This window comes from Dama dama, chromosome 27 (assembly GCF_033118175.1).
Source record: "Dama dama isolate Ldn47 chromosome 27, ASM3311817v1, whole genome shotgun sequence".
Taxonomy (NCBI): Eukaryota; Metazoa; Chordata; class Mammalia; order Artiodactyla; family Cervidae; genus Dama; species Dama dama.
In genome coordinates this window covers 50205891-50463809 of record NC_083707.1, presented here as the reverse complement: position 1 = coordinate 50463809, position 257919 = coordinate 50205891, and the positions used below count along the sequence as shown (strand labels likewise).

Here is a 257919-nt window from a genome sequence, read left to right as displayed (position 1 = left end):
CACTGAATTTTGGGACAGCTTGTTACTCAGCAAAAAATATAAATAAATAAATTCTTGTCATTAGTGTTGCCTTTTAGCTGGTTTTGTCCTGCTCTTGATAAGGTGTCTTTGAGTTTAACCTATCCTTCTAGAAAGTTAAGTCATCATGGAATTCCATGATGGTGAGAGCAAGGGCCCATGAGTTGTTTTTCTGTCTCTATCTGATGTTGTCTATGAAAACGAAATGGGCTTCCCTTGTGGTTTAGCTGGTAAAGAATCTGCCTGCAGTGCAGGAGACCTGGATTCAATCCCTGGGCTGGGAAGATCCCCTGCAGAAGGGAAAGGCTACCCACTCCAGTATTCTGGCCTGGAGAATGCCATGAATGAGTCTATGGGATCGCAAAGAGTCAGACACAACTGAGCTTGCACTTCACTTCACTTCATGATAAGGAAACATTTGGTGAATGACTGAGTAGTTCCAAACTAGTGGGAATGGAGTCCAAACTCTGCCATCCCGGGCTCTCAGCCATGGGCTCGCACGCTTCCTTTCCAGCCTCTTCTGTTCCTCTCTCTGCTTCCGTTCAGTTTGGCTCCTCTCTTCCCTACACACTGCCTGGGCTCCTGGGCTCCCTGCCTCTGCTAGGTCTGTTCCTCCTGCTTCAGATCCCTTCCCCCACTCACCCGGGCACACTTACCCGTACACGCATGCACATCTCACGTGTGTCTCCTGTCCGTCTTCCAAGACCTGGGTCAGACGCCTGATCCCCTCCGTCAGGGAAGAACTCCCCTCTCTGAATGCCCAGAGCATTCCAGCCACCTTATGCCACTTAACATGTTCTGCCTCATTGGGAACTTTTAACCTATGGGTCTGAAACTGCTCGGGGCCGCACCCTGCCTTGCACATTTTTGTGTCTCCTGCACAGAGTTGTGTTCAGTTGCTCCAATCATGTCTGACCCTTTGTGACCCCATGGACCGAAGCCCACCAGGCTCCTCTGCCCATGGGATTCTCCAGGCAAGAATACTGGAGTGGGTTGCCATGCCCTCCTCCAGGGGATCTTCCCTGACCCAGGGATTGAACCCGCATCTCCTGTGTCTCCCGCATTGCAGGCGGATTCTTTACCACTGAGCCTTCAGGGAAACCCTTTTATCTCCTATATGACCTCAAAGGTACTCAGTAAGTGGTTAGAAAATACATGTTGACTGTGGGGAGGAAGAGTCTGAAAATCATCTGAAGTTATCGCTCCTCGGGAGGAGCCTGTTTTGACAAATGAAAGTGATCCTTTCTCTCCTTATAACCCAACTATAGGTTACTTTTATAACATAAAATACATGTTTTTCAAGTTTTTCTTTCCCCAGGCGGTGCTTGTTAATCTGAATGCCAGCCTAAGGCCGTGATTTGACATTTCTTACTTTTAAACCCTAGACATAGGACTGTCGAATGAATGAGAGAGAAAGGAAAGTCAAGCGCTGCCAGGCTAAGCGGTCAGGGTGGGGATCGCATAAAGCTTGGCCCCTGCTTTAGGTCACTCTTGAGATGGGGTTTTCTCAAAGGGAGAGGAGAAGGGAGAGAAAAAGTCACAGAAGGAAGTTGAGGACCTAACGGGTGTGATCAGTACTGGTCATCGATGTGAACCGAATCCTGGGGAGTAACTGAGAGAATGCTTCACACATTAGAAAATCACTAGAGTGGGTTTTGTTAAAAGAAACGGCAGCCAAGTAGGACAGCCAGCAGGTAGTGCTATAAAAAAGGCAGACACATATTTGTACTTTTTGACATTTCCCAAGTTTTCTGCGATAAGCCTCTATTACTTTTATAATCATAAAACACACACCAAAATGGTCTTTTAAGGTAAAAATTAAATGCCTATCAGTGTATGAAGTGATATGCTTTGAAAAGCCCGGGATGGCCATTGTTCACTCTCAGTAAATATGTGTTTGCCTTTGTTCTCTTGTGGCATTTTTGTTTTAACTTGATGACATAACCTGTTCATAAGTGAAACTGCTTATGGTTGACTATCCGTGTATTTATATGACAGAATTTACATTCTTCCAGTCTTCCCATAGTACAGTAAGTGTTTTCCGTATTTATGTATGTGTTAAATATTCTTAGAAAAAACTTGGGTCCTAGGTAAATCCAATACATCCCAATTTACTGAGGAGAGATGGTTTGATATCCAAAGTCTCCTATTATTTACCAAGTTAAGCACAGACCTCTAAGCCTGACACGTAAGATTCTTCATAGACACCAACCTCTAATTCCCCTCGGCACTTCTTAAATTCCTACTTCCTGAATGCTTCACCCTCCATGTCCTTGCTTCCACCTACCATTCCCTGGGTCAATTCCAGCTGCCCTTCTTCCGAGGGAGGGCAGAGCAGTTGGGAGGATGGGGCCTGGGATTAGGCCCCAAGAGTGTGAATCTGGCTCTGCCACTCACCCACGTGACCCTGTAAGACAGTGCACCCCCGCCTCAGTTTGCTGATCTCTAAAATGGACACAATGACCCAACTCAGAGCTGTTGTTCTACAAAGATTCAATTAGATTACAGGGAGCACGTCACACAGTGCTTGGCTCATAGATGGTGCCCTGCAAACACTGGTTAATTTGTTCCTTACCCGCAACCCACTCTCCAGATATTGTTCCTTCTCTTCCTGGAGGAACCCAGGTGTTTAGCGAGGTCCATTCTGGCCTGCAGCATGGGGATGTGAGTCTGATCCTGATGCTCCCCAGTGAATGATTGGAATCCCAGGGGCGGCTGTGCACCCTGCCCCTCACCAGCCACCCAAGACTAACTTTGAGCCTTGGCCCAACAAAGATGGCTGAGTTTATAGAATTGCAAATGCTGGTGCCTCAACAAAGCCTGAATCTGTCACCTTGCAGGCGCTGGAATGCCTTAATGCATTTTAATAAGGAAGAATCATAACTGAATAAGAATAACAAGTTGTTCTTTCCCACTGGGTCCTTGCTGTGAACACTCAGAGCAGGAGCCAGGCCTTTTCTTGCTCCGGGAATGGCTTCAAGGGCTCTGTTCATTCCGTCCTAACATTCCCAACAGCACCGTTAATCATTCTGCGTAAATCTTTGGGGTGATATCATGTTAATAATTAACACCTCACCTTCTGTTTCCAAATGCGACTGCTATGATCGTGTTCCTTTCAAGCTAATGAGTTTCCTGCAGCGCTTTGCAAATGTTAATCAGGAAATGGCCCGAATGTCTCCCTTCAAGAAGAAATGTTTTTCAGAAATGTAGATCAGAGAGTTAAAATTGTTTCCCAAGCCTTGCTAGTAGAGACACAGGGCTCTGCCATAGCAAAATATGTGAACAGAAGTCTAAAGCTTTCCACGTGCTCGCTCACACTGACTACATCAGCAGATACAACTTCCCTGGAGAAAGAGAGAAGCTTGATTCCCTAATGTGACATTGTGTGCGCTGGAAGGACACAGGACTCAGCATCTGAAGACTTGCACCCTGACTTTGTCATCTACTGGCTGGTTACCTTTGGGAAGTCACAGAACCTCTCAGAGCCTCAGTTCCTTCATCTGTGAAATGGGAGAGAAACTACTCACCACACAAGATATTCTGATGATCAAATGAAGCAGTCTGTGTAAATTGTAAGTTGTTATTCCAAGATGAGGTGTTATTTACATACTAGTCAGTCATTATCGTAGCCTATTTATCCAAGCGAAAGTGGTGGAAAGAATGAACTACAATATTAACATAGGCTTCTATTTAAAAGTAACAGTCAGGGTCTGGTGCACCGGGAAGACCCAGAGGAATTGGGTCGAGAGGGAGGTGGGAGGGGGGATCGGGATGGGGAATACGTGTAAATCTATGGCTGATTCATATCAATGTATGACAAAACCCCCCCCCCCAAAAAAAAAAAAAAAGATAATTGTAGTAAAAAAAAAAGAAAAAAAAATATACAAAAATCTTAAAAACAGTAAAATTAGCTTTGGTACATGGTTTTACATCAAGATGCTTTGCCAGATAACAGGTCCCCCTGTTACTCTGTGAAATAGGATTCCATTTACAAGTTCAACGTGGATCTATTTTGTGACATTTAGTTACACCCAAACCTTTTCTCTATGATAGGAAGAGCCGTGTTCAGAAATCATGGCACTTTTCTTTTAGATCCCTCGAATATTGGGATCAAGTTTAACTCAAAACAGTTATGACTCTGTTAGGGAAAAATAAAAGTTGCAATCTGTTTGGATTTAGAGCTGCTAGAGTGGCAGGTTATTTTTTTAGGCCCTTATGAGCCTGAGAAGAACAATCCAAGGAATCAGATTTTCTGACCAGCAGGAAAATCAACACCATGTGCAGAATGCTGGATTAAATTAATTCATGAGTGAGCTCATTTTACAACCATAGCAAACAAATTCAATTCCCTAAACAGAATTTTATGACTTAAGGGAACAAATCCAATTTCCTGTATTAAACACAGTGTACTGGTTTAGATGGTTAACTGGTTTTATTTAGAAGTGTTGTTTCTTATTAACTCTTGGTAAACAAAGAAAGGATGTTATCTTGACAAGGGAATATACACAGTAAGTCTGTTTACAGTAGTCCTCAGTTTATTGAGCTTCATTGTATTGCCTTTCCCACATACTGCATGCTTTACAAATCGAAGGTTTGTGGCAACCCTGTGTCGAGCATGAGACTCTGGGTGCTGAGCAGACATAAAATCTCTGGGTCACATTTTGGTAATTCTTGCAATATTTCAGACTTTGGCATGAATATATTTGTTAAGGTGATCTGTGACCTTTGATGTTACTTTTGTCATTGTTTTGGGGGCCACAAACATGCCCATGTAAGAAGGCAGACCCAATCCATAAATGCTGAGTGTGTTCTGACCGCCCCAGCATCCAGCCATCCCCTCATCTTTCCCTATAGTCGGGCTTCCCTGTGTCCTGAGACACAGCGACATTGAAATTAGGTCAGTTAACAGCCCTACAGTAGCCGCTCAGAGTTCAAGTGAAAGGAAGAGGAGCCCACCTCTCATTTTAAGCCTAGTCATTTCTAACTTCTGTTTTAATGAGGAAGGCATGTCAAAAGTGGGGCTTCCCAAATGGCACTAGTGGTAAAGAACCCATTTGCCAATGCAGAAGACATGAGAGATGAAGGTTCCATCCCTGGGTTGGGAAGATCCCCTGGAGGAGGGCATGGCAACCCACTCCAGTATTCTTGCCTGGAGAATCCCATGGACAGAGGAGCCTGGCGGGCTACAGTCCATGGATTGCAAAAGAGTCAGACATGACAGGCGACTTAGCACGCATGCACGCACGTGCACACATGCATGTCAAAAGCTAGACCTCTTGTGCCAAGCAGTTAGTGAACAAACAAAACATAGGAAAGTGAAACAGCCTACTGCTGACACAGAGAAAGTTTTAGTGGTCTGGATAGAAGATCAAACCAGTCCCAACATTCCTTTAATCCAAGGCCAAGTCCAGAGCAAGGCCCTTATCTCTCAATTCTAAGTAGTCTGAGAGAGGAGAGAAAGCCACAGGAGAAAAGCTTGAAGCTAGGAGAGCTTGGTCCATGAGGTTTAAGGAAAGAAGCCACTTCCATTATGTCAAAGTGCAAGGGGAAGCAACAAGTTATCCAGAACTTCCAGGTACAGTCTTTAATGTGGTGGAAGTAACTGCAGAGAGCTAGGACTAGAAGTGGAGCCTGAAGATGTGACTGAATTGCTGCAACCTCATGATAAAACTTTAATGGAGGAGGGGTTTCTTCTTATAGATGGGTAAATAAAGAGGTTTCTTGAGATGGAAGCGACTCCTGGTGAAGACGCTGTGAAGGCTGCTGAAATGGCAGCAAAGGATTTAATAAAAGTAAAGTAAAGTGAAAGTCGCTCCGTCGTGTCTGACTCCATGGAATTCTCTAGGCCAGAATACCGGAGTGGGTAGCTGTTCCCATCTCCAGGGGATCTTCCCAACCCAGGGATTGAACCCAGGTCTCCTGCATTGCAGGCAGATTCTTTACCAGCTGATCCACAAGGAAAGCCCAAGAATACTGGAGTGGGTAGCCTATCCCTTCTCCAGGGGATCATCCTGACCCAGGAATCAAACTGGGATCTCCTGCATTACAGGTGTATTCTTTACCAACTGAGCTATCAGGGAAGCCAAGGATTTAGACTATTCCCTAAACTTAGTTGGTACGGCAGTGGCAAAGTTTGAGAGAATTGACTCCACTTTTATTTTATTTATTTATTTATTTTTATTTGCACTTGAGGAATTTTATTTGTTTTAAAATAAACTATTTTACAACAATTTTAGATTTATAAAAGAACTGAGAATATAGAGTTCCCATATATCCAGTCTCTACAGTTTCTCAGTTTCTCAGACTTTCTTTATTTTTGTTGACCTTGACAGTTTTGAAGAGTACTTGTCAGGTCTTTTGTAGATTGCCCCTCATTTGGTATTTTTCTTATATTTTGATTATAATTTGTTGCTCAGTTGCTCAGTCATGTCCAACTCTTTGCAACCCCATGGATTGCGCACCCCAGGCTTCCCTGTCCTTTACTGTCTCCCACAGTTTGCTCAAACTCATGTCCATTGTTGACTCCACCTTTAAAGAAGTTCTACTGTGGGTAAAATGCTTTCAAGCAGCATTGCATGCTACAGAGAAATAATTCATGAGAGGAGGAGGCAATTAGTGTGGCAAACTCTATCATCTTATTTTAAGAAATTGCCACAGTCGCCCCAAGGAACCACCACCTTGATCAGTCAGCGGTCATCAATATCAAGCCAAGAATTCCACCAGCAAAAAGATTATGACCCACTGAAGGCTCAGATGACGGTTAGCATTTTTTAGGAATAAAGTATTTTAAAATTAAGTGATGTACGTTGCTTTTTGACAAGTCCTGTTGCACATTTAATAGACTACAGTATAGTGGAAACATAACTTCCATACATACTGGGAAACAGACAAAAGTCATGTGACTTACTTTATTACAGTATTTGCTTTATTGCAGTGGTTTAGACCTGCAATAACGTTTGCTTACTTGGATCTGTGTTGATTTCTAGACCTAACTATGGATGAACCTCCTTGGGCTACTTTTCCCAAGAAGAGTAATGCTGGCCTAGCATTTTGGACATCACAAGGCTTTTTATTAAATATGATTTAAACTTACATGTCAATAAATGAAGTCTGCCTGAGGGATCAAAGCCTGTAACTTCTGGTTTTCCTTGTATCGATGCAAGGTTGTTCCCAGTTGCCTCCCAGGAAGGTGCTTCTCAGACTGTAGCATGGGGAGATAACAGAGGGGGAATGTGGGGTTATACCTTTTCTAAGTGAAAGTGAAGTCGCTCAGTAGTGTCCGACTCTTTGAGACCCCATGGACTGTAAGCTACCATGCTCCTCCGTCCATGGGATTTTCCAGGCAAGAGTGCTGGAGTGGGTTGCCATTTCCTTCTCCAGATGATCTTCCTAACCCAGAGATCGAACCCAGGTCTCCTGCATTGTAGGCAGACGCTTTACCATCTGAGCTACCAGGGAAGTCCTCATACCTTTTCTAAGGAAGCATCTAAATCTTATCCTGCGTGCCTCTAAGTGTTCCTAGAGTCGAAGCCTACCGTGTGGCAAATGGCCTAAGTCTACGGAAGAGGACTGAACCTCAGGCTTCTTTCACTTACAGTGTTTTTTAGTAAGAGCTTTCCTGGTAGCTCAGGTGGTAAAGAATCTGCTTGCAATGCAGGAGACTCGGGTTTGATCCCTGGGTTGGGAAGATCCCCTGGAGACGGGAATGGTAACCACTCCAGTGTTCTTGCCTGGAGAATCTCATGGACAGAGGAGCCTGGAGGGCTACAGTCCATCGGGTTGCAAAGAGTTGGACATGACTTACAACTACCACTTTCACTTTCACTTAGTAAGAGCGGTGAGTGGTGATCTCTCAAGCAGTGAAGGCATCAGACAATGATTTTTTCCCCACGGGTGGGCATGAAACAGCCACTCAAAATGAAAAACCAACTGGCAACCGCCTTGTCTCTTTTCTCACTCACTCCTCACTTCTCCTCTTTCTGACCCTCCCCTGGCTTCCTTGGGCTGAATAAACGCATTTTCTGCGCTATGTGATGTTTAGAATGAAGAGGTGGTGGACAAAACTTGACAAGGGGCTCATTGAAAGGTTCTGGCTGGGATGGGATTTGGCTGGGTTGGGATTTGCCTGCTGGGTGTGCGGGGTGAGGGGGGGTGGAAATCATTTCTGGCCTCAAAACTCAATTCCTGGGACTTCCCCTGCCACGGGGGTGGGGTGGGGTTTGGGTTTGGGTTTGATCCCTGTGATTCCTGGCTGGGGAACTGAGATCCAGCTTGCTGCATGAACAAAGAAAAGAAACAAACCCCCTCAGCTCCGCCCGCCCCATTGTGAACAGATCTGCCCCCCAAGGGCCCAGCAAGCCCTTTTCCTTGTTTCTTTGAGCACAGTGCTTTCACTTCCGGGTCAGCTCCCTGAATGACCCCTTGATACTCAGTTTAAGCTTCCTACTCTTCTGCTGGTTTATTCACTGTTACCACAGGTTTGAAGGTTGCCTGGAGATCTCCAAGTACCCGACTCTGCCCTGCCCTTTCTAGGACTATTTAGCAGCACAAGCTGAGCTAACCACACAGAATCTACAAGGAAGGCAAGCGTGGTCAGTTAGGACTGCTGTCCACCCTCCTCCTGTCACTAGGCTGCTATTTCTTGCCAAATTTAAGCCTATTCCTTTAATGGTATAACTTCCAGAACTCTGGGGCATTGTGTGTGTGTGTGGGGGGGGGGTACAAGATATATGTTTGGGTAACTGCAGAGAGAAAAACTTTCCCAAAATATACACGGCTTATTGAAGAACCTGTATTTCAAAGAGTGCTAGAAAACTCAGTGGAGTTGCTTTAAAACCACCTGTATCTGCTGCAGCAAATAGCCCAATCTAACCGGGCTCACAGTTTTTTCTTTTTATCCCCCTGAAGCCCTTAGGATTTGACAGCCAACTTTTGGGCTCTAGCAGTAAATCCCTTCCCCCATCCATCATTACATTCTTAAGAGTTCAGGGCTCTTGGAGACCAACCAGGACCTTGGCACTTCTTGGAGAAGGCCTTCTATATTAAGAACTGCTGATCTTTCCCTGGGACCCCACTGGGACGTGCTGCCTGCAGGATTCTACCCATGTGGCTGTCCTGGTATGAGCTAAGGTCTTCACCTTGGCTGCATGGAATATTCCTGGGAAGAGAGGCGCTCTGAGTGGGTAACAGCTAACAGTGATGGAGGCGCTAATAGCTAGCTGGATGGAGTGGAGGCAGGTGTGAGGCCCTCCTCATTTCTCTCTGTAGCCCCGCGAGACGCCTTCTCACCTCCTCTTCTGAGAGTCATTACCAGGGGCCCTCGGCTCTGGGTGTAATACCCTTTGCAGCCCCAAAGCCTGCTATCTTAGACCATGGGTCCAGGCAGAGAACTTCTAGTGGGGGACCCCTGCTCAGAGGCAGGTGGCAGGAGCCCCAGGTGAACCTGCCCTTCTTGGCTTGGCCCTGATTTTTTTTTTTTCCCCCTGCTATTCTCTATTTCATAAGGGTCCTGTTCCTGTGCATTTATCCACGTGCCTCTCTTAGCTTTCAGGGCTGTTTGGAGCCCAGGCAGGGGTAAGGCCCTCACCAGGGCTGCATGAATCTGTCAGAGGTTCCCACAGCCTTGCCACTCATTCCGTATGAGGACAGTACAGGAAACTGGATGTCTGCCCTGTAACCTCCCTCCCTAAATGGAATCATTCTAGAATCTAGACTATCATAGGTAAGTGTGGTCATTATCACTATTTTTTTTTGAAGCTCAGCTTTCTCAAATACTAATAGCAAATATTAATCCTAACTTGTTTCCAAGCATCCAGTGGGGACAGCGCCCTCTGCAGGTCAATCGCCGCAGTTGGGGGCAGTCTGCATGATGCGTTCCCAGCGTCACCGCCAGGGTGGGCTCTGTCAAAGGGTTTCCCTGGTGTTGAGCTGTCACTCAGGGTGTTGCTTAAGATGGCCTGTTCCTGAACATTCTGAACGAGTTGGTCAGAGGTGGGACATGCGAGGCTGGGGGCACCTCGGGTGAATCTGATGTGCAACCTGGTTTGGTTGGCCTGGCTGAACATTGGAATCACCTGAAGGGTCTTAAAAACTCAGGTGCCTAGTTGTACCACAGACCTATGACATCAGACTTTCTAGGGCTAAGAACGAGGCATCAGTAGTTATTAAAAATCTCCTCTGGTGCTTTCAAAGGTAGAATATTGATGAAGGCACTTCCCTGGTGGTCCAGTGGTTAAGACTCAACGCTTTCAATGCAGGGGTTGTAGGTTCAATCCCTGGTTAGGGAAGTAAGACTCCCACATGCTTTGTGGCAGAAAAGAAAGAAAGTAAGAAAGAGGAAAGGAAAGAGGGAAGGAAAAAAGAAAGGAAGAAAGAAAAAAGTATTGATAAAGACATTATGCAAAGTGTAAGAAGCCAAAGGACAAATACTATTAGGTTGGTACAAAAGTAATTGTGGTTTCAGGCCATGAATTTTAAATCACTTTAACTAGACTCAAACACATCTTTTTTTTTTTTCAAACATGTCTTTATTAATCAAAATAGGAACCATTACAATCAACATATTTTTGCCAATGAGAAATGTGTATTTATTCCTGTAATGTAAAAATCCATGCTTTGAGAACTCTTAGAAAGCATTTTCTGCCTCCTGCTGTTTGTGGAAGTGTTTTCCCTGCAAAAGTTTGTCTAGATAGATGCTTGATGAAGTGATAGGCAGTTGGTGAGAGGTCACATGAATCTGACGGATGAGGCAAAACCTCATAGCCCAATTCGTTCAACTTTTGAAGTATTGGTTGTGCAACATGCTGTCGGGCTTTGTCATGGAGAAGAATTGGGCCTTTTCTGTTGACTAATGCCGGCTGCAAGCATTGCAGTTTTCAGTGGAGCTCATCAATTTGCTGAGCATACTTCTCAGATGTAATGGTTTTGCCGGTATTCAGAAAGCTGTACTGGATCAGACAGGCAGCAGACCACCAGACAGTGACCATGACCTTTTTTTGGTGTAAGTGTGGTTTTGGGAAGTGCTTTGGAGCTTCTTCTTGGTCTACCAACTGAGCTGGTCACCACCAGTTGTGGTAGAAAATCCACTTTTTGTCACACATCACAATCTAATTGAGAAATGGTTCATTGTTGTTGCATAGAATAAGAGAAGATGACACTTCCAAATGATGATTTTTTTGATTTCCAGTCAATTCATGAGTCACCCACTTATTTTCACCTTCCCAATTTGCTTCAAATGCTGAATGACTGTAGAATGGTTGATGCTGAGTTCTACGGCAACTTCTCCTGTAGTTGTAAGAGGATCAGCGTCGATGATTGCTCTGAACTGGTTGTTGTCCGCTTCTGATGGCTGGCCTGCGCTCCTCGTCTTCAAAGCTCTCATCTCCTTTGAAAACTTATTCAACCACTACTGTTAGGAGTTCCTGGGCCAGCTTGTTGATGTTGTGAGTTGTCCCCGCTGCTGTATGACTCATTTTGAATTGGAATAAAAAAATCGCTCTAGTTTGCTTTTTGTCAATATAATTTCTGTAGTCTAAAATAAATATAAAATAAACAGTAATAAGTCATTAGCAAAAAAACAGAGAAATACTCATTAAAATGATGTGTAACATAACTACATTTATTTAAGAATGAATTCCGATATTAAACAGCAATGTTTAACAGTGCAAAACTGCAACTACTTTTACACCAATATATTATATATTATATATATATTACCAGATATAAACCTAATAAACCATTTCATCTGAAATTGATGTACATAGAGAAGTCACATGCCTAGGGGTGCCAGGCTCTGGGGGAGAGGGAAAGGAGAGTTAGTGTTTAATGCATATGGGGTTTCTGTTTGGGAAAATGAAAATATCCTGATGATGGATGGTGGTGATATTTCTCAACAATATGAATAAACTTAAGAATCCACCTGCAATGCAGGAGATCCGGGTTTGATTCCTGGGTTGGAAAGATCCTCTGGAGGAAGGCATGGCAACCCACTCCAGTATTCTTGCCGGGGGAGAATCCCATGGACAGAGGAGCCTGGTGGGCTACAGTTCATAGGGTCACACAGAGACACGACTGAGCGACTAGGCACAGCACACCACTGAACCTTTCATGTAAAATGGTTAAAATGGTAAATTTCATTGTGCAGATAAAGGTTGCGCTGCTTTCATGACCCTGGTTTCCCAGCTTCTCAAACATCTCGAGGAATGGAGCGAGTGCAAACTGTGGTCCCCTTCAGCCAGCGGGTGAGACTCACCTTAATCAGAGGGAGAAAAGCAAAGCCGCTCAGTGACCGGAGGAGGGCGCCAACGCCCTGCCTTTCTTCCTCTCAGAGTCCTCCAGGGAAAAGGGTGGTGCAGGATTTCCAGGGCACACGGGGAACTCTCTGGCTGGAAAGGCTTTTGTTCTGCTGCTGCAGGTGGAGGTGGGAGGGGAAGGTACCATCCTTCACCACAAAGGCAGAAAGTTTCATTCATTTCTGTCTCCAGCCCTTCGATAAGAATTTCCTGAAGCCTTTCTTGGAGTTTGGCTGGCAATGCCTAAGGCTCAGCCTACCTTATTACCTGAAGACTGCAGGTGCATGCCTGGGCTTTTGAGATGGCCCTGCCCTGCGGCTCGCCTTGGCTTGGGGCTGCCCAGACAGAAGCACCTCCCCCTGTTTCCTGGGGCTGGCTGATTCCCCTCACTCCATGCAAGCTCCTTGTTCATATGTTTTTTGTTTTATTTCACTTTTTAAATTTTTTTTGGTGATGATACTTATACAACAGAACGCTCACTATTTAAATAACTTTAAGAGTAATATTCGATGGCTTTTAGTATATTGTGTCTTGCATTCATCCCCACTGTACAGTTCCGAACTTTCTCATCACCCCAAAGGAAAACCCTGTACCCTTTAAACACTCCTATTTCTCACCCCCTCCCCCTGCCCCCACCCCAAATCCTTGCAACCGCTGATCTACTTTCTGGGCATTTCCTATAAATGCAGTTGTACAATATATGGTCTCTTGTATCTGTCTTTTGTTTAGTGTTTTTAAGGTTCACCCAAGTTTAGTGTTGTTATGACACGGTGAAACCAACAGTTGTTAAGTGGACCCCAGGGTGCTGGTGGTGAGTCCCCTAGTTCAACAAACCACACGAGAAACTGAAATAGAAGCGAGTGTGCTCACAGGTCCTGGAGGAAGTGCATGGCATGCCTCAAGGGGCCATGTGGGCAGGTTAAGGCACAGACAAAGAGAGAGGCAAGACCTGGGGCCCGTGGCTTTGTTAGGCTCCGTGGGTGGAACATTTTTTGTTTTGCCATGGAAGGGTTTTATTATTGCACATCATCTTTCCTGAATTATTTTTTTTTCAATTTTATTTTAATTGAAGTGTAGTTAATTTCCAATATTATATTGGTGTCAAGTGTAGAACATAGTGATTCAATGTTTTTAGAGATTATACCACATTTAAGGTTATTATAAAATATTGGCTGAATTTCCTGTGTTGTACAATATATTCTTGGAGCTGATTTATTTTATAAATGTAGTTTGTACCTGTTAATACTCTACCATTATCTTGCCCTTCGCCACTGGTAGCCACTTCCCCATTGATTGTTTGCTCTCCATATCTGTGAGTCTGTTTCTGTTTTGTTGTGTTCCCTCATCTGTTTCATTTTTCAGAGTCTACATATAAATGATAATATACGGTATTTACCTTTCTCTGTCTGACTTTTCTCCCAAGCATAATATCCACTAGATCCATGCATGTTGTTGCAAATGGCAGAATTTCATTATGTTTATGGCTGAGTAATCGTCCATTGCATACATGTATATATACATATATGTACACACATGCTAAAGGCTTCCCTGGTGGCTCAGCAATGAAGAATCCACCTGCCAACGCAGGAGACACGGGTTTGATCCCCAGGTCAGAAAGATCCCCTGGAGAAGAGAATGGCAACCCACTCCAGTACTCTTTCCTGGGGAAACCCATGGACAGAGGAGCGAGGTGGGCTACAGTCCACAGGGTCACAAAAGAGTAGGACAGGACTTAGCAACTGAATGAACGAATGAATACAGTGTTTGCCAAAGACCCACTCATTTTCTATAAGGGGTTTTAACTATTCATTGTAAGGATCAGACTTCTCGGTTTTTTACTTACCTTTCTTCTGGAAATTCCTTATGGCAACTGTGAAAGTGGGTACCCATCGGATGATTGTTCTTTGAGAAGTTGACCTCCTCTCATTTTTGTAACCTTAGAGGTTATGACTGTTAAGCTAAATAAAGTCAGAGAGATCTGAAGAATTCAATCAAATGGCATTTTGTTGCGTTCAAATGGATTTGTGGATTGTAGGGAGACTATGACAAGAATTCATGAGAGAAAAAAGTAAATAGTCACATCCCATTAAGTGGCTGCCAGTGACTTAGGAACATGATCATTCAAACTCAAGAATGAGGAAAGGAAAAAAAAAAAAAAAAAGAATGAGGAAAGGTGTGATGAATTCAAGAAACTTAACCAGTAAGATCACCTTGTCAGATTGTGGTTAAGGTAATCCATTAGAATCACTCTACTAATAAATGCACATTGCACATAGACATGTCCCTTTAGCTAGGTGCCTAATGACAAGAAAAACAGTTCAATCCTTTTCTATGAGTTGAGTTCATCTGAGCCAGACAAGTGCTGTCATAGTGAATTAATTTGTCACCAAGATTGTTGGGAAAGATCAACCTCCTATGACAAGTGTAGCTTATAACTCCAAATGAACAAACACCATTTTCTACAGTAAACATTCTCTCAAATGTAGTAATAAAAAACAAACATATTAGTCAAGATTACAAGTCAAAATCCTTGGAAATATAAGGCTAAAACTTTTAATATCACAGCAAATATCTTTGCTCTTCCTAGCAAACTAGACAACTCTGATGACAAGATACAGAATGTGGACAGAATTAGCTTATGTTATTTGTTCACAGGTGTCTAAATATTCACTACTATTTCCTGTTCTACCTAATAAGATTTAGTGGCTACCCCAGGACTTATGTCTAGAGAGCACCTGTATCAACAATCTCTCGTTTTCTCAGGATTCTGAAACAACTGCTGATTCTTGGGGATCTGCTTCCTCTCCCATTTTCTAGCCAAAGCTGAATGAAAGAATTTGTGGGTTAGGATCTCTGTTTCTATAATCCCATTCAGAAGGCGTGAGCTTTTAGACTCACACTGGCATAATGGCTATGGAAGATGTCTCAGTTTCTCCGCATCGTGGAGACCTACAGTTTCTGTTCTTACCTCCTGCCAGAATCTCCGGTCAGTTTGCAAAATGGCCAGCTGAAGGGAAACCTCAAAGTTTGCTTGGAAACCCACTAGATGATTAGAATTACTTAATTGTTCCCTCCGTGGGTATTATAAATTGAATTGAAAGATAAATTGAAGTTATAATTTCCAGTATCTCAGAATGTGATCCTAAATTTCCCTGGTGGTCCTGTGGTTAAGACTTCAAGCTCAATACAGACGGGCCCTGGGTTCAATCCTTGGTCAGGGAAAGAGATCCGGAAGGCCACAACTAAGAGCCCTCGTTGTCACAACAAAGATTCTGAGTGCTGCAACTAAGACCCAGCATGGTCAAAAAAAAAAAGAATGTGATCTTATTTGGGAAATGGGTCTTTGCAGCTTTATCCAAGTTAAGATAAGGTCATTAGGGTAGGCCCTAATTCTGTGAGTGGTATCCTTACAGAAGGGGGAAAATTGGACTCAGACACACACAGAAGGAAGACAATGTGAAGAAACACAGCGAGAACGCCATATAAAAATGGAGGCAGAGTGGACCTGACCGATGAAGCTGTAAGCTGAAGGACTTTAAGGATTGCCCCCAGCCATTGGAAGCTGGGAGAGGTAAGGACGGATTCTACCCAGAGGCTCACAGGGAGGACAGTCCTGAAATCACCTTGATCTCAGACTTCCAGCCTCCAGAACTATGAGAGTTCTAGTTTTAAGAACTCTCTATGAGAGTTTCAGTGGTTTTAAGCCACCCAGTTAGTGGAACCTTTAACCTGGGAGTGACTTAGAATTGACAACAGAGATTATGAGGCAAACCAAATCCATGGTATCACTATTGTGTGAAATCTGGTAATAATTTGTATGTACCAGTATTTGTCTTAGCCCACACACCCCATCCCAGCCACCACCTCACCCCGGGAAACAGAGCTACTGTGATGGGATTTGGGCAGGTAATTTGTTTTGATAAGAAATCCCAGGGAATAGAAGTAAAACAACAAAACTGCATCAGATGGTAAAGAATCTGCCTGCAATGCTGGAGACTCGGGTTCAATCCCTGGGTCAGGGCAGATCCCCTGGAGGAAGGCATGGCAACCCACCGCAGTATTCTTGCCTGGAGAATCCCAGGGACAGGGGTGCCTGATGGGCTACAGTCCATGGGGTCACAAAGAGTCAGACATGACAGCGACTTCCACTCACTCACTCTCAATTGAGTTGGTCATTGCCGTGGGTCACCGAAGCCCCATCCTTCAAGCACCTCTGAGCAACCTTGTGAAATACGTCAGAGAATTGTCTGCTCAAGGGACAGTAGAGGAGACCATAGGAAGAACCCAGTGCTTCTGGATTCTCCCGCCTGACCTCACATCCCTTACACTTCTGGGTCTATGCATGTGTTCAGGCATAGTGGCTCGCGAGGGGTCCTTGGCCTTGGAACTGAGAAGCAAGACAAGGGTGAAAAGCAAGGGACTGTTGATGGAAATGCTGTCAGACCTTGTCTGTGCAAAGCTGGGGCCCCAGCAGTGACCAGTGCAAAGGATCTGGAGAATTTGGCTTATTAGAGGACTGAGCAGTTCATCTAGATTTTAAGCTGAAATGTCCAAGTCTTTAAACAGCATTGGAATATTTAGAAGAGTTTAATCATCATCTTGATAATTTTTATTAGATTTGTAAGAATTCCTTAGGTACTTGGAAAAGTTGTTTGGTTTGCCAGCCACTGACTTACTTTAAAAAGGAAATTGAGTGTGCTGGCTTTATCAGTACACTAAATATTTAAAGGAATTGAATATTTAAAGGAATTCAATTACATTATGAAAGTCTTCTTAAAATCATTTGTGAAAATTTGAAAGATTTATAAATAGAACTTATTTCTAATTTGAACTTAAAAACTTCAAGAAAACCAAGCCTTTGAATGATTTGAGTATTAACTTTAAATACCAAAGTAGTTCCTGAATGTTTTTTTCTTTACAAAAGAGCCACTCCTAAAGACTGAAAAAAAAAAATCACAATTACATTTTTCCACCCTACGGAAATCATCATTCTTTTCTACACTGTTGTTCATCTGAAAAGTGAATTCTTCAAACATGGGATTAAATAGAACATATCCTTCTAATTTTCAACTTAACTTTTGTTTCAGTTGGGGTTTTCTGGTTGCAAACAACAGAAGGCAATTTTGGCAAAGCAAAGGGGATTTACTGGAAGGGTTCTGGGGAGCTCAGAGAATCAGTGAAAAGGCTGGGATGTGGTCTCTGAAATGGATTAGCATCAGGTTTGATCAGTAATCTAAGCAGGGTGCATGGACTCTGCCCCAGGCAGATTCAGTTGCAGGTATCAGTTGCTACTCTGGCTTTCATCTGCAAAAAAAAGGATTTAATACTGGGGGCAGTGTGCTTCCAAGATCCGTGGACAGGCCAGAGGAACGGGCTGTAGAACACCATCAGAAGTCTTGCCTGCCAAGGGAGTGCTAATTTCATCATTGCCGGGACTCAGAGGGTCCTCTGAGCTGTCCTTCTTCACCCATAGCATCACTTCCTTGGCCCCAGAGCTTCGAAGTTCCGTGCAGGTCTCTCCTGATGCTGGGATGACTGGTGCTCAAGCCACTTTCTCCTGCCTTGCCCTGGAGAGTTGTCCTCAGCACCTGGGCCAGACTAGCATCACCAGTGTCCTGAGCTCAGGTCCGTCTTTCTTGGGATTGATTCATTGCTGCAGAACAACTCTGTTGACAACTCAGGGTATAAAACAATGACCACCTGATGTCATGGAAATGGTGTGCTGGCAATGCAGATGGGCACAGGGGACAGGCCCTCCTCGGCTCTGCGGTGCCTGGGGAGATGTCGTGGCTGGACTCTGGAGGCCAGAAGGCTTCTTGGCTCACTTATCAGGTGTCTCTCTGAAGCATGGGCTCGGTGGGGGCTGCCGTCCAGAGCTCTCCATGTGGTCTCTCTGGGATGTCGTTTTAGGAGAGTGGGATTTCATGCATGGAAGCTCAGTTCTCCAGGGACACAGGTTCCAATGAGCAGGATGGAAGTCCAAGGTCAAGGTGCCGCAAGCTGGGTGTCTGGTGAGAACCCACTTCCTCATAGATGGCCGTCTTGTCACCATAACTTTACAGGGCAGGAGAGGCAAGGGGGTTTTCTCAAACCCTCTTATAGGAGCACGGACACCATTCGTGGCTCCACTCTCACGAACGTGTCACCTCCCAAAGGCCCCACCTCCTAATACTATCACCTTGGGGGTTAAAATTTCAACATGAATTTGGCGGGGCCCAAACCTCCAGCCTATAGTACCCAACTTTATCCCCTGAGATCCCCCCATTACAGGCTACCCTTAAACCTTTGGGCCACCTGGGTGGGCCTCCAACTTTGGAGACCCAATTTCACAGCCCGGTCCAGCCATGAGCAGTTACGGAGCTGTGGACAGAGCACTGAAGCCCCCCACCCTTCGAGTTTTCATCTGGAGGTTTCCTCCCTTCTGGACTGTGTGAGGTCAGACGCGAAGGCCCTCTGCAAGCTCAGAAGATGGGTCAATAGGGAGGCTGAAAGGCTCCCTATTTAGCTGAAGGGCTGTAGTATAGTATTTCATTTTCCCCAACGTTTCCCCATTGGCTCTTGGCCCCAATCTCTGGGCTATAGTAGATCCTGACTCTATGCTCATTCATCGAGGGAATAAGTGAAGTGATTTTAAAGTTGTCCTGGTTTTGCAGGCCAGGAAACAGGCACTGAGGGAGGAGAGGTCTGACCCGAGCTGAGGGACAGGCGAAGTTTCAGATGGACACTTGCCCATCACCTGTTATCTTCACCTTGGGTGTCTGCCTCTTTTATTGTCTGGCTTCCCTGATAGCTCAGTTGGTAAAGAATCCACCTGCAATGCAGGAGACCCTGGTTCAATTCCTGGGTCGGGAAGATCTGCAGAAGGGATACACTACCCACTTCAGCATTCCTGGGCTTCCCTCGTGGCTCAGCTGGTAAAGAATCCGCCTGCAGTGTGGGGGACCTGGGTTCGCTCCCTGGGTTGGGAGGATCCCCTGGAGAAGGGATAGGCTACCCACTCCAGTATTCTGGCCTGGAGAATTCCATGGACTGGATAGTCCATGGGGTTGCAAGGAGTCGGAGACGACTGAGCAACTTTCACTTTTATTGTCTGGGTGGGTTGGAACAATGAGACCCGAGGATCAGATTCAAACCATGGCCTCAAGAGCACTGAGGCTTCCTAAACTCAGCATCTCTTTCTCCTCAACTCAGCCGGTTCCTTCTCACTTCATTTCTTCCCTGATTCTGATGGAAGTTGGCTCCAGGTGCCAGGTCTGCCGGGCTTCCCAGGTGGTGCTAGTGGTAAAGAATTCACCTGCCAATGCAGGAAATGTAAGAGACCTGGGTTTGATCCCTGAGTTGGGAAGATCCTCTGGAGGAGGGCATGGCAACCCACTCCAGAATTCTTGCCTGGAGAATCCTGTGGATAGAGGAGCCTGGCGGACTCCAGTCCATGGGGGTCGGAAAGAGTCAGACACGACTGGAGCAACTTAACACACACTCGCATGCATGCCAGGTCTGCGAGTCAGGCTTTTGGAGGCAGAGTGGACATTCCTGGGTGAATCGTGCAGAGAAAAGCAGAGACCCTGCTCCTGGGTGTGAGAGGAAATCGCTGGGGATGCCTCTTGCCGGGGTCACCTTCCAAGGGTAGCAAAGACTCTGTTCCGCGTCCTTCTCGTGTCCCCTAGTTTTCCTGCGTGGTGCGGGTGTTCTGCAAGTGTCCAGATAGATGTCTGTTCTCAGCCTCCAGAAGGGCAGGTTGTGAATCAAGGGGGCTTGTGGGAAGAGGGCTGTTTGAGATGCTGATTAGAACAAATAGCTTCTGGGGGGAAATACACAAAGACCAAGCTGAGTAGCATGCTCTTTCACATGAAAACAAGCCCCTGGGTGGCTGATGCCAGATGAGACGAGTGGAAAACATGACGTCGTCATTCAGGGAGGGGTCTTTCTCTTTCCTTGGTGTCCTACGCCCTCCCTCTCCTCTGAGTCTCTCTCCATCGCCTCTTGTTGCCTCCTTCCTTCTCCCACTGTTTTAATCTCGGGGTAAATTCCCATCCTTGCTCTCTTCACCACTCTTGGGGGCATCTTATCTCCTTTGGGGCCCTTCTGACAAGACCCGTGTGGAATATTTCCTTTCTTTTCAGATAAACTCCGTAACAGGGAGGTACCAGCGACTGATGGCAAGAAATCTGTCGATTTCCAAGGGTGCTAAATCGGCATTTTGACAGAGGACAAACATCTCGGAGCCTCCTCCCCAGGGACAAAGGGTCTCTGATAGTGGAACTTCCTTCCCCACCCTAGCAATAGGGGTGCTTTCTGGGCTTGGGTTTATTTTAGAGTCTTTGCCATCCTACAGTCCTACAGACCCTACTTACGAGGCTGGCAAATTCATGATTCAGCTGAGTAGAAGCATTTGGGGAGGTAGGAAAGGAAGAGATACTTCCTTCTGGCTAACTCTTTCCAGAAGGAAGCGTGGTCTGTGTTGCGGGTCTGTGGGGCTGTCCACTGCCCCTCCCGCCTGGAGCAGGTGGTCAGCAGACTCCGGACAGGAGCCCGGTTCTGCCCATTCCTTTGTCTTTGCTCGGTCTGGTCAGATCTCATTTGCCTCTCCTCCGGGCCTTCACAGCAGCTGCTGGCTGCTTTTTTGCAGCAATTTCCCCCTCCCTGCCTGCTGCCCACGCTTATCCCTCCCCCCGCCAGCACCCCCTGTCCTCCTTGCACTTCCTAGTAATTCCATCACCAGGCGTTTGATTCAATTTGGGGTGCACAGCCTCCCAGGAGTGGCAGATGGAAGGCACCAGAGTCCGCAAGCGAAGAGCTGGCTTGGGACTGCGCCTGAGATTGGAGTTGCTCGAAGCCTAGGAGCAGCCACGGTGGGTCACTTTCCAGCTTCCTGCACCTGGCCAGGAGGTCCTTTAGGGTGGGAGTTTTGTGCGTCCTGCAGCTCAGCTCTGAGCGCCACGGGGGTGCTTCAGTCAGCTGCATTTAACCCTGTCCCGTCCTGTCTGGGGCTCTTGTTGCCATGGAGACTTGCACAGGGCAAACCTCTTGTGGCCCTCGAGCCATCCATCCTGGTGTGTGTCCACCTTAGCTCCGTCTTGTGAAGTAGTCATCTTTCACACTACACGTGTGTGCAGGACTACGTAAGAGGGTGCACTTCTGGACTCATCACGTGTGCGATGGACACGGGACAGAGTTCACACCCCAAGCTGGGCAGGCGAGGAACCCAGGACTCCTCTCTCCTGGCCCCGAGGTCTTCTCGCTACCATGCATACATGTACCCCCAGCCTTCTAGACATTTCTGCTTCCCTGTAGCCCACTTTAGGAGATGAATCCATTTTCTGCCTTCTGTCTACCAACCCCACCAGGTTTAAACCTGGGCTCTGTAGCCTAGTCCCGCATCTCACAGCCCGAGCTCTGCTTCCCTTCCTCGGTGCTTGGATTTCACAGACGCTGCCCAGAGCGCAACAGCTCTGACTCAGCCAGATCCACTACCTGTGTTCTCACATCCTCCTCAGCACAGGGAGGCCTTCCTCTGGACCCTCCACTGAGCCTTAACTGGACCCTCTCCTTAACTCCCCCCACACTGCCCCTCACATTTGACACTGGTTCTGTGGGTATTTTTTTAGCAAGTTCTTAGCTTCTTGAGAGATCTAAAAATAATCCACCTCCTCCCCCTATTTCGAACTATTAACCTCTCTGCTCAGTGTGAGGTTTGCATTTTAAAGCCCTGATTAAAATTGCTTAATATTCCTTCATAGCTGACAGCCACCCCACTCCTCCCAGGCTGGTTAGGAACACAACAGCACTAAAGGTAGAAACTGTGGTTCCTTTCATCGTGGTCATTATTTCTTGTTTTTTCCCCACTCGCCCCCAACACCCAGGAGAAGGGAGCTGGGAGCCGTGGGCGAGGGAGGGGATGACAGGCAAGTGGAGGGTGCTCTGGGGAGGAGGGAGCAAGATGTCCCTGGTGCAAGCCCAGAGGGACAGCTCCGCTCGGCGGCTTCATCCTGGGGTGGTCGCTGATGACTGCCTTTCAGTCGTGAGGCGATCAGAATGCACCGCCCTCCAAATGTATGCGCTTTAGCATAAAGATTCTTTTGAGCTGAAGGCAATGGATAATCAAAAGATGGAGATAGAAATCTTCTGGGGCTGCTTTCCTCATCTGATTAGAAGCAAAAACATTCTGGGAAATAAGGCTGCTATAAATTCCTTCTACAGGGCAGATTTACCCCACGGAAGGGAGAACTCGAGTAAAATCCACACCAAATCCCACCCCAGGGGGCTTTGAGGCCTTGGAGGAGATGGAAAGTTTATTCACACTTGTGTTGTGGTGGTGGTGCTCAGTCGTGTCCAACTCTTTGCGACCCCATGGACCGGAGACCTCAAGGTTCACACTTGTATAGACAAATACTATCACAGACTTTATCTCTTGATTGCACTCCTAAAAACTCTTTTCCTTTTCCCCAGAGCCCATGAAAGCCTTTTCCGCCCCCTCCCTTTCCCCTACTAGAGGTATCCTCTGGCTTCAGCTGCCGTTGACCCTAGAGCAATGCAGGGGGTTAATCTGTGTGTAATTTATAGTTGGACCCCCCTCCCCCCACATCCGAGGTTCCTCTGCATCTGTGGATTCAACCAACTCTGGGCCGAGTGGTATTGTAGTATTCACTATTGAAAAAATATCTGTGACTAAGTGGACCCTCACAGTTCAGATCTGTGCTATTCAAGAGTGCACTGTGTTTTGTTACTTCTAAATACAGTTACTTCTTTTCTCCCCACATGTAGGCAAATAAACCTTTTTCTGTGGTCAGTCTTTTGTCAGTTTAAATTACAGACCCCTGCATAAGAAAAGTCTTTCCTCTCCAACAGTTGAAGCTCATGATGTGGACAGTGACAGCCAGCAGCCTAGACTCTGGACCCGGGGTCAGATCCTTGGTCGGCAGTGAGAGTCCTTTCAGGGACCCCCCCGTCTTCCCATGGGAACCCCATTCAGCTTATCTGGAATACTGTGGAGAATTTTAACTTAGAAGGCACAATTTTCTGCTGCCCATTACCCTAGTCCCTAAAGTGAACATGTTAAGCCTTCATCTGAGGTGGTTTACAGAGGGGGACTGATATAATAATCATAATAATCAACAACTTCTTGCTTCATAGTCTTTACACACAACAATCCATACTCATCATTTTTCGCAGCACCCCTGAACTGGAAGTACAGCTATTAAAATCAAAGTGAGAGTGTTAGTGGCTCAGTCATATCTGACTCTTTGCGACCCCATGGACTGTAGCCCGCCTGGCTTCTCTTGTCCGTGGAAATCTCCAGGCAAGAATACTGGAGTGGGTTGCCACTGCCCTCCTCCAGGGGATCTTCCCAACCCAGGGATCGATCCAGCATTGCAGGCAGATTCTTTACCATGACCTCCAACAAATGAGAGTTTGTCACCATGTCCCCATCTTATCAATTGCTTGCTTCTCATTAAAGCTTTGTAGAGCTTCGAGCCATGTAAACAGACAGTTACAGTGAAGCATTGCACTTCCAGGGAAGGTCAAGGCCTGGCCCCAAGGAGTAATTATGTCCTTGGGGAGGGGAGATGCTGGGGACAGCCGGCTTCCAGCTCTTTCCTCTCTTGCCATCGCTCTCCTCTGGCTCCAGGAGGACCGTTTGCTCTGCTGAGAAGGGGCCAGGGAGGTGGAACTGCCTTGGGGTTACTCCAGGGCTGGTTATCTAATAAATAACTTCCCTCAGATGGAGACCCCTTCAGGGTGCCTGGATTCTCAGTCACTCCTGTGGTATCTCTTCTTGGTCCTTTTCCTCCTTGTAAGCCGTCACTAAGTCAGATGGTGGAAGCTCTGGTCCCTGGGGCACTAGTGGGGTCTGCAGGTGGGGCTGAGCCCTGTTTGACAGACCATAGCATCAAGCTGGCGATTAGAGCAGAGAATGCTGAGCTTGACTCTGATCTGTCAGCCCGGCCTCCCCAGGAATCCTCCCCATAGAGGGGTCAATTCCTGACATTCCAGGCCATGCATATTGATGACCAATCTGTCCTCCCACTGGTTTGTGCCAAAGAAACGTCTCCCTCAGGCTGGACAGCAGCAGGTGAGGGAAGAAGTGAAGGGGAGACACTGAGGTGATTGATCTGGGCCAGCAGCCTCCACAGAGGGCGTGACAAGAGAAGGGAAAACAAAAGCTTTACAGAGTTCCTAAGAGGTTTTCCCTCGCACCCAGCTGGAGGTGTTAACAGTGAGATTCTCTGCTCCGAACTGCTCTGGGCTTGGAGGCCCGGCTCCTGCCTTGCCTTTCCAGGCAGAGGGGCGTGGAGGAGCCTGGGGAAGGTGGGAACAGCTGGGAACAGCTGGCAGGCCTCGAGATGATGACCGCCCCCCATGTACAAGCCAACCCCGGGGTCCTAAACTTGAATGGCGACTTCACAGAGCCCAACGCCACAACCTACCAGGATGTCCCCCTCCCTCTTTGAAGCCAGTAGACACTTTACTAGAAGAGAAGAGCCAAAGAAGTGACCCACTTCTCACATGCACGGCAGCGACGCTGGCCTGAGCCCCAGAGCGCAGACGGCCTGGCCCTGTCAGAGGCAGGTGGGGAGGACCTGCTGGGGTCGGTTTACCTCAGGGGGCTGAGCTTTCCCCCTCCCTCTGTCCAAGCGAAGGGAGTCTTGAAGCAGCAGGAAGAGGCAGGAAAAGACAGAACGGAATCATGGAATCATGAGAGGCTCTGGCTTCCGCAGGAAGGGACCCTGAGGTGGGCTTCACGTAGCTTCCCTGCACCTACTGCCTCGATGACGTGAGTCCCAGGGGCCTCCCAGGAAATATGGCCTCTCAGAGCCTGAGCTGAGAGGAGCGACATGGTAGGTGTCACGGGGCGGCTGAGGTGGCTTCTTCAGGGCACAGGAGAGACTGGCTAAGGCTGGGAGTCCTGCAGGATCCCGCCAGAGAAGAGACGAGAAACGCCATCCCACTGCTGTTGGTACCGCAGGCCGGCTGAGCTGTCTGACTGCTCGGCCTGGGAAAACACGGCAGTGTGGTCTCAAAGAGGAGAAATGGTCCACTTGGGCCTCACTACCAAGGAGAGATCCACCGCAGGGCTCCAGGTTAGTAACCAGGCCAGCCCGGAAGAAGGCAGCATTTGAAATACTGAAGGCTCCCATTGTGGAAGGAAAGAAGGTCAAGTTTTGGGTCCCCATGTTTCCAGGGCTTTCTGATCTGAGAGCTCCTCCTCCGAAATCCCCATCCTGTCATATTCTCTCCGAGTCTGACCTGGCTTGCCCTCTTCCGTGACAGATTTCAGAGACTTTGTCCAGAAAACCTTTCCCCAGAGGCTCTTACCTCTGCTGGTGGAAATTCCCCCTTCATTCTCAGCCCAGCTCAACCTCCATCATCAGGTGCGCATTCTTCCACCTGGTCTCCGTCTTTCTTCCCTTGAACAGAGGTCTTGTAGGAGAGGTCAAATTTCACCTCTAAGTATCTTAGGTTTTCATTTGGGACTCTGATAAAAGATTAACAGGAGAAAACCTGTTTATTAACATGCAGTGCACATCACATGCGAGAAACCCAAAATGAAGGGTAACTCAAAACGATGATTCAACTGTGGAGAACCAAGCGGAGATTCCTTAAAAAGCTGGGACTAGAACTGCCATATGACCCAGGAATCCCACTGCTGGCATACACCCCGAGGAAACCAGAACTGAAAGAGCCACAAGCACCCCAATGTTCATTGCAGCATTATTTACAATATCCAGGATATGGAAGTAACCTAGATGTCCATCGGCAGATGAATGGATAAAGAAGTTGTGGTACATATACACAAAAGAATATTACTTAGCTATAAAAAGGAATGCATTTGAGTCAGTTCTAATGAGGTGGATGAACCTGGAGCCAATTATACAGAGTGAAGTAAGTCAGAAAGAGAAAGACAAATACTGTATGTTAACACATATATATGAAATTTAGAAAGATGATAACGATGATCCTACATGCAGGGCAACAAAGGAGACATGGATGTAAAGAACAGAATTTTGAACTTAGCGGGAGAAGGCGAGGGTGGGATGATTTGAGAGAATAGCATTGAAATATGTACATTACCATATGTAAAACAGATGACCAGTGCAAATTCGATGCATAAAGCCAGGCACCAAAGCTGGTGCTCTAGGACAACCCAGAGGGGTAAGGTGGGGAGGGAGTGGGGGTGGTTCAGGATGTAGGAGGAACACTGTATACCTGTGGCCGATTCATGCTGATGTACGGCAAAAATCATCACAATACTGTAATTATCCTCCAGTTAAAATAAACAAATCAATTTTAAAAATGGTGGCTCAGATCTCCAGTTTATATGGCATCTTCAACAGATGGCAATGCGTCTATAGAGAAATAACAGTCAAAGGAAGCAGTTTCAGGCTTCCAAAGGTGGCAAGTGCAGGAAGGTAAACGAATGGGAGGAAATAGAGTGAGGTTTGTTTGTAGAATCCTCTGGTGCCTCCTCTGGGCTGATAAGAATCTGTCTCCAATAAAGGGAAAATTTACATCTTCTCTTTAGGTAGAAAGAGGACAGATAGGGAGAACTTTCTTGCACTTACTGCTTCTTAATTGCCTTCAGTTCAATACAATTTTGGGACCAATGTGGTTTATCTCGGGGTGGTATATTCTGCTACCCCTCATTCCATCAGAGGCTCAGACTTGTCCTGCTCATCTTACCCGAAATGCTCAGACCTCTGTCCTTTTCTCTTGGGCTCTGCTCTCAATCTAGCTGGCGAATGTGTTTCACCAGCTAGTGGTGAATTTAGCTGGTGCAATGTGTTTTTTCTTCCAGGTAATGTGGTACATTGCAGAATGGAAGGACTGGGTTGGGAGATGTTGGCTCTGGGACAGGCTGGAGTAGCAGGGTCAGTGAGGGGGTTTCTTCACTGCAGGGCTTTGCTCAGTCCATTTGGGGAGCCATCTGGCACACTGGTGAGAGGTCTAGCCTTGACCACCTTTTTAATCTGACCAGCTCCCATTAGGGTTTTAAGGGATGACTTTTTGTTTCTATAGTCTTCCACATATGCAGATCTTTGTAATAAAGAGCTATCCTATTGAGTTCCCTTCCCTTTTGACCTAATTTTGCAAGCTCCTTGATGGCAAGGAGGTTCGCCGCCCCCCCATTACTTGGCACTTGGATGTGCCAAGTGGCCATCCTTGGCACAGCGCCTTCTGTTTTCTGATTCAGGCTGAAATTTCCTCTACATGCACAAGGCAGACTCGTCTCATTGTCAAGTCTAATAAATAAGTCACAGCTCAGAGCGACGGGATCCAAATGTAAAATGCAGTGTCTGGCACCATTGGAGATAAATTACCTGTAATCTGGTAAAGAGGTCATCTTGATCCTCCGCTTTGTTCTGGTGGCTTCCATGATTGATTTTGCTAAACTCAGAAGAAGCAGAAAGACATTCAGATTCAAGGCTTCAAGTGAAATGAAAGTGGCTGGGCCAAGAGATGAGATAATAACACTTCTGCAAAGGGAAGTGAAGAGAGAAGAACTTTGACTCTCAGCTTCTTCAGGGCTTCTGTCTAGTCCCTCCTGAGGCTCGATTCTGCTTCTGGCCTTCAGATTTTGAGAAACACTATTGTACCTGGTTTTGTAGTTGTTCAGTCACTAAGTCGTGTCTGACTCTGCAACCCCATGAACTGCAGCACACCGGGGATAGGTGCTATTTCTGTTTGTTTGTTTGTTTGTTTAGGGCAGTTTAAGTGGGTTTGCAAACAATCTTTAAGAGGCCAACACTTTTATAATTTGATTTGATTTGAAAGAGACCTGCCCCACACAGACTGAATGGAGTCTGGAGTTCTGCTAAGAGGGTCACTTTTTTTAGTTTGAAGACCTTACTGAAATGAAATATTATTGTAAAAGAATTAAGGCTATAATCAGCTCATAGCATTCTAGAACTGTGCTGTCCCACAGAAGTATATAATTGAAAACTTTTGCATTAGCCAGCTACATTAAAAGAAGTAAAAAGAGACAGATGAAGTTAGTTTAATATATTTTATTTAATATGATTTCAAAATGTTATACTTTTAATATGTAATCAATAGAAATAATTATGAATGAGATAGTCTACATTCTTTTGAAGGAGATACTAAGTCTTGGAGATCTGGTGTGTATTTGACACTTACAGCAGAGGCCCCAACCTTTCTGGCAACAGGGACCGGTTTTGTGGAAGGCAGTTTTTCCACGGATGGCTGGGGGAGATGGTTTCGGGATGATTCAAGCCCATTACATTTATTTCTATTATTATTACATCATCTCCACCTCAGATCATCAAGTATTAGATATAGGAGACTGGGGACTCCTGACTCACAGCACATGGCAGATAGAATGAGCTACATTTTAAGAGCTCAGTAGCCACATGTAGCCAGTGTCTACTGAATTGGATAGTGGCTGGAAATCATGCAGGAATAGGGCTTGCAGATGCGAGCTTCTCTGGATCGATGTCTGTCTTCTCCCAGGAAGTGCAAAGGTGATAGTGCAAAGGAGATAGGAGCAGATATGAGACCCAGGGAGGGGGTCTAGAAAAGAGGGGACTGCAGGTATTTCTGAGAGCAGCTAAAGTGTCCAGTAAACATCTCAGGAAATTAGTTGGAGGGACAGGATGACTAGAGAACTATAAGTTAAGAACACAATAAATAATGCAAGAAGGTTTCCAGGGTGGCAGGAGTGGGTGAGGGTAATATATGGCTGTATCTACAAGAAAGCCCAATCACTGTGGTTTGAAAATTTTGCTTGTATGTTCTCGGAAAAGTCAGATTCTTTGCAATAAAAGGCATAACCTTGAGCGGAAATATGCCACTGGGATCAGCCAAGAGATTGTCAAGCTACAGCAGCTCAGACTGCAACAGTGACAGGAATGAAGCAGAATAAAACAGTGGAGGAATTAGAGACCTTCAAATGAGTCTTTATTCACTGGGATGCATTCAGCATCCACTGGGAGGATTCTAAGTCTTGTAACTGAAGACTGATTGGCTTAATCATAAGGATATTTATTGTTTTCTTAACAAAAAATCTGAAAGTAGGCAATTCTAGGGCTGGTTCAGTAAACTTATGACAGTGTTATGAACTTGGGCTCTTTCTATTCCTCTTTTGCCCCTCCACAGTCTGTGTGACCTTTCGTCCTTTGGTTTGTTGCCTCATGATGTTAAGATGGCTGCGGCAGCTCCAGCATTGCATCAAAAAACAGGGAGCAGAGGTAGAAGGTTTTCATCTCATATGTATTGAGAAGTTTCTCAAGAAATACCCTTCTGTATCTCATTGACCAGAACTAGATCACATGGCCATGGATTGCTTCCAGGAAGGTGGGAAAAGCAAAGTTTTCTGCCTCTAGGGACAGCGACAAAGGGAAACGGTATTGGAAGTGACTGTTGGATAGCCAACCACAGTGAATGCCTCAAGCCCCAAGATAAGGCACCATCCTGCAGAAGGAACAGCAGTAGATTATGAGCCAGGAGCCAACATCTTGCTATATGACCTTCCTCTGGTCAGCTGGCTTCCCTGAACCTACAACTTTATCTCTAGGGTAAGATTCCGTAGACGATCTCTTTCTGCCCTAACGCTACTGATTTTATTAAAACTCCTAGAGGGCCTTGAATGAGCTATCCAGTGCTAATGTAATTAATTTAATGAGATCCATTTGGTGAAAAACAGCTGTGGCTCTTTTCCTTCTTATGGTCAGAGGACATTTGCTGGCTGGATAAACTCTCGAGCTCACAGATTTTGATGGAACTTTAATTGTAACAACATCCTAGTGTCCTTGATCCCTTGAAGTTTGTTCCCAATGAGAGTGTCAGAGTGTGCTGTTTAATAGAAGTAAAATGTGGGGCACTTATGTGATTTAAAACTTTTGTATAAGCCTAGTCATGTTTTTTTTTTTTTAAACAAAGGAGACAGATGAAGTTAGTTTTAATGTATTTTATTTAATACAATATCAAAAATGTTATGGGGGCTTCCCAGTGGGTAAAGAACCTGCTTACCAATGCAGGAGATATAGAAAATGCAGGTTTGATTCCTGGGTTGGGAAGAGGAGGGCATGGCAACCCTCTCCAGTATTCTTCCCTGGAGAATCCCATGGATAGAGGAGTCTGGTGGGCTACAGTCCATAGGGTGGCAAAGAGTTGGATGTGGCTGAGGTGACTGAGCATGCATTCACGCACACACAAAAATGTTATGACTTTAACATGTAATCAATATAAATATTTATGAGTGAGATATTTTACATTCTTTGAGGGGAAGGTACTAAGTCTTTGAAATCTGAATTTGGCACTTACAGCACATCTCAGTTCAAACCAGCTACATTTCAAGGGTTCAGTGGCCACCTGCGGCCAGTGGCTAACAACCTGGACGGTGACTGAAATCACGAGAACGGAGCTTGCAGGTGGGAGCTTCTCTTGCTACTGACCGACCGCTGCCCTGCTCAGGTCAGGGCAGCCTGAGGCAGAAGTCTGGAGGAGATGAAATTAGCCCTGAGGTCCTGCCACAGCTTCCCTCCCACCTGGCGTCATTGCTCCCCCATGGTTTCGCGCATGCGTGCTAAGTTGCTTCAGTCATGTTCAACTCTGTGCACAGACCTTATGGACCATAGGTTGAGCCGCCAGGCTCCTCTGTCCATGGGATTCTCTAGGCAAGAATATTGGAGTGCATTGCAATGCTCTCCTCCAGGGGATCTTCCCGAAACAGGAATCAAACCCGCATTTTTCATGGCCACCTGCATTGGCAGGCAGGCTCTTTACCACCAGCACCACCTGGGTTGGGTTCACCCAATTCTGGCCCAGGTGAAGGCTTTGTCTAAGTCCCTCCCGGACCCTCTCACCTCATGGAATTCTATGCAGTTTCTTCCCTTTTGGGCAAAGCACTGCTCACAGGAGGCCGCTGTGATGAGCTACCTGTGCCAAAACGTGAATGCATCCTGGGGGGACAGGGCTACCCCACTGTCAGGTCGGGGGTGGGGGTTCAGCATGGGGCTTGGACAGGAAGGCAGCTGAGTCAAGGCTCTTCTCAGCTGTGAGAGTCCACTCAAGGGAGATGCACATAAAGGGGTGTTATTCTCAGGTCCTGGGGTAACCCAGGGGGACCAGGGGCCGGAGGTGTCGTCAGGGCCCCGTGAGCAACTGAAACTGGAGAAACCAGTTTCGACCAGCACAAGGGCAGTTCAGTGTCTCTCTCCCGCTCGCCTTCTCTACGCTGCTGCTTCATTCCTCTCCTTCTGGGACTAAATACTCTCACTGAACTTGGTCATCTCACGGTTCTGAGGTTGGTTTGTCCTCAGTTCAAGCCACAGCAAACTGACAAATGTCTCTGCATCTTAAATCTACATTCCCAGGAGTGAGAACACGGTTGGTCCAGCTTGGGTCGGGTGTGTACCCTGGTCCAGTCACCAGGATGGGGGTGGGAAGGCTGAGGGCGGAAGGTCACCGTAGCTCCAACTTGAATGGAGCGGCCTCTCCTGTGAATGGGGGGGAGCCGGAATACACTTCTCAGAGAAGGGAGGTTGTGGGCTGAGCAAATACTTCAAAGGGTGGGGTTTTGCTGTTGATGTTTGTTTTTAACGGAGATGTGGATTTTCTACCTGTTTGATGTAGAGCAATATAAAAATCCCAGAGAACAAATAAAATCGAAATTATCATGTAGTAGGTACAAATTTTGGATCTGCCATTTAATAATCTTGTTTCTTTTAATTTACTCACCAAACACATATAAAACACTTTCTTTTTTTTTTTTTTTTTTGGCTTGAAAACATTTTATTCAACATTTATTTTGGATGTTGCTTCCCACCTTTTAAATACAAAAAAGACATTTCAGTAAAAACAAATATATAATGAAGTCATCTTCCTTTGTGTGAAGAAATATGAATGAACTCTGCATTAACATTTAAAGGCAAAATAGTTCACTGCCAAAACTTTACATATCTCGAGAGCACAACAGATTCTAAACACACTGAGATCACGCTGCTACTTCAACATTCTTGGGAATGGAGAGTGATTCCTTGGGCTATGGTTTAGGATCAGTCTCCATGCTTGCTTCTTGAGCTTCTTCTACCTCTGAGAGCTTTTCATCATTTTCCAGTGTTTGCTGAAGTTCATGGATGGTACTAAGAAGAACATGAAACTGTTTCCTTCTCAATTCCAGCTTATCTTCAACACTTTCTTTAATATGTGAAAGATGTTCTAATTCTTTTCCCAGAGCCTCTAGTTCTTTTAATGTCTCATGCCTGTCTGGATGATGCTGGATCACTTTTGCCAGTGCATCATATTCTTGCCGGTTTTTTCGTATTCGTTTTGCTTGAAGAATTTGCTTCTTGCACTCTGCAATTTTTTCATGGGCTCCAGCAATGCTACATTCTATCTCTTTGTAAATTTTTTCATAATTTTCCATTTCTCTGAGATTCATATCATATACCAGCAAAGTTTTGCCCATTGAAAATTCACATTGGGACAGTGTGCTCAGCATACGTTGGTACTGGCTGTATCCCTCTTCCTGAGATCCTGAGTTGCACCATTTAATGAAACTTTTCACCAGCAGATTAATTCTCCGATCATCTCCAGCACCATCTCCATCGATTAGGAGACGCTTCCGTATGGCTTCGTCGTCAGTCACGGCTCCCATGGCGTGCGCGGCGGCGGCGGCGGCGCAAGCTGAGGCGGCGGTTGGCGGCGGCGGAGGTCAAACTCCCACAATGCAGCCGGGTAAACAGCCATGGAGGCGGCGGCGGCGCCCGCGGCCGCCCGCTCCGCCGCCTGAGCCGCGCCGCGCCGCCGCCGCCGCGGGACCCGCGCTCCCCGCACTCCCCGGGGGCGGCCACGGCCAGCGCGTGTGGGGCGAGGCCAGGCGGGCGGCGGCGGCCATAAAACACTTTCGACATGTCAAACACTGTATCATACAAACACTAAGTGCTTTACAGATTTTAACATCTTTAATGTTTGCAATAATTCTATGAGACAGGTATTATAATTATCCCCATTTTACAGATGAGGAAATGGAGGCTTAGAAAGATGAACTTGCTCCAGGTCACACAGTGAGTAAGTGATAGCGCTGGAATTCCAGCCCAGGCCATCTGGCTCAGTTATTCCTGGCTGAAATCTTTTGTTATGCTGACCTTGGGCGAGTTATTTAACTTCTCTGTCCCTTGGTTCCACACTTGTAAAATGGGTTTGATGACATCTGCCTCCTCAATTGTGGTGAGGATTAAAATGGATGGTACATGTCAAGCCCTGTGCTCCCACTAGTCAGGGCTCTCCAGAGAAACAGGCCGTTAAGATACGTGTGTGTGTAGGGGGGTGGGCTTGGGGACCCCCAACACAGTCACTTGGCTGAGAGTTCCGTGGTAGGGGGCGATGGCGGAGAGGTAGCTTTTAGGCAAGTGAACAGCAGAAAGCTCATAATGAAAGGGCTGGAAATGGGCCTTGGCATGCCCAACAGGTGGGGAACTTGGAAGGTCTCTTATTTGCACCTCAGAGGGTTTATGTGTTTGCCCCATTTCTCCACTCAAACCATAAAACTCTGCTGGGCCGGCCCCCTTTCTGCCGCTTTATCCCCCCAGCGCCTAGCGCAGGGCTCTGTGATGTGGATGGTACCCTTCCCAGACCCCCTTCAGCAGGGAGTTTGCCCACTGTCCCGTGGCTGTGGGTTTGACCACTGAGTGGCTCACAGCTGCTCCTAGAACTTCTTCTGGTGAATAGGTCCTGCCCCTCACCACCAACCCCCACAGCCTGCAACCAAAGACTGGCTGAGATGAAGGCACAAAAGGCTGTCCTCTCCTCTTCAAGGCGGGGCCAATTCCACGGCGCAATCTGTGCTGCAGAGCTCTCCGTGGGGTCAGGCTGAAGCTGGTTTCTAGCCTGGACTGTGTACTTGCTGAGTACTTGTCCCCAGCCCTCCTCTGTGTCCCATACCCTCTGTCATCTTCAGGTATCTCCTCCATCAATCACTTGCTCAGGAATCCCCATCTTAAGATTCCCGAGAACGAAGCCAGGACAGCAGTGACCAAACTCTGACAGCCACTGGGACCCCCACAACCATATTTTGACACATCTCTGCACAGCTCGCGGTGTCTTTGTGTCTGCAAAGGAATCTGTCAGTCAAAAGCTCTATCTTAGTACTGAGCCCATGAATTAAAGTGGAGAAGATGTTAAGTCTTGCTTTGGTCCAGAGTTCTGGAAGACAGGATGAAACAATAGTTGAATACGCGGTTTGGCTCTCAGACACAAACTTGTCATTCACAAGTTTGTTTTCTCCCACAGCAGAGCTTGTTTTCGACAAGCCTGTCAACTAAGCTCGATGGAAGAGACTGGGGTGGGGTAGGTGCTCCAAGGGCCAGTCTGATCCCATGGTAAGCACCTTGAGACTGATCATCACTCTAATGCTGTGAGTAGAGACAAAGCCAATCACTATTCATGAAATGAATGACCCAGAATATAGCTGAGGTGCCCAGCCAAAGCACTGTACTGAGGAGACTGGACCTGCAGGTTCAGTTGTCTGGTGAATTGGGCTCTGTTTCCTGACCACGATTGTTCTTAGAACCCTGCCATATGTCATTCCTGTGGGAATTAACCACTGCGTGCTAAAAGGTGTCAACGCATAAAGAGTGTTAACATACCTGTTAGTCAAGAACGTGCAGAGCAAGAAAGAGACATCAGTGGAAACTAAGGAACTTGAACTCTGAATGTCTGGAAGGGTTTTTTAAGATCTTCGTGAAGTTCTTAGTGTAAAAAGCAAAAGTCACGTCTCAAGGGTCAAAGTGGCCCTACGCACAGCTCTTTGCAGGGACACCACAGGCCCTGCCAGTAGGGTCTGACACAAAGACCCCCATCGGTTTGACACTGAAACTTCTCAACAGTGACAGGGACGACTGATCCCAGAGCTGGATTAGTGGGACTCGTGGCGGGGACACAGATGCTGGGCTTGGGTTGTTTAGGAGATTGAAAAGCCATGGGTAGCTTAGGTAGCAGTCACCTTAGTACCTCCAGCCTTTCATCTCTGTGTACTGGAGTTTTACCTGCAGCTTCTTGCCCTGTGACCGGTTTTAATTCTTGTAGGCAGTCAAGAGGGGATAGGAGGGGTTGAGAAACCCGGATTGTATTGCCAACACTAACAGGGGTTCTGAACCCTCTTCGAGTTAAATCCTACTGCTGACACCTGTGAGGGTTGGTGCTTTGCCGAGATCTACTTGGTCCTCGTCTTTCTGCACTTGCCACTCCAACTTTCACCTGCCAGCACCTGTGTCCTTGTGCCTGTGGCCTTTCTGTGGCCACTGGAGCCCGTTCTGCTGCAATGCAGGCCAGGCCAGAGGTGCTGGGAGGTAACGGCCCAAGAATGTGGTCATCCTCCAAGGGTGGGCAGGGTGGCGAGGTGGACGTTCCTCTCTAATGGAGCACCCTGCTGGGATCAAGCTGCTTTGCCCACAGTGGCGGCATCACCCTTGTTGGCTTCCTTCCCCTCCCCATCACTTCCCTATCACCTGTGTCTCTTGAGGTCATTTCTCCCGCCCCTTAATTACTTGCATTGACTCTTTGTCTCTGAGTTTGCTTTTGAAGGAAACTAAGCCAGTGCTTCATCTGACTTTCCTCACTGATAGAGCTCCAAGCTAGGAAGAAGCTGTGGGACCAAGAACCAACCTTGGTCAGAAGATTTAGATTTGACTCCAAGAGATGGTTTGAAATATACAAGATGGACACTGGGCCTGACCCCGGTGATTGCAGAATGTCTTCCCTTTTTTACCAATCTCTGTAGATTCTCTCCTCACCTCCCCTTCAACTTGCAACCCCTCAAAACACCTTGCCTTCATAGGTCCAGGGAGAATCCAGCCACATTCCAATGACTCAACTGCTGTTAAAGACAGCAGATAACGTGTAAATGAATGAGAATGAGCAAACGAACAAATGAATCTATGTTCCAATAAAACTTTATTTGGCCCATCCCGATCAAGTTTAATAATGTTTAATAGATATTTTTAAAACATGAGTAATAGCAATTCCTCTGTAATAACAATTATATATGAACTCCTTGTCAAGATCAGCAGCTTGTTCCTTTACCAAAAAAGTAAAGCCGCCCTCTGAGGACAAATGGCACATGAGAGCGGTGTACGTTTCCTTTTCTTAAAAAAAAAAGAAAAACAACAAAGAAACCCCAACACTTCATATTTACATATTTCCCAGGTAAAAATTGGTCACTATGGTTAATTGTTTTTAAATATAAGTTTCTAATGTGTTGCAGGTTTCAAGGTACAGATCCTAGTTAGCTGATTAGATTTAAGGTGCTGTTGAGGTGAGGGTGAACACAGCCTATGATCAACACTGGGGGATCCTCTGTTTACAGACCGGCTCCTATGGGCATCTCTGGGGGGAGCTGAACGCCAGTGGTGGAAACGGAAGAGCGTTTGCCGAGGACCGGGCTCCATGCCTCTGCAGAGGGCCTGCCATGCTACACGCTGTCCCCTGAGGCTCTGTGAACGAGTGCATCTCTGGTGTGGCGTGCCCCAAATTCATCCTGGCCTAAGCTATGGAGGACATGGTGGTCTCCAGTCCTTTCTTTTGCCGTGGGGTCCTCATGCTGGTACCTGACCCCTGAGGGCCCTCGATGTTGGCACCCCACTTTGCAGACCTTCCTGCCTTTCTGGATTCCTTGTCCCCAAGGCCCCTTGCTCTCCAGTGCATTTCTTCATGGCCTGCTGTTTGCTGGGGCTAAATGGATGGTCAAAGTCAAGGGCAGAGTTAACAAAGGTCAATGGGTTCTGTGTGAGGGCCGCTCTCCCAGCATATCCACTCTGTTGCAGGCACTTCACTGCCTTCCTCCAAAGGGGCAATTTGGGCTGAGAGCACAAGCTCCCAAGGTAGGTTTGGAGCGGGGCTGTGTGTACAAGGGGTACGGGGCAGGCTGCAGGGATTCTTGGAATTGCTGTCTTCAGACTCACCAGTGTATGGCATTCCCTGGGGAACAAGAGCTGTGTCACTGTGTCTGCGCATGTGTCAGCAAAGTGCATAGGAAGTTCTGGAAAAGCTGTGTGCACAGGCCTGGGAGGATGGGTGGTTTTACCCACAGATCCCGAACTGGTCCGATCTGAAACCGAGAGTTCAGATCACACCGGGGTGAGGCAAGTGGGAATATTCAGTACTTGAGGAGCCAGGAAAAAAAAAAAAAAAAAACAACACTTAGTGACAAGGGGAAAGAAGCTGGCTCAATGTCCAATTTCAGAATTCACAGGACATGGCTTTGAGTAAAAGCACATGGAATGGGTAAGCTGGCAATGGACAGGGAAGAAATGTCTTGAACCAAGTTTTCTGAGAAAAAGGCCAGAGTGACCCCAGTAGAGGAAGACATTGTTTAGTGGACAGACACTGGCCTGGGGGCCAGGAGACTGGGATTCAAGGCTTGCCCTGACACAGACTAGGCCTCGATCTCATTAGCAGGTCACTTGGCTTCTCTGGACCTCACTGTGTTTCTCATCTGTCAGCTGAGGGTGTTGGACCAGAGAGTGCCAACCCTCTCTGCCAGGTTCCTCTCCACCCAGCCACCCAGGTGGGGCCTCTGACTGCTAAGACCTTTCTGCCCTGCGCACCACCAATGATAAAAGCACAAGGGCCTCTTCTTTGCTGGGAAAGTGATCAACCCACCCCCCCCCCCCAACCCCCAAACTAGGCTCCTGTTCAAACACGCTCCCAGAGGTTAAAGGCTAGTTATTAAGGCAGTTTAAGAAATGGACATTCCTCTTGCTCCTCGGATCCTTCCTGTTCCGCTAACCCCAGGGCAGCAGAGAGGGGGCGGAAGGGCTGGTGGAGGTGCCAGGGGGGCGGTCCCCTCCGGCCGGGTCCGCCTTTCCCCGGATGGTTTCCAGGGGGTCGGCCTGGAGCGCCCCTCCACCCTCACCACCTTTCTTTGGAGAAGGCCTCGGTCTGCACGAGGTCGCCGGGGTGCTCGGAGATGCACGCGCCGTTGAGGTCGCCCAGTTTATTGTCCGGCAGGTCCTCGGGCTTGGTGCAGAGCTTCAGGGCGCGGGAGATGAACACGTCCAGGTCGAACTGCGGGCTGGCGCCCCCGTCGATGGGGGCCGGGCGGCCGGGTGGGGACAGGCGGCGTTCGGGGCCGTCGCGGGGCGGGCTGGCGCCGCGCTCGGGGCCGCCCTGCGTGCTCTTGACCCACTGCGCGATCTCCAGGAAGAGGCTGGCCGGCTCGTCGTCGCGCGGCCTGGGCTCCGCGGTCACCGCGGCCACGCCGGCCCCCCCAGCGGCGGGGGGCGCGCCGGCCGCCTGCTTCCAGTGCGACAGGTCCAAGATGAGCTTGGGCTCCGAGTAGTGGTGTGGCTTGCTGTCGCGCCACAGCAGCTTGTCCAGGTATGACGGCGAACCCACCTTGTAGTCGCAGGAGCGCCCGTGGTCGGCCTCGAAGGCGCGCTCCATGGACGAGTGCGACTGCTCCAGGAAGCGCTCCGAGCTGCTCTGCGAGTCCTTGCGCGGGTCCACCTGCACGTCCTCCGCCAGCGGCGCCGACCCCGCGCGCGGGTCGCGCTGCCCCTCGCTCGCGTCCTGGCATCGGTCGGGCCGCCACTCCAGGTCCGACGACAGGCTCACGGGGTACCTGCACGGTAAGACCGGACGCCCATCGGACACACCGCCCCACCGCCCAGCCACCTCCCCGCCCCGCCAGCCGGGGTGGCTTTGCGGAGGGAGCCAAGCCCCCTCATCCCTGTCTGCCCCCACAGGCAGGCTTTCCATTCCTTCCCAGTCCCCCCAGTTCTTGCTGTCCCAGGGACAAGGGAACAGTAACGGTGAGCCCCCCAGAGCTCAGGTGGAGGGACTGATTGTATCCTCTTGTATTCATTCAAGGGGCTTCTCTCCTAGCTCAGTTGGTAAAGAATCCACCTGCAACTCAGGAGAGCCGGTTTGATCCCTGGGTCGGGAAGATCCGCTGGAGAAGGGATAGGCTACCCACTCCAGTATTCTTGGGCTTCCCTTGTGGCTCAGCTGGTAAAGAATCCGCCCACAATGCGGGAGACCTGGGTTAGATCCCTGGGTTGGGAAGATCCCCTGGAGAAGGGATAAGGCTATCCACTCAGTATTCTGGCCTGGAGAATTCGATGGAATTCATTCAATGTGTGTGCGTGCTAAGTCACTTCACTCATGTCCCACTGTTTGTGACCCTATGGACTGTAGCCTGCCAGGCTCCTCTGTCCATGGGATTCTCCAGGCAAGAATACTGGGGTGGGTTGCCATGCCCTCCTCCAGGGACTCTTCTGGACCCAGGGATCAAACCTGCATTGGCAGGCCCTTTTCCACTAGGGCCTCTTTGGAAGCCTATTCATTCAATACCCTACAAATATTTCTTGAGCACCTCCTCTGTGCCAGGTGCTGTACTGGGCATTACCGGACACAGCAGGGAACAAAATCCTTGTCACCTTGGAACGCATTTTCTAGTGGATCCACCTATGCAGTGCTCCTCAAACTGTGACGTTCACACAAATCACCTGGGGACCTTGTTAGAATGGCAGATCTTGATCCAGTAGCTGAGGTGGGGTCTGAGAATCTGCATGTCTAACAGGTTCCCAGGTGATGCTGATGCTACTGGTCCGAGGCCCACACTTTGAGTAGCAGGGCTCTGATGGGTGCTTCACCACCTTGGCTCAGATTAGAAGTGTGTGTGTGTGTGCGGGGGGTGGGGGGGGGTGGGGAATTGAAAATAAAGTTCCATGCCCGCCCCGCGCCTCCAATGCTGATTCAGGATGTCTAGGGAAAGGCCCTGCAGCTTTGTGTTTGTCAGATCTTTCCAGGTGTTTCTAAGCTCCAATCAGGGCTAAGAACCCTGTCTTAGTGGTTCTGGTTGGAGGCTCTGCAGCACTGTGTGAGATGTGAGCAGGCGGGGTGTACCAAAGGATTACAGGCACCCTCAAGAGAGGCCAAGGATCCTTGGAATTCTGCTCCCTGTTGGCTGTCCTGGGGCCTTGGAGAGCAGTCACCCAGTGAAGGGCAGGCGAGTAGGTGGGCAGGCCCTCAGCTTGGGCTGAGCCCTCGGTGTGTCAGGTATTCTATGCGGAATTTAGGGGGCGGGGAGGCAGGGAGCACAGAGGAAGCCTCTTGGAACAGGAGGCCGAGGGCTCACACGGGAAGAACCAAGGGCAGGCAGTTTCGGCTGTGTAGCTGGGCAGGCAGGCAGCTGCGGCCCAGGCCTTGTGGTTTGTGAAGCACAGGAAGGTACCAGTTCTGCCCGTTGATGACATGAGGGCAGGAGCCACTCCTCGAGGTGAACACTGCCTCCTCCCAGGAGGGTCCTTGAAACGGCAGAGATTTCTATGAGGAAGAACTTGTGAAGAGCATCACTTCTGGACACTCTAATAGTTCTGTTAGAAAGAAAGTTCTATTAGTTTGAGGTTTCAGAATCCCCCGAAACCAGGACCAGTATCTTGGTAAGGGTTAGGCCTGGACCCTGGACAGAGTGTGAGTATGTGCAGATGGCACGCCTGAGGATTCAGGGCTTCAGTGAACCGTGAGTGCTCCAGCTGCGTAACTCACTGAACTGTCTTGCCAGTTTCTACACTGGCTGGACTGGGCATAATTCAAAAAGGAAAAGCTCATATTCATTCCATTCTTCTGCAGCTCTGTGATAGCATTTAATAACACCCCAATGGGATGTCTTCCACTTTTGGCTGCTACATGCTAAGGGCCAAATGTATTGGGTTGACCAAAAAATTCATTCAGGCTTTTCCACAAGATGGTATGGAAAGCCCTAACAAACTTTTCGGCCAACCCGATAAGTTGTCTGCAGTCTCCAGAGCAACCCCGTGGAGTGTTGTCACCTGCTCCATAGGTGAGGACACGTGCGTTCAGAAGTCAACAGCTTGCCCAGAGCAGCAGGGCCTGTGGGCAGGGCTTGTCACTGCCTTTGTCATCCGCCTTCGTCGTGCAGGTGTGATGGGAAAAGTCAGACCAGAGGAGCCCCAGGTTTAGAAGTGGTCAGAGTGGATGGGCAGGGGCCAAAGAAACCCTGCTACAGTTTTCCTGGCACCAGCCTCAGGCCATAGCCGTGATGAGCATAGGATGAACCCTGCTACGTCAATGCTCTGTGCCCCTAGATGCTGTGGAGTGGAGGGGGCAGGGCTGCAGGGACCACAGTCAAGGGCAGGCCTAGCATGGGAGCAGCAGCAGAGAGGGTCTTCATTAATCTCTATTTGCTGGCAACTCTTGATAACAACTATCGACAACAACAAGCCTGTCCCAGAATAGCAACGTGGCCCTGACCCTCCCTCGGAGCCTCCTTAATTTGAAACCCACCATCTGTCAAATGACTGAAAAGGAGACACTGCTCATCTGTCACTTCTGTAACCAGCTGTCGCCTTCTCACAGCAGCAGGGCTCCCACCTCGGCCCCCTCGGAGTCCTAGCTGCTAAGCCCTGGAGTTCTGTTTCTAAACGGAGCAGCTACCATCGCTCCCCTCCCAGAATTAGCAGGTGGTGATGCTTAAACGTTCAGCTGCCTGATCTAGAACATCAGAATGGGAAGGGCCCTGAGAGATCACTGTGTGCTTATGTGGAGTTTGTAAAAAAAAAAAAAAACAACAGCAGCAACAAAAAAATGTATCTTCTCCCCAGCTCTGATTCATTGGTAGTGACTTCTGGGCACACTGGGTTGAGAAGGATTCTGAGGCCCGGCCCAGTTTAGGAGAGAAGAGTTCTGTGAGTGTTAGTGGTGTCTGACATGAGACAGGGGACTGCCCTTCGTGGCCAAGTTGTTAGCCGTGTAACACGACACCAATCTCTAACCTCTCTGAGCAGTGGCTTCCTCATGTATCAGTGGGCAATAATGATAATGGTGCCTCCTTTATTGGCTTCTCAGGAGACGCAAAGGATGTGAATAGCAGGAAGGTGTTGTGTGACGGTGAATTGCATCTTATTTTCTTGCATTGCTGCACTTTGCTTTTCTGGGGCAAATTCCCAGCCTGCAAGACGTGAGCTCCGGCCGTGGGTGCGCGTTAAATGCTTGCCCGACTCTGTGTTGAACCCCGGGTGTGTGGTGCATCTGGGCTGGGGAGGGAGGGGGCGGTGGCTGGGTGGTACAGAGGCAGGCCCCTGACCACACACGCGGGACATGGCTGTTCATCTGCAGTGAGTATCTAGAGGCAAGGGGAGAAGGGCGGGAAGCCAAGCTGGGGAAAGCGCCCCATGGACTTTAGAACTCGGGAGACAGAAGGCGAGGTCAGGGAGGATCGGAGGCAGATGGAAATGGGAGGATGGGGTCGTGGGCCCCTGGAGCCGCACCTGTCCCAGTTGGAGAGCTGGCTCTGGCTGGCGGCCATCAGCAGGATGTCGTCAATCTCATCCTCGATGCGGAAGGGGTGCTGCGAGGTGGGCTCGTCCTCGGGGCAAGAGTACGGGCTCATGTAGGGGTGCTGCAGCCCCATCTCGGCGGTCAGGCGATCCATGGGGTTAAAGGTCAGGATCTTCTCCAGAAAGTCGATGGCTGTGGGGAGCAGAGCAGGGCGGGATGGTCACTGGTGCCCTTGCCACGCTGAGAATGAGACCCCTCAGCGTGGGGATGCCCCCGAGTGTCTGTACTTTTCCATTTGTGAAGGGGCTTCTACCCGTTCCCTTTCTCATGACCCTCACCACAGTCTGGGGACAAATTCAGAGCAGATGCTGCTTTCTTACTCCACAAATGAACTAACGGAGGGGTTACCCTGGTGGCTCAGCTGGTGAAGAATCCACCTGCAGTGCAGGAGACCCCGGTTTGATCCCTGGGTTGGGAAGATCCCCTGGAGAAGGGATAGGCTACCCACTCCAGTATTCTGGCCTGGAGAATTCCATGGACCGTATAGTCTATGGCATCACAAAGAGTCGGGCATGACTGAGCGACTTTTACTTTCACTTGCAGAGGGGTTACGTGTCTTCCCAGGTGGCGCTTCTGGTAAAGAATATGCCTGCCAATGCAGGAGACGCAAAAGATGTGGGCTCGATCCCTAGGTCAGGAAAATCCCCTGGAATAGGAAATGGCAACCCACTCCACTATTCTTGCCTGGAAAATTCCATGGACAAGAGGAGCCTGGCGGACTACAGTCCATGGGGTCGCAAAGAGTCGGACATGACTGAGTGCCCACATACGTACAATACATACAGAGGGATAGAAATGACTTGTAAGATAAGGTCACCGTTGGTTATGGGAGGTCAGGGCTAGAACTTTGCCTTTGGCTGGATTTCTGCAGAGACAAGGAATGGGGTGGAGGCACTTTATGTGGCAGTGACCCCAGGAAGCACCCCCCCCCCCAGGAAGGTGGGCGGTGGGGGAGAAGCCCACCGAGGACGTGCCAGTGGGCAGTTCCTGCTGAAGGCACCTGGGACTCAGTTCCACCGGGTCCTCCGAGTGACAGCGTGGGACGCGCCTCAGAGGTGGTCCCACCTGGAGGGGGGAAGCGGGGCATCTCCACCCACCATCAGGTGTCGTGGGTTGAGTGCAGCTGTGGGGGAAGCTGGTGGAGGACCCTCCTCCTGTAGGACCCAGCAGTAGAAAGCCCGAGTGAGAGCAGTCACCGTGGAGGAGGGTGGGGGGACAGAGCCTGCCAGCCCGGGGCTCCTGGGTCCAGAGCTCTTTCTCCCACATGTTGTCCCTGTAGGTTTGACAGATCAAGGCCATCTTCTTCAAAACCTCTTGCAGGTCTTCTTTCTTCCCCCCACCACCACCCCCAGGTTTCAGCTGGAAGTTGGTGCCTGGGGGAGCCTTGGAAGCTCTGATTGAAGATGGCAGATGGCCTGTGTCCCAGGCAGGGGTCCCCCTCGTCTGGACTTGAGTCGATCTGTGACTACATTGCTAGCGGGCAGGCCACGGAGATTTCCCGTCTATCGGCTACAGCACCGGCTTCCCCTTAACTCATAACCGCCACCCTCACTCCCCAGCTCGTTCTCCTGCAAGTTCAACCTCCCACATGTTTTTGGGTTTTTTTGGTGTTTCTGATATAGTGTGGCTCTCATCCCCTCCCCAAATACCTAGAGCTCTCGCTGGCCCCTTAGGGTGTGTTCCTTCCTCTGCTCATCTCTGACAGGTATCCGTCTTTGCAGGTAGGCCATCTATCATGTCTCTGGTTTCTCTGAGATGGGCCCACCATGTTCAGAGGGGCTGCTGTGTGTAGTGGTTTGGGAAGGGGCATGGATGACTCGTCCCTGATCCAGAATTCCTGAGAATTCTGAACCTCCTGTCACATGGCAGGATTTCTACAGAGGCCCAAGAATCAAAGAAAATGTGGATGGGCTGAGACTTAATTTGTGGGGAACCAAATTGCCTCTCTCCCTTAATGATGGGAAAGCTGAGACAGTTTATTGATTGAAAGGGGATCATGGCCAAAGACACTGTTAGTCCAAGTTCTTGGTTTCTTGATGGGGAGGAGTGTGGCAGAGACAGTTGCTTGTACCCATGTCTCTTCTCCTCTTTCATAGTCATGGACATGGACACACAGTAGCTTTGGGATCAGTTTCTATTTCACAGACTCACTGCAGCGAGGTGGGGTCAGGTGACTTAAGTTCTGGCCAGCAGACATGAATGGAGGTGAGGTGTCCAAATCCTGGCTCATGACATTAGAGGCAAGGGGCTGCCCTCCTCCCCCACCTTCCTCCAAGGGGTAAGGGCAATCCCCTAAGGTGGTAGAGATATAAGACAGAAGGGGCCTTGGACCCCTGGATGACTATAGACCAGGTCTACCTCAGTGGCCCTGGACTGTCTACTTTAGATTTTTATGTGAGAGAAATGAACTCCTTTTTTTTTTTTCTTAAGTAAGAAATAAATGTCATTTAAGTTGTTGAGAATCTGGGTTTCTCTTACAATTGGCCAAACCTGTATCCTATCTGATATAGGAATTTCCTCAAGCAGAGGATGAGATGGTTAGATAGCATCACTGACTCACTGGACATGAATCTGAGTAAACTCTGGGGGCCAGTGGAGGACAGAGGAGCCTGATACTGCAGTCCAGGGGGTCGCAAAGAGTCAGACACGACTTAGTGACTGAACAACAACAAGGAAGACTCTAGCAGATATGAGACTGTGATATTCTAACATCTCAGATAATGGAGAAAATATCCTATGCCAAGGACTGTACAAATTCTGTTTTACTTGTCACAATGACCCTATATGTCATGTGTTATTATACCCATTTTACAGTTAGGGAAACAGATTCAGAGAAGTTAAGAAACTTGCCCAAAGCTAAACAGCTAGTCACTGGTGGAACTGGGAGCTGAGCCTGGGTCAGGCTTTGAAGCTGGTGAAACCGTACCATGCCTTCCAGAGGGAAAAAAGTAAAGGGAGGTGGGGAAGAAGGAGGGAGGCAAGTGAGAAGGAAGGAAAAGGAAGCAAAATCAGGGTTGAGTATGGAGGACCAGCAGTGGACTGCCTTGAGGGTGGCCTGATGGCTGAACTCGGTCTAGAAGCAGCGAGGACAAAGGCCCGCTGCCAGGGGGTCCCCCGCTTCTGTGTCTAGGGACTCTGGTCCTCTTGGAGGAGACTGCCTGCTCTTGGGCCCCAGGGTGAAGCCACGGCGCAGGGCGCAGCCTCCGGACGCAGCCGGACGTCAGGCGGCGGTACCTTCGCTGTTCACTTCCGGGAGCAGCTTGCGCAGCGGCCGCTTCACCTCCCAGGTGCTGCTGACGAAGGAAGGCATCACCTTGAGCAGCTCGTCCTTGTCCTCCTCCCGGATCACGGGGACGGTCTCCAGGATGAGCTGCATCTGCTCCAGCTCATGAGCCCCTGGGGAGGCAAACGCCAGATGGTTATGCCTGCCGCCCACCCGGCTGGTGGGTGTGGAAACCCCAGAGCCTAGAAGCCTAGGACAGTGGGAGCCCGGGGACCTGGGTTCACTCTGCTGCTAACTGCTGGGTGACGGTGGGCAGGTTGCTTGCCATCTCTGGGGCTTGGTCAAATGCAGAAACAAGGGGTAGTCTCTGGGGCCCCATCCTTTCTCTTAGCATTCTGTACCTCCGGAATGGTACAGCCTCATACAGCCTCAGTCAGCCCGCGCTAAAATGATGGGAGCAGTCCGACCCGGGGCTTTCCAAGCGTTCCTTCCTATGCACCTCTGTGCATGCCCTTTACCAGGCTGGGGGAGGAAGCGATTTTAAGCCTAGAAATGAGTCTTACCTTTTGGATTCCCATTAGGAGGGGAAAAAAAAATCAGGAATAGCAAATTAAGTTTGGGACATGTTATGAGCGCTCCTCCTGGCAGTGGGAGGAAGACGGGGTGCGCCAGGTCTGTGGGACAGGACGGAATGGCTCATTCAAGCACTCATTCACTCACTCATTCGTTCATTCAACAAATATTTATGGGGTGTCGTCTCCCTGCCAAGGATCATGCTAGATGCTGGGAATGAATAGCATCTTCATCCATAAGAAGCTTCAGGCTTTCTGCTTCTCGGAAACTCAAGTCCTCTTTCACACCCAGGCCATCGCTGATGCTGTTGCAGAGCTTTGATGCTGCTGGGATGGGTCAGGTCTGAATCTTTGCCGCCTCTCTGGCCTCTGGGCCATTCCATTCCTTTTGTTTTCCCTTTTTGCACGAGTAGCCTTGCCATTCACCTCTACTGGGTTAAATCCAACCAAGCCTGGTCTTCCTTCCTGACTCATCCAGCTGCACAGAGCATCCTCCCCCACTCCCCACCAACCGCCGATTTCTGTGGGGTCCCAGTCTTCCAGAAGCTGGAGGCCAAGGGCAGGGCTCTCCCGTGTCCCCCCGACGATGCCATGTGTGGCACTAGGCACGTGTGAATGCTGACCCAGAAAGTGCCAAAGCGCCAGTGTCTGCTCCGAAGGAGTCACTTGGCTTCTCCCTGCAGTGGACTCAGGTAGGGTCAGTTCAGGGACTCTGGGAGCCTGGTGCGGTCCCCTCTCTAAATGAGCACTCTGGATCGACCTCTCACAGTGGCAGGGAGAGGGGAGAAAGGAGCTGAAAAAGTAGGATGGGTGTTTTCATGGGTCAATCTCAAGGTGTTTGAAGAGACATGATTTCTTGATTTTGGAAGTTTAGTGCTCAAGAAGTTTTTTTTTTTTTTTTTTTTTTTTAGCCTCTCTAGTATTTTGCCTGAAATAGTTGATAACAAGTTGTCTCCAAGTAGTGCCGTCAAAGTCAGAGGCAACCTCAAAGAGGAGGATAGCAGGTTTTGTGATTAGCATATTCCCCCCCTCCTTTATTGAGCTGCAGCAGAGGGGCAGGAGGGTGGCCCAGGGAGCAGCTTACCAGCGAAGAGCATCCTGCCCGTGAGCATCTCAGCCAGGATGCAGCCGGCGGCCCACATGTCGATGGCTTTGGTGTAGTTGTTAGGGGAGAGGAGCAGGCGCGGTGAGCGGTACCACTTCGTTACCAGCCCTTCTGACAGGTAACCCTGGAAGACAAAACCCCGGCTTCCAATGGTCAGTCATTTGTAGACACCCTCCCTCCCAGAGGGCTTCCCTGCTGGCTCAGCTGGTAAAGAATCTGCCTGCAGTGCGGGAGACCTGGGTTCCATCCCTGGGTTGGGAAGATCCCCTGGAGAAGGGAGAGGCCACCCACTCCAGTATTCTGGCCTGGAGAAGTCCATGGACTGTATAGTCCATGGGGTCACAGAGTCGGACACGACTGAGCGACTTTCACTCCCTCCCACACCTCTCTTCCTGTCCCTTCTCAGGGAGAAAAGACCCCTTTCACTCTCCATCCTTTCCTGTTGATCATCTGTTTAGAGGGGTTCAGGCAGGTTTGAGGGGCTCAAAGACTTTGGAGGGGGAATCTTATGAGGCCCTGGAGTTCTGTTCTGTGGAATGGGACAGGATGCCACTATTTAAGGAGCAACACTTTCCCAGCCCATCTTGATGTAACAACACGTAACACTCTACCCTCATCTAGTAAGAAGATGGATAAACAGGAGCCGTACTCGGGTTCATTATCATCATCAACGGAGTAATGATGAGAAACTGGAATTTCATTTATTCAGTGGGCTGAATCTCAGAAATAGCTGGAAAATGGAAATCAAGCCAGTTGCTTTGGCGCTGATGATTAATTCTGCTACAATGCCAGACACCAATCTCCTGCAGGGAATGGACGAAGCCAGATTCATCATGGGTGTGGGTGAAGGGCTTGGGGGAGCAGCCCTAAAAAGGCAGTCTTGGACACAGCTTTGGTTGGCCCAGAGGGTTCTGGGAGTTCTACAGAGTGTGGGGTGGATGTTCTAGCTGATTTCAGCCACTGCTCAGTGTGTGGCCTGGGGGGGAAGCCCTTCCTGTGGGAAATAATGACGTCATAGGTGCTTTAGGGAATTATAGCCAGGCCATGTGGAAATTGTTCTCTGTGTAATTCAGAAAGCATGTGCAACAGTGAAATCTGCAAAATGTCTATTTGCATTACCTGGAACAGTCTCTCTAAAGTGAAAAAACAGACCTATTTGGTGGTCAAGGTCAGACAGTGAGCACCAGGGGTATCCAGTCAGGGAGTCTAGGGAACACTTTGTTATTTGCTGTTGTAATTTCCAATTTGGCATCTAATTTTCCTTTTTTGCTGAAGTAGAAAGTATCACAGACCCAGGTTAAAACAGAGGTAAAAGTTAGGAAGCTCAAGTACCCAGGAGCTTTTAATCAATTAATCTGAAATCTCTTCACTTGTTGAGCAGATTTATTGTGTTTAAAACCCGAGGGCCCTCAGTTACGGCAGTTTTCTCTCCTCTGTGACATGTGGTTCTTCAGAGCGGGACCTCAAACTGGCGGAAGAAAGGAAGAAAAGACTAGAGCACCCCCATTCCCCAGCCTCGAGGCTCCCAAATGAGTTCTTTGTAATTTTTAAAACGTGCCCCCTTAAAAAAATAAATAAATAAAAATAAAAAAATTAAGAATACGTGCCCCCTTTCTCTGTCCTTTAGGCCTTTGCGTGTGTTACCTTCCAGGGGTGGGTGTCTTCACACCCACTGTCCTTCCTGGCTAACTCGCTCAGGCCTGCTTCCTCTCCAGAAGCTTCCCAGCTCCCTGGGATGAGGTTGAACGCCCCCTCCCAGGAGCTCCACCATCCTGTTTTGTCACTGTTTCTTTACTTCTCTGGGGCTTCCCTGGTGGCTCAGCGGTAAAAGACTCTGCCTGTAATTCAGGGGATGTGGGTTTGTTTTTTGGGTAGGGAAGATCTCTTGGAGAAGGAAGTGGCAACCCACTCCAGTATTCTTGCCTGGAAAATCCCACGGACAGAGGAGCCTGGTGGGCTGCAGCCCCTGGGGTGGCAAAGAGTGGGACACGACTGAGCACTTTACTTCTCTGCAGTTGCTGTCCCACCTGCCTCACCCAGCCAATCCCCCGGACCACTGGACGATTCCCCCTCATGGGCAGAGGCTGTATCTTGTTTCACAGCCGTTTCTGCCTTGCTTGATTCTGTCCCAGGTCTGCCTCCTAGGAAATGTCCAATGAACACTGTCGAGTGGATGGACGGATGAATGAGTAAGGAAAGTCTCGCATGGTCTGAGTCCTTTCAAAATGGGGCACCTTCTGCAGGAACCACTGATCCCTTTCTTTAACAGACCTGATTTTACAGGGAGATCCAATTCCCACTTTCAGCAGTGGGTGAGAAGTTTACAAAAGTTGATGGCTTTTGCCTTACGCTTTGCCTTGTTCCAGAAAGGATTGGCAAGTGTAATTTTTTTTAAAGCCAGGTTTATTGATGTATAATTTATAAACAGTAAAATTCACTTTTTAGTGTATAGTTCCATGAGTTTTGATTGTAACCACCGTCACAATCAAGATGTATAACAATTCTATTATCTCACACTATTCTCTCCTGCCCGCCTCCGGTCACCCCCCAGCCCCAGTTCCTTAGAAACCACTCTTTTCCATCCCTTTAGTTTTGCCTTGTACAAAATGCATATAAATGGAATCACAGTGTGTGGCCTTTTGAGTTGAAATTCCTTTGCTTAGCCTAATGCATCTGGACTCATCCCTGTGGTCGCAGTGGTTGGAGAGTAGTTTGTGAGGAGTTTAAGTCTGAGTCTCGAAATGAGAGACAAGCCCAACTGTAGGTGCGCACATCTGGGCAGGTGGGTTATGAATACAGAATGGTCCAATGTTATTCTCCAGCCAGAGGGTACAAGTGTCAGAGGAAGGCTGAAGCAGAGTGCTCACTGGGGAGGGTACTGAGGGGAGTTTACTCTGATGAGCAGGCTGTTATGGAATTCCCTATAATTAACACCTGTGTATTTGCAGAATCTGGGACTGAAATGGATGCAGGGGGCTTCCTTCTGAAGCACCTGCCCTGAACGCAAAAGATGTTTGCAGAGGCAAGGCTGCCCCTGATGTGTTTCAGGAGCCACAGGACGGAGGTGAAGAATCTGCCTGCAGTGAAGGAGATGTGGGTTTGATCCCTGGGTCAGGAAGATGCCCTGGAGAAGGGAATGGCTACCCACTCCAGTATTTCTGCCTAGGAAGTCCCATGGAGAGAGGAGCCTGGCGGGCTACAGTCCATGGGGTGGCAAAGAGTTGGACATGACTGAGCGACTAACTCACTCTCTTTCGGTGGCTTCTGCCAGGCTCTGGCGCAAGAGGAGCCTTGGGGAAGGAGGGATGGGGACAGATGGGTGCAGCTGTTTCCGGGTCAGGGCAGACATGGTGGGGGGTGGGGGGGTGCTGGGGAGGGAGGGGAGGTGGGTAGGACGGGGATTTCTGTGGAAGGTCCCGGGGAGGCCTGTGCGGAGCCCTGGTGGCGGCTGTGGGAAGCCTGGAGAGGCTTGCACTCAGGTGCTCTCTGGGTAGCCAGGGGTTAACAGGTTCAGGAAGGCCCAGGTGCACCAGGCATCCCTGGAAGGGGGTAGGAATGCACACATGGATGCTGTGTGATCTCGAAGAAACTGGGTCAAGGGAAAGAGGAGTCAGGCTACGGAGAAGTAAGAACTTTTGAGCTTGAGGGGGTCAACAGGGCTGTGGCACAGATGCTGAGATTTTGTGGAGGCGCAAGTTCTCAGAAGAGCTCCTGGCGGATGTGCTGTGGAAATCAAAGGCACGTCACCCAAGGAATGGGAAAGACGGGGTGCTTAGAGCCTGGGGAACATTGAAGAGGGCATGAGAGCTGCCTCTGGACATACACAGGGCTGTCATACGGATGGGGAGTTAAGCTTGTTCTCTGAGGCTCTAGGGACAGATGTGAGCCATGGCATGAGGCAGAAATCCAGGCAGTATAATAATAGCTCACGCTTACTGAGATACTTGAACTGCTCTCATGCTTCCTAGGGATTAACTCTTTTAATCCCTGTGACAACCCCATGAGTTAGGGACTCTCATGACAGTCATTTGACAGGGAGGAATCAGAGGCACAGAGAGGGTAAGCAACCTATCCATGGTCACCCAGGCTGCAAGCAGCACAGCTGGGATGCAACGCCAGTTTGGGACGATGTAGTCCCTGTGATCTGAATAGATGGCTGAACTGCCTTTCGAAGAAAGAGAGCCCTTGAATCCACCAGGCTGTCCCAGGGTGGGGCTGGGCTCCTAGGCAGACAGGGATGGACAAGCTGATGGGAGATGAGCCAGCAGCACCCTCCAGGCTGCAGATCCTCAGACACTGGCTCACACTTGAATTCTTGGGGACCTGGGCTAAACACGTGCATATTCCATTTCATCAGGCCAACAAGGTGGTGCTGATGCTGCAGGTTGGGGGACCGCATTTGGACCAGCAAAACCCTGGATGATCTTTAATATCCTGCCCTGCCCAAGGGATTGATGCCTTGCTCACAGGTCAGGCAGATTTCTCTAACTGAGCAGCAGACTGACCTGTAATAGGGGTTAATTCTTTGTGTTACAAGCACTCATCAAAAGATCATTTAGAAAAACACCACCTTCTCAGAGGCCCAGTTTAAGCAGAAATACACGGCCTCCCTCTCAACAGCCTCCTTCCTCCGAAGGTATAATTCTTATTTGTGCCAATATCCATATCAGGCATGTTAGAAGCCTTTTAAAACAGAAAGAACACCACAGAGGAATCGCCTTTCTTCTTGCTGACTCCAAACTCATTCTGTTAAACTCATTTCCATGAAAATATGCAGCAGGGACTCTCTTAAGCTGAGGGAAGGAATGCACAGTGTACAACACAATCATTGGTAAGTCACCGGGTACGTTCTGTTTACAGCTTCCCTGGTGGCCCAGTGGTAAAGAATCTGCCTGTAATGCAGGACACGTGGGTTCCATCTCTGGATCTGGAAGATCCCCTGGAGAAGGAAGTGGCAGCCCACTCCAGCGTTCTTGCCTGGAAAATTCCATGGACAGAGAAGCCTGGTGGGCTGCAAAGAGTTGGACACCACTGAGCAACTGAGCATGCATATACATTCTGTTTATGCAGCTAAAATACACATGGTGAACAGTGTGGTTAAATCAGCTGCCCTGAATTTTCATTAACTTCTCAAGTGAAAGTGTTAGTCGCTCAGTCGTGTCCAACTCTTTGTGACCCCATGGATGCATGGAGCCTGCCAGGCTCCTCTGTCCATGGAATTCTTCAGGCAAGAATATTGGAGTGGGTAAGCCATTACTTTCTGCCGGGGATCTTTCCAACCCAGAGATTGAACCCGTGTCTCCTGCACTGCGGGCAGATTCTTTACCGTCCGAGCCATCATTAACCTCTAAGGTGGATGCCCCTTAAGTGCTGATCTGATGCCCTCCTAACTCAGGGCTGCCCCCTCCCCACTCCCTGCTCTGGATCCTCTCCAGTGAAATTCATCTCTCCCCCGGTTTCCATGGAAATAACCAAAAGCCCAGTTAAGGTCCTATAGGCCTGCAGCCCCCATGTGGTCCCTTCCTTTTACACTAAAAAAAAAAAAAAAAAAAAAAAAAAATCAGAATTGCTTTTAAAAATGACTTATTTTTAATTGTGGTAAAATACACATAAAATTCACCGTTTTAACTGTTTTTAAGCACAAGATTCAGTAGTAGTAAGTACATTCACATTGTTGTCCCAGCATCACCACCATGTGCAAAACTGAGTCAGTGCCTATTAAACAACAGCTGTCCATACTCCAGCCCCCAAAGCCCCCGTCGACCAGCTCTCTTTCTGGCACTGTTGAATGTGACTATTCATATAAGCGGGATCATACAGTATCTGTCTGTTTGTGACTGGCTTCTTTCACTCAGCGTAATGTACTTCTCCCTAAACAGCAGGAAAGTGGGAGCAACGGAGCTGAGCTTCTTTTTAAAAAGCACTTTCTCAAAATGTGGTTGTCTTCTCACTCAACTAGAGCTCATGTCACAGATAAAAGCTTTGCATATTATCCCTCTGGGATCCTGATCATCAGCTCTGAGTTCTGTTACAGTGCAAGACATGACAAAATGTTTCGTTTGTTTGGATCGCCAGTTCTAATACCTCCGTCCTCGCCAGGACCAGGGCTGGGCTGGGTGGAAAGAAGGCTTGGTGCAGTCGCTTCAGCCTCAGTTTCCCCATTTGCTTGTGCTGCTGGCCTCTAGGCTTTCCTCTGTGGGGTGCTAGAGTCCTAGAAATCTGCACCGCAGTCACTAGCAATCTCTAAGTGAGGGGACCCTGCGGGGCCAAAGTGATTAATTTTTAATGGACTGGACTGTGAGTGAATGGCCCCTTTTAGGAAGATGCATTAACCAGCAGGCCATAATTAGACACTTGTCTCTCGCTGACTTTCAAGGGGGAAATCTGGCAGCAGTCTGGAGCAGCGGCTCTCAAACCTGATACACATTAGAAGCACTTGGGCAACTGAAGACAAGTCCTGATGCTTAGGCCACCAACCATGCCGATGACATCAGAGTCTCTGGCAGAGCACCCAGGAATCAGTCATTTTTAAAACTCTCCAGGTGACCCCAATGTGCAGCCATGTTTGAGAACCAGTATCCTAGGGATCCCTGGCTCATTGGCTTTGGAAAGGTAAGCAGTATTTTCACAGTTCCCCAATTAGCGCAGGCTTCTATTTCTGGCTCCACTCAAGATGAGATGAATTCCTTGAGTGGCCACAGCAGTCTTCTCCAGACGGCTGACCCACAGGAAGGAAAATTTTACTGGAAGATAACCAATAACAACAACATCTGCCATTTATTGAGAACTTAGGATGTGCTGGGCACTGTGCCAAGTGCCGCTTTATTATCAGTGCATTTAATCATCAAAATGACCCTAAGAAGACAGCATAGGGAAGGGACTAGCCTGACCAAGGCCAAATTAGGTCCGAACTGGCAGTGCTGAGATTCCATCCTGGCAGAGAGCAAACCAAAGTCCTTGTAGACATGCATTTGGTAGGAAAGACAGCTGAGGGAGTGTGAGGAAGAAAAAAATCGAGCAGGGTGAGGAGATACAGTGAGGGACTGGGTCGGTGGTCTAGGAAGGCCTCTGTGACGAGGGACAAGTGAGCAGAGACCAGAGTGAATCAAAGGAGTGGCCACTGCGGGGAAGACCATCAGAGAAGTTGATCTCAGAGCCCAAGCCCTCCCTTTCTGTCTCCCTGTCCTGTCCCCAAATAGAAACACTATTTCTCACCTTCACCCTCTCACCCAGCAAGCCCTCTTCTCGGGCCCTCGTTAACCCCAGGTGTAAATCACTGACAACAGTTTAGGAGGAGGAGGGAACGAGTTTGGCATCATTAACTCAGCTGACCTCCTGACAACCCTGGAAGGTATTTATTTTTTTCATTTTCTCTCTGGGGAAATTCTTGCAGGTCCCTCCCCTCTGCTTGGCTTAGCTGGTAAGCCTTTGTGATCCTGGACCTCTTCATCTGCAGATCACAACTCCACAGAAGAGGAGGCCCTGAAGGCTGTTTTCTTTCCAGGGTAGATGCTCACTTTCAATGTGGTGACTGAATTGGATAAAAATCTAAGCCAAAAAAAAAAAAAAAAAATCTAAGCCAAAGGAATGATTGATATGCCCGTGGTGGAATTTCAGACACTGATCACCGGTCAAGGGAAGATTATTTTGAAGTTTGTGGGCCATGCTTGAATTGTGGGACAAAGGTAGTTGCCATGTTCAAGTCCAGCCCTCTGAAATCTAGGGGCTCCCTCAGATGTGAGGTGTGGCTGTAGATTTCTGTTTGATGTGACCTTGATGCTGGGAGCTGGTCCCTTGGGGCCAACCTAGAGGTCAGATTCAGGGCTTTAGTGCAATCCCTTCTAATTCACTCTCAAAAAAGAAAGAGAATATTCACCCCTCAAAGCACTACTGAGTGATGCAGATGATAATCATGTTTGCCAGGAGGTGACCATGTCCTAGGTATCACCTGAGCTCTGCATCCTTTAATTTGATTATCAGTTTCCTAAGGTGGGGGCTTCCCAGGTGGCGCTAGTTGCCAGGCGCTCCTGCCTGCCAATGCAGGAGACATGAGAGACGCTGTTTCATCCCTGGGTCGGGAAGATCCCCTGGAGGAGGAAATGGCAACCTACTCCAGTATTCTTGCCTGGACAATCCCCATGGACAGAGGAGCCTGGCGGGCTACTGTCCATAGGGTTGCACAGAGTCGGAGATGACCGAAGCGACTTAGCACACATGTATACTCACAAGGTGGGTGCTGTTACTATTCCTGATGGGAGGGGGTGGGAAGCTGGGGCAGAAGGTCGGTGACACAGTGCCAAGGTCACCAAGTCCCCCAGTGGACAGTTCAGTCTCCGAAGTTCCTCTCCTGCTCCCAGCCTCCCTCCCCCACCCCAACCTCATTTCTGTTCACTCATCCCCTCACGGAAGGTTAAAATCCCCCCTTGTTCAGCTTGCGGGGAGAGCATACCCAGAAGAATGAAAGGCACTTCGTTGGACTACTCCCCTTCTCCGAAGGCTCTGGCGTGTAAACCACCACCGTTATTGAAGGTAACAAAGATGGACTCAATCAGCTAAGAAAAGGAAGAGAGAACCCTCGTGGTCTCGCTCGTTTCCATCCAGGATCAGGTGGAACTTAAAAGGCAGATTATTTCACAGATGACGGTGGGAGGGGTCAGGCCTTGGGCTGCAGGTGTTAGAAATCCCTCTCTCCCGGGTCCTGAGAAAGGGAGGAGTTGGGGGGAGGCGGTGGTGGTCATTCAGGGCTCCAGATGCAGGAAGGCCGGTAAGTTGGTAGAAGGAGCCAGAAACGCCCAACTGTTGAATTTGACTATCCACCTGTCTTGGCGAGTCTCACCCACAGTTGCTGCTTGTAGTGAAGGCAGTACTTCCCTAGATGGGTCCACACCCCAGAGAGGCTACTAGGGGCAGGTAAGGCGTGTGGACAAACACCCTGGGACAGGTTGGCAGCGACTAGTAAGGTTTTTTTTTTTTTTACCACCTCAGGGGCTAAGGATGCAGTCTTTAGTACTTCTCTTTGTCCACGTAACCACTTCTCATTTCTAGGTGCATCCTAGGGACCAATCGTTCGCAGGATGCGCTGTGGGAAGTGCCAGGTAAGGTCCTTGTTAATGCATTTACCTGGGAGAGGAAACATACTGACCCTTTGCCCACTGTCTTCTACGGTCACCGTGGCCACTACTGAGTATGCTCTGTGTGGATGGAAACGCACAGCCTCCCCCATTGATCTCTGAGCCTCCGAGGGCCGGGGCCGTTGGACTTGCTGAGCCAAGGCAGGGACAAAAGCCACTGGAGGTGTGGGGAGTGCAGACGCTGAGTTCAGCCCACTGCCGAGGGCACGCACGGGCGGCAGCGGGGCGGGGAGACCGCAGACTCCAGCCCTTCTCCGCTGTTGCTTCTGGCGGGGTCTGAATGCAGGCTCAGTAACCCTGCCCAACCCTGACCTCGAGAAGGGTCTTCCCTCCTTGCCGACCAGGCAACCAGCCGGCTCATGTTATCCATCAGGGGCTGCATCCTCTCTGCGGAAACCCTTCTCTTCCTCCCAAGCTGCAGGTCCCCGGCATGGGCCTTCTTTAGAAGTGTCCCAGTGCTGAGAGGCTGCCCGGGTCACCTGCGCCCGGGAACACCGGTCCCATTTCAGACAGGTATTTTGACAGCATTTCTTCGGTGCTTCCGGTGGCGCTGGCCCTGTGTGTGATGCTCTGAGTTAGGGGACTGTCCTCGAGGAGCTTACAACACAATTGTAGACAGTGAGTTTGCTGGCTCAACTGCAAAGATGGTCATTAAAGTCAGTGACAAGTCAACACTGGGTGAGGGAGGGAGCGGGGAGGAGGCAGTCACCGGGTGAAGAGTGGAGCAGAAGAGGGGCAGGGTGGACCCATGCTGGGGGGGTGGTCCTTAGAAATTGTGAACACAAAATTGGGTATGAAAGTGAATATTTATTTTTGAATCAGAAAAGTGCAGCAAATTAAAAATTCTGAAAAGCTGGAAAATAGCACAAACATCACAACAGTCATAAAAATAACATTTTTACTAATTAGCTGCTTGGCAAACTGCGGGTAGCAAACAGGTGAATGGATTTCATAATCTCTGATCTTGTCTATGACAGTTTTGTAATATAATTTTTTACAGGCAGAATTTAAAGCTAATTCAGTATTTGCAAGATAATTGAAAAGATAACTCAGTCTGTCCTCTAATACAGTCGATTCTTTAGTTGGGTAGATAGTCTAGAAGTTTCTTGTACCTTCAAAACTAGTTATCAGCAATGTCATATAAATTTTCAAGATTATTGTCAGATTTGGGAAAACCTTATTAGGTATTCTTTTCCTTATGAGCTGTAAGATTTGGGGGAATCTCCAGTTCTCTTTTGTGGTGACTAAACGTCTGTTCTTTGAGTTGATGACGCTCATCAACCAGGCTGTCCGTATGTCCTAGCTGTCGTCATGTTCTATGATAGGGTGGGCCCTGCTGCTTTGTCGTGACACTCCTGAGTTGATTTAGTGAGCCACAGAGGTATTCCTAGAAGTTATTCCTACAGCAAGATGCTGGCATTAACTTAACTCGTTAACTCTAGTAGAAGTAGCTGCATGGAAACACATCCACAGTTAAAACCCTGGACACTGAAAGTTGAGTCCGTGTCCCCGGTTGGTGATACCCATCAGTTTGCCGAGAGGGTGACCAAGAAGCTTCACATTTGGGCGTCTCCTAGATCTTTCCCCGTGGGCCTCATCTTTTGACTGGTTGTGATCTATATCTGTAGTTTATTGGATTAGCTTAAAAGAGCCCTAATTACAAGGCTTTCCCGAGTTTTGTGAATTGTTCAAGCGAGGGGGTGTGGGAGTCCTCGAATTTGTAGCGAGTTGGTTATTTTTGCAAGTGGCCTGGGAAGCCCTGAGTTTGTGGTTGAAGTGTAGGTCGGTCTGTGGGGGGAATGCACTTAACCTGTGAGGTTTGTCCTAACTCTGGGTACGAACTGAATCACCAAGTTACCACGTAGTTTGACTGCTGTTATAAATGGTATATTATTTAAGATTATGTTTTCTGCTTTCAGCCAGTGTATAGAAATGAAGTTGAATTTTATATACTGATCTTATTATATTCAGTAACCCTACTAAAGTCTTTTTATTAAATCTATTAATTTGGCTGTAGATTGAGGCTTTATTTACACAGTCAAATCATCTGTGAATAATAACAGTTTTGCCTTATTTTGCTTGCCAGGACAAGTGCAATGATGAGCAGAAGTGACAACCTAAGCATGCTCCTAGCTTTAAAAAAAGGTTTTTAACATTTCATTGTTGAAAACATTGAGATTTTTGGTAGAAACCATTTTTCAGTGAAGGAAATCCTTTTCTCCCTAGTTAGTATGAGTTTTTATCATTCACAGATACTGAATTTTCTAGAATGTTTTTCAGCATCTGTTGAAATGATCATGTTATCTTTTTTTTCTCCTCTAATTTGCTTCTGATTTTGGTAGCAAGGTTTTAATGTAGCAGGGTACTTCTTCTTTTTACATTCTCTGTAAGAGTTTGATAAAACTTATATGTTATTTAAAAGTTCGCCTGTAAACTATACAATGAGGTTTTCATTGTGAGCTTTTAAACTACTGATTTAGTTTCTTTAATTGTTATTGCATTGTTGAGGTGTTCTTTTTGAGTCAAATTTTGATAAAAATTATATTTTTCTAAGAACTTATTCACTTCATATTACTATTTAATAAATATATGTATTTAATAAATGAACATTTATGGGCATAGGGTTCATAGTATATTCTTAATTCAGAATCTCTGGTTATATTCTTTGCTATTTAGGGCTGTTGGGATGGTCTGACCCTGGAGGCCACTGGCCACCCTGTGGAAGGCTGACACTGAAACCTGCCGACTTGTTGCCTGATTTGATTTTATTTCCTGTTGATCTGAGATGTGCCACCCACAGGAGTGTCTGTGGGCAAGGCCCAGCAATGTAACCTAGGCCCTGACTGGGTTTCTGCCTTCAGGAGAATGAGAACCATGATCAGCTGTCATTTTGATTCCCAGAGGGAAAGAGCATTATTGTCCTTTAAGGAGCTCATTGTTGTGGTCTTGCTGTGGTTTGGCACTTTTCAGAGTGACAGAGGAATATGGCTGAGCTCCTGTAACTAAGTTAATTGGCCCGGACAAGCCCGTCCCACAAAGCAGCTCTGAGAAACGGCTCACTGGGCAAGCAGGGCCCACGAACCCTGTGCCTCAGGCTGTCTGCCAACAGAGGGCCTCCCGTTGAGGAGTTAGGACCCAGACTCATCTGGAAACCTCCAAGCTACTCAGGGGCCCTTGAGAACTTTCTAGATGGCTGAGTTACGCTCTGTACTTGTTGGGCCCAAGGCCCAGAGGTGACCAGTGTTGTCCTGTTTCCTTCTGATCCCCCTGTGAATGAAATGACAGTCCACCACCTCCTTTCTCCTCCCCATTTAGATATTTTGGTGCACAGTTAGAACCCTCAGAGGCTGAGGACCTGATCTTAGACTCCTCTCTAAAAGGGACGGTGCAGGTCATTTCAGCCAAGCCTCTCATTTTGCAGAAGAGGAACTCCTAACCATCACCATCATCTGTGTCTATAACCCGCATGATCACGAAGCACTTACTAGATGCCTGCCAAGCATTGTATCAATACTTTACATGTAGAACTTCAATGAATACCTCACCATAGTCCTGTTGCATCACCAGCATAGCAACTATCTACTGAGCTGTTATGTTCCAGCTCTGAGTCCTGGGGCAGGGCAGTGAACAAAGCAGAGAAGTTCCCACCTCTGCGGTCCACTTGCTGCTCCCAAAGGGGAGGTGTTTTTATTCCTATTTTATAGACAAGTAAAGTAAGGCTCGGGCTTCCTGGTGGCTCAGCGGTAAAGAATCCACCTGTGATGCAGAAGACACAGGAGACCTGGGTTTGATCCCTGGGTCGGGAAGATCCCCTGGAGGAGGGCATGGCCACCCACTCCAGTATAGTTGCCTGGGGAATCCCATGGACAGAGGGGCCTGGCAGGGGCTACAGTCCATGGGGTCGCAGAGTCAGACAGGACTAAAGCATCTGAGCACGCACAAAGTAAGGCTTAGATAAAGACACGGTGACCCCGCTAGTTAACTGCGGAAGCTGTGGCTGAGCCCCCTCTTGTCTTGAACAGTTTTGTGATGCTCTACGTCAGCAATTCTCAAACCCAAGCAGGTATCAGAGTCACCTGGAGGGCTTGTTAAATTCCGAGCCTCGGCTCCACCCTCAGAGTTTCACAGTCAGTGGGTCTGGAACAGGGCCAGAGACGCGCTTGTCTACAAAGTTCCCAGGTGATGCTGATGCTATTACTCTGGGGCCCAGACTTTGAGAACCACTGTTCTGTATACAGAACCAGGGCTCTTTTGAGTTTCTCGCTGGTTCTATCACACCCCACTTCTCCTCCTCCTCACCACGCCTCTCCTCCAAGCATGTGCCAGGGGCCCCATGCCAGGCTGACTGCCTACACGTTCCCAGGACCTCAGCCCCACTGCGGCCAGCCAGTGCTGCGGTGTGCTGCCGTCACTGTCTGTGTCTGTGTGGATAATTACCCCAATTAAACATGTTCTCAGTTACACTCCGTGTAAACAAGTTACGCTGGGAAAAGGGGCTGTTCTTGCCCCTGACTTCCCAGGCTGTGTTATGGGCGACACAGCTCACGGCAGCTGATGCTGGCTGCTCTGGCCCTCGGCCAAGTGGGGAGGAGGGTCCCTGGGCCCAGAAGAGACCCCAGATTGGAACCTCATAGTCTTTCCCGGGGTGTACGGTTAGGCCATTTGAGATGCCTGTTCTCTTGCATGCCCTGCTCGGCCAGTCCCTGCTTCCCTCGCATGACCATCCAGTCCTCTTAATTATAAGGCTTAATCATCGCCCTCGGTAACTGACGAGCCCGCCTGACGTCACTTCCCCCTATAAATGGTAGCCGCCTCCTCCCTGGAATAGTCAAGACGGCTACGGCGCCCTGCTCTGCACGCGGTGCTGTGTTCCTCCGGGACCCTTTGCCTCCAACTTGTAAGATCTGCGGTCTCTGTCGCTGTCTCTGGGCTCTTTCTTTGGTCTCGAGGCCGGGCAACTACAAGGCCTGCAGGCCCACAGGTACAGCCCCACATACAGCGAGTGCAGTACGGCCGCAGAATAACCCAACACACTGCTGTCTCGGACCTGCAGTTTCTGCAGAATGACTTTTGCTTCTCCCCCAGGGAAGCCCACAATGTCCGCACGCAGCCTTGGGGTTGGACAGTGGGGTTCAATGCCAGGGAGGCCCACAATGTCCGCACGCAGCCTTGGGGTTGGACAGTGGGGTTCAACACCAGGGAGGCCCACAATGTCCGCACGCAGCCTTGGGGTTGGACAGTGGGGTTCAACGCCAGGGAAGCCCACAATGTCTGCACGCAGCCTTGGGGTTGGACAGTGGGGTTCAATGCCAGGGAAGCCCACAATGTCCGCACGCAGCCTTGGGGTTGGACAGTGGGGTCAACGCCAGGGAGCACTGTCTCGTGCTATTCTCTTGGCTCAAGTATCCAAGCCTCATCCCACCTCGAGGTCAGGACTTCGCGGTCTGTACTCTCCTACACTGCTCTGCTCTTGGGGTCCCCCAGGCCAGGAAGGGATCTTTAGAGGCCCTGAGGACTGATCTAGCGTGGTGCTCCTTTCCTGTAGGTAATTCAAATAAAATCCACACAAACTATTAGTGTAAGGAAGCCTGTTGTAGGCTGAATTATGTCCTCCAAGATTCACACCTTGAAGTCCCAACCTCCAGCACCTCAAAAGGTGACCATATTTGGAAATAGGGACACTGCAGATGTAACTAGTTAAGACGACGACATTAAGGTGGGTCTTAATCCAATATAGGAATATAGGTCTTCCCTGGTGGCTCAGACAGTCAAGAATGTGCCTGCAATGCAGGAAACCTGGGTTCGATCTCTGGGTCGGGAAGATCCCCTGGAGAAGGGAATGGCTACCCTCTCCAGTATTCTTACATGGAGAATTCCATGGACAGAGCCTGGCGGGCTACAGTCCATGGGATCGCAAAGAGTCAGACATGACTGAGAGACTAACACTTTCACTAATCCAATATGGCCAGTCTTTCTAAAAAGGGGAGATCTGGACATGCACGCATGCTGGGAGAAGATGAAGGCAGATGTTGGGGTGATGCTCCCACAAGCCAAGGAATGCCAGAGATCGCCAGCAAACTGCCAGGAGCTAGAGGAGGGGCAGAGGACAGATTCTCCCTCACAGTGCTAGGAGAAACCAAATCAAATCTCCTTGATCTTGGACTTCCAGCCTGCAGAACTGTGAGACATTAGATTTCTGTTGTTCAAGTTTGTGGTGCTTCACTGCAGCAGGCCTAGCAAACTAATACAGTGTCCAACAAGGGTCTAATTTTCTTCCCACGATGATGACTTTGATTTTTTGTTTGTTTTTAATAGCAAAATTCTTTACAAATCCTCCTGGGTGTTTCTGCCCTGCTGGGGCCCCGACTCTTGCACTGAAGTATCTTTGGACTTTCTTAGCAGGAGGACCTGGCTGCAGCCTCCTCCAGTGCAGCCTGCACTGCCCCTCCAGACAAAGATTTCTCTGATGCTGGGTATCTGTGTTGAGAATGTGAGCCTGGGTTCAAATCTTGGGCCAGCAATGTACTTGCTGGTGATTCGCAGTAACTTTCTTAACCTCTCTGAGCTTCAGATTCCTCATCTGCAACACAAAACTCACAATGCACCAGGTTTCTGTCAGGGCTCAACAGGAACACTGCAGAAGCTCCTCTGCTTTCCCTCTCAGTCTCCCTGGTGAGAGAGACTTTAATGGTCCTTTTTCACTTGCATTGTCTTCATACTCCTCAGCCTGCTCTCTCGGGTTCTTCCTGCTCTGCCCCTCCCCCAATCTCTCTTCTCCCCTGGAAAGGCTCCTCCCTCCCTTCCTTTATACATCCTAACAACCCACAGGGCTGACTTCACACACTACCCCCACCTCAAGACATCCTCTTTTGACCCCTTCAGTTCTAAGTTCAGTTCAGTTGCTCAGTCATGTCTGACTCTTTGTGACCCCATGGACTACAGCACGCCAGGCCTCCCTGTCCATCGCCAATTCCCAGAGTTTACCCAAACTCATGTCCATTGAGTCGGTGATGCCATCCAAGTATCTCATCCTCTGTTGTCCACTTCTCCTCCCTCCTTCAATCTTTCCCAGCATCAGGGTCTTTTCAAATGAGTCAGTTCTTCGCATCAGGTGGCCAAAGTATTGGAGCTTCAGTATCAGTCCTTGTAATGAACACTCAGGACTGATCTCCTTTAGGATGGTCTGGTTGGATCTCCTTGCAGTCCAAGGGACTCTCAAGAGTCTTCTCCAACACCACAGTTCAAAAGCGTCAATTCTTCGGTGCTCAGCTTTCTTTATAGTCCATCTCTCACATCCATACATATTTTTTTCTGATACATTTCCCAAGCCAGGCATCGAACCAAGGTCTCCTGCATTGCAAGCAGATTCTTTACCAGTTGAGCCACAAGGGAAGCCCTTCGGCTCCAAAATGTCCTCTGAGAAGGGAAAAATGGGGCCAGAAAGGGAGGTGGGGAAAGGAAAGTTTTCAACAAAGGATGCCATCATGTCACTGCCTCCATACTGGCTAGATGCCACCTTGTCTGTTTTGCTAAGATTTTAGTCTGTGTCCTGTCTTTCCCCTTGGATCATCGGCTCCAGTCATAGTCAACACTGCTATTTATCAAGTGCTTACAATTCAGACCGATTTCTTAGAGTGGCCAGGTGAAGGAGAAGTCGTATAATTTCCCTCTTAAAATACCCAGCCCAGGCTGTCCGCATCCAGCAAGTGTCTGCCGGTGGTAACGGTGGTGACATGGGAATGACCAACACCTGGGTGTCACGCACGCTCTTTCCTCCTCTCGGTGAGGCAGCTGTGGGTGCAGAGTGACAAAGCGGGCCAGGCCAGCTCTTCCCAGGTGACTTATGACCACCGGTGTGGTGTCACAGAAGCCGTCTCTCTGCAGATAACACTCCCGGGGACCTGTCATGGGGCCCGATCGTCTTACCCTCAGATAAATGACATGGTGGTACCCTGGGGGACGTGAAGTCACTGTTAACATGCAGAAAGATAGCTGTCGTTCATTCAACAAGTACTAAGTTGTTGAAATACAACAGGCGCGAGCCCCTGTGAAAGAATTGTTGAATGGCTCTGTTGGGCAGAGAGGACTCCACGTGAAGTGATGGTGCTGGGTTAGTTGAGCATCACTGAGGAGTTTGCCAGGTGTCGCCTGGAGGTGGGGAGGAAGAACACGTGTGGCCCATGAGAGGGACTGTAAACATCCTTGATGGCCCTGGGTGGTCTGGGGACCCTGCGTGCCCATGTAGGGGATGGAGGAGGGGCGTGGAGAGTGCAGGCTGAGATCTTTCCATTGAAGGTCAGCGATTGAGCCCACCTGGGCAGCCCTCAGGGAACCTGCCTCCAGCAGGACTGGACATCCCCAGAAAAAGCCCTTCTGGTCGGCTGAGATTTCTGGAGAGCAGCAGGTCTCCCCTATGTGCACACGGCCCTGTGACTTTCTTTTAATTTTAATTGGATGGAAATGTTCCCCCAATATTTCGGACAACATTTTCAGTGGCTTCACAGTTTTTCTTTCGTCCATTCTTTTTCTCCTCCAGACAGCAGGATCTTTTTTATTTTCCTCATCTAAAGACTCCTGTGGACAAATCCAATGAGGAGCACTCCTCATTGGATCAGAGGTGGGAAATCACAGCCCTGCTTCGGTCGGGGGGGTGGGGGGGGGGAGCGGGGCGGGGAGGCAGTGTCCCTGCATCAGCCTCTGGGCAGAACCCTGGGGTTCCCAGGAACACAGTTTGAAAACATCCAAGTGGTGGAAACAGCACTGGACTGCAAGTCAGAAGTCCTGGGGAAAGCCCAGCTCTAGTACGCACTAGTCTCGTGAGCCGAGGCCAGTCTCGTAGCCACTCTAAGGCTTTGTTTCATCATCTGTCAAACGGGAGATGATAGCATGAGTCCTGCCTTTACCCCAGGATTATCATGGGAATGAAATGATAATGAAATCTGTGGACAGCCCATGCACACTTGAACGTTTCCCCACCCCAAGGTTCTATTGTCCTTCACGTTATACACACCGCTGGCTGCTTAAAATGCACTGGCTGTAACTGAGCATCCTTCTGCAGGGTCAAGAAATTGGACATCATAATTCTGAATTCTGAGCCATCACACACCGCAGCTCTCAGAAATCAAAGGGAGGCAGGCCCTCTCCCAGAGCCTGATGGCTGTGACTCCGTGTTAATTCTAATGTCTGTCTTTCTAGTTTTCTGCCTCCTTCCTTGGCAGACTCCCGGCTGTCACTTCTCTCTGCGCCTCCTGTCTCGCCCCTGGTTTGTTGCCTCTCATCCATGGTGGCCTTGACAACTGGATAATGAATTTTGTGAGAACTGCATGTAAAGTGAAGGTACTCAGGCTCAGGTAAAGTGTATAAGTCGTGCACCAGCTATGTACCATCTGCTCAGCAGCTAACGATCCTTTTAGCTTCTGTCTCGCCCGTGCCTCAGATGAGTGAGGCTGCATAACAGAGAAACTGCCGTCCTGCGTTCTTGTTACTTATGAGCCATCATTTCCAATCTTGTGCTGGGCTTGGGAGCCACCAGCCAACCCTCACGCGTCCCCTCTTGCTGCACAACCCATAGGAGGCCCCCGGATCAAAGCAGTTGACAGGAACGGGTGTCCTGGCGCCAAGTTCTCTGACCGCAGGTTCTCGCCACCTTTGGGATTTTTGGTTTTCTTTCCTCTCATGTGCCTTGCTCTCTGTTCCACCAAGTAAGAACTGAGATTTCCTGAGGGCTTCCGGCCTGCCAGGCCTCGTGCTGAGCCCTTTGCATTCTTTATCACAATCCATACTTAATACAACACAAGGAAAGAGATGCCATTGTGTCCTTCTTCCAGGTAAGAAAGCTGAGCTGAGAGAGGGTGACTAGCTTGCTCAAGGTCACACAGCCTTTTAAATGAATTCGTTTGGCTGTGTTGGGTCTTCGTTGCGGCATGCAGGGTCTTTTGCTGCAGCACATGGACTCTCTAGTTCCGGCGTGCGGGCTTAGTGGCTCCATGGCATGTGGGATTTTAGTTCCCCGACCAGGGATCGAACCCGTGTCCACTGCACCACCAGGCAAGTCCCAAGGTCACACAGTGCTCTCCAGAGTCCCCTCTCCTGGGCTCTCCACAGTGAACCCCAGACCCCGCCGGATCCTGGGTGTCCAGATTCTCTCCTGCAAAAGGTGAGTGGTCTGAGCCAGAAACCTGACATGCGCCAGTTAGAGAACAATGGGAGGAGAAAAATGAACAATGTGGAGAACAATGAAAAGTATCCTCTGGAGAGCAGAGGGGGGCCCCTCAGGGCTCGGGGAGGCCCTGTACTGAGTCTTGGCAGGAAGACCCAAGACCAAGGCAGCTTCAGGTGGCATGCTTTCTGGAGCAGTAGGAAGGTTGCTTGAAAAATACTGCCTCCACCTGCTGGCTGTTGCCTGGAAATTCCCTTCCCTGGGATTCAACCTTCCATTTCACAGTCAAGAGTAAAACTTAAGATATAAAGACCTCCTACTTCTGTGGCCATATGTTAACATTCATACTAAAATGTAAATGACTGATACCAGCTCCTTTTAAGATCCGTGGAGGGTTTCGAGAGAAGGAAGAAGCACCCAGCGGTGCTCCTGTGGGTTTAAGAAAGGATGGGAAAGGAGGTGGGGCATCGCAAAGTGAGGAGGGAAGCTCTAATGTGAGCCAAGGGATGCAGAGAGGACACCGAGAGATACAGACTCTACTAGCTCTGCAGTTTTGGATAAAACTAGTGCTGGCTCCACACACTCACTCTCTGAGACCATCAGAGGTGTTCCCTGCACAAAGGTACATGGGGTAAGAGCCTCAGTTGGAAAGCTTTCAGTAGTAAAACCTGAGATAGAAAGCCCAGAGACAAATCCACGGACCTATGGACACCTTATCTTTGACAAAGGAGGCAAGGATATACAATGGAAAAAAGACAACCTCTTTAACAAGTGGTGCTGGGAAAACTGGTCAACCACTTGTAAAAGAATGAAACTAGAACACTTTCTAACACCATACACAAAAATAAACTCAAAATGGATTAAAGATCTAAATGTAAGACCAGAAACTATAAAACTCCTAGAGGAGAACATAGGCAAAACACTCTCCGACATGAATCACAGCAGGATCCTCTATGACCCACCTCCCAGAATATTGGAAATAAAAGCAAAACTAAACAAATGGGACCTAATGAAACTTAAAAGCTTTTGCACAACAAAGGAAACTATAGCTAAGGTGAAAAGACAGCCCTCAGATTGGGAGAAAATAATAGCAAATGAAGCAACAAAGGATTAATCTCAAAAATATACAAGTAACTCCTGAAGCTCAATTCCAGAAAAATAAATGACCCAATCAAAAAATGGGCCAAAGAACTAGACAGACATTTCTCCAAAGAAGACATACAGATGGCTAACAAACACATGAAAAGATGCTCAACATCACTCATTATCAGAGAAATGCAAATCAAAACCACAATGAGGTACCATTACACGCCAGTCAGGATGGCTGCTATCCAAAAGTCTACAAGCAATAAATGCTGGAGAGGGTGTGGAGAAAAGGGAACCCTCTTACGCTGTTGGTGGGAATGCAAACTAGTACAGCCGCTATGGAGAACAGTGTGGAGATTTCTTAAAAAAACTGGAAATAGAACTGCCATATGACCCAGCAATCCCACTCCTGGGCATACACACTGAGGAAACCAGATCTGAAAGAGACACGTGCACCCCAATGTTCATCGCAGCACTGTTTATAATAGCCAGGACATGGAAGCAACCTAGATGCCCATCAGCAGATGAATGGATAAGGAAGCTGTGGTACATATACACCACGGAATATTACTCAGCTGTTAAAAAGAGTTCATTTGGATCAGTTCTAATGAGATGGATGAAACTGGAGCCCATTATACAGAGTGAAGTAAGCCAGAAAGATAACATTACAGCATACTAACACATATATATGGAATTTAGAAAGATGGTAATGATAACCCTATATGCAAAACAGAAAAAGAGACACAGAAGTACAGAACAGACTTTTGAACTCTGTGGGATAAGGTGAGGGTGGGATGTTTCGAAAGAACAGCATGTATATTATCTATAGTGAAACGGATCGCCAGCCCAGGTGGGATGCATGAGACAAATGCTCGGGCCTGGTGCACTGGGAAGACTCAGAGGAATTGGGTGGAGAGGGAGGTGGGAGAGGGGATCGGAATGGGGAATACATGTAACTCCATGGCTGATTCATGTCAATGTATGACAAAACCCACTGAAATGTTGTGAAATAATTAGCTTCCAACTAATAAAAAGAAAAAAGAAAAGAAAAACCTATTGTGCAAAAAAAATTCGCCAGGCTTTATCTTTTTTTAATGCGTTGACCTGAAGATTGGTTTCGGAAAACTGTCTGTACTGAATGCTACATGGGCGTTTAAATGACCATGTGTGGGTGTGCAGGAAACCCCATACATACATAGAGGAGGCTCTCACCCAGAATATGCTCCAGGATTTGTTAAGTTCAATAGCACAGGCCTCCATCAGAAGGCAGAAAAAATGTTAAATTTCAACTGACCACGAATCCTCCCTTTACAAGTAAGAGTCAAATTCTCGCTCCTTCCTACCTCTCAGGCGCCCTGCCCTTCCTGAAGGTGCTTTGCCTTCCTGGAAGATTCATTTCTGGAGCTTTCATTTTGCTGTCTTGCAAGACAGGTTTTTGTTTTATTCTTTAATCGCAAATTGGTATAGGTTCACTTTAAAAATCTCAGCCAGTAAAGAAATAATCTTTCAAAGTGAGTCATTCCTTGATTCTCAAGGTACCACCTCCCCCAACCCCATTCCCTAAAGGGAATCACAGTTTAGCATAATTCTCATTTTTTCCTTCCCTCTTTCCATCCACATACATATATACTTTCTTTTCAGAAATGAAATAATTCTATTATACTTTCCCTTCACCTGATTTCCTCACCTCAATTACAGATGACTTCTCTTTAGGATAAAAGGAGCTTTTTAAGTGGTTACATAGCGAGTGCCAAATTCTTTTGTCATTTACAATCTCTATTCGGAGCTCTTTAAATTTTTGTTCTGAATGTCTTGTTCTTGTGCATTTGGGTGCTCTGAAATATGTCGGCGAGGTTAACTCATTGTGTCAAGCATTGTTAGCAGCAAGATGCTTTTCTGGAAGGAAGTGAGGATAATTTATATATGAACTCACACCTGGATCTAAAAAAGTAGGAAGTGGGAGAGGCTTAGAAATGTGAAAGTCCAACCTGAACAGTATCACTTTAAAAGAGGAGTACAGCAATTACTTTCCTTTTCTGCTGCCTATTATTAAGGGGCCCTGGAGAGAAGCAAGGTCACAGCTGCCTGGTTGCATAGGTCACTGTAGTGACTTGAAACAGCACGGCAGGTGAAGCAGAAGAGTTAGCTTGGGAGAGATGAGCCTTCAGGGGCTCTGACTCAGGCCTTGCATCCCTCCTTTCTGGGCTTTCCCAGTCTAGGCTTTGTGGAGAAGGCTGGGGGCTAGGGGATCCTGAGTCTAACGTGGGTTTGCCAGGAATCTCACATCCATCCTGTCTGGCTTCCTTGGTCTCGCTGCTCAAACTCCGTGACCCCAGTCCTGATTCTGCTCCTCTCTCCTCCAGTCAACCAGAGTGGAGTTGACAAAAGCAGTACCTCTTTCTGGGATGGTCGTGGGCACCTACATTGCCAAACAACTGAGGAAGATGTCAAGGAAGTCTCATTGCACAGAGCAGACATGTCCCAGAAAACTTGGGCCCACGCTGGCTGCAGGAAGACCTCAATCTGCTTACCAGGTACAAGCTTAAAGGGAAGCACGTTTGCAAAATGGACTTTGGGTTTGGAGTGTGAACAAACACACCTTGCATTAGCTCTCCAACAGCACAGAGTAGGGTGTTTTGGTTTGCATAAATCAGGAGCCACTTCTGCAAAGAAAATCCATTGTTCAGGAAGGAAGCAGAGTGTTAAAGAATATCATGCAGAAGTTTCAGTGCTTTTGCGGAGATGATTTGGTTGGTGTTCTGACTAAAAGAGGGTTAAGCAGAAAAGGCTTTTTGTTTCAACCTCTGTGTCTGGAAATATCTCTGAAATGTCCCCATTTGATTTCCAGCCTTGGTGCCTAGCACCCAGGGAACAGAATTCAGTTTTTGATGACTGACTGACATTCTTTGCTTCCGGGTCTTTCTGCATTTTAGTTCATCATGGCGTCAGGCACCAGAGAGAAGCGTAGAAAATGTGGAAGACATTTGGCATTTGGTCTACAGAGTATTCAGACTCGGAACCAATGGGAAGTTGACGGTCCAAAGGACAAGGGGACTCGTGATGCAACTTGTATTTGTTTTGTGGTCGTCTGTTTGCTCCTCAGAGTCAAGTCTAGACTTTACCATCATCTCAGGCAAGACACTTGTGGGCGGGCCTCCCTGGGCAGTGAGAGGAGCTGAAATCTAGGCTCTTACGTGGCCCTCACGTCTGTGTCCCTGAGACCCACGCCACTCTGGTCACTTGAGCATTCCTGTTAATTGCTGTTTTGCTGAATGCTGCCTGCCCTGAGCCAGTTGGGAAATTCATCAAGCACGGACACGCTGGCTCCAGCGGCAGGACTCGCCATGAGAGCAGCAGACATATATCACTGTGACCACAGAGCCCCCCGGGGAGCGGGACACGCCGCGGGTCACCACCTGGCACCCCTCAGGATGATGATGGTCTTTAAACTTGGCTGCTTCTCCCGAACGCAGCCTGGGGGTGATGTGAACACAGCTGGGCAGAGACCCGATGATCCGGGATGAAGGGTGCTTTGATCCCACGCAGCCTCGCCGCTAGAATTCTGGGGTCTTTGTCCTGCGATGGACTGAGGGGAAGACCCTGGGATGGGCGGGGGAGTCTTTGACCGCCTTGGTCATCAGTCTCCCCACCGGTACTCTGCAGTCGCTGTGTCTCCTCGCGCATGCGTGGCATGTCCGCGTCCCCGAGTGTGTCCTCTTCTTTGAACTCTGATCTTCCCCACGGCAGCGTGTGGGGAGCAGGGGCACTCTGTCATTTGACAGAGAGGAGGCTGAGCCCCGCGGGGCGGGGTGACTTGCTCAGGGTCACACTGGTAACGTGGGGAGGCTGGGCTGGGACTGGGGACCCCGACGCCAGTCCCTTGGTCTTTCTTCTGGTCTTTGAAGGCAGCCCACAGTGCTTTCAATTCTAATCGTGCCTCTGTGCCCTCAGAAGAGCGGCCACTGTTCCTGTTTCCAGATGGGGAAACCAAGGCACAGAGCAGTACTGATTGCTCCTGGTCACTTGGTGAACTGGTTGTGGAAGGAAGCCTAGAAATCAGATTGTCTGAATCTCAGGCCAGGGTTTTGCTCCCAAATGAGCAACTTCTTTAGTCCCGTGCATTCCTGGTGGGCTGTGGGATGCCCACTGCAAGCGTCCTGAGCAAGGAGCCTCCACAAAGGAATCCGGAAGGTGTGACGGGGAGGGGAACAGCTGGTGAGCACAGGTGGGCTGGGACCACCTCCGGGGAGCCAGGTCTGCAAATGTGACGACCCCTGTGGGTCACCCTACACACTGCTCCTGTCCTTCTGTCCCCAGTCCTGACAGGCCTGCCCAGAACCTGCTTCTCGATCCCTGCAACAGCCTCCACCCTATTCAGCTTCCTCCCAGGACCTCTCTGCCGATGGTCTCTAGAACCCCCAGGGTGGGGGTCTTCCTTGGGACAGACCTTCCTCTCTCCTGCGTGGCCATTCTGAGGACATGGAGCTGCTCTAAGGAACTGATTCAGCCCTACCTGGTGAGGGCAGAGAGTCATCCCCCTCCACACCTCGCCTCCTGCTCTCCTGAAGACAGAGGACACCCAAAGGAATGTCGGGACTCAGAGCTTGTCTGAGTCGCAATGACACAGCCAGTGAAAGGAGTTTAAGCAAACAGAGAGGCTCCTCCAAGGGTGTTTGATGGAGGTTAGGGTGAGGAGAAAGTCTCCAAAAGACGAGAGGAACCACCAGGCCTAAACCCCTTCCTGCTGGTCAGGGTAGGAACATGGATGGTGAGCCAGAGGCCTAAAGGGGAACCCCAGAGAGAAAGAAAACCCAACCGTGGTTCTTCTGGGGCTAAAGTCCAGCTCCATGGAGCCCTGTATCCAGCCCTCCTGCACTTCTGGGAGGGAGGGGACGACTCCACCTGGAGCTGAAAGGATTGTGTGGGTGAACCTGGGGACTATGATGAAGTATCTAGTCTACCTAAGCTTCCCACTTAAATATAGACTCCATGAAGTCAGAGCCCTTGTCTACAGGCTTGTTTGTCTCCCTAGCATCTAGACCATAGTTAGTATTCAAATATTCATTAATAGTTTATATATAATATTATGTTACAGGTATATAACATAGTGACTCATAATTTTTAGAGGTTATACTCCATTTGTAGTTACTATAAAATATTGGTTATATTCACCATGTTGTACAATATATACTCATAGTTTATTTTATACACAGTAGTTTGTACCTTTTAATCACGTGCCTCTATCTTGCCCCTTCCTCTTTCCCTCTCCCCACTGGTAACCACAAGCTTTTTCTCTGTATCTGTGAGTCTGTTTTCTTTTGTTGTTAATGTTCCTAGTTTTATATTTTAGAGTCCATGTGTAAGTGATGTCATATAGTATTTGTCCTTCTGTGACCTGTTTCACTTAGCATAATACACTTCAAGTCCATTCATGTTGTTGCAAATGGCAAAATTTCATTCTTTTTTATGGCCGAGTAGTATTCCAATAGTATTCTTTACTCATCTGTTGACAGACGCTTAGATTGCTTCCATATCTTGGCTGTTATAAATAATGCTGCCATGAACACTTGGGTGCATGTGTCTTTTCAAATTAGTATTTTCATTTCTTCTGGGTATATATCCAGGAGTGGGATTGCTGGGTCAGGTGGTAGTTCTATTTTTAATTTTTTGAGAAACTTCCATACTGTTTTCCACAGTGACCACACCAATTGCCATTCCCACCAACAGTGTACTGGATTCCCTTTTTTCCACATCTTTGCCAACATTTTTTATTTGTGGTCTTTTTGATGACAGCTGTTCTGATAGGTGTTTCTCTGATGATTAATGATGTTGAGTATCTTTTCATGTGTCCCTTGGCTATCTATATGTCTTCTCTGGAAGAATAGAAAAAACTTTTCTATTCAAGTCTTCTGCCCATTTTTAAATTGCATTTTTTTTTTTCCTGATGTTGAGTTGTATGAGCCATTTATATATTTTGGGTATTAATCCCTTATTGGTCATATCATTTGCAAACATTTTCTCCCATTCAGTAGGTTGTCTTTTCATTTTGTCTTTTCATGGGGGTTTACTTGGCTATGCAATAGTTTTTAAGTTTAATTAGGCCCCATTTGTTTATTTTTGCTTTTGTTTCCTTTGCCTTAGGAAACAGATCCCCCCCCAAAAAATATTGCCACATTTATATCAATAATGTGTGTTCTGCCATGTTTTCTTTTAGGAGTTTTATAGTTTCCTGTCTTACATTCAGATTTTTAATAATTTTGAGTTTATTTCTGAATATGGTGTTAGAAAATGCTTTAATTTCATTCTTTTGCATGTAGCTGTCCAGTTGCCCTGGCACTGTTTAATAAAGAGAATGTCTCTTCTCTATTGTATATTCTTGCCCCCTTTTATACATTGACTTTAAGTGTGTGGGTCTATTTCTGGGTTCTCTAGTCTGTTCCATTGATCTATATGTCTGTTTTTGTGCTAACACCATTAATATTTTGATTATTGTAGCTTTGTAGTATAGTCTAAAGGCAGGGAGCATGATACCTTCAGCTATGTTTTTTCTCAACATTGATTTGGCTATTTATGGGCTTTTGTGTTTCCATATAAATTTAAAATTTATTTGTCCTGTTTCTGTGGAAAATGCCATTGGTATTTTGATAGGGATTGCACTGAACCTGCAGATTGCTTTGGGTAGTATGGTCATTTTAACAATATTGATTCTTTTAGTCCAAAAACACAGCGTATCTTTCCATCTATCTTATCTTCAGTTTCTATCATCAGTGTCTTAAGAGTGTGCTGAGTTCAGGTCTTTTACTTTCTTAGGTAGGTATATTCCTAGGTATTTTATTCTTATTGATGCAGTGATAAATGGGATTGTTTGCTTAATTTCTATGATAGCTTGTTAGTATACAGAAATGCAACAGATTTCTGTATATTAATTCTGTATTCTGAAACTTTACCAAATTCATTGATGAGCTCTAGTAGTTTTCTGGTGGTGACTTTAGGATTTACTATGTATATTATCATGTCATCTGCAAACAGAGACAGCTTTACTTCTTCCTTTCCAATTTGGATTCATTTATTGTTTGATTTTTGGGGCTAGGACTTCCAGTATTATGTTGAATAAAAGTGGTGACAGTGGGCATCCATGTCTTACTTCTGAGTGTAGGCTTTTTACCATTTAGTAAGATGTTAGCTGTAGGTTTGTCATATATGGCCTTTATTATGTTGAGGTAGGTTCCCTCTATACCCACTTTCTGGAGAGTTTTTATCATAAATGGATAATGATTTTATCAAAAACTTTTTCTAAACTTACTGAGGTGATCATGTGGTTTTTATTCTTCAATTTGTTAATGTGGTGCCTCCTAGATGGCACAGTGATAAAGGATCTGCCTGCCAGTGCAGGAGACACAGAAGACATGGGTTTGATCCTTGGGTCGGGAAGATACTCTGGAGGAGGAAATGGCAACCCAGCTTTCTTGCCTGTAGAAGCCCATGGACAGGCAGCCTGGCAGGCCACAGTCCGTGGGGTCACAAAGAGCTGGACACAACTGAGTGACTAGCATGCATGTGCTTGTTAATGTGGTATGTCACATTAATTTTGCAGATATTGAAAAATCCTCACACCCCTGAGATAAATCCCACTTGATCATGGTGTATGATCCTTTTTATGTACAATTGGATTTGGTTTGCCAATATTTTGTTGAGAATTTTTGCATCTTTGTTCATCAATGATATTGACTTGTAATTTTCTTTTTTTGCAGTATCTTTGTCTGATTTTGGTATCAGAATGATACAGGCCTTGAAGAATGAATTTGGAAGCACTTCTTTGGTGCTTTTTTTGGGGGGCGGATAATTTTGGGGGGGATATTTTTCTGGGATAGTTTGAGAAGAAGCCATGTTAACTCTTCTAAATCTTTAGTAGAATTCATCTGTGTAGTCATTTGGTTGTGGACTTTTGTTCGTTGGGAGTTTATTTTTTTAAATCACTGATTCAATTTCATTACTGGTAACTGGTCAGTTCATATTTTCTCTTTCTTCCTGATTCAGTGTTGGGAGATTATACTTTTCTAAGAATTTGTTCCTTTCTTCTAGGTTGTCCATTTTATTGGTCTATAGTTATCTGTGGTAGTCTCTTATGATCTTTTGTATTTTGTTGCTATCAATTGTAACTTCTCCTTTTAAATGTCTGGTTTTATTGATTTGGGTCCTCTCTCTTTTTTTCTTTTGATCTCTCCAGCAAATCTAAATAAGAGCCTTGCTCTCATTCAGGCAGGATTCTACTCAGGTAGAATATTCTTGGTTGTAGGTTTTTCTCTTTCATTAGCTGAAATATGTCATGCCATTCCCTTCTGGCCTACAGAATTTTTGCTTAAAAGTCAGTGGATAGCCTTATGGGAGTTCCCTAGTATGTTATTTGTTGTTTTTCCCTTGTTGCTTTTAATACTGTATTTTTTTTTGCCATTTACAGTGAGTCTTGTCTTTCTCTTTGGGTTAATTCTGTTTGGGACTCTCTTCTTTCTGGATGTGGATGTCTGTTTTCTTTCCCAGGTTAGGGAAGTTTTTCAGCTATTATGTCTTCAAGTATGTTGTCAGTTCCTTTCTCTCTACTCCTTCTGGGACCCCTATAACATGAATATGAGTGTGCGTGATGTTGTCGCGGAGGTCTTTTAAACTGCCCTCATTTCTTTTCTCTGTTCAGCGTTGGTGATTTCCACTCCTGTGTTCCAGCTCGCTGATCCATTCTTCTATATCATTTAGTTTACTACTGATTCCTTCTAGTATATTTTTCATTTCAGTTACTATATTCTTCATCTCTGTTTGTTCTTTATATTTTCTAACTCTTTTTGTTTAAATCTTCTAACTTCTTCCTCTGTGCATCACTTCTGAGTTCTTTGATCATCTTTACAATCCTTACCCTGAACTCCTTCTTGGGTAGATTGTGTATCTCTATTTCACTTGGTTATTTTTCTGGGCTTTTAAAAATTTTATTTTTTAATGTGGAACATGTTGTTCTTCTGCCTAATTTCACCTAAATTGCTGGTTTTTATTGTTTATTTTTATATATCTGGTAGGGTGGTACCTTTCCCGACCTTGGAGAAGTGGCCTTCTGTAGAAGGTATCCTGTGAATCCCAGCAGTGCAGCCCCCTCAGGTTACTCTATGAAGGCCGAGTAGGACCCAGTTTGTTCACATGGATGTTGATGGATCTGGGTGGCTTCTAGTTTTTCTCTGTGAAAAGAAAGCTGCTATAAAATTTATACACAAATCTTTGTATGCACATATGCTTTCATTTCTCTTGGGTAAATATACAGAAGTGCAATGTCTGAATCATGGTAGATGTAAGTTTAACTTTTAAAGAAACTGCCAAATCATTTTCCAAAATGGTTATAACATTGATTTTCAAATATTAAGCCAAACTTGCATTCCTGAGATAAAACATACTTGACTGATGTGCATTTTCCTTTTTATATGTTGCTAAATTCAAGTTGCTAGTTTTGTTTAGAAATTTTATATCAGTGTTAATGGGAGATATTAATCTGTTGTTTTCCTGTAATGGTTTTGTCAGGTTTTGCTTCATGGTATTGCTTAGAATGAATTAAAAAGTAGTTCATTCTCTTCAGTATTTTGAAGGAGCTTATAGAATTGGTACTTACTTCCTTAAATACTTGGTAACATTTACCTATGAAGCTATTTGGGCCTGGGGTTTTCTTTGTGGGGTAGTTTTTAAACTACAAATTTAATATCTTAATTAGATACAGTGATATTCAAATGATCTGTTTCTTAATTTTTTGAGATATAATTCACATATCATAAAAATCACTATTTAAGAATCCAGTGGTTTTCAGTACATTGGCAAGGTTATAGAAGCATCATTACTACCTAATTCCAGAATGTTTTTGTCACCCCAACATAAAACTTCATTCTTATTGGAAATCACACTCCATTTTTCCCCAGCCTCTAGCCCCTAACACTACAAATATATTTTCTGTCTCTATGAATTTGCTTATATTTTGTATATTTCATATAAATGGATTCATACAGTATGTGGCCTTTTGTAACTGACTGCTTTCACTTAGCATTAACAGTTTCAAGATTCATCCTTATTATAGAATGTATCCTTTTTTATGACCTAAAGACAAAACAATCTTGAAAAAGAACAATGTTGTCAGACACCCTCCTGATTTCAAAACTTATGACAAAAATCTCACATCTTATATAAAAGTTAACTCAAAATGCATCAAAGACCCAAATGTAAGAATTAAAACTATAAAACTTTAAGCAATGATGGGTTAAATCTTCATGAATTTGGATTAGGTAATGGTTTCTTAGTTTTGACACCAAAAGCAAGAGCAAGAAAAGAAAAAGTATGTCAACTGGATATCATCAAAAAGAAACACTTTTGGTTTCAAAGGGTAACACCAAGACAGTAAAAAGAATAACCCAAAGAATGGAAGAATTTTTTTTTTTTTGCATACTGTTTATATGATAAGAGATTTGCATCTAGAATATGTAAAGAACTTGTACAATTCTATAAAAATTTTAAAATGGATGGGCAGAGGATATGAATAGACAGTCTCTCAAAGAAGATACACAAATGGACGATAAACATGAAAAGATACTCAACAGCATTAAACATCAGGGAAATGGAAACCAAAACCACAATGACATGCCACTTCACATCCACTAGGACGGCTAGAATAAAAACAAAATCTCACGTGTGTGTGAATATTTAGAGAAATTGAACCCTCATACATTGCTGGTGAGAAAGTGAAATAGTGCTGCCATTTTGGAAAACATCCTAGTAATTCCTCCAACAGTACCTCCAACAATAATTCAACTCCTACGTATATAATCCAAGAGAAATGAAAACCTCTGTAATTCAAAACTCAAAACTTGTACATGAATGTTCATAGCAGCATTAATCAAAAAACCCCAAAGTGGAAACAGCTGACATATCCATCAGCTTAAGGAATAGATAACCAAAATGTTGTACATACAGTGGAATGTTATTTAGCAGTAAAAAGAAAGGAAGTACTAAAATCTTCCACCACATGGATGAACCTTGAAAACACTAAGTAAAAGAAGTCAGTCACAAAGAATCACATATTGCACAATTCTATTTATGTGAAATGCCCAGAATAAGCAAATCTATAAAGAAAATAGATTTCTTGCTTGCCTAGGATGGTGGGGAGGTGTGGAGACTTTGGGGGATGGTGACTAAGGTGGGTGAGATCTTTTTGGAATATGTTTGAGGACGTTTTAAAATTGATTCTGGTACTACATGCATGACTCTGAATATGCTAAAGCCATTGGATTGTACACTTTAAATGGGTGAATTGTTTATTTCAGCTGAACTGTTTTTAAAAGAGTTTAAAGGCAAATATAAGCCAGTATTCTACTGAAAAAGGGATACGCTAGCTGGTAGCACTTTTTCAGCTGGCTGAATGCTGGGGTAGTGAGCTCTGGTCCCTTGGTGGGAGCCTGTGTTCCCAAGAAGCAGGCCCTGGGCCTCAGTAAGTGTCCAGTGGGGAGAGATGGAAGAAGGAGGCCTGTGGGAGTGCTGGGGGACAGCAGCAGGGACGTGGGAAGAGACCCGCAGAGAGAAGGGCGGGCCGAGGACACAGGGACCATCAGTTCCTGTCTCGGTTCCCTCTCTGCTCACCGTGGGGTGCGGGGAAGGTCACAGAACCATTCTGTTTGTCTCGTGTCCTCTTGGGAAAGCAGAATCAAGTGCCCCCTGTTTTATGACTCTTCCCTCATCACGGAAGGCAGCAGGGGAGTTCTCGAGTTCTGAAGCTGAGCCCAGTTGCATCAGCTGCTCCGGGTCCCTAGAGGCAGGCCTGGTCCACCTCTGCTCCTTATTAGCGGTGGGTCTTAGATGAACCTCTCAACCCCTGGGGCTCCCTAGTCCTCAGCTGTCAAGTGAGAGCAGTAAGTAATGTGACCTGCCTCCCTCAGAGGGCTGGTGGGAGGATCCAGAGTTACCAAGGATGGGAAAGAATTTCCAGGATGCACTATTGTGAACTGCGGTAAAATTTTCAGGTTTGAAATGACGATATTGGTCCCCTAGCTATAGTAGCCATCACCTGTTTACACTCTCATTAGCGTCTGACCCACCCACCATATGCAAATTGGTTGGGGTCAGGGTTGAGGGCAGCTGGTGACCACAGAACAAAGCTCACATAAAAAGCCAAGACAACCAGACTTACAAGCTTAGTCTTTCGGCTTCAGACTCCTCTGCCTTCATCACATGATCTACAGACAACCTCCTTCCTCCAGGGTGCTGGCCTGTGAAGCCAGGCTGGGACGGTCACTCTGGGCTCACTCTCTTACACAGGGAATTGTGACTCCAATTCCAAAATAAACAGTGTAGGGATGTAAAATGGGAAATATTCATCTCCAAGAAGATGAGTCCTGCAGATCACAACTGTTTAACTGAGATCACCTCCAGGAGAATGCATGGTTTCTGCAGATGGCGGCAGTTCTGCGTAGAAGGTGCAACACAGAAGGACATCTTCATGGCCATACTCCAGAGGCCCTGACATCTTGGAAACCTGCCGTCCAGGTCATCTGGGGACACAGGAGGGGCCAGCATGGCCCAGCAGGGAGACCAAGGAACAGCTCCTCCGTGCCTGCTGTCAGAGGTGTGGTGGAGAGCAAAGGGCAAACATGGTGTCATGGACAAGAGCAGGAAGCAGGAATAGGAGCGCAGGGCAGCTCTGGGACCAGGGCTTGGCTCTCGGTCACTGCTCTGCGTGCCCAGATGTGGAGTTGCTGCTCATCTAAATGAGCCTCTCTGGGGAGGCGAGGCCCTGCTCTCCAGGCTCTGTAGGGTAAGGTATGCAGAGGTAGGGGTTTGGGCGCTCATAGCAACCAGGATCCATGCTGATTGGTCATTACCAACATCTGTTTTGATTGGTAGGTCCCAAACCTGAGCAATGAAGTATTTTGAATATCACTCAGTGTATAACCTCTGTACTAGAATCACTTTGGCTAAATGGCCAAAGTGTTGAAACTAAGGCAGGCAGCTCCCTATTCTGGTCCCTCTTTGGATTAAATACACTTCCCCCAGTGCACTGCTTCCTAATCCATCCATTTTGACAAGTGCATTCAAATAAAGGCTTTCTGAGCTTTTCCTCTTCACTCCTTCAATTTGTATCTTAGAAGAGAAAATAAAACATGGTCAACTGTCTCAATAAAATTTACTGTTAGTGAAATTGAGCAGGACCCTGTGGGGCTCCTGGGCATGGAAGCCATTCTGTGTCCCCCACTTCTTATTTGTAGGAAATAGGCTTCCGCCTCCATGACCGTCTTTGAGTCCTAAAGGGCAGGTTCAAAGAGTTGCTAATAGGGATGGGAGGGGATGTAGAGGCAAGAGAGTTGCAGTGAAGAAACAATAGTGCAGGCTTGGGCAGGGGCCTGGTTCTGCCTCAAAGGATACACACGATATCTTTGAACTCGTCTACAGAACTGAAACTTCCAACAAATGGAAGATGTTAACTTGATGAAGCATTCTTCATTCCAGAAAGAAGGTCACAGTTTGATAACCTCAAGAACCAGAGACGCTTATCAGGAGACCACCTGAGGTCAGATTAAAGAAATGCAGTGAAAGTGAAAATTGCTCAGTCCTGTCTGACTCTGTGACCCCATGGACTGTAGCCTGCCAGGCTCCTCTGTCCATGGAATTCTCCAGGCAAGAATACTGGAATGGGTGGCCGTTCCCTTCTGCAGGGGATCTTCCCAACCCAGATCTCCCGCATTGCAGGTGGATTCTTTACCATCTGAGCCACCAGACCCCACACAAACCCTGATGCTTATTAGCAACCTCCCCCAACCCCAACCACTGCTCTAAAACTCCTCACCAAATCCCCCCAGCTTGGGACACACAGATTTGAGAGTGTGAGCCTGCCATGTCAATAAAGCTTTTCTACTTCACCCAAAACTCTTGAGAATCGATTCTGCACTGGTGCACAGAGGCTGAGTTTTGGCATCATTAGTGGTCAAATTTCAGGTATCAGAATTCCCTCCAATGGTGATTCATGGTCATAGTGAAAAAAAAAAAAAAAAAGAAAGAAAGAAAAGGAGCTACTGTTCACTGAGTCCTTCCGAGATAGCTGACACACACATTACAGACATCATCTTCTCGACTCTCACACAGCCCTGAGAAGTAGAATCTATCATGAGAGGATGGAGCCAGCCGTCAGAGGCTTGTGAGGAAGGTGAAGTAACTTGCTCAAGGTTCCACGGCAGCAGTGAGCATCTGGCCACCCTGCCTCTGAGGGGGGCCTGGTCCTGCTTCCCAGGGGATGGCACACCCAGGAGAGCCTGTCCCGTGTTCCCACGGAGGCAGTGGGAGGCACAGCTGCCACCCTGGGTGGGGAGGTGAGATTCACACCCTAGGCAGCGTAGGCACCTCCAGGCAGAATGCAGCCGAGGGCCAGCATGTTCAGCCTCCTGGGCTGGAGGCCACGGCGCTTGACCCTGCTCTCTTAGAGGCCAAATGATCTGAGTTTACCTCTTTTGCAATAAACATGTTCTTGCAAGCTTACTCTTCCCACCCAGCAAACAAACTTCCCCAGCTTCCTACCTGAAGAGATCCCTGGGACAAAATTATGCATGTTCAAGCTTTCCTGGTGACTCAGTGGTAAAGAATCTGTCTGCCAATGCAGGAGACACAGGTTCGACCCCTGGTCCGGGAAGATCCCACGTGCTGCAGAGCAACGAAGCTCGTGCGCCACAGCCTTAAGCCTGTGCTCTAGAGCCTGGGATCCACCCCTGCCGAGCCCTTGCACACTAACGGAGGCCCGCAGACGCTAGACCCCATGCTCCACGACGAGAGAAGCCACTGCGGTGAGAAGCCCGCATGCTGCAACTCTCACTGTTGCAGTGAGCCCCTGCTCACTGCTGCTGCTAAGTCATCACTTCAGTTGTGTCCGACTCTCTGCGACCTCATAGATGGCAGCCCACTGGCTCCTCTGTCCCTGGGATTCTTCAGGCAAGAATACTGGAGTGGGTTGCCATTTCCTTCTCCACCCTGCTCACTGCAACTGGAGCAACGAAGACCCAGCACAGCCACAAATAAATATTTTTAAAAAGTGTGCACATTTACACTGTACTTTTGGAATGACTGGAAAAAAAAAAAAACACCATGTATAGTCCAGTCGTTAGCATTTTGGAGTTTTTCCTTCTCGTCTGTTTTTTATATATCATTCTTCTCTTCTCTCCTTCCTTTAAACTGTTTTGATCATACCGTCCATCCAATTCTGTATCTTCCTTTTTAAACCTTAATCCTTATTACATATACAGTTTCTATGTTATTCTAAACTCTTCAAAGTCACCATTGAAAATGGCTGTATATCTTTCTATTTAATGGATGAACATAGTGTACTTAACCATGCCTTACCCTCCAACATGAATTTGTTAAGTTTAAATTTTCATGTCTCAGGTTTTCTTTAAGTAAAGAGGTAGTATTTGCCAAGATCTGAGTTCCATGTATCTAGGAATCATAGTTGGTTATGCAGGTTGAATAGGGATTTTTTACTTTGGGATGAATTTAAAATTGTACTGAGGTAGAATGAGAGGATACTATAAACGATGTCCCTGAATCTCAGTAAAGCATTTAGCTCAGTCTCTTAGGACGTCTTTGTGGACGATGAAGAAACATGGGTCAGATCACTATGAAATCATGTGAATTCACAACTGGTTGGACAACTAAACCCAAAGGATTCTGACTTAGGGACAGTGTCACCCTGGAAGGAAGTAGCTGGCGGCCGTGAGACTAAGCCTTTCACCTGATCTCTTCACACATTTTAAAATCGTTGATATGGGTGAAGTCAAAGAAAACAGGCTTGTGAATTATGAAACTGTATGGGATAAGATTATGTGATAAAGCAAAGAGCCAAAAGACCTTGTCAGGCTGGAATATTTGCCAGAAGCCAAGAAGGTGAGACTTATCAGGTAGAAGGTTAAAGTTTGGTACTTGGGCTAAAAATCAACGATATGAATGTGAATGAACAAACAAACAGTTGTGTCTGAATCTTTGCGACCCCATGGACTGTAGCCTACCAGGCTCCTCCATCCATGGGATTTTCCAGGCAAGAGTACTGGAGGGGGTTGCCATTTCCTTCTCCAGGGGATCTTCCTGACCCAGGGATCAAACCTGGGTTTCCCATATTGCAGGCAGACGCTTTAGCCTCTAAGCCACCAGGGAAGCCCATGGACCTGAATAGGGCATACCAAACTTAACAGAAGTTAGCTGGCTACAACCTCAATATGAGCCGATAGAGTGACATGGCTGCCCCGCAAAATATCAGCGCAATTACCTCTGCTTCACTGACCACTCTAAAGCCTCAACCGTGTGGGTCACAACAAGCTGTGGGCAATTCTTAAAGAGGTGGGGATACCAGGCCATCTGACCTGCCTCCTGAGAAACCTGTATGCAGGTCAAGAAGCAACAGTTAGAACCGGACATGGAGCAATGGACTGGTTCAAAACTGGGAAGGGAGTACGTCAAGGCTGTATATTGTCACCCTGTTTATTTAGCTTATATGCAGAGTACATCATGCGAAATGCCAGGCTGGAGGAAGCGCAAGCTGGAATCAAGATTGCTGGGAGAAATTTCAATAACCTCAGATATGCAGATGACACCACCCTTATGGCAGAAAGAGAAGAGGAGCTAAGGAGCCTCTTGGTGAAGGTGAAAGAGGAGAGTGAAGAAGTTGGCTTAAAGCTCAACATTCAAAAAACTAAGATCAATAAATGCTGGAGAGGGTGTGGAGAAAAGGGAACCCTCTTACACTGTTGGTGGGAATGCAAACTAGTACAGCCGCTATGGAGAACAGTGTGGAGATTTCTTAAAAAACTGGAAATAGAACTGCCATATGACCCAGCAATCCTACTTCTGGGCATACACACTGAGGAAACCAGATCTGAAAGAGACACGTGCACCCCAATGTTCATCACAGCACTGTTTATAATAGCCAGGACATGGAAGCAACCTAGATGCCCATCAGCAGATGAATGGATAAGTAAGCTGTGGTACATATACACCATGGAATATTACTCAGCTGTTAAAAAGAATTCATTTGAACCAGTCCTAATGAGATGGATGAAACTGGAGCCCATTATACAGAGTGAAGTAAGCCAGAAAGATAAAGAACATTACAGCATACTAACACATATATATGGAATTTAGAAAGATGGTAACAACAACCCTATATGCAAAACAGAAAAAGAGACACAGAAGTACAGAACAGACTTTTGAACTCTGTGGGAGAAGGTGAGGGTGGGATGTTGTGAAAGAACAGCATGTATATTATCTATGGTGAAACAGATCACCAGCCCAGGTGGGATGCATGAGACAAGTGCTCGGGCCTGGTGCACTGGGAAGACCCAGAGGAATCGGGTGGAGAGGGAGGTAGGAGGGGGGATCGGGATGGGGAATACGTGTAAATCTATTGCTGATTCATGTCAATGTATGACAAAACCCACTAAAAAAAAAAAAAAAAACTAAGATCATGGCATCCAGTCCCATCACTTCATGGGAAATAGATGGGGAAACAATGGAAACAGTGACAGACTATTTATTTGGCTCCAAAATCACTGCAGATGGTGACTGCAGCCGTGAAATTAAAAGACACTTGCTCCTTGAAAGAAAAGCTATGACCAACCTAGACAGCATATTAAAAAGCAGAAATATTACTTTGTTGACAAAGGTCTGTCTAGTCAAAGCTATGGTTTTTCCAGTAGTCATGTACGGATGTTAGAACTGGACCATAAAGAAGGCTGAGCACTGAAGAATTGATGCTTTCGAACTAAGGTGTTGGAGAAGACTCTTGAGAGTCCCTTGGACTGCAAGGAGATCAAACCAGTCAATGCTAAAGGAAATAAACACTGAATATTCATTGGAAGGACTGATGCTGAAGCTCCAGTACTTTGGCCACCTGATGTGAAGAGCTGACTCACGGGAAAAGACCCTGATGCTGGGCAAGATTGAAGGTGGGAGGAGAAGGGGATGACAGAGGACGAGATGGTTGGATGGTATCACTGACTCAATGGACATGAATTTGAGCCAACTCCAGGAGATGGTGAAGGACAGGGAAATGTGGCGTGCTGCAGTCCATGGGGTCACAGAGAGTTGAACACGACTGAGCGACTGAACAATAACAAAATACCAACAACGTGAATGGAGAGTCATTTATGGAGCAGAGATGTCATGCTCCCACTGACTCCACAAGGTATCTGTTCTGGAAGATTTTAGGAAAGGGTATGACAAGTAGGTCAGTCAGTGAAAGGACAGTCAGAATATGTGACCTCTAGAAACACTGTCATCTAAATAGCCAACAAGGCAGTATGCTCAGTGGATAAAGCATGACCTCTGAAGGCACTATGAGGTGGTTATTCTATTAGGCTTTGAAACTTTGAAACCCAACTCTGCCATTTACTAGCTGGGGGACCTGGCACAAGTTACTGTCTGTGCCTCAGCGTCTTCATATGATGAATGAGATACATACTATTTTACTAAGGGCCCTACTATCTATTGGGGTAGAGGCATCATCATAAATGTATAAGATAAATAATCACAATAGCATGGAGATAACTGCTAAGGACAACCGGAGGAAGGTGTAATTAACTCTCCCTGGAGAGCAGGTGAAGCTTTACAAAAGTGGGGCTTTTGAGTAGAGTTTGCAGGGGTAAGTAGGGGTGTGTGTGGGAGCAGAGGGGACAGTGTGGGGGACTAGACCTATCACCAGGTATTTTCCAGAAAATGATGAGAAGTCAGTGATGTCACAGCAAAAGATGACTGGGGTGGCAGCAAATGAGGCTACAGATGACGGTTGTTCTCTCCCAGCTCTAAGTGTGGTACCGACTGAGAAGCTACCCATGAAAGTAAGGATAAACAGAGCAATCAGATGCTCCCCTCGAGTCTTCCGTGTCTATACTGCTGTCTCCTCGACAGACTACCACAGTAAAGGATGAAGGAAGAAATCACATTTCAGGAGAAGATGAAAAAGGATTTGATCCAGTTTTCTAATCCTCTTTCTTCAGTATCAACACAGGAATATCTGCCTATAGAATAAGGCAGTGTGTCATGTTCCTGAGATATTTATAACCTTGGAGTCCCTAAGTAGAGAGATTGGAGCCAGTACTGGAGCAACTGGGATCCTTCCCACCAAGACTGAAGGGATAGAAGATGCTATCTGAAGAGAGTTCCCTTCCCAGCACATCTCCTAGGCATAAACGAAGGAGGAACACGTTATTCAACACTTACTCCCAGACTCTCCATTTCATTCCATTTAATAATATTCATTAAGCATGCTACAGGGATGTAGAGATAAGTCATCAACACTTCCTTCAAGGTGCTTGTGTGCTAGCATGAAAAGATTCTCAGCCACGCAGAGCCGTACATCACTAAATGTTAGGGCTGGCCATTTCTGATCATGATGGAGTAACCAGTGCTGGATTTGCCCTCCTGCTGAAATCAAGTATAAAACAAAACAAACAGACACAGCAGTTTTTAGGGATTCAATAGAGTCCCTTGGACTGCAAAGAGATCCAACCTAAAGGACATCAGTCCTGAGTGTTCATTGGAAGGACTGATGCTGAAGCTCAAACTCTAATACTTTGGCCACCTGATTCGAAGAGCTGACTCATTTGAAAAGACCCTGATGCTAGGAAAGATTGAAGGCGGGAGAAGAAGGGGACGACAGAGGATGAGATGGTTGGGCAGCATCACCGACTCAATGGACATGAGTTTGAGTAAACTCCGGGAGCTAGTGATGGACAGGGAGGCCTGGCATGCTGCGTCCGTGGGGTTGCAGAGAGCAGGACATGACTGAGCGACTGAAGAGGCTGTATATGATCCTTGAGAGAAGGGAAAGAAACACATCAGGTGAGCTTCGTGTTCACCTGACGCTCTGCCTGCGTAGATTTCCCAACCACCGCACAGGAAGCTGGGATGGAGCAGAGCACGGCTGTCTGCCGAGTTGAGGAATTAGAGGCTGGGGTCTGCAGCTGCAGAAGCACTGGAGCCCGTGGGGCAGGATACTGGAGAGGAAGGAGCTTCATGTGGTAGGTGGGGGAGATCCCCCCCAGACCTCTGGCTGAAGGCTGGTCTGCACATACACAGGGTGAGATCTAGCAAAGAGTAGTTACTTTGGAACTTATAGCGGAACGCGGATAGTAGACGTTGCAGAAACCCTGGACATGTAGGAGTTTCGATCTAGCCAGAAGGGGAAACTCCTTATTCACACTCCAGACATTAAAGTGAGATAACAGCAAGGTCATACCACAGGAGTAAGGATCACGGTCTGGAGTCAGGTTCACTCTAGGCCTGCCCTGTTGAAGCATGAAATCAAGCTTAAACAGGATCAAGGATCCTGTAATTTACTATGGGTGAATTAACTCCCCATCAGAACAAAATTCAACACCTCATTAAAGGAAGACAATATAATTCAAGCTTCTTTCAGGGTATCAACTGTAATATCCACAACCAACCAAAAATTACTAGAAATGCGGAGAGGCAGGAAAAGTGACCCAAATTCAAGGAAAACAAAGTCAATAGGAAACAGATGCCGAGATGTCCCAGATGTTCAAATTAGTAAAGACTTTAAAGCAGTTTTCATATGTTCAAGGATGTAAAGAAAAATATGATCTCAGTGAGTAAAAAGATGGGGAAATCTCAGTATATAAGTGGAAACTATGAAAAAGAACCAAATAGAAATTCTAGTTAAGTACAGTACCCAAAATGAAAACTTCATCCAATGAGCTTAACAGCAAATTAAAGATGGCAGAAGGAAAGGTCAAGGAAGTTGAAGACAGAACCGTAGAAATTATCCATTCTGAAAAAGAAAAAGACTGGAAGACAGTCTTTTGCAACATATCAAGCTGAGTAACATACACATAATCAGAGCCCAGAAGGAGAAGAGAAAATGGGGACTGGAAAAAATGATTGCTGAAAACATCCCAAATATGGTGGGGGAAAATACATATATCTGAGAAGCTCAATGAATTATCTAAATGGGATAAGTACAAAGAAAACCATACCTGGGCACATCACAATCAAGCTTCTGGAAGTTAAAGATCAAAAAAGAATCTTGAAAGCAGTTAGAAAAAGACATTACATACACAATGATGTATGTATGTATGTAAAAATGATCCATATGAAGACATTCTCTTGAGAAACGTTAGAGATAGGAAATAAAGCATGGACATTTTTAAGTACTGAAGGAGAAAAATATAGATTCAGAGCTTTCTGTCCTGGGAAAATAAACTTTTTAAATGAGAATAAAATAAAGACACTTTCTAGATAAAAGAATATGTCCCCAGCAAGCCTGAACTACATAAAATACTAGCCACTCTCTAGCATTCCTAGCAAGACTTCCTGCTTCTTGAATTCTTCTGGAGCTTTGGAGCTCACCATAGGAGATGGCAGCTCTAATTGTGAGTAGGTGAGTGAGTAGGCTGGTGTTGACAGTAAGGAGGGAGGTGGTGATCTCCTTGTGCTATTTAATCAACCATTCACCCCCAGTGGAGAACCGGACCCACAGGTGTATGGGAAGAGTGAACTCTGACATTCAGAGGAAGGCAGAAAAGGATGGCTGGTATGCACTGGGACAGTCAGGCCAGCTGTCAGAGCAATGAAGTCCTTGCAGACCGGTTGGGAAGTAGCCACTGCTCCAAGCCCCGTTCCCTCGCTCATCACCTTGGCCTCACTCCCAGATACTCCCAGACATCCCTATGATCGCGCAATAAAGGATCAACTTCTGGCAAGCAGGGCACCTCCAGGACTCTGCCAGCTTCCTTTCGAATTGGTTGGTGCGTGGGTCATGCCAGTTATTAAAGGTTTATAATATCACCACTGGAGCTAAGTGGGGTTGCTTCCCTGGGTGTAGGGTTCTGGCAGTGGGTAGAGAAGGACCCAGGAGGCCTAGGGACAGAATGAAGACTCTGCTGTTGGGGGTAGGGGTGCAGTAGGAACCAGGGAAGCTCTGAAAGCCAACAAAATGAACTTTTCCAGGTCAGTCTGAGGGTTCAGAGACACTTGACTCTAGAACAATCTCTGTTCTAATCCTCTAGGTCATAGTTTTCCCTTTTAAAATGAGATATTTCATAGCCTTTTAAATAAATCTTTTCACCTCCACTTGATTGAGAATAACGTTCTTAGCAGCTTAAGAACTTCTAGCTGGGCCCCGCACCCCCCCACGCAAGTTGTCCTTCAACAAGTCCACTTTAACCTGGGACCTCAGGAGTGGCTGGACCCCTCCCAGTGCCTGCACTGTGGACCCCAGTCCTATTCTGGGATCCCAGGCAAGCCCTTCCTCCCTTCCTGCACCTACTTATCTGCATCTTCAAGGTGGAAGCCATGCAAAATACAGGCACACAGAACAACAAATGGACATTCTCTTGATCAGCAGCAAAGACTCTATTTCAGCCACAGAAATGGACATTCCTTCTCCTAGGTTCAGGTTCAAAGGAATCTGTGTGTCTGCCTAGGCAGGCAGAGGAGGGTTATCTTGGCCTAGACAGACAAGAAGCCATCAAAGGTATGCAGAGTGGCCCGGAGGAGGAGGAGGTGTGGTGGATCAACACAATTTCACCAGCAAAAACACAGCTAATCAAAGCTCTGTGCACAGCCTTCGGAAGCTGGCTGATACATTTTCCATCATGTACCTCTTTGCCTCCTTTGGGACCTTGAACCACAAGTCTTACAAACTGCAGTAATTTGCTGAGCCCTCAATCAAACAGTCTCACTGAACTGTGAAAGCAATGTCTTGTCTTTAAATAACATCTAGTGAGGTAGTTTACACCAGGATAAAGCGCATGTTTTCTAAAATCATTGCTCGTATCACCTTGTTTTTTTGCAAGTCTGTCCGACTCTTTGCGACCCTATGGACTGTAGCCAGACAGGCTCCTCTGTCCATGGGATTTCCCAGGAAAGAATACTGGAGTCTCATGCCACTTCCTTCTCTAGGGTATCTTCCCGACCCAGGGATCAAACCTATGTCTCCTGCTTGGCAGGCTTCCCTGGTGGCTCAGAGGGTAAAGCGTCTGCCTGTGATGCAGGAGACCCGGGTTCGATCCCTGGGTCAGGAAGATCCCCTGGAGAAGGAAATGGCAACCCACTCCAGTATTCTTGCCTGGAGAATCCCATGGACGGAGGAGCCTGGTAGGCTACAGTCCATGGGGTGGCAAAGAGTCAGACATGACTGAGTGACTTCACTTTCACTTTCACCTTCCTGCTTGGCAGGCAGATTCTTTCCCACTGAGCAGCCCGGGAAGCCCCAGTATTACCTAACTCTCGTTAAAGAGTTAAACCTAAACAGAACCAGCACTCCCGATGGACTGTTTGTACAGTTTTCCACCAAGCTCAAGGGATGGTTCCCAAGTGATGTGACTGAAGCCTTAAAAGTCAGCCTGCCTAAAACCCTCTTCACAATTCCCCATCACAGTGCCTGATATCACCACCATTAAGTACCCCTTTTGGTTAAAGTACCTACTTCAAACACACCTATGTTACCTGGGAGGAGTTCTTAGCCTTCTTCATTGAGCTCAAGTTTGAGAACCTCAAGTTTGAGAACCTCAACATCAGCAGATACACTAGGAGTGTCCACTTTCTGGGGACTTCCTTGGTGATACGGTGGTTAAAAATCCACCTTGCAATGCAGGGGTCATGGGTTCGATCCCTGGTTAGGGAAATAAAATCGCATGTGCCTCGGAGCAACTAAGCTCTCACATCACAACTACTGAGCTCATGAGCTCAGCTAGAGAGTCAGTGCAGCGCAACAAGACCTCACACAAAGCAACGATGATCCCGCGCCCAAACTGAGACCTGACGTAACCAAATAAACAAGTATTTAAAAAAAAAACTATAAGGAACGCTCACAAAATAAAAGTAGCTTGCTCACAGACAAGCTACTCCACATCTTCAGATCAGTGATGCTTAAAAGTTCACCCTCATGAGAATCACCTGGAGGTGTGTTGAACTGCAGCTTGCTGGGCCCCCACGCTGAGTTTCTGATCCAGTAGGTCTGAGATGGGAACTGAGAACCTGCATGTCTAACAAGTGCCCAGGTAAGGCTGATGCTGCTTGCTGGTCCAGAGCCACGCTTTGAGGATGATGGTACTAGTTGATTTCTAAGGAAATCTTCTTGAGATACGGAGGCAGAGTGTGAGAGCATTCCAATCACAAATTATAAGGTAAGAAGACGGAGGGTTCTGAAGGATTGGGTTGGCCAGAAAGCCCAGGTTTTTCCATAACATCCTATGGAACTTTCTGCATCTTAAGAACCTTCTGGCCAACCCAAAAGAAAGGGGTCAGGACCCAAAGGCAGGCCAGCCTGCAGAAAACTTACACTTGCTCGAATGATCCACCAAGACATATGCTATGGGCCTCTTTTTCTTGCTTTCTTTCCTTTGCAGGTTTCTCTGCTTACCGCTCTGAGGAAAGGCAGGTCTGCTGGCAACCCCCGGCAAGGACAAAAGATGGTTTCCTCTCACAGGCCCCTGCCTGGAGGGACGTGTTCACACAGCTAATCAGGCTGTCAACGTGCTGTTCAGCATTCAGCACCCTCTCCTGGGGGCTCCTGACATTTCTCAGAATTTACACAGAACTTAGTGAAGTCTTAAACTACATTTTTTCCCCCTCTTTTGAGCTCATCTACTCCCTAATAGGATAAATTCAAGGGGAAACATGCTCTGATCTTCCAGCTGCCTCCTCTTGACACACACACAAGGAACTAATTAGCAGGCCTGCCGAGGAGGCGGGCAGAAAAGGGTTCACGACAAGAACACAGGCCGGGCAGCCGCCCTCAGGAGGTGGGGCCTCTTGACTCGCCTTTCGGCCATCACGTCAGGTTGTTCGGTTGCTTGGTCATGTCTGACTCTTTGCCACCCTGTGGACTGCAGCATGCGCGCCGCCCCCCCGCCCCGTCCTTGGGTCCATATGTCGGTGGAAGGGAAACTGACATCTGGGTGTCTGCCTGGTGTTGCCATGGCGTCTACTGGGCAAGTGGCTGTGTTAGTGATTTAGCCTTTCGTGCATCAGGAAAGCCCTTGACATCCCTGCTTTCACTGATGCTAACAAGGATCCTATGAATTAAGCAGGAGGGGAATGATGGCCCCACTTGACAGATCAGAGAGTTGGGAAGGAGCTCAGAAAAAGAACAGTGGGCATGGCACCCTTGGCTCAGCCAATCTGTGTGTGCTCTTAAGCAGATCTCTTTCCTAGGCCTCAGTATTACCATTTGTGAAATGGAAGAAATGGACCAGACGATTGGGAGGTCTCCTTATGGAATCTCTTAGTCTGGGAATGAGCTACACAAGGGTAAAGGATCTGAGGTCTTATGATGAATGACACACAGAAACCAGGGGTCCCCCATGTCGTGTCTGATGAGAGCCATCAGAGGACCCCATTGCTACCCACTGCCAAATTCTACTGTCAGTGTGAGTCAACCAGGGCCTCTAGCTGCCCTCTGCCTTGCAAAATCAAAGACCCTCGAGTGGTGTGGGAAGGGGTCACGTGCCCAGAATGCTTGCTGACTGTAACTTGATGCTCCAAAGCTGTCACACACTCATCAGAGAAGAGAAGGCCTTTTCCTCCATGAGACAAACACAATGGACACCTACCCTGGGCCAGGCTCTGTGCTAGACGAGGGGGGACGTGGACGGGAAGGAGACTTGCTGTCCACTCAGGACAAAGTTACGATGAGGACAATGAGCACCAGCTGCTGCACCCATGTCCAGCTCCTCCCCCCGCCCCCAACCCCGCCGTCAGATCGCAAAGCCCGTCCCTGACCCTGGGCTGTAACCCACACACAGGCACTGGCTGCAGCCCAAATGCGCAAGTGTGGGATCCTTGAAGCTTTCAGAGGGGTCAAGTGTAGAGCGGCTCACGTGAAGGCAATCGTCCTCCAAACACACCGCGGAGAGCAGGTGCACATTCTGACTTCCGTCGGCTGGAAGAATGCCAAGTCTCTTTCTGAGAGTCAAACCTTCTAAGCACATGGAATCAATGAGCCCAACTAGCTTGCCATCTGCAATGTGCTGGCCCATGACAGTTCTTCCATTTGTTCAGGACAGTCAACACAATCACCTGGGCCGTGTCTCAGGTACAGGATTAGACTCCCTGGAGGAAACGGAGATGAACATGATATGCCGTCAAGAACCACGGAGTTCTTAGCCTAAGAGAGCATAGGAGACACCGGCAGAAATACCATAAAGCAGACAATGGTGGGTGCTAAAAGATCCAGGTTATGGGGAGCAGGGGGAAGGCGGGGGAGGACCCAAAGGAAGGGAAGAGCCAGACAGCCTCCATGGAGGAAATGGCGCATAGAAAGACCATCCTTCAAGATGCTAGAAGGCCAAATTCTTGTGTCCCTTCTGCTGCAGTCAGCCAAGTAATCTTGAGAAAGCCAGTTCTCTCCATCTTAAAATGGACCATTTGCCCAAAGTGCCTCACGGCATTATGAGAATTAAATGAGAACTGATTTAAATGCAATCAGATAAAGGCACCGAATATAAAGCTTTCGTCATCACTTGGGGAAGAGTAGGGAGGAAGCTAAAAGCAGCAGAGGGAGGAGGCAGGTGGGGGTGGGGGACGCCTGCCAAACCCAGGGCTGATGTAAGCACCTACTGGGCCTGTCACTGGCTCCAGTGATTTTTTTTTTTTTAAACCTCCCACAGCTAATTTTATTGAAGAGAGCCCACGGAAGAGTAAGTCAGAGCATCTAAATTCCTCTGCATCAGGAAAATGAAAAGTCCCGACCAGAGAGATAGTGGCTTCCCACCCCTGCAGGACAGGCGCACGGCCACGGCTGGTGGTCAATGAACCTGGGGCTCCTCCTGGCTCCCAGCATAGCTCCCAGGCCCCGTGTACTCAGCCAGCACTCTTAACGGGGCGGGGTAGGGGGAGGTCCTTACTACTTTCTAAGGGGCTTTGCTTTTACGTTCCATTTTGATTCATAACCACGAGCCAGGGGGGCAGGCAGGGCACAAACGATCACCTTTATCAAAGATGGGGAAAGGGAGGCTCCCAGGGGGTGACTGTCGCAGGCAGCGTCCCCAGAAGGGAGCCCAGGTCTCTGCCTCCATCACAGCATCACACCTCCTTAGGAATCACTGCCACAGACACTGTTTGCCCCAACAACCCCCTGCCCTCGTTTTCCTGAAAGCCCCTGCCACGCGCTGTTCTGCGCCCGTTCCCATAATGACACTTCACTTGCATCGAAGAAAAGCTCCTTTTATTATTTCCAAACGTCCTGGTTTATTCCAATCCAGAAGGTGGTTTTGGGCATCCCAGAAATAACAGTGTCACGGATTCTATGGTCCTTTTACCAAATAAGGGCAGATTTGGGTTAAAACTTTCGGTTCAATTGTTTGGAATCACTGCTCCTTTGAAAAAAAGAACCAGCACAGGGGATTAGGAAGACAGAAGGGAATGGCATTTTTTTTTTTCCCCCACCGTGGACATTCCTTCCTACAGACTCGGCTGTCAGTTTTGACAGATGGCCTGGCTGCAGGAGTGGGGACAGAGGGCAAGCTCATGGTTCAGGCGGCACCAGGCAACAAGAGCCAGCTGGGCCGATTCGAGGTCTGAAATCTGAGCTGGAGCCCAGGTTCTAGCCAGGGAGGGGGGACAGGCAGCCCTGCCCCCCAGCCCCCTCCCCACCCCCCGCCACCCCACTGCAGCTGCGCCAGGCCGGTCAGCACCTTTTCTGAGTGTCTGTGACCTTCTGGCTGGAGGCAGAGAGGGCGGCAGGGGAGAGCAGAGGAAGGGGGCCTCAGAGAGAAAGCCGGAACACGTTCAAGGTCAGAGATACCCTCCCCACTCACTGCCCGACCCAGCCCTGTGGCTGGTAACAGGTAATGGTGCACCCACTTCCTGCGGAATGCATGTATTCTCTTGGGTTGGCCAGAAAGTTCATTCGGGTGTTTCTGCCCGATGTTACAGGAAAACCGGGATGAACTTTTGGCCAGCCCAGAAGTAAAAATTCATGATCCACCAGTTTTGGCAGGAGGCCAGAAGTCACAGCCACCCCACAGCTCTGTTGAGGGGTGCCTGGCTGAGATGCTCAGAGGCTCCCCTAAAGTCGGAGGAACTGGGGTAAGGAGAACAGAACTTTCGAGAACGCCTAGCTCCTGAAAGGCCCAGTGGATTAGGTAAGAAGAAGTCAGAGGCCTTGAGAACGAGTGTCAGTGTGGCTGGGTCAGCTCTGATCTCTGCAGCCACTGGAGCGTTTAGCTGACCACCGCGTGGCGTCTGAGCACCAACCAGACCCTGTGGCTCCAACATCACACTGCGGGCCCAGGGCATCGCGGGACCTGGGAGAGCTGAGCCCTTCGCTGGATAAGGTACGCTGAGAATGAGTTTATCAGAGCCACTGTTCATGCCTCTGTCCACAGAGAGACTGGAACACAGAGCAGGGCAGCTGTGATGGAAGGAGGAGGAGAGATGAGCCAGAGAGTAAGACTCAAACCCTGGGAGGCCTCCCGGGGAGTCCGGAGTAGAGGGTATGGAGAGGAGGAGGTTAGGCGGATGGCGGGGATAAAAGGGAGCTAGAGGCAAATTCACCAGCAGTACAAGTTTCTTTTTTGGCCATGCCACACAGCTTACGGGATCCCCCACCAGAGATTGAACCCAGGCCGCGGCAGTAAAAACCCAGAATCCTAACCACTACACCACTGGGGAGCTCCCCAGCTGCACAATTATAAAGCCACAGAGTTTAGAGCTGGATCATCTAATCCAACCCCCTCTGGGAGAGCCATGAATCATTGGTCCTGGCCACGTGGCAGAGGCAAGACTAAGAATCGGACCTCCCCTCTTTCTTGCACCCTCCAGCTTCCCCCCAAATACTGACCCCAGTCCTCTGATTCCACTGGAGCTAGGAATACCCTCTTGAACACTGAGCGTTCTGGAGGATTCCGTGGACTGCCCGTCTCAGCCGTTCCAGCCAGACATACCTTGTGTGAGTAGTGCTGATCGACGATCCTCGCCAACCCGAAATCCCCAATCTTGAGCACTAGGTCCTCGGTGCTGATGAAGATGTTGGCGGGCTTCAGGTCCCGGTGCAGCACGTTGGCGGAGTGGATGTACTTGAGCCCCCGGAGCAGCTGGTACATGAACAGCTTGGCGTGCTCCTCGGTCAGCGTGCCCCGCTCCAGCAGGCGCGCCAGGTCGGTCTCCATATACTCCTGGACGATGTAGGCCACGCTGAACTTGAACAGCTCGCCCTGCAGGTCGGTGCCCTGGGGCCCCAGCACCTCGTACACCTTCACGATGTTGTCGTGGTCCAGGCGCTGGATAATCTTGATCTCCCGGAGCGCATGCTTCCTGCTGCGGGCATCACTCAGGGTGATCTTCTTCACCGCCACCTTCCGGCGGGCCCTGCTGTCCACGGCCGACAGCACCAGCCCGTTGACGCCGAAACCCAGGGGCCGGAAGTCAACGAAGCGCCCGCCCAGGTCATACCCGTAGACACTGGCGAGGCAGTCGCCCTTCTCAGCCATGGTTGGCTCAGTGGTCAAGTGCTGCCCGTGAGACAGAGGGGCAGTCAGGAAAGACCAAGTCCCAGCTCCTGGCTTCCCCAGCCCTCCTCATTCTGTCAAGTCCCAAGGCTGAAGGATGCCTTTTCTCCTGGTGATGTCACTGGCTCTCTGGGGACAAGAGTGGCATCTGTCCATACCTGCTGAGCTGCAGAAGCTGGAGGCTCAGACTGTCCCCTTAGCCTTGCCCTGGGAAGGCTGTCCACCAACTCCTATGTACCCTGAGCCTCCCTGGAAGCTTAGAATGGCTCATGATTCTTTCAAATACAGTATCTTGGAAAGAAAACCCAGTCCCATTATCTATGTGAATGGAAAGTTTTCTCTCATGATGGACCACAAAGTAAAGATTCAGAAACTCTCCCCTTTAAATCCTTTGTTATAAGAGGTTCCTTCTGGCTCAAATGTGGAGCCGTTGCTGAGCTGTGTTCCTTTCCTTTAGATGGTCCAAAGTCTAGTGGTGTCGCAGCCTCTGGCAGCCTGGGAGCTGCCCTCCAGGTCCCAAGCAGTACGAAGGGATCCCAACAGTGGATTTGAGGGGCTTGTAGGGACTTCTCTGTACCTCTGCCAGCTTTACTTTCTACCAGCTCCTCTCAGATTCTGAAGCCCAAACAAGTCTGATGAATGTTGGTGAAGAAAGCTGGAGAAATTCATGCACCTTTCATGAGCTCTACACCAAGCTGCACCTGAAGTCCCAGACCTGGGTCTCACCTGCCTGGCCTGGACCCTCCGGAGACTTCAGATGTGGGCAGCGTCCTCTGTCACCCCCTCATCCACATCACCGTGAAGGAGATTGTGTTCTGCTGGACCCAGAGAGGCTGGCAGGAATGCAGCATCTTTCAGACCGAGTCTCCTTCCCTGTCAAAGAAACAATGTTGGGTAAATTTCCACACTTCAGCTTCCAACACCTTCCCACTTGGGTGCCTTTTGTTAACCAGCCCAAGTGTTATTTGATCTGTCCAGCCAGCTGAAACATTGCTTGCTCAGGGGATTCCAGGCTTTGCACTGCCCAAGCCACCCAGCCTGCTGTGTGCAACGCTCCCTTGGAAGAGAGAGAAGATGGATTGATTTGATAAGATCATCAGCTAGTGTGCCTTTAATGTAAATGCCTTCTCCCTGAAGGTTAACATGCACAAACTGTGGGTGGCAGTGATCAGCTCTGACTTTTGCAAAAATCATTCATTATGCCCTCCAAACACACAAAGCAGCACTAGCTGAGAAGGGTAACAGTAAAAAGAAACTCATTGCAGACGGAAAATAAGGGATCAATAAATTTGTTTTTCTACTTGGACCCCTTTTCTTCCTTCTTTTGCAAATGTCTTTGAATATTTTGAGAGAATTTGCTAAACACAGATTTAATTATTTGCATCTCTTGCTTTCCATGTAATAGCACAAGAATGCATACATACAAACTATAAGGAAATTTTATTGCCACCCTAGAAAAGGAACTTTCTGTACAACAAAGCAGGACACAGACTTCTTAGCATGACAGTAGGATTGGCACGATGAACTGTATTCTTTTAGATAATGGGGACCTAGCTCTTGAAAGCAATAAATCCGATCATATTCTGATTGCCCCCTGGTGGTTCCTGACTCAAATTACAGGCAAAGGACTTAAGTGGGGAGGAAAAAAATGGCAAAAATAGCAATTTAGATCTCTGAAGTAAAGGCAATATTATAGCTTCTTAGGGAGTCACAGGTTTCATAAGTTTGTTAAGTCCACATATACACAGAGAACAAATACTGTATCCTATGCAAAGGAGTGAATCTAGCCAGGGCTGCTTCTTAATTCTCTTCACACTGTAGGGTCCCCTACAGGGCTACATACACATCTGAACTTTGCAAATGGTAAATGAAGCAAGACAATTGTCAACTCAATGCTCTAAAATTAAGGGGACAAATTAGAGGACACAAGTGATCTGAAATAGTAAACAATCAGATGCTCTCTAAAGACTTCTAATGAAAGGAATTTGCCAAGAATCTGAAACATAATAATTGCTCAAGAGATATTACCTGTTGCTGCTACTCTTAAAAATTCCCTTATACTTGAATAAGATGTACCTGCTATTCTGATGTTTCATCAACCTTCAGTAATTCTACTATACATGTTTTTATTGGGCCCAGCCACAAAATAATCAGAATTTCAGATTGGGAAGCAACTGTAGCAAACAAGTCCAGTGGTCCTTAACTGAGGGTGGTCCTGCCTTCTTTGGCTACTCTGACAAGGAGTCACTACAGGCCTTTAATAGGCAGAGCCGGCTTTGCTAACCATCCTGACGAGCCTCTCCATCAATGAATAATGCCAGCATCTCCATTGAGAGACTGTAATTCTAGTCCGAGTTTCCACTTTGCAAATAAGGGCACTGAGGCTCAAAGAATGCCAGCTTAGTGCTTCTAGCACAGACAGGGTCAATAAACACTTGAGGAATTGATAAATACCATTCACTTTGAAGATTCCAAGCCAGTTAGAGATAGTGCTGAGACCACCCACTGAGTCAATCTGTGGCCTGTGCAGTGAAGTCCACTTGGTCACCTAATTCGGGGGAACAAAAGAACCAACTGGGGCCCCATTCCATCCCTCCTCCAATTCCTGCTGCCCAAGTCAGGGAATAGAAACTAAACTGGAACTCCTTTCACTTTCTACCCATACACTTGGCCTGGTTCCCAAGAGCACAGCAAACAGAGGCAATTGTATATTTTGCTTTATGAGGGGAGACGCTGAAGGCTTCTTCCCTTTCCGGCTCCCACTGGGTGGTAAACGGAGACGGACGGGAATGAGCACCTAAACAGGGAGATGACGTCACCAGCAAGCTGCAGGCAGGATTTGTTCCAGATCAGCTGCAGAGCAGATAATCTGTGGATAATTAAGAGGGGCTTTATTTATTTTTAAAACTCTTTCTTCTTCCTCTCACAGACAGAGGGGCTGCCGTGTGTGTGTGTGTGTGTGTGTGTGTGTGTGTGTGTGTGAGAGAGTGGTCTGCTCAACAAACTATTGGCAGGTGCCTCTTCACCTTGGGAAGGCTCTATTCCAGCTACTCCACTGAACTCATGGCCCCTAAATATACTCTTTAAACTCCTTGCTTCTTTGCTTGCATCTTCCCAGTTCCCGAAATGTTCTGCTTCCTGCCCAGTTGTTGAAACCCTGTCCATCATTCTGAGTCCAGATGAAGTCTCACTTCCCCTCTGAAGTGTCCTCAGTGACATTCCAATCTTTTCTGAACTCCTGTACATCCGTCTGCATATACTGTGTTTGACATTTGCCATATACTAATCTGGGCTGTTATTTAACTTTTTATACATGTCCATCTCTCAACTTGACTTTAAGCTTCAAGTCCAGGACACAAAGCAGCACTTAGACCATAATGGTGGACTGGCGTTACCTTTGGTCCACTTGTTATGTCTACAAAACCGCAATGCTCACCTTCCCGAGACAGTCAGCCTGCCTCCCCTTCCGCCGCTGCCCCAATGCAATGTGTTCATTGCTACAGAGCTCTTCACACAAGCCTCGGCTGCTCAGACAAACCAATATTTCTGAACTGAGATGCTGCCTCTCTCAGCATTTCAACACAAACCAGGCAGCCCTTGTCTGACCATTTCTCTATTCCCATTTGAGTTTACTGTGATTCATCCCTTCTCAAACCTCCTATTTTCTAAGTTTTCCCATATAATTTCCCTATAATTTCTGCCATAAACCCTTTGCCTTTCCCCACAGGTGGACTGATTATGAAACACCAATTACCTAAGAAGTCTCGGATTAGTGGTTCTTTTCTGGCATGGGCCCATCGGCCCTGGGGAGTCTGAGACCCCACCCCTGGATGTGCCCTCCTGGGCAGAGGGTGGATGGCAGCTCTCGATGTGATGAAGCTTCTAGAGCAAAGCAGAGCCGTTCCCCATCTGGAGGTGGTGGCTCAGAGCTGCTCTGAATCACAGGTGTGACTGGGAACTAGGGAGCTGGCATTCACCTTGAGAGGCAGAAAGGTCATGGTTCAGTTGGGCTCGAATGACACTCAGGGGGAAGAATGTGTGTAATTCTTCCAAGGGCAGCAAGGCTCCCATGATTCCATGGGGAACGTTGTAATAAAACACACAAATGGAAATCTCTACCCCCGGACTCCGTCCAGCGGAGCTTCTCCTCTCCACTGATTTCTCACCAACTTTCCACCAATCTCTTATCTGAGGCCAATTAATTATCCTCTCACGCATTCAGCTTTTAACATGTAGAGGCAAACCAGAGACGAGCTGGTGTGTGCCAACCGCCCCTTTCGAGGACTCCTGGGGCTCTGGTTTACAAAGTGGCTTTGGAAAGTCTAAATTTAGACTCACCTCCTCTCATCCTCCCCAACCTCACATTGGCAGCTTTCAGCAGGAACTATGGCCCCCAGCGAGGTGGTGACATTTCCCAGACACTGCTTTCTTCCCACTCCTGAGCATCTAAAAGCTTACAGGAAAGCCTCCCCCGGCGGAGCCGATGTTTACCATTGAACAGGCTATCCACTGCACAGTTCCAGGTGCTATCATTCATATCACAGTCGAGTCTGCCTGACTCAAAGTTTGGTGATCCTAATTGCTGTAGTCTATGTGAATGAAGTGCCCTAGCAGAGACTGACAAATTTTTTTTTTTTTTCCCTATAAAGGGTCAAGAATAAATATCTTAGGCTTTATAGCACCATCTCTGGTACAACTACTCAACCCTGTCTTTGTATGACAAGAGCAACCACAGACACTACCTAAATGAATGGCATGGCTGCATTTCAGGAACACTTTATTTACAAAAATAGGTGGGGGGCTGGGTTTGGCCAGGGGGTAAGTTGCTGACCTCTGCTCTGGATCATGTAGGAACATCTTCTAGCTAGTTCTCAAGGAGGCACTGAAGTATGCGGTAATCGGGCCCTTGCTACCCTACCTCACTTCCCCTCGGAGCTGCCCTAGACCCCAAGACTGCCCTCCTTAGGAGGTTCCCTGGGCTCCAGACTCCATCAGGCTTAGTTCAGCTCATCTATACATTTCATGCCCTCAGGACCCAGCTTTCCAACAAACTACCTTCCAACTCTTTGATGATTCTATGGTGCTGTTGATGGGCCTCACTCCCAAACCCCACATGCATCTTCACAGAGGCTTTCTGGGGAAGTGGCAAAGACAACCTGATGAAGACAGGGTACCTACACACAGGGAGGGTTCACGCTGGGCCAAGGGACTGACATTAGTTGGCTGGGTCTCATGAGAGTCCCTTGGGATTGACATCATTCTCCCACAAAGCCCCCGAGGAAACAACTTTCCCAAAGTCACACAAGCAGCCAGTGGCAAATCTGGGGGTGTAAACACGAGTGTGCCTGCTGCCAAAGTCCACACGTCTCATCTCTGTAACATATTAGCTGAGCCCAAGTAAGTGATTCCCACACCAAAAACTATCTAGACCCAGTGTGACTCCCAGGATTAGTGAAGGACAAGTCTGGGGGAGGCACACCTTGGGGTCCTTAAAGCACAAAGCAGCCCCCTTTCCAGCATGTATTCAGCCCCAGTATGGAGATCACAGTTAATTAGCCCACTTGATACAAAGAAAAATGGAGAAGTGAAACATTAAAATGAGATTGGGTGAAAGAAAATGTACCAAACACAAAACAAAATCAATAAACAAAACCTCTGCTAAGTTCAAACGACCATAATCCTGCCTTCCAACCAGTACCTGACCTATTCTCTAACTGTAAGCCTCGGATGCCAGAGCCCCTGGCTGCAGGGACTGGCCATCCTAGAGGGAGGGTCCCACCTCCCCAGGAACCACTCCCACTTCCTCCAATGGAACAGGGACCAAGTCTGGGTCAGCCACTGAGTGGCCAAGCCCATCTCAGGGATGACCCGTGGTTGGATGGGGGGTCTACAGCAGAGCTTCTCAACATCAGCACAGTTAAGATTAAGTCATTCTTGGGGCTTCCCTGAAGGCTCAGATGGTAAAGAATCTGCCTGCAATGCAGGAGAGCCAGCTTCAATCCCTGGGTCAGGAAGATCCCCTGGAGTAAGGAAATGGCAACCCACTCCTGTATTCTTGCCTGGCATACCAGTCGGAAAGAGTCAGACATGACTAAGCAACTAACATTTGCACTTTTGTTCTTGGCTGCAGGCCTGGCCTGTGCGTTGTAGGATATTGAGCAGCATCCCTGGCCTCTACCCACTAGACACCAGTAGTGACCCCTAGTTGTTGCAACCAAAATATCTCTAATGATTGAAAACTACCACCAGTGGAGGAGGCACAAAATCACACCCAGCAGAGAACCACTGGTCCAAAGCAGCACTTTATAGCAGAGACAGCATTGTCAGTTTCACAGTAGAGTTATTTGTTTCCTGAGGCTCTGGGGACCTCCCAGGTGGTGCTTAGTGGTAAAGAACCTGCCTGCCAATGCAGGAGACATAAGAGATGTGGGTTCAATCCCTGGGCCAGGAAGATCCTTTGGAGAAGCACATGGCAACCCACTCCAGTATTCTTGCCTGGGAAATGCCATGGACAGAGGAGCCTGGCATGCTCGCAACAACACAGTACAGTATTACCAAAAGTTTAGCAACCCCAGCTCTGCCCCAGTAAATGCCAAGAGCACCGCTGGTTCCTGTAACAGCCTCACACATTGCCAAAATCCCAGAGGGTGATGACATTTCCCACACCCCTCCCCACCGAGCGCCATGTGTCTAAGTCAATTGTGCTAATTCAACTCCCATTTGACAGTGTGTGGTTTAGAGGTGTCATATGATCTAGTTCTGGACAACAGCCTTATAGGAAAGATCACTGGAGGGACTTCATTGAAAAAGTTTTCTTTCCTTCCTCCCTGTCCTTAGATGCAGTTGTAGGAAGACGTGGTGTCAGTGCCATAACAGCTATCTTGAGACCACGTGGGGACAAGCTTGGGGACAAAGCCAGCACACTGGAGTTGGCAGACGAGCATGGGGCCTTGCAGACATCGCTGAATAGCTAAGCTAAGACTGGAAATGCTTGCCTCCAGCTTTCCTGCCAAGTGACATGGTCAAGTTCTATTTTTGTTTAAGACATTTTTACTGGCTTGTTCTTAACCTGAAATACCTGATAGAAAGTATATGGTTAGTGTAAGTGGGAAATAAAGAGATGTGGAACATATGGCTCCTGACCTCAAGGAGCTTATATTCCTACAGGGAGAGTGGGCCCATAGAACAATTACAGAAACGGTGCAAGAATATTTGGGGGCCAACTTGGTGCTTCTCCTGTAAGTGGTGTAGGATTTAGGACCAGGCGGGTCAGTCAGAGAAGCCTCCTGGAGGAGGGGGAAGGTCCCCACCTCCCGGCGTCAGGCCCTGTTGAATCCCTTCCCCTAAGCATGTATGGACTTAGTGGCTCACTTTAAAAACAAAAAGAAAAATTATTTTTTGGCCACAACAAGGTATGTGGGATCTTTGTTCCCCAACCAGGGATTGAACCCACATCACCCTGCAGTGGAAGCACGGAGTCTTAACCACTGGACAAACATTCTACTGCCCCCTAACTCACTTCTACGGAATATGGCGGGAGTAATGGGATGTTACTTCTGAGATCAGGATGCAGGAAGACTGTGGCTTCCAGCCGAGGTGAAGCCAGAGGCCGCGTCATGAGGAGGCCCCGAGGGGAGACCCAGGTGAGATCTTACAGTGGGATCGTCTGAGGCCCGCCGGCCGTCACATGAGCGAGCTGGGCGGCGGATCTTCCCCCCCGGTTAGATTGAGGGGACTGCAGCCCTCCCCGGAGGCCACGGCCCCACTGAAGTCTCACCCAGGCCTTACACCACAGGTACCAGCTAAAAGCTGGGCCCAGAATCCTGACCCACAGAAACCATGTGAAGGCAAGTGCTGTTTAAGTGCATTAAATGTGGGGGTGTTTATTACAGGCGAGAGGTGACTAACGGAGGGGAGGGAGCTGGAGACCTCAGTTTCTGACATGGCCAAGACTTGGCCTGAGACCGTGAGTCTCCGGGTAGGGTTCCTGGGTCAGAGCTGGCTTAGATCCCATCAGATTCCAAAGCCAGACAGGATCCTGGGGAGTCAGGGTTGCTGGGAAATCTTACCTTTCTTTATTCACTGACATAACCCCATGGGTGAGTCCAGTGTCTGACACACAGTAAGGATTCTAGAAATAAACGCCAGTTGACACAGGGATGGCTACCTGCTTGCAGTAAGATTAGGGTTATGACAAAGTATAACCCGTATGGAAAGACAACTGCCCCCGAGCCCAGATTAGAAAGCTTTTTGAATCCCTCCAGGGAGGAGTGGGCAGAGGAGGCTGGTTAGGGTTAGTGTTCTGGCAAGCCACAGTCCATGGGGTCACAAAGAGTCGGACACGACTGAGTGACTAACACACACACAGAGAGAGACGGTGAGCTGGGGATGAAGGCGGGGCTCAAGCAAGGATGCCACACGAGCTCAGAAGAGAGGTGACCACGTGGCCTCACCGAGGAAAGGGCTGCTGATCCCGAGGCAGTGATCACTGGGTTCTCTCTGGTTTTTAGCGCTGAGCCTCTGTGCGTCTTGCACTAGGCAGCAGCCGTGGGGAGCCCAGGAATCAAGGGGAACAACTCTTCCTGGTCTTTTGACTCTTGAAGTACCACTCCCTCCACCCAGGAGGTGAACAGGCTGGGGGGCGTTGACGAGTAGAAAGGTGTCTGAGCCCGGAAGCCCTTTCTGTTTGTGGGAACCTAGGTGCAGGGGCAGCTGGCTCTCCCCAGGGTCGACACCCATGAAGCCGACTCAGGCTGCAAGTCCTACGCCCCAAGCCTCTCTCACCCCCAGGACACTCCAGCCGAGGTCCTTGGATACCCCTTCACACGCCAGCCAGCAGTTCAGCCACCAACCCCAGGCCCAAAGCATTGCTTGGCCTAAAATACATATATGTCCCAAGTGGGGAGCCACTGACAGGCCCTGGTCCCCAGGCCAGCCCCAGTGAGCATCCTCCCCTGAGATGTGCAAATGCCTTCACGTCCCTGTGAGGCAGCGATGCCACCGGGCCTGGCTGGTTTCCCGTATACGGCTTCCTCCAGAACATGCCAGTGGGGATGCCAAGTATAAGAAACAGGAGGGGAACCTGTTTTATCTTCATCTCCTTGAGGGAGGGTGGGAGGAGAGCTCCAGAGGGGCTGGAAGGATAAAAGGAGCAGAGGGAACATCAGACTCTGGGGTTACTGCCTCCCCCCAAAGCAGACTCTGGAAGCATTCAGTTCAGTCTTTCCTCTGTCTTTTCTCTTGAAAATTACGTAACCAGCCAGGGAGAACAAAGGCTTCCCAAGCCTCCCAACAATACTGAAATAGCTCGGAGAGAAATTCCAGCGACCTCATTGGAGCTCCAAGTCCACCTCGGTGCAGAGCTGGGGGCGGGCAGTCTGGGTCCTCGCATGGTGGGCAGTGGGTGCTGGTCGCCACGGGAACAGCATGGGGGCAGGAGATGCACCTTCCCAGGCTGGAGGCTGCGAGTGTGACTTTCGGATCACAAGTGTGTGAGGCTGTGTGTGTGTGTGTGCCAGCACCGAAATCCTCCTGATTTGACACAACTCCTCCATTTGACCTTTATCGACGCAAAGGAAAAACTTTTTTTTTTTTTCCCTTAAGGAAGAAAACCTGGGATCACAGAAGATGTTGGCCTCTTTCAAAATCTAAATCAGGACAGCTATGACTTCAGTGGCTAAATAAGGTGAGCCCTTTGGGGCTTGCTTTGTTTGGACTGCGTTCTAAAGGGCAGAGATCCCAGCCAGGGTCTCAGCCTCCCCAAAGCACAGCCTGCCTCCTTCATTTCTCCCACACTCACACTAGCACCCACTGCACGGTGCCCATGGGCCACTGTGCCTTCCTGAATTCCGAGACTATTCTCTCTGAGCCCAGATTTCATGAGCCATCATGGTCCCTGGAGGAGCTCGGTGTTCAGATCTGGCTGTTCCTGCCAAATGCTGGGGCCTGTACGGGGAGCCACTTACTCCCTACCTACAGGGTCAGCACATGGCAAGGATGCTGAAAGATCCCTGGTTTGTAGCTAAAGGATACAGCATTAAGTTATCTTTAGATCAGAAATGGCAAATATGCATCACGTGTACTACTATCAACCCATTTTTGCACCCACAGCAGATGCTGCTAACCAGTGATCACCCCTCTGCCCTGATGAGCCAGGAAGCCAAGAACCCCTCTCCATCAGCATTCTGAGAGCCCCTGTTGACTGCCCACAGCTGGTTCTCAGGGCAGAGCCGATCTGCATGGACGGGCAGGCTCTCTCTGAGCTCCTGCCCCCACTGGGATCAAGCCCCCACCATGTTCCCCAGGCACACAGTCTGACTTGCTGCTGTTTACTGAGGGCCTACTATGTGCTGGGCACCATCACACATGTTCAACAATGTTTGAAGCTCCATGGCACATGGGGGGGAAGGCATAATTATCCTCGACATGAATAAACACAGTGCCAGTGATTTGTGCAGGGCAGGCACCTGTCCCCCCTCCTCCCTTCCGTTTTGAGAGAAGTGAAGTGACTTGCTCAAGATCACACACTAGATGGGGGTTGAGCCCACTTCCTGATCCAGGCTTGGTTGCAATCCTCGTGCATTCTGTCATCTCCTATGGGGGCTCCTGCCATGAAGTTCCCACTGCCATCCCTCTCACATTTGAGGGCTCACTTTTGTTTCTTTAGTCTCCCCAGTTCCTTGGAGGAGAAGCATTTGCCTTGATCCTTTAAATCGCCTTGGAAACTGGCATTCCTTCTAACGGTATCAGCCTCTGACCTCACAGCTTCCTCGATTCTATTCACCAGCCATCCATTGAATACGTCATCTTCTCTCTTGCCTCTGGGCCTCCATGTAAGCCATTTCCTCTCTTCCTCTGGCTAATTCTTACTTCTCCTCTGGGTCTAAGCTTAAATGCCCCTTCATCTCGGAAGCCTTCCCTGATTGCTTTGTTCCCTCCCCAGATTAGCTTATCTGTCAGGCTGTGTTCTCCCCTCTTATACTACTTTCTCCCTTTTAGTCTGAGCTTTAATCCCTTGTCTTCAGTGTTTGATTGGAAGCTTGGAGAGGCAGCGACCCATGTGCATCACTCTGGCCCCAATGTCTAATTCTTAACTTACTTAATGATAAATAATATTTGGGCACAACAATCCGCCTGCAATGCAGGTGATCTCGGTTTGATTCCTGGGTCGAGAAGATCCCCCAGAGAAGGGATAGGCTACCCACTCCAGTCTTCTTGGGCTTCCTTGGTGGTTCAGATGGTCAAGAATCCTCCTGCAATGCAGGAGGACCTGGGTTTGATCCCTGGGTTGGGAAGATCCCCTGGAGGAGGGCATGGCAACCTTCTCCAGTATTCCTGCCTGGAGAATCCCATGGACAGAGGAACCTGGTGGGCTACAGTCCGTGGGGTCGCAAAGAGTCAAACATGACTGAGCGACTAAGCACAGCACAGGGCAGAACAAATGGATTCTGAGAAGCCCCGTGGTCCAGAGTGTCACTGACAAATTCAAATTTGTGATACTCACTTCTTTTCTCCTCATGAGACGTCACCCAGATGCGAGAATTTCACAAGTTTTTTCCTGATTCGAATCCTGCGTGCGGTACAGTCCCTTTAATAAATTTCATAGAGTTCTTGACTTCCTTTCACTGGTCCGCTTCCCACCCAGGCACCTGGCCCTTTGTCCAGTGGATGCGCCACACACTACCCCCCACTCTTCACACGGAGGCTAATGATATCCAGGGGTTGCGCTCAAAGGTATAAAGAAATCATTCGTAGAGCAGAAAGAATGTTCTCTCTCCTGGTGATTGCATCCCCCTGTTCACAGTGGCAGAAGAGGTGGTATTCTGACAGCTCAGATGACAGCAACAATCTCTGGTCCACACAGCACTGTCACTGCCGAGGAGGAAAGCTGCGGGCGGGGGGCCAGCAGGCCAGGGTTCGAGTCCTCTCGCTGCCTGGGTGCTCTCCAGCAAGGAGCTGCTAATCTGTGAAATGGGAATGACCAGACTTCCCCACCTCCAGATCACAAGAAACAAACCTCAGGTATTTATAAGCCACTCAGTCTATGGTACTTTGTTGTAAGAGCCCAAACAGACTAAGACACCCAGTTCAGTTCAGTCGCTCAGTTGTGTCCAATTCTTTGCGACCCCATGGACTGCAGCATGCCAGACCTCCCTGTCCTTCAGTATCTGCCAGAGCTTGCTCAAACTCCTGTCCATTGAATCAGTGATGCCATCCCCCCATCTCAACCTCTGTCATCCCCTTCTCCTCCTGCCTTCAATCTTTTCTAGCATCGGGGTCTTTTCAGATGAGTCGGCTCTTCACATCAAGTGGCCAAGGAATTGGAGTTTCAGCTTCAGCATCAGTCCTTCCAATGAACACCCAGGACTGATCTCCTTTAGGATGGACTGGTTTGATCTCCTCGCAGTCCAAGGGACTCTCAAGAGTCTTCTCCAACACCACAGTTCAAAAGCATCAATTCTTCAGCACTCAGCCTTCTTTATGGTCCAACTCGCACATCCATACATGACTACTGGAAAAACCATAGCTTTGATTTATGGACCTTTGTTGGCAAAGTGATGTCTCTGCTTCTTCATACCAGGGGGCTAACCCAGCCCATCACGGTGAGGCCACTTGCTCTTAGTGGCCTCCACGTGTCCATCGCCCTCTCCTCCGCTCTCCCTGTGAACACCTCCTTCACTGAAAGGTTATGAGACTCCAAGACTCATGATCTCAAGCCACAGAGATCACACGGGAGGAACGTGACCCACTGGAAGGGAAACGTGCTGATGGGTGCTTGCCTTTTCATTTTCCTCGTCGCTCTAGCAGGAGACATACCAGCGAATGTCACTGGCCTCTTAGACGCAATGAGCCCCCGCAAGCCTGTGAGAGATTCTACATACAAACAGGCCTCTTATGTTTGATGGTCAAGGCCATTAAAACCTACTGGACGTGGAAGCAGGAGGGAAGGAAGTGATCAGCCTTTCAATTATGAGAACTCCCTAGAGAAGAACAGTTCCACTGCCTGGGAAGGGAGTGGAGGAAGGCTGGAGAAAAAAGGGATGGAAGCAAGAGAGCAAGAGGAAGCAGGGAGGTAGGCAGGGGACCACCCCCAGCCCCTGCACCTGCCCGTCTCCCACCCTGGGGTTCTTAAGATAAATGAGGCAAAGAACAGGAGCCGAGATGGGGACACCGGGTTTTCCAGCTGGCACATGTGTTCTTAGCTGGGTTTGACTTCATTTGGAGAAAGGTGAGCATCCTGGGTGTCAGAACACTGCCAGCTCAGCTCACGCCAATCACCCTCACCCTTGCCAGGCGGCTCAGCCGGCAAAGAATCTGCCTGTAATGTGGGAGACCTGGGTTCGATCCCTGGGTTGGGAAGATCCCCTGGAGGAGGAAATGACAACACACTCCGGTATTCTTGCCTGGGGAATCCCATGGACCGAGGAGCCTGGTGGGTTACAGTTCATGGGGTCACAAAAGAGCAACTGACACTTTCACTTTGCCAGATGAGGAGACTGGGACCCAGAAAAGGGAAATGACTCCAGGTTACTCAGTGAGGCGGGAACCAGGCTTCGTGGAGTGCCCCAGGCTGCCGGTTTGGGGTGCAGGCACCTCCAGTGGTTTCTTGGGCCCCAGGACCACCACGCGAAAGGCCAAGACAGCCTCCATCAAAGAGGAACGGTGTCCTGACCAGGCTGCCAGACAGCAGCACGCGGCCAGGACTGGCGGGCTGGGAAGGAGCAGCCCCGCCTCCTCAAATCATTAAGTAATTATTCAGCAACGGGGAAAAGCGTGGCATATGGACCGTGTGGCAGCAGCTGTCAGCCTTCCAGACTGGGATCCTCTCCCCTCAGTGACAGCGGCGCTAGGAGCCAGGCCGGGCTGGGGGAGGAGGAGGGGCAAGGGGATGGTGACTTGGTCCCTGTCCCCACCGAGGATGCGCAGGGCTGATGCCCAGCACGGTGCCGGACGGACCCTGGAGGGACAGAGCCAGTGTCTGCAGCGTCGGGAAGGCTCCAAGTCCATTTTGGACTGGGGAGAGCCGAGCCCCTACAGGCCAGGGGCAAGAGCCCCCGCTGTCTGTTCACGCGAAACCGAGACCGTGAAGGAGACACAGGGATGTGTGTGGTCTTAAGCCTCAAGGTACCAGCGAGACAGTGGGCACTCCGAATCTTGAAAAGAGGCAAGGTGGGGCCCGAGCTGGAGGGGTGATCAAGGGGGAGAAGGAGACCAGGGAGCAGAAGTGAGGAGACAGAGAAGGGGGGGCAAGGGAAGAAAGAGGGACCCCGCCCCACCTCACCCCCAGACGCCTCTCCTGCCTCCTTACTGAGTCTCTGGGCGGTTGTGAGCGCTTGGTACCCAGACAATCCTCGCTGCCCGGAAGCCTTAGACACATCATTAAAAGTCCTCACTGCAGAAAGTGCTGGAACTTTGAGAAGGGCAGCAGCGTGACCAACACAATACAGACAAACATAATCATGCCGCGGCCAACGACTCCACGCCTCTCCTGGGTACCGGGAGTCCCAGGCAGGGACTGGACTCTTTTTACCTGCTGGGCATCGTTAGCTGGAAGCCCGGATCAAGCTGGTAGCTGGGCCAAGTGCCTGGGTGGAGCAGGGATGCATTCCTTCACCTTGCCCTTTCTCTACAGGCTCCAGATACACCAACCTCAGGATTTAACGAGTTCTGAGCACCAGCAGAAACCAGGCTGTGTCCTCCTCATGCTGGAGTTCTCTGGTGCTGGGAACAAGAGAAAAGGCAAGGGTGTGGGCAGGGAGCTGCCTGGGGAAGCGCCCAGCCACTCCCAGGCTTAAAGGCAGATCCAGTCTCCAAGCCACATCTTAGGAGGAAGGCTACTGGGTAGATGTTGCCCTCAATACCTATCAATGCTCTGAGGCCAGAGCAAACTGGGGCTCAGAGGGGTAAGTAAGGCAGTTGACTGGTGTGCATCATAGACAGAGCTGCCTTCCAGAACAGCTTCTAGAAGGGGTGGGCTGGAAGGAGCTGCCTTCTCCAGTACTGATCACCTCTCACTTGGAGTAAGCAGAGAGAGATGACCATCATTCCCCAGGGTCTGTGGTCCAGTAAGTCCTGTGGATGCCAAAATCTAAGGATGCTCAGTGCCTTACATAAAATGGCACAGTATCCGCAAATAACTTGCAGACATCCTCCCATATACTTCAAATCTCAAGACTATGTACAATCCCTAATACAATAAGGGCTTCCCACGTGGTGCTAGTGATAAAGAACCTGCCTGCCAATGCTCGGAGATATAAGAGGCGCAAGTTTGATCCCTGGGTTGGTAAGATCCCCCAGAGGAGGGGATTCTTGCCTGGAGAATCCTATGGACAGAGGAGCCTGGCAGGCTATTGTCCATTGGGTTCACAGACTCAGACACGACTGAGCGACTTGGCACTAGTACAGTAAAAATTGCTACGTTACTAGGTGCTGGAGCATGGAAAATTCAAGTTTTGCTTTTTGAAACTTTCTGGAAATTTTTTTCTAGCAGTTTTGACCTCCAGCTGTTTCAATGTGCAGATGCGGAACGCACAGATACAGAGGACTGTCGCCCCTACTCACCGAGGGTGGTGGGAGCAACCCCTACCATCAGTGAGAACCTTCTAGGTGGGAAGAAGTTTGCTGTTAGAGTAAGACTTTATATGACCAATGACAAAATCATTTTCTTTTTTCGAGCAACAGTGTGACTTGTTTTTGGTTTAGAATCTGTCTTAACCGCCAAAACTGCAAATTAGGATCCCAAGTGTGGGTGGGTAGAGAGTCTTAGGATGTAGTGCCTGTGCCCACGAGGCGGGGCCCCAGGAAGTCTGGAGAGGACAGCAGGGTGAGTTTTGTCAGGATGGAGCCAAGGGGCTGGCAAGAGTCCTGATTGACCAGAACTGAGGCGGAGGGCCCGGGACCCACGGTCCACTCTTATCCCTTTGTTCAGTTTTATATGATAAAGGTGAGCTTTTCCTTGAAATAAAACAAAAAGCAAACCAAACACTGACTTTGATCATCCTCTCTTGGACCTGTGGATCGATCTGTTCCCTTGTTCTTCAACACAACTGCAGACAGAAATGGGCTGTCGGCTTCTACCCCACGCCCACAGGCTCCAAAGAGGCTCTGATTTCTAATGGGTTGTCAGAAAAGGCGACGGGGACGAAGGCCTGGAGAAATCTGAGAGCCCCCTCACCCCCTGCGCCTATGCTCAGGGTGTTTCCTGAGCCTGGGCTTGCCTGTCTCTTCCCACTCGCTGCTGGGGTCTCCAGTGGGATCGCTTCCCAGGGGAAGCTGGTGAGGGCTGTGACCGGAGAGAACAGGGGGGAGGTGGTGATGTGGGGGAGATAAGACTTTTTCTTGGAAATACTGCCATCTGTTCCCTTTTCTTTCAGCCACACAGCCTCAGCTTAGGTCCTGGATATCCTGACACGTCCAGAGCCTGCATCGGACCCCCTCTAGCTTTCGCCCCACTGTAGCAGCAGGGTGCGAGAACCACGTGCATTGGCTTCCCTGCAGCTGAGAGCACTGTAGCCCCCGTGGCTTCTTCCATGAACAGGTTTAGAGTGAATGAATGAATGAATGAAGCCTCAATAGCCCCCATACGCTCTCTCCACCACCTTCCTGCATTCTCTACAATCCATCCTCCTTTCTTCTTCCAGTGATATCTGAAATGCATCTGATCATTTCATTCTCCTGTTTTACAAAAAAAGATTTTCAATAGCTCCCCACTGTCCAGAGGTTGAAGCTCAAGCTTTCACACAGCTCCCACATCAGACCTGATTATCTTCCTGTCTCAAATCCAACCACTCCCCAAACCGCACCCCACGACACACAGACTGTGGCAGCAGTCCCTGACTGTTTTCCCAGCACACACAACCTGTATGTCAGTGATCCTGTCCTCTTAGGGTCCCTGGAGCAGTGCCACCAAATGTCAACCCTGCCAACCTCAGAGTAAACTCCCTTCTCCAGGATGGTGGGGCACAATGCCTATACCCAGGCAGTCATCTCACGCGGCTGTACCTCTCTCGTGGGTCATCCTTCCCACTTCTGGATGTCCCGAAAGCAAAAGCACAGTGGCTGGTTCATCCCTATATCCCCGATCGTGTACAGTTTCTGATATACAGTAGATGCTCAATAAAAAGTTGATGGACAGGTGAAGAGATGGGTGGCAGCAGGCTTAGGGACTCGAGAGTGGAAACTGTTCAGAAGGGGCACTTGGGGAAGTGATTCATAACAGTGCCTTGCCTGAGGGGTGACGTGCTGGTGGAAGCGTGGTCAGCTCTCTGGACAACAGTAGGATGTTCACGGGGAACAAGGGGGCGGCTGAACGGTGAGTGCCAAAGATCAGGCCGGGCTTACAGACTGCGCTGGGACAGCACCCACCAAGGTATGAGGGACAGTGAGGTCCAGTGGGAGCTGATCGGAGGTGTGGAGGCAGATAGTTGATTTAGTGGGAGTGTTGCAGAGAGTCCAGCAGAACTGAAAGAAGCTGGGACCAGAGAAGGGCTTGTGCTGGCCGATTCCCAGTAACTGCTTTCAGGCATCATGGGCACGGCAGGAACAGACCAGCTCAAGCAAAAATAAACCCAGACGGCGACTGCAAGCCATTCCCTTAGGTGTTCGTTTTTTTCCTTCTCCCAGCTTATAGATCATCACACTGACAAACTCAGGATGCTAAATTCGGGTTGTTTACCAAGACTCCCTCCTCCGGCTCACTTGTCTACTTTCCTTCTTCAGAAGCAGACATGCCAAATAGCAGGGACTTCCTACGAACTGTCCTGCCTGATTTATCCGGGAGCCTCAGCTGTCGCAGACTGTTCTCTCCTTGTGTGGTTGCCCCACAGACAGCAGTAAAATGAAGATGAAAACACATTTGCAAAGCAACTTTCCACTGTCCAAAGCATTTGCGTGTATTTTAAAATATTTAATACTTCCATGGAATATTTATCGCATCGTTTTGTACCGGGCAGTGGTGGGGAGGACCCAGGGCAAACCAAGCAGACACGATCCCTGGCCCCAGGGAACATATAGTCTGGGGTTGGAGAGGCAGGTATGACATAGATACTGGGCACAAATAGAGCCTATGCGTGACTACAATTGTGATGAGCGTGTGATGGGAAAGTATAGGAGGCGATGGGCAGGGGGGACAAGGAGACTTTGATAAAAAATGGCAGGTTCTCTGAAGAAGTGACATCTAAGCTGAGACCTGGGGAGTGAGTAGAGGCTCTCCAGCTGGTGGAGTGGAGATGGGAGGGCTCTGGGCTGGATGTCCTGGGGACAGTGGCCAACGCAGGCCCTCCGACAGTCCTGGTGTACGCTCCCGGCTCTCGGGTCCCCCTTGACTATGCTTGGGTGCTCTGAGAGGGGCGGGGGGATTTGCTGAGGTGCTCAGGCTCCATCTTCTGTTCCCAGAAGCTGCCTACTCTGACTGACCAGCTTTATGTGCCCCCAGGTGCAGAAGATGCAGGTGAAGAACCAAACAACATCACCTGACTCTCAGGAAACAGCCAAGGGAGACGTACTCCTGTGATATTCCATTTCTTTTTATACAAAGCTTCAAGTGGATTTTGGGGGACTGCCTGGAGGAGGCAGCGTCTCCCCTGGAGAAGGTGCCCGTCAGCTGCAGTGGAGTGGTGAGCCTCTGGCTTATGAAAGAACTCTGGGTTCACGTTCGACCTCTGCCACTCACAGAAGACGTGACCTTGAGCCTCAGTTTCCACATCTACTAACCGGAATATTAACACCTTCCATATTATATCTCACAGGGCTTTTGTGAGAGTTAAAAGCAGTAGCCCGAAGGCAGTGTGAAAAGTAAATACCACATAAAAGATGGCTTCAGTAATAACCCCCATAAATATTCTTCATGTCCCCACACCGAATGACAACCTCTGATAACAATGTACCCCAGCTCATTTACACTTCACACGGGTATTCCCAGGCACGCATCAGTATCGCCTCCATCTTACAAATGGGAACCTGAGGCACAGACTGGCGAAGGAACTTGCCCAAGCTTACCCAGCTGGGAAGTGGCAGGGCAGGACTTCAAAGCCCAACAGACCGCCTCCAGACCCCATACCCTTACCATGAGGCTATTCGACCCCATGGACTGCAACTTCCCTGGCTTCCCTGTCCATTGCAAACTCCCAGAGCTCACTCAAACTCATGTCCATTGAGTCGGTGATGCCATCCAACCATCTCTGTCTTCCCCTTCTCCTCCCACCTTCAATCATTCCCGGCATCAGGGCCTTTTCAGATGAGTCAGCACTTCGCATCAGGTGGCCAAAGTATTGGAGTTTCAGCTTCAGCATCAGTCCTTCCAATGAATATTCAGGACTGATTTCCTTTAGGATGGACTGGTTGGATCTCCTTGCAATCCAAGGGACTCTCAAGAGTCTTCTCCAACACCATAGTTCAAAAGCATCAATTTTTTGGCGCTCAGCTTTCTTTATGGTCCAACTCTCCCATCCATATATGACTACTGGAAAACTCAAAGCTTCGACTAGACAGACCTTTGTTGGCAAAGTAATGTCCCTGCTTTGACACGACTGAGCGACTGAACTGAACTGATGCTGTCTGAGTGAATTAAATGCCCCAGGGCAGTGAGTGCTAAGAGTTGCCCCAGTAATCAGCCTGTGGAGCTACTGAGCAAAGTGACACCACAGAATTGCCTCTAGCTTGCTCTGTGCCCCTTGACAAGGGACTATCTTTCTCTTGTTTCCCTTTCCTTCTGTGACCAGGGACAGCAATCACATTAATGGGCTCATGGTAGGAAACCCCAAGAAAGCTGACTAGCTCCTGTTGCGAGTATCAAGTGGCTATATATAGTGTCTAATAATCTCCCGGCAGCAAGATCCTACACAGACTCTCACAAGCCCATCCGTCTTCCAGCCGCAGGCTAGCTAGTCTCTGCCACACTGGAGAGCCTGTGGTGCTCTGCCAAGTTCCAGGGCCATTTTGGATGGCTTGTCAGCATTCACCCCTCATCTCTAATCCCACAGCTTGGAATGTGCAGCAGAAGGCTCCTGTGCCTTCCGTCTTCGCTCTCTGCACTCTTTCCCGGCCATCCCCTTGATGAGCACCGCTCTCTCCTGCTGCCCTGTCTTCCATCTAGAGTGTTCTCCCCTGCTAGTCCTCATCCCAGCCCATATTCTGCACTCCAACTCTGATCAAGATCCCCTCAGAACAGCCACTTGGGAGTTTAGAAAAGAGGATGCGGGGGGTGGGGTATGAGGCCAGTAGATGGATGGGGAACAGCCAGTCACAGGCAAATGGTGAGGAAACATCTATCTGGATGATTCCAAGGTCACTTTCTGTTCCTTTTCTTTCTCTGCAACGTTCTCTCTACTGTGTTTTTTTTTTTTTTTCCCCAAACACCCAGACCCCTCCCTGTTAGCACCTCCAGAAGGATTTGAGTCTAGCCATCTAGACTTCTCCGTAACTAAGATACCAGGTTCCCTCTCCCAGGGGATCTATATTTTAAGCCTTAACACTAACTATGGAATGAAAACCTGTGTCCTGGTTAGGAAAGGTTAGGCATCACCTTGGCTATTTAGGGGAATGGTAAACTGACATCACAGAGGTCATTTCCTCAGGTGCCAAAAAAAGGAGAAGAGAGGGTCATGGAGCCTCTTTGAGAAGGGTAAATGATGTAGTACTGTCACCACCAAACACTGCTGCCTTTTGTCTCTGTTCAAACAGCTCCTGAGTCTTTTGCTTACACGACTGAACAAGTTTGGAACCCTCCAGATACCAACGACAGGTGTTACTTGGTTCTCAGCCAACTAGCTGATTCTAGCCACTGAGTGGTACCAATCTGGTGATTCCCTTCCCTTCTCTCAACCCCATCAATTTGCTGACATCAGCTCTCCCCTTCTCCTTCAGCCTCCCAAGCGTTATTTACAGAGGGAGGCTGTTACCAAGGCAACCAAATGTGGACATTATTTTACACTATCATATTCTGTTTTTCCCTTCACTCTTCTCTCCCCCCCCCTCCGCCCCACCCACCCAAATGAACAGTAATCCAAGCAAGGTCTCCTTTCCAAAGCAGAAATCCAGATCTTCTTGCACTTCAGTCCTGCCGGGAGGCAGCTGCAGAGAGAGGAGGCAGCAACTCAGATGCTGTTCTACATGTGGGCCAAGCAGCCATGTGACGTCTCCCTTTCCACTGAGATGGCATTAAAATGCTCAGATTGGAGTCTTTAAACCAACTGCTGTTCTTTAGCCACTAAGTCATGTCCAACTCTTTTGTGGACTGTGGCCCTCCAGGCTCCTCTGTCCATGGGATTTCCCAGGCAAGGATACTGGAGTGGGTTGCCATTCCCTTCTCCAGGGGATCTTTTCAAACCAAGGATCAAAATCGCGTCTCCTGTATTGGCAGGTGGATTCTTTACCACTGAGCCACCAGGGAAGCCCTTTGAATCAATATAAACCCATAAAAGTGAAGACAACAGGAGCATAAAAACCAAAAGACAAGCGTTTTCACAACATTTCTGAAGGGGTGGGAATTTGGAAGTCTCTGCCCAGGAGGCACGTTGAGGGCGGGGCAGGGGCAAAAGAGCAGGGTGCTCTCCAGTCCCACTGACACCCGGACTGAGGGTAACAGGCAGGTGGGAAGTAACTCCTGAAACTGGGATTCTGTGCAGGTTTGCGCGTGAAACCGCTGGATGCTCTTCTGCATCACCCCAGGGGTCTCCCTCCCCTTCCCGCTCTCTTCTTAAACCCCAAGTTCTGGGAACGTGGTTGTCACTTGCGGTGGAGAATCAGGGGCAGGATGAGAGTTACTGGGGAAGGGCACATTATTGTCACAAATCCACAATGCAAATGAATTTGACATCTACTGGTTTTCAATTTTTAGAATCAATCTATAGGTGCGTATGTCACCAATAAAAGGTAAATATCATCAAATTTGACACGTAAAAGAAAAGATTCAGTAGCAAATAAAATTTGGAAGGGGGAAAGGAAGGAGGAGGGAAGGAAAATAAATACATTCTCAAACCAATTTGAAAGTCATTGCTGAACTCTAATGGAAAGAGAAAGGAAGATATAGTGACTATAAGGACTGGAAGTTAAAGGATAAAATATAAGCTCTGTAAAAAGTGATAATTACTATCAAAGTCAGGTATCACAATGCTTATTTTCTAGTGAGAGAGGAATTAAGGATTCACCAAAAAATAAATTACACCTAACAATATCAGGTTATTTCACAGGCAGACAAGCAGATTTTCACTCTCTAAATTACTCCCTTTCCCTGTCTTGTTCTTTTTTTCTAACAACAAAAATGAGCAAAACCAGAAAAACCACAACAGAACAAGTAAAGTACATTATTTAAAGATATGACACTAAACAACAAAACAACTAAAGAAATGCTTGAAAGTTTGCAGTCAAAGATGGGAAAGATCCTGGTAGCTTTTCATTATGATTCCCTTTTGAACTTTTTTTTTAAAAAACCATGGCTTGCAGAGATTAAAGTGAGAAAGACTTAGAAGTCATCCACTTACTGTCAACCTCACGGTCACCAGGGCAAAGCAGAAAGGATGTTCTGAAGATGGAAAGTTGCTTTGGTTCCGTGGGACAAGATGTTGAGAAGAAGAGAGGGCTTTGAGAGCTGCCTAGAGGACCATCTTGTGAGAGCGTGGGTCTCTTGTCAGTGACTGGGCTTTTGTCTCACTGCCCAATCCATCCTTCTCCTCACCTTCATCAGGTGCCTTGACATTTAACCCACTGATTCTCAAACTTAGCAGCATATTAGAACCACCCGGGAGCTTTTTAAGCTCCTGATGCCTCAAGAGAATGAGAAGATAAGCCAAAGGCTGGGAAAATATTTTTGCAAAAGACATATCTGATAAACAACTGTTATCTAAAATACTCAAAGAACTCATAAAGCTCAACAATAAGAAAACAAATAACCCGATTAAAAAATGGACCAAAGATTTAAATGGACATCTCACCAAAGAAGATACACAGATGGCAAATAAGGATAAGAAAATATGTTTCACATCAGCATACAGCCAAGAGGAGCTAGTTTTTCATTGCTACAGACAATTGTAGAGTGCTGTAGGGTAGATGCGTGTGTGCCCACGTGTGTGAAAGCAGCCACCATTCCTGCTGCTTCGGCAAAACCATCCATACCATTTTCTGTCAGCAAGAAGAGGAATGTCCGGAACCAAAGCCAAATGAATACTTAGGGCATAAGCCCAAGCTTCCCCTCAGGTCAGTTGGTATGATGTCAACAGAGGTCCCTAGAACTGACTCCAGAATGTCCCCCCTGCCCCGGTGAGCCATGACCTAGAGCAGCGGTGCTTAAACTTGAATGAGCATCAGAAACACCTGGAAGGATCCTTCAAACACAGATGACTGGCCCCACCCTAGAGTGTCTCATTCAGGAGGTCCGGGATGGGGTGAGACTGGAGAATCTACGTTTCTAGCAAGTTCCCAGGTGATACTGATGTTACTGGTCTCAAGACCAGCCTTTGAGAACCACTGGCAAAGGAGAGACTTGGAAGATGGAGGGTAGGGGCAGAAATGCCTTTCCCAAGGCAATACGAAGCCATCAAGAAAATGATGGCACTGTAGCTGATCTGGTCTCACTTTGAAGACTCAAGACTGACGCTGATTTGTTACCAACCATCCCCTGCAGGGTGCTAATCACAGAGGAGCATTTGAGCTTTGAACAAGTGATGCACCTGGCTATGCTATTCTCTGCTCACATATGCCATGATAGATCTCATACCCAGCACTATTTAACCCCTTAAAACATCAACAGTAATCAAATGAGGGGCATCCGTTCTTTCCAGGGATATCAGCTGTAAAAAGGAGTTCTATTCAATACTTCCCTGAATTTATATTATAGGACAAAGCTGCCACTGAAAATAACTTTCCAACAGTCCTGCCTACCAGAGAAGGCAATAGCAACACACTCCAGTACTCTTGCCTGGAGAATCCCAGGGACGGAGGAGCCTGGTGGGCTGCCGTCTGTGGGGTCGCACAGAGTCGGACACGAAGTGACTTAGCAGCAGCAGCAGCAGTCCTCCCTACTTGAGTTTAGGCAATTTCTTGGACTCTACTTATAAAACAAGGGAAGGAAAACGAAATGCATATACCAGCAAGGTTTCTCTAAACCAAATTTGGAGTCAGTACTTAGTAATTTAATTTAGAATAATCAATTGAACAGTTGTCCAAAACCCATTCCTTAAAGTCCCCTGGGATGGAATTCTTTAGCACTGGTGCGTAGGCTAGTCTTTGCAATCTCCAAGTAAATTTCCTCTTCCCCAAAACACAATAATGCATTTCAGCTGACAACCAACAGCAGCCAAGCAGTGGGGAAAATAATTAGCAAATTCACTAATTATGATTCTGCTTACAGTTCTTTTATAATGGTTATCATTTACTTAATTAGTTATTTAAATCCCCTGCCTTTCACTAAAACCGTTAAAGGTCATTAATGTATACTATAATGTTTGGAAGGCCACAAATACATTTTGTTTTACATATAAAAATGTAATTTATATAGAATGTCAAGTCTGAGGGGTTCTCAGAGGTAATGTTGCAGAACATTTTTTTAAAAAAAGATCTCACAGAAAACCAAATACAAATGATGGAAAAACACTAACATTCTAAATAACTTCTAACAATATCTATAAGACAGACTCTGAACTATGCTATTTAATTGATTCCATTTTCAGTATAAATTCTAATCATTATAAAGACAATGAGAACACTGAACCTGATTCTTATGTAATACTTGTCCAGTTTATGTCTAAATTTTATTAAATTTATATTATTGAAAAAATCCTGATTCACAGAGATAAGTTATAGTAATTGTGTAAATAGCTTTTTGAAAAAGATATAGTTCACTCTGACAATGTTAAATTATTTTTTAAGTTAAAAAGAGATGGCAATGAGACAAGTGCTCGGGCCTGGTGCACTGGGAAGACCCAGAGGAATCGGGTGGAAAGGGAGGTGGGAGGGGGGATTGGGATGGGGAATACGTGTAAACTCTATGGCTGATTCATATCAATGTATGACAAAACCCACTGAAATATTGTGAAGTAATTAGCCTCCAACTAATAAAAAAAAAAAAAAAGAGATGGCAGAATAAACTTTCAGGTGAGCTAAAATCAAATTAACACTTTGAGTGTGCTATACACAACACATCTGAATGTGACTGGGGGTCATAATTCTTAAAAGAAATTTAAAATATATTTTAAAAGAAGTTCAATGCAAATATCTATGCAACATCAAAGTACCTTCAAATACAAAAGATAAAATCTTTATGAATTTTCTTTTTTTACAGATGAGGCAATCAGGGGGAAGGCAGACAGGGAGACTTGCCCAAACCCCACAGAGGGATTAGTGACAGGGTAAGCTTTGAACCAACTTCTCTTGACAACATGGCCAGGCCACTTTTGGTGTTCCATGTTTCAGAGAGAGAACACTTGAAACAGATTATTTGTAGAAAGTGACTCCTCTAGGGTCCTAGGTGACTAGTGAAAAGACAAAGAACGGAGGCTGATTTTGTGTCACCAACTAGACTTATTCAACCATTTTTACAGGTGGCAGCTCAGATGATTCTCCTGAAATTGACAAATAATAATCGTGGGCAATAAGTGAAAAAACAACACCGATTTGTGAATTTGTAAATAATTTTTGTTTGCTATCAGACATTCACTTTCTCCTTTTCTAGATACACTCATAGAAGCCAGCTCCATCTGTAGGTCTGTAAGATGTTCCCTCTTCTCCTCCCCTGGCTGCTCAGCTACAAAAACACAGGTGTGTGTGTGTGTGTGTGTGTGTGTGTGTGTGTGTACAGGTGTGTGTGTGTGTGTGTGTGTGTGTGTGTGTACAGGTGTGTGTGTGTGTGTGTGTGTGTGTGTGTGTGTACAGGTGTGTGTGTGTGTGTGTGTGTGTGTGTGTGTGTGTACAGGTGTGTGTGTGTGTGTGTGTGTGTGTGTGTGTGTGTAGATCATTCCTAATTTGAGATTGGGGTGCCATGCTGCTGACGGGAACCCAAGAGGGCAAAAAGTCCACTTTGTAGTAAGTCTTTGATTGTCAGTCTCCTTCAAAACATCGCATACCTCATTGTAATAGGAATTTTTCTATTCCCAATATGGTGGTCTTTGCCATTTGCCCTTTGCTTTTATGTATGTGTATATATAAAGATCAGGCTTACCCAGTGGCTCAGGGGCAATGCAGGAGATGCAGATTCAATCCCTGGGTTGGGAAGATCCCCTGGAGGAGGGCATGGCAACCCACTCCAGTATTCTTGCCTGAAAACTCCCATGGACAGAGGAGCCTGGCGGGCTCCAGTCCATGGGGTTGCAAAGAGTTGGACACGACTGAAATGACGGAGCATGTATAAAGATCACATATGTGAGTGGATGTATATAAAGAACATTGGGTTGTGCCCACACTTCCCAAGATGAATCATCTTTCAGAATTACAGGTTTGTGACACATTTGAACTGTTTCTATTAGGAGGACAAAAGAATGTGAAGTGGCTAAAAATAGCATATACTGACACTAGTTCAGACCTCTGTTAGTTGATGTTAGAGATAATTACTAGAGAAAATTGTATATAAATAGCATTGATTTCCCAAAATAGACACCTTGCCCTGCTATTGGGAGGTCCCTAATGGTCATCTACCAGGTGAGCTAATCAAGGGAAGAAACTCTCAAACCAACAAAAGGACTTAATTAGATTATGGTACATCACCCATTAGGGAGAAAAACTTCCATTCAAAAAGAACAACATTTAAAGAGATTAGAAAATGTGCAGGATATAGCACTAAGTGATAAAGGGTTACAAAGTATGATCCTTTTTTTGGTTTTAAAATTATATAGAAAAGAGATTGGAAAGGTGGTCTTTAAAATTTTTGATTGCTATCTGCAAGCAGTAGATTATAGAAATTTTTCCTCTTTATAATTTCCTTTGTTAGTCACACTAATTTCCTGCAATAACCATAATTTTACAACCAGAAAAAAATCGGTAAAGGAAAGGTGGTTTGACATTGAGATTACAGTTCTTTCCCATTCTTCCCAAACTCTCCTAATAGAATACAAAACTTTCAGAGATCACTCAAATCAGCAGCAGGAATAAAGTCCTTTTGGTGTGCAAATTACAGTCACCTCTCCATCTCCACATGTCCTACCTCCATAGATACCAAGAACCGACTACAGGACTTAAGCACCCAGGGATTTTGGTATCTGCTGAGGTCCTGGAAACAATCTCCCACAGACACAGAGAAAAGGCAGATGACAAGCTGCTGTCTTGGAATTGAGCTAATTTGGCTCGACTGTAAGAATTTCTGCTTTCCAGGTTCACTCCCTTTCCAGTCATCAAGCTTGGCATCAGCCCTGAAGGAATTACTTTCGTTTCTTCAAGGCAGCTTGCTTACTCTCCCCATAGGCAGAGGTTGAGCTGTAATTTTGCTGTTTTTCTCCATCCCCTGGATATCTGAAGGGGCGAGTTCATTTCAGCTCTGGGCACCAGGTGCTCCTTTGTGATTTCAGAGGCAGCTCTTCTGCCCCATCCATCTGGTCACCCACGTGATGTTCCCGGGCTGTGCCCCAGGAGCCCCTGAGCAAGCTCCCTTCTCTGGCTTTGGACACTGGCTCTGCTGCTGAGGAGCTAAGACTCCTTCGGTGAGTTGTTAAGCCTCCCCGAGCCTCAGTGCCTTGTCTGAAGGAAGGGGAATCCTCAAACCTGCTCTGAGGGCTAAGATCACACACCTATGGAGTTCTGCTTGGTGCTTGGCACGTAACAGGCTCTCACTCCATCAACAGCAGTTGCTATTTTTTTTAATGATGCTGCTGTTGCTGCTTCTCGGTTCTTCCTTCCACGGAAGAATCTGGTCTGTCTCTAAAGGCTCCCACATCTCTTTTTTAAAAATCCATATTAAACTTTTAACAGAAATGCTAATTAAAGACACTTTCAATTAGGCATTTCAAAAAAGACTTTTCTTTTAATTTTAATTTTATATTGGAGTATAGCTTATACATCACTGTGATAATTTCAGGGACAGCAAAGAGACTCAGCCATACATACACATGGATCCATTGTCGCTTAAACACCCCTCCCACCCAGGCTGTCACATAAACATTGAGCAGGGTTCTCCACGCAATACAGTAGGTCCTTGGTGGCTATTAATTTCACATACAGCAGTGTGTACATGTCCATCCCAAACATCCCAACTATCCCTTCCCTCCACCGTTCCCCCCTACCCCACCTCCCCTGCAACCATACTTCTTTCTCTAAGTCTGTGAGTCTGTTTCTGTTTTGTAGACAAGTCCATTTGTATCATTTTCTCTTAGATTTCGCATGGAAGGGATGTCTTTCATGCCCACGTCACCATGCTAGCGCATCTTCAGTAACTCAGCAGCACTAAATTCATGTTTCTGTTCTCCTGGCTCCTCCTCTTGGCCAGCTCACCTCCTACCTTCTGTGACTTCAGAAAGGTGGGCTCCCAGGAGGAAAGGGAGGCCAGAAGCAAACACAGGAAGGGTCAGGGTATAGCAGTGGGGAGCTCCAAGATTCCTCTTGTCGTTTGTATGGCAAGTGTTAATGCCTCAGTTATTCAGCTGCAAGAGGAGGGAGGCACTGCCTTAGTGGAGGCAGAAGGAGAAACTGACATATGAAAGGCCAGCTACCACCCTTGGATGAAGTATGTCATGCAAGTTGGAAGGCTTGTGACTTATCATAATATTTTTCTAAGACTTCAAGGCCTCCAGTGTTAATTCGAGGGCTGTAAACTCTGCCATAAGTGATCTAAAATGAGGGAGAGATTTTTTTTTTCCACTCTAGAAATAGCTGCCAAAGAGACAGATTCCACCCAATGCTCACTCACATGCTGCCAACAGAGCGTCAAGTCTCATCATTACCCTGGGATAAAAAGATGGACATGGAGTCAGAACCGGCAGAGAGAGAAGAAGGTCCGGCATTAACTGAGTGCTTAACTCAGGTACTCTATCCGACACAATGTCCTTGAAGCTGCACAAAACTCTCTTTGGGGCTGTTTTGGGCTGGACTGTGTACCTCCTAAATTCACATGTTGAAACCCTAACTGCCAGGATAACAGAATGTGACTGTATCAAGTAAACTGAGATCACATAGGTGGGTCCTAATGGACACCAATAAGACTGGTGTCCTTATGAGAAGAGGAGATTAGGATACAGATGTGCAGAAATACAGAGGTAAGACCATGTGAGGACACAGTGAGAAGTGCCACCTGCAAGCCAAGGAGAGAGGCCTCAGAAGAAACCAAAGTTGCTGACACCTTGATTTCCGACTTCTAGCTTCCAGACTGTGAGAAAATAAATGTCTAGAGTTATTTTGTTACAGCAGCCCAAGAGACCTGATACACCTGCTACAGGTACTCTTCCCATTTTTCACATATGGGAAAACAGATGGACAGAGTGCCCACGTTGGAATCAGATGGCTGACAGCTGGCAGAGTCAGTCCTCAAACCAGATCAGTTTGACCCAAGGCCTGGTCTACTTTACTTTAGTGACTTCTACTTCAGCTGGTGAAGAGTGAGGGCTTTGCAGCCAGTGATCCTGGGTGGTTTGAATCCTAGCCCTGCCATTTCCTGGCTCTGTGGCGTTGAGCAAGTTACTTAACTTCACTGTATCTGAGTTTCAACATCTGTAAAACTGAGCCACAGAAAGAGCCCTACTTGGTTGCTTGTAGAGGGGATTAAAGAACTTAAAATTGGTGTGAAATAAAAAGATATATATATGTCTCTGCTCTGTTACTTGCTACTATTTAGTCTTTGATCTTGCTTCCTGACACAGAGCTCTTATATTCTTTGGAATTTCTTGAGTGATCAGAGCATCTCTTGTTCTATTGAGATGACTCTTGATGGGCTCCTGGATGGAGGCTGATGACCAGCAAGACTAAGCCATGATAAGAAGCTTGGAACTTTCAGCTCTACTTCTCATTTTCCAGAGAGGAGACAGGGGCTAGAAGTTAATAATTGATTACGCCTACGTGGTGAAGCCTCCATAAATCCTTAAAACATGGGTCTGGAAAGCTTCCAAGTTGGTGAATAAGAATGCATCCAGGTGTTGGGAGGTGGTACACCCCAAACTCAACAGGGACAGAAGCTCCTGTGTTCAGGACCCTTCTGGACCTCACCTTATGTATCCTTTAATATCCTTTGTAATACACCAGACACCTAGTACATAAACTGTTTTCCTGGGTTCTGTGAGCCATCCTAGCAAATTAACGGACTCTAAGCAGGCAGTCGCGAGCACTTCTGATGGACAGCCAACCGGTCAGAAGCATAGGTGACAATCTGGACTTGCGATTGGTGTCTGCAGTGCAGACAGTCTTGAGGACCAGCCCTTCACCTATAGAATCTGACGTTAACTCCAGGCAGACAGTGTCGGAACGGAATTGCAGAACACCAAGCTGGTGTCACAGAACTGGTCAGTGTCAGAGAAAAGCCCACACAATCTGGTGTCAGAAGTGTTTTAAGAAAGAACAAAGAAAAAACACAGCATTTTCCCAAGACAATGCAAAATACTGACACATAGTGCTTGACACACGGTGCCCAGTAAATACTAGCTAATATTATTATTACTACAATTTTCACCATTAGTGTTACTATTACCATTATTATGATTGAAGGATCCTTAATAATCTGGTCTAAACTTTTCATTTTATGAAATCAGTAAAGTGAGCTCCAGAAATGGGAAATGTCTTAGAAGGTCACAAAAGCCAGTAATCAGGATCAAGGCTAATGTTCTTTTTTTTTTTTTTTTTTTTTAAATGGTTAAATTTATTTATTGAAGGCTAATGTTCTATCCACTGATGTTCAAAGAAACAACTGTTTGGACGTAGGCTTTAGTTTCTAGTGGTTTTTAAAGTGAGGGGAGGGTGTGCGGTGGATTAAAGGCAACCAGGAGGCTGTGATGGGAACAGGGAGACTGCAGTCCTGGACCCTGTGTTTCTCGTCTATAAACACAGATCCTCTCACACACCCCACTCAGCCCTCCAAGCATCACTATGAGGCCACAAACACTTATATGTAAAAGAACACGGATGACATAAGGCACTGGCATGGGCTCTAAAACAAAAAAAAAGAGCAACTCCTGAAATCCCTTGCAGGCCAAAGGGCAGGACAGAAGATACACCTTAAGCCCGAAAAATTAAGATTTGGGGAAGTTCTAAGGAGATTCAGAAACATCAAAAGATTCCCATAGAAAAGCAATTGATGGACGTGGATATTAATAGATCTTTAGGAGGCTGCTGAAAATAGGGCAAAGCAGATGTGTCACGTGGAATCTTTCATACAACTGTGCAGCTAGGAACCAGCACCGCGTCTCAGGCAGGAGAGGAAGCCGCTGCCTAACAGAGAGGAGGCAAGAGAAGCCACAGCAACTCCCAGGCACGGAGGCCCGGGACCAAAAAGGCCAGGCATTCAGTCCGCAAGGGTTTCCTGAGCACATTCTAGGTGTTCTGCCCTGTGCTCGGCACGGGGGAGAGAATGAGCACAATCAGACACAGCCCTGGCTTCCCGTGGCTGCAGTCAGGCGGGGCAGAAAATCACTCAGATGGAAGGTGAGCTACACTGAGGTAAAACACTCGTGGGGAAGACAGCCTGAGGCCACAGGACCACACGACAAAGGGGTTTTTAAGTCTAAGAAGGCTTTACTGGGATAAGGGCGCTTAAGCTGAGAACTGAAGGAGCAGCAGCAATTAACAAGGCAAAGAGGGAGGGGCGTGTGGGGAGAGCATCTGGGGAGAGGCCCCAAGACTGGAAGGAGTGGAAGATTCAAGGAAGGGACAGAAAGCGAGAGTGGCTGGAGAGCAAAGATGTGGCAGAGCGTGGACTGAACTGAGACTGAGAAAGCGGGTCAGACCCTGGGGTCTAGTGGGCAGGCCACCGGGACGGGAGGACCAGACCATGGCGTTTTGTCAACAGGATCAAAGAGCTTGGTCCTCAACTGCAGTGGCACGTCACCGAAGGGCTTCAATCAACAGGCCACACGATCACATTTGCACTTAGTAAAGATGATTCTGACTGGTGTGGGCAGTGGACTGGTGAGGCTGGGCTGCGTGCAGGCAGCTGGCTGGGCAGTTCTGAGGTAGTTCAGGGGACTGAGGGTGGGACCATGGCTTGATGATGTGGGTAAGGATGGAAACAAACGCGTAATTGTGAGGCAGATTTAGTGTAAAATACACATAGTGGAGCTAGTGGTAAAGAAACCGCCTGCCAATGTAGGCAACATAAGAGACATGGGTTTGATCCCTGGGTCCTGAAGAGCCCCTGGAGAAGGAAATGGCAACCCACTCCAGTATTCTTGCTTGGAGAATCCCATGGACAGAGGAGCCTGGTGGGCCGCAGTCCAAGGGGTTGCAAAGAGTCGGACACGACTGAAGAGGCTTAGCACGTACATTCCATAGTGAAGGGCTGGGAAGCTGGGCAGGGCGGGGAGGGGCATCAGAGGTGAATCTCCAGCTCCAGCTTGAACCACTAGACAGATGGGGATGCGAATGCTGAGATGAGGAAGACCCAGAAGAGGGACGGGTGGGTCCTAGAATCGCACTGTTTGAAGTTATGTGACACCCATGAGGAGATGGTGAAACAGGAGACATTGACACATGCTGAACACTCACTCTGTGCCAGGCATTCTAGGAGGCCCTGGAGACAAAACAATGACTAGATTCCCCTCCTTCAGACACCTCGTGCTCAGCCTTGGCCGCACGCTGGGATCACCTTCGAGCCTGACAGCTACTGATGCTTAGGTCCCACCTAGGGGGTCTCAACTACTTGGGCATCAGGGTGTGGAGGAGTGGGCCTGGGTGACTCTGTGGTGGAAGTCAGGGTTGAGAAACTCCGCTGCAGAGCAGGCAAGGCCCAGCTCGGCCTGCGTCTAGTCACATAGGAGGGAGAAGTAGCAAAATGACTCAAGCTCTTAGGCCTCAGAGAGTTAGAACAGAAATATAAAACACATGGGTATAATAGGGATAATATTCTTTGGATATTGAACCAATATATTTTCATCCTTAGTAATTTCTGGTTCCTAGATGTTCCCTGGCTCCCTCATGAAGAACTGGGCTTGGCTGTCTTGGATCATAGAGCTTCTCCCATGACACAGAGAAACACCTGTCATGGTTACGGGAGAAACAAAGATGAATGACAGATGATCCCTTCTCTGAAAGAGCTGATACTATAATACAAGATGGAAGTCAAGTGTAACATAAGGCGGGTGTGACCCATGCCAACATCTAGGACAAAATAAACGCCAACGGACATCAGCCTGCTCGTGTTGTACACTTCTTTCCAAGTCACTTCAATGGACCACTCAGATTCCTCACTCCCGGAACTGAACTCACCTTGCCCTTGAACTCACTCTCAAAGCAGACATTCTTCAATTTTCCTGGAAAGAAAAAAAACGGGCAGCCAGGCTGAAAAGAAGTAGCATGTGCCAGGCAAACCCTACGTCAGCCGCAGAGCCCAGAGCTCACATCCTGCCCCCTCCGGGAGCAGCGCCCAGCACCGCTCAGAACCTTCCCACTCACCTTTGCTTTGGGCTGATGGGAAGGGAGGGCCCGGGTTTCATCAGGCCTGCTTGAAGAGGAGAAAAATGAGGCACCTGGGAGATAAGAAAATGCGGGAGTGGCAAGGACCCAAAAAAAAATAACAAACCTGAACTTCAACCTCCAACAAAACTAGTGTTCCCCACCCTCTGCCCTGACCTCACTGTCTGCTCAGTGCCCAGTGCTCCCCGAATTCTTCCTGATGCCCCCTGACTAGAAGCAAAGTAACATCCCACTGTGAGACCCTATAGTGCTGGACTGTGCTTTGTCTGAATGCCTTAGGATGGAGAGCTGGCTGACAGACAGAACCTTCTAGAGTCCTGCCATTCTCCAGAAGTGACCACAGATAAAATCAAACCAACACTCAGCATCACTGTCCACCTCCACTCTCCTGAGGACACTGGTAAGGAGCATCAGAGGGGGGCCCAGACCTCCGGGATTTCAGAGTAAGGCGGAAGGAGTTAAAGGTTTTATCCCTTCAGCAGTGTGAGGTTGAGATGATCACGGTGTTTAAGTGAGACAGATCTGGCTGCCCAAGTGGTTTGGCCTGGTGAGTCACTAAACAAAAGGTGGAGGTGACAAGAATCACACCCTCAGAAGCTCTCGTGTCCTCAACTATCCCAGAGACACACTAGAACATTCTCTGAGCTAGTGCGTGTGACAGTATTTCAATCAACTAGGGCCCCTGCTCACTGATTCGGAAGCAGGACTCCCGGGCCCTCTGGCCACCCCAGCTCAGGCCACTGGACCCGGCCCTGGCTGCCTGGGAATAGCTGTCCCTTTCCAGGCAAGTCCTTGTTTCCAGGCAATCATCTTCAGAAAGAAGGATTTCACTTTTCCCTAAAGATCCCCCGTGAAAGGGACTCCTCAGTGCCCTCAGGGTCTTCTAGACTTGACCAGGACTTCCTTATGTCCGTCCCACCTCTCTCACCACGAGGTAGAGAAGAGCTAAGCTGACGCTCCCCCCCCCCCAGGCATAGACACCTGGGACAGGTGACAGCCTGACTCAGTCCATTTCCTTATTGCCCCAGGGACGCTGGTGTAAAACTGTAACCTCTGTTAAGGTTTCCAGTAAGTGACTCCATCAGTTCAATAGATCATTTATGACCTTCTCGGCATTGTACTCAGCACAGTTCAGTCCAGACTCTTTGCGACCCCATGGACTGCAGCATGCCAGGCTTCCCTGTCCATCACCAACTCCCGGAGCCTACCCAAACTCATGTCCATCAGCACAGTAGTACGTATTAAAAAAAAAAAACAAACAGATCCAGTCTCTCTCCTCAAGGAAGATTAAAGACCAGAAGATGCTTAATATTACTCACAAATGTCCACAAAGAGAGACCGCACGTGAATGTGAAAGAATCCAAGAGAACCAGTTGAGGGAAACACCACAGACAGAGGGCTCCCGTGAGCGGATGCTTCGAAATCGAAAGATTAGGACAGTGGATTGTGACAAACCACAGAGAAAAACCCCACAAATCTAATTATATGGAAATCAAGGCAATGGCACCCCGCTCCAGTACTCTTGCTTGGAAAATCCCATGGATGGAGGAGCCTGGTAGGCTGCAGTCCATGGGGTCACTAAGAGTCGGACACTACTGAGCGACTTCACTTTCACTTTTCACTTTCATGCATTGGAGAAGGAAATGGCAACCCACTCCAGTGTTCTTGCCTGGAAAATCCCAGGGACCGGGGAGCTGCCGTCTATGGGGTCACACAGAGTCAGACATGACTGATGCGACAGCAGTAGCAGCAGCAACAAGAAGAAAAACTGACTTCTTTCAAATGAATAGAAGAAACACGGGCATACGCACCACCAACCACAGCACCCATGGGCTTGGGAGAATCCCCGCAGCCTGGGGACAGGGCAGCCGAGCCCCAGCGGTGACCACTCCAGGCCATGTGACCTCCAGAGAGTAGGCGGCACTTCCGGGAGGCAGCAGCCTGGTAACACCCACCCCGGGCCATCTGAAACCCCACTTTCTCCCCTCAGCAGCACGACATCCTTGGCAGGTTGGACACGGTGGGATCCTGGCTGGTGCCCCGTTGGCCTGGAGTTCAGGCAGCCCCCGACCCCCCGGGGTCCCTCCCTACGGCCACCCATGGATTCCAACAGCAAAGAACACTCACATGGCACTTCCAAAGCTCACTTTGTGCTTTTACAAAGATCTCTGATTCTGCCACATCCCTGGGGGGCAGGCGCTCTGCGGTTTTTCCTGCAGCTCACGGTTCTGTTGAACCATTCCCCGCTGGGTCTAGCATCTCTCCGTAAGCACATTCCACTCTAACAATTTTTCCACCTTTGGCTTCGGGACATCTTCACTATCCACCTCCCTGGGAAGGACGATGTGAGGGCCAATGGTCTTTTGCCCTCAAGGGACTTAGTGTCTATCTGGGGGTCATAACTGGAGAGTTAACGTTGAGGAGGCACCAGAAGGCAGGGTTTGGGTGAGTACTCAACAAAATGCACAGATCCTGATGCAAAATCAGCTCACAAGACAGAGAAAGCACTGGTCTGGATAAAGCAGGAAGCGACAAAGTACCAGAGGGGTTTGAACGATGTCTGACAGTAGAAACACAAGGTTTTTGTGGTGGGCAGGGGTAAGGTTGATTCTCATTATTCATGGTAGTTATGTCCTATATGGCCTCCCCAGGTGGTGCTAGTGGTAAAGAACCTGCCTGCCAATGCAGGAGATGTAAGAGACGCAGGTTCGATCCCTGGGTCAGGAAGATCCCCTGGAGGCAGGCATGACAACCCATTCCAGTATTCTTACCTGGAGAATTCCATGGACAAAGGAGCCTTGGTCTCTAAAGATACTGAATTAGTTACCTCAGAACCACTGCTCCCAGGGAAAATATAGGGTCAGGTCCCTTGGAGCCTCCCTTGATTAGAACAGTGGAGCCACTTGACATACATGTTGCTGAATTTCCCCTTCCTTTTTCTGGGTGTACCATATTGTGGACGCATTAACATTGAACTCTGGGTCAGCAGCACCATTACACACACCTGAAGGATGCGTATCAGATGTGTGCTACACGCATACTCTCCTGAGGGCACATCACAGTCTTCTTGCCCTTAGGAACTCTAGACAGCCCTGCAGCTCTCCACTCAGGAGCATTTTAAACAATGAAATCACCGACAAAATGCACAAAGATGGCACTAAACAGGCACAGAAAGGAAGCTTGCCTAGCGTCTGAGAGCGGAAACAAGAAGCCAGTGTTACCTTTGTTGTATCTCAGCTGGGAACGCGAGCGACTCGAAATTCTGCCTTTCTGCTCTGACCATGAACAGCAGTGAAAGCCGCAGAAGTCCTGAGCTGGGGGCTTACAAATCAGCGTTGGTGGGTAGGCACGTTGGCAAACGCAGACTCCGTGAATAACAAGGATCAGTTGTACTCTGTTACAGAAGGGCTGTGAGGAGAGGCACTCGGTCCCCACCTGTGGATTGAATCTGACTGTAAACCCAGGTGAAGGAGGCTCTCAGCTGGGGGAAATGATGGAGGCTGACGACGTGAGGGTGGGAAACTGTGGTGATGGGAGGGGGCGTGGCCAGCGAGGCAGGGGTGGTCAGATGCAGGGAGGGCCGTGACGATCGGGACAAGGGATCAAACTTTACCCAGCGGATCACAGAGAACCTGGCAAGGGTAGGACTGGAAAAGAGCATAATTTTAGGACCTTGAAGGATGGGTCAGGGGAAGACGCTCAGGACTCAGAGGCTGGGTGAGGTCAGCACCAGGCCACCCCTGGATCCTTAGAATGGTGCTGAGAGGTTGGTCTAGAGTGAGTGAGAAGAGGAAATAGCTTTGTGGTGTCAGGCTCCCACGTCTCGGTATCCGTCCAAAAGGAACAAGCCAGGATCCAGGCAGGCCGAACGCCCAGAGGGCGGCCTTCCCCGACCCCGTCCTCCAGCTCCCTCTTGCATGCGCCCAGGGCTCCCCATCACGCATCACGACTGTTTACCTGCCTGTCATCTTTGCTGACATCCGTTAAAGCCCTTGAGGTGTCCAGACACTTGCACACGATAATTCACGATAGCCATGGTCCTCACATCAGAGGTAGGAGTTATTATCATTCAGCCCATTTACAGATGGGAAATGCACAAGGTTAGTGGAGCTCTTAAAACTCTCCAAGCTGACAGGCAGATGCCAGAGCCCGCAGCTGTAACCACACACCCAGCATCTCCTGCTTGCTCGCGGCTGAACCCCCGCAGCTTAGAAGTGACTTGGGGCATCCAAGTGACTCCAGAAATATAATCTGAAAGCCTTTCATCTCTGACCTTCCAGGCAGCGCCACTTGGTACACAGACCCCTCCTCTAGCCCGGAGCTTATAACCTCCCTTCTCCAGGGGCTTCCAGCCTATGCAACCTCACAGGGTCCCACCCACGCTCAGAAGGACCTTGTATTTGGTTTAATGCTCTGCTGTGGCCGTCTTGAAAATTCTTAATTTTCAAGCAAGGGGCCCCATCTTCCTTTTGCACTGGGCGCCTCAGATTCCACAGCCGGTACCGCCCCTGACTCCCCCATCTCCTCTCCCACAAGTCAGTGCAAGCGGCCTCTGCTTTGTTGAAAACTTTCCATCCCAGATTAACATGTACATTTCTATTCTGGTTATGGAGCCAACTAATGCGTGTAACCTAATCACACTGTTGTTTGCTCAGTCTGGCTGTAAACCATGTAAACTCCATCCTCCCAGGAGCTTTCGCGGCCGCTTGGGGAATTAACAACACACGTCAAGCTCGTTACATGACTCTCCCAGGGTTCTGCTCCGATGTCTGCCCTCAGAATTTCAAACCCTGAGCAGGCTGCATTTCAGCCCTCAGAGATGCCTGCCCTTCAATTACTGAATGTGAGCACCTACCCTTAAAGTCCCCTCAGATCAAAAAGAACAAGCCCAAACAAAGAAACTCTAACCACATACTGTTTCCATCTCTGCTCATGGATAAATGACACTTAAGACCTGAAATCTGTCTCCATAAAGTGTTTCCAAAAAGATAAGAAAAATGGATCCTTTTCTCCTCCCTACTCTAATCTTGATATAAAATGAGATTTAAATCAACTAATAGGTGACTGTGCCTGAGCCTCAGTTTATTAATCAAACAAGTGGGTCGAGCAACTTATCTAAATTTAATACCTTGGCCAAACAGAACTGCATTCAGCTCTCAGCTGTGAGAATCATGAGATAGAAATACCCAGCACTGCTGAGCAGCTCATCTGAGCCCACTTCCCTGGTGGCTCAGGTGGGCTGAGAGACACACGGGGTTCAAGAGGAAGAATGTGCACGGAGGGAAAGGTTGGCGGGGTTACCATGAGACCCTGGATTTGGCCCCAGTTTCTGCTACTGGTTAGCTCTTGGAGTTGGGTGGACAGCACTTCACTCTCTGGACTTTGATTTCCTACTCTAAAAAATACTGACATAAAAATATTTGGTGATAGTGAGATTAAATAAGACCATCAATCCGAAAAACACTTTGTGAAACCTTAAAGTTTTATCTAAAATATGAGATGCTATTGGGACAAGATCTTGCACATCCTAAAGGGCCTTCAGAAGGTGCCCATTTGACTCAAGCAGGTCCCAGAGCCACTGCCTGGACCCCTAAAGGATTTCAAGAAACTCAGGCTCCAAGGAGGCCAGATGAGAATGCAATGGAAAGAATTTTACTCCCCTGGCCTGCCAGCCCTTGGCCTCCTAAAGCGATCAGATGCTGGATTTGGAAACAGTCAACCCGATAGAATTCTTCACACTTCTAATTACTTCATGATTTGTACACATTTTGGCGGTCGCTTCAAGGCTGTTTTTATTAATTCACAGATTTTCACTATTTTTGTTTCTCCTTCTCTTGCCAATTAGCTGAGCTGGCTGCAACTTGGCATCTGGGGAGCGCTTCAATGGGAACCAGCCTCCCCCCCGCAACCCCCTGGACCCCACCCCCTGGGAACTGCAGCTCAGCGTGAGAGTCACAAGTCACCACGGGGCCCAGATGGGTGGGGGCGGCCTGCTGGAAGCTAATTCCCTGGTGACTAAACCTCCGCTTGGAGAGAAGAACCTGTGTCAGCTCGCCCACCTCCCGGCCCCATGGCTCCACTTAGAACCTAACACCGCGGGAGGACGCGGCCATCACCAGACTTGTCTCACTGACCTCACGAAGATGCTTCCTTCAGGCCCCAGGAAACCATGAGAGAGCAGACCGTGCAGCCAGGTCTCTGGGGTGGCCTGTAAATACCCTCCAAAGGCATGGCCACGGGAGACCCTGCCCTCTGAGCCATTCCTGGGCAGGCAGTACTGGGCTTAGGATCTGGTTCAAGTCCTGCCACTCAGGGGACTCCCCTGACCTCGCAGAACAGGGATGCTTACATGCCGTGTCCTCCTCATCCGGATGCTGTGAGGGACAGAATGGCCTCTGTGCCAAACGCCGCCAAGGGGCCATTACCACCAGACCAATCTGCTTTGAATGCACCCTGGTGGTGGGGTGTTTTGGTTCCACTTTCCAAATCATTTTCAGGTCAGAAGGATCTCGACGCTGACTTCTGGAAGGAGGAGGAAGTGTGGTTGAAGCCTCTCCTTTCCCCGGACCCCAGGCCAATGCCGAAGCAGGTGGCAAGGAGCTGGAAGGAATGTTCTGGAGGGGGCTGTCTTCTGCTTCCTCACTGCTATCCATTGTACCCTCCTAGATGATTTTTGTCAGCTTTTTGCTTCTAGAACCCCACCCAGGGGTGGGGATCTAACTGGATCCCCAGTTAGGGGATCCCTAGGGAGGCCCAGGCAGGATCTAACTGAGGAGACACAAAGGGAGCTGAAATAGAAGCCACTTGGCCAAGACTTGAGAGGGGAACGCGAAAGTGCATTGGAAAGGAAAGTTGGAATGCTCTACCCTCCTGTAGGTACAGGGCCAAATGAAAACCCCCATCTGTCTTGCAGATTGATGGGGGGCTGGGGAGAGCAAGGAGGATCTGTGCAGGGAACACACAGAGGCTCCCTTAAATTACACCTACATGATAAATGACATCACACACCAATTAACACCCACCAAGAGCCACTTGGGCACCAGGTGTGGGAAGACCAACAACAAAGGCTTTCTCTGAACATCATAGAAGCCTGGGCGCGTGAGTGACACCATGGACCGAGGCTGTGGCTCATTCTGAGGATTTGGAATGAAGCTCCCTTGCCCGAGCCTCTTGTGACTGCTGGTGAGCCAGATGGGCCTTGTCCTGTCTGAGGTTTAACCTGAGAGAGGACAGCAAGAAAAGATAGGAAGACAAAATGGAGAAGAAAGAGGTCAAGTAAAAGGAAAAACAGGTTCTCATGGTGGGACGGTATGGGGGCAAGTAGGCCAAAAGAAATGGCCTTGACGACTCCTTGAGCCAAAGGTCACCAACCCCTTTAGCCACACCAGCATCCCTGCAGCCTCTAGTGAGATGTTTGGTGGAGGGTCATGGGACACAGACCACCCCCCACCCCAAACCCCTCCTGTGGCTGGATATTCAAGGACAGTGGGCCCCATGAAGCCCAAGGATGGCCCACCCTCACCTCTCCTGAGGAGGCTCCTCTGCTGCTCTGTCCACAGCGATCCTTCCCTCTGCTGACCTCACATCCAGAGATGGATGTACCAGGTGAGATGGGTAGTTTTATATGCTAACTTGGCTGGGCCATGGTGCGAGATATTAGGTCAAATACTAATCAGGAAGTTTTAGTGGGGGTGTTTTGGGGTAGGATTTACGTTTTAATCAGGACACTGAGTAAGGCAGATCGCCCTCCATAGTATGGGTGGGTCTCATCCAACAGAACAAAATGCTGGCCTCTTCCAAGCGAGAGAGAATTCCACCAGCAGACACCCTTTGGAGTTCAGCTCCAACATTGGCTCTTCCTGGGTACCCAGGCTATCGGCCCGCCCTGCAGATTTTGAATTTGCCAGTCTCCACAATCGAGTGAGCCAATTCCTTAAAATAAATCATGTATTTTTCTCTCTCTCTAAAGATACAGGAAATCTCTTTGTGTGTGTGTGTGTGTGTGTGTGTGTGTGTGTGTGTGTGTACACACACACACATCCTATTGGTTGTTTCTCTGGAGAACTCTACCACACCAGGAAACTAACAAACCTTAAGCCAAGGGTTCCTCACTCGCAGGGCCCCTTTCAGAGTCCTGGGAGGGGGCCTAGTAGCTCATCTCTCTCCTTTTTGAGAAGGCCTCCAATGTGGCACAGCCTTTCGGCCTCTCCAGGCCTGGATCCAGCCTGGCCTTTGAACTGGGCACTTGCTCCTCACGTCCACCCTGGCGTCCATATCTCCACTCTGTCCTGCCCACATGAGCACGTCCACCCTCTCTCCTCCTGGTGGAAGCTCCACGACGGGGAGACAGTTCTGCCCCTTGGCCTCTGCTGTGTGTCACGGTCCTGGCGCCTGCTAAGGGCCTGATGCACGTTCATTTACAGAATGTTGGTCCTCGACTTTGGTGTGTCTATGGAAGGAAGAGGCCAGACAGGGGCTCTCAGAGAGGAATGCTGGGGCCCAGGAGAGGAAACAGACCAAGATCAGGGGCAGGGTGAAGGGAGGAAGGAGAAAAACCTCACCATTTCAAGCCCAGCACCCTTGCTCTCCCTCTTAGCATCCCAGGACTCCGGTCACCAGAGGCTCAGTTTCCTGAGGTCAAGACCCTAGGCCTCCCCAGTGTGGACCCTTTCTGAGGCCAGTCTCAGCTCCCCCTGATCTGCACCCACTCCGCGCCTTCCTCCGCACCCCAGTCTGCTCAGGGAAGCACAAGGCCGGCTGAGTGTGTAGGGCGGCCTGAGCTTCAGCTGTTCATGCTGGTTCCCTAGGGAGGGGATCAGAACGGAATTCAGAGCCACAAAGGATGAGGCTCTGGCTTAGCCGTGGGCTCTGACAAAACCTACAGCTGACTCAGTACTCCTTCAGCAAGCTGCTGGCTGCTCTCAAGAGTCATTTTCTGAACACAACAGGTTCTCTGGAGACCCCAAGGCAGTCACAACTTCCCGGGAGGCTGCACCCGGAGAGTGTACCAGACAAGGCCCTCCAGGAAGGGATTTTTCTTAAAACAAGATTATCACCAATGACATCACTATCACCACCTCCGCAAAACTCCTGTCGCAGCTGATTCATGAAAAGCAAGTGAACCAAGGTATGAAAAGTTGGATTTAGGTTAAAAAAAAAAATAAAGCTGATGCTCATTCTTTATTCCATGAAAGGATTCACTATTAGTATGTTTAAGAAGAAAAACAACAAACACAGTTGCTGCTTTTAAAAAGATGACAGGATTTCCCTGCCGGTACAGTGGATAAGAGTCTGTCTGCCAATGCAGGGGACACAGGTTCGATTCCTGACCTGGGAAGATTCCTCATGCCTCGGAGCAACTAAACCTGTGTGCCACAACTGCTGAAGACTGTGCGCCCTGGAGCCTGTGCTTTGCAACAAGAGAAGCTACAGCAAGCAGAAGCCTGAGCACCCCACCGAAGCAGAGTAGACCCTGCTCACTGCAACTAGAGAAAGCCCACACGCAGCAATGAAGACCCAGCGCAACCAAAACTAAATCAACAATGAAAACAAAACAAAACAAAAACGATTACAAATTCACCATACAAAAATCAGACAATAAAAATAAGAAAAACAAAGAATAACTTTAACACTCTGGATAATCCTGGCTAACACTTCGATAATACACTTCTAACCTTTGCTGTATAATTATGGTAACATTTTTTAAAAATTTATTTACTTTTAATTGAAGGATAATTGTTTTGGAGTACTGTGTTGGTTTCTGCCAAACATCGTTATGAATCAGCCACAGGTATACATATGTCCCCTCCCTTTTGAACCTCCCTCCCCATCCCACCCCATCCCACCCCTCTAGGTTATAAATAGATATAGTAACATTTTTTAAAGGAAAAAAGGATCATATAGTATGGGCTGTCTTATAAGCAACATACTATAAAAAAAACCCTAAGAGAAAAAAAAACAAAACAAAACCCTAAGAGGAGACACTGCATCACCTAAGAGCTCAGGGCGTCATCATACAGAGAACTACAACTCACTCCTGTGTTGGTTTCCTATAGATAGTGTATCCTTCTTTAATAAAATATTTGCGAATTATAGCTTCATGTGCAAACCTCTAGGAATACCATTACGAAATCAGCATTCGGCCGGTGCTCTGTATTCTGCTTCCATCTGTACAGCAGGCCCTGGAAAACTTATATATTTCCCTGTTCATTCTTTCTTTTACCATATGCTGATTACGTGCCTCCTACGTTCCCATCATTGTGTTAGCAATGAGATATAACAGTAAACCAGTAAATAAAAGGTTCCTGCTCTAATGGAACTTACACTGCAGTGAGAGAAGACAGACAGTTTTTTTTTAAAAAGGAGTGGTTTTTATCAAAAACAGATGTGATAAGGGCCATGGATGGAAAAAAAAAAAAGACAGGTGATGTAACAACTATCTCAGGAGAGAGGGTTGTTTTAGCTAGAAGGCCTTTCTGAAAAGATATTGTTTGGGTTGAGACCTGAAAGAGAAGGAGTCATCCATGTAAACAGCTGAAGGAAGAGCAAGCAATGCAGGGAAAACAGCAAGTGCAAACGCCCTGGGGCAGGAAGGAGGCTGGTGGGGCTGAAGCAATAAGAGCAGTGTGGGAGGAGGTTGAAGAGGAGGGTCCCATAGGGTCTTGTATGTCATAAAAAGCAGTTTTAACTTCATTCCACTGTACCAGGAAGCCATGAAGTGCTCGGGTAGGGCAGTGATGTGATCTAATTTGCACGTTTATAAGTTCCCTCTGGCTGATTCCTGAAATGCAAAGAATATATTCAGGGGAAGTAAGTATGAAAAGAGGGAGACCGGTAAGGAGGTCCACGTGGGCAATGATGGTGACTTGGATGTCAAAGTCAAAGAGGAGGGGTTTAGAGAGAGATACAAGGTGAATTCTGGAAGTGGAACTAATATGTGCTACTAGGTGAGCTATAAAGAATGAGGACAGGTAGAACTAAAGCAAGATTCCTAATGATTTTGTTTCACTGACCAGGGGTTTATGGTACCATTTACATGGATTAGAAAGTCTAGGGGACACGCAGATTTGGGAGGAGTCTAAATGAGTTGGTAGAAAACTACGCTGCTGTACAATGTTTATAAATCTTCTGTGATCCATTCCCCTGCCTCCAGAGGAACTTGGTGCTTCAAGCACTGAGACGCAGGTGGTCCAGGTTCTTCAGGGAATTTTCCTTACTTTATGGAGATTCCCCATCTTAACAAAATAAATAGAATAAGTGCTCCCTTCCTAACTCCTACAGCTCTCTTAAAGGCTGAGAAATTATATCCAAAGTATTTCAACTCCTGGAAAGGACGCTTACCATAAATTATTTTGTTTCTTAGGCTGGCTCCTGAATTAACTAACAGTTGTGTACACAGAGATATTTATCTTACTCCAAGGGCTCTCTGTCTCTGAAATAAATATCTTTGGGGGACAGAATCTGAAATAATACCATTTATCTGACTCTACAAGTCACTAATTCCTCCCCAACCATCACTAATTGGCTTGGGAACACTGCCTTCCCTCTCATTACAAATGAGGCTGGTATTTTAAAGCCTGAAACCCATACACTAGGCCATTTGTGGTGGCTGCTACTCAACCCTTCACAAAATGGTCTTTCTTGGTCAGGAAAATTATTATTTTTTAAACCAATGTTGCAATTCCAACCCTACTCCGTCTGCGTCACAGCCACAAGTCATGGACCCAGAGCCATGGAGACCGCTGCTCTCAGTCACCATGTCCACTGCGCATGGACCTGCCCTGCTGCTCAGAGCCCCCTTCAGGAAAGGAGGACTTACTGCACCGACGCCAGGGGCTACAGCCGGGACTCAGAAGCGCCTCCTCTGTTTTCCTCCAGAATACAGCTGAGGCATGCTCCCTTCCTGGGGCAGCCCACGTCCAGGGACAAACTGACAGGTGAGCACAAAGGCCCCTGAGTCAGGGCAACTCTGAAGAACATTTCAGCTGCACGAGTCTCCAGCGTGTCAGACGAGGCTGTCACTGGGATGGTTTCATGGCCCAACTTAAGCAGAGCTCAACTCTGCTTCCTTCTTTCTTCTTAACAAACTCCCTTTACACACATCTGTGTCACGGAGCCTGCCTCCCAGGAAAGCCTCTGACGTGTAATGCAAGGGGTAGCTCCCCCCAGGGAAGACGTGGTGGAACCCCACACCGTCACAGCTGCTATGGTCTGGGCAGCAAGACAGACCTGCTGGGAGGACCCTCACTAAAACCTCCTACATAACTCCAGTCCTTCCACAGAGCCCCCTTCTGAGGCCTGCCTTCTCCAGAAGACGAGCCCCTTATAAACCCCAGGCCATGCCAGGCCTCGTGGCCTCTCCCGCCTCCTATTCTTTGGCTCGCTTTGGGTCTGTCCTCTTAACTTGTGGCCTCATCTTCCTCCTTTTATAATGAAGTCCACTGAGATCACAGTGAACTCTAAGGGCTGTGTGTTGGTATTATGAACGGGTCCTGTCTCCCCAGGCAGGCCATAAACACCCAACGGCAGGGCCTTAACCCGCTTTCCACGCCTAGCACAGTGCAGTGCACAAGAGTAACTGTCACACGTGAAAAGATGCTCAACGTCACTGACCCATCAGGCAAGCGCAAGTCAAAACCACAGTGAGTTATCACCTCACACCTGTCACAATGGCTATTATCAAAAAGACAACAAATAGCAAATGTTGGTGAGGACGTGAAGAAAACGGAACCCTTGCACACTGTTGGCGGGAATGTAAATTAGCGCAGTCACTGCAGAAAACAGTATGGAGGTTCCTCAAAATATTAAACATACCACGGTGGTGGTTTAGTCGCTAAGCAGTATCCAACACTTGCAACCCCACAGACTGTGGTCCACCAGGCTCCTGCGTCCCTGGGATTCTCCAGGCAAGAATACAGGAGGGGGTGACCATTTCCTTCTTCATGGGATCTTCCCAACCCAGGGATTGAACCCGGGTCTCCTGCATTGCAGGCAGATTCTTTACTGACTGAGCTACAAGGGAAGCCCATATAAATCACCAATTCCATTTCTGGGTGTTTTTCTGAAGAAAATAGAAACACTAATTTGAATAGATATATGCACCCCTGTGTTAACTGCAGCATCATTATAACTGCAGCCAAGGTAGGGAAGCAAGTTAAATGTCCATCAAGAAATAAATGGATAAAGAAGATGTACACACACACACACACACACACACACGGGAATATTATTCATCCAGATAAAAGAACGAAAACTTGTCACTTGTGAAAACATGAATGGACCTAGAGGGTATTCTGTTTAGTAAAATATGTCAGAAGAGAAAGACAAATACTGTATGATTTCAGTTATATGTGGAATCTAAAAAACAAAACCAAACAAACATAACAAGACAGAAACAGACTCAGAGCTACAGAGGTTGCCAGAGGGAAAGGGTGGGAGGGAATCAAACAGGTAAAGGGAACCAAGAGCTACAAACTTGCAGTTACAGAATAAAAGAGTCACAGGGATGAACCATACAGCGTAAGGAATAGAGTCAATAATATTGTAACGGTGGTGACATGGTAAGCAGATTTATCATGGTGATTATTTTGTAATTTATACACGTATCAAACCACTACGTTGTACACCTAAAACTAATATAATATTGTAAGTGAATTATACCACAAGTTTTAAAGAGATAGTAAGTGCCAGTTGATGTCACTGGCAGTGATGACTAGTACATGAAACGACAGCATGTCTAATGCTAAAGTCAAATGAAAGCATCGTGGAGAGTTGGGGAACAGAGAGATTGAAGAAACTCCAGGGAAATCACAAGAAAACTTTTCTAATAACTAACTCACCGGGGACAATGGAGATTTCATTTCTGGGAAGAACCCTGCTCCTGGCAGCACCTATACCCTGAATTATTAATGTAATCCTCCGGCTTGCCATCCGTCTTCCCTCTCATTTGGGGTCCTGACTGTGCTGATTAACAGCTCTGGAGAGAGGAAAAAAGAGTCAAATCCCAAATCAGTAGTGGCTCTGGTAAAGGATCTACTTGGGGAGTCAGCCAAAATGGATGGCTTTTAGCAGACTGGGGCTCTCTGTGACTTTTCATTTGATGGACTTACTCCCTTGCCCCCAAACCTATAGTAGCAGCCTCCACCATCAGGATGAAGTGTTTTTTTCCTCCCTTGCATTCAAAAGCTTCCAATCCAGTAAATATTTCCCTATACTTCCTCCCTACAGCACCATGTATCTTTAGCACACGTTTTAGAAATTAAATACACTTGTTCTTGTTGTCCTCTCGTTGTTTTCTGTTTAGGAATGTCTCCTTTCTTCACAGAGATGAGGACCTGAAGTTCAGGCATCTCTGTCTTTCGTCTGCATGTTTGGAAAGCAGGGTGGTGAGGAAGAGCATGGGCTTTGGAGTAGGAGGGTTTGAATCTCAGCTTTGCTTCCCAACCAGAAAACTTGATACAAGCCACTTAACCTTTCCAAGCCTCAGTTTTCTTATCTGGAAAATGGGGATGATAGAACTTTCTTCATAAGGTCAATGTGATTAAATGAGTGAATGTGTGTAAAACACTGAGTACAGTGCCCAGTAATGTACCAGATGCTCAATAAAATTAATACTATTTTAATTAATTAATTTAATTTAATTAATACTTTAATAGCTTTGGAGAGCCTCGTTTTTTAGGAAGTCAAATAACAAAGCCTACTTGACTCAAAAGAAGTGAAAATAAGGTAATAGAATTATTAGGTTGATAGATAACCTCTCCAAAGATGACAGGGTAGGTAGATGATAGGCTAATAGGGAGCTTGGCTATGGGTGGATTTCTTCTACTTTCTATGTTACTTCAATGATTTGATCATGTTCTTTGTGCTGTAATTTTTTAATGAGTAAGGGATATGACAATCTTCATATTTAACTGAGTAGCTTCACCAGGTGAATGCAAGTAGAAGGTAAAGGTTGATAAGCCAGTGTGACCTAGTGTACACAAGACATCTTAGATCACAGAGATGCACATTCAACAGGCAGATTCCACATCAGAATTTCTAAAGAGGGAAAACTAAGACTCTGAATTTTATTAAATAAGTCCCTCAGGTGCTTACTGGAAAAGACCCTGATGGATTGGATCAGGAGAAGGGGATGACAGAGGACGAGATGGTTGGGTGGCATCACCGACTCAATGGACATGAGTTTGAGCAAACTCCAGGAGATGGTAGAGGACAGGGAAGCCTGGCATGCTGCCGTCCAGGGGGTTGCAAAGAGTTGGACACGACTGAACTACTGAACAACAACAACAGGAGGTGCTTGTGTTAATAAGTCCCTCAGGTGCTTACATGCACCCCAAAGTTTGAGAGGTTCTAGAAAGAACTCTGGATGTGGAATCAGAAGATCCAAGCTCTAATCTTAGCCCTGCTGCTAACTGTAGACACAGTCTGTGTCCTCCCGGGTCCCTTTTTGCTTTTCTGCTCTAATGCTGCCAAGACGATGAGCAATAAGGCCCCTTCTGAAGGGAGAAGGGGGTCAATCACATTCCCCTCTGGGAACCTATGCCAAAGGAGAAAAGCTGGCCAGAGAGTCTGGATTCCTGAGGATAACTAAATAATCTTGGGGACAAATAAATATTCAGCAAGCGATAGGGCCCCAGCAAAAGTGAAGCACATGACTTGTGTTGCCAACCCAAACAGAGAGGCTGCACGACCTGCATGTCCTCAGAGAGTCAGGCCCCCGGTTCCGTTCCATGGCCAGCGACCCTGCAGCACAGGCCAGCACCCTGCCCAGGCCAAGCCCCCTGTGGGCTGGCCAGAGGCTGTGCTTCCTCTCTCACCAGCGCTGCAGAGAGAAAGGCATGCAGACAAGGAGGAAAAGCAACATCAACTTGGTTCATGGTACTCAGGTTTGGCAAAAGGACCAGGAGGTTAAAAATGAAGCCTAGAAGATTTCCATGGGGTAAGTGTGCTCCCTTCTTGGGGAAGGAAAGATGATGGCAGGAGCGGGCAGTGGACAATGATAATTCAGATCTGCTTGTCTCATTGGGTAAGTCAAGGGTTCTAGGTCTAGTTTAATGTAAACTCCTGAATTTTGATAAGGCAGTTCATATGACTGGGTAAATATGTAATGACTCATGGGAAAACACACCATGGCGGATCATTTAATTTTTTTCTGCTGAATATTTCATCACTTTTTCAGACAGCATAATTAAAATGATACATTTTTCATGTCTCACTTTCCATTTACCTTCTTCTTCTTTTTTTAAAAATATAGTATGTAATGACTTTGACCCACATGTCTTTAGACATGCTATAGAAAGGCAGTTACTTAAGCCAGGAGCCTGAATCTTGGAAGTGTCAAATGCCCAACACAGTGACACTCAAGACAGTATTCTGCAGAGCAAAGTGCATTATCTCTCCAGGTTTGGGATGGTCTTGTTTACCTTGATCCATCCCTTCAAACGAGAAGGCTCACTCCATTATGATGACGACACTGTTATCACAGAGCAAATGCTTTCTCATCAGCGTTTTAGATGGTGCTTAAATGCTAGTGATCTCTAACATTTCTAAAGATAGATTTTTAAAGTACCTTAATACATTTTAGAGGTAATTAAAAAACACAAGCACAGGTATCCTCAAAGCCAAGGGAAATGTAGTAAATAAATAAAAGATGTAGCCTTTACCCTCCAGGTTTACTATGACGGTCTGAAATACAGGAATGGCCACTGGAAAAGGTCTGAGAGACTTGGCAGACCTCAGATTTACATCTGAATCATTATGACAAAACCATTTTTAGAGCCCATCTTGGTACAGAAAATTATGTAGAGAAATAGAACTTAAGGGCCCACATACATTCCTCCTCTTATTTTCCCCAACATTAATCAAGCCATTATGGGGGGTATCATGCACAGCTTCTAAAGTGAAGTGGGGAGGGACTTCCCTGGTAGTCCAGGGGGAAGATTCCATGCTCCCAATGTAAGGAGCTGGGGTTCAATCCCTGGTCAGGGAACCAGATCTCCAAATGCCCCAACAAAGAGTTTGCATCCCGCAACTGAAGATCCTGCATGCTGAAACTAAGACCCAGCACAGCCAAATAAACAAATAAATACTTAAAAAAAAAATAAAGTTAAATGGGGAAAAATGGAAAAAGAAGAGTGAGAGCTGACACAGGGTATGATAACTGGTTTGGTTTATTCACTTTAACAAACACACTTCCATCAAAACCAAGGAAGCCTGGAGGGAATGATCAGGTGGTTAAGGGCATCATGACATATGAGGGATGCTGAGAGCATAGGAAGGCTGAAGATGGAAGTGGGTTGGCTTCATATATTTCAAAGACCACCTGCAAAGAGGGATCAATTTTAAACAGGGTTGATCTGGAAGGTAAAAAAGGCTGTCAGATATATACATACATATACAATACATATATACCAGAAAAGCAAGTTTCAGGACAAAAGAAAAATTTTCAATTAAGTTGGCTCTTTCCTCCAAAGGAGTGGCTGCCTCCTAACAAAGCCATGAGCTCCTCATCATGGGGACACAGTCAGGAAGGAGCAGTAACAATCTGTCAAAGATGATATGAAGAAGACTCTGGCATTGCATAAACTCTGAGCATCACTTCAGTGCTCAGATTTTCAGGTTCTATAAACAAGAATCATTACAGAGCTAGAAAACAAGATGGATGGGGTGTAGTCAAAGGCCTTACGATTATAAGTCAGAGTAAAGATTTAACAGTCCCCAACCTTGGCTCCCTGGTGGGTCAGATGGTAAAGAATCTGCCTGCAGTGCAGGAGACCTGGGTTCGATCCCTGGTTGGGAAGATTCCCCTGGAGAGGGCATGGCAACCCACTCCAGTATTCTTGCCTGGAGAATCCCCATGGACAGAGGACCCTGGCGGGCTACAGTCTACGGGGTCGCAAAGAGTGGACATGACTGAGCGGCTAAACACCACACAGCACTCATCTTAAGATTTAAAATCCTCTCTCGCACATTCCTGTTAAATCTTTTGAAGTTGAAGTGTTCATCGCTTAGTTGTGTCCGACTCTTTGTGACCCCATGGACTGTAGCCCACCAATCTTCTCCATCCATGGAATTCGCCAGGCAACAATACCAGAGTGGGTTGCCATTCCCTTCTCCAGGGGATCTACCCCACCCAGGGATCAAACCGTGGTCTCCTGCATTGCAAGAGGATTCTTTACCATCTGAGCCACCATAAGATGAGTGGGTGGATCCAAAGACCCATTACACTTCTTCCACTTGATTCTGGGTACAACATCAGTTGGCCCACAAGGATGGTTGCAGTCAGTGACCTCCAAGTCTCTCAGTTCCAGGATCACATGGTTCTGCACTGTTGCTTCATCGGCTCTGTAATGTGGAGACTGTAATATGACCCCCTCATGTGCAACTGCTGAGTGGAATACACTGGAGTTTGTCAAGGGTTTAACAAACTGGAATAAGCAGGGGTCTAAACTCAAAAGCAGCTTTAATCCCTAGAAAGTCAAGATTGACAAAAAGTCATATCATGGGATTTTCCTGCTTATCCTTCTGGTTAACTATTTAAAGTGCTAGTAACTCTGCATTTTATTTCCTGCTGTGTGCAGACTTGATTCATTTTCTCCTTGAATTAAAAGACTGAAATTGTTTTCCTCTGTTGAAAAAATTTATTTAAATATTGCCTCTGAAATTACAGAACTCTACATCTTACTTATGTCTAAACTGTTTTACCTAGGATGGGCTAACTCGAGTGTGCCTCATTTAGAGAAAACCTGCAAAAATCCAGGTGTAAAGAGAAAAACCCATGGGTAGCCATTTATTTCATAGAAAGGTCCTTCATTATGCACGTCAATTCACAGAAACACAAAGCTTTAGAGCCCAAAGCTGAAGCCTTAGAGATGAGATTGGTGATAGTGACAATGATTAACAATGGTTCCCATTTATTAGGCACATCTGTTACACCAGATCCTCTAAGGTAAGCCCTCTCAGATATATTACCTCATTTAAGCTTTAAGACAGTCCCAAGAGGTAAATAACAGTAATGACATTTTATAGATGAGGAAGCAATACCTGAGACTCAGGAAAGGGGAAGACCTCAGTGTAAGGTATCAGAGTAAGCGGCAAAGTTGAGGTTGAAATGCAGGCAATCTGACCCCTCAGTTGTTCAGTCGACAAGTCATGTCTGACTCTCTGTGACCCCATGAACTGCAGCACACCAGGCTTCCCTGTCCTTCACTATCTCCGCAAGTTTGCTCAAACTCATATCCATTGAGTCCAACCTCTATATCCTACTATATCCACTAGGCACCCCAGTGTGCAGGCATTTTCAAACTTTCATTTTGGCAATAGAAGCTCTCTTCCCTTTTTTTCTTTATCACACAATCAATAAAAATTAATACATAGGAAATTAAATTAATTAGAATTAATACATAAGGAAGAAAGGTTCAGAGCCAATCCCTAGCATCTGAAGTGACTCTGAGGATCTCTAAGGTTCCATGGTACCCGGTTCTTAACCAGTAAGTCTAATACAAAGCCCTCATTTTACTAAAAAGCAAACTGGGGCCAACAGATGTAACTGGATCAAGGTCACTTTAGTTGTTTGTGGCTGGTTGTGGATCTGAACCCAGTTCAGTTTTCCACCCACTCAGCTTAACATTTCAGGCAGCCCCAGCCTGTAATGTGCTTAAAACCATCCAAAGCTCTTTCCTAGAAGTCTGTTGTTTTGTGAAATACAACTGAACTTGGGCAACCTTGTATCCATGATTCTAAATAATTATCCTTCCAAACTTACATAAAAAAATACATACTTGTGACAGAGATTACTGGCTGTCACCCAAACTGTGTTCTCCCCTTCTCTCACAGAAGACTAATTTTTAGCTGGACATGAGAACATCCAGTAGAAGACCACATTTCTCAGTCGTCTGTGGACAGTGGGATATGTGCAGAATTGGTATGCGCACCTTCAGGGTCAGACTCTTAACAAGAGGGACAAGCCCTGCTTCTCGTCCCTTCTTCTTCCTTCTGGCTGAATTAGAGATACGGTGGGAACCATCTTGAGCCATGTTGACGAGGGCAACAACCTAGGGGAAAGGGAACAGCCAGAGGGAAACAGCCTGGGTCCTGGAGACTGTGAAGCCGTTGAGCTGCCATCCCATCAAGGACTATTATTTGTTGTCGTTCACTTGCTAAGTTGTGTCCGACTCATTGCGACCCCATGGACTACAGCATGGCAGGCTTCCCTGTTCTTCACTATCTCCTGGAGTTTGCTGAAATTCATGTTCATCAAGTCGGTGATGCTATCTAACCATCTCATCCTTTGCCAACCCCCCCCCCCGCCCCCGCTTTTGCCTTCAGTCTTTCCCAGCATGAAGGTGTTTCCAGTGAGTCAGCTCGTCACATCAGGTGGCCAAAGTCTTAGAGGTTCAAGACTGTTATGCTTGCAAACTAATGTGAGAAGGAAGGCAAGGGTTATACTGATTAAAAAGCTAATATTTGGGGCAGCAAACACCCCCTTGGACTCAAACAAGAAGGATGCATGCATGGGAACCCACACTTCTGAAAGCAATGGATCTCTCTCTCTCTCTCCCTTTCTCTCTCTCTCTCACACACACACACACACACACTTATTAAAGAACACATGGGTGCTCCAATCACTTGGGACCCAGCGCTGACACAGCATGATCAGCACCAGGAGCATCCGCTTGCATGACGAACATCATTCAAGCCCCAGGGAGACATGTCTCCACATTTCTTGCCTTAGTCCTCGAAACAAAAGGCCACTGTGTCCAAACGCTGTGAAAGATTGGGGACTTCGCCACCGCCAGGATCGGGGACAGATGCAGCCGCAGAGGATGGAGAATTTGATCAGTGCCAGCACAGGGGGGATTAACTCATCAAATCTTTCTTCACAGAGCATCAGTGCAACAGATTTCTGCATAATGAAGAGGTATTGTTTCCCAGAAGGCCAGAATATCTATGGGTTTTGTTTTTTTTTTTTTTGCTTCTCTTCATCTTCTAGTTCTTGATTTCATCAGTACCACTGGATCAATGTGCAACAAGAGTTGCATATGGAAAGTGGAGGGATAGTTTGCAATAATAATCTGGGTCTAGAAATAATATACATGAAATGTGACCCTGATTCTTTACGTTGGCCCCTAGGTGAACTTTAAAAGCTACAAGTAGTTCTCTTTTTAAAATAATATATTATAAGATCTTAAACTAAATGTTTAAGAAACTGAAAATTCAGCTGTATTTAAAATGCTAAGTTTTTTATAATTTATAACTGGTATGTTTGCTATTTAGTTTTCATAGATTTGTGAATACTTTGGAAAAAACTATTTGAAAACTTTCACTTAAATTTTAAATTTTTGACTACTTTAAATTTATATTTTGATGAAAATATAACATTCAAATTTGGCACACAATCTATTTTTTAATCCTTTAGAGTCTTACTGTCAATCTAACATCCACTATGTTAAACAAAATAATTAGTGACCTTTTCCTGAAATGGAAGCAAGAAAATATATTTTATGGAAAATACAATAATATATGAATTAAACATTTTGTTACTCTGTTCAAATATTTTCCATCAGCTGAATAGCCAAGAATGCAAAATAATAATTACATTTCATTATCTTTAATATTTTGCCATTCTTCAGTGATATAAAGACCTTTACACATATAGTTATTACAATACATATTCATCAACATGGCAGAATATATTACGTGTAACAGTGATTTATAACTTTTCATTCTTTAGACATATGATATGTCACCCATTTGCATTCTTGCCCCAGACCCTACAAATGTTAGAAAAGGGGCTGATTGATACCGGGTCTCTCTCAGAACAGCTAAACTTATGTCCTATACAATGCCCTTATTTACTTCTTATAGAAGTCAAGTCCAAACAGTATGAAAGTAAAATGTTATTATAAATAGCAATCCTTAAAGAATTCATTGGCCACTTCTACATCCACTGACTCAATGGACATGAGTTTGAGTAAACTCCAGGAACTGGTGATGGACAGGGAGGCCTGGCATACTGCAGTCCATGGGGTCACAAAGAGTTGGACGCGACTGAGCAACTGAACTGAACTGAACTGAACGTCCTCTTTACAGCATACAGGACTCAGAGTATCTGCAGAGCCATGTGTCACTGAGGGGTTATTCTGACACAACAAATGCTTGCAGATAAGTATGTGTATTAGTTATCTATTGCCATGTAACAAATTACCACAAAGTTATCAGCTTAAAGTAACACATGTTTATCATCTCACAGTTTCTGTGGGTCAGGTATCTGTCTACTCTGCTCAGGTCTCAAGGTATTGAATGGGCTGCATTCTCATCTGGAGGCTTGACCAGGGAAGAATCCAAGCTCATTCATGTTGTTAGTAGAATTCATTTCCTTGCAGCTCTAAGCCTTAGAGCCCCAGCTTCTTACCAGCAGTTGGCTGGAGGCCACTCAGGTCCTTGAGGCCACCTACAGTTGCCTGCCACGTGGCCCTCTGCACCGACCTTCTCACAATCTGGCTGTACACTTTTTCAAGGCCAACAGGAGACTCCCTCTCTAGTCTGCCAAGGCAGAGTCTTATGTAATATAATTATGAAAAAAAAGAAAAAAAATTATGAGACTGACATCCTATCATCTTTCCCATATAATGTAGCCTAATTAAGAGAATGACACCCCCCCCCCCGACCCTAGTCACCTTTGCCATATTCTGTTGGTTAGAAGCCAAGTCACAGGTTCCATCATGCTCAGGAGGAGGAGGTTATACCGGGTATCATGAAGAGGTTATACTCACTGAAGGTCACGTGATGACATCTGCCAGTGTGTACTCTTACGTTCTGACAGAAGGGAGAGAGCTTGAAAAAGTTCCCACCTATCTAGAGAAGCAAGCTGATGTACATAATTTCCAGAAACTCACACAGGGCCCTGTGTTTACCTGACCTAGAAAGTTCCACGCCAGGAACTCTACTGAAACTGTCATTGTTGTTTACCATTGATCTTTCGAGGTGTCTAATCAAATCAAGGAAGTAACCCGTTGCTTTCTGCTCTCTGCCTAGTTAGAAAGTTCTAGGTGTGCTACTCACGCTCTTAGAGAAGACATGTTGTAATGTTTGGAGATTTTGGGTCATGAATGCCTGTTAGCTCCACGAATGCAAGATCCTATAAGCGATACACAGACGATGACCCCAACCCTACCTGTCTTCTTAAATTCTGCAGCCCTGTTGATAAGAAAACAATAAAGATGAAATTTTGTTCTATACAATGATAATTTCCTCCTTCCTGAGCCCAGTCAAAGCCAGACAAAGCTAATATTTAGTGGAGAGAACTGACTGGGAGTGGGGGCATGAAGAATTTTAGGGAACTAGAAGTAGACTATAGTCTTATCTGCTTGCACAGTGTATACACGGAAAAAAATCCATCAAGCTGTATGTTTAAGATTCGTAAGGTTTACCCTGAGCCGCATACTCCAATATGTAAAAATCTAAATGAAAAAGAGGGGAGTGTGCCCAAGGGCTCTGTGTGAAGAACACAGCCCCATTCCTGCACAAGAACTCGGGCAAAGCGGGGTCAACAATGTGATCATCTCGAAGGAATCCAGCATCAGAGAGTCCTCCTCAGTTGTTTCATCCAGTGCCCGCCCCCATGTCGTGCTGACGTGGACAGGGGCCGCTGAAGGAATGCTACCTTCTCCTCCGGGCCACTTTATCCTTCTCTGCATACCTTGAAGATCAAGTGCTGCTTCATTAAATGAGTCCCTGAAGCCTTCCTCTGAGGCCAGGGAACAGTGCCCCAGCCGTCAGCTCTCCCTGGGGTGACATCCGCAAGGTAACACTCTGGGCCAGGCCTGAATAAGAAGCTCCGAGATGCCTTCCACCAAAGGTCCTCTCTGCTCACTCATTTGGTGGAGCTTTGTGAGGATGCATCCAGGGCTGCTCCCGAGGGAATTCCTCTGAGGCAGATTTTCTGCAGCCACGAACAAGTAACTATGTTGAACGTTCTCTTGGTGTCTCAAACATTCATTTTTTAATGTAGCAAGATGCACACTATTGGGTTCACTGTGGGATGATGATGTTGAGGAAAAGCACAATATAAGCAATACCAGATGAAAGAGGAAGCAGAATCAATAGCTTCTCCCAACACACATGTCTTTGGAGTAATTGTGTCTCCAGGTGAGTACACAAGAGATGGGTAAGAAACCAGATCCTCTTGAAAACCTCCTAGTCGAAGCAATGAGGATCTCTATCCCTTCCCTGGACTCAAACTCCACCTGAATCTACTAAAACTTGAGACTTTTCATTGGGGCTTCCCTGGTAGCTCAGAGACAGTAAAGAATCCACCTGCCATGCAGAAGACCTCGGTTCAATTCCTAGGTCGGGAAGATCCCCTGGAGATGAAAATGGCAACCCACTCCAGTATTCTTGTCATCATAAAGGTGAAAAACCTGCTCTCTGCTTACTGGGTTTATCACTTTATAACAAGACTGTAAGCTCATTCACAGCCAGGCCATGCCTCATGCATGATCTGCTTCCCTGGCCCTGGGCCGGATACAGTCTGTAGTTATTGAATACTTGGTGACTTGCATATATTAAAAATTCAATAATTAAATATCTCAAGCATACAATGAGTGTCCCCTGTAAGCACTGTCCTTGGCACCAGGCAAGAACTGGGAGCGGGGGAGGCATATGAGGCCTCAGAATGCTTACTTACCACTGAGCGCAGAGCGGGGAGGAGGGAACCTGATTGGCTCTATGTTTTGCTGTGACTGAAGCCTAGGAGAGGGTCAAGAGTGCCATCCACCACCCTGCACACCACGTGCTCGATCTCATCACGTCATAAATACGGAAGTGGGGGCAGAGAGGGTGCACCTGCCGTGGCGCACTTATCTCAGCTCTGGACTACCTACCTGTCAGTTCTCTGCCATTCACAAGGCTCCTTTGAGAACGGGAGCCCTGTCAGTTTCTGCCAACAGTGGGCACTAGAGGGAAACTAAAACTAAACTGCAAGGTGGGAGGAGGGCTGTTCCTGGCAGTGGGACCCCAGCAAAGGCCCTTTGCCCAGGAGTTATCGTTGTGGAAAAGGAAGGGAACCTGCCCGATCTCAAGTGCTCTGATTGAGCACAGTCTTAGACGGTACCCAAGAACCCCCTCCTAGGATGAGGCCAGCCGTGGCTCTCAGTTTCACTCTCTGACTTGCCTCAATATGGGCACGTGAAGTCTTCACTATAACTTAAATCTCATCTACTTCCAAGAAGGAATTTCAGTAACCTACAACAGCATGTTACACGATTTAAAACTTAAAGTCGGAAACAGAGATCTGAACCCAGAGGTGAAGGAGGAGGGGGGAATGGGTAGATAATCTACTCTGATCCTGAGTCCAAGCGGGTATTATCCCCAAGTATCAAATAAATCCTGCTTCCCAACAGCCAAGGTAAAAAGGGAAACATAATCGCTTATGTAATTCTCACTGGTGATTAGGACAAGGGATCATTTTAACGAGAGAAAATTTTCCATGACACTAAATAGAGAAATTTAATTAAGTCAGACTTTAAATAAGAAATATTGAATAACAGAATGGATAGTATGTTCAGTGGTAGCTCTTCAGAAGTTATAAGAACTCATTACATGGTTTCCTATTACTTGATCAAATAGAGCTAGGCCTTTGTAACACCAGATTGGAAAATTATCTGCCAAACCATCAAAGATGGCAGTCAGAGCTCGATAGCTTGTTCAGAGCTTTGTCAGGCCAGGAAGGCGAGTAACACAGTTTCTCAAGACTGTTTTGGAATATAATTTTTTTTTAATTGCTTCAAAGAAAGACAAGAACATGGCTGAGCAAGGAAAGAGGACAGCGTGCCTGGGAGATGACTGACAGAAATACGGGAAATACAGGACTGAGAGCCACTGCTCAGATCTGCCAGTCCCCAAAGCGGTCCTCCTCCTGGGAGCATCTGAGCTGCCAACCTGATTCATCCCTCTGGTTACTTCCATCTACCTCCTCCACTGCCCAGACCAGCGCTTTTCTGGAAGCAAGGGTCTTTCTTCCCTCTCCACCTGCTGCCAGAACCACTGCGGGTCTTGTCGAAACAGGACACATTGCCAAGAGCAGTGATCAAAGAGGTGAAGGGATAAAAGAAAAAAAAATCATAATCCAAAGACCCGAACCCGAGGCGGGATACACAGAAGTTAAGAATTTAGAAGAGCTGGGCTCAAACCCCAGTTCCCACACTTAACCATTTGTGAGATGGCGGGCAAGTTATTTCACCTCTCTGAACTTCCCTTTCTTGTTTCTGCGAAAGGCGGTGCGTGGGAAGGAGTTACTGAAACCAAGCTGGTAGCGTCCCCCAGGAAGGGCTTGCAGATACCAGCTGTGACAGTGAGCACTAGGAGGAGGAGGATGTTGACGGATGATGGCGACACTGTGTGCGCAGGGATGATGCCGATCACTCGTCACTCATCACAGACACAGGTTATGCTACAATAAGCAACACCACCAGAGTCTCCATGGCTCCACACTGCCAAGTGTATGTCTCATTCATGCCACATGCTCACATAGGGTCCCGGACTGGCAGAGGCTTCACTTTCACACGTGCTTCCGTGGTCATCACACGCCCCGATCAGAGCTTTTCTCACTCACAATGCATTGGTTCAGGGGTTGCAAGCTACAGCCCTTGGGCCAGCTGCCTGTTCTTGTGCATCAAGTGTTACTGGAACACGGTGACACTTGCTCCCAGGTACACCCTCTGCTTCCACACCATGACAGCAGAGCTGAGCAGGTGCGGTAGTGACTGCCAGGACCCAGGAGCTGAAAATACGTCTTCACTGTCTGGTCCTTCAAGAGAAAGCTCACCGACCCCAGCACGGGTCTCAGCAAGTCACTCAGACACACCTAACTTTGAAGCAGGAAAACGTAAACCTGCTACTGTCCCAGAAAACAGAACTGGAACTACTTGGAGGACAGCACTGATGTCTATCATAGTGACTCACACCAGGCCACCAACAGGGCAGCATTTCTGAAATGGCCGCAAGCTTTCTCCAAGAGCAGGCATGGATTTGAATGTGAACTAATACTGCTGAGCTAATCTCACTGGAGCACTGTTTCACCAGGTGACATCCCTGCTCAGGAATCATGACTGGATCCCTAATATATAAAATTCCAACCCCTCTGCCTGACACTCAAGACTTTAAAAAATCTGGTGCATACACACACACATACAAACACACACAGTCACTCAGTCATGTCTGGCTCTTTGCAACCCTATGGATCGTAGATTTTTCAGGCAAGAATACCAGAGTGGGTAGCCATTTCCTTCTCCAGGCGATCTTCCCGACCTAGGGATTGAACCTGTGTCTACTCACGTCTCCACATTGCAGGCGGATTCTTTACCACTGAGCCATTATGGAAGCCAAAATGTGTATATGTGTGTGTGTGTGTGCGTGTATAAAATATTATCCCCCCTGTAATACTTTCCACTATTCTTAACAAGGATTCCTTTGCCTCAATCTATCTAATCTCCCTCAGAAATTAAGAAAATGTCCACGGCTACACAGCCAGGGACAGGGCCTTCTCCCCACGTCCGTCTGACACCAGGGCAGAGGCCAGTCCTCTTCAAGTACTCTATGTTACCAGGACACCTGTTCCCAGCTTCCCCCATGAGAAACACAGGCCCTCACTTCCCGCTACAGCCCAGAAAGCCCTGTGTTTCAGGACATCTTGCCGAGCACCAGGATGAAGCAATGGTTGGCGCAGACCTCTCCTGCCCTTTGAGGTCATGGCCCTTTCCCTGACCTTCCCCTCTGACTGTCGCTCACAAATGGACAAGAGGATCCCGAGGAACTGGGTTCAGGCTGAGCCCATGGACAGAAGCTGCCGTGTTCCCCGGTCAAGCAGGGCGGCAGTCAAGTCAGCTGGAAAGAAGGGGGACAGAGGGCTGGACCCCCAGGAGAGCAGGCATCCTGCCCTGGGGGCCCAGCCTCCGGAAGGAAGCTTGCGGGGCTGATTCTCTTCCTCTCTACCTCCTGGGAGACATCCCCCATGAAAACAAAGCGAGTTCTGAACTGAAAACCTAAGGAGATCAGCAATGGAGCTGCCCAGTCAGAGGTGACCCTGAACAAAGCCCTGCGTCGGGGCACATTGGCCGTGCGGGCCGGGGCACAGAAAGCGTCCCCCGGGCGGTGGGAGGGACACCCCAGTGGTTCCTGTGTGTTGCTCTGGTCCTAGAACACAGGGCCTACTCCACAAGGAGGGTTAAGACCAGGCAGTGGGCCTGAGGCCCCATCCAAATGGCTGCGTACCTTCATCCCTGGCATTTCTCTCTCAGAGCAGAACTACTTGCATCCTCCCAGGAGCCCTCTCCTGGCCCCTCTCTGTACACCAAGACCAAGGTCGGGCTGGTCCTGGGGGGAGGGGTGTCCCCAGGTGCTCACCTCGTCGTTAAAAGCACAGCCCAGAGGCAGACAGATCTGGATCTCAACTTCAGTTCCTTCTCTTCTGGGCTGTGTGACTTTGGCTAAGTCACTAAGCCTCCCTGAGCCTCAGCCTCCTCATATTCTACCAAGTGCCGACCTCATGGGGTTGAGAGCAGCTGAGCAGAAGTGTTGATCTGCGCACGGTGCCTGGCACGTAGTAAGAGCTCCATGTAAGGTAACGGCCATGGCAGTGATGTCAGAAAGTAATTACCATCCTCCTCCTCAGTGGGGAGCGCGTTCAGCAATTTCAAGCTCTGTCTCTTTCTATATCATCCGTCACAGACCTTCAAATCCCTTACCTATTTAACCCGAGTATTTAACCCAGACTGGGTCAGGTCTGAGTCACTGGTGGGGCAAAACCCCCACTCTGGGCCCTCTACCCTTGAGACAAGCTGCTCCCAAAAGGCCAAGGCAAAACTTGGTGACCAGGAAAGTCTTTGCAGCCAAAGCAAAATATTCCACAGGCCTTTCCCTGGTACCTCTAAAATACATCTGTTCCCAACTTAGCAAAACATAACAGTGGATAAGGCCTTCTAGGGAAAGACAGAAAGCAGAAGTTAAAAATAGAAATTAGGAAAGGGCTGCTTTATTTACAGGCTTCAGTCTCTTCCTCAGATCTATTATCCTCCACGCTCTGTGTCCTCAAGTGTGTCTGTAAAACTCCTGCAGATCTGGCAGGAGTCAGATTTGGGGGTTGTTTCTCTAGTAGTGTAACCGTGCTTGTATCTCATGAATTAGGGGATATTTTAACAAACATTAACAGCCATAACTATGTAAAGTGATGCCTCATTTATCCAGCATGATCGGGGCCCTGGATATGTTATACAAATCACCTTAACAAATAAAATGATGATTTCTCACTCTCAGCATCAAAACGAACATTTACCCCTTTGCTGGAAGTTCCAAAGCTTGTCACATTCTTTCTGGCCTCTTTAAACAAAGCAAGCTAAAAATCATTGAATCATCTCAATCATTCAGGGCCATCATTACAAGCATCAACCATTCCAGTGGGCTTTTAAAACAATGACACTATTCAAGAACTACTGAGGTATGGGGCTATTCTGGGTTTGTTTCTACCCCCAAAGATTTCAGAATTTAAAAGTTCTTTTGTCTGATTTATATTTATATGCCTCTTCCTTCACTTTCAGCAGTCGCTTCTTGCTGCTTTGAGGACGCCAGCCACAAATTCCTTCCAATGTGCCTTTTCTAATCTTCTATGAAGTTGCAAAGCAAATCAAGCTTATTAGAACTCCATGCAAACCAAGAGCAAATAAGATTAAGTAAGGGCCGACCTAAAGGACTGTTTTCTGAGTAAAGAACTGAACGTTAGTACAAGGTCTTGGTGACATCTATCTTGTTTCATAGATAGATGTTTAATAGAAGTCTGATCCAAACTTCCAAGAAGGAATACAACTCATTCATTCCTCAGTGTAACAAGTCCAAGTGTTAAGAAAAAGTTTTAATAATTAAGAATAAAGAAAGAAAGAAGGAAAGGAGGGAGGAAGAAAGAAAATAAAGGAAGGAAAGGCAAGAGGAGTGAGGGAGAAAAAGAGAGAGAGAGGGGAAGGAAGGGAGCAAGGGGGGGCGGGCAAGGAAAGGAAGGATGAACAGGCACAGTGTACGGTGAGCTGGGCAGCGAGTGCTCCAGGACCTGTGCGTGTGTGAGCTCGTTTCCCTGCAACAGGCCCATGAAGGGGATCCTATTATTATACCCATTTTCCCGGTATGGACTCTTGAGGCACAGCAAAGATAAGACTGAACACAAGAGCCTGGGGTGGAGGACTGGGTTCTGGGAGGGATGCCAATGTGCCGTCTGCTGGTACGGGCTCCTACAGAACCCTCAGAGTGTTGGGGGGTGGAGCAGAAGACGTGGAGGGCAGGGTGCCTGCAGAAACTTGTGAGTGGTTGTCGAGTGTAAAGGTCCCCTCTTTGTGGTCATAGAGGAGAGATGTCGGTGTCCAGGCTTAGAGGTCCCTGATGCAGATACATTCACTAAGGGGGACAAAGGATATGTAGGAAATGACAGCCCATTGACTGCGAAGCTTGGGGCGGCTGATGACTCCTTGCCTGGCTCGGCATCAAGTCCAGTTCCAGCACCAGAGGGGTGGGGGGTGGGTCTGAGCTTGCTGTCACCTGCAGGGACTGACCCCTCTGCTGACTGCCCAAACTGTCTGCGAGACTGTTCTGGTAACTCAGCAGATGGCATCACTGACTCAATTGGCATGAGTTTGAGCAAACTTCTGGAGATGGTGAAGGACAGGGAAGCTTGGCAAGCTGCAGTCCATGGGGTCGCAAAGAGTCAGACGCGACTGAGCGACTGAGCTGAAGGGCCCATCTCCACCACCTCCCTACCACCTAGTACGATACAACTGAAGCGAGTCTTTGGTGAAATTCAGCTGACTGGTTAACATTTCTCGGCTGGCCTGCAAACACAGTCACATGAATAGTGCCGACAGCCCAGGAAGGCCCCAGCTTGGCCCCCTGACACCGAGGCCAGCACCTTGTTTTCCAGGAGGCTGTTTCGAACACAGGCAGCCAGGGTCCTCCATGAAACAGGGATCTCAGGACCCTTAAGGCACCCAACTCCTGGGCCCGGGGATTCACCCTTCCTCACACAGGAGGCGTGACCTCAACAATCTTTCCAACTGATCACTGATCTTGAACACCGTTCAGTACCCCCATGAAGAATCATTTCTCAAATATCCTATGCTAATTAGCCCCCGGGGATAGACACCAGGTATGCCTGGGATGCTGGGTAACTATCTCTAGAATGTTGGTTCCTGATTAGGGTATCTCAAATATTAGGCACTTAGCACGGGCAGGTGGACTGGAGTTAAACTGTGTCCACACTCCTGCTGCAACTTTTATATGGAAATATTTGAGAGTAAGCTATCACACAGACACCCCTGTGCATCAGGCTCTGGGGGTAGGGTGGGGGGCTGGCCATCCTATGGCAGAGATCCGGAGGGAGCTATTCTGGGTAAGGCAGCCCCGGAGCCGGGGCTTGGAGGTGGCAGAGCTCAAACAGGTTCAGGGAATTCTAAGTTCTACTCAGTGGGATCCACAGGCTACTCAATAAACTGGGGAGGGGAGGTACCAAGGGAAAAAGGGGTTGAGGGGCGTTACGGTCATGTAAGTTCAGCAGTTGTTTTTAGTCTTTATACAGGGTCATTGGGAACGATACTGTATGGGACCAGGGCTCCCTGGAGGCTCAGATGGTCAAGAATCTGCCTGCAGTGCAGAAGACTTGGGTTCGTTCCCTGGGTCGGGAGGATCCCCTGGAGGACGGAATGGCTACCCACTCCAGTATTCTTGCCTGGAGAATCCCATGGGCAGAGGAGCCTGGTGGGCTACAGTCCATGGGGTTGCAGAGTTGGACACGACTAAGTGACTAATGCTTTCTTTCAAAATGTATGGGGACTCACTGAGAAGGTCTGTGGCATTTTTCAAGTTACTCAGTCTATGGAACCATTTTTCTACAGAGCATCTTAAGGGACTATATTCCAAGGAAGATAATGCAAGAAACACGGTATAAAAATACAGGGGCTAGAGGTGAATTATACCAGCTGGGAAATACCATGCTGTTGATTGGAGAGAAAAAAGAAATTTACTTACTAGGCTAAGGCTTAAGATACTAAATTAATGGCTCTTTTCCTGAGGATGGAGGGAAAACAAACTGATGTGTCCGTGGAGGTGGAGAGAAATTTCTTCGTAAACCCCTCACAGTGAGCTGCTGTGGAGGCAGCAGGCAAGACCAAGGAAGATGAGTAGAGTGGAGAAGTGCCTGGTGACCAAGCAACTATAGGAAAAGGTGAGAAACAACAGTCCTGGGCTTGAATTCCAGGAAAAGACCCTGATGCTGAGAAAGACTGAAGGCAGGAGGAGAAGGGGAAGACAGAGGATGAGATGGTTGGATGGCATCACTGACTTGATGGACATGAGTTTGAGTAAACTCCAACTTGGTGTTGGTGATGGACAGCGAAGTCTGGCGTGCTGCAGCCCGTGGGGTCGCAAAGAATCGGACACAACTGAGGGACTGAACTGAACTGAATTCCTATTAGGTGTCAGCTTGCAGAGCCTTGATGAATAAAAGTTAATGCCATGAAACAGCAAATAGGATCTCCAGGAAATCAGGGGGGAAGCCCAAGGGTGGACAATAGCGAAGGGTGTGTCCTATTCCCAAGACAGAGAGGCTGAAACTAACCCTGCCTCCAGGAAGACAGCTCTGTGGACACCTGCCCACAAGAGGATGGCCTGAAGAAAGGGAGAGAAGGGATGCCACGTGGAAGGGCAGAAGTGACTGAGAACAAACAACTTCTGGAGGAGAGAGCTGCAGGGGTTTCGGAGGAGGTGACGAATCAAGATTCCTTACACCAGCTCCACACTCCAGGCACACTAGCACAGAACGGATCGGTCCACTCCACCTCAAATATTTTATTTCATACCATCAAACATGAACAATGTCAAGTTTGAACTATCATGTAATGAATAAGTTTATGGGGGAAAAAAACACTGATTAGGACCAAATACTACATATTCTTTAAAAATTTCTAACTGGTTTGAAATGACTTTCCCAAAGTGAACTAGTGTTTCTTGTTCAATCATAATCTCCTTTTCCAAAGAGGACCTGTGTCACTAAAATCAATCAGGAAAAAATATTTATGGATAATTCTGCATTATCCATAAACACACAATGTATTTAGGATACATTATTATATATTATTCAGGATGCCTTTGGCTGCAAGTAATGAGAAACTTATCTCAAAGTGGCTTAAACAGTAAGCACATCTGTTGTTTCACAAGACTGAAAGGCACAGCATGACACAGACCCCAGCCTTTGCCTGAGATTCTTCCAGCTTCGTGCTCCCACTGGAGCGGGGAGGAGGCTCCCGCAGCGCTGATCTTCACAGTTACAAACAAGGATGTCCATAGGCAAAGGGACCAACTCACATCCCCCTGTAGCTTTTTCTTTTTTTTTTTAATTGGAGGAAATTCTTATCAGAAGCTCCCAGCAAGCTCTCTCATGGCCTATTTGGGGTCATGTGTACATCCTAAGCTGATCATAAGCCAGAAAGATGAATGTCCTTAAGCAAATCAGACCACTCTTGGAGCTAAGGATTGGTCAGTTTCTCCTGAGATGCCTGGCTGAGGAGGTGCAGAGGGTACCTGAATAAACTGGGATTCTATTGGATAGAAGGCAAGGCATAAATGGGTGCTGCGTAGACAATCAGCAACACCAACTACAAAGACCAGAAGCCAATCACTACAGGAGACAAAGCTATAAGTCACAAAATACACCTTTAAAACATTTAGGGTATGATTGAGGAAACACACAGATGCATATACATGGAAAATAATAATATACAAGGCGATATATTTAAGCACCAAATACAATACCTTCTACTAGACAGAATCCAAGACAGATTCATCCTAAACCAAACTGTGTTCTATTAGAAACCAAGTCATAAAGAGACTGGGTTGTTTTGAGAGTGAAGATATTACATAATTAATGTCATAATCGGCTTTGCACTCCTTAGAAAAAGGTGTGCCGTTTTGAGTTCATAATAAAATACACAGATTAAAATCCAAGGCTATTTTCATGAACATATTCTTTGAAATGACTTAGGATAATGCTTCACAGGAAAGCAGAAAATAATGAGTAAAATATCTGTGGAGAGTTACCCATGCTGAGACTCTGCAGATAAGCCCTTTAGAAACACACTCATAGACGTAGGCTTCCTTGACATACATCTCGGCTTAGAAGTGAAGACAGATGGGTTTTTGGAAAAACTGTTCTATGTACAGATCAGTGAAATGAGAATTAGTGAAATTCTGCTATAATGGCTAATTAGGATTAATTAGCTAATGTTCTCAAAGCACAGAGCAAGGATGAAACGTAGTATAAGGTTGAAGTGTGCTGTGGTAGAGGCTGAATAATAATTCTGTTCAAGAAACCTTCACCCAATAGGGAGACTGGGACTGATACATACACATTATTGATAACTATGTAAAATAGATAACTAATGAGAACCTGGTATATAGCACAGGGAACTCTATTCAGTGTTCTGTGGCGACCAAAATGGGAAGGAAATCCAAAAAAGAGGGGATATATGTATTTTTGTTGTTCAATAGCTCAGTCATGTCCGACTCTTTGTGACCCCATGGACCGCGGCACGCCAGGCCTCCCTGTCCATCACCAACTCCCGGGGTTTACTCAAACTCATGTCCACTGAGTCGGTGATACCATCCAACCATCTCGTCCTCTGTTGTCCCCTTCTCCTCTTGCCCTCAATCTTTCCCAGTATCACAGTCTTTTCAAATGAGTCAGATCTTTGCATCAGGTGGCCAAAGTATTGTAGCTTCAGCATCAGTCCTTCCAATGAATATTCAGGATTGATTTCCTTTAGGATAGACTGGTTTGATCTCCTTGCTGTCCAAGGAACTCTCAAGAGTCTTCTCCAACACCACAGTTCAAAAGCATCAATTCTTTGACGCTCAGTCTTCTTTACAGCTCAACTCTCACATCCATACATGACTACTGGATGTACTGGATGACTAGACCTTTGTTGGCAAAGTAATGTCTCTGCTTTTTAATATGCTGTCTAGGTTGGTCAGAGCTTTTCTTCCAAGGAGCAAACGACTTTTAATTTCATGGCTGCCGTCACCATCTGCAGTGATTTTGGAGCCCAAGAAAATAAAGTCTGTCACTGTTTCCATTGTCTCCCCATCTATTTGCCATGAAGTGATGTGTGTAAACATATAGCTGATTCACTTTGCAGCACAGTAGAGACTAACACAACATTGCAAAGCAACTACATGCCAAAAAAATTTTTAGAAAACAAACAAAAAATTCACCCAAATAATATATGTAGATACTCTGCTGCAGGAGGTAACTCTTACAGTGTGCTAGACTGAATGGCCCACTTCCAAAGAAGAGAGTATACAAAGGGGAAAAGAGTAGCTTTCTATGGCAGAAGAAACCGTAGGAAACACCTCCTCAATCACCGTTAACATCATCAGTGCTGTCTGTGAATGCCCTGCACCTCAAGATGATGTGACAAGAAGGCCACTTCACCTCTGCAGGGTTCTTTCCAAAAACCTATAACCCTAACCTGATCGTGAGAAGAACGTCAGATAAACCCAGACTGGGGGACAGGACACTGAACCAGTACTCCTCAAGACTGCCAAGGTCATGAACAAACATGGGATGATGGAGAAGTTATCACAGACCAGAGGAGACTGGAAAGACAAAACAACTAAGTGTGCTGCCTTACTCTAGACTAGCTCAAGACTAGAAGACAGAGGACATTAATGGATGGAAAAGCTGGTGAAATGCAAATAAAGTGTGGCACTTAGTTAAAAATAAATAAATAAAAGAAGAAGAAGAGAACTCAGGGCATGAATGATGAAGATAAAGGTGTGTGGAAACTTTTAAAACAAAAACCATCCATAAATTGAGAACACAATAACTGCAAGTTTATTTATGTCTCTTTCAAAAGATAAGAGTAATTTATTTTGGGCCTGTTTTCGAAGTTCAGGGAAGGATTTTTTTTCTTGGCTAGGCCATTCTTCATTGTAGAAAGGAAACTCCGGAATCATTTAATGTGTGACAAAGCAGAAACTCGGACAAATCAAGATGAACTAGTAAGAAGACCGGTAACCGTGTTAGTGAGTAAAACAGAGGGGCATGATTTCCTTGAGATTCTTCTTCTCATGTAAGGGATCTGACCAAGTTGTAAATTGCTGGAAGGCAGGAGCTATTTCTTACTCATTTTTATAACCTTCACAGTGCCTGGCACACAGTAGATATTTAATATTAAATTCAGTTGACTCGATTTAGATCAAGTTTCAGAGTCTAACATTTCTCAGGGTTTTGGCTGTGAGGGGAGGGAGTCTTAAAGGATGAATGACAAAGGATGAATTTTCAAATACACAGGGGCTGAAAAACTTGTTTTACAGCCCCAAGCCCAACTATTGTATTGTTTTGGTTTTCCACTAGCTCAGCTTCTTCAAGGAGCCATAGTGATGGCTTTGACAGACCAAGTTCCCTAATGTCACACTGCTTTTATACATTTTCAGACCTCTAACCACTTCATATCTCACTTACCCTTTACCTATAATCTTGAGATAGAGACACCACATTAATCCCAATTTTCAGTTGAGGACTTTGCAGCCCAGAGAAACTAAGTGTATACGCAGAGCTGACTATGATGAATTCCCCAGGAAAACTGAGGTATGCCTTCTTTATCAAGCACACGCACTAGGCCAGCAGTCCCCAACCTGTTTGGCACCAGGGATCAGTTTCGTGGAAGAAAATTTTTCCACAAATCAGGGTGGCGGGGGGTGGGGGTGGTGATTTAGGGATGATTCTCATAAGGAGCATGCCACCTACATGATCCCTTGCACTCACAGTTCACAGTAGGCTTGCACCCAAATGAGAATCTAATGCCACTGCTGATGAGATGGTAATTCTGATCAGCAGAATTATGGAGTTCAAGTGGTAATGCAAGTGATGGGGAGCACCTGTAAATACAGATGAAGCTTCACTCACTCACCAGCCACTCACATCCTGCTGTGAAGCTCAGTTCCTAACAGACCATGGGCCTGAACCGGTCCTGCACTGGGCTGTGGCCCAGGCGTTGGGGAGCCCCTCCTACACATCTCTCCCAAACACATCACCCTGTGTCCTGTGGGTGCCTCCTGGCCCAACACATTCTCATGTCTTCTTTCTGACTGAGTTTAAGGCCAATTTGACATAGTCTATTAAGAAAGCAGATCATTAAAAGGTCTAAATAAGACTTGTATCTCACCACCTGGAGCTTTCTAGGCAATTCAATGCATCCTTTGGCATGAAAAACCAGAAACCTATGTTTTCACCTAGCAGGACTCCCTGGGACCACTGGTCTAGAAGGAAAATGAGGACAGGGTCATGATTTTTGCACAGGTGAATGTCCTCCAAGATTGACTGTGAGTTGTGGACGGCAGTGTTCCCAGCTGGTAAGATCAAATCTGCCCCTGCAACAAACCACTTCCAGTATATGACACCCCTTTCCAAGGGATGCTTCCCCTGGACCTGTGACCATACAAACTGCTTGGTAACTGTTAGTAAACAAAAATTCCAATCTAGTCCAGAAGACCTCTGCCCTCTGGATCAAAATATGTTTTTGGTGAGGATGAGTGGGAATTGACTTAGACAGGGAAATGAGGAAACTTTTGGGGATAACAGGACTATCCTGTATCTTGATTGTGGTGATGGTTATATGGGTGGACATAGTCAGTAAACTGGGCTTAATGATCCCTGGGTCAGGAAGATCCCCTGGAGAAGGGCATGGCAACCCATTCCAATATCCTTGCCTGGAAAATCCCATGGACAGGGGAGCCTAGCAGGCTACAGTTCATAGGGTCACAAAGAGTTGGACACAACTGAAGTGACTTAGCACATTCATTAAACTAAACACTTGATATCTGTGTAAAATCTTCCTAAATGTTAAAATGTAATAATAATGACATCTGAAATTGAACACGTTAAGATTTATTCTAAACTGGGACGAGTGCTTTGGGACTATTATTCCATATTCTGAATGTGTGTGCATGCTCAGTCACTCAGTTGTGTCTGACTCTTTGCCATTCTATTTCTATTAATGTAGCTTGAGTTTGATTTCACTTTTATTTTTTTGTAAGCAGCGTCATCACACTCTTGCCATTTATGGAATTTGTGGCTAATGATAACTGCCAAGTCTCTCTTCCTTTCAGGCATGAGTTGCTACCTAGCAGTGTATCCCAATCTGACTTTATGTAACTGATGCCTATTTGGTTAGATATGTAGAAAGCAGCATGCACCTTCAGGGCTAATTGATGGTATTTAAGGAATTCTTTGAACTTGGGTGTGTGGAGAAAGACTGTAAAGGCTGGGCTTGGAATAAGGTCTGGAGATCACAAGGGACATTTTTCCCTCACTATGTTCAGCTGCCCCTTCACAGACAGGTTCTCCCAAAAGAGTCATGTAAGGAATTCATGAAGTGCTCAGGGAAGTAAACCTAGATTGAGCTATTCCAAGAAGATTAACCAGAGACAGAACAGGTCAAAGTGTCAGAATATCAAGCAGAAGCAAACCTGGGGTCAGGTAGAGTGCTCCTAGCCCAGGAGCTAAGAGCAGAGTTTGGGGCATCAGAGCTACCAGGATGTGAATTCCAGCTCCATCCCTTACTGACCACGTGACCTTGGACCAGAAGTCGTTTACTCCCACTGTGTCTCAGATCACCCCATCCCATGAAATGGGCATAACAGTAACATCTCTCCCAGAGAGGGGCTTCCCTGGAGGCTCAGACAGTAATGAATCCACCTGCAATGCAGGAGACTCAGGTTCAATCCCCAGGTCTACCTGGCTACCCACGGCTACCCACTCCAGTTTTCTTGCCTGGAGAATTCCACGGACAGAGGAGCCTGGCGGACTACAGTCCACAGGGGCACACAGAGTTGGACAGGACTGAGGGACTAACACTTTCACTTTCTCCCACAGAGTTGTTCTGAGAGTTAAATTGGCAAATGTGTGTAAAGCCCCAGAAGGTGCCCAGCAGTCAGCAGGACCTCATTTTAAGTTATTGTTATGATTTACAGCATTACTCCATCTTCTGAAATATCTCCTTTGTTTATCTAAGTTCTACTTATTCCTTCAAGAGCTACCTGTAGACCCATTTAGATAAACAAAAAAAGGTATTCAGAAAGGAGCACTGCTTGGTAGTGATTCAAGCTTAAAAGAAAGAGAGACTTGGCAGTTTCCATTAGCCACAAATTCCGTAAATGGCAAGAGTATAATGAAGTTGCTGCTTAAAAAGAAAAAAGTAAATGCAATCTCAGGCCACATTAATAGAAGTAGAAAGTATAAACCATGGAAATAAAAGCACTTGCCACTCTTTAAATCATTAGCATATTCAATTTCAGATAGCTTGATTGTTCTTAAGTGTTTAGGTAGAATTTATACAGCACTTAAGTATATAACAAGTCCTCATGACTATGTCCACCTATATAACCATCACCCCAAGCAAGAAACAGAATGTTTCTTCCCCCTAGAAAATTTCCTCTCAGCCCCTTCCAGGCAATTACCACCCACTCCTGATAAAGGCAAACACTGTTCTAATTTCTATCACAGATTATTAGTCTTATCTGTTCCTGAACTTCACATCAATAATTTAGGAAGTACTCTTTTTTTCTGGTTTTTCCCTCCACTCACTATTTTGTTTTTGAGACTCTGTTGTGTATATCAGTATTTCACTCTTTTTTATTGCTGAGTATTATTCCCTTTTCAATGATCATGACACAATTTATTCATTCATTCCCTGTTGATGAGCTCTTGGGTTGATTCCAGTTTGGGACTATTATGAATAAAGCTGCCACAAACATTCTCATATAAGACTTTTATGTTTTCATTTCTCCTCTGTAAAGATCTATTGATAAGAGTGAAATAGCTGGGCCATAGATGTATTTTGACTTTATAACAACTTACAAACAGTTCTCCAAGTTGATTATATCATTTAACACACCCAGCAGTATTGTGCAAGCATCTCAGTTGCTCCATTTTCTTCCCAACATTTGATATTCCCAGCTTTTCTGATTTTTGTTATTCTAGCAATCATGAATAGCATCTCATTTAATTTGCATTTCCCTTATGACAAATGATGCAAGCTCTTCACTGGGTTTTGCATATCTTATTCTGTTCAAATCTGTTGTGCATGTTTTTCATTGGGTTATTTGTCTCATTATTGATTTATAGGAGTTGTTTATTACACTTTAACTAAGTCTTATTTATATGGGCTTCCTAGGTGGCACAGTGGAAAAGAATCTGCCTGCCAATGCAGGAGACGTGGGTTTGACTTCTCGGTCAGGAATATCCCCTGGAGAAGGAAATGGCAACCCTCTACAGTATCCTTACCTGGAAAAGCCCACGGCCAGAGGTCACAAAGAGTCAGACATGATGCAACAAATAAGCAAGCACACACTTATTTATATGTGTTGTAAATAGTTCTTCCCAGTCATAAGAGAGTCTGCTCATTTTATTAATATTTCTTGTATATTATTTATAATAAATAATAATACATTATTTCTTATATATTATTTCTAATAGTATTTCTTATAATAATATTAATAATATTTCTTCAGGAACAAAAATATCCAATTTTGATGAAGTTCAATATATCCTTTTTTTTTCCTTTTATGGTTTTCTTGTGTCTCAATCTCTGACTAATCACAATTCTTAATCTCCTGCATTGTCTTCTCGAAGTTTTATGTCTCACTTTCACATTAAGTCTATGATCTAACATTAGTTTCAATGTGTACAGTGGAGTCAGGGTCAAGGTTCCTTTTCTTTAGAGACAGAGACCCATTGTTTTCTGGGCTTCCCCAATGGCTCCGTGGCTAAAGGATCCAGCTGCAAGGCAGGACACACAGGGGACACAGTTTGATCCCTGGTCAGGTTGATCCCCTGGAGAAGGAAATGGCAACCCACTCCACTAATCTTGCCTGGGAAATCTCATGGACAGGGGAGCCTGGCAGACTACAGTCCAAAGGGTCACAAAGAGTCAGACACGACTGACAGCTAAGCACACGCACAAACACTCATTTTTTTCCAACACCATCTGTTAAACAGCCCTTTTGACTTGACTTTGCCTCTTTGTAAAAAAAAAATCAATTAATTGTAGACATGTGCGTCTATTTCTAGACTCTATTCTGCTTCATTGATCTATGTTTTTCCTATGTCAGAATTACACTATCTTTGATACTATAGCTTTATAGTAAATCTTGAAATCAGATGGAGTCCTCCAACTTTGTCCTTCTTTTTCACTATTGCTTAGCATTTTCATATAAATTTAGATTGGCCTATCAGTTTCTTTGAATGAGTCAGCTAAGGTTTTGCTTGAGATTGTTTTATTCTACAGATCAATTTGAGAGGAATGAATACAGATGTCATTATTATAGTTAGATAGTTACAACAAAGTAGCATACATCTTCTATGGAGCTCACACTGTGAGTACTACCCTTGCTCATCTTTACAATGACCCCAGGAAGCTTATTTAGTCTAATTTCACAAATGAAGGGCCCTCTGCCGAGAAAAACTGATAAAACATCTGCTCAAGTTTATACAGCTAGTAAGTAAGGAGGCTGAGATTTCAGCTTAAGTAAGTCTGATCTTAAATCTCAGGTGCTTTTCACCAATCTATTGCATGCAGGAAACGGCATGCAACCAGAGGAAGTACCAAGAGCATGCAAATCATATGAAAGACCCTGGAACAGAAAATGCAAGGGATCAATTTGATGCAAAATAAGAAACAAACAGTAATTACTCAAAACAAACAGTAATTACTCTGATAAGCAATTACTTATCAGAGAGGTAGCAAAGTTGATGGTTAAGTGCACAGACTATGGAGTCAGACTGCCTGGGTTCCAGTCCTATCTATCTCTGTCACTTACTTGCTGTGTGACCTTAGGTAAGTTCCTTAACCTCTCTGTCTCAATTTCTTCATTTATAAAATAGGGATAAAAGTTGTGTTAGCCCCAGGACTAAGTAAGGACCCACACCAATCAGTGTCTGGCACATGGCAGATGCTATGTCAACATCAACAGGTAAAAAGAATGAGATGGAAGGGGCCGTCTCCTGAGACAGTGCAGGCATACACTGGAGATATTGCAGGTTCAGTTCCAGACCACGGCAATAAAGTGAACATTGCAAAAAAAAAAATAGTGAACATTGCAATAAAGTATCTATTTTTCTTTTGGTTTCTCAGTGCATACAAAAGTTACACTTACACTATACTGTAGCCTACAAAGTGTGCAGTATCATTATGACTAAAAAAAGACAATGTAAACACCCTAATTAAAAAATACTTTATTGCCAAGAATGCTATCCATCATTTGACAATGCAGGATTGTCACAAACCTTCAATCTGTAAAAACTGCAATATCAGCAAAGTGCAATAAAGGGTAATAAAATGAGGTATGCCTAGAAATTCTGACTCTCTGAAAAGTGTTCCCAAAATTTCTGAATTGCCATCAATTTATGTAGTTGCAGAAAACTTGAATGTACCTGCATTTGATGAAAAGTTGCACTACCCAGTTTCTAGGGTTCCTTTTTTGAGTTCTAAGATCCAGGGATTCTAAGTCAGCTCCTTCCAAAGTTAGGAACTGAACAAAAAGCATGACAATCCTCTCCTCTCATCTAATCAGCTCTTCTCCCTTCACTCCATCAACAAATTCCCAGCTTGCTTGGAGACAAAAGCCTCTATAACTGGTATGAGGAAATCTGTATCAGCCTGTGCCCTCCATCACACAAAGGAGACAGAAAATAGAAAGAAAACAACAGAAAAGTAGAAAAATAAAATGAAAAGAAAAGAAAGCAAGAGGAGGAGTTACAGCGAGTTTGCTCCCAACATGAGCTGGTTGCTTTCTCTGGTGTGGCCTTGACTCTCTTACTGAGGTTTTTCAAAGTCCATGACGAGGGGGAAAGGCATTATTCTAACTCAGAGCAAGTGAGTATTCTGGCCCTCAGTTTCTCTTCTAGCTCTGGCCTTCATAGATTTGCACAATATTTGTCTAAAATTCCTTGCCCCTTGAGTGCTCCCTGATCCAAATGAGAAATCAAACAGTTTCCCTGTGGAAGGAGCCACTGGCCTGTCTTGAACCCTTTTCTGGGCCTTTCTTTTTTATTGTCTCCAACCTCTGTGGGCCTCTAGCATTTTCCCGTTTCTTCCTCATGACAGGCAGGATCTGCAAGCCTTAAAAACCCTCTCCTTCCTAAGTCCTTTGCCCATCTCTGCTTACCTTTTGTCCACTTGGCTTCATCTGAAAATGAGCTGCTTTAATTCGCCTCTCACCAGTGTGGTGTCAAGAGGCCACGCTTGTCCTTCTCCGTGGAGGAGACTCCAGCTCAGCCTCTCACGAGATGCTCATTCGGAGCCCTGTGGCTCTGGAGTCAAACCCTCTCTCCCGAGTTTAACCACAGGCTCGGAAATCTCCATGAAATCAGGAATGCAGGGCCAGAAGGAGGTCAACTGTCAGAAATACTCGCGCTCTGAGCCAAGCACTGCCTTTTGCTTGCTGTGTCACCTTGAGCAATCCACTCGATCTTTCCGAGCCTCCTTCCTCCTCTGTTAGGGAAAAATGATGATCGTAAGACCTCTCACCTGTGCTTTACGCGTCTGATGCATCAAACAGATGCTGCAAACAGGGCAAGAAAATTGCCTTGCAAACCATAAAAGCGCTAAACAAATAGAAGGCCTGTGTAATGAGGGTGCCCCTTGGCCACACGAGAGGAGTAAACTAGCAACGATGCGTGTTCCAGAGTAACCACCGAGTGCGGTCACCGAGGTCGGCATGCTACAACTTCACCCCTTTCACTGGGTCTTCAGTTTTACCGGGCCTTAAGAGAAACATCTTAAGCCAACATGGCCAAATATAGCCGTTGGGAGCCTCTACAAAAGGTGGGATTAAGACAAGGATGTAGAATCAAAAGGTGGGAAAAGCCTTGGTTCCGGTTTTTGCGGTATTATTAATAAGCTGTGGGATTCTCTCTCTAACTCTAGTTCCACTGAAGAGGGCTGCTGTGAGAGAGAGTGAGAAACGATTGACTAAGTTACCGACACAGTGGAGGATGTTATTATGAGGATGTAACTGATGCCTCCACGAGGAACCAGAGACCCCTTTTCCCATATGCTCAGCCGAATCCAAAGCCGGCAGAGGTCAAGCCTGTTACTGTGCCAACAAGCATTTTCACTTTTAAGAAGAAGAGGCCAATCAAGAGAAAAGCCCTTATTGCAACTTCTAGGGTCAAGGAGAACAGGTTCATTAAAGCACAAAATAAAGCTGGGGTGGAGGTGGGGGGTGCGTGGGGTGAATTGGGAGGTTGGGATTGACAGACATACTCTACTGATACTGTTCCCAGGTGGCGCCAGTGGTAAAGAATCCACCTGCCAACGCAGGAGACGCAAGAGACGTGCGTTCGATCCCTGGGTCGGGAAGATCCCCTGAAGTAGGAAATGGCAATGCACTCCAGTATTCCTGCCTGGAGAATTCCATGGACGGAGGAGTCTGGCGGGCTATATCCCATGGGGTCGCAAGGAGTCAGACACGACCGAGTGCACACGCACACATAAAATAGGGAACACAAGAGAACCCACTGCATAGCCCAGGGGAACACTCAATGCCCCGTGGGGACCTAAACTGGAAGGAAATTCAAAAAGAAGGGATGTTATGTATACACACAGCGGATTCACTTTGCTGTACGGCAGAAGCTAACACAACACTGTAAACCAACTATACGCCAATAAAAATTAATTAAAATAAAATAAAAAGCACAAAATATACACTGTGTGGTCACTTCCCTGCATACGTTACTGGCTTGTCAAGGAAAGGGACTAACCTTCCCTGGGGCGCCGTGAGCTTCGTGCTTCGGGGGCTATATAATTATCACCCAAACAGAACAGCTCTGAGAGTAAAAGGAAACATACTACATAACAATTACAGGAGGATGAGAAACTGTACTGAGACTATCACTGGTCAACCAGAATGCATGGTCCCCCCATCTCTGCACAGCTCATAACATGGTCTCGAAGAACTCCAAGGACAATAGGATCACTAACCCACACTAGCCTTTTCGCATATGGCATAACATTATTATTCCACTCCAGTGATAAACCTCTGTTTATCTTTCAGCTCTAATTTTAGCACAGCAGAAAAGCCCATTCATTGCTATTGACAAAATTTCCTCTTGAATCTGCATGTGGGGCTCTGAGCTGGATGATGGCTCCACAGGGTTGCCAATGGGCCCTCACCTATCCACCTCCTGGGCAGTAAAGATCCAAGTGGGCACCGTGGAAGAGCTTCAGCCGCTGATGAGCACCCTGCCCTTATTCCTGTCCTATGTGATGCTCAGGTCTGTGAAGGAATGAATGAGCTCAAATCCCCCTCCAAAGTGAAAGCCACCATCAGGGCTGGCTAACACATTCCTGCTGTCCCCTCCACTGGCTGTGAATAGCAAGTTTTTACACCACTAACTGAAATTCTACTTAAAGATGCATATGTTTGCATCTTAACCTCAAGACCAAGGTCGTTGTAAAGCTCCTAACAAATGTTGTAGTCTAAGAACTATTCTTTCATCATGACTGGTCACCATGCCCTGGGCATTAGGGTAGACAGATTATAAGCTGGATATGTGGAATAGAGGAGAAAACACTGAAAAAAAGGACATAAGTCTGGCTTTGCCACTTCTTGATCAAATTTGTAACAATGTATTGACCAGAGACATATTAGTACATTTTTTGTTACCTGAATGTTATTGACTGAAGAGTTTAAATATGCACTTATATAACAAATCATCAGCCACAGGCATTAGTTTCAGCAAAAATCCCCCCCTCCACCCAATCAATAATGTGTTAACATCATTGGACTTCTATTTCCTTCTTTCTGCAAGGGAGCAATCTTACTCAGTGTTATCTTAGGATATTGCCATGAAAATTAAAATGTAATAATGCATCTGAAAGCTCTCTGAAAAAATAAACAGCTCTACAAATACATTGGCAATGCAAATTTGCAGGTGAGAGGACAACCATACAGAACAATAGAAGCTCCAGCTGGGAATTCTGTTCATTGCAATCTGAACTCCAGTATCCTATTCTCTCAATGCAGTTAAGAGCTAACAAAAAAGCTTGCTCAGGAACTAGGAATGTGGTTGGTGGATGGACAGAAAGAAACAGAGAGAGGGACCATTTTCTAGACATAAACAATTGGAGAAGTACATATTTGAGCATATTTAAATTTGAACCATAATTCAAATTCAAATAAAAGGCTTTGGACATACCATTATCATGACATGAAGAGTTCATATTTTTCTAACATCTAACAAGCTAACTTTTAGGCCATATTTCCAAGTTTTTTCCTCTATTTATAAATATCTATCTGAACTGAGTTTGGGTTAGACGCATAAAATAATCTTTTTTTCTATTATTTTTTTTAACTTAACTTATTTTAATTGGAGGCTAATTACTTTACAATATTGTAGTGGTTTTTGCCATACATTGACATGAATCCTCCATGGGTATACACGTATCCCCCATCCTGGACCCCCCTCCTTCCCCATCCCATCCCTCAGGGTCATCCCAGTGCTCCGGCCCGGAACACCCTGTCTCATGCCTCAAACCTGAACCGGCGATCTATTTCACATATGGTAATATACATGTTTTAGTGCTAGAACAGACTTTTGGACTCTGTGGGAGAAGGCAACGGTGGGATGACTTGAGAGAATAGCATTGAAACATAAAGTAATCTTTAAGACCAAGGTCATGATTCCTGGAGCTACCTGCAGTCCCAGAAAAGAGCCCCTATGAGTCTGGTCTGCCAATAGGCAGAGAGAGAGGACCCATGTCCCAGGGCTGTTCCTCCCCCTAATCTTCACATTGGGCTGAATTTGTTATCCCTGAATTTTCACAAATGCCTTATGCACACTTGATAGATTTAACAGATAATTTTTCCTCGTGTCTGTGGACGGTGAGTTTTGCTTAGCAAGTGGACACATGAATGTTATTGTACTAAATGTACTAAATAGAGTCCTAATTTGGCCACCAGCATCTCCTCCCATCATTGCGTGTGCATGCTACCCTGCACACCAAGAAGTGGAGTCCGTTTCTCCCCCCTGTGAGTCTGGCTCGGCCGTGTGACTCACTCGGACCAGCAGAGGGTGATGGGAATGATGCTCACTCTGGGGCTCTGGAGCCTGGGTCTCAAGAGGACCGTCAACTGCTGCTTGCTCCCTCAGGAGCCAGCCTCTCCGTAAGAAGCCCAGCTACCCTGAGACAAGCATGCTGTGAGGAAGCCCAAGCCAGACACAGAGACGGATCACATCGGAAGAACACAAGGTGTGAGGCGTGTGAGCGAAGCCTTCTCGGACCTTCTGGCCCAACCCAACCCAGTCAGCAGCTGACAGCAGCTAAACGAGTAGTCCCATTTGATGCCGCATGAAGCAGAATCATCACCCAGCCAAGCGCTGCCCAAATCACACAATCATGAGAAATAATAAGTCACTATTGTGTGAAGACATCAAGTTTTGGGGTGGGTTTCTTGTGCTGTGTGCTCAGTCACGTCCAATTCTTTGCGACCCCATGGGCTGTAGCCCGCCAGGCTCCTCTGCCCATGGAATTTTCCAGGCAAGAGCACTACTATGGGTTGCCATTCCTTCTCCAGGGGATCTTCCCTACCCAGGGATTGAACCTGCATCTCTTGCATCTCCTGCATTGGCAAGCGGAGTCTTTACCACTGCGCCACCAGGGACGCCTACAAGGTCGGTTTGTTAGGCTGCAGTGTAACAGAAACAGCAAGGTCTCTTCATTCTCCCACAAAAAAAGAACACTCAGCAATACTTATACAAAAGACATCATCAGCCATGTGGACAGAGAACTGCAAGCCCTGTGAAGCAAACAGCTGAAATCTTGTATTCAGCAGCAGTTTGGGAAGTGAAATGTCTTTCATGTGCCCCCTCTTCCCACTTTACTTAATAAACCCTCTTCAGGAGCATCTGCCACCAGCTCTGCTGGTGTAGACCTGCAGGCCTAAGTTCCAGCCCTCACTCTTGCTCTACTGACTTACTCCAAGCTTTGGGCAATGTTTCGGTCTCTACTGCCTGTTTCCCGTCCATAATGTAGAGATGATAACGCCTGTTCTATTTACTCTACAGAATTTTTGTTGTAACCAAGTGAGGAAGAGTTTATTAAATGAGCTTTGAAAGGTATGATGCAAATTTTCTCCCAGCTGTCATTTCACAACTATCTTTTCAAATTGAAAACATTTTAAAAGATATAAAGTGAAAGTGTCAGTCACTCAGTTGGGTTTGACTCTTTGCAACCCCATGGACTAGCCCACCAGGCTCCTCTGTCCATTGAATTCTCCAGGCAAGAATACTGGAGTGAGTAGCCATTCCCTTCTCCAAGGGAATCTTCCCAACCCAGAGATAGAACCAGGGTCTCCTGTAGGGCAGGCAGATTCTTTACCATCTAAGCCACCAGGGTGCATGTCTCAAAAAACCCTGCAATTTAAGGGTGTCACCACCAGGTGGCAATCCCATCCCAAAAGTAAAGATTTAAATGAAAAATGAGCTTCATATTCCCAAGAATATATAGAAGCACTTGCCTGCAGTGACTGTACTGATATGTCTCCTAGTCAATAACTGTTGTGGGAGAAACTCTAAATTCTGTAACTCGGTATCCCAACCATTTTTCACCCTCAACAGCTCATGGGAGTTCTCTAGAGCAGGCTCCAAGTCACCCACCTGAAAAAGTGAGTTCTTAGCAGAGAATAGACTCAGCCACCTCTGCTCATCCCTTTGGTCAGACCCAGGAACCCACATACTTCATGTGGTTTAACGTATGTTCAAAGGGAGGAACTGAGGCCTCTAGCCAACAGCCACACATCTTGACCCCTCCTTCTCCCGCCCAGGGCAAGTCGTCAGATGTCTGTGACCCAGCCAATATCTTGACTACACCTTCACCAGAGACCCTAAACTAGATGCACTCAGCCAAGCCACTTCCAAATTCCAGACCCATAACAACTATAAGATAACAAATGCTTGCCATTTTAAGCTTTCAAATTGTGAAGTCATTTGTTGCACAGCAACAGACAATTAATAGATCCTGTTTCCTTACTTTTTTAGTAAAAACACTAGTGCATCTTGGTACATTGAGAAGACCCAGAATGAATATGCAGACTATGACCCTTACTACTCACAGAGTGAAGGAGGAATAAATGCATCAAGCATTCCTACCGGGCCAGTGTAAGGCAAAAGGCCCCATGAGCAGCATAAAGGCAGACACATTCCGATAACAAGTTGACTCGGAGCCAAAGGGAACTCGGGCACCTAGATCAAGCATACAGTTAGACAACAGCTGCTGTGTGATGGAAAATGGAAAGCAAGAGGGTGGTAGGAAAGATGTTCAGTAATATGTTTACGTTCCTGACTTAAAAGATTTATTAAGCATCTGACTAGCACATTCAACGTCATTAGAGAATTAAACAATCTGTATTCTAGTGCTGGTTCCCAGGTGGCACTAGTGATAAAGGACCCATCTGCCAAGGCAGGAGACAAAAGAGATGTGGGTTCAATCCCTGGGTTGGGAAGATCCCCTGGAGGAAGGCATGGCAACCCACTCCAGTATTCTCACCTGCAGAATCCCACGGACAGAGGAGCCTGGCGGGCTATGGACCACAGGGTGGCGAAGAGACACAGCTGAACAGACTTGGCACGCACGCAGGTCCATTGAGCAGGGCCGACAGTAAACACCAAGAGAGAGAGAGAGAAAGCAGAGCTCCCTCAGGCGGCCTCAGTACAGACTTCCAAGATGGTGCCCACTATATGGTGAGTTTCCTTCAGAGACAAACAGCAGATGGAATCAGGATAAAAGCAGCTCTGCCTTAACTAGCCAAAAGTCAAGGAAAATCCGCTTGGACATTTGGCAAACCTTTTTAGCAGCCCTCCAGCAAGAAGAAGCCCAGTTGGCCATGTCACCAGCAAAAAGCCTGGGGCAGCCCTCACTGAGGCATTCAGGTTGTGCCTCTTTGGACAGCATCCAGTGACCAGAGCAAACACCAACCAAGGGTCACGCCAGTCCTTTCTGCTCTTACTCTTGCAATCTGAGGCGGGCTGCCAGCAATTCATTCTGCAATCAAGTCTCACATCTACCGTGTTGGTGTGAAGCAGCAAAGCCACCTCGGCATTGACGACCTGTAAATCTTGATGCCATTACCTCAGAGCACAGACTGCTCACTGACGCAGGTCATCAGTCTACTTAAGGGGACCCCTGCCTCCCCCAGCAGCAGCCCACTCACAGCTCCTGAGGGAGCCCCTCACTCAGCTGATGGAGAAACCCCACAACCTGCAGGAGGAAGGGGTACACAGGGGAGAATGAGCCTCCAACATCCCTGGAAGGCTCTGTGGGTCCTGACGAGACCTGTAGGAATTAATTTCCTCAAGAGCCATTTGTTGGAGATGGATCAATTACGCTGAGCTGAAGAGCCCTATGAGAGGAAACCACAAATCAAATTTTCATTACCAGATGAAGTATGAAGGACCACAAGCAGAATCCACCAGTGTTGATTTTTTTTTTTTTTAAGATGGGTCAGGGACAGATGAGAGCTTGCTCTCTACCCAAGCACTAGCTCACTGCAGCCCTCTGTGAGGTTTCCTTCATGCACAATTCCTTAATTACTGCGGTGGGCATGCATGGGTCTTATCCACTTTGAACATCCCTGTTCCTCCATGATGCCCAGCACTCAAGCCATTTCCAGGATACTAGGAATTTAGGAAACTGCCCTGGGTAAGTCCCCAAACCGAAGGGCGGGGAGGTGGGGGAAGACAGCTGCCAGCAGGTGGCCGCACTAAGACACGGATTTGGAATCTGTTCTCAAGGTACGGAGCAAGAGAGGGAAGAGTGACTCCCAGCTAGAACCAAAAAGGAAAAACTCAGACACACACCAGACAGACAACATGCAGAGACCATCCCTCCCTGACCTCATCCAGACCAAACAGGTGGAAATGTCCGATCCCTTCCACACAGGCCCTTCATGCAGGGCTCACCTGTTCCAAAGTTGCCCTTGACGTTCACTTTAACTTAATTTTCCTTGAAACACAGCATCTCTATAGGGGAAGCACAAGACTGATTGCCTGGTTTCACTCTAAAAGCACACACAGCAAACACTCAAGAAATCAGCTAATACACCCGCTGGGAATGACTGTGAGTGTCTGAAACACGAGCAGAGGCAGAGGGTGATGCAAGGACAGGTGACGTAAAGGTCACGTCCCCTGTGGCCGCATCACTTCCCAGGGGGACTCCCATGCAGTCTCCCGTGCCTCCTGAAGGCACTTGCTCCCTGCAGCCCATTTTCCAACTTGCAGGCAAAGCTGATGGTGTTACTCACCTACTTAAAACCCCTCAATGACCGTCCTGGCTTTTGGATCAGCCCAGACTCTTCCATGTGGAAGACAGGCATCCCTGGGATCCGGCCCCTGCCTGCCTGTCCATACTAAGCTCTCTCCCCCCATCAATCACCCTAAACCACGTGGGGATCCCCACACCAGGCGTGCTCATCTTCCAGCTCATCTTTGCTCACGCTGCCCCTGGAACTCTGCCCCACCTTCTTCACCTGGTAGACCCACCCCAGAATCACCTACTCCTGGAAGCCAACCCTGAGCCACACTCCCCCTGCCCATGTGTGTCCCAGCGGAGCCCGGGCACTCCCTCCACTAAGCAGTCAGTACTGTGCTTGTCCCCTTACTGCTGCGTCACCAACCCCCCAAGACAAGCTGCTCAGTGAGGAACCACATCTTCCTCTTCCTTGTAGCAACAAGGCTTGCACAATGCCTAGCATGTAGTCATAATTTTAAAAAATCAATTAACCTATCAATCTTATAGTTGGAGGTCACTTCAATTGATCCTGTGACCATTAGGTAAATTTGCAGCAATCAAGTAACGTCCTTTTGCTAAATCACACAGGTGCCATCTGGGTCCTTCCTCCTATATCACACATGCAAGTTCTTGGCCACACCCCTGTCCGACCGAATCAGAAAATCTGGGAGCTGCCCCAGTGATATGTAGTTTAACACAACTCCAGGGGATTCTGATCCACTCGAGTTTCAGCATCAGTGCCCTAGAGCCTTCAAAGACCAACAGGACGGAGGGTTCAGATTTTGCCCTGTAAGCAGCTGCGGTGAACTCCTTGCCTGGCAGTCTCCCCCTTTCCAGGGTGGTGGAGCCTCTCCACGGCTGAAAGCAGCCAGATGCGAAAATACTTCCCCTCCCAGTACCCCTTGGACTAATCAAGAATCACCTAGGGAACAAAGGAAACCAGGCAACTCTGTGCTCTGGGCTCCAGAGAGCTCTCCCTAACCCCGGGCAGGATGGGCTGGGAGGGCCCTCGCAGATGCTGGCTGCCCGGGACAGAGTTCACCTCAGGCTGAATCCAGGGCTGGAGCACTGAGATCTCACAGAAACCAGCTTCTGGTTATTTTTCTTTAAAACACAACGTGGGACACATCAGGAGTGTGACAGGCAGATCGCCCCACCCATCACAAGCAGATATAATGGAAAAGAGCAATTAGGAAGATCTTGGCTGTCAGTTTCAGCTGGAAGTTTCACTGGCGGCCACAACAAAGGCTATGGTTGTGAGCTGAATTGATGAGGTTTTTGACGCCCCACTCTCCCCCCAAATCACCGCATCACATATTCAGGCCTGCAGAAAGGGCCGAAGAACAAGGAATGTACAATTTTTCAGCACTGACTTATCTTACAAATTCTTCTATCTAGTTTTCATTTCAGAGTGAACCATTTTTCTTGAGAACCTACTATGCACAAGGTAGCCAGGTTTCGCTCACTAACCCAGTAGATTGCAACCTTGACTGCATATTAGAATCGTATGGCAGGGGGAGGGGGGGTTGATAAGATTCTGATGCCAAGATAAGACCCCAAACCAATTAAACTAGAGTGTCTGGAGCCAGACCCAGGTGTTAGCAATTTGGTGAACCATGGTTTTAAATAATATGGATGTCTGGACTCCATCCGAAACCACGTAAATCAGAATCTCAAGAGCTGGAGCCTGGGCAAGTATGTATAAGGGCTAAGAAAGTGCTAGTCACTCAGTTGTGTCTGACTGTTTGCAACCCCACTGGCTGCAGCCCACCAGGCTCCTCTGTCCCTGGGATTCTCCAGGTAGGAATACAGGAGTGGGTAGCCATTCCCGTCTCCAGGGGATCTTCCTGGCCCAGGGATCGAACCCAGGTCTCCTGCTTTGTAGCCAGATTCTTTACCATCTGAGCCACCATGGAAGCCGTGCATGTATATTATGCATGTGGGTATATGCACATGCATATACATGCTTATACACACATGCATTTGTATACACACGTGTGCATATGCTTATGGTTATATACACATGCATACACACATATATATGCATACATATACACATACACACACGTATGTACAGACATACATATATAGTCCAGGTGATTCTAATATAGTCAGTCAAGGCTGAGAACCACTCCACAGACCACTAATTCCCAAATTTGACTGCACTTTTAGAATTCTCTTTTCAACTATTGCAAACCTTAGGCCACATCTCAAACCAGCTGGATCACGAGCTCAATCGGGGGTGGTGGACTAGACATAGATCTTAGTGATTTTTGAGGGTCCCTAGATGATTCCAACATGCAGACAAGTTTGGAGAGCACAGCACAGACTCCAATCTCCAGAAAAGCTGGGCCACTCTTCTGTTATTTTTACCGTAACTCTCCTACAGCACCTGCCGTAAATATTTGTTGAACTGAACTGAATTTCTAAAGATGTCTGTTCCCCTGATGTCTTTTACAACTATGCCCACTGAAGCCGGTGCCTTTGAGGACTGTATGAATCCAATAGGCGATGGCACAAAAAACAATGTACTTCATAAAAAGGCATCTGTCTCATTAGATGAGACAGATAGCAACGCCCAGGGCTCCCCCAGTCCTCACACTTCTGATACTGTCACCCTATTTGGAATTTATCCTTCTGTTTCTCCTCTGCATAGCTTCAGACCAAAAAAAAAAAAAAAAAAAAAAAGCCTTTCCAGCTCCCTTCTCAGCATATTTGAAAACTGGGAATCACTTTTGAACACTCAGGTACCCAGGGGTGAATTTAGGAACTGGAGGACTAGTCACTCCTCATTTAAGAGGAGAACAGGTGGCTTATTCACCAAGCCAGGAATGGCTCGCATTTTAAAAAGCCAACAAGTAAGATAGAAAACACTATTAATTCCTCGTTCACAACTTTGATGCTATGCACCTAGATTTGCCCACAAGCAAGGGTTATTTGACTCTACTGCAAATGCTCAAGGTGGGATTACTTATCATCTAAAAGATTCCTACTCCCAATCCTTTTGTGGAAATGCTGGCACGTATATACCAAGTTTGCTTTAAAAGGACGTAAACTGCAAAATCATTCACTAAAACATGGAAAAATCAGCTCAATACCTCATTTTCTTTTTGAGGTTACCACTTCATGGTTACTGCTTTAAGTGTGACCTATCTTTTGCCGACATTGACCATTCATCTAAATGCCTGATGACCAGAAGAATAAGTGTCTATGATTGCTGCAGCAGGAGCCGGGCTGGGCTGAAAGAGAACCGTCCTCTGATACCAAGTCACCTCTCACTCCCTGTGTGATCTTGAGCCACTTATTTGATCTTCAGGTTCCTCATTTATGAAATAAAATAAATACTCAAAAAGATGGTTTTCTTCCAGCTCAAACATTATGTGGCTTGAATTCTCTTGTGGACAATGTGATATTAGTCTTGTGGAAATGGCTTTTACTATTTTGTTTTCCTAAAAATGGATTATTATGTAGGAGAAAGTACCTTGAGTATCCAATTCCATAAAACAAAGATTAAGAATTAATAATATGCATCAAATGGACCAGACACAGAAAGGCTAGAGAAAGAAGAGAGACAGTCTAGGGTGATAAAAAATTAATGAGGAAAACAATTACACATCTAACCATGATATAAGACAGAATGAAATAGATGCTATGGTATGAAACTGGAGAGGAGACAGCTTGGAATATTTTTTTAATGTTCAAAATAAATGGCCAAGTTCTTTCTACAAGGGTTAAAGGAACACTGAACTTGACTTCTAGTTCTGAACTTCATGGGTAGTGAACATGTCACCTCTGATAAGTCACCTGTCTTTCTTAAGCTTCAGTCTTTTCACCTGTAAAATGGGAATCATATAATACCAGTCCAACATAATGGACAATGCCACTCTGAGGCTCAAAGGAAACACAGGCATGAGAGGGACTGAAAACATGCTACATGAGACAAGTTACACAAAACCATGGAGGATGACATAACTGAGTCGATACAGACTTGGGTCTGATGACTCATAAAAGCTAGAATTTCCACTGAGAAAGGAATCCAGAGGTTAAATTCAGAGCTGCAGGATCTCATATACAGTGGCTTCTTTTCTTTTTTCTATTTTCTCAATTTTTCCCCATATTTACTTATTAAATAAAAATATAGGTTCATGTTAAAAATTAAATAGTATGGAAAAGTATAAAATTTAAAAATCCCTTCCCTCACCTCTACTTCTGCTTCACTGACTACGCTCAAGCCTTTGACTGTGTAGATCACAACAAACTATGGAAAATTCTTCAAGAGATGGGAATACCGACCACCTTACCTGCCTCCTGTGAAATCTGTATGCAGGTCAAGAAGCAACAGTTAGAACCGGACATGGAACAACAGATTGATTCTAAACTGGGAAAGGAGTATGTTAAGACTGTATATTGTCACCTTGCTTATTTAACTTATTTGCAGAGTATATCATGTGAAATGCCAGGCTGGATGAAGCTCAAGCCAGAATCAAGATTGCCAGGGAGAAATATCAGTAACCTCAGATACGTAGATGACACCATCTTTAAGGCAGAAAGTGAAGAGGAACTAAACAGCCTCTTGATGAAGGTGAGAGAGGAGAGTGAAAAAGCTGGCCTAAAACTTAACATGTAAAAAACAAAGATCATGGCATCCGGTCCCATCACTTCATGGCAAATAAATGGGGAAACAATGGAAACAGTGACAGACTTTATATTCTTGGGCTCCAAAATCACTGCAGATGGTGACTGCAGCCATGAAATTAAAAGACGCTTACTCCTTGGAAGAAAAGCTAAGACCAACCTAGACAGCATATTAAAAAGCAGAGACATTGCTTGGCCGACAAAAGTCTGTCTAGTTGAAGCTATGGTTTTTTCAGTAGTCACGTATGGATGTGAGAGTTGGACTATAAAGAATGCTAAGTGCTGAAGAATTGATGCTTTTGAACCATGGTGTTGGAGAAGACTCTTGAGAGTCCCTTGGGACTGCAAGGAGACCCAACCAGTCCATTCTAAAGGAGATCAGTCCTGAATATTCATTGGAAGGACTGATGCTGAAGCTGAAGTTCCAATGCTTTGGCCACGTGATACAAAGAGCCAACTCACTGGAAAAGACTCTGATGATGGGAAAGATTGAAGGCAGGTGGAGAAGGGGACGACAGAGGATGAGATGGTTGGATGGCATCACCTACTCGATGGACATAAGTTTGGGAAAGCTCTGGGAGATGGTGAAGGACAGGGAAGCCTGGCATGCTGCAGTCCACGGGGTCACAAAGAGTCGGACATGACTGAGCAACTGAACACCACCACCTGTGTAACCAGTTACTTCTTACTTTGCCACTACTCACGATGCCTCATGTGTCCTTCCAGAAACAAAGCTTATGGTTACCAATTGCGACTATGTATGTAAATATTCCTGATTCTACTCCCTCCTCCTTTTCTAGGTATCCATTACTGGACAGGAAAGATCTTATTTCAAACAATCTCAGTTTAAGACAATATAGTTTTAGATTACTGAAATCTGACATAGCTTCGAGTGGTGATAATTAAATAATAATGCTCTTATTATTTCTTACCAATCGGAAAGGTGGAACAGAAGACGAGAAGGTTATTTAATATATTGTGGTGGCAGTGGTGGTTTAGTTGCTAAATCCTCAACTCAGGAGTGCAGAGCAAAACGGTATTGTTTGTTGGTGAAATAAAATTCAGCTGCTAAAGGACCTATACATAGATCTCTGGTTCTGGGGATCTGTCTCTGAATAAATCAGAGAGAGAAGTCAAAGGATTTTTTTTTTTTTTTTAACCTCCTCTTGTTCTTTAAATGCCTTTCAGGTTTAAAGACTGCTCATAAGAAGGGGGTTTTCAGGATTAACAAATTCAGTGAATGACTCCTGAAGAATGAAAGCATGCACAAAAATTCAGAAACAAGACATCAAGCTTTTAACTAAAATAATAAACTATGAGCATTTTCCTACTGGACTCCTCCTTATCGTCCTTCATCTAGAGACGTAACAAAATTAGTTAAGGCTCTAAGCCTTTTATTTGTCTTTAATTTTCATTCAGCTCAAGAAAATGATAAAGTATAGGAAAATTTTTACAGTTATTTAGGCCACGACATGCCCAGAACTATTTACTAGACAAATTCTCACAGTGTAGAAAAAGAAAATTCTCTCTCTCTCTCTTTACTCTGTACACCCTAAAGTTCTCCCTGTCCATTTGATGGCCTGTATTTCACTGGCTTTATTACACAGCAGATGGGTGGGTTGTTAGAGTAATTGGTCAAGACGTTTTTCATTTTCACTCCTTCTTTCCAGAAAGCTCAAAACAGTCACTGTGGTTACTCTATTGTTAACATACTTCTCATCTCCTCTTCTAAGTGATTTATTGCAATCATTTTCCTTATTCTCTTCTTACCAATAAAATCACTGCAGACTTCTGCATTTCTCTATCCCTTTTATTTCTGTTGAAAGAGCTATCACACTTTACTGTTCTGAGTCTTCTAAAAAGTTCTGACTATTTGGTAGAAAGTTTGGTAAAAGGCACTATCGCTACTGGGGCTTCCCAGGTGGTGCTAGTGGTAAAGAACCCACCTGCCAATGCTGGAGACATAAGAGATGCGGGTTCGATCCCTGGGTCAGGAAGATCCCCTGGAGGAGGGCAGGGCAAACCACTCCAGTGTTCTCGCCTGGAAAATCCCACGGACAGAGGAGACTGGTGGGCTACAGTCCATAGGGTCGCAAGGAGTTGGACACAACTGAAGCGACTTAGCACTCACTCACACTATCACAGACACATTCTGAAGGCAGTGTCCAGCTCTCTATGACAAGTACAGAAATTTGCTCAGCTAACTCTGTCTGAACTTCCTGTAGTTCTCACACATGTTATTGAAATCACAGCATATTATCTCTTATTAGCAGACAAACAGTCTCAAAATGGCTGCGAAAAACCTCAGCTTCAAATAAATGGAAAATCTGATGTTAGAAATATAGACTATGGCCTTGATGTCAAAATAATTATACCTCTTTAGAAAAATCAGCTTAAGAGTCTAAGTTACTGGTAAATAAAGGAAGCTGGCTTGTACCTGAAATGAATCATGCTGGAGAAATTAATTCACTTCCTTTCAGGCTGAAGAGTTTTCAGACATCTTGGTTCATAAGTTCTTATGGTTGGTGGGGTTTTCTAGTAGTTCTGCCTCCAAAAATAATCATGGGGAGGCACATTTTCTGGGAGAATAGAAAATTTGCTTCTTCAAAATTAATTAAGTCATTTATCATTTCTTCCAAAGGTATCAGTTACAATTTAGAATTACTTAGGAGTGGAATGACAGACTTGTTGCTTAAGGACAGTTATTCTTTTATCTTTTTAAAAATATTTGTGTATTTATCAGTTTATCTGTTTGGCTGCTCTGGGTCTTATTTGCAGCATGCAAACTCTTAGTTGCAATGTGTGGGATCTAGTTCCCTGACCAGGGATCGAACCCAAGCCCCCTGCATTGGGAGTGCAGTCTGAGCCACTGGACCACTAGGGAAGTCCCTTAAGGACAGTTATTAAAAGCTAATTGGAGGGTTTCCATCTCTAGCAATATGCATAGTTATATGCAATATCTTACAATAGTTATATGTAATCTTTCCTATGTGTGAAATACTGTAAAAGTAAATGAAAATCCAAATAAGCTGAATAAATCATCATGGAATACACAAAAGGTAAGAGGTGGTTTCCGAACAGGTGGTGGGGATACCCTACCCCCTCAAACAAGCCTTTCTAGAAAGACAGGTCCCTGATAACATACCTTTCATCACTACACCCAATGGCTACACTCCTGACCTGCAGTCCCCTGGGCAGAAGCAATTTTCTGAGATGACAGTTCTAAGATTTTCAGGGAGAAAAAAAAAAATAAGAGCCCAAAATAAACACAAAAGCCCTCCCCATTCAAAAAAAAAAGCCAATGGAGGCTCTGATCTGGTGGGCGGGAGGGCTTCCTGCCATTCTGTGCCCCTTCACCCAACTTTTTCAAACTCAATACAAACATTTTTTTCATGGTACGGCTTCATGAAAGCTGCTGGGAAAACATCTCTGAGAGTTAGACTGAGGCAGGGGGAGAATACAATTGGCAGCTGATTTTGAGAAACCATAGGAAACCATATGCCTTTGAAAAGCCAGAAAGGAACACAGAGCTTCTTTTGAAAAATAAGATTTAAGGAGAGTCCTCTGGAAAGGCCACCCTGAGCCTTGTGGACACGATAGGTCAGTTTCCACAAGGAACGGCCTCAGCCACGGGTGAGAAATTCCACTCCCCAAATGGAAATGCCGGGGCCCATGCTGAAGGGACGAAACCTCACCTAGCTCAAATATGGTCTAGTTTTTTGTTTTACTTCTAACAGTTGCTGGAACACAAAGCATCTTGCTCCCTCATCGGGGTTCTTGGTCCTAAACCCCCATCTTTCTGCAGGACAGTAGGACAGTAGGAATGAGAAGGAAGAAGCCGGGCGGAAATTGATGACTGATGGGGATCCAGAAGCAACTCCTAGAACCGCTTTCTCTGCCAAGTCACCCACCTTGTTAAGAAAAGCTTGCAGAATTCGTCTCTTTTATATAGGGAAGTATATCTATGTTTAGCTATATTCAGTTTGTGGAAATGTATTCATCCCAACCTCCACTTTCTAGTTACAACCCGGATGACATACCAGGAGTGGATGGAGGAAGTTCCCTAACCATGAGCCAGCAAAGAGCAGCTGGTATTCCACGCTCTTCTGTCAGCCTCTAAGATAGGTGAGATTCACTACTGCCTCCTTCCGACAGCGATAAACTGCATAACCAGAACCAACCTTCCCAGCGACCACAACAAAGAAACCCAGATGAAATGCTTTAGTTATTCCTAGAAGCTTCCCAGGTGGCGCTGTGGTAACAAATCCACCTGCCAATGCAGGGGATGTAAGAGGCTTGAGATTTGATCCCTGGGTCAGAAAGATCCCCTGGAGGAAGACATGGCAGCCCACTCCAGTACTTTGCCTGGAGAATCCCATGGACGGAGGAGCCTGCTGGACTACAGTCCATGGGGTCGCAAAGAGTCGGACACAACTGAGTGTCTGAACACAGCACACAAAAGTATCAAAGAGCTTATGAGAGAGAGGGGGATTCAGGCTTCAGATCTGGAATACGAGCCTGAGATGTGGCCCTAGGTCTTAGAAGCCCCTCTTACCAAGTTGGGGGGAATCTGTCAAGCAGGACAAGAGAGCTGGAAAGCTGAGCATCACCTTCACAGCCTCAGGGGTCAGGGACTCAGGGCATCCACAAGGTTAAAGCCTGATTAGCCACTTCACGCCCATGGTTGCGACCTCAACAACTAAGCCCTACAAGTAAGAGAAAACAGAAAGTAAACTTCCAGTCATCTGAATGGCCTAGAAAAGCTCAAGTGCCCAAACTGATCTGGGATTGCTGGTACCCAGAAAGCCTGCAGAGGTTATTTAAAAGGCTCTCTACAACTCTTGTCATGTTTATCATCATTCAAAGCCTCAGATTATTTCATTTCATCAAACTTCAGTACTGCTAATTATATGATGCACTATTTTTTTTTTAGGTATGAGCCAATGAAAAAGAGGAAAATACTACAAACTGTAAACGTACATCTTGATCAACTGTAAATTACATCTGAATTTCAGAGATTAAAATGTGAAAAAAATGTACTTAATTGATGAAATATGGTATTTATACAAATTTTTTTTCAAATTTTTTTTCAAAACTAACGCACATTCAAAGATAACAAGGCACATGAGGAGATACGATGACATAAATACGAACCAACATGAGAATTAGGACAAACACCAAACAGAAGAAACAGACATATCCCAGATGGAAAAATTACCAGACACAGAATGTAAGACAACGATACAGTACTTAACTATGCTCATGGTGATAGAAGTTGGGCTTAAAAATTTCAGAACAAGGAACCAGGACTATATAAAGTAACATTAAAGATCTGAAAAAGAGCTAAAAATTCTAGAACTGAAATTCAGTAACTGAAATTAAGAATGCAACAGATGGATTTAACTGCAGATTAGACCCAGCTGAAGAGACACGGTGAGACTTAGAAGACAGGTCAGAAACACTACCAGATGTAGCTAGGAGATATAAAAAGGATGGAGAAGCAGAAGAGAGACTAAGAGACATAAAAGTAAGAAGATTAAGGTAGCAAAATTACCTTACACCACAAAGTTCTCCCAGTAATGGGTAGTGGAGTTTCGAAAAAGTTGCTAATTTTCCTAAGCCCAGCTTCCTCAAAGACTAATGGAGGCAGGTCCCTTGGGGAAGACTCAGAGGTTGGACAACAGTGGTTGAAAGTTGTAATGTTGTGGACTTCCCTGGTGGTACAGTGGTTTAGAATCCACCTGCCAATGCAGGGGACATAGGTTCAATTCCTGGTCCAGGAAGATTCCATATGCCATGGGGCAACTAAGCCCATGTGCCACAACTATTGACCCACACGCCCTAGAGCCTGTGGTCTTCAACAAGAGAAGCAACAAGAAGTCCATGCACTGCAACTAGAGAAAGTCAACACACAGCAACAAAGACCCAGCACAGCCAAAAATAAATAGATTCAATATTGTGATTTACAAGGAACATGTATCTGCCTGTTCAGATGAACAGAATATGTTTTCCACATATATGGTCTTCATATCAATGGTTCCTGGCTCATAGCTCCCCAAAGCCTTGGAATTTCCTGAGCCACATATGCAATGGGAATATCTTTTGTTACAATATTGTCCTTTGTCCTCAGATCCTGAAATTGCTTCAGAGCCAGGTGAAATGGGAGTCTCCGTATTCATAATACACCCCCATTCCAGCACACCTGGGTTTATATTCATGAGGCAGTTTTGGAAAGTACCTAGGGAATGGGGGCTGGTTGTCAAGGAAACCAACCATGGAAAAAGAGATGGAACTTTCAGTCCCACCCCCTGACTTCCGGGTTGGGGCAAGGAGCTGGAGATTGAATCAACAGGCAGTGGCCGGTGATTTGACCAATAATGCCTTTGTAATGAAGCCTCCATAAAAATCCAAAAGGTTTGGAGAGCTTCCAGCTTGGAGAACGAGAATGCTTCCACATGCCACCATCCTGGGCCCCAAACTGCACAAGGACAGAACCTCCTAGGTTCAGGCCCTCACCCTGGCTAGCTCTTCATCTGGCTATTGATTTGCATACTTTAATATCCTTCGTAATAAACCAGTAATCTAGAGATTAAATGGCTTTTCCTAAGTCTGCGACCACTCTAGCAAATTAATTGAACTCAAGGAGGGAGTCATGAGAACCTTTGATTTAACTTCCCTGGTGGCCCAGACAGTTTATGAGTCTGCCTGCAAAGTGGGAGACCCAGGTTCAATCCCTGGGTTGCAAAGATTCCCCTGGAGAAGGAAATGGCAATCCACTCCAGTATTCTTGCCTGGAGAATTCCACGGACAGAGGAGCCTGGTGGGCTACAGTCCATGGGGTCACAAAGAGTAGGACACAACTAAGCGACTAACACTTTTCACTTTTGTCAGAGACACAGGTGACAACCTGGCTTGAGACTGGAACTGGAGGGCAGTCTTGTGGGACTGAGACCATAACCCATCAGATCTTATGCTATCTCAGGTAGAGCATGTCAGAATCAAGTGGAACCGCAGGACACCCAACTGGTGTCACAGAGAATTTATCAGATGTGTGGGGAAAACCCCATGTATGCTGGAATTGGTGGTCAGAACCCTTTAAAAGGTATATGGGACCATGGTTATTTTACTTCTCTGCACATCACTCTCCTCATATCTAAATGGATATAGTAAAACGGTACCCACTTCACAAAGGATTGAGAATTAATGCCTGGGAAGCACTGAGTAAGTCCTCACTGCCTGCTGGCTAGACAAAAGGACGGAGCTCCCTGTCCACGTAAGCTTGCTTCAGGAATGGAACAGGCAGCTCCCTCACTATGACAAAAAGAGTTCAGCCTGAAATACAGCCCTTGAAGTATTGCAACTGTGGAACATTACGGTTAGATGGAACCCTTCATAAAATATCCGTGCAATCAGAGGTTTATTGTTTTCGTCTTAAAAAACGGGTTTTCTACAAGCAGATCAATTTTTTTTTTAAAGCACTAAACCCAAATAGAAAAGTAGATAATTAACAAAAAATACAAACAGGTAACAGTTCTTAAAGAGAAATGTTTAGCCATGTTGGTAACCAAAATGCAAATGAAAGCAACATATTTTTCACCTTAAATAAATAGTTGAAAAAAATAAAAGACCCTATGTTGTCAATGATGTGGTAAAATCATTTCCAGTTCTGGAAAGCAAGGTATTAACATGGTGCTTTCCCCTGGCTGACTAATTTCACTATCTGGAAATATTTACTAAGAAAACAACTTTAATTGTAGAAAAGTATAAGTGCAAAGCTACTCACTGTCATGCCACAGTGATCAGAATTGGGAGAAAATAATGCCCACTAATAACAAAATACTGTAATAAGTTAACAGGGTTCCAAAGTACTGAATTCCATAGCCACTGAAAATATGTTTACAACGCATTTGTAATAACATGGAAATTGCTTATTACAATATAAGCTGAGAAAAAACAAGATAAAAAATTAAAATTATATGCATGGGCTTCCCAGGTGGCACTAGTGGTAAAGAACTCGCCTGCCAACGTAAGAGACTTAAGAGATGCAGGTTGGATCCCTGGGTCTGGAAGATTCCCTGGAGGAGGAAATGACAACCCATCCCAGCATTCTTGCTTAGAGAATCCCACGGACAGAGGAGCCTGGCGGGCTACAGTTCATAGAGTCGGACACGACTGACGCAACTTAGCACAACACAACACAGCGTCATCTCAGTTGTGTTTAAAAACGAGCTGAGGAGAAAACACTAAAAATCAACATAGCACAATATGATCAGATCAGTCTATCACAGGTAGAAGAATCACTTTGATTCACCTTGCTACTTTCCATAATGAATCTGTATTCCTTTCCCCAATAGGGAAATAAATGTTTCTTTCTATTTACTGTAAAGAGAATATAAAACAACATTAAAGAAAGTTAAAAATTTTTTTTCAAAAATTTTATTGAGATGTAATTGACATGTAATATTGTATTAGTTTCAGATGTACAACAATGATCCAATATTTGTATTTATACCAGGAATGTTCACCACAGTAAGTAATCACCATGCAAAACTACAATTTTTTTCTTGTGATGAGAACGTTAAAGATCTACTCTATTCAGTTCAGTTCAGTTCAGTTGCTCAGTTGTGTCCAACTCTTTGCGACCCCATGAATTGCAGCACGCCAGGCCTCCCTGTTCATCACAAACTCCTGGAGTCCACTCAAACTCATGCCCATCGAGTCGGTAATGCCATCCAGCCATCTCAACCTCTGTCATCCCCTTCTCCTCCTGCCCCCAATCCCTCCAAGCATCAGGGTCTTTTCCAATGAGTCAACTCTTTGCATGAGGTGGCCAAAGTATTGGAGTTTCAGCTTCAGCACCAGTCCTTCCAATGAACACCCAGGACTGATCTCCTTCAGGATGGACTGGTTAGATCTCCCTGCAGTCCAAGGGACTCTCAAGAGTCTTCTCCAACACCACAGTTCAAAAGCATCAATTTTTCGGCGCTCAGCTTTCTTCAGAGTCCAACTCTCACATCCATACATGACCACTGGAAAAACCATAGCCTTGACCATATGTACCTTTGTTGGCAAAGTAATGTCTCTGCTTTTTAATATGCTGTCTAGGTTGGTCATCACTTTCCTTCCAAGGAGTAAGCGTCTTTTAATAATCTACTCTATAGCAACTTTCAAACATATAATACAGCATTGCTAACTATAGTCACTGTGTTGTATATAGGAAGTTTTATAAAACAATCTCGTTCCACTAATCCAACTGTTTCAGTTTTTATTCAGTGCAACCTGTACATGCACACACCTTTGGCACAGATGTAATCAGTCTGAGTCAGTGATTAGTTCTATTAGGATTAGGCGACATGGAAATGAGACCAGTTATCAAGCTCTTTTCCTTCCCGGCTCTTCCTCCACCAACATTCACCTGGAAAGATGGAAAGCCTGAAATATACAGGGGTTTTATTTGCTTGTTTTATTATGTTTTTAAGTACTCGAGTTATTTCCCCAGTGGTACTGAGTGTCCAAGAGAATGGGACAAACTCCTGACTCTGACCTCTGTGTGACCTTGGCCTAAGGTCTCTCAGCCTCAGTTTCCCCATTTACACAGTGGGGCAAGGAGAGCTGGTCGCTGACCCCCAAGATCCCTTGCAGGTCTACGTTCTTAGATAATGTGTAAATTTGACCCCAAATCTCCAAACGGATCTTGATTCTTGAAAAGTTTTATAAAACCTGAATCACTTCAAACAGAAATAGAAAAACTACTAATTTTTATAAGAATCCCTCCTATATCAGATTTTCTAATAAGAGTCTCTATTCTTGTTAAATGTAGACAATGGCAATATTGGCAGATCACTTTCATGCATAGCCAGGCACATTTAGATAAAAATCACAGCACTTTCTCTTCCTCTTTGAAAATATGTCACTTTAGATTAAGGAAAAAGACTGTAGGTGAATGAAAAGCCTGAAATATAGAGGGGTTTTATTTGTTTTATTAAGTATTTAAGTACTGGAGTTATTTTCCCACCTTGCCCCCAAAGGGTATTTCCTATCTGGCCTGTTTCAATGATAGGAAAAGTCTCACCCCACGCTGGGGTGGTCCAAAATAGAAGTCTGAATCCAAATCTTACTGTAAACTTTTCAAATACGATTATAGTGACCTCAAAAAGAGTTTCAGTCACTTTCGGAAGCAATAACTTGGGCAGCAGACCAATCTCACTTACAAGATCCACTAAGTTACTTCCATCCACTGGACAGAACTCATGAATCCTGCTGCTAAACGTGAACTAGCCATGCCCCTTCTTCCATCCTACAAAGATGCAGTTGCTGCTAACACTGTGGAAGTTTTACTTTCGAAGGCAGATAGGAGCAGAAGTACTGGCTGCCCTGTGTTCAACCATCCTGTTTTGACCTCTAGGTTGGTCAGGTGCTCTCCTGAAGTCAAGTCTTTGAGAAGCTTCTCTCAGTTCTTGACAGTCACCGGTAGCAGCAAGCCTCTGGGTTCCTGTTTGTGCAGCCACTGCCGTCAACAATGCCCAGAGGCAGCTTCACCTGAAGCAAATAGAACTGAAACCTCAGAGCCCCATCCAGGGCGAGTGAAGAGCCCGAGCACACACTCATGTGGTCGGTCACTGTCTTTCGTAAACAGGACTCCTCAGTTTATATCAGCATCCTATCCCACCAGAACTGGATCCTCACCCACCGCTTCCCACCTCCACTACCACCCACCAGCCACTGTCTGAGCAGTGGGCTGGGATGACGCTGTGGGCAATCGTAGCTGCCAACGGTGGTTCTCCTACCTGCATTTCTGCTATATAAATCAAACACATGCTAGGGGAAGAAGCTGAGAGGTGTTTAGTGGGTTTTTTTTTTTTGGGGGGGGGGTAGTTGTTGCTTTGTCTCAAAAGATTGACTGATGACCAGATTAGGATATGTGACCTGCAAAGGATGTTTATTCTGATTCAGGAAATTATTCACCTGGAAAATGCCACAATGTACATTACACACTTGTGGGCCTCCCAGCTGGTTCTAGTGGTAAAGAACCAGTCTGCTGGTGCAGGAGATGTAAGAGATGCAGGTTCGATTCCCGCATCAAGGAAGATCCCATGGAGGAGGGCATGGCAACAAACCCCAGTATTCTTGCCTGGAGAATCCCCCGGGCAGAGGAGCCTGGTGGGCTATAGTCCATAGGGTCGCAAAGAGTCAGACATGACTGAAGTAACTTAGCACACACATGCATTATATTTATCAAGTCATCTGTCTTGAAAACCAAGTTACAATAAAGGGGGCCTCTCCCCGGAAAGCGGGAATGGTTACACGGCACTGCACAGAGAACCAGAACCCCTCAGAAGAGCTGTTCACAGCAGGGGGTGATTCTGCTCCCCCGGGACACCTGATAATAACTGGGGACACTTGTCATTGTCACACCTTGGGGAGGGGACGTGGGGTGCGACTGGCATCCAGCGGGTAGAGGCCGGGGCTGCTGCTAAACGTGCTACAATGCACAGGGCAGGCCCCACAACAGGTGTTCCAGCTCATGACACCAAGAGTGCCCAGGTGGAGGATCCCAGCCTTAGGATAATGGCACATGTAGGGAAGGAAGGAAGAATCCTCTCTGGAAAAGGATTAACCTTTAAAGAACGGAGCGAGTGAAGGCCGGGTTGACAGCACACACTGGGCTGCTCTCTGACCTCAGCCGCCACGCCGGCCACCAAGCAACGAAGGCTCCAGACTTTTGTGGACTGTGGGACCGCAGGGACCTTTGCCAAGACTGGCTACATGAGGAGGTGGTAGCAGCATCATTTCAGAAGCACCAAGAAAGGCACTTCGCCTCCCCAGTTACCTCCAACGCCCACTTGTCTAAGCCTGAAATCTCATGGTGGATAAAGCCTTTTGTTCCATAATGAGGCTTCAAGTGCAAGGACCCCTGGAAGACAGAACAGTGACCTACACTCCTAGTCAAGAGAAAGGGGCTGATGACAGGTTGGTTTTGTCCTAAGTTTTCATACAGTGAAAGGCTCTGAGGAACTGAAAGTGGTAAAGAGGGAGAAAGGTCAGGCCCTGAGGAAGTAGGAAAAGAGGGAAGGAATGGACAACCCAAGGTTCTGGAATAAAAGTCACCTACCCTGCAGACTACGCCCGAGCCTCCAGGGAGGGAAGGATGCAGAGAAAAGACCAAGTCACATTCTTGGCTTTGAAGAAGATTACAATCAAGTTCAGCTCAGGTGAAAAAAACCCTAGGAATGTTTGAAAGAATGGTAAGGATGCACTGTTCCCTGCAGCTGGAACAGGAGACAAGGGTTCTCACCAGCCCCAGCCATGGGAATTACAGTGAACGCCAGGCCATGCTGGGTGAAGCCCCCACCTGACACCTCGCAAAACACTAGGCACAGAGCTAAACGATCGGGCAGAGCTTCGAAACTTCCAGATGAAGAGCTATCAGATTTCTAAAGTGCTCGAAAGATGGTTTGTTTTCCATCATGCTTAGGCTAACATCCTTTCCCACAATTTAGAAGGGAGGTCTTTGTTCATCTTCTTTGCCTATCTAAATCACATTCTGTCTTTCAAGGCCAGTTTATATTTTCCGTGTAATTCCCGATTTTGACTTTTTTTTTAATTCGAGGATAATTGCTTTACAATGTTGCGTTGGTTTCTGCCATACAACAATATGAATCAGTCCTAAGTATACATATGTCCCCTCCCTCGTGAACCTCTCTCCCCGCCCCACCCCACCCCCTAGGTAGTCACAGAGCACCGTGGGAGCTCCCAGTGTTCTGCAGCGACTTCCCACTATCTGTTGTACAAAAGTAGTGTATATGTTTCAGTGCTACTCTCTCAGTTCACCCCACCCTCTCCTTCCCCCGCTCCCATGTCCACAAGTCTGTGCTCTATGTCTATGTCTCTATTCCTGCCCTGAAAATAGATTGATTTTGACCTTTTTTCCCTCCCTCCTCTTATAAGTACAGGGCCTCCAAGTCATTCATCTATATTTCCTAGGTATATATCATACTATATTTCCTAGGTATCTTTCATAATGGGGCTACTTCCAGAAAAGATCTGAAGGGGGCTTTCTAGTTCATAACAAAAAATTAATAGACTTGTAGTTTAAAAAAAAATTTTTTTTCAAGGGTGATTGGAAATGATTTGAGAAGAAAAAGATCATCCTACCAAGAAACTAGGGGAAAGCAGTTACCAGGAACTGCTGGAGGCCAAGTTAAAAAGACTTAGGCAACCTGATGCAAAGAACTGACTCATTGGAAAAGACCTTGATGCTGGGAAAGATTGAAGGCAGGAGGAGAAGGGGATGACAGAGGATGAGATAGTTGGATGCCATCTCCAACTCAATGGACATGAGTTTGAGAAAGCTGCGGGAGTTGATGGACAGGGAAACCTGGCGTGCTGCAGTCCATGGGGTCACGGAGTCGGACACAACTGAGCAACTGAACTGAACTGAAGTTAAAAAGACAGCCATACTAGATACAGAGCAATTTCTCACTGTCTGATAAAAGGAAAGTCAAAATTCCATGAGCACAGAATTTTGTTTTTGACATTAAATTCTAGGAAGACTTTGCTCCTAGGTTTTCACCTATGCTGCCCAAGCAGCCCATTTATGTGTTTATCACAAGAACTCCTACTAGACTACATCATACCTACTAGTCTACATTTTCCTAACAGCCTATATACACAATGCCAAGAGGCTGAGGACCCATGGTTTTCTTGCCAATCTGGATATTCCAGTGTGTCTCAAGATCCCATCAGAGTAACAGACTCATCTAATCTCTTAGTAGGTAGGGCCCTCAGGCCATTTGATTCTGCCTCTATGTCCCCAGCCACCAGAAAGATAGAATTTTAAAGCCACTCTCAAAAAAAAAAAAAAAAAAAAGAAAGAAAGAAAGAAAAAAGAAAGCCACTCTCAACAGGGTCGTGGTTTGGAGCCAGCGGCTGGTGGGGGGTCCATCCTGGCCCTATCTTCATGCCCCACCCCACAAGCTTCCTGACTTGTCTTTTGTCTGTTTTTCTGTCCCCACCATAGACTCCCCCCCCCCCCCAAGTGTCAATGCTTTGCCTCATTAACCTTTGATTCCCTGCAATAGCTACTACCGGGTGCTTTGCACAAAGGGAACTGCCTCCTCCCTCCTCCTTTTTAAAGTGAGGAAACTGAGTTGGAAAGAGGTCCCAGAGTAGCCTTTTCATTATTCTGCCCTGCTCCCGTCTGATAAACCCCTCAAGCTGGAGTGTACCAGACCAGCTCTTCCTACACCACACAGCAAGCAGTCCGGGAAAGTTAAAGGCAGGTTACCAAAGGAATTGCAGAGTTCGAAGACATATTTTGACGTCCTTGCCTCCACGTGTCCCCCGCCCCCAAAGATACACTGGACAGCCCTCCAGAAACAAAATAAACAGAAACGACCTTGTACGCTGCAGTTGCTCAGTAAATATCTATTAAGATACGGTCAGAGCATCGGTACCGTGAATACAGCAAGTACTCAATAAACTCCACTAAACTGAAAAGTTCATAACACACCTGCTTTGTATACAGTAGGTGCTCCATTAGTATCTCTGAGGATAATAGTAGGGCTGCTGCCTTGCACACAGTAGGCCCCTATAAACGGCAATCAAATTGAACAGAAGCTGACGCTCGCTCCTCAGAGAACCCGGGCAGAGGTGACATTAATCAAGACCCAGACACAGATCCGTGAATGGCGATGCGCGTCTCGAAGAAGCGTTTCCGAGAGTGCGGGAGTGGCGCGTGACGGCGCGCGGCCGCGGCGGACATCCCACTCTTAGGCTGGCGGCCGATCCACTGCCTGCTCCCGAGCACTGCTGCCGCCTCCAATTGTCACTTTGGGCTTGCACCTGGAGCTTCCGCCAAGGTCCCCCTCCCGGGGGTATCGGCCCGCCCCGGCTTCTCCCCGGATTCCGGAGAGTTACCGGCAGAACAAAAGCAAAAAAAAAAAAAAAAAAGGCAGCCGGGATTCCTTTTCTGACCGAGGGCAGCCCGGGAAGAGGCTGGGGGAGCGGCCCGGGACCACGCCGTGATGTCAAACCTCCTCCTCCACTGGCAGCCGCCCGCCCTCCCGCCGCAGATTAGCGTTTGGGGTTCCCCCAGCTGGGAACGCGGCGGGGCTTCCTCCCTCCCAGGCGTCCGAAGCCCCCGCCCTGGGGCCGCGAAGGGGCAGAGTGGGAGCCTCGGTGGGGTGGGGCGTAGGGGGCGCTATATTAACCCTGAAGAAGACAGGGAGAAGGCTGGAAAGGAGGGTGCGAGAGGACTGGGGCAGACCCCATAACCGAGATCCAAATCTGAACTTGCAGTGCGAACAGCCCCTCGGCGCTCCAGAACACGCCGAGCAGTCCTTGGCGATGGGGGGTCCCCTCGCGGCAACCGGTCCCCACGACCTCCTCCCCTACACCCCCCGCCCCTCCGCCCCAGGGGAGCCCAGCGTCCACTTCCACGTCCAAACCGCCGATCCAGGGTCTACACCCGCGCGCTCAGTCGGCGGAGCAAGGGGTCACAGAGGGCGGCAGCGCCGATCCCACGGGAGACGTCCCACCGCTCGGAAACTCGCGAGTGTGAAACCGGCTAGCGTTTTTGTTCAGGAATTTTTTAAAAGGTGTACTGACGGCTGCAGAGAGAGCGGGGAAGTGTCATTTCTTCCGTTCTCTCCGGCTCCTCGGGAGCCCGTGGAACTCCGAGAGGAGCAGGCAGCCGGGAGAAGAAAGAAGGCGCAGGGGGGAGCCACTTACCCAAGGCAGAGCCCGGGAGCGCGGCGGCCCGGGCGCGAGCAGCGCCTTTGTCTGCGGCCGCGGCGCCGGCGCGCTCTGCCCCGCCGGTCCCGGCCCCGGCGCGCGGCGAGCTCCTGCGGGCGCCCGGACAGCCCGGCGCGCGGCTCCGGCTCCGGCTGCCTCTCTGGCCCCGGCCCGGGTCCTCGCCGCCCCGCTCTCCGCCGCGGCTCCGCCCCGAGCTGGGCCCCGCCCCCGGCCCGCCGGGCCCCCACCTGCTGCGGCGGCGGGCGCGCGGGGGAGCCCGGCCTTGGGCGGCAGGGGGCGGCTGCCTCCCCCGCGCTCCCGGCTCCCTCCTCCCGCAAGCCCCGGGGCCGCTCCGCCGCGCTGTTCCGGGGCGGAGCGCGCGCGGTGTAGACCAGTCTTCTCTGACCCAGCCCTCTCGAAGGCAACCTCACCTGGGGGGCCAGGGACCCGCGTTCTCTGAGTCGAACCCAGGTCCCCGGGGTAGCCTGCCCTTCCTGCCTGGGCGCACGCTCCCTAGAGTCCTCCATCACCTTTGGAGCTCGTCCTCACTCCTGTCCGGGGGAGGGGACCCCCTTGAGCTCTACCCGCGAGGGATGGGCGGCTGGAAGCGGAGTGCTTCCGCGCTCGGCCGAAACCCTGGCCTCTCTGCCGGGTCCGCCCGGCTCTAATGCAGCGACCGGAGGCGGGGGCGCCCGGGAGGAGAAGGGGCCAGCCCGGACTGGGTGGCGCGGGAGAGGGGACCTCGCCGAAGGTTGAGGGGGCGCCGAGCGCACGTGCACTAGTCCAGAACCTGGCGCCGGGGCTGTGGATCTGTGCTCCTTTGCACGGCCAGGATAAAACTAACAGAAGGGAAGCAACACTTAGGAAGCCAGAGAAAAGGAAAGCAGAAGCCACTAGACCCATAAACTAGTAATAATTAGTGTTTAGGTGGTGCCTTCGGGCAAATCCAAAGTGGTCCACACTGATTAGGGGCGTCGCTTAATGCGTGCGCCGCAGTGGGATGATTGAGAAGCCGCTTTTCTAGGCAGAGAAAAATATGATAACCTAAATATTGTATAATGAGGTCACTAGTGGCTTTAGCTGCCCATGAGCCCTCCCTTCTCCTAACTTCCAAAGCAATCAGTGCGAGAACCTCACTTCGACACTCTGGAGGGTCTGCCATGTACTCTAGTTCTGCTTCACGCCCCCCTCAGCCTCCAGGGCCTCGTACAATTCCAGGTGTGTAATAGGCGCTGGATAACTGTTGAAAGAATTAATGTGTGAATCACATAACTGTGCTAATTGTAACATGGGCAAAAACAAAAAATTTAAATTATGAGATCATATTAGAAAAATGCATTAAGTGGTTAGAATAGTGATGTCCATGTGAAGGATAATAAATGGTAGCTGTAATTACTGTGCAGATACAATTGCTATTAATTATCTGAGTGTTGGTGATACGTTTAAGTGTGTGTGCTTAGTTGTGTCCAACTGCTTAGGACACAAGGGCTTAGGAGCCCTATGGACTGTGGTCCACCAGGCTCCTCTGTCCATGGAATTTTCCAGGCAAGAATACTGGAGTGGGTTGTCATTTCCTTCTCCAGAGGATCTTCCTGACCCAGGGAGTGAACCTGTGTCTCCTGCGTCTCATTAACAGGCATTAACAGGCAGATTCTTTACCACTGCTGCCACCAATAGGTTTAGGAATAGATTCTAAATTAGAGACAACAGTGATCGGATCCTCATTAACCTAAAAGAATACACTGGGATAAGGAGAGAGTGTGCAAGAAACAGATATGTGTACATCAGTGGTGAGACATTCCAGTGTATCTTCCCGAAAGAGAACATTTTAACATTTTGCTTCTTTAATTTTCATTACAAATGTTATCAATTCAGTGGGTAGGCATAAATCCGAAATGCTCTGTGTTGATTTATTCATTTTATAACATATTTCCTAGGAAGGAAGAATAAGAGGTTCAAGGATGCTCATTTTATCCAAAAAAGCTGGAAAGGCAAACAAATGTCCCAACTCATCTGACCAGGAAGACCCCAGGAAATCTCAATCTCCCTCCTGGGTGCTTTAGATCAGTGTCTTGGGTCTGTGGAACTGCTGTGGAAGCAGTGTTCTTATCCATATGAGATAATTTATCTCTTTCATTTGGCAACTGGGAAAACGTAATTTTCTCTGTGTGATGAGCATGAGTGAATGGCTCATGCATAGTGAATGGCCATCCTCCAAATCGGGGGACAAGGGTGTGAAATATGCATTTTAATATCAGAGTCCATTAGTGCACAATGCCAGGGGAATGAATAGGAACTAGGCTCCCTCCATCACATTGATATCACATGCTGTCATCCTCCTGTGGATGCTGCTACCAGGAAACAGGTTGTTCCTTATTTTTACCCTCAAGAGAAGACAACTAAAGAAACAGCTGGCCTAAGTAAGGGTGAAGCAGCAGAAAATAACCACACAGAGAGCTTCCGGGTTGGGAAAGCCACCAGGTTATTTTGGACTTCTTTTTTCCTGGGGGAAAAAATACACCAGCATTTTCCCACTGTCTATGACTGGATATGCAAGTTGTACCTTGGTGGCTAGGCCAGGGTGCTGATGTCTGCAGTGGGCCTGGAGGAAACAAACAGGGACTTGCTGCCTTAATCAGGAAAATGCCATGTCCACCATGCTTAGGGTGGATAGATATAATTTTTTAAAATTATTGTGGCTATAGAATGAATGCTTGTGTCTCCTCAAAATTCATACGTTGAAACCTAATCCCCAGTGTGATGGTATCTGGGGACTTTGGGGGTGATTAGGTCATGAGGGTGGAACCCTCAACAATGGGATTAGTGCCCTTATAAAAGGGCACAGGTTGAAGACAATGATCTAAGAACCAGGAAGCTGGCTCTCACCAGATGCTAAATCTGCCAGCACCCTGATCTTGGACTTCCCAGGCTCCAGAGATATGAGAAATAAATATTTGCATCAGCCACTCAGTCTATGGTATTTTTGTTATATCAGTCCAAAGGGACCACAACAGTTGTGCTAGCTAAATCAATCTCTTGTGACACCCATTTTTGACTTGGGCCTAGGTGGAGGAGGGGAGGCAATTTAGATTTACTAAACAATTTTTCCCCACCCCACTCCTCCTATTCCAAGGAGAATTTGGCATCAGGGATGATGACTTTGTTGCCTCTCTCCTTGTGGTATGGACTGGTCATGCTTAAGGAACCGACTGGACTATGACTTCTAGAAGGTGGAGTCCCAGTAGCAGGGACATAAAAGTAAGCCTGTGCTGGGCCAGGTGTCCTGCTCCCTCTTGGGGTGCCCTGTTTTGGGAGAGATCTCACCTATATTCATTCTATCTACCTGTCTGTCTGTCTGTCTATGTATCTATCTGTCTATCTACGTGTCTATCTATCTAACTCCTCTCTATTCTCATATGTGCAGTTTGTATAGTTAGGAAAGTAAGACAGGCCTAGGGTTGTTCTCACAGTGTGGGACCTAAGGTTGACAAATTGAGGCAACTCACTCTTCACCATCACCCCAGGATGCTCTGGATATGCTCTTTTCTCACCAGCAGAAAAATGAGACACAAGCATAGAGTTGGAGGAGAAGAGCTATAAGCCCTTTGGTTTGCTTGGTTTTAACTATAGGCCAGTGACTCCAAACCTACATGTTCACTAGAATCACCCAGAAAATCTTTAAATACACTGAGCAAAAGAAGTAATAGGAGACTACAATGACCCACTCACCAGTGTCTGTCCCCATTTGTCCTATTCTGCCTTCTCTCCTTTTATTGTAAATAAGCTGTCCCTGCTCTATCTGAAGTCACCTCCCACTTACGTGCAAGACCCATCCTCTCACTTAAGGACATGACTTTATAAATGCTCCCCTCTATCTGCAATCATTGGAGAAGGAAATGGTAACCCACTCCAGTATTCTTGCCTGGAAAATTCCATGGACAGAGGAGCCTGGTGGGTTAGAGTCCATGGGGTCGCAAAGAGTTGGACACAACTCAGAGACTAAGCATACTCTTTGATCATTAGTTTGTCCTCATAAAGAGGTCATAAGCAGTGGCTTCCCCATAGGATTTAATGTCTTGAATCTTGAAAATAACAATACAAAACAAAAACTCTTTTGATTCTGTTCCTTTGGCAGCCCTCCCAAATCTCTTCCTTCTTCTATAACAAATCTTGGCAAAACAAAACTTATCTCTGCTTGGTGTCTCTAATTCTTCTCTTCTGTTCTTTCTTTAACCAATTCTAGTTACTACTGTATAGAAACTGCTCTTGTCAAGGTCATCAGTGACCTCCATGATTTTAAATCTAAAGACCAATTCTCAGGCTTTGTCTTACTTGACCCATCCAGCATTTGACATGGTTAATCACTCCTGTCTTGAAATGGCTCCCAGGACACTTCTGGTTTTCATTCAACCAGTAAGGGCCAGTAAGGTCTCTCAAGAAAAAGTAAACACAAACTACTCAAAATAGCACAGCAAACAGCATAAAAAATAGAAAAATACTAATGCCATTTCCACCAAATTCAGGAACAAGAGAGAGATGTGTGCTATCATCAGTGCTGTTAACATTGTTTAAGTGGCTAAAATAAAGCAATAAGATATGAAAATGAAATAGTAAATACAACTTTTCAAAAGAAAGATACAAAACAGTCTTTACTGTAGATGCTGTAACTGTTCAATGAAAAACCTTAGGCCTCTAGCTATTTTTTTATATAAAACTACCAGAGCTAATAAGAGTATGTGGTTCAGTGGTTAGAAATAGTAGAAAAAAAGAAAATAAAACCAAAACCTGGTTATCTGAGAGGAGCAATAAATTGATAATTATTTCAGAAGTCTTGGGGAAAAAAAGAAAGAAAAAATAAATATAATGAAAAAAGAAAGGTAAGCATAATTTAAGAGATATTTTTTTTATTTATTTATTCTTGGCTGCTCTAGGTCTTTGTTGCTGCTCACAGGCTTTCTCTAGTTGCAGCAAGCCGGGGCTACTCTCTAGTTGCCCTGGGCAGGCTTACCATTGTGGTGGCTTCTCCTGTTGCAGAACGTGGACTCTAGAGCATAGGCGCAGTAGTTGTGGTGAATGGGTTTAGTTGCCTTGCAGCATGTGGGATCCTCTCGGACCAGGAATGAAGTCCATGACTCCTAACCACTAGACCACTAGGGAAGCCTGAGATATTTTTAAGAAATTGAGTGCCGATCTCTAGTAAGACATTTAATTTAAATTCATTGTTTTAACTGTCTTTTTTTTTTTATCAGTTACTGTTCTTGCTTTCATGGAGCTCATAGTCTAGTGGGGAGACATGTATTAAATACATGCTTACACAAATAATTGAATTTCCTGGTATGGAAGTTCTAACTGGCAGATCTAGTTTCATTCCATTATGTGTGGGAGGTGGGATCAAGAAAGGATTCATGGGGCAGCAAAAATTGGGTTGTGTGTGGAATAAGAAAAGTGGCTTAAGGGGAGAGAACAGTGCAGGGAAGGCCAAGGAAACAGCAAGAGCATTTGAAATGATCACAGGCTGCCCAGCAGGGTGGGCAGATGGAAGAGCAGTCAGAGAGGGTCAGAGCACAAATCATTAGGGCTGTGTGGCCCGTAGCAAAAGTTGTGGCCTTAATCATAAATGTCATGGAAAGCTGGTATTTTAAACTGGGAAGAGTTGCGTCTCTACAGTGTAAATTACCTATCTGTAAGGTCTGCAGAGATTATGACAACACAGCAAGGCGGCACTTCCCACCAATGTCTGGTCCCTAGCATCACTCAACGTCCGTTGGATCACAGAAAAAGCAAGAGAATTCCAAAAAAAAAAATATCTACTTCTACTTCATTTTCTACACTAAAGCCTTTGATGTTAGTTTGTTTCCACAGACAACAAACTGTGGAAAATTCTTCAAGTGATGGGAGTACCAGACCACCTTACCTGCCTCCTGTGAAATCTGTATGCAGGTCAAGAAGCAACAGTTCAAACCGGACATGGAACAACAGACTGGTTCCAAATTGGGAAAGGAGTACATCAAGGCTGTATATTGTCACCCTACCTATTTAACTTATATGCAGAGTACATCATGTGAAATGCCAGACTGGAAGAAGCACAATCTGGGATCAAGATTGCTGGGAAAAATATCAGTAACCTCAGATAGGCAGATGAAACCACCCTTATGGCAGAAAGTGAAGAAGAACTAAAGAGCCTCTTGATGAAAGTGAAAGAGCTGGCTTAAAACTCAACATTCAAAAAACGAAGATCATGGCATCCAGTCCCATCACTTCATGGCAAATAGATGGGGAAACAATGGAAACAGTGACAGACTTTATTTTGGGGGGCTCCAAAATCACTGCAGATGGTGACTGCAGCCATGAAATTAAACAACGCTTACTCCTTGGCAGGAAAGTTATGACCAACCTAGATAGCATATTAAAAAGCAAAGACATTATTTTGTCAACAAAGGTCCGTCTCATTAAAGATATGGTTTTTCCAGTGGTCCTGTATGGATGTGAAAGTTGGACTATAAAGAAAGCTGAGTGCCAAAGAATTGATGCTTTTATTTATTTATTTTTTTGATTGGAGGGAGTACTTTATTATTTTCTTTTTTTTTTGGAGGGAGTACTTTAAAATACACGGTCTTCTGCTTTCTGTCATTTGGAACTTGGGACTTACAAGATCACCTTTGGAGATTAGGTCTTACCTAGAGCTACTTGGGAGAAAAAGCTGTTCCCTCTGCCAAAGCAAATGAGGTGTGTCTGCTATTTTCACGCTTCTAAGACTTTTTGTCCTAAAATTTACTGCAAGCAGCAAGCTAAGACAGCAGTTCCAGTTAGGGATGGGTAGGAACACATGACTTTCTATATCCACCAATCTCAAAACGACAAAAAGAAGTGGGGGATGGGGGGAAAAGAAGAAGGAAGGGAAGATAAATTTTTTTTTAAAAAGAAAATAAACCAATTGGTTATATTTCTGTAAAATAATCTTAGGTCATTAAGACCAGTCAGTTTTGTACAAAATAATTACTCTCTTCTTTTTGAAGGATTCGTATGTTCCTTACCTAGTATACTTCAAATATACTGAGAATATATATGCAATTGAGGTCTGAGGACTGAGGCCACTGTGGGCTGGCCAGAACAAATACTACTTGCCAAATTCAACAAAGTCAATACATACATACTATAAAGTTCCCAAATACCAAAGAATCAAGCATTTTTGGTCTCTGGGTTCCAGAGCTGCTACATATTTAATCCCACATGACTCAAAATAACCAAGAAAGAGCTGAATTATTTTACTGACCCACACTTCGAATATTTTCGCTGTTACTATTGATCCGGACAAGTCTGACTGCATACTTTGTGCAAAGTGGACATCATAAGGGGCATCAGATTTCTAGGCTGGTTACTCTTTGTGTTTCTGCACCAGCTTTTTCATTAGCTAACTTTACTGTTTACAAACAGAGGGCCGTCTTGGGTTTATGCTCCATCAGTTCAGTTCAGTCGCTCAGTACTTTCCCCATGGACTTTGTGACCCCATGGACTGCAGCACACCAGACTTCCCTGTCCATCACTGACTCCCAGAGCTTACTCAAACTCATGTCCATCGAGTCAGTGATGCCATCCAACCATCTCATCCTCTGTCATCTCCTTCTCTTCCCACCTTCAATCTTTCCCAGCCCCAGGGTCTTTTCTAATGAGTCAGTTCTTCGCATAATGTGGCCAAAGTATTGGAGTTTCAGCTTCAGTATCAGTCCTTCCAATGAATATTTGGGACTGATTTCCTTTAGGATAGACAGGTTGGATCTCCTTGCAGTCCAAGGGACTCTCAAGAGTCTTCTCCAACACCACAGTCCAAAAGCATCAATTCTTTGGATCTCCTTGCAGTCCAGGGGACTCTCAAAGTCTTCTCCAACACCACAGTTCAAAAGCATCAATTCTTCAGCTTTCTTTACAGTACAACTCTCACATCCATACACAACTGCTGGAAAAACCATAGCTTTGACTAGACAGACCATTGTTGGCAAAGTAATGTCTCTGCTTTTTAATATGCTGTCTAGGTTGATCATAGCTTTCCTTCCAAGGAGCAAGTGTCTTTTAATTTCATGGCTGCAGTCACCATCTGCAGTGATTCTAGAGCTCAAAGAAATAGTCTGTCACTGTTTCCATTGTTTCCCCATCTCTTTGCCATGAAATGATGAGACCAGATGTCATGATCTTAGTTTTCTGAATGTTGAGCTTTAAGCCAATTTTTTCACTTTCCTCTTTCACTTTCATCACAGGTTCTTTAGTTCTTTTTTGCTTTCTGCCCTAAGGGTGGTGTCATCTGCATATCTGAGGTTATTGAAATTTCTCCTGGCATTCTTGATTCCAGCTTGTGCTTCATCCAGCCCCACATTTCACATTATGTACTAGCTGCTCCAGAGGTTCCTCCAGTCAAACCCTTTCTGGAAACGACGGCGGCCCGGCGGGTCCAAAACACCTACCATCCCCGCTCGCGTTTCCAGGTTCCCTACCCCCTCCGCCGCCGCCGCCGCCGCCTCTTCTCCCACCACTGCCGCCGCCTCCCCTTCATCTGGAATTGATGCTTTTAAACTGTGGTGTTGGAGAAGACTCTTGAGAATCCCTTGGACTGCAAAGAGATCCAACCAGTCCATCTTCAAGGAGATCAGTCCTGAGTGCTCATTGAAAGGACTGATGTTGAAGCTGAAACTCCAATACTGTGGCCACCTGATGCAAAGAGCTGACTCATTTGAAAAGACTATGATGCTGGGAAAGATTGAAGGCGGGAGGAGAAGGGGATGACAGAGAACGAGATATTTGGATGGCATCACGGACTCAATGGATATGAGTTTGAGCAAGCTCCAGGAGTTGGTGATGGACAGGGAAGGCTGGCATGCTGCAGTCCATGGGGTCATAAGGAGTCAGAAGCAACTGAGTGACTGAACTGAACTGAGCATCACTCAGTGATACTGGCCACCAATATCCCCTACATGCGCCCTATCTTAGTGGTTTCACAGAAATCCTGCAGTGCCTTCAAGGCAAGTCAGTCCAGGTATGACCTATCAGATGATTTGGGCAAAACTTGATGCTGGCCTGATTCCCACAGGCAGGGCTGAACTCTCAGCCTGCTAACTTCCCAGAAGTTTCTTCACTGGCTTGGACCATCCCAGCATTCTCTTCTTTCAGCCTGCGATAAGACCTCACTGAAATTCTAACTGTACGTTCCCTGCTCTGTCCTTACTTCACCCAGTCATGTGCTTTTCAAACTATAGGCCATAACCCCAATAATTATGAGCTGTGAAATCAATTCAGCAGATCTTGCCAGCATTTTTGAAACAATGAAACAGAATAGAAAACTTCAGAGTTCACTGTGATAAGACCATCACTTGATGCTATTTTAATTTCAGATATATATGTTGTATGAGGATGACTATGTGAGTGTGAGCATACACACTCACAGCATTAAATGGTTTTCTTAATTATGGGTCATAATCAAAAAAAGTTTGAGATTCACTACTTCCCTTCCTCCACCTCTGCTCTGTGTAGAAATTTGAACTCACTGAGAGTTGACTCTTTTGCTTCACCTCATTTCATTTCTCCAAGTCATTTTTATTTATCTCCTAACCTGTTAAAACATCCTGTTCTTCTCAAACAATCCACTAGTATTATAATATACTGGCATTTATCTCCTAATCTTGCCCCTTAACTAGAGTTTTATCGTTATCAACAGTGACTCGTGCTTATCAAAGTGACCCATGGTTTGATGAGTAGCTCACACCCATAAGGACAGAAAACTCATCATCGGTGCCTCGTTGGTACTGATTGAGCTTGCCAGCCCTAGAATGGCCCATGAACTTCAACCTTTGATCCCTGAAGTCTTCATTAGGCATACTCCATTGTGCTAGATTCCTAACAGATATTATGCCAAGCTAGTAAGGTCCTAGCACCCAGGAATTTATAAGACAACTGATGTAACATTTGCCTCAATCAATTATTGAGTGCTTAGGACATGTTTAGACTAGTGTTCTATATTTAAACTCTGATAGTTATAACCCGCAGGACAAAGACTCTGAGCTGTCTAACTTTTAAAGCTCCATCTCTTTGTTCTCTTCCTGCCCTTCTTCCTCTCCCCACCTCCAGATTGGTATTATCATCACCACAGTTTTTCTGAACCTGAATGTGGACTTGACAAATACAGGGGGAGGGAAGCCACACACCACCTCTGTAAGCACTCAGTAAATGTGGAATTGGATCTCTAGCCCATGGATCCCAATCTCCCAATGTCAGAATGAGACACACACGACTACAATTGCAAATGCACCCCAGTGGTTTTGTAGTTGAATGAAAAAATCTCAAGGGACATTTAGGAAGTTTTTTCTTAAGTGCTGGAATCATTTTTGCTTCACCAGAAATTGTCTCTGGCTCTATGGATACCATTATAAAATGTATAGGCAAGAAGAGACTGTAGTTTCTATGATCCCAGCACTAGTCTAAGCCAGCCTCTGTCCTAGGCATCAGGAATTTTACCAGTGACAGATACAATGAGCAGCCCAGCTTATGTGAATAATTTTCACAGAGAAAGAAAATTGCAGCTGAGTAGATTACACACAAATGTGTTTTTAATATTTTTAATATAAATAGCACACACAGACACACAAGTCTCCAGTGAAAGCATAATGAGTTCCAGTGATTTCTCCAGGGCAATCAGTCAACTATCAAAGACCAGAATATACATTCTGTTCAACTAAGTCAAGAATATAACAATCTAAATCTCTCAGGAAGTACCCAAACTGAGTCCACATAAAGGGTATCTCATGGCCAGGATACATGTTCGCCAGGAGGGAAAGCAAAGATTAGTGAATGTGTTAGGAACGTATGCTTGCACATTGTAAACTAGTGCCTTTGTTTTCACAGAAGTTCTGATCTGTCAGTTACTTGTTGCCTGTCAGTTACTGGGATTGTGCTTGAATTCTTGAAGAGTGAGTGAATTACTTAAGCATCATTTCCTAGGAGGCATTCAACCTCAAGAAATCATTTCAGAGATGCTATAGACTGAATGTTTGTGTACTGCCCCCAACCCCAAATTCGTAAACTGAAGCCTAATCTCCCAAAGTGATGGTATTGGGAGGCGTGGGGCTTTGGGAGGTGCTTAGGTCATGGGGGTGGTGCTCTCAGGAGTGGGATTCGTGCCCTTATACAAGAATCCCCAGAGAGCCCCTTCATTTATTCCATGCCCTCACCTATGCAGACACGGTGAGAAGACAGCCATCTCTAAATCAGGAAGCATCTCCCATCAGACACTGACTCTGCCAGCGCCTTGATCTTGGACCTTCTGACCTCCAGGATGTGAGGTAAACATTTCTGCTGTCCGTAAGCCACCCAGTCTCGGGGACTGCTATAGCAGCCTGAAAAGACTTGGACAACAGAGTAACAGTTCTCAGGAAGGCCCCGCGTTTCAAAAGAGGTAGTAAACGACCATCTTTCTCTGTAAACTAAAAATATGACTCATTTATTGTGGGATAATAAGAAATGGTTGATCTTTGTCCCTAGTTCCCGGCAAGAAGCTCTTCAACCCCTAGGAATTTCCTGAGTGCCAGGAGTATCTTCTGTTCTTCACGAGGAGCCCCTTTCATCACACCTGTTTACACTAATGAGGGGACTTAGGGTGAGGCCACTACATAAACTCAGGATGGGGACGGTCACCAGAAAGACCAAGTGATTAGAGGACTGGAACTTTTAGGCCCAGCCACAGCCTCTGGGTATGGACAGGGGGAATGGCTATAAATTAAGCTCTATAAAAACTCATAGAACCCAACAGAACATTGTAAAACAATTATCTCCCAACTAAAAAAAAAAACTGCTGAATGATGAGATCAGACGAGCTGCTCGGTAGGTGACCACTTCCACATGCTAGGAGGGTGGCACACCCCAGTTCTATGGGACAGAAATTCCTGAGCTCAGGAGCCTCCCGGCCTCGCCCTGGATACCTCTTCATCTGGCTGTTCCTCTGATTCCTTTCTAATAAACTAGCTGTTGTTCAGTTGCTCAGTCATGTCTGACTCTTTGTGACTCCATGGACTGTAGCCCATCAGCTTCACCTGTCCATGGGATTCTCCAGGCAAGAATACTGGAGTGGGTTGCCATTTCCTTCTCCAGGGGATCTTCCTGACCCAGGGAAGGAACCCACATCTCCTGCGTTGGCAGGCAAGTTATTTACTGCTGAGCCACCAGGGAAGCCCTTAAGTGAAGAGAAGAAGTGAGGTCGCTCAGTTGTGTCTGACTCTTTGTGACCCTGTGGACTGTAGCCCACCAGGCTCCTCTGTCCATGGGATTTTCCAGGCAAGAACACTGGAGTGGGTTGCCTTTTCCTTCTCCAAGGGAAGCCCTTAATAAACTAGTAAATGTAAGTGAATGTTTCTCTAAATTCTGTGAGCCACTCCAGCTCTAGCAAAGAAATCAAACCTGATGAGGGAGTCATGGGGACTTCTGATCTATAGCTGTTCTGTCGTAAGCACAGGCAACAACCTAGACTTGTGACTGGCATCTGAAGGGGGTGCAGTTTTGTGGGACCGAGCCCGTAACATGTGGGATCTGAGGCTATCTGCAGGTAGGCAGCGTGGACACTGAGTTGCAGGCAGGACGCTCAGTCAGCGTCCACTGAGAGCTGGAGAACTGCTTGACGGTGTTGAGAAAAGCACACTGTGGGTTTACGAATGATTAATGCCTGCTCCTCAGTTTGTTTTCGTCTTCTGGAAGAAAATCTATTTATGATCATATTATAGTTATGCCTGGTTTGTAACCTATAGATTACAGAAACGGACAGGAGGCACTTTGCAATATTAAAAAACATATGAAGCTATATATAAAGCACTCTTCTAAGTTTTAGTACACCAGTCTCGGTTTACAATTATTCTCAGGATTTTATTAAATAAAGACAGCTGCTCTTCAATTTTGGCTAAGATGAGCAAAACTCCTGCCTGATATGGACAGATGTGGCTGATCATAATAGACTTCCACTTAGCTTTTCTCTTAACTATAAAGACAACTGGCTGACCAAAAAAAGAAGTTCCAATTACAATGTGCACACGGTCTGCGATGGATGGAGTTGGTGCCAGAGTCACTTGGGAAATTCAATTCAGAAGGATCAGAGTTTTGATTACGCTTTCTTGAGTTGTCAAGAGGAAGAGGAGCCCCCCAAATCATTCAATGGGCATGGTAAAAGAGCACTGGCTTGAGAGGGTGGTGTACAGCTTCTGCTGCTCACTGGCCGTATACATCGGGCAAAGATTCTCCCCTTGCTGGGTTATAGTTTTCTCATCTCTAAAATGGGAGTGCTCATCCACTGTATCACACTCTCCTTGGCCACCACCTCAGGTCCTTGTGGTCTCATCTTATTTGGGCTGGCCACAACAGGGGCTGTCCTTGCTCAGGGACTCCGAGAGCTCCTCACTCACCTCCTGCCCTGAGGCTCACCTGTTTCCTCTGATGTGTGAGATGCCACAAGACGCACTGGGTGCCCTTGCGTATAGTGGACAGGGGAGTTAAGGTGCTCAGGTGAAATTTTCTCCAGTGGGTTCTGGGAAGCAGCAGATAAATTCTCTTCACTTTCTCCCCAAGACAGATCATTCAAGATGCAACAGGTCATGTGGCCTCTCAGGCGAGACAAGATTAGGCCATCAGTTGCACTTGAACACGAGTGGCAGCTGGGTCCTGAAGATGCCTGTTTATTTTCTCTCCTTCCCTCTCTGCCCTGCTCTCTTTTTCCCAACTCCAGCTTCCTAGGCAGGACTGCATTTCCTAATAAAGTGTGCTCATTTGCTTAGTCATGTCCGACTCGATGCAGCCCCATGGACGGGAGCTCGCCAGGCTCCTCTGTCCATGGAATTTTTCAGGCAAGAATACTGAAGCGGGTTGCCACTTCCTTCTTCAAGGGATCTTCTCCACTCAGGGATCAAACTCCAGTCTCTTGAGTCTCCTGTACTGGCAGGTGGATATTTTACCACTAGCGCGACCTGGGAAGCTCCTCCTAATAAAGTAGTGAAATAAGTTTTTTTCTTAGAATCTGCTTTGGGGATCCCAAGCTAAGACACTAAGATAAACGACTGCTCAGTGTCCTGAAGATTTTCAGAGGAGTTTAGTCCCTACTCCCACCCACTCTGTGCAGGCAGAGGAGGACTGCAAGGCAAGCATGTGAAGTTCATTTAAAGCTCAGACATTAAAACATATTTGAAAGCTCTTGGACTATTTAATGTTGCGGCAAGTTTGGGAGAAGTCAGGGGGCGACATGAGTTTCTAATGGTGGGTTCTGAATGCACCTGCAGGGAACACTACAGCCTAAGAAATCTTAGGAGAAAAACCAGGAGAGTAGCTGGACTCTGGATTGGAGAGACAGGATTTGAACTTGTCATCACAATGTGGGTAGGAAAGAATCTGTATTTGAGTTTCAGGTTCCCAGAAAGCAAGTCAAATGGACAGAGGGTCGAGGAGAGACTCTTAAATCACCAATGCAGCAACTCTCTCTATTGACCATGCAAAGTCATTCACCTTTCTGTCCACATTTTTCCTACTAAAACAACACTGATTTGTTCAGATAGAAGGTTGAGATCTATTGATCTCAGGAGCTTAATCCTTTCCCAGACCTCCAGAGGATGAATCATGATTGATTTAAGGACCAACAGGTGACCCAGTTCTGGCTAATGAAACATAGCAAGTAGTCTGCTAAAGAGAACTCCCTTCCTGAATTAAAAGGTTGCAAAGAGACAAAGGTTGCCACATTCTTCCTGTCCTGAATATAGATGCCTGGTGCTACAGCAATTGCACTGTGATCTTGAGGCAACAAGCATGGGAAGAAGGCCAAGAGAATCTCAGGGATGTTGGTCCTGGCATCTTTGAGCCACTAAGCTGGTTTCAGCAGTTGCACTTCATCTTTTTTGTGTGCTTATTTATTTCAGATTCTGTTAGTAGGGTTTTCTGTTATGGCAAAAAAATCACTCCTGAGCCTAGAAAGATGTGATGGAGAAACCAGAAAGACAAAGATGCAGAAGGCACAGTTTGAGGAGGAGAGAGTGGCTGCCAGTAAAAATGCTACAGAAAAATCAAAAAAAGGTGAGACTGGAAAACATGCATATCAAGTAAGAAGTCACTGGTGAACTACATGAGAGCCATTTCAGAAAGGCTGATGGGGCAAAAGCCAGATTTCAGGGGGCCAAGAGGAAAAGAACACAAGGATGGAGACATCAAATGTAGACAGTTCTTTCAAGAGGTTTCGACTGTGTATGTACCAAGAGCCTTCAAATGTTGTTGAGCTTTGACCTAGATTTTTCACTTCCAGAGATCTATTCAAAGAAAATGATTAGAGATACCGCAAAGATTTAAGCATAAGGATAATTGCAGTTTTATCTATAATAGAGAAACATCAGCAACAACATAAATATCACACAATTGGAAAATTGTTAAATAAATTATGATATGCTTCATTCTGGAATACTGTTCCAGCCAATATCTGTGATATTTTGAAAGAATTTTTTAATAGTGTGGAATAATATTCATAATGAATCAAGAAAAAAAAAAGAGCAGGCTGTAAAAATACGATTATAAATTTATGTGTAATATTAATATACTATTTATATGCAAAGAGAAAGCAGGAAAGAAAAACATTAAACTATCACAAGTTACAGGAAAACTTCTTAAATTTATACTTTCCTCTATATGTTTCTAAATTAGCATTTGTTTTCTATGCAGCCTTTGTTTCCCACCCACCTTCCTAGCAGCATCACAGCCCCCTCCAAGTCCAGGTGCTTATGCCTTAGGTTAGGTTATTCGGGACCTCAAGAAGGCATGAGTGATAAAAGTTATTTTCCCCTGGATAGATTTTATTATAGATCATTCTCTGGTTTTCCTTAAGAACAAATGAGGAACATAATTATTAGGCTGTCAGCCATCCTATTACATTTAAATTTAATTCTTCTCCAGGCACACAGAGGCCTGTTGTGACATTCCTCACAGCAAAGGAAGGAATCTACTACCCAGCCTAGAGATCTCCCCACTTCCTCCCACGCAAAATGTTTCTGGGTGTACGTCACAGTGTGGTTATGGGGTCGCATGAAGTTACTAATATGCAAAGTCTTTGTGCACCACAAGATGGGGAAGCCAAAGTCTAAAGTGGATACCCTATCCATTTTACTTTTCTTGACTCCACGCCATTCAGAAACTCCTCAAGCAAAGAACTGATCCTGGAACCTGGGTATCTGAAAGAAGCAAGGAAAGTGGGCCACTCTGGTCTGTGGACCATAGGGGCTGAGTGCAGGAAAAATGGTGCTGTCCTAAAGCCGCCATCGCCAAAAAGGAGATGGTGAGTAAAAAAAAGAACAAATGGGCTCCAAATGCTGCTTAGATATGAATGAATCAGGGATGTTCTGAAGCAGCACGATGAGAAAACGAAGCATGAAAGACTTACCTGGAGTCAAAACACGTGACAGTGATCTTCTATAGTAAAATGGCTGCCATATCTTGAAAAGAGCTAGAGTTAGTTGCTCATTCATCTCGCAGGTGTTTCCTGGACACTTGCTATGTACATAGTAAATTCTACACAGGGGTGAAAATAAAGAGATCTTTGTTCCTGGTTTCACGCTGCAGGCACTTGGAAGTCAGTAGAAAAGCTAAAAGGTTTGACACAGCAAAAAGATAAGGTCACAAGGCAGTAGGAGACAAGTGACAAGTAAGGTCTCAACAAAACTGCTAGAATTTGAAAGAGGGAGAGGTGATTTGAGGCTAGAGTTCAGGGGAAGCTTTTGTTCAGGAGATGGCTTCCCTGATAGCTCAGTTGGTAAAGAATCTGCCTGCAATGCAGGAGACCCTAGTTTGGTTCTTTGGTTCGGAAGATCCGCTGGAGAAGGGATAGGCTACCCACTCCAGTATTCTTGGGTTTCCCTTGTGGCTCAGCTGGCAAAGAATCTGCCTGCAGTGTGGGAGACCTGGGTTTGATCCCTGGGTTGGGAAGATCCCCTGGAGAAGGGAAAGGCTACCCACTCCAGTATTCTGGCCTGGAGAATTCCATGGACTATACAGAATCGCAAAGAGTCAGACACGACTGAGCAACTTTCACTTTCAGGGGAAGTTTTGATCAGGGGATGCAAACTGACCTTGAACTTGAAAAAGGCATAGAAATTAAACAATCAAAAAAGAGCAATAATCTAGGGGCAGGGAGCAGCACCAGCAATGACAAGGAAGCAGGAATGAACGCAGGACGCGGAGGCAGCAGTAATCTTACGGGTAACCTCTGAGTGGGGAAACAACGGCCAGCAAGTTCAGAGAAATAACTGACACCTTGATGGCCTGCTGAAAGGGTTTCAAAATGTCACTGAGGCTAATCCTGTGCCTTCGCGCGGAGAAACTCAAGACATCGTGCCTCTCTCAGGACAACTCTACAGACCACGTGTGAGAAGCAGCCGCTGGGGGAGCCCAGGAGCCCCAGGTCCTCTGGTCAGTGGGAGGGGCCAGCGCCTCAGGTAGAAACCTGAGGGAGATTTTTCAGGGGAAGCGGCTTACAAAACACCCAACAGTGCTTTCTGGGAGAGGTCTGGCTGAGGGGCACTGAAAACAGAGATCTGAGGAAATTCCCTCAGGGTTTCTGGACTTGCAGTCTCAGCAGATCCGGAAAATAATGGCAAGTTGAAAGGAAGCTGTGGAAAATGGACGTCTTCCCTCCCCGCCGCCCCGAAGTCCTGCAGTACAGCTTCCGGTGGTGAGGAGATGGCCACGCCCAGCAAGCGGAGGCGCTGACTGAAGGGCATGAGTTCCTAGTGTTTCAGAGATGGTTCACGATGCTTATGGTTGATGTAGGTCCTAACCCTTGGTTTACCTCTCAATCCCTTCTCTTTTAGGCAATAACAGTAATGTTCTCTCATTCTTTTGGGTCCAAAGAGATTTTCAGCTGGTTCCATTTTAAGTCACACACAAATATAAATGTGAGTGTGGGAAAGGGCCAGTTTGGGGTAGATGCTTTTTCCCTCTCTTGGTGACTCAAAGTCAGGCACAATATCCACCCTCAGCTCAGGCAGTACTGGAGACCCACGAAAGGACGCCCACTCATCTGCAGCTGTGCACTTGGTTTCCATGTGACTCTGGAGCAGTTGATGCCAAGACACCATTTCTCACCTATCACTGTGAAAAACACCTAAATATTTGACAATCCCTTGTTGGCAAAGCTTTGGGAAAAGTTACTCCCATATGGCTGAGGGAGGGCAAAGTGGTATAAACCTATGGAAGAAAATGAGGCAAAATCTGCCAAAATTACATAATGTATATATGCTTTGCCCTAATAATTCCACTTTCAGGAATTCATCTAAAGTTAATCTTGTACACATATGAAAGAGTGGTTATCAAAGGGGCTCATTGCAGCCTAGTCTATGAGAGTAAAAGACAAAACAACCCAAGTCCATTCAAAAAGCTGTGTAAATAAATTAGGATTCATCAACCCAAGGGAGAAACATGTAACTTTACAAAAAGGAATGAAAGGAAGTTATATCAACTGGTATGAAAAATATTTTCAAGATGTGATAAATAAAAAAGAACTAGGTGCAGGGACTTCCCCGACGGTCCAGTGCTTAAGAATCTGCCTTACAATGCAAAGGACATGGGTTCGATCCCTGGTCAGGGAGCTAAGATCCCACATGCCACAGAGCAACTCAGCCTGTGTGCTACAACTACTGAGCCCTTGCACCGCAAAAAGAGAATCTGTGTGCCATAATGAAAGATCCCCCATGACACAAGGAAGATCCCACATGCCACAGCTCAGACCCAACAAATATAATAAATAAATATTAAAAAAAAAAAAAAAAGAACTAGGTGCAAACAGGGTAGAGTGTCTCCATTTCCAAGAATGACCTGATAGAAACAGTAACTCCCCATTTCAGTAGCCAAGACACAACCAGAGGAGTCATGTTTCAATCAAAATGTATGATTGGGTAGACAGAGAATCCAAAGACATCAAACCTATGGAAAATAGTAAAAGTTAATTTAGCAAGGTTGCAGAAGACAAGATCAATTCAATTGTATTTCTCTATAGTAGCAACAAACAACATGGAGAATTAAATTGCTAAAAACTATTATTTATATCATCAAAAAGCATAAAATACTTAGGAATAAGCTTAAAAAAGGATGCACATGACCTTTACACTAAAAACTACAAAATACTGCTAAATAAAAGGGCAGATCCCGGAGAAGGAAATGGCAACCTACTCCAGTATTCTTGTCTGGAGAACCCCATGGAGAGAGAAGCCTGGTGGGCTACAGTCTATGGAGTCACAAAGAGTGGGACATGACTGAGTGACTGAACAACAAAATGGAGAGACAGAGATAGAGATACAGTGATTGGAAGACTCAGTAATGTCAAGATGTTAGTCCTTATCACAGCCATGTTTCCCAGAGATGTGAGTGGGAAGATTATCTCCATTTTACCCTCATGAGCCTTTCTCTCTAAGCTTAGTTGTGAATTTGTGAGACTTAGGAGGACAAATCTGAGAGACAGACTTTTGGAAAACCCAGAATCACCTCTGCTCTTTGATAGCGAGCCACTGTTACTGAGCCAGTTTTGTGCCCGACCTTTACCCTCAAAAGGAGTTCTTCCCCAGGTGACACCTCCATCTCTCAGGCAAATTGTAAGGAGAAGACTTTTTAAGGAGATCATGTGACAAAGACATAAAGATATAAATCTTGACCTGATAGCGCATAAACTGAATGTTAGCCTTATATTGCTCATGGCAGCAGTATATGATTTTGTTCAAGGAATTTTAAGTTTCTCAAAAGGAGGAAATTATGTTCTGAGTACATTTTCCACACCCCAGCCCAGCCCTATCCAATAGGACTTCCTGCAATGATAGCCATGCTGTACATCGATACAGTAACCACCAACCACAAGCAACACTTGAACATCTGAAATGTGGCTAGGGGGACTGAGAAACTGAATTTTAAATTTTATCTCATTTTACCTAATCAAAATTTAAATTTAAAAAGCAACATGAGCTGGTGGCTCCCAAATTGGAGTGCACAGGTTGAGTCCTTTCAAATCCCAAAGAAGTCCCTACAGATCCTAATCACGTCATAGCAACCTTTGTCCACTGCCCCACAACCCCCCAGATCAGTTCCAGAACTGTTCAAGGCAAATGAATATCTCATCAGCAGAATTAAACATGTCCTCTGAGCCCAGATGTACTTTCCTCTTTCTTTGGTCTCCTGAACAGTGCTTACCTGGACTAAGCTACATAATATTTAACAATCGCCATTTATTAAAAGGCAGAGACATTACTTTGTCAACAAAAGTCCATCTAGTCAAGGCTATAGTTTTTCCAGTGGTCATATATGGATGTGAGAGTTGGACTATAAAGAAAGCTGAGCACAGAAGAATTGATGCTTTTGAACTGTGGTGTTGGAGAAGACGCTTGAGAGTCCCTTGGACTGTAAGGAGACCCAACCAGTCCATCCTAAAGGAGATCAGTCCTGGATGTTCATTGCAAGGACTGATGTTGAAGCTGAAACTCCAGTACTTTGGCCACCTGATGTGAAGAGCTGACTTATTGGAAAAGACCCTGATGCTGGGAAAGATTGAGGGCAGGAGGAGAAGGGGACGACAGAGGATGATATGGTTGGATGGCATCACTGACTCAATGGACATGAGTTTGGGTAAACTCTGGGAGTTGGTGATGGACAGGGAGGCCTGGCATGCTGCGGTTCATGGGGTCGCAAAGAGTTGGACACAACTGAGGGACTGAACTGAACTGAACTGAAGGTAGGTGATACGAGGGAGAAGTAAGGGGAAACATTCAACCAAAGTTGGATCTTCCCATGCTTATCTTCATCACCCCATCCATTATATATGTATTCAATAAATATGCTCATCCCCTGTGCCCTGGTCATACTCCATGGACACTGCCAGTCCTAAGCAAGCTAATGACAATGTTTAGCTTCTCTGCCTCTTGTGCTTCTCATCAACCATCACAAACTCTGCCAGCACTCAAAGCCTGTCATTCTTTTAGGCAAAGACTGTCAAGATGCCCATGAAATGGTGTCGTAGGAAACTCCAAGAGACCATCCCTCTATAAAAACAGTGAATAATGTAAAATCAATTTTATTGGGACTCTAGAGATGAGTCAAAGGTTTATAGCAGCCAGATGAATGTTTAAACAAGAAAAAGGTAGCTGAATATTGGTAGGAAATCTCTGTGACATTGTAGCTTATTCTGGCTCCATCCCCACCTCCCTGGATTGTCTGCAGTCTTAAAGATGGAGCCTACATTGCTGGCGTGGGCTCCTGGTGCTGGTGGATATAGAGCAGATCTGGTACTCAAATAATTATGGTTGTTTAGTTTGACCTGAATGGTGGCTCCCTCTTGTTCATATTTTACTTAGACTGGAACTCTCATAGAGAGGCAGCTGCCTGAAGGGACATTTGTCAGAAATACTTAAAGACAAATGTATTACCCACTGCTTCCAGAGGAAGGGATAACAGTTGGCACACAGTATACATACCCAAGAGCTTGGGAAGAAAGGATGGAGAGTGAGATTCTTTAGGAATAAGGGCTTTGAAAACCCAGATTCCTAGGAATCTAGAAGGCCACACAGATGCCCAGGGCAGGGCACATGCTTTGAAAAGGCCAGAGAAGGCTTTACACGTTTACCTCTGGTTGACCTTCATGTTCTGCAGAAGCAGGAAGTGAAGGCTAAGGCAGAGTTGTAACCTGCCCAGTGTAGAGTGGGAGGCACACCCCAACACACACATGCACACACATCTGCACAGACCTGGATTTTTTTGTGTGTTTAGTTCTGGGCATTTTAGGAAATCTGTTGAATCACTGTTAAGTTGCTTCAGTTGTGTTTGACCCTTCATGACCCTATAGACTGTAGCCTACCAGTCTCCTCTTGTCCATGGGATTCTCTAGGGCAGAACACTGGAGTGGGTTGCCATTTCCTTCTCCAGGGGATCTTCCCAAACCAGGGATCAAGCCCAAATCTCTTACGTCTCCTGCATTGGCAGGTGGGTTCTTTACCACTAGTGCCACTTGGGAAGCTAGCTGACAATTAAGCGAAACAAACAGACTTCAGTGGCCACACATGACAAAGAATAGATTTTTTGTAATTGGTTCAGAAAAAGTCACAAAACAAAAAACAAACAGTAACCACAAGCATCAACAAGAAACCCTGAGAAAGGAGGAGAATCTGATTTCTAGAGTTGGCATTCAAGATGTCTAGTTTTCAACAACAAGAAATGATGAAGCCTGCAAATAAACATGGGTAAGAGGAAATAGGAAGTGAGTATCAAAAGGGTACAGGGTTTTTTAGGGGAACATTATGAAATGTTCTAGAATTAGACAGTGGGAATGGCTGAATCACAATCACAACATTGTGATTATATTGGAAACCACAGTACTGTACATTTTTAAATGGTTAAAACGGTGACTATTATGTGAATTTTACCTCAAAAAAAAAAAAAAAAAGACCACAAAATGGATTTTTAAGCAGTATGCTGCGGCTTTGCTTTGGTACAGATTAATGAAGTCATTTTGTAAATTTCCTCAGTCGTTCCCTTTTTTGTCTTCAGACACACACCTCAGTAATCCCAGGTCAGCCAGGATCACTGTTTAAATGATCTGTAGTTGGAGGCTTACTTCTGGGTGGCATTTGCCCCTGGGTCGTGATGGCAGTTTCAGACTGTCACATGAGATGCATGGTTTTATCCCAACATCTCCTCAATGCAACACATCTAAAACCTGGCCCTGATTTCTTCCCATACTCGTCTCCCTCCATCACTCTACATCAGCAAAGGGTGTTTCTCCATGCCATTTTAGATAGCTCACTTATACCTTATCCAATTAACCCCCACGTCTGGATATTTAACCTTCTAAATGGCTTTCAAATAGATTTACTTCTCTTCATCACCACTGCCACCACCTTTGTTCAATATTCCCCCATTCCTTATCTATACTATTTAATAATAGATGCCCAGCTGGCCTCACCACATGTTCTCTTGACCCTTTTCAGTCTATTTCCCCTACTCTATTCATTTGCATTTTTAAAATGCAAATCTAATTATTTCACTCCTCCATTTAAAGCCTTTAATTGGCTCCTCATTGCTCTTAGAATAAAATCCTCAAGCGTTGAAATGGTCTGCAAAGTCCTATGTGACCTGGTTCCTGCCCACCTCCCCAGCCTCCCCATGGAGTCACTGCACTCCACTCATGGAAACTTCTGTTTCCCCCTTTGTTGTATAGTTGTATAGTTGCTAAGTTGTGCCCAACTCTTTTATGACCCCATGGACTGTAGCCTGCCAGGCACCTCTGTCCATGGAATTCTCCAGGCCAGAATACTGGAGTGGGTAGCCTTTCCATTTTTCAGGGGATCTTCCCAACCCAGGGATTGAACCCAGGTCCCCTGCATTGCAGGCAGATACATTACTACTGAGCCATCTGGGAAGCCTGTTTCCCCCTACCTCAGGGTAATCATATACACGCTCATTTCTTTCTAGAACATCTTATGTCCTTGCCTCTCTGCACTTACCCAGTCCTACCCATTTTCAGAACTCAAATGAAAGATCACTTCATGAAGGAAGTCTTCCTGGCTCCTCAGGGTTAGGGGAAGTCCCCCCTTAAAAGGCTAAGTGCCCAGGGCTTCTCCTCTATAGTACATCTTACTCTCATCATCAGATCTAGTCCCTTAAATTTACTTCTCACTTCCAGTGCAAGGAGATCCAACCAGTCCATCCTAAAGGAGATCAGTCCTGGGTGTTCATTGGAAGGACTGATGCTGAAGCTGAAACTCCAATACTTTGGCCACCTCATGCGAAGAGTTGACTCATTGGAAAGGACCCTGATGCTGGGAGGGATTGGGGGCAGGAGGAGAAGGGGACAACAGAGGATGAGATGGCTGGGGCATCACCAACTCCATGGACATGAGTTTGAGTAAACTCTGGGAGTTGGTGATGAACAGGGAGGCCTGGCGTGCTGCAATTCATGGGGTCACAAAGAGTCAGACACGACTGAGCGACTGAACTGAACTGAACTGAACTCTCATCATTCCTGTGATCAAGTGCTCAATATCTGACTCCCAACTAAACATGAGACCCATGAAGACAGGCACTGCCTTATTCAATGCTAAAGCCCCAGTACCAACAACAGTGCAGTGTGTATAGCACAGGGTTCATGCTTGTGAACTTAATATTACAAAATGCAATTAGTTCTCACAGATGGCACCTTACTAGTCAGTTGGCACCTTAGTAAAAATGAGTTGACAGCCTGCCAGGGCAAGAATGCAACCCAGGTGTGTTGCTAGCTCTATACCACTTATCTCAGGAGCAATGTGGGGCCATGGGAGTGAGGATGAGGTGTCCATCAGCAAGGAACCCTATTCTGAGCCAGCCAAGCATAGTCAGGATCCTAGAAGAATGTATGTATGAGCAGTCCTTCATTCCTCATTTCATTTCCACAGCCTTCCCCAAACAGTGGAATTTAGGGAGTGGAGTATCCCTTCTGTTCAATTGAGCTGTCAGACTGTTCAATCAATTCAGTCTTTTTTCTAGACTCTCAGATTCCCCACATGGCCACCCCCTTGTTGGAAGCAGAGAAACATCTGTTCCTGGAATCCTCCTTGGTTCTCTTGTACCTCGTTTCCCTCAGCCTCTGAGTCACTGTTAATTCCTTTGTTCCTCCCAAAGTCCCCATCCATCCCCAGTCCACTCTGGAGCCCCAAGTCCTCTTGGGCTAGGTTACCAGTGTCAGCTGTCAATCATTCAGTTTCATCCATTATCACTACCAAGTGGAGTCCAGCAGTGGGGAGAGATGAAGAAGGGAAGGGAGAGGTGACAGACCTGCATCATGATCTAACCTCAGGGAGAGATACAGGTTAGCAATCAGATCTTCCATTCTGCCAAGGTTAGCCCCCTGCCAACTTATTTCCTGGACATTATAATGCTAAAGAGAATGTCTGTTTTCTACATCACCTCTAGCTCTGTTACTGAAGACCCCTCTGTTATTTTAGCTTGAGTGTGTGCCAGGCAGGATCCCCAGAGGTGGGAGAGAAAACCCACAGAGGCTAGGCACCAGATGGAGTAGCCCCAGTGGGGGGGAAGTGGGAGCTAATACAGAAGATGGAGGGTGGCTACAGATAACCTTCATCAACGTCACAGGTTTTCTGAGAGTCTGACATAATTCTGGCTTCCCTGCAGAAAACAAGTATCAGGGAGCGGTACTGCAGAATTGTTTCCCTAAGCTGTCTGAAACTAAAAATGATGTGCCAGAGTGACATTGAGCAAATAGACTCTTAATCCTTCCCTGTGCACTTCAGCTTTCTCCATCAAAGAGAATAAGCCTCAGACTGCAAAGGGCAGAACAAATATGTGTAAGGCCAGGCGATCAGAGATGAGTGAAGAGCATATCTGAAAAGTGATGAACTGGGCCAAGCACCTCAAGCCTCCCAGTCTAGGTGGGCTGCCTCCAGGGGAAATGAAAGGACTCATGAAGGAGATGGATCGGCCACAGCCATAACTTCTGAGGATGTGCAAGGAGGGACGAGGTGCCGGAAGAATGGAAACAGGCTGAGTTTGATGTCAATTCAGATGATGAAAGGTATGGTTTGTGGGCATTGAGCGTAAAGGAAGGAGTGACCATAGGACCTGAATGGAAATCCTAATCTCATTTTCTACCTTAGTAGGGATTCTGGGCTGGGAAATAGGATTACACAGTTGGTGATGGATCTGGGTTGCTACAAAGTGTTGGACACTTTGAACATCTAAGAGCATCCATGCAAAAGCATCTGCACCATCCCCACCTGGAGAAAGAATTCCAGAGACATTCCTCAGGGCTTTTGCTTCAGCCAGCTCTGGTCCCCAAACTGTCACCATGAAATTTAGCTATTCTTGCACTGAGCCTATATTTGTTTATATTTTCCAAAGGGCAAAACTGAATAAAATTAAGCAAGGAGATCAAACCAGCCCATCCTAAAGAAAATCAGTCCTGAACATTCATTGGAGGACTGATGCTGAAGCTGAAACTCCAATACTTTGGCCACCTGATGCAAAGAAGTGACTCATTGGAAAAGACCCTGATGCTGGGAAGGATTGAAAGTGGGAGGAGAAGGGGATGACAGAGAATGAGATGGTTGGATGGCATCACCAATTCAATGCACATGAGTTTGAGTAAACTCAAGGAGTTGGTGATGGACAGGAAAGCCTGGCGTACGGCAGTCCACAGCGTTGCAAAGAGTCAGACATGACCGAGTGACTGAACTGAACTGAACTGAATGTAAGGTCCTATACTTTGGTCTGAAAAATCAGCTGCACAGCTGTAACACAAGAGAGATGTTGTTGAGCTAGAGAGGCATGTTAAACTTCTTTAGAGTTAATGATGATTTGCTTCGTTCCAAAAGGATCCTCACAGCAAGTGCTACTGTTGGATGAGGACTCAATGTTGCATGACCTCTGCTCCCCCTTTGATAAGGGTCTATTACATTTATCATCAGGTATCAAGGGATCTGCAACCTGCTCTCAATTCGCATACAGACTTTTTCCCTGCAGAGCTTCAAAGTGAGTTGATCTCCTTTCTCAAGGACAGGGTAGGAGTGTCTTTGTCTTATGCATTTGTATTTGTCATCCAGTGAATAGATCAGAGTTCAACAACCAAGCATGTACACCAGAGGGAACAATGGAGAGAGAAGCCACACCTAATTAGGCCCCTTGTATTGGTACCTTTCCTAAAAGCTTCAAAGCACTTCTCATCCATCTCACTTGAGTCTCCTCTTGTGCAATCCTGAGATAAGTCAGATAGGTTTCTCCAGCTGACTGACCGGGAATCAAATAACCTGAGGGAGGCAAAGGCTCCCCAGCTTCTCACTATTAGAAGTGGGCCCAGAAGCCAATGGCAACATCAAATTCAACTTGCTATACATGAAACTGTGCTGCAGGTGTGTGTGCTTAAAAGAAAGAGTTCAGAGCTTATTTACAAAACAGAAACAGACTCACAGACATAGAAAACAACCTTATGGTTACCAAAGGCGAAGGGGGGTAGGGATAAATGAGGAATTTGGGGTTAACAGATACACACTACTATATATGAAATAGATAAACAATAAGGACCTACTATATAGCACAGGGAACTATATTAAATATCTTATAATAACCTATAATGGAAAAGAACCTGAAAAAGAATATATATATGTATAACTGAATCACTTTGCTGTATAGCTGAAAACACAACACTGTAAATCAACTATGCTTCAAAAAACACTGTAAAAATAAAAATAACAGTATAAAATCAGATCATCTTATGAAAGCATTCCCTGTGCATTTAATTTGAAAACTATTAATTATTCATATTGCTCATGCTTAGTTGCTCAGTCGTGTCTAATTCTGTGACCCCATGGACTGTAGCCTGCCAAGCTCCTCTGTCCATGGGATTATCCAGGCAAGAATACTGGAGTGGGTAACCATTCTCTTCTCCAGGGCATCTTCCCAATCCAGGTATCAAACCCAAGTCTATTGCATGGCAGGCAGATTCTTTACTGTCTGAGGCACAAGGAAAGCCCTATTCATATTGAATAACTGTTAACTATTTATAAGAACTTTGCCAAAAAGGTCTGTCTAGTCAAGGCTATGGTTTTTCCAGTAGTCATGTATGGATGTGAGAGTTGGACTATAAAGAAAGCTGAGCACAGAAGAATTGATGCTTTTGAACTGTGGTGTTGGAGAAGACTCTTGAGAGTCCCTTGGACTGTAAGGAGATCCAACCAGTCCATCTTAAAGGAGATTAGTCCTGGGTGTTCATTGGAAGGACTGATGCTGAAGCTGAAACTCCAATACTTTGGCCACCTGATGCGAAGAACAGACTCACTGGAAAAAACCCTGATGCTGGGAAAAACTGAAGGTGGGAGGAGAAGTGGACAACAGAGGATGAGATGGTTGAATGGCATCACCAATTCAATGGACATGAGTTTGAGTAAATTCTGGGAGTTGGTGATGGATAGGGAGGCCTGGCGTGCTGCAGTCCATGGGGTCACAAAGATGGAGATGACTGAGCAACTGGACTGAACTGATTTATAAGAATGTATTATGTGTAAATCACTGATCCTCAGGTGTGGGAGGTGCAATAAATAGGAGTAGATGGAATCTCAGCCTCAAGGGCCCTCAGGTGGCAGGAGCTCAGATGGTAACAGTGCTGGGTCCTGAGTGGAGACTGTGAGCTGGAGGAGGACAGAGTTCACCAGTGCAAGGCAGAATTGGAGTTGGACAAAGATTTATAGACTTTACTCTGGTTGAATTCCTTGCAAGTTCAGAAGGTAATGCCCAGAGGTCTTGCTGTTGCTTTAGATGGAACCATAACACTAATATTTCAGACAGCTATTGACAAGGCAATGGAAGAAATCTTTGGTCTCAGAGACCCTTTCTCAAATGTCCCTTGACTCCAAGTGCACAAGCAGACCCTGTGTCTGTCTGGTCTCCCTGGCTGACCAAGCAGAGGACCTGTCTTGTCCTCCTCTTTCCGCTAACTGAGTCAGCTTGGGACTTCACATCCTTGGCATCCTCCTCCCCAGGACCACACTGGTGTAAGCTTTTCTTGTTCCTGACCCTAACCAAGCCTAATTCTGGTTTTTCTGAAGGGCACTGATACACCAAGTTTGCAAAATGAAACTCCAAACTCTTCCTCACCACTGTTTCAGATCCATGGTCTTCAAAGCATGGTCCTCAGACCAGCAACATCATTGTCATCTGGGAAAAGCTGAGAAATGCAAATTCTCAGGTCCCATTCCCAGTCTACTAAATTGGAAATTCTGGGTTTGGAGCCCAGGAATCTGTGTTTTAACACAGTTGTAATACAAGTTGTTAATCCAAGTCCTCCAGGTGATTCTCATGCATGTTCAAGTTTGAGACCCACTGGTTTTAGAGAACTGAAAGGTCAAGCAGAATGACACTCTTTGCCCATTTTCCTGTCCCTTCCTTTAAAAGAGAAGTCATGCATGCACTGCTTCCTCCTGTCTCTTGTCCTGCGGGCTTCCTTTGGCCTCATCCTCCGAGCACCACTCACTGGATTTGATCCCGCATTGTCTTGCCTTTTCTTCCTCATCTATGTGTATGTCCGTCTTGGCTCTCAGGATCTGGCTTGCTGGCTGGGTGCTGGTGCTCCAGGATAAAAACCCAGTGTCCCGCATTCGAAGCATCCAACAGGAGCACACGACACACATGCCCTTGGCTGTCTTTTTCTGGGACATCGTCTGGTCTCAGCTCTATGCTTTCCCATAGCCAGGGACACACCATCTGCCCCAAGACGACAGCTCCATTCTACTGCAGAAACTTCTGCGGGTTCTTCTCCGCTCCTTTTGTGTCTTCTCCTCCTTTCACCCAGGAAATGTGTGTCACTCTCCTGCACATCATAGCTCTGGCAGGAAACCTATCTTCCTGCTCTGTTTGAGGAACAGATTATTCCTGATCCTGCTGGAGGCATCTTCTCAGTATACTACCTGACCACATGGCCCAACCGCACATTCTAACCATTTTGGCTAATGACTCCTCTGCTTACCCAGCTGCCACTCGGTTCATGTTTTATTCTATTAGGTTGTTCCAAAAGTTCATTCAGGTTTTTCCATGAGATGTTTACAAAAAAGCCAGAATGAAACTTTTGAGCCAACCCATATCTCCTCCTCTGCTGGAATTCAGGATATGTGTCTTCAATGGATTCATATCCCATTCTCCAAACCTGAATCCCTCCTTTCTTATCAGTTCATGGTCTTCCACCCACACTTCACCGACAGAACGTCCTTGAAGGTTTTCAGTGGGCTCTCCCTCTCTGATCACCCTAGCAAGCCATTAATGGTGATGCAGATGTGTGATCAACTATGGTTTTGTCTGTCTGATTTTCCTCTGTAATTTCCATCAAGTCAAATACAGTCTTCTACAGACCTAAGGTTCTTAGGAAATGGTGCTGTCTTAGAGACTTACAGGCAAAAAGTACCTATTTTGGACAAAACACTACTGTAAGAGCTTTTCATATAATATTTTAAAATTATATATATATATATGTGTGTGTATATATACACACACATATATACATACACGTGTGTGTATGCTCAGGTGCTCAGTTGTGTCTGACTCTTTGTGACCCCATGGACTGTAGCCCACCAGGCTCCTCTGTCCATGGAATTTTCCAGGCAAGAATACTGGGTGGCCATTTCTTACTCCAGGGTATCTTCTCAACCCAAGGATCAAAACCACATCTCTTGCATCTCCTGCCTTGGCAGGTGGATTCTTTACCACTAGTGCCCCATAGGTATATATAAATGAATCTTACCAATAAAGAATTTTCTAAGGGTGCCACTTGCCTCTTTTATCAACTCCAGGCACAAAAGTGTTCATGTAATAGGGTTCACCAAGTCCAGATAGCTACATTCAACATTCCAGGCTGGTTTCTTTAACTTGAGGCTTGACATCAAAGGGACTAGCATACACTATAGACGAGCATATACTTGAAGAGCATATACTTATAGATGAACTGATATACAGATTTTTATATGACTACATACAAAAGGACTATGAAAGGAACCATGAGTCCTGATACCATTCTGTAGCTCTTTCTCACAAGAGCTAGGCCTTAATCAGTGCAGCCAAGACCACATCCTGTTGGGCCAATCTGAGACAGTTGTTATATATGCATGTCTGCTCTACCTCTATATTGAGATGCCTATTTCATGCTTTAGGCTAAGCCCTCAAGAGTGAAAAAGTTGGCTTAAAGCTCCTAAGATCATGGCATCTGGTCCCATCATTTCATGGCAAATAGATGGGGAAACAGGGGAAAGAGTGGCTGACTTTATTTTGGGGGGCTCCAAAATCACTGCAGATGGTGACTGCAGCCATGAAATTAAAAGACGCTTACTCCTTGGAAGGAAAGTTATGACCAACCTAGACAGCATATTAAAAAGCAGAGACATTACTTTGTCAACAAAGGTCCATCTAGTCAAGGCTATGGTTTTTCCAGTAGTCATATGTGGATGTGAGAGTTGGACTATAAAGAAAGCTGAGCACCGAAGAATTGATGCTTTTGAACTGTGGTGTTGGAGAAGACTCTTGAGAGTCCCTTGGACAGCAAGGAGATCCAACCAGTCCATCCTAAAGGAGATCAGTCCTGGGTGTTCATTGCAAGGACTGATGTTGAAGCTGAAACTCTAATACTTTGGCCACCTGATGTGAAGAGCTGACTCATTGGAAAAGACCTTGATGCTGGGAAAGATTGAGGGCGGAAGGAGAAGGGGATGACAGAGGATGAGATGGTTGGATGGCATCACTGACTCAATGGACATGAGTTTGGGTAAACTCCGGGAGTTGGTGATGGACAGGGAGGCCTCGCGTGCTGCAGTTCATGGGGTCACAAAGAGTCAGACACGACTGAGTGACTGGACTGAACTGAACTGAACTGAGTAAGTTTCCCACCATGACATGTGAGTAGACTTCCACCTAAACTTCATCAAATGGTTCTACAAAGACTGTTCCCACCAGTACCTTCCAGGAGATGCTGGCTGCCTGCTCCATTAATAAATAAAGTAGTGCCTCTATGATTGTCTAATATGGTTGATTTGGGTCTCTGTATTCTTTGCTGGCTCTTGCTCTCAGCAGGACCAGCATTTTCTGCACATAGTGGTAATGGAATGAATGTTCAAAATCTCTCTTGGGGAGAAGAATTTCCTGGATTGGAGAGGGATCCAAAATTTGATCCCCAGTTACTCAATTCCAAGACACTTTCTGTGAAACAGCATTAAACATCCCTAGGGGTAGCAAAAAGGCAATATTGTTTAATTACCACTTGCCTAATATTATAAGGGTTCTACTGGATTCCTCACTTAAAAGTATCCAAGTCTAAAGACCCTATGTGATTTGTCCAAGATGACCGAGCTCACGTGAGGCCAGAGCAGGGTCCAAATCCACACTCCTACTCGGACACACTAGCTCCAAGCCTTGGTTAAGGGGGGCATCACTCTGCTCCATCAGCTGAGCTCAGCCTGCACTGCTCCTCTTTGACAACCAGTCCCACCTGGACCATTTTCACCTAGATCTCACGATGGTCTGTATTCTATGTCCATGGTATTCTCAGAGCTGACTTACTCATTGGGAAGGCTGGAGGAGCACAGAGGGTGGACCCAAATTCCACAGGTTCAAATACAAGCTCCGCTACTAACTGGCAGTGTGGCCAAGCGGTGTGACCTTGGACAAGCTAATTACCTTGTCTGTGCTTTGGGTTCCTCATTTGTAAAATGACAAAAATATTAATAATTGACCACTGAATATCTGACCACCTACCTACCTCATAGATTATGAACTGTAAATACCTTTATAGGTAAAGCACTTAGAAGAGTGCCTGTCACATAGTGTGTGTGTGCACACGTGTGTGCTTGCTCATGCACACACACACACACATATATTTGCTGCAATTTTCAGTCATCATTTCTCCCCTTTGCCTTCCTACCCTCTGGGTCTTTGTGCTCTAGGCCACTCTGTTTCCTCACTCTTGTGCCCTCTTTTACCTCCTCTATCCATAGGATCTTCAGACCAATTACCATTAGAAGGGCTGTATTCTGACCCTTTTCATTAATTGTGAACACAAAGATCAACTCCCTTCTTTTGTCTTTTTTTTTTAATCTGTATTAAACTACTCTTCTACACAAGAAAGGGCTGGCATGGACCAGAGATGAGATGGGTAGAGAGACCTCAGTTCACTTAGAGCTGCTGGATCTTGAGTAAGCTATTTAACTTCTTCAACTTCTGAACTCAGAAAAAAATAAAATCCCATTACCACGTGACTAATTGCCCAGCCTTACTGCTGAGTTGCAGATCAATTTGACCAATGATTGATAGTGGCCTTCTGAATAGCATGCCTTGGCCCAACCCCTCCCCAAGACTGTATTCACCCAGCTCACTGAAGCCTCTGAAACATGGCAACATAGCAGCAAGGAAGTCTGAGGGACAAGCCTGCCTCACATTCACTGCTATAATCCCACACACCAATGCTGTTTCTCACTGTGGTCTTATTTATCAGGCTATATCACGAGCCTTTATCCCTAACCTCCACCAAGTTCCCTGCTGGGAGTCACAGGCATATTTGAGAGGTAGAGAGGAAATCAGAACCCTATATTAAATTGCCTACCACACATCTATCCCTGAAGGAGTTCATTCTGTTTTCTTAATATCCAGCTGAAATCTGAAATGTGCTTTTATTGCCATTTCCACGAAGGTGAGGTGCCATTCTTGTTACCTGGGAGAGCTGTTGGGCTGCAGTTAATTTAGGGAACCAATTCCCTTTGTTTTTAGCTCCCAGCTTCAAGGGACCGTGGGCCTCTGCCTTCAGGCGAGTTGGGGATGTGCTTCTGGGACCCATGAGCCTTGAGGACACCACTCTTCAGCTCAGCCACCGGCTGGTGTGGCTTGTTCCCCCTTTGCTCTTTATTTGTTGCCGTGGACAGTTTCCAGTGAAACTTCATCCATGCAATTCCACCGTGGCTACCTGAGTTTCCCAGAAAGACTGCTCTTCCCATGACAATGTATCTAGCAGACCCCTCAGTTTCAAGACACAATATGATTTGGGGGGTGGTGGGGCTGATCTCTCTTGTAGTCCAGTGGCTAAGAATCTGCCTTCTAGTGCAGAGGACACAGGTTTGATCCCTGGTTGGGAAACTAATATCCCACATGCCCTGGGGCAACTAAGCCCGAGCCTACCACTAGAGAAGGGCCCATGCAACTAGGATCCAGCCCAGCACCCCCCAAAAATACAATTTTTTAAAATAGCATTTTCTAGTAATTTTAGAATTGAGCTATGTCATTTGGCACAAGGTCAAATAATCATGGCATATGTGCCTTACTAAATGCAAAGAGACAAGGTGAGAAGATGCTGACCATGGGACTTGACTTCTCAGCCTTGGAGCTCAGGGCTGCGGTGGGCCAACTGGAGGAGGATGAGGATGAGAAGGGGAGATCTGGAAACTTTGGTTCGATGGTTTCTTTCAGCAGCCAAGAGAGGTGTGACAATGAGGTCGTTGTTCAGGGGACAGTCCAGAAGGCCCCGTGGTGGGTGAGAAGGAGGAAGGGGCCACAAGAAACCATACTGGACACTGCAGCTGGGATGAGTGGAAATAGGGCGCTCAGTTCCCACAAAAGTTACTGAACAAAGGCCTAAAAATTCTGCATTTGGGCCATAACGATCTGAACAAAATGTCTCATTCAGCTGCAATTAGTCACCTAATTGGATAGCTAAGTTTGAGGGGAAAAAACAAAAGGTATGAAATAGTCACAGAACATTTTGACTACAGTGCATTTTCAAATTGTTCACGTGGCTCCTCATTCCTGAAACTAACTATTGTTCCCTACTCCCTCTTCCCCTTGCCAGCTAAATTTGTCTCATAATCATGTAATTCATTGCTCTAGTCCAGTCGTACTGGTCTCAGCTCAGCAAATCACTTTAAATCAGTTTTGCCACTAAAACCAGTGTCGTTCATAACACACAGGATACGATTTTAAATAACTGACATCCACGATTACCCAACATAAGGATTTTATCTTTTCTTGTTTAATCAAGGAACCCCTGTAGAATAAGAAGTGATTCTCCACTGTGGTTCCCAGAGCATCAGCATCACCCATAAAAATATTAGAAATGCAAAGTTTAGGGCCACCCTGGGCCTCCAGCATCAGAAACTCTGGAGGTGGGAGCCAGCAATCTGTGAACCCCTCCTGGGGAATTCTGATGCAGGCTGGCATCTGAGAACCACTGTTCTAAAAGATCTTCCCAGCATGCTGTGCTGGACAAGTTGTGTTGGCAACCTGGAAAGTTCTCACTGTGAGGTTGTAGCCTAGGAGACATGTGGAGAGGGACTGACTGAACAGGAGACCATCTCCTTGGAATTGCATTCTTAAAAGAGTCACAGGTTGGAAGTCATCACTCTGATTTCTGATCTGAACTTGGTCCAACAGCTTCAGAACCTTGAAAAAGTCACAGTTTCTCTTTGTTCATCAGTTTTTTCATCTGTAAAATCCAGGAAATTGAAATGGCTCATCCTTTCTTATGCTAACAACCTTTCACTCCTATCTCTTTTTGCATGTGGGGTTGCCAGATTTAGCAAATAAAAACTTATCCAGTTTTTAAAAATAAATAGCCAGTAAAATTTGAATGTTAGATAATTTTTAGCGTACATATATATACTAAATGTATATGTGTGTGTGCTAAGTAGTCATGTCCGATTCTTTGCAACCCTATGGACTGTAGCCCTCCAGGCTCTCCTATCCATGGGATTCTCCAGGCAAGAATAGTGGATAGGGTTGCCATGCCTTCTCCAGGGGCTCTTCCTGACCCAGGGATCGAACCCATGTCTCTTACATCTCCTGCATTGGCAGCTAGGTTCTTTACCACTAGTGCCACCTGGGAAGCCTATATATAACATATATATAAACAAATCCATTTCTAGTTTATATGTCAAAGTGAAAACGAAACTCACTCAGTCGTGTCTGACTCTTTGTGGACCCATGGTCTATACAGTCCATGGAACTCTTCAGGCCAGAATACTGGAGTGGGTAGCCTTTCCCTTCTCCAGGGGATCTTCCCAACCCAGGGATTGAAGACAGGTCTCCCACATTGCAGGCAGATTCTTTACCAGCTGAGCCACAAGGGAAGCCTTGTGGATTGTGCAGATGATACAAAATTGAGTCCCTGTTGAGGGGACATGACTGACTTGAGATGGAGTCAGGATCAGATTACTTTTCTCGGGTGCCCCCTACCCAAGAAGGAGCCCCTCTGACGCATTTACATTCTGGGAGGGATTTGGATCAGACATTTCCAGTTGATATAACCTCTGATTAAATTTGGCATTCAAATAGAGTTGCTCAATTCAGCAAACAGAAATAAGGACACCCAGTAAAATTCGAATATCAGATAAACAATAAAAGTACACATAGGACGTACCTATACTAAAAAACTTTTGTTATTTATCTGATATTTGAATTTTACTTGGTGTCCTTATTTCTATTTGCTGAATTAAGCAACTCTATTTGAATGCCAAATTTAAACAGAGGTTACACCAACTGGAAAGGTCTGATCCAAATCCCTTCCAGAATGGAAATGCCTCAGAGGGGCAGAAGGCAGCGCCCAAGGGTGGGGTGGGGGGGCACCCAAGAAAAAGAATCTGATCCTGACTCCATCTCAAGTTGGTCATATCCCCTCAACAGGGACTCAATTTTATATCATCTGCACAGTGAGAAGTATTGGACCAAATGATCTCTAAAGTCCTGTCCAGCTCCAAATGTCAGTATTATTTTTGGCTTTTTCACTGCTCTTTGGATCTGTGAAAGGCATTTCACTGGTCTTTTTTCTGATGTTTCCCTTGTGGGGGAAATGGATTAATCCTGTGAAATTTAGAAAAATAAGTATTCTTGAGCTATGAGCTGAACTTCTTGAAAATGGCTTTGATAGGATCAGCGACCCTAACTTTGATATGTAGAGTATGCCTTTAAGAGCCTCATAATTTAGTTTCCATAATTTATTTAACACTTAACATCTGAATTACTTTAAATATCATGAGTAATGCTGTAATGGCCATTCTTATAGCCAAGGCTTTCACATGTACCTGATCATTTCCTCAGATACAATCCCTGGAGTGAGACTGTGGGGTCAAAGGTGAAGGTCTCCTGGCCAGGGGGGGAGGGGGGGGGAGTCCTCTCCTCTTCTCTTCCCACCCCTCCCTTTTCTCTCGTCATCACTCCCAAGAGGTCAAGAGGGCTCTGCATCCATCAGATCTAAGGTCTCTTAGGGGCCTTGTTTTCTGGGCCAGCACAGGCGGCTGGGGCTTCCCTGGGGGCTCAGTAGTAAAGAATCTGCCTGCCAGTGCAGGAGCCCTGGGTCAGGAAGAGCCCCTGGGGAAGGAAATGGCAACCCACTTCAGCATTCTTGCCTGGAGAATCCCATGGACAGAGGAGCCTGGCAGGTGACAATCCCTGGGGTCGCAAAAGAATCAGACATGACTGAGCAACTAAACAACAACAGGTGGCTGGGGAGGGATGCCATGCAGCACCCCCGCGGGACCCAAGGCCACCGCCCACCAGAGCGGGCGAGCCCAGGGCCTAAGGGGCCCCTGTCCTGACTCCGCTCTCCCCTTGGCTCCAGTAAGGGCAGCTGTCACTCCCCTTGGGCTCAGGACTGGAGGCCCCAGATGAAGCAGTTTATAGTCTGCCTTGGTTCAAAGCTGTTTAAGCCCAGTTATTTTCAGAAGAAGGAGCATTCCATGCGCTCCAGCACAAGTCCAGCATCAGACTTAGACCCAGTGCCCCCCCCATAGACCCAGCGCCCCTCCTATGGACCCAGCGCCCCTCCATAGACCCGGCGCCCCCCCCATGGACCTGGCGCCCCTCCTATAGACCCGGCGCCCCCCCCATAGACCCAGCGCCCCTCCTAAGGACCCAGCGCCCCTCCATAGACCCGGCACCCCTCCCATGGACCCGGCGCCCCCCCATGGACCCAGCGCCCCTCCTATAGACCTGGCGCCCCCCCATAGACCCGGCGCCCCTCCTATGGACCCGGCGCCCCACCATGGACCCGGCGCCCCCCCATGGACCTGGCGCCCCTCCTATGGACCCGGCGCCCCCCTATAGACCCAGTGCCCCTCCTATAGACCCAGCGCCCCCCTATAGGCCCAGCGCCCCTCCTATGGACCCAGCGCCCCTCCTATAGACCCAGCGCCCCCCTATAGACCCAGTGCCCCTCCTATAGACCCAGCGCCCCCCTATAGGCCCAGCGCCCCTCCTATGGACCCAGCGCCCCTCCTATAGACCCAGCGCCCCCCTATAGACCCAGCGCCCCCCCTATGGACCCAGCGCCCCTCCTATGGACCAAGTGCCCCTCCTAGCGCCCCTCCTATAGACCCAGCACCCCTCCTAGAGGGAAGGAGGGCCTTCCTGGCCTTCTTTCTTCTGCACATTTTTCTCCCGTGGGCACCATGTAGAGAGGAAGATGTTCTCAGTAACACAACATTCGTACAACCAAATGTACCATCAGACATCACCAACAAAAGGGTTTTAGGACTATTCATATATGTTGCCAAGTTCTATCATGAACATTTATTATTTTATAAAAAGAAAAAATTATTTTTAAAAAGCCTTGTAAGTAGTCCCAACTGTTCATTTTCCCAACCATACATTTTTGGGGTAACTGGAATGCAATCCATTGCTCCTTGATCGACTTGCTTTGTGTAACAGATGGAGTGTGTGATTACTAATTGGACTGATGATATTTAGACAACAACAATAAAGAAATGTATAAATGGGTCATACTTGCTCTTCTTAGGAATGAAAGAAAAGGAGAAAAAGAGGTAAACCCAAGGAAATGACACAACTAAGAATAAAATAAAGGAGAAGCAAAGAGTAGAGCTCAGTTCTCAGGGAGTGCATGGCTGTAACTGCCTGGTGACAACTACTGGTGGTCCAGGAGTAAGAAGCTGGGGACCAACGTGGAGTTGACAGCCAGCACGTGGCCCCCAGACTCAGCCATTCACGCAGAACCAGTGATTGCCTTGACAAGCGGGTAAGCAGCTTGCTCTGTAATTACTTTGCTTTTGTTTGTGTATGTATGTGTGATGTATCAAGAACTTTAAGGTTTAGACTGTGAAAGGATGTATTAATACTATCACTAAAAGTATCTTTGCATCAGTTCAGTTCAGTCGCTCAGTCCTGTACAACTACATGGACTACATGGACTACAACCCCATGGACTGCCGCACGCCAGGCCTCCCTGTCCATCACCAACTCCCGGAGCTTACTCAAACTCAAGTCCCTTGAGTCAGTGATGCCACCCAGCCATCTCATCCTCTGTCGTCCCCTTCTCCTCCTGCCTTCAATCTTTCCCAGTATCAGGGTCTTTTCCAATGAGTCAGTTCTTCACATCAGGTGGCCAAAGTATTGGAGTTTCAGCTTCAGCATCAGTCCTTGCAATGAACACCCAGGACTGATCTCCTTTAGGATGGACTGGTTGGATCTCCTTGCAGTCCAAGGGACTCTCAAGCGTCTTCTCCAACACCACAGTTCAAAAGCATCAATTCTTTGGTAATAAGCTTTCTTTATAGTCCAACCCTCACATCCATACATGACTACTGGAAAAACCATAGCCTTGACAAGATGGACCTTTGTTGGCAAAGTAATGTCTCTGCTTTTTAATCTTTGTATAGATTATTATAGTTTGTTGCATTTCTTTCGTAAAGACTTTTAATTTTTAGAACAGTTTTAGATTGATAGCAAGATTGAAAGTAGAGAGATTTCCCATATGCCCTCTGCCCTTACGCATATGTTGCCACACTCCACCCCAATCAACATCCTGGCCTGAGTAGTGCATTTGTTACAACTCCTGAACCTACACCGACAAGCCCTCATCAACCAAAGGCTCTAGTTTGCCTTAAGCTGTAATGCATTCTCTGGGTTTGGATAAATGTATAACCGGGTAACAATGATTATCCATCCTGATAATCTATATCAAATATTTTCTGTGTCCTAATTAGTTTCTATTTTTCCTGTATCACAATAGTAACTTTCTCACCCCTGCCATAAAAACATCTGCTCCAGTTACAAAGTCTGAAAAACACGCATGGGTGAGACCGGGAGGCTCTTCAGTCTCCTTTCCTGGAGCAAGGAAGAGAATTCAACCAAAGTGATGACAGCTGGGAAGAGCAGCTGAAGGGGTGTGAAGCAGTAGGAGAGCCAGAGAAGCTATTCGGGAAGGTGTTTCTCTTCCTCAGTGAAGCACTACAGCCCTGAGGCTATTTACCTGAGCCTCATCCTCTCTAAAGATCTGATTCTTGGCTTACAGAAGTCCTGCAAAACATGGAGAGCCTCAGGGTGGTAACCCTTAAAGTAAGTTCAGCTGAAGTTCTCCCTGCAGTTTGTTCACAGGATAGAAACTAGAAGTTAATTGGGTCCTTGGCCTGCTTGAATGCTTCAAGGAAAATTAACAACCAGAAAGGCTTAAAGGAATTCCCAATTTTGTGTTTGTTTAGATCATCATCAGATCACCCACTGAGCAAGAAAGAACATTCAGGGTTTAGTAATTCTTTTCTCAGGTACATTGCTAGATCAAATAGTCCTTAGCAAAGAAAATACATTTGTCTTTATAATCTAAATATCATCTCAGTTATACACCTTTATTTACATAATTCTATATGCTGAAAAGTATCATTGATATAAATTATCTCTTCTAAATTATCACTTATAATTTATCTATTTTTATGATATAAAAATATCATTGGTATAAATTATCTCTTCTCATTTTTCCAGGGGTCTTATGAGGTGAGCAGTGAAGGTCTGTCACCCCGCTTTGCAGATAAGGAAATCGACGCTCAAGGTCACACTGGAGTTAAGTGGCAAATCTGAGACACAAACATGGAAGTTTTTACTCCTGGTCTAGAGTCCTCTGCACCGGAGAAGGCAATGGCACCCCACTCCAGTACTCTTGCCTGGAAAATCTCATGGATGGAGGAGCTGGCAGGCTGCAGTCCATGGGGTCACTACGAGTCGGACACGACTGAGTGACTTCACTTTCACTTTTCACTTTCATGCACTGGAGAAGAAAATTGCAACCCACTCCAGTATTCTTGCCTGGAGAATCCCAGGGACAGGGGAGCCTGGCGGGCTGCCGTCTATGGGGTCGCCGAGTGGGACACGACTGAAGCGACTTAGCAGCAGCAGCAGCAGAGTCCTCTGCATCTCTGAGATGATCAAATCAAGGGCACACTCAACCCTCTTGATGTCAGTGGTAATGGTTAGAAACGTTGAACTTGGATAATATTTGTTTAAAACAGTCTTACACAAGAAATACATTGTAATAGAATTGAGTCAGAGAAATTCAGCTAAAATGCTTATGGAGATTGAACCACACTCTCTCAAAGACAGACTGAAATGATTACAACCATTAATTGTAATCAAATACAACTGATTTGCTCAAAGTTGCAAACTGAATTGCTCAAAGTGATACCGAGAAGGGTGTTGTGGGGCTCCTGGGCACAAAAGCCTTCCTGTGTCCCCCAGTTCTCCGATTCTTCATTCAGTTTCCACGATCTTCCCTGAGTTCCAACAGGCAGGTTCAAACAGTTGCTAATCAGGGAAGGGAGAGAATGGGAGACAAAGGAGGAACAGTCAAGAGAAACAACAGCACAGCCTGGGGCAAGGTCCTGGTTCCCCACCAAAGGATACACAAACTAATATCTTTTAGCTATTTTGTAGATACTGAAACCCCCGCCAGATGGGAGAAGTTAAAGGTTAACAATGGTATGCTGCCCACAAGCAGGTAGATAGATCCCAAACCAGTTGAAAGTGGGAGGTTTGAAGATGCTGACTCTGACTCAACCTCACCACCAAACAATCAGAAGAATGTCCAGGAGCTGATCACATGCTCTGGGAACTAATACGATAAAACTTCTCACTATCCTCTCAAGGTGGGGACACACAGTTTTGAGGACATGAGCCTGCTGTTGGCCCCCTTTGCCTGGCAAAACAATAAAACTATTCTTTTCTACATCACCCACCACGCTGTCTCTGAGATTTAATTCAGTGTCAGGATTCAGAGGCTGGATATGGCTTCAAATGGGAACAGGCTGAAGGGGACTGATGAAAGGAGTATCGCTTTCATGTCAACATTAGAAACTAGACTTGACTTTCTTGAAGTTTGGGCAATGTCGTTCTAGGAGCACAAATAGTAGGATTGTATGGTTCATTATCAGTCGAGGTAGCCCTGCCTGTAAAGAGCTAGAGAAGGTTTGCTCAAACGCCCCTTCCACGACTTTAAAAAGTCTAAGCTCTTACCACCAATTTTTACAAATTCTCGGAAGCTTGGGTTTTTCATCATCATCTCTGGCTCTAATTTTTTCTTCTGATGACATGCTTGAGTTAATGAACTTCACATTATAATATGCTAAACCCATCCCCATAGGAAACTAAACTTGTTTCTTTGATTATCTTTACCTTTCTCTTACAAAAAATAAACACAGTCTGATCATAAAGGTTTCTGCTTGTGCATCAATGTTTACAGGTAAATCAAATGTGTTTACACTGCAGAACAAAAACTGTTTGGAATTTTGTATTAGATCTCCCTTTCCTAAAGGTCATTTTGGCTACCGTGGCACTGGATATTTCACTGGATGAACTCCCTACATTCAAGGCTTTATGCCAGGTAGCTAACTCCTTCTTTTCCTTACCCCTCAGTCTCTTTTATTTACCCCTCCTTCCCCAATGCTGTCCCCAGGAACTAAAAATTCTTGTTATTTATTAAGACCTGAATGTCAATTCTCTAGACCTGAATGTCAGTTGTCTTCAACCCCTAGACCTTAACCCCAGACAGGCCCATATCAAGTCATCAATTGAAAAACAGGGCTTATTAGCATGTGACAACTTCCCAAATGGCGCAGTGGTAAAGAATCCTCCTGTCAGTGCTGGAGATGGGGGTTTGATCCCTGGGTTGGGAAGATCCCCTAGAGAAGGAAATGGCAACCCACTCCAGTATTCTTGCTTGGAGAATCCTATGGAGAGAGGAGCCTGACGGGCTACAGACAATGGGGTCACAGAGAGTCGGACACAACTGATCACAGGTATATAGCATATGAGAAGCCTGACAAAGACTCTTCTATGTCTGACCTTGAAGGCCACTGTGATTTTGAAAAGCATTTTCCCCTTCTTTGCAATTTTATCTTCTCAAACTATCAAAGAGTACCAGAAGGCTTTGGACTCAAAAAGTTGAAAGCTAATGATTACCCTGAGCATCTCAAAGGTCATTCAGTTCAGTTCAGTTCAGTCGCTCAGTCGTGTCTGACTCTTTGCAACCCCATGGACTGCAGCACGCCAGGCTTCCCTGTCCATCACCAACTCCCGGAGTCCACTCAAACTCATGTCCATTGAGTTGGTGATGCCATCCAACTATCTCATCCTCTGTCATCCCCTGCTCCTCCTGCTTTCAATCTTTCCCAGCATCAGGGTCTTTTGAAATGAGTCAGCTCTTTGCATCAGGTGGCCAAAGTACTGGAGTTCCAGCTTCAACATCAGTCCTTCCAATGAATATTCAGGACTGATTTCTTTTAGGATGGACTGGTGGGATCTCCTTGCAGTCCAAGGGACTCTCAAGCGTCTTCTCCAACACCACAGTTCAAAAGCATCAATTCTTCTGTGCTCAGCTTTCTTTATAGTCCAACTCTCATATCCATACATGACTACTGGAAAAACCATAGCCTTGACGAGATGGACCTTTGTTGACAAAGTAATGTCTCTGCTTTTTAATATGCTGTCTAGGTTCGTCATAACTTTCCTGCCAAGGAGTAAGTGTCTTTTAATTTCATGGCTGCAATCACCATCTGCAGTGATTTTGGAGCCCCAAAAAATAAAGTCTGACACTGTTTCCCCATCTATTTCCCATGAAGTGATGGGACCAGATGCCATGATCTTAGTTTTCTGAATGTTAAGCTTTAAGCCAACTTTTTCACTCTCCTCTTTCACTTTCATCAAGAGGCTTTTTAGTTCCTCTTCACTTTCTGCCATAAGGGTGGTGTCATCTGCATATCTGAGTGTTGGGAGCCGCCAGGATGCAACCAGTCCGTGACAAGGTCATGGGACGAGACAGGAACCTGCAAAGCAGCTCTTCCTCACATGGGGCTGCCCCGGGGGCCCAATATGTCCCCTCCGGAGCCGAGGGGATGAGAAAGGAACCTGCAAGGCAGCTCTTCCCCTCGAGGTTGTCCCGGGGACAAGGTCACGGGACAAGAAAGGAATCTGCAAGGCAGCTCTTCCCCTCGAGGTTGTCCCAGGGGCCCAGTATGTCCCTTTCTTCCTTCTGTCTTACTGTTGTTGGGCTTTCTATTAATTTTTGGAAATGATAATATATAGTAACAAGGCCTTGCTGGAAAAGTCCAAGCCTTTTTGGAAATGCTCAAGATTGCTCTGGCTCAGGACACGACCATAGACATCAAGTCATAAAAGAAGAGGCCACAGGTATAGTTTGGCTGCTTGCTTAAAAGATTATAATGTTCTAGAATAGAAAAGAGTAGAGGTGTTTAGATTTAGAAGTAGATCTACTGCTTTAGTTTACTTGCTCCTTGGTTGAGAGGGTTTTCACTATTGCTATTTCCTTGCTGCTACTTGTTCATTGTTTCCCTTTCTTTAAACAACATGGGATATTATGGGTATTTTTGTAAAATTAGAAAATGGGGTATATAGGATTTTAATAGAAGATTTATATTAACCAGCTTTACTGCCATTATCTTATTATTAATAGAGGTGTTTTGCTGCTTTAGAGGTGTTTTTGCTGTTTAATAGTTAATCGTTGTAAATTGAGATTTTGTGGTTTCAGGTAAAGAAAAATATCAGGTTTTTCTCATGGTACTATTTTCAGAAATGTCAAACATGTTATTGTGACCCTTCCCATGTATTGTTTTATTGCTCAAAGAATTTACATTATACCTGAGACTTGTGGAATATTGTTTTTGTTAGAGTGAGAATGTTAGGCCATTGAGGTAAGAAGATTATGTACAGGACATTAAGTATAAACCCTGTAATCGGAAACGTTCTAGATGAATGCTTAGGGGAAAAACATGGGGGAAAAATATTGACGGAAGCACAAACCAATATCTGATGTAATATGTGGTGACTTAAGGGGGAGGTAACATTCATTCTATAAAAACTGAGCTATCCTAAAAAAGAAAAGCTACCTCTTCTACGCAACATCCGTGTGTGTCTGTCTGTCTGTTTTCTTCCTCGCCGACGCCACTCATCCCTTGGGTATTCCCGGTCCTGCCGGGGCTGGACCTCGGCATCTGAGGTTATTAATATTTCTCCTGGCAATCTTGATTCCAGCTTGTGCTTCTTCCAGCCCAGTGTTTCTCATGATGTACTCTGCATATAAGTTAAATAAGCACGGTGACAATATACAGCCTTGACGTACTCCTTTTCCTATTTGGAACCAGTCTGTTGTTCCATGTCCAGTTTTTTTTTTTTTTTTTCATTTTATTACATAAAAGCTTTTATTTATTTTTTTTAATTTTTTTATTTTTTTTTATTAGTTGGAGGCTAATTACTTCACAACATTTCAGTGGGTTTTGTCATACATTGATATGAATCAGCCATAGATTTACACGTATTCCCCATCCCGATACCCCCCTCCCACCTCCCTCTCCACCCGATTCCTCTGGGTCTTCCCAGTGCACCAGACCCGAGCACTTGTCTCCATGTCAGTTTTAACTGTTGCTTCCTCACCTGCATACACATTTCTCAAGGGGCAGGCGAGGTGGTCTGGTATTCCCATCTTTTTCAGAATTTCCCACAGTTTATTGTGATCCACACAGTCAAAGGCTTTGGCATAGTGAATAAAGCAGAAATAGATTTTTTCCTGGAACTCTCTTGCTTTTTCAATGATCCAGTGGATGTTGGCAGCTTGATCTCTGGTTCCTCTGCCTTTTCTAAAACCAGCTTGAACATCTGGAAGTTCACGGTTCACGTATTGCTGAAGCCTGGCTTGGAGAATTTTGAGCATTACTTTACTAGCGTGTGAGATGAGTGCAATTGTGCGGTAGTTTGAGCATTCTTTGGCATTGCCTTTCTTTGGGATTGGAATGAAAACTGACCTTTTCCAGTCCTGTGGCCACTGCTGAGTTTTCCAAATTTGCTGGCATATTGAGTGCAGCACTTTCATAGCATCATCTTTTAGGATTTGAAATAGCTCAACTGGAATCCCATCACCTCCACTAGCTTTGTTCGTAGTGATGCTTTCTAAGGCCCACCTGACTTCACATTCCAGGATGTCTGGCTCTAGGTGAGTGATCACACCACTGTGGTTATCTGGGTCATGAAGATTTTTTTTGTACAGTTCTTCTGTGTATTCTTGCCACCTCTTCTTAATATCTTCTGCTTCTATTATGTCCATACCATTTCTGTCCTTTATTGAGCCCATCTTTGCATGAAATGTTCCCTTGGTATCTCTAATTTTCTTGAAAAGATCTCTAGTCTTTACCATTCTATTGTTTTCCTCTATTTCTTTGCACTGATCACTGAGGAAGGCTTTCTTATCTCTCCTTGCTATTCCTTGGAACTCTGCATTCAAATGGGTATATCTTTCCTTTTCTCCTTTGCCTTTCGCTTCTCTTCTTCTCACAGCTATTTGTAAGGCCTCCTCAGACAGCCATTTTGCTTTTTTGCATTTCTTTTTCTTGGGGACAGTCTTGCTCCCTGTCTCCTGTACTACAATGTCATGAACCTCCATCCATAGTTTATCAGGCACTCTGTCTCTCAGATCTAGTCCCTTAAATCTATTTCTCACTTTCACTGTATAATCGTAAGGGATTTGATTTAGGTCATACCTGAATGGTCTAGTGGTTTTCCCTACTTTCTTCAATTTCTTGAATTTGGCAATGAGGAGTTAATGATTTGAGCCACAGTCAGCTCCCGATCTTGTTTTTGCTGACTATATACAGCTTCTCCGTCTTTGGCTGCAAAGAATTTCCAGAGACTACTTCTGGGATACTTGGAATTCTCTCAATATGGATTCTTTATCCTTATCTTGTAGGATCTACACATGAAAGGAAGAACACAGGGAGGTTTCTTTTTGCCTTGTTTAGTAAATGGTCCTCAAAACATAATGAACCTTCCCAACCTTTTAGGGTCTAATCAGGAGTTAATTAGGTTAATTGTATGTTGAAAGAGTATGTGTGAAATGGGCAGAAAGAGTGAAAAAATTAGATCTCAGATCCATTTATCACACAAGACCTTTTGCTTCTTATCTCATAACGGTAATTTGAAAAGAAAATTCCTATTAACTTACTTTATGCTGAGTTTTGAAAGTGTGAGAATATTAATGAGAAAAAGGCAGAAATTATTTAAGCAGGAAATCCCAGGAATAAACTGTTGTCTAGAAATACTAAGCCAAGGAAACCTAAACTGCTAACTTAAGAATTTTATTTTTTTAAGTCTCTTAATCACAGTCCAAGAACTTATTTACATGCAGTATTCGAGACATTAAGTAAATATATTAAGTTGGTAGTCAGAGCCCTTTGTTAATCCAGTCTGTTCCTCTCAGTTAAAATATACATTAACACAAATCACATCAATATTATCAACTTCAATTGTATTTTATTAACTTAGTAAAAGTTGGTAGAATATTGTCGAGCATTCTGTGTGTGGTTATTGTGATTATAGCTAACAGGTTTGAGTGCTTCCTAGAAGCAGAAGCAGATGCTTTACAAAGGCTGTCTTTATTTTCAGCTTTTCATTATGAAAAATTTCAAACACACACAAAAGTTGAACACCTCCTTACACCAAGTGATCAATTTCTGTTATTCTTTTTTCATGCATTCCCCCAATTTTTTTCTATTTTTAATTAATTTATTTTTAATTGGAGGATAATTGCTTTACAACGTTGGGTTGGTTTCTGCCATATATCAACATGAATCAGCCATAGGTATATGTATGCTGCCTGTCTCTTGAACCTTCCTGCCACTTCCTACCCCATCCTGCCCCTCTGGGTTGTCACAGAGCACCGACTTTGAGCTCCCTGTGTCATAGAGAAAATTGCCACTGGCCATCCAATTTTACATATGGTAATATATATGTTTCAGTGCTATTCTCTCCATTTGTCTCTCCCACTACTTCCCGCTTTGTGTCCACAAGCCTGTTCTCTATGTCTGCATCTTCACTGCTGCCCTGTAGAGAGGTTCATCAGTACCATCTTTCTAGATTCCATACATTTTTAATGAATTATTTTAAAATAGATCCCAGATATCATATCATTTCATCTCTAAATACTTCAGTGTATGTCTCTAAGAGACTTTTTAAAAGACCACAAAACCATGTTACAACCAATGAAATTTATAAGAATTCCTCAGTATCATCTAATCCTCAGACCATGTTCAAGTCTTCCTGATTGTGGCAAAAATGTCATTCACAGTTCATTTGTTCAATGCAGGATCCATATAAAGTCATACCTTGAATTTTACTATTACATCTTGTCTCTATTAATTCACAGTAGTTTCCTCTGTGTGTGTTGTGTGTGTGAGCCAGTTAATTTTTAATAACGTGGGCAATTTGGGGTAGACTTTAGAATTTCCACCCTTGGTCTTGATTGACTATGTCTTGTGGTGTTGCTAAATATGTAGCACCATCTCCTGTATTTCTCTGGTAGATCTAAAAGTTGACTGGATTTAGGCTCAATTTGTGAAGGGCAGGAATACTAAGAAAGTGCTCTGTATCTGACTGGATCAAATTAGGAGATACTCAATGACTGCATGTCCCACTTTTAATGATGTAATGACTGACCAGTAGGTTCTGGTAAAGCCAGCTTAATCTCATCCTTTTGGCGCATGTAAATCTTAGATCCATCTGAACATTTTTTCACTATAAAGAGTGATGTAAGGGAATTCCCTCGTAGCGCAGTGGATAAGAATCTGCCTGCCAATGCAGGGGAAACCAGTTCCATCCTTGTTCCAGGAAGATTCCACATGCTGCGGAGCAACTAAGTCCATGAACCACAACTACAGAGCCCATGCTCTAGGACCTGCGAGCCACAATGACTGAGCCCCTGTGCCGCAACTGCTGAAGCCCACGCACCCAGGAGCCTGTGCTCCGCAATGAGAGAAGCCACCACAATGAGAAGCCCACACACCCAGGAGCCTGTGCTCCGCAATGAGAGAAGCCACCACAATGAGAAGCCCACGCACCGCATCAAAGAGGAGACCCCATCTGCCACAACTAGAGAAACTCCATGTAAAGCAATGAAGACCCAACACAACCAAAAAATAAATAAATAAACATAAATTTTAAAAAAGAGTGATGTAGGGATCTAATTTTAAGCCATCGTTGAGTAAATAATCCATCTTTTCTCCAGTGATATCAAAGGACATCTTGTTATGTACTATTTTCATGAAATAAAGACATTTTAATATACTCGGAAATTCCACCACCCACAGACCCTTACAGAGAATACTCTCCATTAAGAAGGAAAGTGAATCCAGAAAGAAGTAAAGGGATGGAAGAAGTAATAATACACAGACAAAAGTAAACTATATAATAAGTTTTACTTATAAAAATATTATTTTTTAAAATAATTAAGTCTAAAATTCTAGAAGATAACATAGGTAGGTATGTGTAAGGCTGTAGAGGCACCAGGGGAGCAGTGAGAAATAAAAGTATGTTAGCATCCTTCTCCTGTCCCAGGGGGGGAAAAAAAAAAAAAAAATATATATATATATATATATATACACACACATATATATACTTATTAATTTGACACTTTTTGAGAATAATGTACATTAAGTATGCATGTGACAACTTTATAATCATGCCTAATCCACTGGCTAAATTCTAAAAGCCTGACAATACCAAGAGTTGGAAATGATGTGGACGGACAAGAGTGCTTGAACACTTCTAGGAGCAGTATACATTATTATAATCACTTTGAAAAACTTCTTGGTACTATCTACTAAAGGTGAAGAGTCTCATACTCTGTGACTCAGCATTTTTACTCCTAGTTATGTATACAAGAGAAACTCGAGCACATATGCACCAAAACACATATACAAGAAGGCTCATGGTAGCAATGTTCTTAATACTCAAAAGCTAGACACTTCAAAATAACCAACAGTAAGACAGAAAATACATTGTATTATATTTAAATGTATGAATATTAAAAACAGTTTGGAGAAAAAAAGAGCCAGACATTAAAAATATGTACTATTTCATTCCATTCATATTAAGTTCAAAAATAGGTAAAACTAAACTATACTATTCAGATATATAAACTAAGTGCTAGAAGTTGATTACTGTAAGAATTTGGATGCTGGCTACATCTGGGGAGAGGAAGGAGATTGTGATTAGGAGGGCATAAAACAAATGTAAAGCAAATGCCTTGGTATCGTGTAAAATAGAAGATATTTATATAGGTCTTTGCCCCTGTTTTCTGGCACAGAGCTACTAAACCCTTGTAATTTCCTAAGTGCTAAGAGTAACATTTGGTCTTTGACCTCAGTTCCTGACACAGAACTTAATCCCTTGGAATTTTCTGGGTGATAGGGATGTGTTCTGTTTTGATGAAGCAGCTCTTAGTGGGCTCCTGAATGGGGGATGGTCACCAGAAAGGCCAAGCCATGATTAGAAGCCTGGAGCTATTAGCTCTACTCCACCATCATCCAGGAAGAGGAGAGGAGCTGGAGATTGAGTTTATGCCTATGTGATAAAGTCTCCATAAAAATCCCCAAAGTGTAAGGATCAGAGAGCTTCTGGGTTGGTGAGCAAGTCCAAACGTTTAGAGGGTGGTATATCCCAACTACACAGGGACAGAAGCTCCTGCACTTGGGACCCTTCCAGATCTCACCTCATGTACCTCTTCATCTGGCTGTTCATCTGCGTCCTTCATTATATAATAAACAAGTAAACATAAGAATTTCCCTGAGTTCTGTGAACCTTCTAGCAAAGTACTGAATGCAAGAGGGAGTCACAGAAACCTCATTTATAACCAGCAAAGTGTAGGCAGTGGTATGAGCATAAAGGAGAAACACAGAGGGGTTTCCCCTTTATACAGCACCACCCAGGTCCATAAATAGAACCTTGCCATATCCTGAAAGTCCCCAAACGCTCTCCCCCAAACTAAGAGAGCCAGAAGAAAGAATTCCAAACGTATCAGTAATTCAAACAGGAATGAGTTAAACTCGTTTATTAAAATATATATCAATGGAGGGAGTATTGACAGCATTATAACACTGAATCTTCCTGTGTAAGAATTAGTCATATTTCCCTTCAGTCAAGTCTTCCTTTATGATCCCCCGTAGAGTTTTAAGCTTTTGGTTTTTATCTGTAATTCCATTCTGTGCTTGCTTCACTCCCATGTCTGTCTTCACACATATCACTGATATAAAATGAAGGCCCAAACAGAGCTTCATCTCTGCGCCATGCTATAAAAGATTCCCTCCCAGAATGATACATGATCCATTAGTCAAAAGTATTTAAGAGCAGTTGTGTAAACATCTGTTTATATTGTTATATAACAATACTCTTATATAATCTGTATGTCTCCATTTTAACTTCAAGGATATTATGGAAAAAATTTAGAATGCCTTTCTAAAATTCAAATAAGATATATCTGCCAACTGAAGACAACACAAACCAATGGAAAGGTGTTCTTGAACTGAAAGAGTCAGTATTGTTAAAATTACACTACACAAAGCAATCTACAGATTCAATGCAATCCCTATCAAAATGCCAATGGCATTTTCCACAGAACTAGAGCAAGTAATTTTAAAATTTGTATGGAAACTCAAAAGACCCTGAACAGCCAAAACAATCTTGAGAAAGAACAGAGCTGGAGAAGTCACATTCTCTGACTTCAGACCATACTACAAAGCTACAGTAATCAAAAGATTATGGTGCTGGCTTAAAAAACAGACACATAGATCAATAGAACAGGATACAGAGCCTGGAGATAAACCCATGCACTTATGGTCAATAAATCTACAACAACAAAAGCAAAAATATACGATAAAAAAGATAAGTCTTTCAATAAGTGGTGCTGGGAAAACTAGATAGCAACATGTAAAAGGGTGAAATAAAATGTTCTCTAACATCACATACAAAATTAAGCTCAAGATGGATTAAAGACCTAAATATAAGACTGGGTACTATAAAACTTCAAGAAGAAAACATGAAGAACACTCTTTGACACAAACTGCAGAAATATTTTTTGGATCTATTTCCTAAAGTAAAGGAAATAAAAGCAAAAATAAATAAGTGAGACAAAATTAAACTTGAAAGCTTCTGCACAGTAAACCACTGATAAAATAAAAATACAACCTACTGAATGGAAGAAGATACTTGCAAGTGATATGACTGATAAGAGATTAATACCCAACATAGAAAAATAGGTAATACAATTTAACACAAAGAAAACCAAACTACTACCATTTAAAAAGTGGGCCGAAAAGGAGGAATTTCTAAAGAGGAAATTCAGATGGCCAACAAGCACCTGAAAAGATATTCAACATTACTAATCAGCAGGGAAATGCAAACCACAACAAGATATCACCTCAGACCTGTGAGAATGCTACCATCAGAAAGAACACAAGTAACAAGTGTCAGCGGGGATGTGGAGAAAAGGGAAGGCTCCTACACTGTTGGTGGCAATGTAAATGAGTGCAGCCCCTGCGGAAAACGCTATGGCTGTTTCTCAAAAAGCTGAAAACAGAAGTATCACATGATCTAACAATCCCACTCCTGGGTATTTACCTGGAAAAAAATGAAAACACTAATTTGAAAAGATACGCACACCTCAATGTTCAAAGCAACGTTACTTAACGATTACCAAGATATGGAAGCAAATTAAGTGTCCATTAACAGATAAATAAATAAATGTGGTATATATACACAATGGAGTACTACTCAGCCATAAACAAGAAAAAAATTTTGCCATTTGCAGTAATGTGGAAAGACTGGGAGGGTATTATGCTAAGTGAACGAGTCAGAAAGAGAAAGACAAATACTGTATGATATCACATATGTGTAGAATCTAAAAATACAACAAACTAGTGAGTATAACAAAAGAGAAGCAGATTCACAGATTCAGAGAACAGACTAGTGGTTATGGGGAGGGGACTACAGGGGCGGGGGAGAGGGAGGTACAAAGTATTGTGTATAAGGATGGATTGTACAGCATAAGGATTGGCGTGTATAGCATAGGGATAGAATGTAGGCCAGAGGGATGTATTGTACAGTATGGTGAACATAGCAGAAAAAAAATTTAGAATGCCTTTCTAAAATCTAAATTAAGTAAAACTGCCACATTCCCTGGATTTGGTTGTAAAGCAACTCTAAAGGAGAAAAACGATCTGAAATTGGATTGACCTGATTTATTCTTAATGAAGTTATACTGAATCCTTATAGCTGCCATTCTCCTTTTTTTAAGTACTCCAGAACCACCCATTAAGTAATCCCATTCGAAATTTACTGGGAATCATTACCAAGTTTTGTTGTTATTGTTCAGTTGCTAAGTTGTGTCTGACTCTGCAACCCCATGGACTGCAGCACCACTATCTCCTGGAGTTTGCTCAAACTCATGTCTGTTGAGTCAGTGATGGTATCCAACCATCTCATTTTCTGTCATCCCCTCCTCCTTCTGCCCTCAATCTTTCCCAGCATCAGCATCTTTCCCAGTGAGTCAGCTCTTCCCATCAGGTGGCCAAAGTGTTAAGAGTTTCAGCTTCAGCATCAGTCCTTCTGATGAATATTCAGGGTTGATCTCCTCTAGGATTGACTGGTTTGATCTCTTTGCAGTCCAAGGGGTTTTCAAGAGTCTTCTCCAGCACCACAGTTCAAAAGCATTAATTCTTTTTTTGTTGTTGTTTTTGTTTTGTTTTCCCATTTATTTTTATTAGTTGGAGGCTAGTTACTTTACAATGTTGTGGTGGTTTTTGCCATACATTGACATGAATCAACCATGGATTTACACGTATTCCCCTTCCCGATCCCCCCTCCCACCTCCCTCTCCATCCCATCCCTCTGGGTCTTCCCAGTGCACCAGCCCTGAGCACTTGTCTCATGCATCCAACCTGGGCTGGTGCTCTGTTTCATCCTTGATAGTATACTTGTTTCAATGCTATTCTCTCAGAACATCCCACCCTCGCCTTCTCCCACAGAGTCCAAAAGTCTGTTCTGTACATCTGTGTCTCTTTTTCTGTTTTGCATATAGGGTTATCGTTACCATCTTTCTAAATTCCATATATATGTGTTAGTATACTGTATTGGTCTTTATCTTTCTGGCTTACTTCACTCTGTATAACGGGCTCCAGTTTCATCCATCTCATTAGAACTGATTCAAATGAATTCTTTTTAATGGCTGAGTAATATTCCATGGTGTATATGTACCACAGCTTCCTTATCCATTCGTCTGCTGATGGGCATCTAGGTTGCTTCCATGTCCTGGCTATTATAAACAGTGCTGCAACAAAAGCATCAATTCTTATTTTCCATAATCAGCTCTGTTATAGCTTGGATTATTGCTACTAATTCTCCACTCTCCTACATTGGAATAATATATCCATGTCTTTTTCTGTGTGACACTGCAGGATTCCCAAGGGAGCTGGCAGATTCTATTTCCTCCCAGCACTGACAGTGGTGTGGCCACGTGGCAGCTCTGGCCAATCGGAGGAAGGCAGCAGAAGAGCTGGGGGAGATGCAGAGATGCAGGCACATCAAACATACAAGACGCCTTATACATCCAGTCACGCCTCAGGTGCTCCTACCATTCACCATGAAAATCACCTATGCCAGGGCTTGCTGGTCCACAAAGACATATACTGCTGATTTGAACCAGACCCATTGAGTGACTCAGAGCTGCCCGAGCAGACCTCCACACCTGACAGTGTTGTAAACCACTGAGACTTGGGGATTGTCTGCTGTGCAGCAAAAACTAATGTTTTCCTTTTTGAAAACCAGTCCATCTACAGTCTTTCAACAATTCTAGCCAGTGATTAACATGAATTCTTAAAGGTTACAAATAGTATATATATATACAACAGAATATTATCCATCCTTAAAAAGGAAAGAAATTTTTTTCCTAAGAGCCATCCTAAGAGGTGTGAGGTGATATTTCATTGTGGCTTTGATTTGTATTTCCCTGATGACAGTGACGTTAAGCATCTTTTTATGTCTGTGTTGGCTATTTGAACACAGTAGGACTTTTTGAGGTGATAAAAATGTTCTATATCTTAATTGATGGCAGCCATTCCACAACTGTGTCCATTTGTCAAAACCCATTAAACTGTATAGCTCAAAAGGGTGACTGCTACTATACGGTAACTTGTACCTCAGTATATCTGAATTTAAAAAAAAAAGAGAATAATTTTGACAAATGCTACAACATGGTTGAAACTTGAAGGCACTGGGCTAAGTGAAATAAGCCAGCCACAAAAAGACAAAATAAATTCAGGATTCCATTCATATGAGGTTCTTGGAATAGTCAAATTCATAGAGACACAAAGTAGAATGGTAGTTACAATGGCTGGGAGGACAAGAACGGGGAGTTGCTATATAACGGGTGCGGGCTTTCAGCTTGAGAAGGTGAGAAATTTCTGAAGGTGGATGGTGGTGACAGTTGTACAATAATGTGAATGTACTTAACGCCACTGTACATTAAGGTGAGGAAAATGTTCTATATCTTGATTTATGGTGGCAGGTCCACAACCGTGTTCACTGATCAAAACCCA

The 257919-nt window shown here is 46.3% G+C and overlaps 2 protein-coding genes and 1 non-coding gene across 8 annotated transcripts; 1 reads left to right on the top strand and 2 right to left on the bottom strand.

Moving 5' to 3' along the window:
• Positions 1 to 32054: 32054 nt before the first annotated feature.
• On the bottom strand, positions 32055 to 32987 carry LOC133047794 (THO complex subunit 7 homolog). The gene has a single exon (XM_061131309.1). The coding sequence runs from the start codon at positions 32923 to 32925 to the stop codon at positions 32311 to 32313; it is 615 nt and encodes a 204-aa protein (XP_060987292.1). The 5' UTR covers positions 32926 to 32987; the 3' UTR covers positions 32055 to 32310.
• Positions 32988 to 36202: 3215 nt separating this feature from the next.
• MAPK4 (mitogen-activated protein kinase 4) lies at positions 36203 to 202771 on the bottom strand. 6 transcript variants are annotated; one of them, XM_061131069.1, is made up of 8 exons: positions 174198 to 174523; positions 130923 to 130996; positions 130737 to 130780; positions 96855 to 98291; positions 47509 to 47653; positions 45864 to 46025; positions 42560 to 42761; positions 36203 to 38889 (listed from the first exon to the last, which is right to left on the bottom strand). In XM_061131069.1, the coding sequence occupies exons 4-8, from the start codon at positions 97398 to 97400 to the stop codon at positions 38178 to 38180; spliced, it is 1767 nt and encodes a 588-aa protein (XP_060987052.1). In that variant the 5' UTR covers positions 97401 to 98291; positions 130737 to 130780; positions 130923 to 130996; positions 174198 to 174523; the 3' UTR covers positions 36203 to 38177. The 6 variants fall into 6 exon arrangements, with proteins under 6 accessions (XP_060987052.1, XP_060987050.1, XP_060987053.1 ...); XM_061131067.1 differs by lacking the exons at positions 130737 to 130780; positions 130923 to 130996 and adding an exon at positions 202688 to 202755; XM_061131070.1 differs by lacking the exon at positions 130737 to 130780.
• Positions 90918 to 90990, top strand: TRNAH-GUG (transfer RNA histidin (anticodon GUG)). The gene has a single exon. It is a non-coding gene; the product is annotated as a tRNA-His (tRNA).
• Positions 202772 to 257919: the final 55148 nt, after the last annotated feature.

Bases quoted from the DNA above. Each gene is read 5' to 3' on its own strand.
- MAPK4 (XM_061131071.1), bottom strand. From the start codon at position 97,400: ATGGCTGAGAAGGGCGACTGCCTCGCCAGTGTCTACGGGTATGACCTG. The intron at 47,654-96,854 runs GTATGTCTGGCT...TTTGTCTTCCAG, and splicing joins ATCAGCACTACTCACACAAG to GGTTACCTGTCAGAAGGGCT. The intron at 46,026-47,508 runs GTAAGCTGCTCC...TTGCCTCCCCAG, and splicing joins GGGCAGGATGCTCTTCGCTG to GGGCTCATGAGCTGGAGCAG.
- LOC133047794 (XM_061131309.1), bottom strand. From the start codon at position 32,925: ATGGGAGCCGTGACTGACGACGAAGCCATACGGAAGCGTCTCCTAATC.